At 41.8% G+C, this 206,453-nt stretch overlaps 2 protein-coding genes and 2 long non-coding RNA genes across 11 annotated transcripts; 2 read left to right on the forward strand and 2 right to left on the reverse strand.

The window, feature by feature from the left end:
• Nucleotides 1–1,492: 1,492 nt before the first annotated feature.
• On the forward strand, nt 1,493–155,036 carry ATG7 (autophagy related 7). 4 transcript variants are annotated; one of them, XM_083488937.1, is made up of 19 exons: nt 1,493–1,988; nt 3,748–3,802; nt 5,310–5,427; nt 6,524–6,601; nt 7,221–7,337; nt 8,079–8,228; nt 9,191–9,279; nt 10,000–10,121; nt 12,617–12,707; nt 17,048–17,192; nt 18,411–18,569; nt 21,887–22,081; nt 23,851–24,054; nt 24,337–24,452; nt 24,595–24,670; nt 28,022–28,102; nt 44,472–44,594; nt 92,459–92,529; nt 154,882–155,036. In XM_083488937.1, exons 1-18 carry the CDS (start codon nt 1,811–1,813, stop codon nt 92,489–92,491), a joined length of 2,130 nt encoding a protein of 709 aa, XP_083345063.1. In that variant the 5' UTR covers nt 1,493–1,810; the 3' UTR covers nt 92,492–92,529; nt 154,882–155,036. The 4 variants fall into 4 exon arrangements, with proteins under 4 accessions (XP_083345063.1, XP_083345062.1, XP_083345061.1 ...); XM_083488936.1 differs by lacking the exon at nt 154,882–155,036 and adding an exon at nt 100,909–106,135; XM_083488935.1 differs by lacking the exon at nt 154,882–155,036 and adding an exon at nt 93,245–94,284.
• LOC310700119 lies at nt 46,060–90,581 on the reverse strand. 3 transcript variants are annotated; one of them, XR_014522432.1, is made up of 5 exons: nt 90,501–90,581; nt 89,614–90,138; nt 89,135–89,263; nt 59,765–59,821; nt 46,060–46,676 (listed from the first exon to the last, which is right to left on the reverse strand). It is a non-coding gene; the product is annotated as an uncharacterized lncRNA (long non-coding RNA). The 3 variants fall into 3 exon arrangements; XR_014522433.1 differs by lacking the exons at nt 46,060–46,676; nt 59,765–59,821 and adding an exon at nt 88,488–88,984; XR_014522434.1 differs by lacking the exons at nt 46,060–46,676; nt 59,765–59,821 and having other exon boundaries at nt 89,031–89,263.
• LOC310700129 lies at nt 90,066–91,566 on the forward strand. Its single transcript, XR_014522446.1, has 3 exons — nt 90,066–90,163; nt 90,526–90,578; nt 91,284–91,566. It is a non-coding gene; the product is annotated as an uncharacterized lncRNA (long non-coding RNA).
• On the reverse strand, nt 105,520–204,435 carry VGLL4 (vestigial like family member 4). 3 transcript variants are annotated; one of them, XM_083489048.1, is made up of 6 exons: nt 204,091–204,435; nt 199,790–199,866; nt 143,411–143,600; nt 119,395–119,617; nt 110,034–110,157; nt 105,520–108,432 (listed from the first exon to the last, which is right to left on the reverse strand). In XM_083489048.1, the coding sequence occupies exons 2-6, from the start codon at nt 199,851–199,853 to the stop codon at nt 108,158–108,160; spliced, it is 876 nt and encodes a 291-aa protein (XP_083345174.1). In that variant the 5' UTR covers nt 199,854–199,866; nt 204,091–204,435; the 3' UTR covers nt 105,520–108,157. The 3 variants fall into 3 exon arrangements, with proteins under 3 accessions (XP_083345174.1, XP_083345173.1, XP_083345175.1); XM_083489047.1 differs by lacking the exons at nt 199,790–199,866; nt 204,091–204,435 and adding an exon at nt 170,592–171,222; XM_083489049.1 differs by lacking the exons at nt 143,411–143,600; nt 199,790–199,866; nt 204,091–204,435 and adding an exon at nt 132,390–132,496.
• Between the last annotated feature and the right edge of the window lie 2,018 nt (nt 204,436–206,453).

Consider the following 206,453-nt stretch of genomic DNA (forward strand, 5'->3'; position numbering starts at 1 on the left):
TGTGACGCACTCAGTGTCGGAATGACATTCAGGAGTGAAACCACCTGCACCATCTGTTTCAAAGAGAAGAAGAGATATGTGGTCCATTATGCCATGGGAGCCAAGAGAGTAGCACTGCTTTCATTTGCAACTGTTTATTGAAAGGGCTACATGAATGCTACTAACGCGTAGGTAGTACAAAAGCAGGGGCGGTAACATTCAGCTTCTAAACAATCCAACATTTAAACGGTACAGAACTTAGAAGAGGTACTGATGAGAAGCTGTGTCACTTATTGTTGCAAGTGTCACAGCAGGCACAACCTGGCAGGCACCTGTGACCCATGAGTGACATAGTTATGGAATGCGAAGTAGCACAGGGGTCCATCACCATCCCAGCAAACAGAGTTCCATGAAACAAGGTGAAGCGCAGCTTTTGTTAAGTAACTAGCAGCTGCAAGGAAGGGTGGGGGCGGGGGCAATTACCAACTTTCTCTCCCTGTCAACTTCCTGACAAAAGTCTCATTAGAAGTTCCTTTCACTTCAAGGGAAACCTCCCCTAATCCCAATGAGAGATTTCCTTCCAGTGCAGCTTCTCAGAAAAGATTTTTGGGGGGGAGGGTGGGACATCTATCACAGTCAAATTCATGGTACTGGGATCCCACGGGTGATTTACTTGTACAGTATTGTCAAATACAAGTGCGTCGTGCCTTCTCCTTGTTGTGGTCTAGAGGATGCCTATTCCCAGTTCCCACGGCGTCGTTTCTGCCGGAGCTGGTGTGTGTGCTTATAAAAACCCTGAGTGGAAGAAAGCGGGTGGTTTGCTGAGCTTTCGGGGTTGCGTTACTACGAATTTGTCTTTGGGTCACTTAGAAACCCGCAAGGTGGTGGTTGTGGTAAATGGAGGCACAGACTACAATCACATGAAAAAATAAGGAAAAAACACTTTCGGAGGAACCGCCCGACAGGTTCCTCCAGAAATCCCCAGCGCGCTACTGGCTGCGGCGCCAGCAAAAACCTTCCCGCAGGTGGAAGGTAACAGGTGCGAAGGTAAGTGGTGGCTATGCAAGCTGCAGCCACTGCTTGACAAACCTTCCGAAGGGGAGGCTAACGTGAAGCCGAGCTCGACTATACACAGCAGAGGCGCCTCGGCTTGAAAATGCCGCGCAGCGCCCTCCCCCGCCTCCTTACTGGTTCCCACGTTGGACATGCGGGACAACACAACCCCGACAAACGTCAGCGGGTCTTGCCCCAGACTGTCGTCTCCAATGCGCTCGGCTGTCCCAAGGGGGACCTGCCAGCCACTCACCCCCCACCCCCACCCTAAAACTATATCGCCCCTTCCAGTCCCTCGCGGAATTTCCGCAGCAACCAACTCATATAACTAGAAACTTGGAATTGTACTCGTATACGCTCTTCCCTCTCTATATCAGCCACCCTCAAGCGGCGGCTTCCACACGGAACCGGAAGTGGGGGATGGAGCGTGACTAGCCTTCGGTTGCCCTATCTCTATGTTGTTCTGCGCTGGCGGCCGCCCCGCGTTCATAGAGATAAAGAAAGCTCCCTCACGGCCTTTCCGCTTCAAAGGTTCTAAACTTCCGTGGCCCTGCGCGCATGTCACGAGGCGGGACGAAGATGGCGGCGCTCGGCGGCGGCTTCCGGTGTCCGGCGATCCGTTGAATGGGCGAAGCGAGGAAGTTAGTTCCGGAGGAAGGCTGCTCCCGCGGGTGAGAAGTTAACCCTGTTTCTTGGCTTGCGCAGCTCTCGAACCCTGTGCTGTTCACTCTTGCGCCGTGAGTTCCAGAGACGTCGCTGAAGCAGCAGCAGCAGCAGAATGACGAGCGAGGGTAACGAAACGCGGAACCCCGCGGAAGGTGGACCCCCCAAACTGCAGTTTGTCCCCTTCAGCAGCGCCTTGGATGCTGGCTTTTGGCATGAGCTGACCCAGAAGAAGCTCAATGAGTACAAGCTCGACGAGACCCCCAAGGCGATCAGAGGCTATTACTATAATGGCAAGTACACCGTGGGCCGTTTCTCTTCTCCGGGCGTGGGTGGGAGGGATTGTTGACCCCAGTAATAGTGGTTCATGCTGCTGGATCACGCCCTGCGCAGGTTAAAGGCAGATTCTCAATATGCTGAGGACGTGTGTGATGGCGAAACGAAATAGCATTGCTTCACTACGCGAAGTGTAACCTGCTCCTCCTGCGCATGTTTACTCTCGAATTCCGCGGCATAGGATATTGTACCCAACCCCACACATTTCATTCGGAGTAAGACCCACTGAACTGAGCGGCAGTTAACTTTTGAGCCAAACGTGCATAGGATCTCGGGGTTTTCAGTTGATGCGGATGCTTTGTGCCCCCCCCCCCTGCAGAGGCTTCAACTTCAATGTCCATGTCACTGAAAAAAATGTAGTCATTTATATTTGTATACCGTTTAATCATCAAGACTTCTAAGCAGTGTATATAAAGCAGTATAAAATATACACCAAAATACTGATAAGATCAAATGTTGAAAACAAGCTCCCCTATGTTTTCCCCAAAATACAGTGGTACCTCGGTTTAAGAACAGCCCTGTTTACGAACTATTTGGTTTATGAACTCCGCAGAACCGGAAGTAGTGTCCTGGTTTGCGAACTTTACTTCGGTCTAAGAATGGAAGTTGAACGGTAGAAGGGCACTGGCGGCAGGAGGCCTCATTAGGGAAAGCACACCTCGGTTTAAGAACAGTTTCGGTTTAAGAACAGAATTCGGGAACAGATTAAGTTCATAAACCGAGGTACCACTGTATAAGTAAAACTGGCGGTTTGAAAATATATAAAATAAAATGGTATGTTGAAATTCATGCAATAATTAACAAAGCTTTTAGAAGGCACCAGAAGCAATAAACTTGTTTGACTAATATCAATGGGCAGGGAGTTCCAGACGGTAGCGATTGCCACACTGAAAGATCTGTTCCTTGGAAGCATGGAGCAAACATGACGTGGCCCTTGTAAAACTGTCTGTTCTGCAGATTGAAGCAGTCTGTTGGGCATATAGGGAGAGTAAAGTGATCCCTCAAATAAACTGACCCTAAACACTTGAGAACTTATTCTAGCAAAGAAGTGCCATGTCCCTGCACTGCAACAACACAGTCCCAAGTCAAGTCTGTGGAAGTCTTTTTGCACTCAAAATTAAGCCCCTTATGTTTTATCTAAGCTTAGGAGCCTACTTGCTCTGGGTGACAGGAGTCTGTGGGTACTGATAGACAAATTTATTTCTGTTTCTCCTATCTGGAACAGAGAAATAGGAAGTACTTCATAGTTATTTTCTGTTAACTCCTTTCCTCTTTCTTGAACAGCTGGTGTTTCACTCTTCCTCCATTAATGTGTGAAGAAGCCCACTGACTGCATACCACTGTCTCTTCAAATTGAACAGGAAAAAATTACAACCCCAAATTATTTATCTAGGCTATCTACTTTACCTTATAGTGGTGGGTGGGTGGAGGAGGGGGGAAGGAAGCAGAAATACGTCCTTTTCAATCACATTGTCCTTCATACAATACTTCTTCTGTGAAATGGGGAACCAGTTATGAAACCACCATATGAAGAAATAATATCTTGTGAGGAAAGCGCATATATACTCAGTCATTAAGCAATCTTATGAGGGAGTATATTAAGATTGTTCCTTGTCTAGCGCACAATGTTGCTTCCCTTATGGGAAAAATGTACCATCAAACATATACCCATAGATACAGCCATTCTAAAAAACTTTTTTTCGTTTGTTCTTCTAGGAGATCCTGCTGGTATGCCAGCTCGTTTAACACTGGAATTTAGTGCTTTTGATATGTAAGTAACTTAAATGGTTCCTATGTTATCTTTATTTCTCTACTTTATTTCTCTGCTTGCAAGCAGCCACTATGGCTTGACATATGTTTTCATATGTAGCAATATCTGTGCTGTTCTTTTTAGATTTTTTCCATTCTGGATCCTCACAATGCTGACATTGCATTAGAGCAATTCCATTTCTCCCACACCATCCTACTTTGCCTCCTAGTACCCAAAAAAATCAAGACTTTTTTTTTTTAAGAACTACAATGGCCCTGCAAAAACGCTTATGTGAGAATGCTTTTTTGCACACCATTCCTCATTTACTGGTTTTAATGACGCTTAGGTGTTGTCCTTTTCACTTTTACTACACCCCATCCTATCATTTGGTAGCATGGTGGGAAAATGTTTCTCAGCATTGGAATTCTGAATGAAATTTTAATATATAAACAGAAAACAAAGGACTGTCAGTACCTTTCCACATGCACATGAAGGTAGAATGAATTTGTGGAGAGGAGAGGAAGTGTGACATGACAAGTGTTCCATAAAACTGAGGTCCCTGAATTAAATGCATGGTTCCTGCTAGATACAAGCTGTGCATCCAAGTGATGGGGGATTCAGTGATCAGGCAGGGATATAAAGGAACAGGTGTCCTTGAGGTATCCTGGACCCAGATTGTTAAGAGCCCTGTAAACTCAAGAAAAATCCTTGAACATTGTCAGAGGAGCAGGGGGAGTCACTTCAAATGGTCAGTAGGAAAACAAAAATGTTTGATGAGCAATACTATGTAATGAGTGTGGCATTCTAGAGATAAAATGATCTATGGTTTTTGTGACTTCCAGTAGATTAGCATGAATTTTGAATCCATGCCTTTTAACATGTCAGATGTGGTTTTTAAAGCCCCATCCCAGCTGTAAAAAGAGGACATGCATCTCTACTTTTGAAAGAGGATCCATGGTCCTATTCCTCTTTTCGACATAGTTTGACAAACCAGGTGGAGATTCTGCAAAACTGAAGAGCAGTGGCCATAGGCATAACTGTTTGCATTCTGTTTCTGGTTGGAAATGTGCCTCACTCAGTTTCTGGTTCTTCTCCCATAGCTATATTTTTATGAGACATCTAATCCAACTTCTGTTCCTTTTCCCTCTGCGGCTGAGATCCATGCAAATAAATGTTAGATGAGTTTGAAATTGTTCTGGTTTGGATATGCAATGTATATTGATCGGGGTGGGGGAACCTGTGGTCCTCCAGATATTGTGGAACACACAGTTGCCATCAGCTTCAGCCAGTATGGGCAGTGATCAGGGATGATGGGAGTTGTAGTTCAACAGCATCTGAGTGGTCCATGGGTTTTCCACCACCCAAGCCTACGTTGCAGCCTTGCAAAACTGAATAAAATATCCAGTTTTTCATAGTTTATTTCCAGATCTTTGGGGGGAAATGTGCAGAGTACCAATAGCTCTGGTTTGTGTTACCACCATAACAAATACTGGAATATAGTTGGAAGAGTTTTTGTCTTTTTCCTTAGGAATGCCCCAACACCAGCACATTGCTGTCCTGCTATTGGAACATTGTATAACACCAATACTTTGGAAGCATTCAAATCCTGTGATAAGAAGCTTCTTCTTGAGCAAGCCGCAAATAAGGCAAGATAAAAGTGTTACTATTGGAAGCCGCTTTTGAAAACAGCACTGAAACTGTGGCAGTGGCGAAAAGGACCTATGATGTTGTGATCCTGGAAGCTATTTACAATGTGATCCTGTACATGCTTATGTACCTGTGTGTGCAGGATTTCATTATTTGTTTCTCAGGCTCACTTCAGGAATGAGATTAAGCAACTTCAGTGCCATACATTGCCAGAAAATTGTATGTTGTGTGGTATTGGCTTTGGTGACCTGTTTTGATGCTATCCAAGGAGTAGGAAAATAAAGGCTAAGATGACAAATATCAACACAGATTGCTTTTTTGAGTTTATTGCCCTCTGTCCTCCTATATGGCAAATATTATACCATTGGGAAGCAAATACATCAACCAATATATCCACTATTTCAAGGAACTTTTATTTAAGCATTTAGTGCCTTCCCACTAAGTTCATTGGGCTCAATCAAGGATTGTGGCCTAATTGATGCAAATGTTATGCCTGTACTGTACTCATAAGCTGGTTTAATTCTGAAGTTTTTTTTCTGAAATAACTTGATCATTTGTAGCTTTGTGAGAATGCTGAGAATTCTAATGGTAATATTATAATGAAACCTTGACTGTTAATGCTGTTTAAATTTGCAGTGTAGGAATGCCCATGTATTTGGCCTTGTAAAGAATGTAGATTACTGTTACACGGTTTTCGAAATACCTTTTATATTTCTAGCATATGCTGTTGGGAGAGATCAGGGGTCTCTCTAGGCCTTTGCATTTGAAATAAATTTCAGATACAGCATGAAAGTGAAAGCTCTCCATGGGAGAAATTCAGATGCACAAAGAAGAAAAGAGAGCAGTCCACAGAATTACATGTGTTCTCCCCATCCGAAATGAATTCTTCTTTCCCTGTTCAGCATTATGTATGATTATCGTTCACCTGCATGCTCTGACTAAGCTAACATTAGTCCATTTATTTAAGTAAGTCTATTCTGACTTGGTGGCATAAAACATATAAGAACAGTATATATTAATATTGTTGCAATGATGAGACAAATTCTAATACTTTCCTTTACTGATTATTATTTTCTTCTTCTTTTCTACTGTTAGATATGGGATGCAATAACATCAGGCACTGCTGTTGAGAATCCTGTCTTATTGAACAGATTTATCCTATTAACATTTGCTGTGAGTAAATTGTGTTTTTTTATTTTAAAAAAAATTCTAGCATTTGCCTAATAGTCAACAAAGACTAGCTGATGGGTCATGAATCTAATGTGCCCAGGCTGAAATGTCAGGTTTACACTGCAATCTTCTGTGATTCCTGGAAAGGAATCTTCTGTCTGGAAATATCCCTTGCTATCCCTGACATATAGAAAAATGAGAGCAAGTGGTACTTTCTAATTTATTAAGGACCTAGTTTTGTACTGTATACGAAAATGTTGTGCGTCACTGTAAAAGCGATGCCACAGTGAATGTGATGGCTCCTAATTTTGATTTTACAGAATTTGGTTCCTAGAATCCTTTTCCTAATTGGCATTTTGTAGCCTATGCTGGCTTAAAAGTTTTTTATGCTTCCCCTCTGCTATTCTCTCTGTGCATGTCAGTGGAATGTAGTTTATGGCAGTACCCAGTTGTCTGACATTGCATGGGTACATTGGGCACGCTGCATTATGCATTCGCTAAATGGCTAATTTGAATAGTAATCATTGGATCAAACAACTATTTCCAAGCTATTACGTTTTGCAGTTATTTCATTATTGTAGTTTTAAAATGTTCTAACGTGTTTATACAATTTCCTCCTTAGGATTTGAAGAGATATCGTTTCTATTACTGGTTTTGTTACCCTGCACTTTGTCTCCCAGAAGGTATCCCTTTGATTCAGCAGCCTGTGTGCCTAGGTGCAAAGTTCTCAGCTACTCAGGTATTTTTTAAAAACAACAACAACAACAACACTACTAAGCTAAAACCTTTAGGACTTTTTTGTTGTCAGAATGGTTTATTCATTGTAGCACTAAGTGGGGTATGCGTGCATGGAACAAGGTCTGTTCATTCAATGGGATTTACCCCATTCTCCTCCCATGTACCTCCTAAACCTGTTTTGGGTTTCCCTCCAATCCTCCAGAACTGCTTTAGAGGCAGGGAAGGGGCATGCAGAGGGAAGGAGGGAAGTCCCACTGCCTGATCGAACCTTGTTCCCTGCACACCACGACTTAGTTGAATCCCACCCATTACTTCTTTATTTATGGAACTCCATTCCTGTATGTGGTACTTAAAGGAGAACCTCTGGGTTTCCTAAGGCCACATTCCTTCGCCCCAGGCGATAACCCTCACCAACACTGCTTCATGTCCTTCAGCCCTACTGTTGGGCTGTAACGTATCCTTAAACTGTGAAAATGCCTCTTGTTTTCCTGGATGGAAAGTGGAGAGAGGGATGTCCTCTGCCTTCTGTGTGGTTGTGATGTGTAGAACAGGTGACAATATTGTTCCTGAGTGCCTTTGTCACTGCTGTTGAGCACATAGGTGGCCTTGGTACACTAGTGACCTGTATGTGATGAAATGGGTTGGTGGCTAGACCTCAGGTGGTGGGAATCTCAGTCTGAACTAAGTAGCATTTAAGAAACAGCACTGAATTGAGCAAGCCTGTGTTCTGTCTTCGTTTTAGATTGAAGCTCTCCAGAGTGCATATGATGAACTTTGTCAGAAGGAAGGCCTTACAGCTCTGCCTTTTTTTCTAATCAAGTACCACGACGATTCTGTTCTTGTCTCCTTGCTCAGAAACTGGGACGACTTCTTTTCTGATCCCAAGGAGAAGGTAAAACCCACCCTGAACACAAGATTCTCTATTGCAATTCTCATTTACACCTTTGACTCCATTTACTGGCTTCACAGGACATGAAAATAATTCCTAGATCCATAAGCTTTTTCTTGATGAGGGTGGGAGAGGAGAGCAGGTTAGTTGGATATCTGAAAGAGGATTTTACGTAGGTTAGTTGGGTGTCAGACTTTTCTAAGTGCTGGAGGTCACTTACTTTACCTTGCTGTGCTCAGATGCTTTATGGCTTTTCTTCAGCCTAGCTCTGATGCCATAAGTCAGGTATGGCCAAACTTGGCCCTCCAGGTGTTTTGGGACTACAACTCCCATCATCCCTAGCTACCAGGACCAGTGGTCAGAGATGATGGGAATTGTAGTCCCAAAACATCTGGACGGCCAAGTTTGGCCATGCCTGCCATAACTGAACCAGCTTCTGGGGTAAAATGGCTCAGAACAACTGAATGTTGCAAGATAAGAGAAGAGGCTGGATTTTGCTCCTTTCTCTCTTGCACACTAGGAAGTAGACCTCCCTTCCTCCTTTTTAAATAAAAGGGAAGGCATGTTTAATAACACAGACTCCTCTAGTCATTAGCCAACTCCATTAATTTAGCCTTTTGACTGGGGCAGCTACTCAGGCACCTGCTGCTGGGTAGGGGTTTCACCACACATCAGGTTTCTTCCCTCTCCTGCCAGCAGACTTGCTTTATTTATCCAAGATGCTACATGTAGAGCTTGTGTGTTCCTTGATGGTACTTGTCTCGCAAACTGATGAATGTTAAAATGTAAATGGAAAACCGATGTACTGCAAGGTTACAAAATTGTATATGTTCAGCTCTGTGTCTCTTGCATATTTACAGTTGTACTGTGGTCAAATAAAATTAGCATACAGTACATACTATTAGTATTTAGTAAGTGCTAATCCTCTTGTATTAACTGTTAATGGTATCTTTTTTTCTTTGCAGGTGACAATTGGTGTTTACGATCCCTGTAATTTTGCCCAGTATCCTGGTTGGCCACTGAGAAACATATTGGTCCTGGCAGCACACAGATGGTATTTATTTTGATTCCTTAAATGTGGCTTTCCCCATGGCTACAAACCTAAACCCATTTACCTTGAAGCAAGTCCCATAGCTCCCCTTGCCTCCTAAATTTCCAGAAGGTTATCCAGCCCTCTGGATTGGATTTAGTGAGGGGGACAGGGAATCACCAAAAATTGCATTCCTACTCTAGTATGCTGATGGAATCCTTTCATCAGAAGATGAACTGCACTTCATAGTACCCTTGGTTATGGTTAGGATTGGATCTTTCTCTGGAAAGATCACCAAAACATGGTATTAATTTATGAGCTTTGGGATTTTCTACAGTATTGTCAGGGCAAGAGGCTCCTTCAAATTTCAGTTTTGTGTGATAACCCTGAACTGACCTTTGGCTGACCCAATTGTACAATGCATACCAAGAATTTACAAATGAAGATTGCAGTTCTTAATAGCCCTCTCATTAGGTTCCGTCTATTGAAACAGAGGTGATTCTTCTGCTGTGTGGTTTAGCAGAGCACATTGCTCTCGCAGCTTGCTTCTGGAGCACTTGTTCATCTTGCTGTTCCTTATTACAGTGAATAGGTTTGTCTCTCTAAAATGTATATGGCCTGTTGGACTGTATCCATATCAAATCCTGCTGGGAAATTTTCTTGGCATCACATTCGGATAATTACCTGTTGTTAATTCTGGCTTTCTGGCTCTGCTGCTGTTACAGAGTTCTTTATTTCTGACAGGGGCAGCCACCTTCATTCTGTTCAAGTGCTCTGCTTCCGAGACAGGACCATGCAGGGAGCAAGAGACATTTCACACAGCACCCTTTTTGAAATAAAGCTTCCACAAGTGACACAGAATTCAGGTAATCCATTTGGACGGGTGGGGCTCTGTGTCTAGTGAAATGTGGTCAATATTCCTCCTTGGGAGATTTTTTTCCTCTCTCTCCATCATGCTGTGATGATGAAAACAGTGTGGTACTCATCCCTGACTTTGTATGTTAAAAGCTGCTATCAGTAAAGGCTTCTTCAGTGAAAAGTCCTTGGAAGGTGCCCATCCTCTCTAAATCGTATGCCAGTTTTGAAAGCGTTTCCTGTACTTGGAAACCATTTATGCCTCTGGTGTTTCCATTATGGTGTACTCATCAACGTAGCTTTTCACAAAAAGCTGTTCAAGAGGAAGGTGGCCTTGTTTCTATGGCATTAATTGCCAGAGATCATGCTAGAGGCAAGCAGCTAATAGGATTTGTTTTGGACCGTTCATTTGACTTCATAGTTACCTTCTTTCTTGTGCTTTCTTGTCTGAAAAAGGCACACTTGCCGTTCATCCACAACCTTCTGAACCCATCACTTCATTAAGAGGCCTTTTTATTCGCTGCAGAAACATCAGCAAGTCCTGTTCTCCAATTGTATATTGGCTGCCAGGCCAGTTCCAAGGATACAGTGGTGCCCCGCAAGACGAATGCCTTGCAAGACGGAAAACCCGCTAGACGAAAGGGTTTTCCATTTTTCAATGCGCTTCGCAGGACGAATTTCCCTATGGGCTTGCTTCGCAAGACGAAAATGTCTTGCGAGTCTTGAGATTTTTTTTCGCCCCCCCCCCTTTTTCTAAGCCGCTAAGCCTTTAATAGCCGCTAAACCGCTAATAGCGCTAATCCGCTAAGCCGCTAATAGGGTTGCTTCGCAAGACGAAAAAACCGCTAGACGAAGAGACTCGCGGAACAGATTAATTTCGTCTTGCGAGGCACCACTGTAATTCAGAGTCTTAGTTCTTTAAGCCAGGCAAACTCCCCTGTTGGGCAGCGTCAGGCAGCTGAGTCAGGCAGCAGATACTGGGAGTAGGCAACAGTGGTGCAGTGCTGAAGAACCAAGATGTGTGGGTTCCATGGCCTGCCCTGCGTCCTCTAAGCTGACCTGCTGCCTTTAGGTATGGTGGAGCACGCTGACACATCAGTGCTGAAGTAAGATTCAGGACCGCAGTGCCTCAATGACCGCCTCTCCCCATATGAACCAACCTGGGCCCTACAATCAGCATCTGAGGCCCTTCTTTGTGTACCCCCTTTTCTACAGTGGCTCCCAACTTGCAGAATGCTGTCCCCAAGAAGGCTCACCTAGCACCTTCATTACATTTCTTAGGTGCCAGGCGCAAACATTCCTCTTCTCCCAGGCCTTTGGATAATTAAGAAATCTATGCCCTTTTAAACTCTGGGTTTTCGTTTGTTACTACCTTGTGTATTTTTGTGTTTTTGTATTGTAATCCTCAGATGGAGGGTGGTATAGAAATTTAATAAATAATATAAACAAACAAACAACCAGTTCAGTTGGCCTTTTTGTGTGGAAAGGAGGGGTAGGGGGAAAACCCCCATCTTGTCTGCCTCAGGCAGAAAAATGTCTTGGGCAAACTTTTCCCAAAGTAGACTGAGTTTCCATCTTCTCCCGTATGATTCTGCCCAGTCTCTGATCATCTGGGGCCATTTCGTGTTCCCTGCAGCCTTCAGAGGTGTATTTAGTTAGTGGCAACATGCAAGAGTTCCTTTTCTCTCTTATGTCATTCTGTTTTCATTTGAATGCTTTTCTGTTTTAGTGATCATTTGATTTCTCTGCTAGTTACGCTTTTTTCAGTTGGCTCCCGGTTTTAATAACTGTGAGCTGCCTTGGCCTTTTCTAGTTGTCTGGAGTAAGTGGGTTGTACATGTTATTTCTAATATACACCGTATGTTTAGAGGTTCATTCCCACAGATTGGGATAAAATGTGATTTGGGGCCACTCGAGGAGTTTAGTAGCTCAGTGAGGGTTTGAATGTAGGTCAGATCCATCATTCCTTTGATTTGTATTACTTGATTCCCATTTAAGAACCTCAAGAAACTGAGCTTTTAAATTAAGGCAGTGCTAAAAAAAGAAAGAAATAGCTGCCACTCGCAACAATGCCAGTCAATTGCTGCATTATGAAACTGATTACAGAGCTTAATCTGCACTCATGTGTTGGCTTCAGAATGTAAAGTATGCTAGAATTTATTTTATAGATTGCTACTCTATAAAGTTCTCAGCTGCACAATAAAATATTCTATCATCCAAAGACTCACTTTTATGGCAAGTTCTAGTGAAATCTGGATTTTTGTAATCTGGATTGACTGGCAGTACTTTTCAATATATTCTCGAACAGCCAATAGCTTTTTTCTTTTTTGCAAGGTTTCCACTAGACTGACATGGGACACCTGTGAAATTACAGTAGTGACTTCATATAACTGTAGTTCTCCATTACTCAAACTTTTAACAATTTGCCATTTACGATGAGTGGGGTTTTGCTGTCTCAAACAACATTTGTATTCTTCAACACAGTTATTTTTCTCTTGTGAGGCAGGTTGTCCAAAAGCTGTTGGATGGGAGAAAAACCAAAAAGGAGGCATGGGCCCAAGAATGGTCAATCTGAGCGAGTGCATGGACCCAAAAAGGTACGTACCATTACAAGGCTTCACACTCTGAAAGGCAGCTTTGCAAGATAAGAAATACAAGTTGGGAATACCACTTAAGTACCTGAGGAAGCCATCTCTTAGCATTACGGACTCATTCACTACTCACTGTCTACAGAATTGTTTTTATTTTTTCCTAAAGAATCTCTTGGCCGTTAGGTCACTATGTGTACTTACTTATCAGTACCCATTTCTTTTTTTAAAAAAAATAATTTTTATTAACAGGCCAATCAAATCACATTAATTCCAAATCACATTAGTTCCAAATTATACAGCCAAATTTTTAAAATTTTATTGGTGGTATCCATACTTCGAGCTCCAAAAGGGATCCAAACATCACTCTTGTTGCTGCTTTAATTACACAGTTCTGTCCAGATAGTCTCTTTGTTATTTTCCTCATCATCTTCTTGTTATCATATATTCCTTTCTTTGTGATCTCTGATAATCTTCACAAGCGGGTTGAAAACAAACATATCCTGTGTGGATTTTACACTCTCCAAGAGCCATATCACATAAAGGACAGACACCATTTCCACACCTCCGCAAAGAACATTCCCAAAGTCTGTCCGTTGATTTCCACAGGCCTGTGAATCTGTATCTCAGGGGGCCCTGCCAGGTCAAATCCACATTCCGATAACCATACATTCACATTCCAATGACCATGGTCCTCCTCCCCTTCGTCCTCCTGTGGGCAGGCCTGTCTTAACAAATCTCCATTTGAAACTGCGTCACAAAGCTTTCTTTCCATCCGACGTTCCCACCAGTCCTCTCTTTGATCAGTAATTCATTTCCACACAGTTCTTAATCTCCTGCTTGTGATTAGTAATTTGCAACGATTCTTTCTCTCTGGGAGGGAGGATTATTGGGTACTCACATAAGACAAAAAATGAAAAGTTTTTCCTCCCCCCCCCTTTCTGTTTTTCTCCAACATACCGATCTTTTAATGATGAGTCTTCACTTGATTTATTGTCCAGCCCATCGCTTCGCTCACAGAGATCCTATTAATCAGCAGTCTTTACTCCCGATCTTCACTTGAAGTATGTGCATTTGCTTCTATTTCCAATTATATATTTCAAGCTGATGCAAACCAGTGCGCGATTCGGAGACAGCGTCCAGGAGAGCTGACTCCACCCGAGGGCTTCGTGCCTAGTGTCCTCACCCCCTTCTTTCGAATCTGGGGGTGAACTATGGACACAGCAGGCAAGGCAGTACCCCCCCATTCCCTTGGGGGGCAAGGGAGGCTGCATACTCCCATATTAGCCTCTTAATTACCTCGTGTGGGTCGGAGAAATGTTATTGTCGGCCATCTTCCAATGCGCCCCCTGGTGGCCCCCCCATCAGTACCCATTTCTTTGACAGTTTGAGGACTCTCGTTCTTGATTATCTTGTAGATTACAGTCTTCCTAACTACGGAAGCCTCTGGATGTGAAAAAGGAGTACAGTGGTACCTCTGATTATGTACTTAATTCGTTCCGGAGGTTCGTTCTTAACCTGAAACTGTTCTTAACCTGAAGCACCACTTTAGCTAATGGGGCCTCCCGCTGCTTCTGCACCTCTGCTGTGCGATTTCTGTTCTCATCCTGAAGCAAAGTTCTTAACCCGAGGTACTATTTCTGGGTTAGTGGAGTCTGTAACCTGAAGCGTATGTAACCTGAACCGTATGTAACCCGAGGTACCACCGTACAGTAGAACCTCTACTCACGTCCATGATCCGTTCCAAAGGCCCATCCTTATGGCAAAACGGGTCAATAATAGAAGCGCCGTTGTGCGCAGGCGCATCCGGCAGCAGCCCGCTTCTGCGCATGTGCGGACGGTGGCAGTCACTTCTGCTTGTGCGCGAATCACGGCAAACCCGGTGTTTACGTCCGGGTTTGCCGTGGTCACGACTTGGAACAGGCCTAAGTAGAGCGGGACGTAAGTAGAGGTTCTAGTGTATATTAGCAAGGGAGCTATGTGCAGCAGCTGCACTGGTGCCTTTCAAACTTCAATGAATCCATTCCACAATTGTTTTTTGAGGCCTACGTGTTACAGAGGATTCTGGGTACATTCAACTCACATTAGGCACTGGCGAGGCATTTTTTTTACTTAATCAGTGTCTTCCATGAGTTGAAAGGGCACCTTAGAGCACACTCAGCACAATCCTTGGGCCACATCCTGCCCGCGAGCACACGGTGGACGTGCTCTGTTTCAGCGAGGCTTGTTTGCCATTACTGATTGAAGGATGCCAGGTTGAGTGGAGTTCCCATAACAACATCTATTATATTCTGCTGATTAAGTTTTATGAGTCTTGTGCAAAGAACCATGTAGGAAATGCAACCTGGCTTTAGGAACAACAAATCTCTCATCATTTGTTACCTTCCTCCCTTGTATTTGGGGCTCTGAAGCATCAATTGCAGCTTCCCTTGAGAGTCAGATTGGAAATTTAACCCAGAGCCAGAAGACCGCAGTTAACTACTTGTTTATTACATTGACTTAAAGGAACATAATTTGCATAACACAACAGACGCCAAGCTGCAGGTCATGAAAAGGTTGGTCGTTTTACAGCATTTAAATTTTGAAATTGTTTCCTGCTAGTATAGAGAAACTCCCATCAGCCTCCGGAAGCTGTGCACAGAGAGAATTATAGAAATGCCAAAAGATGAAAGGCTTTCCCCTCATGGTTCATTGTTTCTGATATTTCAGCAATTTTACCAATGCATTTTCAGGTTTTTCTTCCTCCCTTCTTAGATGGTGAGATTTAAAGCCTTCTTTTTAAATTAAAGTTGTGGGTTCTTGGGAGACTTGGGGTTTTGTAAACTAGAAAAGTATTATAAGGACTTGTATGTTATAACAAGCAGGAAATCTGCAGCTGAAAAATGGTCTGTTCTGTTTCCCTGCTACATTTTCACCCTAATTGTGAGGAGAGCTTAAACATAGCCATTTGGGGCTTCTCTTCCAATTATTCTGATACTTTCATAAATTTTGATGCCAAATTCTGCTTTCATATTTAGATGAAAAGCTAAATTAAGTTTTAAATAAATACATGAAATCTGAAAAAACGGCCTGCATAAGTTTGCTGGAGTATGTAGCAAAATATTTTTGCAGACAGCTGAAGAATTCAAGTTAGCAGGGTAGTAGTTTTATTTCAAGTTTGGTTTTACAAAATTGTTTATCAATATTTTAGATTAGCATTCTTTTCTCTAGATTGTGTCAGATAGTGTTACAACAGGGTTATATTTGGATATTGTATGGATACATTTTATATTTTCTATTTAATATTGGCATAATTTACAATCCTTCCAGTACAGTGGTACCTCGGGTTACATACGCTTCAGGTTACAGGTTACAGGGGGCAGATTCTGAATGGGGAGAAGAAAATCAGAAGTTCCATTGTTTAAACCAACTTCCAGTTGAATTTAAATTCCATGAACAGGCAGACATTGTTCAGTGTCGCCCTATAAATTTTTCACTATCTGATTTACCATTGTAAATGAGCACATCATATCTAGGAACACAAACAGGAGATAATTTGTTCTTGTTCCTGTATTACTGGGGTGGAAATACCGTATTTTTTGCACCATAACACTCACTTTTTTCCTCCTAGAAAGTAAGGGGAAATGTCTGTGCGTGTTATGGAGGAAATGCCTACGGGTGGCATGCCTACGGATTTTCCTCCTCTAAAAACTATGTGCGTGTTATGGTCGGGTGCGTGTTATAGCGTGAAAAATACGGTAATTCTGACAGGTTCTTCTAAGTGACAGAGCAGTACAAGAGTGATCTCTTTGGATGAGGGTGTTATAATCTGATCTGATGCTGCCTCTGTTACATGTATAAAAAGCTGATAAGGCTTTAACCAAGACAGCTAAATTTATTGCAGAACCTAAATGTTAGATTTTCTTTTTTGTCCTATAGCTTTTAGACTGTGGTGATATTAGTTGTCTTAATACAGTGGTACCTCGGGTTACATACGCTTCAGGTTGGTTACAGACGCTTCAGATTACAGACTCCGCTAACCCAGAAATAGTGCTTCAGGTTAAGAACTTTGCTTCAGGATAAGAACAGAAATTGTGCTCCGGCGGCACGGCAGCAGCAGGAGGCCCCATTAGCTAAAGTGGTGCTTCAGGTTAAGAACAGTTTCAGGTTAAGAACAGACCTTCGGAATGAATTAAGTACTTAACCCGAGGTACCATTTGGAGATGGGGACAAGAAGAAAATGTAATGCACTATTGTAAGCTATAATTAAAATACAGAGGAGATGAAGGACATCAGTGGTGTACTGATGTTTCAACCGAAGGGGGCGAGCATAACCAGTCTTTAACTTCCTGTTCTATTTTAATTTATAGGTTAGCTGAATCATCGGTGGATCTTAACCTTAAATTGATGTGTTGGCGGTTAGTGCCTACTCTTGACCTGGAGAAAGTTGTGTCTGTGAAGTGTCTTCTCCTAGGAGCTGGTACGCTGGGTTGTAGTGTAGCCAGAACTTTGATGGCAAGTACTGAAGCTACTCCACATATTCAAACCTGTCCCATTATTTTGTATCAGTATCTATGAAGCAAAATAGGTGTCGAAGAAGAGTCCTCCTTTCTTCCTCCTGTTCATGGGATTCTCTCTTTGACAGCCCCTACCCTGGAGGCTCAAAAGTGTGCTCCCACAAGAGTTGTTAACATGCAGGAAGCAGGCTGCGCCATAGTATCCTTCGCAATCAGATGTACAAAATTTGCCAAACTATACCTTAACAAATGAACACTATCTACCGTATTTTTCGCTCTAGAAGATGCACCAGACCACAAGACGCACCTAGTTTTTGGAGGAGGAAAACACACAAAAAAATATTCTGAATCCCATAAGCCAGAACAGCAAGAGGGATCGCTGTGCAGTGAAAGCAGCAATCCCTCTTGCTGTTCTGGCTTCTGGGATAGCTGCGCAGCCTGCATTCGCTCCATAGGACGCACACACATTTCCCCTTACTTTTTAGGAGGGAAAAAGTGAGTCTTATAGAGCAAAAAATATGGTAATTAAGGTGCATTTAACTCTCCAGGAGTTTGGAATGGAAATGGTTTCTATCAATTGGATGCATCATTTGTTTTTTAGCTGCATTTTTAGTGGCGTAGCGCAGCTTGTGAAATATCAACCTGAATCTTGAGTAAAAGCCTGGGATTAACAGAAATAAAACATAAACTGTGATTAGTGCATATATTCCATTCTCCTCTTCTATTTTACTTTTGCTATTGGTTGAAATAGCATAATTGTTCTCAAAGTGTGAGGTGGATTTCTCTGAGGAGTCATTGAATATGGAATGAGCACACTACTGACCACACTTAGTGTGTGTCCGGAAGATGGCAACACAAGAACGGGCCTTTTCTGTGGTGGCTCCCTGTTTGTGGAATGCTCTCCCCAGGGAGGCTTGCCTGGGCCCTTCATTACATATCTTTAGGCTTGAGGCAAAAAACGTATATAACTAGGCCTTTGGCCAATTAACATTCTATGGCCTTTTAAATGTGTTTGTGGGAGAAGGGTTATTGGTTTGTTTTTGTATATTATGTATTTTGTGTTCTCATTTTGTAATTTTTTTGTTGTGAATCACTCTGTCTTTGGATAAAGGGCGGTATACAAATTTGACAAATAAAAAGTAAAACAAAAAATAGATTAGTGGTAATTCTTGCCTTACTCAAAGAACTATTTCATTGCTTGTGGTTTTCCACTCAGGGATGGGGAGTCAGGAGGATCACTTTTGTGGACAACGCAAAGATTTCTTATTCCAACCCTGTGCGGCAACCACTCTATGAATTTGAAGACTGCCTCGGGGGTGGGAAGTCCAAAGCACTTGCAGCAGCAGACAGGCTCCAAAAAATATTCCCAGGAGTGGTGAGTAAAATGCATTGAGATGTGATTTAATGATCAAAACACTTTATTAGTTTCAATAACGGCCTAGGATTTCTTCTCATGCCCATTCTTCAAAAGTGAACTAAGCCACAAGGAAATAATTCTGATGTTACGGTGACTGACTAGCTTTGACAGCTAGTCATTTACACGGAAAAAAGAACTGAAATTAAACCTGCTTGAAGCAATCAAAATAAAAACGAGGCACAAAGGAAGAGTTTAGGAAAAGTAAACTAAGCACTATTTAGCTGTGCTTAGTTCTTCATCAAAATGAAGTGACAGAGGAAAAGTGTCATCTAGCACAGAGTGTTATTCACACAGCCATAAAAATAATCTCTACCACCATACCATTTATAGCAAATACAGGGTATATCTGTCTTATTAGAGTCCCTTACTTGAAATGCATGCAATTGCAGACTGATAATTCTAATTACATACCAGCTTATTATTTCAGACAGCAATTGCAGGAAAAAAATATTACGCGTTGGCGGAATCCAGTTGATCTTTCTAGCATGACTGCTGCAACGAAGGCATCTGCTAACTGCTTCTTCAAGTGCACGCACCCCCCCAAAAAAAATATAGGTTGGGGACTCAGGAACTGTCTAGGACAGGGCTACAGCTGAGAGGGGAATTGGCAAGAATAGCATGCCTCCCCATTAACTGGTGCCTCTCCTTGGACCGAAAGCCTTTTAAACCAATCATCAGCTTTCCTCAGAAAAAACCTGGAACTGGAGTGTTAAACCAGGATGCCATGCAGCATGAAGTAGAAAATTCAGCACCTTCCTAAATTATATTTATTTGCATATTTACATTTCTAACTCGCCCTTTATCAGAACATTATATTAGGATAAGCTCCAATCACATAAACAGTAGGCAGCCATGGAAAGATGGAAGAAAACTAGCCCTACAGGTGTTGTCTGAAAGACTGCGCTGTGTATTTTGGGTTGTATTCAGTACTGTGTGCACTAAGTTCTGCCCTTCCTCTGCTCTCCCTGTCTGCTGCCAAAATCTACTCTAGAGGATCCCCAACCCTTTGGGGTAGATTTTGGGGGTGCACACAGGGCTGGAGAGGAGAGGGAAGCTCCATTATGCAAGTGGAAGCCAGTTGCACAAGCTGAACTGTTGGACACAAGGCTTTATATAAACATTTCTGCCCCATCAGTTCACTCCTCTGGGCGGCAAGAACAATAAAATGAATAATAAAACCAGTCATAATTAGGCTCTGTCTGCACGAGACATGTGGAAACTGTTTCGATTTAACAGTTTCATTATTGGTTTTTATTGCAGTTGGAGCTTTTTAATTAGTCTCACAACCGTCTCACTTATACAAAATATTTCTCCATTCGTAATTATTGACAGCTTTTACTAAACGGAACTAAATTTCTCAGCCTTGTGAATCCTCCAACTAACTCCCTGTGCATAGGTTTTGTTGTTTAATCAACAGCCTTCATATTTGGGCTCTGCTTTTGGGATCTGACTGCTCCATTTTTGAGGGACTACATACTGTAACTTCCCTAAATCTCCTAATCTTGGTTGGAGTATTAGGAGTATGCTGTGGGCTTAGGTGTTCCCCTTTCACGCTCTGAATTTTGGTAATGGCCTTTGACTGGCCTTGACTGTCCAGGGGTCCTTTACCTTTTTTTTTTAACCTTACTCAAACATCTCAACCACACTAAATGGCCCCCCACCCCCCACTTGTGTGGGCAACAATCCTTAGTAGATCCACTTTGCCCATCTTTCAGAAGCACTGTGTTGGATACAACCACCTGTGGTTTTTCAAAGGTGCCATTCCATGCTACTGAAAGATTCTCTACAATTTGAAATAATATGTTTTTCTTATGCCATCTGCTGGTCAATAAGCTCAACTACACAACAAATCTGAGCTTTGTATTAACAATACAGTGGTACCTCAGGTTAAGAACTTAATTTGTTCTGGAGGTACGTTCTTAACCTGAAACTGTTCTTAACCTGAGGTACAACTTTAGCTAATGGGGCTCCTGCTGCCACTGTGCCACCACCACACAATTTCTGTTCTCATCCTGAAGCAAAGTTCTTAACCCGAGGGACTACTTCCGGGTTAGCAGAGTCTGTAACCTGAAGCATCTGTAACCTGAGGTACCACTGTATCTTATATGCAGTCTTAGGTCACCCTGTGTTTTTAAATGTGTTATTTTAAAATGAAACCCATTTGGCTGATTGTACACACAAATAACAAGGTTATTTTTGAAATACTGTCTTCTTTCAACTAGCAAATCAGAGCGTGCTTCGTGTACTGAAATACTGTTTTGACATGTACCAGATGTAATTCACTGAATCTGAGTATGGATGCTGCTGGTGTACCTCCCAGCCCATTGCTCAGCAGCTTCCCTGGCCAAGCTGACAGAGGTGCTCTTGGAGCTGGTTTTGTAGAATATCTTCACCGTAGTGCTACGGTGGCCTCAAGTGTGCTGTGACAGCAGGGCTGGTCTCTGCCTCCAGAGACATACAGAATCCAACAGTTCTTGAATGCTGTGGGGGGATTTCCTTGTTGACATTGTTGATGCTTCTGCTGAGGCCCTACTCTGGTTTTTCCTGGCTGCCCCCCCCCCTGCAGAGGGCATGTGTTTGTGTCCTGGGTAGAGTTAGGTATGTGGTGGGTGGTGGGAGACAGACAGAACACAGTGAAAAATTGGCAGGCCATTCAAAATAGCGGAGGTACGTAGCTAGTAATGTCGCAGGCACCATCCTATTAATGCCCTTGATAGCGATGCTCTAGTATAGCATACAAAAGAGCCAGGCTTGCTGGTGTGAGAATGACTTGTTTTCTGCTGGAAAGAAAATGAGGATTTCCTGACAATGAGGAGTACATACAGGGGATAACATCATCTGGGTAGATTCGTGACAGCAGAGAATTCCATCAGGAAAACTATAGTCTCTAGGAAGGCTCTTAATGTTTCCACAAATGTATGGCTTGCTTTTTGTTTTTGCTTTGTGAAGGCACAATAAACTCCGCATTAATTATTCTTAAAACAGCTGTCCAGTAATAGGGAACCTTTATGAAATGGCCCTCTCTCTCTTTAAAGCAGCCACAACTGCAGCCCGGCTGTGATTCTAAATGCAGATGAAATAATCCATGTTATGATGGTTAAAATAGTTCTATTCTCCTCAGTATTGCAATTTTGCTGGAGCCTGCTGGTGCCTGCTGGCTTAATTACATGAAATAACCAAACATATTAACAAGTGGGTTTACCTAATTATGGTTAAAAGTTGTATTCTGTGTGAAAATATGTGTGTTACTCTTTTCTTTCTGCTTCATTTTTTAGAATGCTGAAGGTTTTAATATGAGTATCCCAATGCCAGGTCACCCAGTAAATTTTTCTGACGTCACCTTGGAGCAGGCCCGCAAGGATGTGACACAACTGGAGGAGCTCATTGATGCCCACGATGTCATCTTTTTGTTAATGGACACCAGGGAAAGCCGGTGGCTTCCTGCTGTTATTGCAGCCAGCAAGAGAAAGGTATCCTACTTCATTAGTATCCCAGAGGCCATGATGTAAGTGGCGCATTGTAGTCTGTGGTGGCCATTCAAAAGCTTTTGCAGTTGCTGTTTTAACACAAATCAAACCCTTCAACTGCAAACATTTCCCAATGACTTAATGCTCGTAGCTATCTTCTGCTTGGAATCTCCCTCAGACTGAAACAGCTTAGTTGTCAGTGTTAGTGTGACATGCTCAGTTCCATTTGCGCATTATTATAATCACATTTCTGACTGGCCTTTATGGCAAGACCCTGTGTATATATCCTAATATTTTGAAGGGGAGTGGTATCCAGGAACATATCTCTGCATACTTGCTTGGCAAAGGATAATGTATTGTATTAAAATATAGCTTAGAGTTTTGATCAAGACTTCTGCTGCTTCCGGTTTTTTTCTCTTTTAATTTGGTTTTATAACTTTAATTTGGCTTGTAAAAATTGAATAAATATTAATAATTTCTTAAGGTATTTATGTACTTCTGCTAGTAGCCTAAGGGTAGTTGTAGTCTGTTGAACACCAAGGATGCTGGCAACTGTATTTGATCTGTCAGGTTGTGGCTATTAGTTTCCATCTTCAACAGTTTTTACCACTTACTTAAAAGAAAAGAAAAGAAAAGAAAAGAAGCTTACATGTGTTTGTGGGAATAGCTACTGAAGACCTGGAGAATTATCTTCTTATTTTTCCAGTCTGTAGAAGTACTAGGGGTGGAAATCATCAAGCTGAAATAAAAATAGTTTACAGGCTATGTATATGATAATTTTGAAGTGAAACCTGTGTAGTGTCAGATGAAATGATGTAATGAAATTATCAGAGTATATAACTACTGTACTTTTTGTTCTTGTTCTAAGCTTTGTTGAAATAGCAAGATATGGGCAAGATCCCAAAGTAGATAACAGGATGGGTCTCTAAACCTCTCTTTCTCTTTCTTTCTTTCTTTCTCTCTCTCTCTCTCTCTTGCCTTGGGTTTGTGAACTCATCTTAAGTCAAGGTATAGAAGCGAGGTTGGAAAACAGGGATCTAGCCATGGACTTGTATCCAACTATCCCACAACAGTTGCAACCAGTGATGCCAGTCAGTGGAATGGGGAGAGAAGCAAGCCATTTTGGGTGGTTTCCCTGTCTCCCTGCAGTAGCTGCTTTCCTCCTATCTGATCTAGAACGTCCCCCAGGCCTCTGTAGTATATTTGGGGCAGGCATGAAGGTTGCAGGGAGGGAAGGGGAGTTGCTGAGAATGACTTCGCTCCCTTTCCTACCTACGGAAGCCTTCAATCAGCTGAACGATACCATTGGACACAACTCATAGTTTCCAATCTGGGTTTGTACATAGTTTTCTGTTTGGATTTACACAGAATAACTATGGCTTCCAGCAAGCCCGGGAGGAAGGAAAGGAATCACAGTGCATGAAGGTGATGAGGGAATATGTGCATCCAAGGGTCCTTCATGTAGCACAGGAGCAGCCAATGTGTTCTCCAGATGTTGTTGGTCTCCAACTCCCATGATCCCCGATCACTGGTCATCCTGGCTGTGGCGGATAAGAATCAGAGTCAAAAGCACCCGGATGCCACGTTGGCTACCCATGATGTAGTAGCATTATCAATAACTTATTTCGTCTATCAGTAACTTATTTTGTGAACAACATTTACAATATATTGCCATATTTCTGTAATTTTTACCCCACAATAAATAGGTTTTCGCTTGTTCACCTGCATTTGATTTGATTCTCACTTTCTATACTTTTCCTTGTTTTGTACAGCTGGTAATCAATGCTGCCCTGGGATTTGACACCTTTGTTGTGATGAGACATGGACTGAAGAAGCCAAAGCATCAAGAGGTGGGCGATTCTCCCTGCAATAATCCTTCAGCTTCAGCCGATCTTCTGGGATCATCGCTCTTTTCAAATATCCCTGGTTACAAACTTGGTTGCTACTTCTGCAATGACGTTGTGGCACCGGGAGATGTAAGTATAATTGATGTGAATTGCAACTTATTGTGTTATTGTGTTTTATAGATTTTTAATACAATCTGTCTCTGCAACCTTTCAGTGTGTTGTTGTTGTTGTTGTTGTTATTATTATTATTATGAAGAATATCACTTTAAAATCATTATATTTTCCCCTGAGAGCACAATGGTCCATTTGTTAGCATTCGTTTTAAAAGATAGCCTTTAAAACGTTTTGCACAATTATGCAGATAAAAAGAACTTAAAAGTATAACATTGTGAGAGCTGCCTTCCTTTGTAGTCCACCAGGGATCGGACATTAGATCAGCAGTGCACAGTCAGTCGACCAGGACTAGCCATGATAGCAGGAGCCCTTGCTGTGGAATTAATGGTATCCATTTTGCAGCACCCAGAAGGGTAAGTCATATTTGTGTGGGTGGAGTCATGTTTTCACAAAACATTAATAAAATTAATTAATCAAAATAATAATTCTAGATTATTAATAAATGGAATTAATTAACTGAATACATCTCCCTTCTCTCCCCTCCTTTTTTGTTAGTGGCTATGCCATTGCCAGCAGTAGTGATGACAGAATGAATGAACCTCCCACCTCTCTTGGGCTTGTGCCACATCAGGTTAGTAAACCAAAAATAAACGCCATTGAATTGCTATGTCCTGATATAGAAATGTGTCAAATAGACCCACTTGGCTTATAACACTGAACCCATGGCTAAGCATGAGTATGCGACCATGACAATACTCATAGTAAAAATTCTGGTTTCTTTGCACCTCCCTTGATCTGGCTGCTGCTGTGCATGGCCTGAGCTAGGCCATGAGTTGCCTTACAAGTGCGAATCCAGGTTGGGATGTGTTATGTCTCTTCTGGAAGTAGTGAGAGGAGAGGGGATGTGGTCTGTGGAGGGTCCTGAGGGCTAGGGCTGCCCTTGAGCCTGAGGTTCACCCCACCCCCTTACAAAAGATTATATCCAGCTAAATTATCGCACAAGGAGAATAAATGTTGCCTCTGCAATATAACCAGTGTGGTGTAGTGGTTAAGAGTGGTAGTCTAATCTGGTGAACTGGGTTCACGTCTCTGCTCCTCCACATGCAGCTGCTGGGTGACCTTGGGCTAGTCACACTTCTCTGAAGTCTCTCAGCCCCACTCACCTCACAGAGTGTTTGTTGTGGGGGAGGAAGGGAAAAGAGAATGTTAGCCGCTTTGAGACTCCTTCGGGTAGTGATAAAGCGGGATATCAAAGCCAGACTCTTCTTCTACTTCTTCCTCCTCCTTTGCCTTATTTGAGCCCCCTCAGCTGTCCCTAAATCTGCCTCAGAGGGTTGGAAGACATGCCCCACAAAGCAGATTTGAAGAGCGTTGAGGTGGAGGGTTAAGTTCTGCTGCAATTTCAGGAGACGTTCTGGGCTTGCAATGGTTTAGTTGGATGTAACCCAATATTGTTAACTAGTTAAATCCACTTGCTATGACATCCAGCGACCTGTTTATGCAAGAGCTTTCCTTTTTAATTATTGGTAATTGAACTGATTATTATACTAAGACTAGTTTTTGGGGTTTTTAAAAGTGCAATTACTATTGGGTTTTTTAAGTCACCAGTGGATGCTGCCTCTTAAGTGACCCCGACAATTCTCCTGTTACTTGTTAGTTCTGTTAACGTTTTCAAAACTACCCTTTTGCTCTTTTCAGCAAGGAAATAGATTGAGATAAGACTAGCTTGTAAAAGCTAAGTTGTACAAAGTGCTAAGAAATCATCAGGGTTTGTGTGTGTGTGTGCTTTCAAGAATTGATTGTACAATGATGCATAGTTAGTTGAACTGCAACATGTTATCCTTTAGGGTCAGTTTTTTCTTTTTTCCTCATTGTTTTCACAAATGCTTTCCTGCTGGCTAAGAAGATGTAATACTATCCCACTTCTGTTTGCTGATACCATATCCATTTAGAATGAGGAGGGAGAGCTTTCTTTGGGCCAGAGCTCTCTCTTCTAATGCTTATCTGAATCAGGGCAAATTTTGGTGGTGGACCAGAAGCTAATTAATTTGATCTTTTCCTCTCATAGTAGTATTTTTCTTCTTGCCCTTTATGGTCTTCTTGCTGTGAAGCAGTCATCTTCTCTGAATGTTTCACAAACTGGACACAAATGCACATAACTATATCACAAAAATTATTAGTAAAATTATTTCCTTGTTAGCGGAGAATTTCTTAAGGGTTGTAACTCTGAACCTTCTGTGGCAGAGATTTATTTTATTTATTTATTTATCTATTTATTTATTTATTTCATTTGTTTATATTATTTATTTATTTATTTCATTTATATCCCACTTTTTCCTTCAAAGAGCTCAAGGTGGCACACATGGTTCTCTCCCCCCCCCCATTTAATGCCCAGTACAACCCTGTGGTGTAGGTTAGGTGGAGAAGCATTGAGCAGCCCAGAGTCACCCAGCTTCAAAGCTTCATGGCCGAACAAGGATTTGAACCTTTATCCCCCAGGTTGTTGTCCCACACTCTAACCATGACACCGCAATGGCCTGGATGGGTATTAATTTAGTCTTTAATTTTTCTTTTTCTTACTACATGCCCTCTTCAACATCTTAATATCAGCTCAGTTTATTCTTTGCCCGCAGTTTTTGCTTCAGAATAAAATACCCACTGTTGTTTTAATAATGTTTTTTTAAGATTACAAAGCAAGGTAGTTAATAGTCTGTTTAAAGAACCAGTTCAATAATTTTGTTTCCTTTAAAGACACTTCAAAATTAAAAGGGGTCATCCCTCTTGCACTGGCCATATTGGTGCAGGGTAAGATGTAGGTAACCTAAACAGTAGCAATATATCAAATACTGTGATTGAAGTAAGAAGGCATATGTCAAATTCATATAGGCTGATTTTCTGAATATATACTTTAACGCAGTCATGTTCAGTCTGTTACTATTTATATAAGTATTTATGTTTATTTATATTTATATAAGTATATTCTTAAAATAAGCTGGTTTATATAATAGTATATTATTTGCAATTCCAGTTGCAAAAGAATCTGAGCAAGGATACCATAATTTAAACAATAATGGACATGTAACAAGTGAGTTTGGGAAGGTACTACAGTTTGCATCATGCAGTTAAAAGATTCAAAGATCGTTACCCCCCCCCCCCCAAGACATTTAGAATTGAAGTGTTTGATCCTTTACTCTTACAGGATTGGAAAAGATTTACAAGGATTTGATAGATCTGTGGATGCTGTATTCACAATCAGAGTAGCAATTGAACTACTGTAAACAAATACCTGCAAGAACGGGTCCCGTTCTCCATTCTGGATTAATGATTCTGCTCTGTCATGGTTTGGTTTTTTTAAAGAAAACGAAACCATGCTTTTAAGAACACACAGATGTCAGCCACAGAACTCTTGCTTCAGTGCGATTACTGTTTTAGCCATTGAGGAGGAAAGAGATAAAACTAAGAAAGGTGATCCCTTTTATTGGTCTACAGGATCACATTACCTTCTTTGTTCCTCCTGAAGGGCTTATTAAAGCTGGCTGGCTGACTGGAAATTTCAGTTGCACACACAACTTCTGTAATACACAGAATTGGTTAGTATCAAGCAGCAGGAAACAGAAGTGTGTGCACCTTTTCCATTTCAGAATGGCTGCAGAGCAAGAACCTGAACAATACATTCAGTAGCAACAGTCGTCATGCTTTCTTCTTTTCTCTCAGTTGTTGCTTGCTGCAGTCAAGAAGTTTCAACTCCAGGTGGTGCTGTTTCTGTATACAGTGAGATAAAAATGCATGCTAGTCCTCCTACCTGCACAACCAAAACATATCATGCGCCAAGTCAGTTTCAGCAGAAAGGCCTGCTGAAGTCTGTCTACTTGTGCCACAAATAATGGGCATCTTGGCTATACTTTCTTCAAAAGATGGTGCTTGCAAAACTCAGCCAGCACAATATTAATATCATATTGCTGCCTATCTCTTTGACTTGCAGATTCGAGGGTTTTTATCAAGATTTGATAACGTCCTTCCCGTCAGCCTGGCTTTTGACAAATGCACTGCCTGTTCTCCCAGAGTAAGTTTGGTTTTTAATTTAAACTGTTTTTTCCTCAAAACAACGCTTCTGCTTTATCACTGTTGCGTTTTTTACATGCAAGCCTTTCCTTTGTTTATTTTGAGATGTGTACTTTATGTCACTGTTGAGCATTGTGCCACGAACTAAACCTTTCTTAGCCAATATAATCTTAAGTAATTTTCTACCCTCCTTTAAATATGGAATTTCCAAGTCAATTGTCTTAAATGAAACACCTCTCTTTTACCTGTACAAGGTGGTAAATAATATCTTCATTTTTTAGCTCTGTGTTGAATGAAAATAACCCTGCTGCTGTCACCATTGTTACAGGCAGTCATTTAATTTTTTTATTAAAAAATGTTACACACACACACACACACACACACAGTGGTACCTCGGGTTAAGTACTTAATTCATTCCGGAGGTCCGTTCTTAACCTGAAGCTGTTCTTAACCTGAAGCACCACTTTAGCTAATGGGGCCTCCTGCTGCCGCCGCGCTGCCAGAGCCCGATTTCTGTTCTTATCCTGAAGCAAAGTTCTTAACCTGAAGCACTATTTCTGGCTTAGTGGAGTGTGTAACCTGAAGCATATGTAACCTGAAGCGTATGTAACCCAAGGTACCACTGTATATGTATCCTTCACAAAGTCTTTCTAATGGAGGTGAGTCCAGCTGTCAGCGGAGGTGACCTGCCTCATTACCACCATCTCTCCTCCTTCCAAAGCCAGAATTTGTGGTGGCAAGTGGGAGTGCGGAAGGCAGGAAGACCAAAAGTAGCCACAGTCAAAGCCAGTGCTAGGCAGAACCAACTAATTCTAGTTTTGAAGCCACCTTCCTCCCTGCTGAGGCAACACTTGTAGGAGAAAGAAGCTGACAGGCCGTGCAACCCCCCCGGATTGTTTGCAAGCAAGAAGGGGGACAGGTGGGGCCGGGCTGAGAGCAGGATGAGATTGTTGGTGCTCCCTTTGCCCTAATACACTCAGATCCATGGTGCATCGCTCTTTTTATTTTATAGAAGTGTGTGTCTTCACTGGCCCTTCTCCTTCCATGTCTCAGTTTTTGTAGCATGTACCTTCTTCCACTCCTTTCCAGTGATTGATAGTGCTTGAAGCTAAGTAATAATTGTCAAGTTTGTTGTTAAGCCACTTTGGATAAGCTTAGGAATGTGGAAACCTCTATAGCATGGATCCTTTCCTTATCACTCTGGAAATGGCAGACATTGAATGTTGGTTGGAAAGATCCCATCCCATAGCTTCTTTCCCTGCTTATTTTGTTCTAGTTCCCAGGAGAGCAAATGTTAGTGTGGAAAGGAGCTCTAATGGATTCCCCTTGGTCCTATTCTTCTGTTGTTTCTGGAAAAGCATGGGGAAATCATGCAATACTGCACTTCTAAGATATTCTCCAAAGATGCCCGCAATCTGTTTGCTGAACTCCGCCACTTTCCCCTATTGGCCTAGCCTCAAACTCAGGGTGAAAATGAGCTCAGTACTAGCCAAAATATTTTTCTGGCTTAGGTGGAACCCAACTACCCAGTTGCTAGGGCTAATACAGTGGTACCTCGGGTTACGTACTTAATTCGTTCTGGAGGTCCATTCTTAACCTGAAACTGTTCTTAACCTGAAGCACCACTTTAGCTAATGGGGCCTCCTGCTGCCGCCGCGCCGCTGCTGGGCAATGACTGTTCTCATCCTGAAGCAAAGTTCTTAACCTGAGGTACTATTTCTGGGTTAGCGGAGTCTGTAACCTGAAGTGTATGTAACCTGAAGCGTATGTAACCCGAGGTACCACTGTACTTTTATTATTTATACCCTGCCCATCTGGGTGGGTTTCCTCAGCCACTCTGGGCAGCTTCCAACAAAGATTAAAAGGTAAAGGTAAAGGTACCCCTGCACGTACGGGTCAGTCGTGACCGACTCTGGGGTTTCGTGCTCATCTCGCTTAAGAGGCCGGGAGCCAGCGCTGTCCGGAGACACTTTCGGGTCACATGGCCAGCGTGACAAAGCTGCTCTGGCGAGCCAGCACCTGTGCAGCGCACGGAAACACTGTTACCTTCCCGCTATAAAGCGGTACCTATTTATCTACTTGCACTTAGGGGTGCTTTCGAACTGCTAGGTGGGCAGGAGCTGGGACCGAAGTCCTAGGCACTGAGGTTTTACCCACAGCGCCACCCACGTTCCAACAAAGATTAAAAATACATTAAAACATCAGTCATCAAAAACTTCCCTAAACTGCCTTCAGATGTTTTCTAAATGTCAGATAGTTGTTTATCTCTTTGACATCTGATGGGAGGGTGTTCCACAGGGTGGGCACCACTACCGAGAAGGCCCTCTGCCTGGTTCCCTGTAACCTTACTTCTCTCGGGGAGGGAACCGCCAGAAGACCCTCAGTGCTGGACCTCAGTGTCTGAGCAGAACAATGGGGGTGGAGACACTCCTTCAGGTATGCCGATGCCATTTTTTAAAATCTTATTGCAACTTTCAGGTCTCAATTTCTGCCTTTATCTATCACTCACTCCTTCTGATTGTGCCCCCAAAAGAGGCTGATTGACCCTTACAGCTGGCTGGCCCCAAATGAACTCTTTAGCTGCCCTGTATTCATTTTCTCCTCTCACGCCCAGAAGCCCATTCCTTTTCTTCTTCCTTAATCCTTCTCTATCATACTTTGGCAGAATAAATGACACATACATGCTAACCAGAGTACACTATGCAAACATGCACCAGTGTAATGAATTATTCTCATTATTTGGCTTCTTCTTACTCAGAAGTTTGACATTTAGTGTAGACTAAATCAAACATACGTTCACAATCAGCCTTTGAGGCCTTCTCAGTTCTGCAGCAGTTTTCTGGGGTAAGTCCATGTTTAAGCAATCACCTTGACTGGGATATATTGCTGTGAATGCTGAGTAGGTCTGACTCATAATCTGGCTCACACATTAAGTGCTATTATTTCAGTCATGCCAGATTCATTGCCGGCATTTCTCTTTAATTTCAGAAAACAACAGCACATCCTTCATACACCAATTTTAAATATCTAAGGCCTTCCAAGGTGGTTTTGGGAATTGGGTTGGGGTCAGGGACATAGTATAAGAAAGGCCTTATAAAAAAAGTGGAACCTTTCCTGCTATAAATTCGCCTGTTGCAGTGGAATGCCAGTCAGTCTTTCTAATATAACTGCTGTACTTTGTCATGACTACAATAACCTTCCTGACATTTGCTGTTCAAATTCCTCATAACGTATGAGAGCATGAGCTGTGAGCCAGGAAGCCTCTGGTTCAAATATTACTTCATCTGAGAACATACTAAGAGGCCTCAGGCAAGCTGCCATTGCCTCCGTCCCAGTCCCTCCCCCTTCTGCTATGTGAGAATTAGCTTACATGACTGATACAACTGAAACGATAGAAATGCTTTGATTTTCTTTTCCATGCCCCTGCCCAAAGTGTGGAAGTAAAATGCAGATGGAACCTTTTCCCTGTTTCAGGTTTCTGGGGAAAAAATGGGAGGGATGGGGAGAGATGTGTTAGGAAATGATTTCCTCATTGTGGTCATTTTAAGAGCCCTGCTTTACATAAACAGGTTTGATGATTTAATAAAATCTGACTTGGGTTTTAACAGCTGTGCTATTCCCATAGTGATCACTTTTCATGTGGTGAGAATATTAAATTACTTTTTCTGCTGAAAAGGTTGCTTCAAGGGTACATGTATTTCCTTACAGTATAAAAGTAACATTTATTTACATGTTCAGCTTGAATTTTTAGAATCAAAATATGCTTTGTTGCCTCATAAGATCAAGATTTCTGATGCCAATGACAAATGTAACTACGGCAGTTCAGTTCTATACACTTTCCCCTCTTCATAATGCATTAAATTGTCATTTCATTAAATTGTCATTTAATGCATAAAATTCATTGCATTAAATTGTCGTTTCAATACTGACACTCCCCATGTTTCTGGCTGAATGTTTCTTGGTGCTTGAAACTACGAATAATTTCTTAAAACTTTTTTTTTTTAATGATGCTATTTCTTTTAAAATCTTGCATCCATTTTTTCAGTATAGATATACAGCTGATAAGATATGAAAGGACCTGTATAGGCATCTTAAGCGATTCCATTTCATACTTATTCAGTTCCAGAAATTGCCATATTTCTTTTGGTATTCATGTTGCAACTGTGTCAGAAAGAGAACTGAACAATCAAGGTCCAAGTTACACTTCTGTCAGATAGATCTTCAGCTCCATAAGGTAGCCAATGAGGACTTTTGATGTCCGCTGTGAAGCCAGTACCTTAATTTGGGCCTGAATTTGTCTTCCATAATCACCACCCTTATTAGCAGTACAACTGTTATGACTGGAATGACAAACAGCTGCCTCTAAGATTAGTGATCATGTGCAGCCACTTGGGTGATTGTTGCAAAACAGCGTAGTAAGTATACCCAAGCTTCATTTGTGCCAGTGCTGAAGAGTGTTTCTGGACCGTTCATCAGGAATAACTGTAGCTTAATCTCAGCTGCTTAACCAACCATATATACATCACCACCATAGAGTAACTAAAGCTAATTGAAGGTATCCTTTCCTCTCTTTTCTTAAAAGGTACATCCTGAATTCAGTACTAGTTTCTTTTTAAAAAGAAATATGATTTAAAAAGAGCTGTTTAACAGATGAGGCAAAAGAATCAACATGTATCTATACTGATGTCTTGTGAATCTTTTGAAAAATCAGTAGGCAGAGATACAACGCAAATGGAATCACTGCAGTGTGGTTTGATTATTTAAAGTAGTTATTAAAAAAAACTAAAGAGATACGGAGATTACAACTGTCAAGCTTAAAAGAAACTGCGATATCACATTTCTGAAAATGTGAATAGTAAAAAGTAGAGCACCATTTCACAGTGCTTCAAAAAATTTTGTGCTTTGAAATTTATTTGGCTCCTTATGAAATATCAGTGATGGTACAAGGCACTGTAGGGTTTATTTGAGGGAATTCTTCATTCTTAAGCTACGATTCTAAACATAGCTGTTGACATGCAAGTTCAGTTGAAATTAGGGGTGCATACTTCCAAGTAAATGCATTCAGAACTGAGGTGTGATGTCTTCTATAGCATGCTTGATTTATTGTGCATAAAACTTTGTGAATTACCAATTAATACTACGCTTATAAGTTGAAGGCTCTATAGTTCATTTTTTAGAGTAAAGGTAAAGGGACCCCTGACCGTTAGGTCCAGTCGCGGACGACTCTGAGGCGCTCATCTCGCTTTATTGGCTGAGGGAGCCAGCATGACTAAGCCGCTTCTGGCGAACCAGAGCAGCGCATGGAAATGCCATTTACCTTCCTGCCGGAGTGGTACCTATTTATCTACTTGCACTTTGATGTGCTTTCAAACTGCTAGGTTGGCAGGAGCAGGGACTGAGCAACGGGAGCTCACCCTGTCGCGGGGATTTGAACCACTGACCTTCTGATCAGCAAGCCCTAGGCTCTGTGGTTTAGACCACAGAGCTACCCACATCCCACACATTATTTTTTACTGCAAAGGTTGCTTGAAAATTTCTCACAGCTTAGGACATGGAGGCTGTTTTGATAAATGGAACAGTATTGGTAATGTTCCCAGTTGCAGGGGACTTGGAAATATTGGCAGCCTGTATGTGAGGCACAATTTTTGTGGTGCTCAAGATGCATTTATCCAGCATTTAGTGGGACAAAAGAAGAGTTAATGCTTCTTTGTGCCTACATGAGTGAAGATGGAAGAAAAAGTGGCATGTACGTCAAAACGATTTTGCCTTCCAATTTAAGGCCATCCAAGTTTGTTGATAGGCAGAAAAAGGCTAGCCAAGTTTAAAATACTGGAAGGTCACTTTTCACCTTCCACAGACTAATACTGATGTTTTTCGTAGCTCTTATAAGCAAAATAAAGATCCAGCAAATACATGAAGTTACGTCCTCCATGGATTTCAAATGTAACATAAGAACTGAATTACTCATACAAAGCCACTTAAGAGAACAAAGGCTTTGCAGCCTGAAAGAAAAGGAACTGTTATCCCATACTCTCATTCTAGTCAGTTGTGGGGAGGGGGAATTGCCTGTGCTTTTTTGAAAAGAAACACAGATGTATTTTAAAAGCCTTGGTTTAAAATGAATTCTCTGTAAAATGGTCCTTGACAACTCTCGATCATGTGTCATTTTGCACAGCTGAACTATCTAACAAATAGATTTGGTTCTTCACTCTGGGCATCTAGCCACTTATCCACACAATGCAAGCCTAGCTTTGTTTCACAGTGAAGACATTAATTTGAGTGCTTTTGTCGTGTTTAAAAAAATTGGCTGTCCTTTTTAAGACCTTGCAGGAACTACTGGGACCTGGTTGTTGATAGCCATCTTAGTCTGCAGTTTATATATTTATATATATATATATATATATATATATATATATATATATATATATATGGTCTATTTGCAGTGTAATCTTATGTATGGCACAATATGGCCTGGTCCCCAGTCTGGGAACCAAAAGCTGGTCACATAATTTTAAAGTGGTAATCTCATCCTAAGCAAGAACATCTTGGCTCGTACAATTATGAGTTTTACTTGTAAATAGGAACAATAGTCCTGGTTTGGCTGAATTTCTAAACTGTAGTTTAGCACTACGTGAAAAAAACATTACCTTTTTCTCCAGTGAGGCCAAGAGGAAAAAATTGGAAGAATCTGCTTTCTTGTTTAAGCTTAACCACACTTTGACATTACATCTGACCTGGGATCTTTGGTAAGTTTAAACTGTGCTTTATTGAAACAAGCCCAGATCAGTAACCACATTTGATCGCGTTCAGACATAATGACAAACTGCAGTTAATTTAAACTAGTAAATATATGTTTCTCATCTGCTTGCAACTGGGAGGGAGGGGAGCATGCAATCCAGGGGCTCACTCAGGTTTGTTCACAGAGTTAATAAACTATGGTTTAGCATTACGACCAAACTATATAAAGCAAGGAATATGGTAAGGAGCTCCTATGCTTAAGAAAATGCCATATTATGAACGACACTGTAGCCTATGAAAGGGAATAGGGAATTAATTTATTGAACTTTGGCATCTTACATTATAGTGTTGTCTTTGTTTCTATTTAGCCTTTGAGCAGGGGTAGGCAATCTAAGGCCCTATCGCCTTCTCAATCCGGCCCATGGACAGTCCAGGAATCAGTGTGTTTCACATGAGTAGAATGTGTGCTTTTATTTAAAATGCATCTCTGGGTTATTTGTGGGGCATAGGAATTCGTTCATAATTTTTTTTCAAAATATAGTCAGGCCCACCACATGGTCTGAAGGACGGTGGACCAGCCCATGGCTGAAAAAGGTTGCTGACCCCTGCCTTTGAGTGTTTGTGTTGTTGGAAGATACATTGAGACCAATTGATAGTGAAAGGCAGGGTAAAGGTAAAGGGACCCCTGACCATTAGGTCCAGTCATGACCGACTCTGGGGTTGCAGCGCTCATCTAATTTTATTGGCCGAGGGAGCCGGTGTACAGCTTCTGGGTCATGTGGCCAGCATGACTAAGCGGCTTCTGGCGAACCAGAGCAGCGCACGGAAACACTGTTTACCTTCCCGCCGGAGCAGTACCTATTTATCTACTTGCACTTTGACGTGCTTTCGAACCACTAGGTTGGCAGGGTAGAAATGTTATAAATAAATACATGCTACATGCAAAAGTGCACAGGAGAAGCACAATGACCAACATTGCTTTACTGCAAAGCAGCATTGGGAGAAGACAGTTTGGCACAGAAAAGAAGTAGGTGGAGGTTTCTTAACCCCTTTCTAATTCAACATCTGATTATTATTATTATTATTATCATCATCATCATCATCAAGAAATCTGAAAAATACAGAAATTAGGGTGCCTAGAATTGGAGAACTGGAAATATGGCAGCTGTACTAGAAGGACTGAGATGATTCTAGAACTGAAACCAAGTGAGCTATTCTGACCTTGAATGAACTGAGACTCACGAGGAGGCTCGGAAGGAATCGGGACATGTATGTTTGGCAAAAGAGAGCCTTACAGTTTAAGGACTAGTGAGAGTTCTGCCAGGGATGATTCCTTCAGAATTTGCTGGGTGCCTGGAAGCCGAAATGTGAAATCCCTTCTTTTCAACTGTGCCAAGTTTAAATAGGATTTCCAAGCCTAAGAACTCTTTTATAGCAGATGGTGGTCTTCCCCGTGGCAGCCCCTAAGCTGTAGAATTCCCTCTCCTCAGAGGTGTGACTGGCTGGAACTTCATTATGTACAGTAGCTCTTGTCATATGCTGATGGTGCACCTCTTTACCATGGCCTTGGAAATCTAAGAGATTTAGGGTCCATCCTATTCTCTTGACTGTATTTTTTAAAAACTGTAATATTCTCAAGGGTCTTCCAGCCAAGGAGAACAGCTTTTCAAGGGCTGCAGACAGAATGGCGTTGCGGGGAAGCCCTTTTCCATTCATGGAAAGAAAGTTAGGATCCAAGCCATTGTTGAGTGTGACACTGCAAGGAGCGGAACAGCTAAACAAAGAATTCAATTTTAGCAGACGAGTAACACACTTCTGCTCCACAGAACTTAAAAGCAGTTTATTTATTTATTTAGTTCTGAGACTTTAAAAAGCTTTCAGATACGTAAATTAGATAAGTCATTTATGTTGTTGGCAAACGTACAGAGATAGAGATTATGAAAGTTAAACCTGGGATTGAGAATTTGGCTGCTTTAGCTTCTATATATATATATATCTATTTCCACATTTCTAATTTGGAAGGTATTTGTCACTTAGGGCTTTCTTTTAAGAACTTTGAAAGGGGAAGATCACAGTTCTTTCCTCTCTGTTCTCCTCTGTTCTTTTTTTTTTTTTAAAGAGCAAATCCTTTGATAAATCTTTTTCTGGCACAATGTTACATTAACATCCTTACGTTGTTAGGAACGTGTAATCTAATTCTCTTTAATTAAAGCCGGAAAAGGTTTCTGTTCAGGCTTTGGAAAGTGGTGTTCCATTAGGGGGGAAAGGAACTGGTATTGCCTTAGAGGTGTTGGGTAAAAATCACTAGCATTGTTCTTCCTATAGATAAAGGGGGGGAGCCCTCCAAAGTATTGCATATACTATTATGATACAATAAAAAGAAAATAAACCTCTCCTGAGGCATTTTTGTGATAACACTTTGGTCAACTTATAGTAAAGGAAGAGGAACTGTGATGTGAGTGGAATACAGTGGTACCTCGGGTTACAGACGCTTCAGGTTACAGACTCTGCTAACCCAGAAATAGTACCTCAGGTTAAGAACTTTGCTTCAGGATGAGAACAGAAATCGTGCTCCGGTGGCGCGGCAGCAGGAGGAGGCCCCATTAGCTAAAGTGGTGCTTCAGGTTAAGAACAGTTTCATGTTAAGAACAGGCCTCCAGAATGAATTAAGTTCTTAACCCGAGGTACCACTGTATTTTGGGCTGAAGGAGAGGGGGGTATCACTTTGTACAGTGGTACCTCTGGTTACAAATTTAATTCATTCCGGAGGTCCGTTCTTAACTTGAAACTGTTCTTAACCTGAGACACCACTTTAGCTAATGGGGCCTCCCGCTGCTGCCGCGCTGCGGCGACGCGATTTCTGTTCTCATCCTGAAGCAAAGTTCTTAACCCGAGGTACTATTTCTGGGTTAGTGGAGTCTGTAACCTGAAGCATATGTAACCTGAAGTGTATGTAACCCGAGGTACCACTGTACTCATTTATATTTACTTTGTATACTGTTTGTAACCTGAGGTACCACTGTACTTGTTTACACTGAAAGACATCTGCCATTTTACTGCCCATTCACTCAGTTTGGAGAGATCCTTTTGAAGCTCTTCACAGTTGCTTTTTGTTTTAATCACCAGGAAGAGTGAACATTAATAAAAATTAAAGTGGACCCAGGGCTGTAGAATCCTAAGGAAAAGTTGAGAGCGTTGCTTGCGAGAACCTCAAACTTCTTGGGGGCTTGTACAGGCAGAGCTGCTAAAGTTAGATGAGTGCTGCATGTTTTTAATCCACCCAGCGTGGATGGCATGAAACTCTTTTTCCATAAGAATAATGAACAGAATAGCCCTGCCAGGAAATAGGGCCAGCATATGGCTCTCTTGAGAGTGTTGCAAGCCAGAATGACACAAATGAGTGATACTTGAAACTTATAAAGAGCCTTTCAATCCAAAAGTGGAAACTGAAATGAAACAAGATGGAGGAGAGAAGTCTCAGTGCCTTGGCCAGATACCTTTCTGAGCACACCATACAGTAGGCAGATATTTCTGCTTGCCATCAATCACACTGCAAAAATAATCTGCCATGCACTTCAGTATTGACATTTATGAGCACTTTTACTGTCACTCGGGAATAGATCAAACACTTTCATATCACTACAGATCTTCTTGCTGATACCAAAACAACAGTCTTTCATATAGATGGATTAATAACAGGAAGCTTTTATAGTTGCCACATCCAAGGGTATTTTCTTCCACACACTGATTGTTTTTTATTTAAAATAGTTATTGCAGGAAAGTGAGGAGACGATTCTACAGCCACAGGTTTGGGTACTGCAGCCAAAAATGATGCCATAGCTGACTTGTGGTTGGAAACTCTCCAAGTATTTCAACATAGACCTCCCCATCCTCTTTCCCTCCTGCTCCCCTATTTCCTGTTTGCACCTGTTTCACAAACTTTATTTTTATTATTGTGGCCATAAAGCTGTATAGTACATTTATAACTACAATAAATATAGATGCAGTTTCATTTCTGCACTTGCGTATTCTCGTAATTATTAACAGTGAATCCAACAAGTCAGTTGCCAGATTTACATTTTTCAAATTGTTTCTGAGGCAGAGGGCGTGGTCTGTTGAGATTTTGCCTAGCCATCAGGAGACGGACTTTTGCTGGCTGTTTCACTCATTCCACCTGTGATGCTTCCTGTGCCTTTCACTGCTCCAGCCTCTTCCTAGCATATACAGTGGTGCCCCGCAAGACGAATGCCTCGCAAGACGGAAAACCCGCTAGAGCTAGATGAAAGGGTTTTCCGTTTTGGAGGTGCTTCGCAAAACGAATTTCCCATGGGCTTGCTTCGCAAGACGAAAAAGTCTTGTGAGTTCCTGCGGGGGTTTTTTCCTCCCCCCCCCCCTTTTCCCAAGCCGCTAAGCCGCTTATCAGCTGATCCTAAGCCGCTAAGCCGCTTAACAGCTGATCCGCTAAGCCGCTTATCAGCTGATCCGCTAAGCCGCTAATAGCGCTGAGCCGCTAATGGGCTTGCTTCGCAAGACGAAAAAACCGCAAGATGAAGAGACTTGCGGAATGGATTCTTTTCGTCTTGTGAGGCACCACTGTATACTCTTTTCCCCATGGCATCCGGGTCTGTCATAATTCCAAATGCTTAATAATTGCTCAAAAAACAACATTCTTTTGTATTCGCCCACATACATTGGGCAGAATAATTGCCTTGTCAACAAATCCCTTAGTACACCGTGTGGTGTGTGGCATAAACAAGTAGAACTGATCAGATTTTAACAAGCAGATCGAGCACAAATCTAGCACAAAAGTGTACAGGCATGTGGAAATTACCACAGCTGGCTTTGATTCTGATGCTGTCTTCTACATAATAAGAGTAATTTTTAAAAACACACGGCCTAAGAGAACTAGGTTCTGGATTACATACCTTGCAAGCTAGATCCTATCAGTCATAGAACTGCAGAGTTGGAAGAGACCATGAGGGCCATCTAGACCAGCCCCATGCAGTGCATGAATATTTTGCCCAATATTTTGTGACTTGAACCCATGACCCTGAGATTAAGAGTCTCATGCTTTGCCAGCTTAGTTTATCCAAGGATAATGATAATGTCTGGATTCTTTATTGACCTGAAAAATTGTGGAAGCATTTTGAAAAAAAATATATGTAAACCCTTTATATTTGTGTTGAAGTAATATTCAGCTAGGAAGAGTCTCATCTCCTCATTAGCCTTGAAATTGTGAAATATCACTACAGTGGTGCCCCACAAGATGAATGCCTCGCAAGACGGAAAACCCACTAGACGAAAGGGTTTTCCGTTTTTGAGCTGCTTCGCAAGATGAATTTCCCTATGGGCTTGCTTCGCAAGACGAAAACGTCTTGCGAGTCTTGCCATTTTTTTTCGCTCCCCCCCCTTTTTCTAAGCCGCTAAGCCGCTAATAGCCTTTTAGCCGCTAAGCCTTTAATAGCCACTAATCCGCTAAACCGCTAAGCCGCTAATAGGGTTGCTTCGCAAGACAAAAAAACCGCTAGACGAAGAGACTCGCGGAACGGATTATTTTCGTCTTGCGAGGCACCACTGTATCCCATATTTTCCGGCAGGAAGTATTGACATGTGTTTCGATTAAATACAGTGTTTCATTTTCATAACTTCTTTATTCAGTTGCTAGATGGAATCACTTCACTTGTTCTCACACAGTTCCTCAACTACTTTGATATACTGGACATATATGGTAAAGCATTCTGGGTAGTGTTTGGTGCACTCCTTCCGTCTTTTGGCTGTGTAACAGAATTTCTTTTCCCCTTCCCCCTAATTCTGTTCTGTGGGTTGCCCCAACCCTATGGAGCAGCTTTGGGGAAGCTACATGGTGCACAGGGAGGCAGGGTTGTATTTGAGGGAAGCAGTTCCATGTGGTCTGAGAGAGAACCTTCTCTGCTATCTAATGAAAATTTTCCCCCTCTGAAGCAAGTGACCTCTTAACTTCCATAGTCCCCAGCCAGCATGACCAGTGCTCAGGGATGCTGAGAGTTGTAGTGTCCAACAACATCCAGAAGGCTGTAGTTTTCCCATCCCTGCTTTAGGAGTAATTCCCAATTCACACTAGTAGGTATTTCAACAGGGGAGAAATAGTTTAAATCAGTTATCAGCACCACCATTGCAGCAGATACAGCTTGAATGTTCTAAAACATGCCCATTAAAAATGTAAAGATGCATTTAACCTCAGTTGTAATTTGGTCCAGATACTCAGTAATGAGGAGCCTCTGAGTCTTGAGACTGCACTCCCAAGGGGAGCTAGAAGTTCCAAAGTTGCATTTTTATGTTGTGGTTAAACTAAAAAAAATGCAAAAATTAGCTGAGTTGTCTAAATGAATTCTTCCACTTCCAGATGCAGTAAATGCCCAAAACAAATATACTATGCTATGAACATCAACTCAGGTGTATAGATGCCTTTGAGAAAATGAACCGTATCAACATATAGAAGCAAGGCATAGCTAAGGTGTCAGAGAGAGAAAGCGAAGGCAGCAGGGTGAAGGGAGATGTAGAGATGCATATGTGAAATAAAGCAGGGCAGCTTATGTGCACAATTCAGCCGATGAAGGCTGAATACTAGGCCCAGAGAGCAGGAAAGAGCTGGAAAGGTTAAAACCATGTTCAAGACTGCAGTTTGAAACTTAGGGAATAGATGTATGGCTAGATGCCAGTGTTCCCTGGCTCTGAAAGGAACACCATCCAAGGAATGGAAATTCAGTTCTCCAGGGGTAAACCCAGAAGCATAACAGGGCAAGAGTAAAACCAGAGATCTCCTGAGCATAATCATTTAAGCTTTTAAGGGATTGCTGCTTCAACATAAGGGGGGAAATAACAAACTCCAAGTTTGTCATTATTCCTCCCTGCCCTTTCTTTTCCTTGAGTTGGAATATCTGAAACATCTTTATATCCAAGCTGTTGTTCCCTGCACTTGGCTAATATGCTAAAATCCTCTCTGCAAGAAGAATGTGCTTCCATATGCAAGGGGGCGAGGTGAGGTGTTTTCTTACCAGCTCCCACCCACATGCTATAGTCCAGTGTCTTGCATCACATTCTGTTCTGGGGGGTTCCTTGCCCTATGGAGCAGCTTTTCAATGGGTTTGGAGGACTATAATGTGGGAGGAACTAGTTAGCCCTCCCGCCTACAATGCAATATGGAAGTCCCTTCTGCTCACACATTGGATCTTTGCGTCCGATCTGTTAAAAATTGTGTTCCTGTGCTTTGTGCTTTCTTTATCCGTGTGTATTTTTGTTTCTGATTGATGCTAGTGTTTTGAAAGCAGGCTTGTCTTTTGATTCTTGCGTATCGATAACCAAAATCTGGCCTGAATTTTTATGTGCTCTGTGTTGTTCTTCCAACAAAATAGATTAACATCAACATCTTCGAGAGGATGATAACTGGCAGCTCTGGAGTTTGTAGATTGACTTCTGTGTAGGGCATGATCTATATAGATACATCTGGTTAGGATGTTAAATAACTTCTTAGAATACTGAAAGATAGTTTTAGAAACTACCGACCTCTCTAAGATAGTAGAATTAATTTGCTTTGTGCACATCATACCATCATAACATTAAGACAATCCAGTGGGTGGGAGCCTGTTACCTTTTCTCTTCCAGTGTTTGCACCTTTAGGTTCTGGTTTATCCTCATCACCATTCTTTGAATTCAAGCAACAATTAAGATGTCTCCAGGCACTGCAGTTGTGTGGAGAGGTTGCAGCTCCTGTAAGCCATCCAGGAAGGCTGAGCATTGCTATTCATCTCCACAAAACTTTTATGCATATATATTTCCTAATCCTTCTGTATATTTCAAAGTCCCTGCTTTAGCAGTGCCTTAGCATTATACCTCCTGTGGGCCTTAACTCTCTGCTCCATTCATCTGTCTTTTCCTCATACCTAGCTCTTTCACTCAGTTTACAGAGCCAATTTTCCTTCAAGCCTTTTTTCAACACCCAATGAAGTTTTATTGACGCCTTTCCTGAGCTTTTCTGGCCTCATACTATCCTTCTTTCCACCTGATATTGCCCTCACCCCCCCAAAAAAAAAATCCAGCCTGAGCTTGTTATTTATTCCTGTTTTATCCATTTCTAACTAATCAAGACAAGGGCAGTCTTATTTCTATGTTTTGAATAACATGTATCGAGCTGTTGGTGCTGCTCTGGGTGACTACAAAGGATAGGGCCTTCTCTGTGGTGGCACTGTATTTAAGGAATTTGTTCCCGGATCAAATCCCCTAGTGCCCATCTGATTACTTTTGTAAGTCACCTCGGAGGCCCTGGGCCAGATTTAACTAACCCTGTGCGCTAGCAGAAGCCAGCACAATGGGGCTTTCCCCACCCCCACCCCCATATCTGCTCTGGAGGTTCAAGAGAACCTTTACAGCAGTGCACAGAGGGGAAACAAGGGAGATCGCTCCATCTGGCAATCAGAAACACTTGTACTGATGAAATGATCAAATCAACTCCACCTTCTATGACCGAAGGTAGGATAAATTATATTTTAAATTAACGTTAGGTTATAGTGGTGGTACTTGAACTGTTCACAATTTATTCAAATTTTGGGCCATTTATTTATGATGCTGAGAGCAGCTTACATATGGTTCCCAAGCGTGTCCCCCCCCCCCCGGCACATTAGAAAGGCAGACCTGCTTAGCTTCAGCGCTGGACAGGATAACAGCAACACTTCCTTAAGTCAATACTGATTTGCCTCCCCGCTCGCTTTCAAAGAAAACCTCTGATAATAGTGTCTGCTTTTATACGCAGCACAAAAACTTGATGCTATTTCTTTGGGAATTATACTGCATTTTTCTGCCTCCCCATGCACGTTACCTGGAATACCAATTTGACTAGGTAGCTGTGCTGCAAGATGGAAACCTGACATTCAGTTTGATTCAGAATCCTGGACTCCTTGTGTAATTAGCTGTATAATGCTGTCAGCTAAAAACAATCAACACTGGCTGCAGATTTGCAAATGAATGGTTGCAGCTGAGAGAGATTCCTCTGAGTTTCCTCCTTTAGCAATGTAAGGCCTAGCTGGATACTTCTGAAGAGATGAGCAAGCAACAGGAGGTATATGACTGTTTGAAGACTCATACTTAAATAGGATTGAATTTCATGTATTGAAGCCTAAATTTCATTGCCTTTTTAAGTAAAATATCCTGTATGTGAGCTGTTCTCTGGGCTTCCTTCATTCAGAAATTAACTGAGATAATGTTTGCACTGCAGCTGTATATAAATTGCACTGGTTGCAAGGGAGACTGCTGAGTTTCACAAGTGGCTGTGAATATCGTCATTATTCATTTGCGAGGTGTCTATCCTTGAAAAGCCGAGTATTGCAATATGTATTTAGGTAGTGTTAAATTAATTTTATTGTTCACTTTTGGCATAGGCAAAAGTAAATCTATATTGTACAGTATAGAAGATTAAACTAGGAGGCTGTGATTTATATGTTTGTTTATTATTTTGTCCACCTTTTGTTAACAGCCACGTGGTTTGTTTTGTTTTGTTTTGTTTTGATCTGCTCTGTTCTGTTTAAGTTTGTTTTGGGATTTGGTTCTGGAACAGCAACAAAAAGGAGTAACACCCTTCCCTCTTGTCTTTTGTTTTGCAGGTCCTTGAGCAATATGAAAGAGAAGGCTTTAATTTCTTAGCAAAGGTTTTTAATTCCTCACATTCCTTCTTAGAAGATCTCACAGGTCTGACTCTGTTGCATCAGGAGACCCAAGCTGCTGAGGTAAGCTTCTTTAAAGTCGATCGGTTGTTATAGGAGCAGCTTTTGTGAATAAAATGCATACAAATACACATATGCTCACATACATACACCTATTACTCAAAAACTCTTATGCTGGTCTGTTTGTGTGCGTACACCAACCGTGAGACTTAAGTAGCAGTTGCTGTTCCACAACAAGAGTTCCTTTACAATTGTAAGGAAAATACAATGGAGGAAAGTTGTTTCTTTCATCACCTGGATGCAAGTTTCCCAGAAACATGTGGTTGGCCCAGTATTGGAAATGGGATGGTGAAGCTGACAAATCTTTTGTCTGGCTTTGCTTGGAATATCAAGCGAGGTTAAAAATGAAGAAGGGAATCAGGGCAAGTATCAGCATTGAGTCCTACCTGGGTGCTAGGCCCATGGCAGCTGCCTAAGAATGCCAGGTGGCAACACTGGCCTGGTGTAGTTGCTGCAGTTTTATTATTAGATGTCACATTTGACTTTGCTGTTGACCTTTATAAACTTCAGTTTTTTGGCATATTTTATAAAGCTCTTTTCAACTGTGGATTAATGTTGAAGTCTGACATTTTTTGTAACAGGAAATTGGTTTGAAGTTATGACCAGAGAACAGTTATTAGAGTGCAATTTATCTCCTCAAAATATGGATAACCACAACTTTTTCCACTGTTGCATGACTCAAGAACTACTTTGTCTATTTAGCTTCAAAATGTGCTGTGGAAGAAGTATTATTTCCCCTGAGAAAAGAGATGGGTCAAATATCAGCCAGTTAGTTTCTTTAGATGTGTCTGGAGGCATTGCTACTACAACCAGCCAGTGTGATGTAGTGGTTAGAGTGTTGGACTAGGGTCTGGGAGACCTAGGTTTATAGCCCACTTGACCACAAAGCTCACTGGTTGACCTGGGGCTGAGAGAATGTGACAGGAGAAACATACCCCACAGGGTTGTTGTGAGGATTAAATGTGGAGGGGGAACCATGTACCCCACCTTAGAGAAAGCTGGGTTGCAAATTTAAGAATAATTAAAATTAATAAACAGTAAAAGGACAAGGGTAGCACTCTGCTAGAAACAGCTGTTCTCTCAGCAGAGCCAATGAAATAACCCTGCTTCCATCTCTCTTTATTCTAGCCTGATGGAATGGCTGCTGTTAGGTGAAAAATCAGTGGGGGGACCAGCCTGATGGAGCTGGTCTTCCTAGCAGAGCCAGTGAAATGGCCCTCCAGCCCGCCTTCTTTGGAAATGGCTAGTAAAAAAAAAAGGGGGGGACAGCAAAGGAAATAGACAAAGAAATATCTGAATCACAGATGTAGAATTCACTGTGTAGATTCAACATTACAGATACACCATGATCAAGCAACTTATTGTAAACTAGGCATGCCTCTGATTTACAAGGTTGCTGCCTGCTCAATTTTTTTAGCCCACTCTGCAAAGCATTCCCCTTATTCATGCTGAGCTACTCCAGCAATTAAAGTGAAAAACAATAGCCTGCCTACTAACAGAGGAGCTCTGGGTCACCATTACATATTTGCATAACTTTTGATTAGGCTGCATGCAAAAACTTGAAATGGCAGTTTATTCATCGAGTGAAACAAGCAAGGGTTGTTGCTAACATAAGCCATTCATGCAAGGACTTATGCTCCTTGAATGGAAGCTCTCCACCTGCTCTCCCCTGCCCCCCACATCATCTTTCAGGGGATTGAGGGGACAGATTTGGAGAGCGTGTAAAGAAAGAAGAGGGAGAGGAAGTTCTGCTGTGCAAGCAGAACTTGTACAAATGGAAGGCCACAACCCCAAAAGTTTATATTAGGGGTTTAGAAATGACAAGGTATCCTAAAAATGCCAGTAAATATGTCTTACTCTCACATCTGGTTTTAATCCGGCAGGAAGTCATTACCAAAAAAAAGCTAGGGAATTTCATTGTATCTTCCTCATGGCTTTATAATGCAATAGCTGTTGAGGTCAACTCCCACTTCATCTCAAGTGGCCTTGTTTGCATTGAAGGCTGTTCACTTGGGGAACTTCTGCTTGCTCCCAATCCTTAGCTGATGTGGCTGGTCTGTCTCCATATATACCTAGGGTTTATAGCTAGTTCAGAGAGAAAGCATATTAATAGTCTCTAGTTAGGATGCTGAGATGGGTTAAGACAATCTAGATTCACATTGTGCGAATCATACAGTCTGACTTTTGAAACAGACTCTTAAAATTCTTTACATATTAAAAGTGTTGCAGGGAGTGTGTGTGTGTGTAATAATAAATATCATATATAAATCAGTACTCATTAATGTATAAGCCTTTGGCTTTATTCTGTCCTCCTTTCTACCTCTGCATCCCTCCATTTCTTCCTCCAAAATGACTGTATTTCCTCTGTGCTAAAACCCTCATCTTTCTTCTAAAGGTATCTTATTTAGATTATTATAGTATCCTCTTCCTTGGCCTTCCCTCCAACCGCCTGTTCTTAGTAAACTAAAGAACAAAACAAGAAAACTTGCAAACTCTCTGAAATGGATTAATTAATTTAAACTGTTTGAAACAGTAATTGAGAGTAAGCTGCTTGGAAACTGTTTCTGGAAAAGTGATCAGAAAGTTTCTTGTATTTTCCTTCTAGTAAAACGTCTATTTTGCAAGGTGTGGTGTGTGCAGCAGAGAATGTGTTTCCGTGCCCATATAATCTATATGTGGTATATTGCATCTCTTTGCCATTGAGTTTCATTTTGAATTTTCATTGCACTTTCCTATAAGACAATCCTGCTAATGTAGTCACCTACCACCCTCACCTGAATTCTTTTGAAATTTGATCATGATACATCCTGCAGTAGAGCTGCAGTTCATTTTCATCCAATTTAATAGGATTGTAGTTTCCTCAGAAGTGATAATCAGATCAGAATGTCTGTGGCAAAGGTGCCATATATAATTTTAATAGCAAGAGGGGGCAGTTGCCCTCATCTCCTGCCTGTGGGCATTCCGTAGACATCTGGTTGGCCTTTGGGGGAACAGAATGCTGGGCTGGATAGGCCTTTGGTCTGATTCTGCAGGGTGGTTCTTAACATCTTTCTTTATGCTTGTCTTGCAATTGGTATGATAAATCTTCTGGTACCAGCCTTTGTATTTCTTATCAAATTACATGAATGCAAGTGAAATTCTGAGGGGTTTTTGGGGGGAAAATTGGTTGTACTGAAGGACTGCACAGACAGAAGGTATGTAATGCTCTGAAATCAGCTGCACATGGCATTAACTTGGTGAATTTACTTGACTACTCTGCTCTTCTAGAGTGTTTGGTTCACTTTAGAGCAGCATCCTGTCTCCTTGTTCCTTGTCCACTCTGTTCATATCGAATATTGTTTTCATTTTAGATCAAGTGCGAAGCTCTTGCCATCACGAATAATGCTGTTTGTAGCTTCTACCCTGTTAAATGAACAATTGTGCCAGTTTCTTGACTGTGATTATTTTGCCCAAGAGATTTTTAGTCACCAGTAAGAGATGGTTCTAGACACTGGAAATAATTGGCAGTAACAGCAAAGATAGATAAGCTTACTGTATCCGTTGAAGCTTTTAACAGATCACTGTTTGTAGCAGAGCAATTACTGAAGGATGGAAGGAAAAGACAACACCAATAGCTAATGTGTTCTGAGTCTCAGCTTTTTGGCACAGGAAAAAATGAAGGCAGGTTCTTCCCCTTCCCTCAATTAAAAGTCTTCATGTAATTTTGGAACTTTAATAGCTTATTTAATCTTTAGAACATACACAGCACCCAAAGATTAAGGGTCATAACCAATTCCTAGTCATACTGACCCATTGTAATCAATCGATTAAGTCTACTCTGAGCATGACTTAATTGGATACCACTGTATAAGTAATAACTTGCACTGGGTTTTGAACATAAATATATTTGAGAGGTCTTTGCATCCCACACTCTGTTCCTGGTTTTCATATCTTTTCACCTCTTCATTCAGAACTTTTAATTTGTTTTCAGAGGCAGAGGGTGTTGAAAATATTAATTGACTCATTGCCTTCTGAAATATTACAATAAATGCCGCTGGCCTTTTTGCCAACGTAAAGCTTAGAAACACTTTCTTTTCCTCCAGTATACTTGCAATAGTTCTGAGTTGTCTCTGCCTCCAGTATTGTTTCACTCATCAGTAAATGAACGATCTGTTGCAGGCTATGGAATGGATTCAGAGTACATGAGTGGAAGGCATTTTTGTGCTCAGATTTTCTCCCCAAGTTGCTGTCTTGTTGTGTACTGTTACACAGAGTCTCCCAATCATCTGAAATGCTTTTGGGGTGGGCAGGTAGCATAGGAGGAAACGGGCACCTCCTTTCCCCATGCATGGTGTCTGTCATTTTATGCTTGAAAATATTTTGTATTCAATCTGTAGTAGAGAGCTTCATTTATTATACAATATTAAGAGAGAAAACTCAGAAGTGTCTTGGAAGGAATTATATTGTTTGTAGGCTTCAACTTGGCAGAAAGGCCAGCAGCATTTATTGCAATATTTCAGAACACAGTGAATTAATTCACATTTTCAACAATGCCCATAACTCTCCACTTACCCAGAGGGATCTTTGGACCCAACCCTTTGTGATCAAATTCTTACTAAAAACTTGACTAGAACTATATAGAAAGGTAAAGTATTCTAGTACTTAGGCTGTAGAGTCAGAGTCAAAATGCCATACATCTGTTTAGTAGGAATACCTCAAAGCCAATGTTGTATGTACTATAATACTAGTAATACTGTAACATTTTATGTAACAGAAATATTATATAACAGTGTAATAGTATAACAACTAGTACAGTGGTACCTCGGGTTACATATGCTTCAGGTTACAGACTCCGCTAACTCCGCTAACAGTGGTACCTCGGGTTAAGAACTTTGCTTCAGGATGAAAACAGGAATTGTGCTCCGGTGGCGCGGCGGCAGCTGGAGGCCCCATTAGCTAAAGTGGTGCTGTAAGTTAAGAACGGACCTCCGGAACAAATTAAGTAGTTAACCCAAGGTACCACTGTATAACAAATACTATAACAAATGTAATAGTAATACTATAACATTGTATTACTACTACTACTACTACTACTACTACTACTACTACTACTATTCATTAAATTTATATACTACCCTTCATCTGAAGATTGCAGGGCAATTTACAGTATAAAAACACAAAATATATAATAACTAACATAACAAAAAATATATGCCCCCATTTCATTGGTGAGATTCTGGTCTACCATCTTGCTGTCTCATCATTGCATTGATCATATATGGAGCAAAGTGCATTTTTCTATTTTTGCACATACACCATATGTTGCATTTGTAACAGAGTGGCTGGGGAAACCCAGCCAGATGGGCAGGGTATAAATAATAAATTATTGTTATTGTATTGCTAATAAATCACAGAAACAACTTGCTGTAGGGCCGAAAATATTGAGAGATGCTTTTTTGTGCCCTTCCTTATTTCTGTCACTTTGGTATGTTGTTTATTCTTTTGAATAATATTTCTTCCCTCTACAACACTGTTATTTAAACAGTTGGCTTTGCCTCCCCGCCCCCATCCTCTATTGCCTCGTCAGTGTGTGATTAAAATGTATTTGGTCCACATGTTCAGGTGTCTCTACTTTTTTAAGAGGCCTTCGTATACATGGAAAATTAGCATGTCAGTTGGGGAAAAGTGTTCTAGCTTAGTCTGTCGTCTTATGTGTATTTTCAGTGCAGAGAAACCTCTAATGTGCAATCTGCGTTAAGACTTTTTAAAGCAAGTAAGGAATGTTAATTGAAAATATGTGAAAAATAAATATCACATCTGCAATTTGTCAATCATGGCTTTTTTTAAAAGGACCACAACAAATCCCTACCCGCCCGTCTTTCAACTATATCAGACATAGCCTCCTCTCTGAAATTTAGGTTTCCATTTTTAAAGGTTACGTTGTTTTTGCAGTAGTAGGAATAGTTTAGCTTAGTTTAGTTAATTTGGTCTAGAGACCATAAACGTCAGATAGAGAGCTGGGTTATCAAGTCAACCACAACATGCCTGCCCACAGATTGTGCATTTTAAAATAAATAAATAAAATAATAACAAAAAAACACACAACAAAATCCACTATCAACAATAATTTAAATACTGACAGTTTTGATTCAGAACTCTGATGTTCCCTTTAACAATTGTGTTCTAGGTTTGATTGCTACCAAAAGTAATGTGGCTGGTTCTTTTGGAATCTTTGGGTTGGAATCAGCCATTAAAACTGAAACATAAAATTCAGCTGAGTTCCCAAAATGTAAATAAAGTACTGGGGAGAGAAATTGTGATATACCCTTATAAAAAGTACAGTATAGGAGAACATATACTAGCATTTCAACTGAGCCATTTTCCTAGGACAAACTCTCAAATACCAATACAGTCTCGACCTTTCATAACTGTAACAACAGCAACAAGAATAAAATATTTATATGCCGCCCATCTGATTGGGTTCCCCCAGCAACTTTTTTTATTATTTTCAACGAAAAAGATTTGGTCACTTGATGACATGTGATTTGCTTTGGGTGATGCTTGATAGTTGGTAATAATAATAATAATAATAATAATAATAATAATAATAATAATAATATATAATATAAAGTAGGCTTTAAAAATTAAGCATGTTAAGAGAAGGAATCTTAGGAAATCTGCATTTAAAAATGCCCTTGAAGAATTCAGGCTCTTCATACTAGCAAAGTTCTGAGTTTTCATGCACCTTTCAGAACACAAAACTATTATGTCTGTGGACAGCTCACCTCATATATATTGTGTAATTATTATACCTGCTATATGCTGCGAGCGGTTGCCAGTTGTGGCATACTGCTTTCCAGTCTTGCATATAAAAAGTGAAGGAGTAATAAATGGCGCTTTTAAAGAGCTGTAAATTCCTTGCAATTTTGCTCCTTTGTTGTGAAGCACCCTACAGGGATATGGTTTTAACCTCTTTCTGTTTCTTGGCTCCATGAAAGTGGATTGCAGTTATGAAAAAGTGACTAATCTGTATGCGAGGACCTGCCCACATTTCTAAAACCCAGAGCTGCGTACCCAAATCCCGGTTTAACAGTTTCAAAATGTGGAGCCCCTTAGCCTGCCATTCTTTCCTTCGGGACAGACCTCTACATAATGCCCTCCTACTACACTTTTCTCTGCAATAGGAGCCAGACTTTTGCTTCGCTGAGACCAGTATTTTGTCTCTTGGGGCTCACATTTTGCACTGTTGATTCTTTCCTCTGGAAAATCTCTGTTTGAAATGGAGGCAGCCAGTAATTTTTATGAAAGCTGAAATAATCTAGAGGGAGACATCTGTTCTCATGGGGCCCATTCTCTTTTTGTCCCACTGTCACCTCTCCAGATAAGAGTTGCAGGCTTTTTTAATCTATTTTGAAACCAGCGAAACAGAGATGTGAACAGACCATGAGTACTGATTTATCATCCAAGCCACCTTCAACTCTCCAACCGTACTTTCCTATCCTACAAAGTGCTTGTTTAATGCTGTTTCTATTTACGTTGTTGACCAGCTCAACCCACTCATGGTTTTAAAAGCAGAGTGACTCAATCATAGCTTTGCCAGGCTGGGCTACATACTGTGAGTGCTGTCATTTTGAGACATGGGTATCCATATTTATCTCGTTCTTAAGTTTTACCCGTATACAGTGGTACCTCGGGTTAAGTACTTAATTTGTTCCGGAGGTCCGTTCTTAACCTGAAACTGTTCTTAACCTGAAGCACCACTTTAGCTAATGGGGCCTCCCACTGCACAATTTCTGTTCTCATCCTGAAGCAAAGTTCTTAACCTGAGGTATCTGGGTTAGCGGAGTCTGTAACCTGAAGTGTATCTGGGTTAGCGGAGTCTGTAACCTGAAGTGTATCTGGGTTAGCTGAGTCTGTAACCTGAAGTGTATGTAACCTGAAGTGTATGTAACCCAAGGTACCACTGTACTAAATATTTGTACCAATCACTGCCACCTCTTATTGACTCTGAATAAAGACTGTTTTAGTCTCTTATTATCTTACATTTTCTTGATTCTGCAATCAATTCAGAAAACACACTAAACAATTCCTTATCAAGCAAGGTACAAAAGTTTCCTATTGTCCTCCTATTGTACTTGAAACAAAGATAATTCTGGGGCTTTGGATTTAATTTTTATACACAAGAAGCCTGTAAGTCCGAAGAATGCTAGCTTCATATGGTGTGTAGTTCAAAAGTTATTTTAAAACCCCTGCAGGCATTATGTATGTTGTGGGTTCATTCCCAGGAAATTAGCCCTTCTGGAATAAACAAACAATGGATATGGAGAATCTAAAACCCTTTGTACAGTCTCAAACCACCATGCAGTGCTGTTAATTGTATTTCCTCCCTTCCTCCTAGGTCACTTGTATCCTAGACATATAACCCCACGTCTAAGATATAAAACAGCTAACTAATCACAAGGGGGTAATTGGTCAGAAAAAAATTCTCTTGCAAGCATAATGAAACATAAGCTTTAACAATCACATTTCAGATAATGTAACTATGGCTTGTGATGGTAGAACTGAATTGGAAAATTATAGAGATGATGCTACAAGAAGCATGAAGCAATAGTGTTCTTACCCCTTCACGTTTTATAACGGTAAAAATAAAACGTCTTTTAAAGATGGAATGTAGTTTTACCGGGAGTATTTTATTATGTTGCAGGAAACAGTACCTGCTTCTTACATTATGATTCTATGCAAGCTTCCACGTACATTGAAAAGAGTAATAAAGTACTATAAAATTATAAAAGCTGATCAATAATGGGTGGTTTCTAGCTTTTGCAAATGGTTTGAGTGCCTGTTTGAACTGAACTTTTACACTGCCAGCTCCATGTTCCACTGTCCTGGCCCACCCCAGCTAAGGCAGACACACATCTGAGAGTCATGTCTTTATTGACGGAAGAAGCACTTAAAGCAAATCCCAAGGTGCTTCAGATGCTCATGAACACACACTTCTAGCCACTGGGCAGCTGTCCCTCAGATCTGCACCCTGTGGAGCAGTTGCAGCAACAGTGAGCCTCTGCCAGCTTATATGTCCTCTCAAGACAGGTTGTTGCTGTTCTTCCCTCTTCAAGCTCCTCCTGGTCCTAGGAGACAGCGGGGCAGAGGAAGGTGGGGAGTCTAGTGACCCATCTGTTGCCAGAACAGCCCCTTCTTCTTCCACCCCATCCTGTGCACCCTCCTCTTTCTTGGGCTGCCCCGGCTCTTCTCCCTGCCTCTGCCCCATACTCTTCAGAGCCCTGCCAGTCCCTGCCAGGCACCTTACAAAAGTACATGAGCTCGTCGAGCCAGTGTCAGCTTGCCTGTAAGAATCAACATGACGGAGCCCAGCTTCATACTCTACCCCCATAGCTTCTCACTCCCATGGGAGACAACTGCTAGCTGCTGTCCTGTTTTAAAGAAGACAGAGAGAGACTCGTTTTAGATTAAAATGTGAAGCACTATATGCATGTGCCTGGCGGTTCCTGGCATTCAAGCATATGCCCAGTATTTTCAGAACCAGTTTTACTCTTGTTGGCATAGCCTGACACGACTTGACGAATCCCTACTTCCTTGGTCACCTACTTGTTTGCCTGAAAAATTGTGCAGAAGGTACATTCGGTAAAATTGTGTAGAAGGAGTCATTCGGTCTGGATAGCGTTGGACCCGGGTAGGGCATGCAGATATTGCATGAAATGGAGAGCATTCTTACTGCCGGTCTCTAAAGATAGGCTGCTAGTGGAGAAGGGAGGCAGGCTTGGTGTTAGCATAAGCCACCCAGAAAGAGGTCTAAGAGTGCTAGAGAAAAAGGCAGATGAACTTGTGTGTCCTGCGTAAGTTGTGAGTACTGAGATGATTAGACAGGTGCTGTAGTCTAAAAGCTTTTGGAAGCATCAGCCATTGGGGATCAGAAATGTGGGACAAAGGAGAATACAGGCGTACCTTGGAAGTTGAATGGAATCTGTTCCGGAAGTCCGTTTCGAAAACCAAAGCGCGGCTTCTGATTGGCTGCAGGAAGCCGTGGAGGCCCCATCAGATGTTCGGCTTCCAAAAAAATAGTTCGCAAACCGGAACAGTTACTTCCGGGTTTGTGGCGTTTGCGAGCCAAAACGTTCAAGAACTAGGCTGTTCGAAAACCAGGGTACGACTGTATAGTTCTCTAGTTGCTGTAAAATGTTCTGAAAAACTTAGATTACTTTCTTTATGCTTTTCTGGTCATCATAATATTTGCATCAACCATATTGTGGCTCATACATTTTTAACTGTTTGACATGTTTTAGGGAGCACTGATTTTAAAGCTATGTAAATTAGGCATTTTTATTTGCCTGCAAGCAAAATTTTTAAATCTTTTGAGTAGTTTTGTGTTTCAGAATATCCACCAATTTTTAGCCTTTGGGATAGACTGCAGCTATTGCTTAGGTAGCAAGATAGTTTAAATTTTATTCTTCTTTAAATTTTTATTAGGTCTTATACACGCACTATTACAGCTGGACTTTTAAAATTCCTTTCGGATTGGTTGCCAAATAGATAGTTTACTTAAAATATTTTTCCTGATGAAAAGTTTGAGCTTTTCCATGCAAATTGTATTCTACTTCTTTCAGTATGTTCTAGGGCAATGAAGAATAGATAGGCTGCTTGAGACACTTTCTGCCATTCTTAGCATTTGAAACTCCCATTGTTCTAGGCACGTTTTGCGACAGGGAATTTCATTAATGCAAACAGTTTCTGAGCTCTGGAAGCATCAGTGCACCTAAGATTTTAGATTAAAATTGCCACTGCTTGAATGAAAGGAGGATCTTTTTCTGCCTTTCCCACTTCTTTCTAGCCACTCTCTGAGGACTGCAGAAGGGACCCTCATAAGAATATTAGGGGGGCAGGCAGGGGAAGCATGGCTTTGTTTTTTGCAGTCTTCAGATGAGGACTAGACCATGTGAAAAATGAATATAAGATTTTAGATGCAGTTCATTCATTTTCTGCTTTTGTATTCTTATAAAAAAGCGTGCCTAGACATTCCATTGCAGTGCCCATAACCTAGGTTTAATGTGCCATTTAGCTCCTAGCTTTCATATCTCAGTTTCTAACACTGGTCATTCTCATGTGATGAATAAGACAAAACTACATGCAGATAAACCTTTTGCTATATTTAAAAACATAAATAATAGCATGCTGTGTCCACATACAGACAATCACTTGCCTGGTATATAGGCCCCTGTAGGTCTTTGGAGTTGGAAGAGGAAAATTTGGTTGCAGTTGTACAAATTACTTCCAGATGTAGATTTCAATAAACACATAGTGTTGTTGCTTTACCCGAAGGTGCTATAAATTTCCTGAGACAAGTCTGCATCTAGTAAACTGTTGAGTATTTGAATACTAATGAAGTCACTGTATTCTGTGTAAATGCAATCTCTTAATGCTGCATGTTTCAGGACTTTTCCACTAAGATGACTTTTTAAGAGTATTGTATTTTAATAGTCAGGGCCGTCTTTAGCACATGTGGCGCTGGGGTGCAAATATCCGCCCAGTGCCCCCAAATTTAGTTTAGCTGCCCCCAAATTAACTTTATTTTAGCTTTTTTGTGAGGGGGGATCACTCACCTGTAACAATGATGCGAACAGCCGTGTGGGCGCGGACCCTTCCCCACAGAAGGGACACAAAGTGAGGGAGAGTGGAGGGAGAGGCCACCACGTCCTTTTTTGCCACAGGTACCTGCTGGGTGCTGAAGTCCCATCCCAAGTAGTTGGGCTCGGCAGGCGCAGCCATGGCAGCCTGAGGCGGATGGGCCTCGCCACTGCCATCCTCGCACGGCAGGAACAGGGCAGGGAGGAGGCAGCCCGGGCGCCAGCTTTTGCCTCAGCACCACCTCACAGAAACGGCTCAGCTGGCCCCTCTCAGCTGGCCCAAGCACCACGGAGGAGGGGAACGGGTACTTTTGCTCCATTGCTTTTCACTGCTGCCGATAGAGAGAGAGAGAGAATGAGAATGATATACAGTACGTATACATTTGGCGCCCCCCAGAATTCAGCACCCATATGCCCCGCACCTCTTGCACCCGGGTAAAGACTGCCCTGTTAATAGCTGACATCTTTGTTTGTATACTTACGACCCCAATCTGTACAGAAGTTCCTTTAGGAGTTCATGTTAGAGTAAACAATGGGAGGGTGGTTACGTTTTGTAGATGCACTTTGGGCCATACCTCACAATTGCCATCTGCAAATTTTGTACACATGGGACTGGGTCTAAACATGTCCTGCCATTAATTCAAAGGCTCCTTCCATTCATTTGTGCAAGACAGTTTGATCCAGGAGACATTCTTGCTGGAAGAAAGGGGGAGAGGTAATTTTCACACATTTCTGCACGCACACACCCGGTGCCATGAGGTTCAGAAGGTTTCCCAGTCCTCCAGAGCAACTTCATCCTTCGTCAAAGTCCTTCATCCCAGTTGTTTATAAAGATGTTGAACAACAACGGGCCCCATGACAGAACCCTGAGGCACTCCCCTTGTCCCTTTTTACCAGGATAGTAAGGAACCATTAGTGAACATTGTTTGGTTTCGGTCAGTCAACTGGTTATAAATCCACCTAACAGTTAGCTCGTCAAGCCCACATTTTACCAGCCTCTCTGCAAGAAGCTCATGGGGTACCTTTTCAAAAGCCTTACTGTAATCAAGATTCACTGCATCCACAGCAATCCCCTGATCCACCAAGCTTATAACTCTATTTAAAAAAACCCCGATGAAAATAATAAAAATGCAAAGATTATTGTAAATTGTAAAATGTGGAGGAAATTGAGTGGGGGCGGAGGGAAGTGGGAGGAAGGACAAAAGAATAATATGATGGATTGAGGAAATGTAAATGTAAATGTATGGGGGGATGGGGAGGAAATGGTGTTGGTTTTGGTACATCTGTATTGTAATGTAATATGTGAACACCAAAAAAAGAAAAGAAAAGAATAAAAATCCCTGTTTGGCCACTATGAAACAAATTCTCAAAGTGATGGTATAAGACCCAGACTACAGGTTACACAAGCAACATGTGCCTGCCTTTAATCAAATAAAATGCATCACACATCACCATCGGGCTTAGAGTTTCCCTGCCCCTTGCAAGCTATAACCAATAAAGTGGGCAGAAGCAAGGAAACTCTGAGCTGCTGATAGAAGCCACAGGTTTCTCATAATATGTAGTTTGGTCTGAAGATGCATTGGGCATCTAAAGTAGAATATATAAATATTCTCATTTCGGTTTCAGCAGGAAAAACCTGTCCTGAGAGCTAAACAGCTTTCAATAGGTTCCAGTATTTCAGAGAGGCGACACTTTTATTCCTGGTTCTAAAATTATTGGGTTGGGAGAAGTTAGCCTATTCAGTTTATGCTGAGCCTTTGGGGACAGCCCATGTAGTTTGTTTGTGGTTAGCAAAGCTAAGTTGAGCAATTCTTCTGGAAGACTATTGAACTTGAAATAAAATGAGACTGTAGAAACCACTGTTGGGAACTGAAAAGACAGGGAGAGAGTGCCAGCCCAGAACCATGGCAGACAGTGTTTAGTTTGGAAGCCAAATGGAGCAGAGCCAAGCAGCAGTGCAAAACGCACAAGTCACATGAGAAATTAAATGAGTCTCAGTCGGTGGAGAATGTTTAAATGTGGCCTGTGTTTTAATAGAGAGACATGGAGAGACAGAAGCATGATAACAGCATGGAATGATTTTCCTGCAGTGAGTTATCTCTCCTGGCTTGTAATACTTGTAAAGGGTCACTGCTGTTTTGCTCATTTCATGCCTCGGCTCAGTATACCTGAAGGAGCATCTCTGCCCCCATCGTTCAGCCTAGACACTGAGGTCCTCTTCTGAGGGCCTTATGGAAGTTCCCTCACTGCGAGAAATGAGGTTACAGGGAAAGAGGCAGAAGACCTTCTTGGCAGTGGCAACCTCCCTATGGAACACCCTCCCATCAGATTTCAAGGAGATAAAGAACTACACATCTTCTAGAAGACACCTGAAGGCAGTCCTGTATCAGGAAGTTTTAAATGTTTGACATTTTACTATGTTTTTATATGTACAGTGGTACCTCGGGTTAAGAACTTAATTCGTTCTGGAAGTCAGTTCTTAACCTGAAACTGTTCTTAACCTGAGGTACTACTTTAGCTAATGAGGCCTCCCGCTGCCGCCGCAATGCCAGAGCATGATTTCTGTTCTCATCCTGATGCAAAGTTCTTAACCTGAGGTACTATTTCTGGGTTAGCGGAGTCTGTAACCTGAAGCGCCTGTAACCCGAGGTACCACTGTACTGTAAGCCGCCCAGAGTGTCTGGGGAAACCCAGCCAGATGGGGGGGTATAAATAATACAATTATCATTATTGCTGTTGGTGTCCATGCGCACCTCTGTTTATCTCCCAATAGCAGCCACTCTGTTTAACCCCCAATAGCAGCCACTGTAGTTTAGCTCTCACATTTATGCAGTATCTTATTGGACAGAGCTGTGATGCATGTTAGGTTTCTGTTTTGGGGGAGGGGGCAGGTTGCCTTGCCTTGCTTTATTGAAAGAATCAAACATGGCAATACAAGTGCAGCTACTGAATCTGAGGGAAATCAAGTCACTCCTGCCTTTTCTTGGCAGGGAATTCAGACATCCAGTGACAGGTGTGTGTGTGTGTGTGTGTGTGTGTGTGTGTAGGTGTAGGACTGCATTGTTGCCACAACAACCTGTTGCAAAGGGAGAAAGCCCCCTGCATTTACTTTCTGCACAGCCATTGGAGAGAACTCGGTTCCATCTCCTCTCTAGTGTGGGCCAATGCTCTGAATAGTTTCAAATTGTTAGCACTGGGAGCAGATGAAAGGGGACCCCTTGGCTCTAGGTGGTACCAAGGGGCCAAGAGTGAGCAAATGCAAACCCTAAAAATAGCCTGACAGTCTGTTAGCCGAGCATGTCTGAATGTGGATATAAACTTGTTTCTGTTTGTATTGTATCATACACCATACTAAAGATTAAATGTGAGATGGAGCTTCCCTTCCTCTCCCCTCCACCCCCCCCCCAGCAGTCTACTTCACCTTTTCTGGAGCCTCTGCTGCCCCTGGCCATTCAGGCTTCTGCAGCTGTCCTTACAAGTTTTTGGATTGGGACCATAGTTTAGATGGCACTCTAAAAGATTTTTTTTGCCTTAAATTCTTTCATCAACACTCACCGTAGTTTACTATGGAAAGGTTGTTTTAGATCTGCCATCCATCTGCCTCTCTCCTTCCTGCAAAAAGAGAAGCACAAAAACTTGTGAGAGCATGCATAAGAAGACTATTTTGAAATGTCATTGTGTAAGACTTAGAGAAAGCCTATAAAGATTTTTATTTGCATTGACTTATTCCGTAACTAACTGGCAGCTTTATGGATTCAAAAGAAGCTGTAGAAATCCTATTATTACATCTTCCGGAGTTCCTTATATAATTGCCTTCTCTCTCTCTCTCTCTCTCTCTCTCTCTCTCTCTCTCTCTTTTTTTTTTTTTTGGTCAATGGCTTTAAAACAGGGGTGGGAAACCACTTCCAGCCTGAGGAATTAAACCTTGCCAACTTTCCAGGGGCATGGCAAGAGGCAATTTTTTTTGGGGGGGGGGAGTTGTACATATTTTACATTAACATTAAATACTTACAGATGTAAATATTATGCATTATATTTACAAAATCAATATATTTTATATTTCTATTTCATGTTTAGTTTTAGGGGGGAAATTGTGTGTAAAATATGTCTACTCCTAGGAAAAGTGTGGAAAGTGGCGAGGCAGAACAAAATGCTTAACAAATGATTCAGAAGATGTCATGTGGCTGGTGGCTGGATGAAGTTTGCTAGAAATGGCTTCATGGAGGGGCTTGGTGGGTTGAATTAGACCCACATATCACAGATTTCCCACCACTGCTTTCTAGTGACTGGAGATGCCAAAGTTGTCTTTCAGCTCCTTTTTTTTCTTATTTTGATGATGTTTGATTTTAGGTCTCAATATTTGGCTTCGAAAATTGATAAGGCACTGCAGTAGTTCATTTACTGTGCTTATTTACTGTGCTTTTTTTTTTTTAACGAATACCTCAGCTATTCTGATTTTACTGATTTCGCTGAACCTTGTTTGTGTATCGTTAACAACTCACTGGATGCTTCCTAACACTGAGCCAAGAGATGGAAGAAAATCATCTTTAAGATACTGTTTTTACTTCTAAAATAAATCTGGTAAAATTTGGTGCCCTCTAGAGAGGGGAGGGAGAAGGGGAGAGAGCACCCTTTAGGCACCTGGGAGACGTTTATGTCAACTTCACTTTTTACTTTCTGACCCACCTCTCTCCTGGCCCCTGTCTCTTGACAGTTGGAAAGAGAACTGCATTGCAATGACAGCTACCTCTCCAAGGTTTTAGGAGCCGAAATAGTCCTGTGGAGCTATTTCTGGCTGTGGAAAGCCGGAAAGAAAGGCGAGGTATAAAATTATGCAAGGGGTGTGGAGAAAGATCGGCCTCTCTCATACATAGCACTTGAACTTTTGGCCATCCCCTGAAGCTGGATGCTGGAGGATTCACAACAGATAAAATAAAGTACCGTACTTTTCTGTGTATCAGACTAGGTTTATTTCTTTAAAAATCATGCTAAACAATGGGGGTTGTCTTATACATGGGTAGTGCATTTGATTGGTTGCTGCCATCGCTGTTAGCAGCTATTGTGCGTGTTACTGGTTGCTGCATCAATGGGTGGTGTTGATTTGCTGACACTGCGGCATTTGGGCGGGTGATTGGCAGCTTCTGCTGGTGAGGGGACAGACAAGACGCAGATTTCGCTACGTGTGCGGGAGAGTGATTATCGGCAACACCCCCTAAAAAAAACTCAACAACCCTGGGTAATCCCCCCCACAAAAAGCTCCACAACTCTGGTCAATCCTCCACCATAAGAGCTCAACAACTCTGTGCCATCTCCCCCCCCATTTCCTGAAATTTGAGTCCCCCAAAATAGGGGGCATCTTATACATTTTATACATCTTTTGTACAGAAAAGTATGGTATTCGCCTCACAAAGTGCATAGCTAAACCATGGAATTCACTCCCAAAAGATAAAGGAATGGCCACTTTAAAAAGGGGATTAGACAGATTCGTGGAAAATTGGGCTATGTTCTCCTTCCTCTCAGAGGTAGCATGCCCCTCTATGGCAGATGCTGGGAAACACAGGTGGGGAGTGTTGCTACACTCCAGTCCTGCTTTCAGGCTCTCATAGGCAGCTGACTGGCCACTGTGAGCACAGGATGATGAACTAAATGGGCCAGAGGCCTGATCCAGCAGCCTTTTCTTACTTCCAGTTCCTTGATCATTTTTGTTGTCGTTTTCTACACATTTGGTGGCTTAAAAAAAACATTGAAGGGCACTCGTGTTTCCTGATCCTATGAAATGTAATAATTTGTCAGCTATTCTTTTCGAAGGTAAGCCCAAAGGCTTACCGGCTTTGCATCATGCTGTATACTAATGTTAATATCCCTGACCTTTTAGAAAACATGCTAATTGCAGCAATTTACTGTGTTGCAGTAATCCTGCCCCATCTCCCTTCCCTCATTCACTGTGATGCTCTGATGTCATGTTCATGAAAGCTCTTGCTTCTGGGTGAAGGAATGTTGGCAATTCAGATTGTGAAAGAAACAAAAAAGCCCTTTACCAAAAAAAATGCTTTAATATGTCAAAAGTGTTACTACACTATTCGTCTTCAAGATAACCCAGTGAATTCTGCTCTAATTCTCTCATCTTCAGTCTCAAATTATCGACATCTTCAGTCTCAAATTAGCTGCTCTAATTATTATTAAACTTGTATATGACCAGAAGGGAATTTTAAGTTTTGGTCAGTATAAGTTCCTTTGAACACTTACTTAAACAGAAGGTTGAATCCATATTAATGTATTACATAGCAAGTATATTTCTGTATATTCCTGCCATCCTAGCAGTTCAAAAGCATGTCAAAGTGCAAGTAGATAACTAGGTGCCGCTCTGGCGGGAAGGTAAATGGCGTTTCCTTGCTCTGCTCTGGTTTTGCCAGAAGCGGCTTAGTCATGCTGGCCACATGACCCAGAAGCTGTACACCGGCTCCGTCGGCCAATAAAGCGAGATGAGCACCGCAACCCCAGAGTCGTCCACGACTGGACTTAACCGTCAGGGGTACCTTTACCTTTATATTTCTGCTCATAGAAAAATACAAAAAAGTGGAAATGTAAGGGTATTAACTTGTTGGCAAAACTTTATTTGGCCGAATAGTAACAGTAGCTGCCAGTTCATCTGTTCTTTTACATGGTGTTTCTCTCAGGAATTATTGTATCCTCTAAGCTGTGATCATCAAATTCTTCTCAATTACAGTTTATGATTTGACTTAATTTGGTATTTCTGGAGAGACGTCACAGGTTTATAACTTTAAATCATGGTAAATGAAATGGAAGCATGTAAATATGGTCCTAGCTAAATTTCTTTTTATTGTTAGAGAAGAGGGAAAGTAAGATTAACAACTTGCTTTACAGTGAAGATGAGATCTTACTGCACTGGATTAATTATTGTGTCAAACAATTCTAGTTTCTAATGAAAATCAGATGCTGTACAAATTAGGTGCAAATTCTGTGCGTCTGACACCAAATGTCTCTGCAACAGTGTCATCCCTTTGCATTCCAGGTCATTGTGCACTTGCGTGATATCAGAAACCCATTGAAAACACCTGCAAACACCCTGTTCCACTCCTACCCCCATTCCACCCTTTTAGTGATGTTTCAGTTACGTCTTTGATGTTTCTAGGTCACTTCCAGGTTCGGGGCTCTGCGCGTGTGTACGATTGTGCACATATTGGTCGCTCCTAAAACAGGAATTGCCTGTAGTTCAACCTTTGGGTATTTTATTTGTTGGAAATGCATGTATAAAACAGTGTTCTAAAATTCTTATAAAAGTGAGGTGCAAGACAGCTTTTCTGAAATCCTAATATGGGGAGAGCTTTGGAACTGCTATGGAATAAGGTTAGTAACTGGCATTGTTTTCACTTTACGGGGATGTGGTAAGGACCTTTCTTTGTATCAAGCTGAAGTAAATTTAGTGAGTGCAGTTCAGGGATTTGTTTAAGTACCGCCTGCATGGGAACTTCATACAGTGCTGCTTTAGCTTTTAATGGATGAAGAGGGACTGTGGGAAGCAAACAGTGTAACATCAAATTTTAAAAAGTGGATTGGTGGGGAGAAGAATCCAGGAGATTACAATCTATTCTGTGGTAAATTGGTAGAAAGCATTATTATTTATCAAGCATATAGAAGGTCATATAATTGGTCGTCTTAATATGCCAATAGAGTAAAAAATAAAAAATTAACAGAGTTGCTGCTCCACTGAGAGATCTAATATTTGGTATTGACAGAATTTACACAAACATCAGCACCAAGCTTTTCAGTTAGCAAAGGAAGTAAAGTCAGCTACCTCTGGGAAGTTTTGCACAGATGACAATACTGCTGTGTTAGATCACAAGTAGTAGGAATGGAGCACTGATTTGCATCATAAAAAAAAATCAGAAGAATAGACATCAGCATCCTCTCCCAAGGGTTCAAAATTAGCAGGGCACCAGGCGCATTTTGCACCTAAAGATTCTCCATTTGCGAGCGCCTCAAAAAGTCTGGGTGCTATTTTTTGTGCATGGCTGACATGCAAGGATTACTGAAATGTATGTGCTTTGAAGCCTCAAAGTATATGTTAAGGGTAGGCAATATGTTAAGGAGTTTAACAGTAAAGAGTAGTGTTTTGAAAACTGAAGTTTGGTACCAGTATTTTTATTGTAAACACCAAATTAAACATGTATTATCAATTTCTGCTAAAAATGTGATATTAACAATGTGTCACTTATGTGAATTGCGTATTAATTCAGGCTTATCAAAATAATTAGTAAAAAGTGTTGCTGACACCCCCCACATAACAACTAGACATTCTGTTTGGCACCCACAACCCAGGTCCAGTAAGCCATTTGGCTCCCAGCTTTTCTATCCCAGTTTGTAACACTGCCTCTCCCCGCTCCCCAAAAACCCCAGAACCTAGCTCTTGTTGTGAGAAAAAACCTGTCTTGCCTACCTTTCAGGCATCTTGCTGCTGCTTCAAACTTCAATGGAGTTTAGGAAATTCAAGCAAAATAGCAAAGGCACTAGGCAAAGTGCAGTTCGGCATTGCTCACTTATCTTCCAGTCCAAATAGTCCCTCCCTCATGCCTGCCTTTCTCCTATCCAAATCTACAGCTGCTCAGGTGAGGAGGAGCAGATTCTGTTTTGCTCTTGACTTGGGAAATTAGTGAGGGAGCATGAGGAGACCCCGCTGTGGTGTTGCCCCTCCCTTTGCCCCAGAAATCTTCCTGGTCTGTGAGCAGGCTTGTAAAGCAATTAGAGACAGACAAACAAGACTACCTCCCACTGGCCCCTTTCAATACTAGCAAAGGACAGGACATACTGGAGCAGGCTTTCTGGTGTAATATGGGGACACCTGACCACCCTAATCCATGGCTACTAATTCTGATGGGTATCTGCTACCTCCAGGTTCAGGGAGTTGCTGGAGAGCAACAGTAGGAAAGGGCTTTTGCCTTCATGTCCTGCCCCTGAGATTTTCAGAGGCATCTGGTTGGCCACTGTAAAATGCAGACTGCTGGACAGGTTTGGTCTGATTCAGTAAATCTCTTACGTTCTTAAGTTTTGGAAGCTATATTCCCCCTTGTTGGCTTCCCCTTCCGCTACAGTCTCCCACGCAGGATTAGGAGACCTTTCTGGGCAGATTTAGTGGGAGGACATGCATTTCACCCCATGCCTTGGTATTGTCCATGGAAGACTGCCACCATGTATTTTATGTTGTGTATGCAACCCATGAAAGGAATTTATAAGCTACCTCTAGGTAAGAATGTGACAACCAAATTCTGGTGTGTATTGTTGAAAGACACTCATACACAATTCAAAGTGCTGGTTTTGTCGTATATATGACCTTGTTACGTGAAGAACAATCTTCTCAATGTGTAGGCAAGTATATATGGGATCAGCAACAAAATCTTTATTCAAGAAACCCCAACTTCAGAAGTTAAGGGGATAGTTACTAGGCTCCAGTGTGGTACCTTGAGTTTGGAATGCCACCTTAAATATTTTCTTGTCACTGACCAAGTTTTCTGTTTCTTGATGGAATTTAACTCTTGACATCTTCTGGTTAAATTCTATATACAGTGGTACCTCGGGTTAAGAACTTAATTCATTCTGGAGGTCTGTTTTTAACCTGAAGCACCACTTTAGCTAATGGGGCCTCCCGCTGCTGCTGCTGCTGCTGCTGCTGCTGCTGCTGCTCCTCCTCTGCTGTGCGATTTCTGTTCTCATCCTGAAGCAAAGTTCTTAACCCGAGGTACTATTTCTTGGTTAGCGGAGTCTGTAACCTGAAGCGTCTGTAACCTGAAGCGTTGTTGTTGTTGGACTCCAATTCCCATCAGCGTCAGCCAGCATCACTAGTTCTGATGGGGGTTGGAAATTGTGGCCCTCCAGATGTTGTTGGATTACAAGTTGGCCATCCTTGCATTAAATACAGCATCTTTTCGAAGGGGTGTCTCTTCTTAAGTTGGGGTGGCTAATTTGGACATCCACCAGTAGGGTGTGTCATTTTAGGGGGTAAAAGTTATTTTTTGCAAATTTCTTCTTCACTCCTTATTTTTGGAATTTGAAAGTTGAAAAATTCTACATGCCCTAATTCCAGCAGCCTCCTCTCTCCTCTCTCTCTGTCTCTCTCTCTCCACACACACACACACACACACACAGAGAGAGAGAGAGAGAGAGAGAGAGAGAGAGACGATTTCCCCCCTTTTGCTTGTGGCATAGTCCTTTTTTGTTCCATTGGCACACACTCGTTGACGTAAAAAGATGCTGGCACAATCTGCCACTTCTCTTCAGATTGCCAGGATCACTCTTAAGGCATTGGAATTACTATGAACATTTCAGCAGTGTATATTTCAGTGTATATATGTAGCAACAACTGCTAGTTCACACATCAAATTTCTCTATTGGAAATGGTCAGGAGGGATTTTGTGCAGAGGAGCAAAAGGATTCAGGGTTTCTCCTGGCATTCTGCCACTTGAACGCTTTGCTGGAAAGTGAGCATTAAGGGATGCAGTTCTTCTTTTTAAGCTTTTACAAGCATGCTTTGTTTTTAATGTGTGTTGCAACTGAAAAGCAAGCTGCAGTAAAAGTCAATGAATGCAAATCAGAATGAAAGTTTAGTAGACAATTCCTATAATCCACCTAGCCATCATTAGCTGTTGTCGTGCCCTTGTTCTTACCTGCCCTAAACAATTTACCTTGGAAGATGCAGAAAATCAAATGCAAGGTAGTTTTCATAAAAATTGTAGTCAAACTGTTCTGGATTGCGTGGTTGGTGCTGAAATAGCAATGCAAAGTGAAAACATCTGCCTGACAATCTGCCAGGACCTTTAAAAGTTAATGAAAACAGCAAGGAAAAGGAAAAGTGAGATATACAGGTTTATGCACAGAATTTTGCTTTGGCTCTAGGTTACCATGGCAAAAGGTAACTGCTGAACTGCTTGCCTCTAAAGGTGCACAGTTATATACTCTCCCTCTGTTTCGTGCACTATTAGAGCTTTTCTTCTACTTTTAGTTTACTCCTGACTGAGATTGGCCAATTGTCAGAAGTTGTTGGAAAAAAGAACCATTTGCTGTTTTGAGTAATTTTTTAAAAGGTACTTTCTTCTCCTGGTATATACTCGTAATATGTACTCACATGAACGCCTTACAAAGGAAACAAAACCCAGACAAAGGAACCCCCTTAAACTCCCCACTGCTTGGAAGTGGGGAAGGCATGACAATATAATCGGCTGTTGGGATGTTGTGAATCATTGTTTTTACTGACAAATGGGAAGGGCAACCCTCAATTCGCAAATGCTCCATCAATGAGAGCGATGTTTCATGATTTCCTCTCTTTGTATTTAAGCTGGCATAGAATCTCCACAGTCAGCTGATGATTGGAGTAAAGTTAAGTAAATGCGGCCTTCAGGATGATACAACTTTGGTACAGAGCATTACCTGAAAAGTCACTTCCGTTTTCCTTCTGCTAAGTTTCCTGATTTGAGAAAAAATAAAAGGCATTTCTCCTGAATCCAATCTTCTAAATGGCAAGCAGTTGTACTTTGCCTGCCAAGAGTTTATTTCACATGTGGTTGATGCCAATTTTCTTCTCACATATGCGAAATTCATTTGGCCCATTATAAATAAAATACATATAGTAGATTTTTAAAAATATATTTTTGGAAAAGTGTTGGTATTTAAAGGAAAACAGCTTATTTAATAATCTCTCTCCTTCAGTAAACAATTAAGATTTTAAATCTCATTAGAGACTGCCAAATAACTAACTTTTAAGACGCAAAAGTTCATGGTTATGAAGTATTTTCATTTTATTGGGTTATTCTTGGAAAAGTAAAGTATCATGTGATAATGCATCACAGTACATGCATGTGTGTGTAATTCAAGCATTGCGCAGTCATTTCCAATGACTAGCGGTTTATCAGTTCCCTCTCATAGAAGAGAACAGAAAAGTCTTTATTCAGAGTTTGTTTAGTGGAACTCCTTTAGTGCCCCTTCACAGTAGGGTATCTTACAGAATGACTCTCATGGTAATGCTCTGTAACAAATAACTGGCTTGCTGTATGTATTTATTTTTTTTAAAAAAAAACTTGCCACTTGCATAACCTCTTCAAACCGTTTAGCCACATCAAACAAATATACAGAGAAGATGCAATCTACAGCAAAGTTTTCAGTTAAATTTAGTAGTTTAGTTTGGTAAGGTTTCTGCTTAAACATCGTTTATCAAAATTATTCCCTTAATAACAGAAAAGAAAACAACACTAAAAGAATCAGATTGCACTGAAGATCCCCAAAGCTCTTATGACCTCTTCTGCTGCCCACCCAAGGATTTATTTGCAGCCAGTTCCAAACAGCTGTGCTGTTTTTATTGCTTCAGTATATTTACAAGATTTTGAATTGTAACTAGTGGTGTCCGTGTGCAAGCAGAACCGACTTCAGCCGGCTCAACATAACTTCCCCTCCCCCTCCTCCCCCTGCACCCATTCAGATAGGCTGCAGAGCATTGAGGGTCCCTCCAGAGCAAATTAGGGAGCAAGAAGGGGAAGTTCTGTTCCACAGGTGGAAGTCTTGTGCGATGTTGAATGCTATCCTTCTATTCTGGTCTTACACAGCTCTGCAACAGGGGTTGAAGAGGGGACACAAATTTTAAAATATCCATTCAGTCTTGGCTTCTTTGTTTGAAGAAATGAATGGTGGCAAACAACTTGGATGACAATGGCCCTGGCCATCAAGCGATACCTTGGGAATGTTCTGATAACTGCTTCATCTTAGTTACAAATACAGTGGTACCTCGGGTTAAGAACTTAATTCGTTCTGGAGGTCCGTTCTTAACCTGAAACTGTTCTTAACCTGAGGTACCACTTTAGCTAATGGGGCCTCCCGCTGCCGCAGCGCCACCACCGCGCGATTTCTGTTCTCATTTTGCAGCAAAGTTCTTAACCCAAGGTACTAATTCTGGGTTAGCGGAGTCTGTAACCTGAAGCATCTGTAACCTGAGGTACCACTGTAGGGAATAGTTCTATAGTTGGTGGGGAAACCACTGAAAGTGCCTTTCTACATGCATTTGCTATTTTAACTTGGATCATGGAAATAATATTCCAGGGTGTATTTTTAGTTCACGTTTCAAACTGGAATGGGATATAAGAAAGAAGGTCGCCCCTCTTAAAGGCCACCATTTAGTGCGTACTGTAGTACCTTCAGATGGGCTTCTACTATTGTTTTCTCTAATGCTTTTAATTTTTATTTTCTTTATAATATCCTTTTGGTACAATCTGACTGCTATGCTTTAGAATCCTACCGTCCAACCTACTTTCAAATATTTGAATATGGCAATCTTATTGCATGTTCTCTAGACTGAAGGCACCCAACGCCTTCAACCTTTCTCCCATAGGACTTGGTCTCCAGGTTCCTCACCATCTTCACTGTCCTTCGCTCGACACATTCTAGTTTTAACAATACCCTTTTTCTGAAACCGGTGCTCAGAACTGGCCATAGGCTTGTGAATTCTTTGAAGGCACTTTAATTCTTGTTTCATTCTTGGATAAGCCGTCTCCTTTTCTCTTTTGTGTATATGATGATCCTTTAAAGCAAACTACCGTGAACTCAGTACCCCTAGAAAATGGGACTTAGGAAATACTTCTCTTCATAAGTATCAGTGTGCAGGCATTGTCTTAACAAGTGGAAGCAGGAGTACGTTTCTCAAATCAACTTGCAGTCCATGGCAATTCAGACCTAGCACCAAGGTAACACTGGAGTGATACTACTATATATTTTATCTTGTATGGTACCTAGAACAAAGTACCCAAGCAAAATCAACCCACAAGCATGATGGGTTCTAGTTTATCATTGAGTAACTTTCTACCACTATAGTAGCTATAGACTGCTTTCATTGGAAGAATCTGAAAGAGCACGGAGAAAGAAAATCTGTTTTTAAAAAGTTTATCATAGTAATCATTCTTAGATTGGATGGGAGGTATGCATTTATGACTCCATATAGTCTATATTGCTAGAAGGACTAATAGATTGAAAACCTTTTTATACAGCAAATTGTTCATACATTTTCTCCATTAAGTCTAGCCAGAATATCTATCCCTTACTGCATACACATGTCTATTTGCAAGCTAGAAGTTTTACTGGATTCCTCTACTCTAGTTTAAGCTTCACTTACGTACCTTTCCATTCAGGCTCTTTGCCGTTATTGTTTGTTGATGAGTTTTTCAGCTGTACTGTCAGGTCAGAGGAAATGGAAATATATAGCGGGATGTTTTCCATATGCTGAAGATGTAGTAACTGATATTACTTCAAAATTACAGTACAGTTAACTGTACTGAACCATTGCCTATTTCTACTCATATATAATATTTTCATTATTTTAGTGTTCACATTTAATTTTAGATATGGAGTAATTCCTATGATTGTTTTTTATCCCCCAGTTTCTATTAATTGTGACACATATTTATCATGAACCCCAAGTTCCAAACAAATCAGTGGGGAGTAGCATAACTAGGCACAGAATTACAATTTCTACCATTTGTGATATCTGCCATTCCTTTAAATTGTTCTGCATAAACAATTTATTAATACTTGTGATGGTACAGTAATGATGGTTCACTTCAACACGCTTCTTTAGGAGTTGTTGCTCCCCACATGTCAAAACTCCAAATGTGCTCACTAGCCCAGAAAATTTTGCAACCACTACAAGTAATATTTTCTCTGTGTGGGACAGCCTTCATTGCAAGTTGTGACCCATCTTCTGAGGCCAAGTGAGATCTAACCTGAAACTGCTGCAAGTGCTAGTCTTAACCTTCAAGTCCTGTGTTAGGTACAATGCAGATACTTCCAGGAGGAAGTCAGTAAATATCATCTTCAAAAGGTTTAGGAATGAGCCATTTTTATTTAGGCCAGTGCTTGCAGAATCTATCGTAGTTTAATCTATATTTCTAATATTTTAGGCTTTTGTATTGTGATACGTTTATTGAATATGACCATTTGTTTCGCTGCGCTATAAGCATCCTTTCCTCCCAAAAGAAATGGAAGATAAACACATTTAAAGTACATAAATAATATTGAAAGCTGGAGAGACTGCTGTTGACAGTGGGTGCAGGGAACATAGCAGTCTGCCAAGAGCTTGGTCTACTCAGTCTTATTTTGTGCTGCTTAAGATATGGGCATTTATTAAGCCTTAATGTTATGATTTTCCTTCACTTATTTTTTTTTTCCCCTTTGGAAAATTTGAATCATATCAAATGGCTGGGGAAAATAATATACGCCAAATGAGCAGATACAAGAAATCATAATGCAAGGCTGCTTTTGATTTGAAACTACAAAGTAGACAGCAATGTGAAGAAAACTGAGGTCACTGTGGAAGCATGAACCCAAACTTTCAGAAAGACTTTGAAGCAAATATAGTGGTAGGATGTCATCAAAAACTAAATAAATAGCCAGTGAATCCAAGAAGAATGAAATCTCATATCCCAGACATTACTTATTATTTATGCCTGCTTTCAAAGACAACTATGGGCTAATTGAGGGCTGCTTCTACCCAGCGGGTACTGCAGTTTTTCTGTGACATAGACATTTATATATATTTACATGTCCCCAACATGGTATTTGTTCAGGTCTATGGTTTTCCAGTTTGAACAACTAGATTATGTTGACGTTGATCTAGGTTAGGGGGCAGCAAACCTTTTCAGGAGGGGGCCGGTCCACTGTCCCTCAGACCTTGTGGGGGACCGGACTAGATTTTTTTTAAAAATAATAATGAACGAATTCCTATGCCCCACAAATAACCCAGAGATGCATTTTAAATAAAAGGACACATTCTACTCATGTAAAAGAGGCTGATTCCCGGACCATCTGCAGGCCGGATTGAGAAGGTGACTGGGCCACATCTGGCCCCCGGGCCTTAGGTTGCCTACCCCTGATCTAGGTGTCACAAGTCCTGAACAGAAAAGAATAGACGAACCTGCTTGATCAGACCAAAAGCCCATTGAGTTGAGCGGTCTCACAGTGGCCAACCAGAGGCTGATGTGAAACAAGACATGAGGGGAATAGCACTCTCCTGCTTGTGAACCCAAGCAACTATTATTCAGAGGCATACAGTTGTAAGTCTTTGCTTTGGAAAAGCATAAATGGAAAAGCAGAGCAACTGGCAACGTTGCTGACTTCTTTTGTAAATTACAAATCAAGTAGTAAACTGGATCTTATTGCCTTCCTAAAACAGTGCGGGGAGAGGGGGAGCCTAAGAGAAAGAAATAGACAAAGGAGGGTATGGAAGCTGTGTACAACATATCTTTGCAATTTAAAACCAGTAACTACATAGATTGAAGTGTTGCAGCATTCTGGCACAGCTTCTATCACTTTGGTTGGTATGATACTCCTCCACTTCCTTGGAGTGTAGGACTCCTTGTGAGATGGGACACTGTTTCCTGCAAAGGTTCCAGTGTAGGGAAGTCTAGTAAAATATGGGATGTCTGCCATCCCTCATTAAGATGCAGTTTGGATAATAACTTTGTGATTATCTTTATTGTTCACAAATGTGCCCCCCCCCAAATAAACCATCAAGAAATAGCCCATATCCAAACTTGAAGAGAGATGCTAGAAGAATATAGAATTTCTGCGTGTTTATAATATTCCTGAAGTGCAGTGAGTTTCAGCCTTTTGCATTAACAGAGTCTGTAATGATATTTTATGACAGGAGAACTAAACATGAGTTCAAAACCAATCTCCTTTTCAGGCTCTGAGCAAGGCACGTACTAGGCTGAATTTCGAAGACTTTTATTTCAGTTGCCTTAAGTAGAAGGAAAGCTAAGAATCTGGGGGTAGTTGTTTTTCTAACTTGCAACCTTCCTTTATATAGAATTTCCTAATTAAATATCTTGGATGTCATTGACATTTGGATCAGAAAATTCCCATTTCCTTTGGCTTTGAAACAGTTTTATTTTTCCCTACTTAAAGGAAAAATTTAATGTTGCATTTTATGAGTTTATATTAAGAATGTTTGGCCTTCAGTTTAATTAAATTAAATAACCTTCCAGGCAGTGGTCTTGATTTCATTTTGCAGTGCAAACAGAAACAATTTATTTATACCTGCTCATTATTCTTCTCTTTATTACCGTCTATTGTTGTTTCTTCCAATTTGTCGATTAATCAAATCTTGGAACAGCTGCACTGCAGTTCAAGTTCTAATTAGGATCAAGATTTAAAAAGAATAATACTTTATAGGCAAACTCTTTAAAGGACTCTTATTGAGGAAGGTTTAATCTGTTTGCAATCAATACCCAACTCAGATAATTCTGCAGTTAAATTCTAGAAATTGGTATATCATGAAAACAATGATATAATTGTTACAGAGGAATGGAGGTCTGCCCGAAGAATGAAAGTCTGCCACTAAATAAGTGTATGAGAGGACAACTCGGAAATCTAATGCAGAACCATCTCCTTGTAAAAATAGTCTTGGCCAAGGATACCAATCAAATCTACCCCAGTGGAGCAGGATGTCTGTGTCTTTCAGATTCAAAGGGCAAGATAAAAATTTCAAGATGAGAGAAGTCTCTTAGGGATGGCAAAGTGGTGACCTCCATAAGTTGCTGGACTGTACCTCCCATCTTCCCAGCTGACAGGATCAGTAGTCAGGGAAGATGGGAGTTGCAGCCCAACAACATCTGAAGCCACACTGGCTATGTCTGCTCTAAGGTCCTCTATGATGGACAGCCTCTCAGATCCTAGTCAGCAATTAATATGAAACCATATTTTCCTTTGAAAGTAAATTCCAGGGATGCAGGGTCTCAACATCTTCAGTCTCATGTTGATTTAAGAAATGTTATTGAGGCCTACCAGATATTGTGGAAACCATTCCCATGAGGAATTGCAGCCCCATTCCTCACAGGCACTAGTGACCTCTTTCAGCCTTACAAGATATTTGCAGAGCTTCCACTTGTCATTTCAGAACATTAAAAGACTGGCAAACCTTCCTCTGCCTCAGCAGCCTTTGGTAGGAAGGAGTGTTTGCAGTTGTAGAATGCAGATCTATGAAAGCCCACTCTTCGGATAGCACAGCACTGATAAATCCCTAGGTGGAAATTTCCTTATCATATGTTTCTGGTCTGTGTGGATTAGCTTAGGCCATTCGTCTGCTGAGATATAATATTGTCTATGCTAGTATTGTATTTGAGCAGGAGGTGTCTGCTTTTTCTAGGGAAGTCCCTAAAGGGTGGAGGCAGTGACTTCTCTGGAACTGGAAATAAGAGAAAACTAATTGCTGAAGATGAGGGAGGGGAGTTGCTGTAAAACGGTTAAAAGCAAGAGCTAATATTACTTAACCGCACCACAGGAATTCTATGCTCCTTTCCAGAACACACAGTCTTGTGAACATCATTTGGAAGGCAATGCTTGATATGGCAAGCTTTGTATTAAGATATTACTTGTAGCTTTGAAGTGAAATTGGAAATTGGCAAGACAAAAAAAGTTAAATAGTGTAACAGTGCTGTGTTATTATCTGCCAGTCCTCCTTTCTGAAAACTTCTTGAGGACACAATTGAAAACAATTAAAAATTAAAGACTTATGCCAAAGGACGGCTATAAGGTGCCCAGGGCACCTCTTTCCCCACCCCCCAGTGTCCAACTCTCATCCCATGATCTATTGATATCAGAAGTCATGAGCCAACAGAAATTGCACCACCTCTTCAGTTCTTAGCATAGGGTTGCTGACAGAACTGCTTCCATTCTATTGCTAGATCTGGATTGAAATTGGACTAACATGATATTTCTCATCTGAGAAAACCTGGGGAGTGACTCAGGGGATGCAGAGTGTGAAAACTGTCTCTCCCGCTTTTGTCAGCAGGGGCTTCAAAGGATCCCTTTTTGTCTTCAGAAGAACAACTCAGGATCTAATACATTTATAAATACAACACATAAAAAGGTTTATGTCTTCATTTGTCAAGATATTGGCTTGTATTCATATGGCATTCTGAAAAACGTCAACAACTCCTAATTATGTAACCATCTGAACAATTCTGTAGCTAATTTAGTGTAGTTTAACATACTAAAGTTTGAAACAATTGAAATTGGCTATATTAAACTATATTACTTGGGCTCCAAAATGAACTTTCCATTCCATATGACCCAGTTCTAGCAATAACATAATTGTGTCTGCTCCTAGTTCTTCTCTGAAGGCTGAGCTGTGTGATTTAACACTGCAATGAGGGGGAGAGTGTACATGGGCTTGGTGCTTCCAACTGTGTCATGCAACACCCTATTCCAGGAAACGCCACCCTCTATTGTTTCCAAGCCCTTGTGCACATTACCTAATTTAATTGAAAAATTGTGGTGTCAAGCGGAATAACGTCTTCACAAAGGAAGGGAGCAATTTAAATTTGTAGATTCAAAAACGTGTACTTGGGGAAAATATACATATATTTATAATATGGGATTTACAAAATGGGGATTACCGTTATTAACCACAATATGCTGATGACATCAAGCTCTGTATTTCATATCTGATTAGCCCGGAGCAGCTGTCTTGGCCCTGAATCAGTGCCTGGAGGCTGTGGTCAGATGGATGAGTCCTGTTCAGCTGTGTACGTTTGCCACTTTTGGAACAGGTACATAGCGACTCAGAACTCCCACCAAGTCCATTCCTTTTTGTAGGATAAGCAGGTGGCAGTGCTAACCTGCAGTGCTTTCCTTCAATTGAACTGGCATGCATTTGTTCCAAGCCAATACACAATCCTTGCATAGTTCCCTGTGTCTCTGCAAGCTGAAGGGATGGCTACTCCAATTCGCTCTACATGGGATTGCCTTGGAAGACTTTCAGAAGCTGCAGTTAATACAGCCTGACATAGACAGGCACAAGTCCTGTGCCAACTTCCCCATGAGGGGAACTCAATTCAAGGCACAGGTATTGATCCTTACAGCTCTTCGTGACTCAGATGTGAACATAGCTCAGAATGACATTTCTCCCACCATGTGACAAACTGCCGGCTGAGATTATCACCATCAAGGGCTCTGCTCCACATTCCTTTCCTTGAGCAGATTTGGAAAAATGTGGTACAAATGTGTGTTGTTTTTTTTAAAAAAAACTAAATAGGTTTGAAAACTCATGTAGCTAAGGAAATGACATGTGAGCCTGGAAGTTCCTAGCTCAAATCTCACCTCAGCCATAAGCTTGCCAGGTAACCTTATAGCAAGTCACTATGTATCCCTCTCGTCCATTTTGCATACACTATGGAAGGTAATACAATACCTGACCTACTTTACAGAGCTTTTATAAGGATTATTCATGTAACTAGGCCAGTTTTGAGCATATGAGATGCAGTCTAGAATGCTAAATATGGTGTATAAGACAAGGTTTTTTGCTAAAAAAAATTGGGGTCATCTTGTACATAGAACATGGGCATCTGGGGGAATTTTTAAAATATTTAAACATATGTCCAGGATTTTGGCTTGGACGGTCTGAGGCAGTCCCTCCTGCTGCCATCCCCCCTTCTCCCCCCTCCCCTGGGCTGCATGCTAGCAACTGGCTCGCCTCCTGAAGCCCCTACTGGCTCAACCACTGGATCGAGAGCATCTGCCTCAGCTACCTCTCCTTGCCCTTCTTTCGTTTTTCTCCTCTTCCCCTCTGCCACCGAGGGGGAGCGTGTGGTGCCCCAGTCGCTGCCTTTGCTTCTGCACCACCGTGCACTGCATGCACCCCACTCTGGAAACTTTGAGGGTGGTCGTCCCAAAAAATATCAACAACTTTCTGCCGCCAATCATCCAGATTTTCACTTCTATTTCAGGATTTAATTTTCTTAATTTTGGGTTCAAAAAATAGGGGGCGTCTTATACATGGAAAAGTACAGTGGTTTGTTTTTTTAAAAAAGCATACATGCACCTCCTGATTTGCGTGGGGGCTGTATTCTGGGTCATTGTGTATATAAACCCGTTACATCGTCTTCCAGGTCTGAAAACAACCTGTGCATGCATGGTCGCACGGTCTTTGAGTGCATGCAAAACAGTGGTTGCCTGTAATCTGATTCCCATTCACCATTTTAATTGCTTGTACTGGGATTCAGTGATATTGAACAGGAAGTGGGCAGACTGCATTGCAATCACTGGTACTCAAAATGGGTGCAGCTTTTTTCAGTGCTGAAAATATTGCAGGGGATTGACCTTCCAATTGTACAATTCTGAGTCTATGAGATGCCATAAGTAACTTGCATTATCAAATCCTATTCACATTGTTTCTTTTTTTGACATTCTGCCTTCTAGACTGTTCAGCGTTGTAGCTACCTAGTGTAGTTTTATAGAAAGCTGGAGCATAAAATCATCACCTTCATAACTTTTTACTTTTTAAAAATGTTCATAATGAACTTGTAGAACTAACTGCATTCTAGGGGATATATCAGTATGTAATTTGAGGTGAAACAATTTGTAAAGGAAAATGATTTTCAAAAGGTAGGATTTTATCACATATGAGAATATTTCAATACTGGCTGGTAGTTTTTTCACCTGTAAACTTGGAAATAAGTGTTATGATCAGAAAGCTATGATCTCATCCAAGATGATGGAAATCAAAAGCTTGGCAAATTAAGTCACACATCATTCATTCATTGAGATCACAGAGAGAGAGAGATTATAAGGAAAGTACAGCTTTAATTCTCCATAAACATGTTGAAACAAGACTTTAAAGAATATTAAAAACTGCAGGGTGACCCACACCCAACAAAACATCTGCCAGAGGAAAGGAATATATGAAAACTAGAATAAATGGCATGGTCTTGTCACTAACAAACCTCTTTTATGAGGTCTCTTTTGATAAATCAGTTGCTGTTAAGTAGTGTTGTTGGGATAAAATTGTACATATGGTGGTGGTATTCAACTATGTAAAATAGAATTATTTAAATTGAAGATTGGAATAATGGTAGTTTGTGGTGTGTGTGTTTTTCATCCTTTTCATTACATTGATGGGCTAGATTTTAAAATGTTTAGTTTGAGATGAAACTTCTCAACTCTGAATTTCCTAACAAAGGATTCCCCTCCTTTTTTTTGTATGAAAAAAATCTCAAATAGGGGGTGGAAATTGGATTGGCAGAGCAGAGTTAATCCTTCCCCATCCTTCCCCCTCAAAAAAAAAGCTTCTATTTTTATATAAATATGCATGTAGTACACCAGGCTGACTTCCATCAATTGAAATCGCAATGTAAAATTCTATTGGTGAGATAAACATCTCACAATAACAACCCCAAATTAAAACTTTAACAACAGTATTATCAAACTTAAAAGAGCAGGCACATCAGATAAAACACTGTTCTCCACAAAGTTAGCCTGACAAATTAAAAGCCTTGAGGAATTGAAAAAGTCTGTGAGTTGAAGATGGAGCTATCTGAAACTCAGGGGGCAAGATGTTCCATAAAACTGGTGCAGCTGCTAAGGAAGGCCTTACTTCTTGTCCCAATCAACCTTACTGGGCAAGCAGGCTGGTATGGGAGGAGGAAGTACTTCAGCAAATTAACTACCCCGGTTTACAAAAAGGTTTATTGAAATAACCCAGGATTACACCATGGCTGGGGAATTTGCGTGGGATCAATTCCAATCTGTTACCTCTGAGGATGTGGACAGGCTGTTTTGGATAAGTGAAACTGACCACCTGTCTCCTTGATCCTTGCCCATCCTGCCTAATAAAAGCAAGCCAGGAAGGGCTGAGCGATGGGCTTCGTGGGGTGGTGAATGCTTCTCTCTGTGAAGGAGCCTTCCCAGACCCACTGAAAGAGGCGGTTATTAAACCGCTTCCTAAAAAAAAACTTTAGACCCGGCCAATATGGCCAACTATCGCCCAGTCTCAAATCTTCCATTCTTGGGCAAGGTGATTGAGCAGGTGGTTGCTGAACAACTCCAAGCACGCCTGGAGGATGCGAACCATTTGGAACCATTTGGACTGAAACTGCCTTGGTCACACTGGTTGTTGATCTCCAGCGAACTAGGGATAAAGGTGAAAGCTGGTTCCTAGTTCTGCTGGATCTCTCAGCGGCCTATGATACCATTGACCATAAGATCCTTCTGGACCATCTAGAGGAGCTGGGAGCTGGCGGTACTGTTATACAGTGGTTCCGCTCCTTCCTCCTGGGCCGTGTTCAGAAAGTGGTGTGGGGGATGAGTGACCCTTGGGCTCTCACTTGTGGGATGCCTCAGGGTTCCATCCTCTGCCCCATGCTTTTCAACGTCTACATGCAGCCTCTGGGAGAGATCATCACGGGGTTTGGGCTGGGTGTTCATCAGTATGCGGATGATACCCAGCTCTACCTCTCTTTTAAATCAGAACCAGTGAAGGCAGTGAATGTCCTGTGTGCCTGGAGGTGATTGGAGGATGGATGGCGGCTAACAGATTGAGGCTGAATCCTGACAAGACAGAAGTACTGTTTTGGGGGGACAGGGGGCGGGCAGGTGTAGAGGACTCCCTGGTCCTGAATGGGGCAACTGTACCCATGAAGGAGCAGATGCGCAGCCTGGGAGTCATTTTGGACTCACAGCTGTCCATTGGACTCACAGCACGTCAATTCTGTGTCCAGGGCAGCTGTCTACCAGCTTCATCTGGTATGCAGGCTGAAACCCTACCTGCCCGTGGACTGTCTTGCCAGAGTGGTGCATGCTCTGGTTATCTTCCACTTTGACTACTTCAATGGGCTCTGCATGGGGCTACCTTTGAAGGTGACCCAGAAACCACAGCTAATCCAGAATGCGGCAGCTAGACTGGTGACTGGGAGTGGCCACCGAGACCACATAACACCGGTCCTGAAAGACCTACATTGGCTCCCGGTACGTTTCCGAGCACAATTCATAGTGTTGGTGCTGACCTTTAAAGCCCTAAATGGCCTTGGCCCAGTATACCTGAAGGAGCGTCTCCACCCCCATCGTTCAGCCCAGACACTGAGATCCAGTGCCGAGGGTCTTTTGGCGGTTGCCTCACTGTGAGAAGCCAAGTTACAGGGAAGCAGGCAGAGGGCCTTCTCGGTAGTGGTGCCCACCCTGTGGAACACCCTCCCATCAGATGTCAAAGAAATAAACAACTATCGGTCGGACTTTTAGAAGACATCTGAAGGCAGCTCTGTTTAGGAAGGCTTTTAATACTGGATGTATCATTGTATTTTAATATTCTGCTGGATGCCACCTAGAGTGGCTGGGAAAACCCAGCCTGATGGGCGGGGCATAAATAATAAATTATTATTATTATTATATTTTACATTGTGGCAATGGGAAAGAGGAGTTGATTAACCTGAATGAGTGCAGATATAAAAATTGAAAACTAAGCATTAAAAAATTGCCTGAAGGGTGGGAAACAGTGGGACTAATAAGTGTGTGTGTGTGTGTGTAATTATTCATAATTATAATGATTCTGATTCAGTGGTGTGCACTAATTTCATAATAAGAATATTGTACAATAAATGCAGTATGCATACCAGTTGTAGGCTGCAATCTTCATAAAAGTAGCAGAGCTGCAACTAATCTTTGCAAATACTGTATTTGGATTTACTGCTTGAACAACTTGCTCACCCTGATCCTATCCAGCTTCTTTTACCTGAGAAAGCAAATAGTGCAACCAGAATGTTCAGAGAGGTCCCAGTATAGCCCATGCAGCTCATTGTCTACCTGTTTGTTACAGCAAAAAATTGTTACCCCTAATACTCAGCCCTTATTTTCAAGTTTCAACAGGAAAATGGAGAACGGTGTTTTTTATCCACAGTACAGCAAAAAGTTACCTTTTCCCATCTGAAGGAAACATTATTTACGGAGTTCCCTTGCTGCGTAACTTCCTTTCGTAGACTACACAGCAAGTGCCCTGGTTACATTGGCACAGAACTGACCAAAGAAAAGGCCCTGAAAACAAAACTCCCATCTTCTGACGATAGAATAATTGTGCTGAACTTGTTCTGTAATTACTGCCAAAGCAACAGTTACTAAATCCGTCTGAAATATAAAAAGGTAGAAAACCGTGAGAGATGAGATAAGGCTTGTGCTTTGATTGGCTAGGAAAGTTTCTGTTCACACTTGTCTGGTACTACTTACAGAGCTTTCTCTCTTTGTAGCCAAAAGCATTTTGTCATGTTGATACTGGCAGTGCAACCGCTCTGATTTTAAAACTGTATGAAAGAACTTCTTTTATCATTTCTAATATGTAGCTCCAGGCCAAAACAGACACAGCAATATTAAAGCACTATGTTCAGAAGTAAATTCCCCCCTACACAGCCTTTGGGAATATGACTTCAATAACGAACTCTGAAGCCGTCCTTTATCATAATGACAACTGTTGATTTTCCTGTAATTGTTCAGCTGAGCTCCCACTGCTTGTCACCTAATTAGCCATCTGGCCATCCGTCCTTCCAGGATTTTTGTTTAAAATTGTTCGCTGGTTAACACCCAAAATATCAGGAAGATGTTCCCTAATATCTCTTGATGTTCTTGGACAAGCCAAGGACAAGCCTTTATAACTGCACCTGCAAGCTGTTAGGAAGTCTTAGTGGGGGGAAATTAAAATAAACCAAACAACAGCTTCAAATTATTGAGGTTTTAAAACCATACACCTAACATTGACTTTGTTGCTCAAAAAGGAATAAATGCAGTCATGGTAAACAGATCTTACAGATGCAGATGTTGGTGCATAGGGATTCTCATTGCAAAACTGATTATTTTGCTTTTCTTCCAAAGATTTAATTTTTTTTAAAAAAATACTCTATTGTTATGTTTTGTGAAGATAGATGCCTCTTACAAGAATATTTATATTTGTATCAACATATTCTTGAGATTTGCTAATTTGGAACAACCATTAATTTCTGTGAGATGGATTCAAAATCCATGTTGAAATAAATGAAGGTTGTACAGCTTCAGCAGTTGATGACTGTGTCCTAAAAATATCTTCCAACTAGTTACGATGCCAAAGACAAAATTAAATGTCTCTTTAAATCTCTGGTTAAAAGTAAAATGTTGCCACTGTGGAATCTCAGGAGACCAGTTTGTGTACTCTGTAACGGCTGGCAAGTACAGCTAAACTTTCTTCATCCTCATGCTATTAATACTATGTATTCTTTTTTACCTCTAAACTTCAATTGCTCGCACCAAATACAGCTTCCGTTTCTTAGCACTTTCAGTAGTTTGTAGGAGTCTCTAATTGTTAGGGGTTTCCTTCTGAGGAAGGCAGCCCATGGGATTGTAGGATGGATGTATTTTAGGGAGGTGCCTCTCGTATTTAGGTTGTAGGACGCGGGTGGCGCTGTGGTCTAAACCACAGAGCCTAGCACTTGCCGATCAGAAGGTTGGTGGTTCGAATCCCTGCAACGGGGTGAGCTCCCGTTCTTCGGTCCCTGCTCCTGCCCACCTAGCAGTTCGAAAGCACATCAAGTGCAAGTAGATAAATAGGTACCGCTCCGGCGGGAAGGTAAACGGCTTTTCCGTGCGCTCCTCTGGTTCACCAGGAGCAGCTTAGTCATGCTGGCCACATGACCCGGAAGCTGTCTGCGGACAAATGCTGGCTCCCTCGGCCTATAGAGCATGATGAGCGCCGCAACCCGAGAGTCGTCCACGACTGGACCTAATGGTCAGAGGTACTTTTACCTTTACCTTTAACCTCTTAGGATTGCTTTCCTTTCAGAGAAGGAGAGGAATTTGTTTAATTATTTTTGGATGAACTTTGGATGAATGTTTTTTGTTTTGTGTTTGGGGCATATATGGAGCCAATTGTCATTTAGTTTGGCCTTCTAGTACCCCTTTAGCAAAAATGAATCTGCCTTTTTTGTCTTTTAGCACTGTTGTGGCTTCAAAATTTAGGTCCACCTTTGTAAAAAGATTACAACACCAGGTTTCCAAGCCCATACCAATTAAAATGGGACTAATCATACACAACAACATACTCCAGAGTTAAGTAACTTCATCTGTGCCCAATAACAAAGCAAATTAACATTTAAACAGGGAATCCCAAGAGGGCAGGTATCCCAGACAGAGTGGCCCAGACAGGTTTCAGAATCAGGAAACTGAAAATAAGCAATCTCAGTTAAAGCTGCCTGCTTTGCAAGCTTGGCTGTTTCTAAACAGTTTAGGTGATGTAAAATTGAAGCCAGAAATGTCAACTAGCCAAAATGGTAGTGAATGATTATGTTGACATTTGGAAAAAAATGGAAAGGAGGGTTATTGGGTAGAAGTGAAGACCAGATCTTAATTTGAACAAGGCAGATCTTGCTATAAAAACCTTTACAAAGTAAGCGCAACAAAATTGTTTATGGATCTCACAGCACAATACCTGGGTTTACTCAGTGGGATTTAATACCAAGAGAAACACTGCAAGTACATTCTATATAGGTTTGCTTGTCACCAATTCTGATGTTTTCTTGTCCCCAGGCAAAAATATTTTGATTTGTCTAGCATAGCCAATGGTCAATGATGATGGAAGTTGTAGTTTAAAAATTAATGGGAGGGGGCGGCACTGTGTTGGCTACCCCTGGTCTAAGTCTTTACAGCAGGCCTTTGCCTAAGCTGGAGTTGACTGATGACAGATTAATCCTGTTGGTAAACTAAAACAGAATATACACATTTTGAATTTATTTCTGTGTTTCTTGTTATTATAGGTGTGTGTGTGTGTGTGTGTGTGTGTGTGTGTTTAAATCCACTTTTTAAAGTGGTGATTTCCATTTCCTAAAATTCCTAAAAACAGTGTCTTTAAAAATTGGTTAATTTTGAAACTGTTTCCTTGGCTTGTTTTGTAAATGGTTAGCTGGCCTGGATAAATGAATTCTGCATTTTTAGTTCTTCCTAAGCAAGAGATGAAAATGATAGAAAACCATTTAAATAAATAGTTGTGTGTAGCTGAGATGGGGTTAGAATCAGATGCGCATATATGGAGTTGAACTGCAGAGTATATCTTTTTAATGGACAGTGTAGCAAGAACTGGCCAATTTACACAAAACAAGATCTATATTTAGGGAAGTGAGTTAAATGGTGCCAAAGTAAAGAAAGAGATGATCAGAGCTGTTCTTGTAGCCTGTTTACTTTGGACTGAGGAATTTGCCAGCCCAAGGCCTTGCATTATAGCTATAGAGTACAATCTTGTCTCCCTGTATTTAAATCCAACACATTCACAGTTTCTTCCTGAAAAAGCTCATGACATGGAGCAAAACAAAACAAAAAATAATAATGATACTTTACAGTTCTCCTACAGACATGCATTAGAGGGGGGAAACAGAAGATAAGCACCTTCTCTCCCCCCCCCAACATACACCCCTATCGTCCCCTTCCCCCCAGCTGGGCATCTTTGGACCACTTCACTGCCTCATTCACTTCTTAGTTGTTGGGCTTAGAAATCCCCCTCTAGCAACCCCAGTAAGGGTAAAGGGCTTATGAGTTATTGGCCCTGGTAGCCTTTATGATGAGCAGGAATTTATTCCTTATTAACCCAGTCCAGAACATTTTCAACTCCTAATTCGACTGACACTAATAATGCAAGCTTGCCCATTCTACTGGGCAGTTATAGAGGTTTTTCCAGTTGAGAAGGAACAGCTAATAAATCCTGCCCTTAAGATCTATGTGTCAAAAAATATTGCACAAATGCTTTACGGTGTTGAAATTTGGGAAAGTGGTGTCAAATCTGAACTAGAAGTTCTAGAACTATAATTAATTTATGGGGGGCTTCCTACTGGGACTCAGTCAGCTCATCTTAGTGCTCGGTTGGATATCCCCTCAATAGCAGCCAGAATTGATCTAGCTTATCTTGGACACTGGCATAGACTAAATGCCTTTGAGGGACCATATTCTCACCTAGCTCTGCTAGTTGGAGCAACTAAGGATAGAAGATTGGGCACAAAAGTGTCAAGATAAACCTAGGGCTTATATTCTCCAAATATCAATGTTTATCCTTTAGTAGGTATGAATTTAGAAATTGGGTCTTGAATCATGGTGCCAACCAAGACGGAGCATCCATTATCACTGCCTGTTATTCTATTTGGTACCCTCAAATTAAGGACAACCACTCAAGGCCTCACTACTTTGAGACACAGACTTAGGAAGTGAGCAATTATTCATCATCATCATCATCAATAATTCACAGGTTTCTGCACACTGGGTTGATATTTGCATTGAGCCACCCACCACTACTCCCAAGATCTTTCCTGCTCAGTTACTTCCACTTCAGACCCCATTAGTGGATTGAATTGATTGGTAGAAGCAGCAGCAGCCACCATGCGACGTCTCCTTGGCTTCAAGCTTCAGAGGACGGCAGGAAGTTTTTCTCCCAGGTGGCACAGCTCTTTAGACAGCAGCTTCAAATTGCAGCACAACAGACAGGTTTCCCTTGTCCGTCTTCTTTGCTTGGAGCTGAAGAGTGGGCTGGAGATGATTACTGACTGCTTTAGAGTTCTGGTCTTCAGCTGGTCTTCAGCAGTGGCTCAAGCCCTGATCAAAGGTGGGTTGCAAAAGGAGCACTACCACCATGCAAATACTGTATATGGTAAATATATGATCTCCAAACACATGTTTGGATGAAAAGAGGGTTCTTTCTGGGTCTGAAGAGGCTGATGATATCTGCTTTAAGAGTGGCAGTGAGGAGGAACCTGCAGGCCTCCAGCCATTGTTGGGCTTCAGAGTTGTGCAACAGGGTGCCATGTCCTTAAGCATTAAATGGTGGTTGTAGTACGTAAAAAAATATAGAAAGTTGTTTTAAAAACCTTAGTTATTCAAAATGGCATTTATGCAGCATTATTAAAAGGTGAATGTTTTGCTGTTAGCCTTCCAATGAGTAGCACTATGCATAAACCACAGCTATGCCTTCTAATGTGCACTCATATAAATTGCATTTCTTCATTATCTTCTGTTGCCTGACTTTTGGGGGGTTGTGTTCAGATAAATAAACTAATAATTTCAACTCTTAGTCAAGAGATATGCTTAACAGTCATAAGAGCACATTATTCTGAACATTAGGTTCCATATTTTTGTAACAGTTTGGAGTAAATTTAAGAAAGAATTGAGGGCATTTATGAAAGAAGGGGCCAGGAATCTTACTTGTACTATATATCTGCTGGCTGTATTAAGTTGCTTTATGGAGAGAATTCATTTTGCAGCTTTGCGGCAGTCTCATTTTGGGAATGCGCTAAAGATATTTGCAGCCCTCGATTCATATTACAAAAAGTAGCTTCTCACACCATCACTCACACTGGGATTAGTGTGCTCTTTCTCTAGTCCCTGTTGATCCCATAAAATGAATGTAATTGCATTTGTATAATAGCTTAAAAAGATCAAAGTAGGTCCCATAAGGGGAGACAGTGTTGAGAGCCAAAACAAGCTGTTTGGCTTGTAAGCAATTGGAAGCCTTTAAGGTACTGACTCACATCTGCAGCATACTCTGCAATTCTGACTGCTCTATAGCATATGTTATAGCACATGTTGCTGAAGAAGTCATTTCTGCTTTGGTGAGTTGAAGAGAGGAAACGTCAAATTCTTTAGATACCAACGCCTTTATCTCCTCCTCTCAGGTCTTTAGAATTGTACTGTGCCTGAGTTCGTCTTGAAATCACAATAACCAGCACTAGACACCTCCCTTGTTTTAGGATGAGTTTTCTTTTGTGGGAAAATATTTTGCAACATTTACAGTTTTCTCATAAATACATCTAAATATTACTTGACACTCAAGGAAATCTTTAAGCTTTGTTCACTTCTCTCTAAAGGAAAACATTTCAGGTTTAATTCAATTTAAAAATGTTGGATAGATTAGAATTATGCAGATATTGCTTATGGAGAGCACAATATTGGCTACCCTAAGTTTAGTTCATCATCAACAGACATGTAGCATTTCATATGCAAAAGGAAGGTATGAAACCTTTAATATGTCATTCATTCTTTTCTTTTTTAAAAAAAAAAAAGATTACAATGTTCAGGAGTGGACTTCTATCTAGCAGGAATGTTTTCTGCTTGAATAAGCATCAGTTGAATAATCTTGCTAGCAAATGTGTCTTGAACATAGAATTAGCATTGATACTGTTAAGTGAACAGTGGAGAGCCGTAAAGGCAGCCTTTATTACATAAATAAGAGTGTCATGACTGAGTATACAGTGGTACCTCGGGTTAAGAACTTAATTCGTTCTGGTGGTCTGTTCTTAACCTGAAACTGTTCTTAACCTGAAGCACCACTTTAGCTAATGGGGCCTCCTGCTGCTGCCGTGCCACCGCTGCACGATTTCTGTTCTCATCCTGAAGCAAAGTTCTTAACCTGAGGTACTATTTCTGGGTTAGCAGAGTCTGTAACCTGAAGCGTATGTAACCTGAAGCATATGTAACCTGAGGTACCACTGTATATGTATAAATGAGACAGATCATTTATACTCCTGAGGGATAGCTCAGTCGGTAGAGCATGAGACTCTTGATTTCAGGGTTGTGGGTTTGAGCTTGACATTGAGTGAAAGATTCCTGTATTGCAAGTGGTTGAACTAGATGATCCTCATGGTCCCTTCCGCTCGATGATTTTATGTGCAAAGTGCACATAGCAACATGCTGTAAGTGACAGATGCACTTCAAGAAAAGAAAAGTTGATTTTGTGTTGTAGTTGTTAAATTAAAAAGATTGTAATCAAGAGAGAAAGTGGTGGGAGAATAAAAGATACAATTGGGTATATGTAATTGGCATCCAGGTAATAATTAAAACCCAGCAGATGATGGCCTGGTTTGCACATAACACTAAGCCAAACCAAGGCTAAATATGAATGTGCAAGCAATCACAGTAAAATGGGATTAACACTAAGCCACACCACGACTTTACTCAGAGTAGCATAGCAGCAGCAGGAGGACTGGTGAGCAGAGAAGCACCTGCTGCTTTTACTGTGAGCATAGGTTTCAACTCCTAGGGGCTGAGGCACTTTGGCACCCCCAATGTTTTTTGAGGTGGCTGCCCCCCATTGTTCCCAGGGCAGAAGAGGGCGTGGTGCTGCTTCGGTGACTGACATCTCACCACCACTAGCTGGGGCAACTTCCTCATCCTTTCCTTGCATGGCAGTGGGAGAGGGGACGATGGGGGCCACCACATTCGATTCCTCCCCATGGCTCCTTGTGATGTTGTGCACATGGTGTCAGGATGTCAAGTTGGGGCCCCACAATCTTTTTCAGTAGTTAGAGCCTCTGACTGTGAGTATTCACATACTTATGCGTTCACACTTTCCCATGGTTTGGCTTAACATTCCATATTCACCAAAGTATTGTTGGCATCCTTCTGCCTCGAGAGGCAGTGGAGTATGGCTCGGTCGGGAAGGTGAAGTCAAACTGCTCCGCCAGCTCCCCACAGGGTATTTTGAATGTGGAGAAACAAGGTCTGCATATTTAGCTGCAAAAATTCCAAATGAAAGAATCTTTAAAAATAAGGGGAAAGAAGGAAGATACGAAATAAAGGGAACAAATGTTGAATTTGGAGTGAGGAAATTTGTAAACTTGGGAGTAAACTGATGCAGTGGAAGATGTACAGAAGCTTACCAAGTTGAGGAAAGGCACAATCATCTTGTTAGCTGCTGTGCTGTTAAAACCTGCAGACTTTTCACGAAGTCTGTTCTGACGTTGCCTTTAATATGAATGCTACTCTAGGCAATTAGTTCACCTGGTAACAACCTAACACACCCTTTCTCTTTATCATTTCATTCCTTATTTATATATTCAGTGTAGTCGTTTTTACCCATACAGCCTGGACAGTGAGCGGCCTTGAGCTGGCTGTGGTTGGAGATGCAGAATTCTGTGGACCTTCACCAGACCCTGCAAGGCACTCCTTATCATCTTACTTCAGAAGTTCCTATACACAAAGTTTTAGGAACATGTAATGCATGAAGAGAAGAAAATGCTTATTATAGATTTATTCTATATTAATAAATAATTTTGTACTATACACATGCCCTCAACCTTACATTTAATTCTTTGTACTGAATTGCTAAAGTTTTCTTACTCTTGATATATGTTTTTCCACTTCTGCTTTAGTTAGTAATTGTTTTCAGGCAGCTTTGTTGCAGGAAGCAGGTGAAAAGCCTTCATTGTTCCACATAAAAACATTTGCTTCACCTAGAATTGTTTTTAGCTGTGAATGAATAGGAAAAGAAAGGGTAAAGCCCTGTTTTTATCTCCTTCCTGTTGTACAAGATAATTTCACACATACGGGGGTAGGAGATACATAGTCCTGCATGGGCTTAATATGAACCTGAAATTTAAGCTCCTAAGTTAATATTTAAAAGCCAATACATAACTGGAACATTCATGTATTCTGCTCAGGTGTGTACTTTTCTTACAGACTAGCCTTAATTTGACATTGAGCTTATGATTCCCCTGTTCATGATCTCTCCTGAAATTATTTCTAGCTTTGCCTCAGTTCTTTCTCTGATCAGGTTTTCTTCGCTACAGTTACCTTACAAGCTTTACTTAAGTCTTTACCAGAGGTCAGCTGCCAACCACTGACTTCTGGTCTTCAAAATGACAGCTGCTGGACTCTTCTTCCCCACTTGGAATCCTTCTTAGCTTCTGCCTTCTGTTATTTCAGCTTTAAGGTGTTTGCTGCGTCATCTGTTGCCTATAGCAACAGTGATTTCTCAGTTCCTATCCCCTCTCTGGAATCTTGCTGCTGCTCAAGTTGTTTGGGAGACGGTGAAGAGATATATCAAAGACTAACCCTTTTACTAAAAGGGCTTAGCCTGCCTTTTTATTCTCTCCAAACAGTTGCCACATTCTCACTAATATAATGAACCCAATTGGCCTAGAACTATGGACCAATAAATTTGAATGAAATGTCCCACAAAATGATCTGCTATATTTTGACCTTTTCATATTCTACTGGATCATATAAAAGCCAAATGTGACAGCAAATTGTTGTAACTGAAACCTCGCAAGTTACATAGTCTTGAGCAACAGCATCAGTTTAACTGCCTCTTGCAAACTACCAACTGAACCCCAATATGGCAGCTGTAATCCAGCAAAAGGGACGCGGGTGGCGCTGTGGGTTAAACCACAGAGCCTAGGACTTGCTGATCAGAAGGTCAGCGGTTCGAATCCCCGTGACGGAGTGAGCTCCCGTTGCTGGGCCCCTGCTCCTTCCAACCTAGCAGTTTGAAAGCACGTCAGAGTGCAAGTAAATAAATAGGTACCACTCCGGCGGGAAGGTAAACAGCATTTCCGTGCGCTGCTCTGGTTCACCAGAAGCAGCTTAGTTATGCTGGCCACATGACCCGGGAGCTGTATGCCGACTCCCTCGGCCAATAAAGCGAGATGAGCGCCGCAACCCCAGAGTCTGTCACGACTGGACCTAATGGTCAGGGTCCCTTTACCTTTAATCCACCAAAATCTGGGGAGCACCATGTTGGCTATCTCCACATTAGAGAACGGCAGAGTTGGCAGATTGCAAGGTCAGCCTTGAGTATTTGTTCTATTTGCAAAGTCTCTTCATACCTAGTTTAAGTTCTTTGGTTACTGTAGGCCAAGCCTTCCCCAACCTAGTGCCTTCCAAATGGTCATTCTGGCTGGAGCTTATGGGAGTTCTAGTTCAAAACATTTTGAAGGCACTAGATTGAGGTAGGCTGCTGCAGAATCTTGTAACTGAAAAGGCAACAGTCTATTAAATCGAGAGGTTTGTCTAGGTTCAACCTCTCAAAAGGCAGCTTTTTAAAACCAATTCTTCAAAACTGAATAACATTCCCATCCAGGGAATTTCATTCAAATTCCAAGAGAGCCCAGTTTTGGCACCAAATCTGAAGCACACGTAATCCTGAGTATTCCCTCTACAATAGATACATGCATGTAGTTTAATAGTAAAGTAGCCCTGTGGTTTAGTAAGCACAAGCTCCCTTTTGAGCACATCTTTTGCTCTTGAAGAATGGTTTGTATGCGTTATGTTGATTTCTTTGTACTTCCTTACTTAACCGTATTATATATATATATATATATATATATATATATATATATATATATATATATATGCACTGTATAAAGCATAGCTTGGGGTGTACAGCTAACAAAATCCCCACCTGCAAATGATGAAAGCATGGAACTAAAATATTAAGCACAAGAAAAATACAATCTTTCTTTTCCATTCCTTTTTGGCTTCCACACAGTATTTCCAGCTGGGTATGTGTTGCCATGAGATGAAGTAGAATCAAGTATATTGTAAGAGAGCACATTGCTATCCGGATCAGTTCCATTCTAGAAAGGAAAGTTAGCAACTCGTACTTTCAACAAGACTGGAGGGAGGATTCCTTATGGATTATGAGCCTCACTGCCTCCCACCCCCATAAGTTCCACAGCAGCAGGCATAACTGGCAAATAAAGGTGCAGGCAAAGTGAGCGTGAAATATCTACTTGCATTTTGTCAGTTATATACAGTATACAGTATGAACAGTTGGGAAGCTCTGCCTTTTTTGGATTTGTATGTGCTGTAGATAAAAAAACTAATTTGAAGGATTTTCAATATAACCCCTTTAATTACCAAGCTACTTGTTTGAAATAACATTACAGATCTAATAAGTTTCCATATGAAGAGAAGAATACATGTTTCAGATTCTGTCAAGTTTTTAAAAGTGGATTATGCTAACTTCTTTCTTATTATTTGTGATAATTGGCATATTTATCTTACGTGTTGGACAGGATGATTCTCCACCTGCCTCTTTTCTAATAAATCTTCAGACTAGTTTACCTTGAATTTAGAAAAATATTGTTTTGTGTTTCAGCTTGGTTTATGTATCATTCTCATAGCATGCCCAAGCATGGTATATTGGATAGCCTGCAAGTAGCTTCCCCAGTCTTTTTTTTAAATAGTGCCTCTTGGTAGTTTCGCTTCCCTCAGAAGTTTAAGGGCAAACGTTCTCTGTCGCAGTCCTAAAATTGTGGAATTCTCCCACCCAAGAGATACTTCTGGCTTCTTCCCTATATAACCTCCAACAAATGCTGAAGAAACACCTCTTTACCCTGGCCTTTGACACCTGAGATGTGTGTTTTCAGGGCCCACCCTATTCCTGTGACTGTACTGTATTTTAATTCCTGTTTAAAGTTTTAATTGTAAATTGTTGTAACTCCCTGGTGATGGTTGGGTAAAAAAGTTAATAGTAGTAGTAATAATAATAATAATAATAATAATAATAACAACGTAAAAGTTCTGGCGTTTGCTGCCTCAGAATTTAATGTAAGAAAGAGGCTGTCTATGTTATACCATACCTGAAATTACCAATTGTATAAATGATATGAAAGAGCACTGAAGATACTGAATAGCATTTTTCTTCCTTTTCCATTTCAGATCTGGGACATGAGCGATGATGAAACACTCTGAAAGCTCAGTGAACGAAGAGAAAGATGACCCACTTCAGGGTGTGTTGGTCTGGTTTTTTTGTCAGTCACATGACAAATTAATGATTGCTTACCTAACTGTGGCTGTTGTAAATAGAAACACTTACGGTGCACAACTTTTATTGGGATGGGACAGTATTGCAATTCAAGGCACTTGTACCATGAGTGTAATTTCTCTTTCTATTGTGTGTGAAATATATATATAAGAGAGTTACAATTAAAATCTCTCTATTTTTTTCAGCTTCTAAATATAGCTTATATTTAAAATACCTCTGAAGAAAACTTCTTTGTTTATTTTTCTCCCAGTTTGACTTTTTCTTTTAAGTAAACATTCTGAACAAATTATGCCTTTTGAAACACTTCAGGGATTTATGGCCACTGTATCCTTGTCTCTGAGGTAGACAATAAGAAATTAGTCACATTGAGAATAAATAGAATGAGAGGGTCCACATGTTTAGTCTCTCAAAAAGACATTTCCTCTGGTTGTTTCTGTATATGGCAACACTCTATATATTCTCAACTTTTAGTGCCTTTTTAAAAAATGGTAGTTGATAACTCATGATTTTCTTCCTTCCAATACTAATAGTTCATCTCTGCTGCCTCCATAGTGAGGTGATTGCCCACCAACACCAAAACTATGCTATGAGCCTCTAAAGTATAATGAATTTAAATAATAATAGGGAAATCTATGCTATTTACTGTTTTAATACAAGTATTATTTTATCTTCTTTGTCAGCACATAAACAATGAAACAGCTATGCAGAATCTTCATGCATGCATGTTGTGCCCTTTGCCATTGGACTACTTTCTCAAATCGTATCTGGTTGCAGTCACAAATCTGGAGAGGCTCAAAGTAGCCAGATTATGGCATATCATGTTAACAGCATACTTTTAATCTGTATATTGCTCACTGAATCTTGTCTCTACTTGATTTCTTATTTCTACTAATTACGAAACCCCTGTTTATTTCGTCTTACATTTTCTATCTAGTAAGTTAATCTAGCTCTTGGGAAGGGGTGTGCATTTTTTAAAAATATCAACACTTAGAAGCTGTACGTTAGCAATACCAGAAATAGGAAGTACAGTTCTCATGTGTATGCAAGTGCAATCTTTTAATTTAAAATAATGAAATTGCATAATGGCCTTCAGGCACTACTTGCTGAGGAAATTCAACATCTCTGATGACAGACTAGAACTCTACACTGGGAAAATTTAGTACTCCGCAGCTTGCACTGAGTCACCAGCACAGACGTCATTTGTAGATAGTGAAACAGGAAACTCTGTTTTGAAATTCTACAGTCTTGATTAGCTGAGAGTCCAAAACAGCTCGGGGTCCCAGGAATACTCTCCAATGAATGTCTGTCTTGACGCTTGGATTATCAAGATTGAATTTGTCAACTCTTTTTCCCCTCTGAGAGTTTTAGCTATATATGACATTTTAAGCACAGGGTAATACGATGTTTCCTTGCTTAGTAATTCCAGTAACTTAGAGTTGTATAAGACTGAGCTTGCTTCCTGTACATATGCTTCCCAGATGTCTGTGCTGTGCAGAAGTACTCCACTGTGACTTAGAAAACCTTCTGTTGTTTAACTTTATTGTGGTTTCCTCTCCCCTTACAAACCAGAATGGCGCTCTTGTACGCTTGCTTGCTTGTACGCTTGCTCCTAGGTGTTTTTTCCCCCCTTTGTAAAATGTTTTAAGCACTTAATTGAGGAAAACATAATGAAAGATTTTATTCTAATGAATGAAATGTACATTAAAAGAACTTCCAAGTACTTTTACTCACTGCCTTGTTTGCATAGATAGACTTCTGGCACCACCATCTACTGCTGTCGTTTGATAATGGAGGAAGTTGAAATTTGAGCTCTGGGGAATGAATGGGTGTGTGTTTTGTTGGCATGGTTGTCCAAAAGTAAAAGTCTTGATTATTATTATTATTATTATTATTTTGTCATAACAATGGAACCAGAAGTCATACAATTAAGCTGAAAGGTAGGAGATTCAGGACAGACAAAAGGAGGAGTCTTTTTTAATCAACATCACTCCCACATTAAGTTATTTGCCCTAGACCAAAGGCCTTCATACTCTCTGCATCAGTCTGCACTAATGTTGCCAAGTTAATTGTGTCTTCATTTAATTATCATTTTACTTCTAAAAAGTATTACTTAACCTGTTCTTTCCTGCCTGAGCAGGTCACAATAAAATTTCAAGTTCACAATACAGAATAACATTTTCATACACATCCAGAAATACAAAATCAGCTAAAACCAGCAAGATAAGAAAGACCTGGGCACACAAATGCATTCTTGGCTGACATAAAAAATTCAGGGAGGGAGGGAGCTCCATAATGGTGGGGGGAACTGTTGTGAAGGCCCTGTCTTGTGTTGCTGGATACCAAAAACTGGCCAACTGCTGTATACTCAAGAAGGCCTCCCCCCCCCAAGGTCTTAATAGTTGGCAGTCATTTATGTAAGGTTCATAAAATATATAACAATGGGTACAAGAAAGAATTATGGGCAACCCTACAGCAGAACTTCAGTGGTGTTAAGGAGCAGCCATCCAACTCTGCTTTCTGGAGACAGCCCTGTAGGTAGAAGCAGAATGACTGTCTCACCATGCCTTAGACTCCTTGCCCACTGAGCCACTCCAGAAGGATATAATGGTCAATGGTACTGAATGCTGTTGAGAGAATTAGCAGAGTTGCTCTCCCCCATCCCACTCTCAGTCATCGATCCATCAAGGTGACCAGGGCTGCTTCAGTTCTGTAATCAGGCATGAATTCAGGTGGGGAAAGGGGCATTGTTCTTTCTGCAAGAGTGGCGGGTGAGATATAAGCAACCAGTTTTGCATTAAACTGCCCCCTGCATCTCAGGGAAGCAAGTGAGAAGAAGCTGGCATTGGTGTGATTGCTGATACTACTGTTGATGTGGGAGCAAGGCAGGGAACCTTAAAACTACATTTGCCGGACCCAAGAAACATAATGCTTCTCTAGGTTGATGCTGTCCCAACCCAAACTTTTGGGGGAAAGTTCAGACAACTTTTGTTGTTGTTTCAAGCACTCCTATACAGGAGTGGATTGAATTCAGTTGCTAAGAGTGTTATCTCATAGCTCTCTATTTTTGTTTGGTTTGGGTTTTTTGCCTTTCCAGAGTTATATGTCTTTTCCTAGACAAGGTGGTTATTTTTCGTACACCATGAGTGCTGTGCATACAGGAAAGGATTTAGGCTGTAATGTGAGTCATTTCTGACATCCTCAATATTTATCTTAGGTAGACCTTACTGCTACACATGTGCGCACAGACTGTTGGGCAAGCCCAAAGGCAATATCTTCATAGGGTACCTGTAGAACAAAGGCTAAACTTTGTAGTAACACAGTGATATTACTCAGACTGTAATAATACTGCAGTTGCACAAGTGTCACAGAGGGCAAAGGCTGATCTTCAGAATATTGCCTAATACTTTAAGTCCTTTGTCTAGGTCAGCCAAGTTGATAAACAGTGTGTCGTGCAACAACAATATAATTGTGTGAAATGACTGGAGTTTTAGCATCCTTGGCATAGGCACTTTTGAGTGATGTTCCTAACCATTACCTCAGTCATTCTTAAAGTAGGCCTGTAAGGTGGTCACGCTGGGCACATGACCCGGAAACTGTCTGCGGACAAACGCCGGCTCCCTCAGCCAGTAAAGCGAGATGAGCCCCGCAACCCCAGAGTCGTCCACGACTGGACCTAACGGTCAGGGGTCCTTTACTTTTTAAGGTAGACTAGTACAGTGGTACCTCAGGTTAAGTACTTAATTCGTTCCAGAGGTCCGTTCTTAACCTGAAACTGTTCTTAACCTGAAGCACCACTTTAGCTAATGGGGCCTCCTGCTGCTGCTGCCGCCGCCCCGCCGCCGCGCGATTTCTGTTCTCATCCTGAAGCAGTTCTTAACCCGAGGTACTATTTCTGGGTTAGTGGCGTCTGTAACCTGAAGCGTATGTAACCTGAAGCGTATGTAACCCGAGGTACCACTGTAGTGTTATCCTTATCTTGCAGACAGTGGCCTGAGGCCAGGTAGCAAAGTTTGTCTGTGGCTCATGCATTTAGCTGCTGCTTTGCATCCCTGCTAACATGAATGTACAGTGGTACCTCGGGTTACATACGCTTCTGGTTACAGACTCTGAAGAGGTGCTTCAGGTTAAGAACAGTTTCAGGTTAAGAATGGACCTCCGGAACGAATTAAGTACTTAACCTGAGGTACCGCTGTATATTATATACACTGACTATGACTACTCCCTCAGTGTGTGAATTGGCCTTTAGGTATGTTTGGGGTAGAAGCTGAAGTGGAACCATTTTCTATAGATATGGACTCCCAAAAAAATACAGCGCCCACCCCCCATGCACACAATAAATAGGCTCATTCAGCGTATTTTAGTGAACTCTCACTTAATACATTGTACAAATCAAGGTTACTTCTGTTACTGTATTTACAGAACACTTTTACTGACAGGGGAGGTTGTTGTCCTCCCCAATTTGGCTGCTGTGTGGATGCAGATTGCTTGGCACGTATGCGTAGTTCTTCTTCATTGGTTGAATCAAGGTTGCCGTAACTTTTACCAAGTGGTTTCTTATGTAACAAGGGGCCTCTAAAAACAAACAAGTTGGGATTTTCTGGCAGCCATTCAATACACAATCCATTTACAACTGTTATAGCTCTCTCTCGGTGTTTACTTTCTTTGTTTCAAAATAGGGACTCTGCTAGATTATATATTGAGCACTTCTAACTAGGCTAAAGATGCAGGATTTCTCTCTCCTACCCTCTTCCAAAATAAACAGTTTGGCCATAAAATGTGTGGTAGGGTAGAAGGCAGATATCCAGTTTGCTTTTAGGATCTCACTACATTCAAGTACATGCACACACCCCTCCTTTCCAATATCCTTTTTTACTATTGTTACTGAAGGTAGCAGATGCTGAGGACTCTTTCTGCATAACTTATACAATTTCTCCAAAATAGATATGGCATGGTGGCCTCTAGCTCTCATTAGTTGAAGCAATGGGAAGGAGGGCATCCATAAATATAATTTCAGGGACAAACTAAAACCTAACCTGAAAGGAGAGTGGAGCAGCTGAACTACAGCTCAAATCTCTTGTCATCAAATTTGACTCAGTTTGTACCAGGGCACAAGAATGGTATAACACAGTAGTCCAGAAACACCTGCCCCCCTCTGTTGCTGAACTTACAGCTCCCCTCATACTTGGTCATTGGCCATGCTGAAAGAGGCTGATGGGACCTATCTGTTATTGCTATCTGGAGGGCTGCATGTTAGCCACCCCAATCTCAAAGTATATGCAGCTGTAGTTCTCCTGATAAATGGCTCAGGCTTAAGAGCTGCCTAGCTTTGAATTGTATGTAAGCCACTCTGAACTCCTTGGAAGGAGGTCCAGGCAGAGCAAACAAACAAAGACATTCCAGTAAATAATATTTAACATTGGACTGTGGCACCACATGGCTGAATCTTGGCCAGTGCAGTTTCTTGCTCCATTGTTATGGGGCATCCCTGTAAAGGAGCCTGAGGGCGTACTGCATGTCCAGATGGCCAGCTCAGGCCTGACGGGTCCGTGATCATAAGGGTTGTGTAGATATGATGTACATCGTAGGGTGACCCTTAACCTCAACCCCTACCAACCACCAGTCAGCAATTGGGTTGGTTGATTTCTCAGCACATGCCAAAACCTTCTGTAGTCGATAAAGTTGAAGCCTGATTTAATCTCAGAATTGTTGTCCTACATCTTAATGTATCATTGTGTGGGCCTAGGTCCACAACTAACCTTTGTGCCGTTGTACCATTCTGACCATGGTGTTGCAATGCCACTAGATCCTTCAAATGCGAATTGAAGTCAGGAGTGATCCACACCTCTGTCCATATTCGGTTCATGTATCTTGTACTTTGAGATCTATAGAAAGTTAATGGTCATTTATCTTTCAGCTTTCACCATTAGATGAGAGTCATGTTTTGATTGCATGCTTCCCCATAAAACGTCAACCATAGCTGTAAATACTTCAAAACTGTTTTGGAAGCTGTTTTTGTCCTTTTCGAAAGACGACTCATGCCTACTGTACAAATGTAAACTACTTTGAAAGCAGGTCAACTCCTGTAACTTGCCACTAAGATTATCCTCAAGGATAATTATTTTGTAAAGGCGCTAAGAATCCTTCATTGGAGAAGCGTACCCAGGCACAGAACATGTACTTTCCTGGCACCAGCAGACAGGGCCACAAGATTCTAGTTGGCATAACCTGAGGACAGGGAGGGCATTTCACTGCTAGAATGACTCTAGTTTTGAAATCAAACCAGTATGGTCTAGCTATGGGTGTGGAGCAGCAAATTAAGAACTGCTAGTGGAAACATGCTTAATATATGGCAAACGTAGTTTTAAAGCCAGCTCACTCTCTGTGCAAATTAACCTTGGGCTCATTGTTTGCCAACTTGCACTTTGGTGCCCAAGTTATATTTGTAATGCGATTATTTTAGTAATTTGTGAAATGAATATGTGACTAGCAGTGTGTGTGCGCGCGTGCGTGTGCATGCATTTGCGTGTGTTATACCGAGATATAAGGAGAGGCAGAGGCCCATTTATTGGCAGGTAAGTATTTTTCAAATGCCCTTCCCTTGCCAAAGTTGGGAAAGGACTTGGTGAGGAAAGCAACTCAAATTGCAAGGTATTTGAGATAATGGCTAAGAAGGGGTTGGGGAATTTTGGATATGCAGAGAAGCAGAAAAGAATAGTTGCAACAGACTAGAGCAGCTCACCCTCAGAATTTCTGTTGCTGACCAGTCCGATGAAGCACCTGAATTCTTGCCATAGGGAAGCTGTGCTTGGGCCTGCTTCGCTGCTCAAAGCCACATCTGATGATCAAAGCCTGCAGTGGGGTGTGAGAAGAGCAGCAACTCCTTGTGCTATCAGATAGTAGATACTATTAAACAAGGCCATCAGGTAATAACTTCAAGCCCTGGTGAATGAGGAGCTGAAAAGTGATGTGGTGCCGTTATGTAAGAATGAGGACACAAGGGCAGGAAGCCCTTCACACAGTGCATAGTTAAACTGTATATACACACACACACACACACACACACACACACACACACTTAAAACATTTTAAAATTTTAAAACTATTTTGAAATGGTAACATACCCTCAATGCTAATACAGTGCTGCCCCGCAAGACGAATGCCTTGCAAGACGGAAAACTCGCTAGACGAAAGAGTTTTCCGTTTTGGAGGTGCTTCGCAAGACAAATCTCCTATGGGCTTGCTTCGCAAGACGACAATGTCTTGCGAGTTCCTGCTGGGTTTTTTTTCTCCCCCCCCTTTTTCTAAGCCGCTAAGCCGCTTATCAGCTGATCCGATCAGCAGATAAGCCACTAAAAGCCGCTAATAGTGCTAATCCGCTAATCTGTCAATGGGCTTGCTTCGCAAGACAAAAAAACCGCTAGACGAAGAGAATCACAGAATGGATTCTTTTCGTCTTGTGAGGCACCACTGTATTTTAAAGACTGTGGGAACAGTACCTTAACCATCTGCACAAATAAATGTTTTTAGATTCCTCCTGAATGTTAATGAGAAGGAAGCGCACCTCAGTAGGAAGGCCTTTCCATAAAAGGAGGCAGCAGCATCCAGATACCCCTGTCATTGGGTCAGTGCCAACCCGGCAAAGCGGATTTAAAATAAAACTAGACTATTTCCCCTTACATTTTTGAGCCATCAGGTAAACTGTGTGCAGGTCTGGGTTTCTTACCAGTGCTTGACTTAAGAGTGGCATACAGAGGCAAGAATGCCTGTTCTTCACAGTTGCACAACAGTATGTTGTAGACACAGTGCAGAAAAGTACAAATGTTTTAAGAGGCCTCGTGTTTGTGGCGAAGAGGAAGACACTCACACCACTTTCCTTGTCCAACTGCAACATGACAGCCCTGCAGTGTTGCCAGTGAGTCTTACTATCTGGTGGTTACTGCCACCACCACACTTTTTGTGACCCATAGCCTCAGAAACAAGGGGGGTGGGGAATGGGCAGGCATGATTAATTGTTAAATCCTGGTATCCCACACTTAACACCCCTTGCGGCTTCAGCCTTGCAATTTATGCCGTGTATAGGCCTCTGATTCTCCCTGACTATAGAGCATATTCCTGGCTTTACTGACTTTGGTTTTGGGCTTCCAATAACATGGAACCCATAGCTATTTAGGCACATGGGGATTTCCAAATCCTGAGACTAGCAAACACACTGTAGCTCCACTAATCCAATGATGAGACTGTATTAGGATTATATTAGGAAGTGGGCAAGAAGGTCCAACAGAGATACTGAAACAAAACTCAGCCTGATGACTCCAAAATCTAGCCCTTCCCCTCTCTTTTGCAGGAGTGACCTCTGACCAATGTGGTCAGGTTCTTCATATGGGCATCTCAAGTACTCATTTTGAAGAGAACAGGAGGAAGATACCTGACAGCCTGTCTTATAGAAATGGTGGGACCAAGAGACCAAGGTCCAGTGTGACAAGGTTTAAGTAGGCTCCGTTCCCTTTGATAATTGCAAACATTTAGCATAAGATGATAGCACCGTGGGTAAAATAGTTTGGCTTAAAAATTCAGGGGAAGATCATGTCTGTGACTTCGTTTTGGAGAGAAAGGCCATTAACAGCTTCAGACTTTACTGTTCTTTGCTGACTGGGAATACATTTGCAACAATAAATTCCAACTGTGATTATGCTCAAGAGACGTTAACCACTGGCTTGCTGGCAATGGGGGTGGGGGTGGGTGGGAGCGAGAGAGAGGAGTGGAACAAACAGCATCATGCGATAAAATACTGTGTACAAGGGCAGATTGTCTTTGTTGCCGCTGAAGTTCCAGCACCGGTGCCAAGAATTGATAGCTGTGGCTTAATTTAGCTGCCTCACGGAATGACAGCAGTTGGCTCTCTTATGATTAAGACTACCATGAAAAATAGCATCAAATGGCTAGATTAAAAATGTCAGTAACTATGCCTGGACTTCAAAGCAAGTGATATGCTTCTGTTCAAGCACAATGAATAAAAATACCTGCCACTTAGGACAGGCAGGACAAGGGTGAGGATGCAACAAGAGATGTACTTTCCTCCCACCTCAAGTAAGAGTGACCCTTTTTTTCTCCCCTGTAGGAGTGAATGTCAACCAGTTTTTAATAAGAAAGTAAAGTTGGGCACTTAGGGAACATCAGTTGGAAGCAGACAAAGGCCGCTGTCTGCCCCAACAGCCTGAGCGTGCTTATTTGCACTTTGGCCAATTCACCATCATCCCAGGTTCTGTTTGTTGGTAGTCATGGTGATTTGTTAGAGCAGAGGTTTTTTCAACTCAACGTTTTGGGGTCCACAGCTCCCTTGACCAACTACATTCTTTCTGCGGCTCCCCTGTGGGGCTCAGGAACCCAGTTATATCATCCATTGCCTGGTTGCTTCGTTCACACCAGTCAGCACTGGGTGGTGTATTCTGTTTATGTTACTTTTATATTGCTTCTTTTTCTTTTCTTTTTGTACTACTTTGGCTTGAGTGTGCTCTATTACTATTGTGATCATTCAGACACAGCTGTTGCTTACCTTCTTTTTAAGAATAAAGGTCCAGAGTCCTGAAGCAAAACTTCAGGTGTGTGTGTGTGTGAGAGAGAGAGAGAGAGAGGGAGAGAGGAGGAGGAGGAGGAGTTTGGGTTTGATATCCCGCTTTATCACTACCCGAAGGAGTCTCAAAGCGGCTAACATTCTCCTTTCCCTTCCTCCCCCACAACAAACACTCTGTGAGGTGAGTGGGGCTGAGAGACTTCAGAGAAGTGTGACTAGCCCAAGGTCACCCAGCAGCTGCATGTGGAGGAGCGGAGACGCAAACCTGGTTCACCAGATTACGAGGTTTCAGTCTTAATTGTTTTGGGTTGCTAAGTTTTGGGTTTTTTGTTTGCTTTGGAAGGATCATTGAAACGAGGACACATTTTTAGCATTCTTGTATTCCATTATAACAGCAGTCACCACTGCAAACATAATCAAGAATGCATATTTATATGTGTCTGGTGAGTGTTTGGCCACTACCACTGTGAGCCTGAATAGAGAGCAGGAGTAGGGATCTGCTGGTCCTCCTGATGTTACTGGAATACAGCTTGGTAAAAAAAAAAAACCCACCTCAGACAAGTGGTATATTGTATAAAATGAATAAAAATGCAACTCCCATCAGGCTTGACCATGGGCCATGCAGGACAGGGCTGATGGGAGTTGTAGTTCCATATCTTGAGGGCCAAAGGTTCCCTATGTCTGGAGTAGAGCTCTGTTCAAGTATGTTGTTCCCATGGCAACCTTACCTCTTAATAACATCAGCCTGCTTCGAGTCCTCCGCGGTCTTCCTTGTATACTGGGTATGCTAGATAGTTGCTTTTGTATCAAAATTACGATCACATGAGAGGAAAGGTCAGTAGCTACGTTCTGCATCACATGTCTGTAGAACCAGAGTAAGGGAATGTAAAAAGAACAGGGCGTTCAGATGCAAGGGCTCTTTAAAATAAGAAATGTAGGAAGCATGAAAATGAGATGACAAATGTCCCTTATGAAGGGTGCTTTATATCAAAATCAATGTGACAGTTTTAGTAACAGACCAACAATGTACAGTGAGTGTAGCCCGTCATCCGTCACGAGAAGGGCTGAAATGATCTTGTGTTAATCGGATGCAGTGTGCTCTTTCTTGAACTGAGTAACAGCTTTGTCATAAATTAAAAGTAGCCTATTGTAGGAGAAATGCTATTTTTCCACCTCAGTTCTATGTGAGCATCCAGAATCTCTGTTTAGAATTCCTCCCACGCCTGTGCAGCTAACAGAGAAATCTGTTAGCTTGATATGAATACTCAATCAAAGTGATACAACAGTCAGCGAATTATGAAATTCTAGAAGAGTGTTATGTTATGAAGTGGCCTCCTGATTGTGTTGGTGAAAAGTTGGAAGATCATGTTCTGCGAGAAATGGATCCTTGATAGCTTGTAACAGGTCTAAGGAGTCTCAAAACAAAATGATTCTGTACTGATTTGTACTCTCATCTTCATGTTCTTTGGGTCATCTGCAATACTGTTGTTTATGCTTTTGAGTCTGTGGGGTAGAGGTGCTGTTATCCCATATGCTTCATCTTTTTTATAGCATGCATTCAAAGCAGACAGTTAACCAAATGTTCAGGACACAATTACGGAAGGTCAAGGCATCAAGGCTCTGACTGGCAACCAATCATACAAGTCAGCCAATTTGAGTCAGGGGAAGAAAAGGGCATGTTTTGCCAGATGGATAAAAGCAAAAATAATTATTTGCCAGATATATGGCATTCTGAGTAGAAAAGGAGTGTTTGAGGAAATGGATCCTTCATGTTCCCCTTTTGTTCCTTACTGTTTCTTATATTTGCACAAAAAAGGTGGAAGGGGGTAGGAAAAGATAGAAGAATGCAGTTTTGCCATTTTGTCTCTTGCAAAACCCTCTCCCTCAGTCCCTAGTTTTCACAAATGGTAGATGAAGTTGTGTACCTGGATTGGAGGTGAGGGAGTGAGACAGGCAAACTGTTTCCTGTGCATAGAAAACACGACACTCTCCCTTGCACCTGATCTTTCTCCTAACATGTTGTTTATTCTGCCCTATGGCAGATCATTCTATCTGGTAAGTTTGTACCTATAATAGAAGCAGTGGAAACCAGACACATGCTTATCCTACCTGAGAAACTAGGCCTCTGAAGAAATGCAGCAGGGAGAGGTGGACTAGCAAGATACACTTAAGCCTGTTCCCTGAAAGGTCCTATGTGGTATTTCGTTAGACCATTTCCCCAGTACTTCTATGCCAGTTTATATACTGGTAAAATACATGTGCATGCATGTATGGTTCTTCGCTCCAACAAGCCTCAGCTCATTGCGTATCTTTCTTAATAATTAGAATCTGAAAAGAAAATTATATTCTAATTACCTTCTGTAAGAAAGTTCCTAAATTACAAGGGAAACAAACTCTTGTGTCACAAGGTATTTCAACAAGAACATTAGTTTGAAAATAAATAAACTAGTTTCCAACAGGTAGACTGGCTTCCTTTTTACTCAATAGCTTGAACCCTTGTGGCCTGCGGCTTTGTGGTTTAGATTTAAGGATTGGGGTAAGGTTGTTGTGAAGAGGAAAAAGTGTAGCAGGAAACCTTTTGTCACCTGGATCCCTGAAGCTTTCCATTTAGGAGAAGCAGCAAGAGCAAAGAAAGCATAGTCTGTGGATGAGGGTTGAGGGGAAGAACTGGCTATGGAGTGCTTAAGAGAAAGCCGTTTCAGTATTTGAAACGGTCCTGTTACATGGGATTGTCTGTCTGGAAAATGTGTTCTGTGAAGCGCATATACAAAGCCACAGCTATCACAGCAGTTTCAAAAAGTGTTCAAATAAAAATAGAGGGGGTCACAGGCAGCTATCACTATCATTGTGCCTCTTTTGCTAATATGAGAAAGCATAAGATAAAATGATCTTTTTTGTTGCTTACATTGAACAAACAGCTGATGAAGCTTTTCTCATTGCTAACACAATACAGTACTGTAATAGTAACTGTAAATCTCTGTTGCAAGCACAACAGCTGGATACGATTAAGAAGCTAGATCAGGCCTCCCCAGCCTGGTGGGATGCAGATATGGGGGACCACAATTCACATCATCTCTGCCCATTGGCCATGCTAGCTGAGGCTGTTGGGACTTGTAATCCAAAACAGCTGGGGAAAGCTTATCTGCACCATTGTTAAGAAAGGGTTCTCCCACATTGTGTCCAGCATCCTGTGGAATGTTTAAATGAAGGCCCAATAAATGCTCACAACCAGTGAACCAACACAAACCAGTACTGTGGCAGCAGAGGCACACTGTCCATCTTTGCTTGCTTAGGGATTATGACTTTTTAGCAGAGTGGTGGTGGACGTGTGAAATTTCTTTATCAGTTTTTTATTTTAAAAAACACCACATGCTTACAAATACGTGAGATTTAAGAGCACTTTATTGTTCATTAAGGCTACTTTTAAGTACAAAAAAGATGGCCTGCCAAACCTTTTTTTAAAATCTCCAGGTGAAACAAGGCCACAAAAGAATGATATATTACAGATTTACAAACACGGAGAGCATTGTTCAAGCTGAACTGTAGATAACGTGGCTCTGTGAAAAAAACTTCATGTAACAGTGAGGTTACTCTCCCTCTGCCTCTTTCCACCCCAACCCCTTTGGCTTTCTCAGAGTAATTATGTTTCCCATAGAGTCTTTATTTCCAAATGATTATACAGGAGACAACACATCTCACTGAGCCAATCTTTGCCCCACCACAAATCCATTTACCTATCACAGATAGGTAAACTTGATACTGTAACATTGTGCTTAAACGAAATGTCAAAGGAGTTACATATCTCAGAGTCCATCTACAGTCATTAGTACTTTCCTGTTAGACCGCTCAGTAGCCTGTAGCAATAACACACTAGTGGCTATTAATTGCTAATGCAGTGTTCTCATAGAATAACTGTGTTCCTGCACTTTTACTGTATTACAGACATCTACAAACAAAAAAAGATCAACTTTTTTCTCCAAACAGACAAAAAAAGAGAGAATGATTACAGTAAAGGAAAGGGAAAAATTAAATAGCTACATATCATTAACAAATTAATTGTTCCTCAAAAAATACCTACAAATTTCTCTGTACATTCTTTACGCACAGCGTAATGATGGTCTTAAAGTTACCTATATAAAAAAGTGTGTTCTTTTTTCTCCAATTTCCTTATGGGGAGTAGGGTACCAAATGCCAAAGCAGACAGAGCACTGAATACCCAGTATGAAGATAGTGAAATGGGTGGCAAGGGTCCTTTTCCTGCTTTTTCAAAAAAATAAAATAAAAATAGGCAGTCACACTTAATATGGAACAACAGAAACAAAACAAGTTATCTTATGCGTCTTGACCACCTATGCCTTTTTCATATTGAATAGCTTTACTATTTTAAACAAATGTAAAAGCCAGTATGGACCCAATACTGTAACACAGCCCAGAATACATCACATGCAGTTCTGTCTTTCACCTATTCATAAACTCTCAATACAGCCAGTCTTGTCAGATAACCCAATATAAAAAGCCCTCGTTGTGACTGTACTGGGGATTGGTGGAATGTGTGGGTGTGGCTAAGGAGTGGGTGGGCCGCTGCATTTAACAAAAAGCTGAGAAGCTCATTACTACTAACACAAGTCTGTTCTTTATGCCTGCCTCTATTACCTAGTTAGTGGCTATTAATATAGCAAATGAAATAAATGCAAGTAACACATTTATAACCGTGTTTTCGTTTTCTTTTTAAATGGAGGAATGTACTGGTGCCTTGGCCTAGGTTTATAAGCAGCCTCAAAAATAAGATTGTGAAAGGCAATCTTGTCCTGGTAAAAAATATTTAGCAAGATAGCAGTTTTCTCCAACTGGTAGCTTTCATAGATATTCTTTAGATTTTCATAACTAACTGTGTATGAAGCAGATGATGATGCAGATTTTAAATCGTTCAGTAATGAAAGAAACTATAGAATCATGTACCCCACAGCATTGTATATATACTATAAACTGCTTAATTTGAGGCCTGACCTGAGGCTGTCCATGGTTGCTGGCTGCTACTAAAGTGAATATCAAATACAAATATCAGAGTACAACTGTACCAGCAGTAAGTCTATCTAGGACTGTTACTGAAAAATAAAAATAAAACTAGTTCTCAACGAAGGCTAATAAGTATTATATTTCTTACTGTCTATACATTAATAGATACCAGCTATTTTTTCATAAAACATGCATCTTTAAGCACTATTGAACCCTCTGACCTCAGCTCTATTCTTACAAACTGCAGTGTTAAGAAACATTTAAAATGCCCATGAATCGGTCGATTATGCAGTCCAGTTGCAAGCATTAAGCATCTGAAATCTAATAGAGAGAAAGACCTATAACCTGTATGAGACTTCCCCTTCCTAAGCAAAGTTTGCTTTCTTGCTTTAAAGAGAGACAGAAACATCATCTTTAGACTTTTTTTTTTCAAAGCAGTTTGCCCTCAGAATATAAGCATCGTGCACAAAGTTGCTATGCAACTCTAGACCTCCTCCAATAGTGCAAATCATACATGACAGTTCTTTTCAAGTATATACATACAAAGTTACTTCACAAGGGAAACAAAAGCAATGGAAGCAAAACCCAGACAAAATTCTACTCTCAAGAAGCTAACCAAAAGCACACAGCATTTGGGTCAACCAACTGTACAGAATGGCTTTTTAAAAAGTTATTACTTTATTTTACTTTTGTTTGTTTGTTTGTTTGTTTTTGTTTGTTTTTAAGGGGGCAGCAGATTTGCATCAGAGGTTTCTTTGGTAACTGAGGCGGGGGGGGGGGGAAGAGTGCTACATCATAAAATTTTATTCTTAGTCAAATAGTTCCTGCTATCATCTTATAAGGGCACACGTATAAAAAAAAACCCCAAGCAAATAAACACAAAATGTGTTTGAAACTAATCTCTCATATCCTCCCCTCCCAAACACTATTTCAATTTGAGCACTGCTCCAAGCTCAGTCAAACCATGCAAACTGATGTTTCAGATGAAGAAACTGTGGTCCTCTCTTCATGAGACTACAGAAGGGGAATGATTATGATTGACCATGTGGGAGGAAGGAGGAGAAGACGACTGGCCCCTTCTAGAGGCAGACTCGGGACTACTGGACACGCCATCCTTTGCAGCTTTGATCTGAAGCCACGTTTCTCCAAGTGCTTTGGTAAAGTGGTCATCGACTGATCCAGTGATGGATACAGAGTTTGTCACTGGCTCTGGCTCCTTGTAATTTTTGCCAAGGCTCCTGCGGAAGTGCTCTTCCACCACTGGATCACAGGCAGTGGTAGCTAAAGGGGGAAATGAAGGGGTGGGGGAGAAAGACGAGTAAGAAGCCCATGCTTACCCATGTGAGCAGAAACACTTGCAGTTTTTTCATGCACCGACCTTTAAAAATGCATAAAATGACACCCCTTGCAAATAAAGTCCTAACCTACCATTTCAAATTAATATATTTGTAATACTTAAAGCATCTGTTCTTACAGGTAAGTAGCAAAAAGAATAAGAAATGGTGTATCACACAGAAAAGAGGCTTCTAAAACAAGAGACTGGGTATTTGAAAAGGAAAAAGTTTTGACCCATAGAGTTGTATATAGCCTAGCACAAAGTGAACATTCCATCAGCACAAGGGTTTCTGCTTATGCAATGGAACAACCTCTCCCACCCTTTGTTCTAGGTGTTCTACCAGCCCTCTGGAGAAAATGTGGGAAGGGCATGGGAAGTGCAAACAGAAATTATTATGCTGCTGAATACTGCCCATCATTTCTTTTGTACCAGTTGGAAGTGGATCCCCAATACAATAAGCTTTCTAATAGGTTTGCTTCCTTTAAAACTCATTTGGGTATATCCAATGGAGATATAAATTCTCATTCCCAAGGAAGAGCAAAACAAAAGAGATGCATTTATATTTGAAGGGATTTTTGAAAAGGTGTAAATGAAAACAGTTCCATTTCAAGATGCGAGTTACAGTGCAACATGGCCAGCTACATTTTGCAGCTATGTAATACCTTTGTTTGCACACTTGCTGAAATGTGCTCCTTTAAAATTGTTGTATGAACAAAATGTTGCTAATGTCAGAGAAAATAAATAAAAAATTATTGAAACCAGAAAATTACAGTATGTGGGTTTTAAAAAAATAGGAGAATGACATTTACTACACCCAGTCCTTGTCTTCAGGTTTCTGTTCCCTCTTGTTCACTTTCTTCTAGAAAAAGTCATAATTTGCATGTTGTCTCTAATATATAATTTGTGTCTGGCCCCTATTTAACTGATACTGTCATATAATCTCCAAGTCAAGGGTACCAGAGCAAATGAGTCACGTTTAGGTCCAGTTGAAATCAGTCAGAAAACTTAGGTCTCTCATTTCTGCGGTACTGTGCATGACTAAGCTGCTCTGGATGCAACCCAAGGGGAGACAAGGCTGCTCCCCTACTTGTGTGTTTTATGCAAGAATACACTCTTAGTTGAGTTAGCACTACAGTTCCATATGTAATGCTACAGAAGATAGCAACAGTAAGACTCACAATTGGACTTAAGAAAATATGCTCAAAACAATGTTGAATCAACACCAGGTCTACATTTTCCAAGCACAGAAAGCACAAAAAATGTTTGGGGGTGGGCCTTGATTTTCTCCATCCGTTACATTTGCTCGTAAATTCTGGCATGAATCAAGCTTTCTGCTGCCAAAAGACAGGGAGGAAGATCCCAATAAAATTTCTATTCCAGCACACAATTACAGATTTAATTTGACCCTAGTATACCCTCTCCCTTGAAATAAAATAAATATCCCGCTCTACTCTTAATTTGTTGCACATGTTAAGAGTTATTTGATGGCCACATGAAGCTTTCAAGTCCTCAGAAGGAAAACTAGAAATGCAGCAGTATTACTTACTGCTAGATGGTCTCCGGTAACTCGCTGGCATGGCAGTTCCACATCCACTGTGCGCAATTGGACAATGAGATAGATTACAGTTACGATTGATTGCAGAGGCACATGTGATTACAGATGGACGGTTCTGAGGGGCAGAGAAAAACACAATCAATAAGCACAGTTATGCCTCTAAGGAAAATGAAGAGTTGTTCATTTTTCCAGCTGAACAAGGCACACACAACAAATAAAATGATAGCTGCTAGTGAGCATAAGCAGCAAAATGAGAAAGCCAAAAATATCTGGTATCAATAAACAGCTTTTTCTTTAGTACAACACACAAAGTTCAAGCACACTAAATTTGGAAAGCACTCAAGTGTTGAAGAAGATCTGCAAATTCAAAATACTCCTGTAGTATGGGGATTAATGGCAGGACAACAGAAATGGTTTTTGCAAGCCTTTACGGTCACCAAGGGATTTAGGATGGAATTCAGTGTAGTGCCAAGGGTATGCACACAGCAGCAGAAATTGCTCCTAACCTGTTCTTCCATTTCCCCCAGCCCTCCAGAGCAGATTTAGGGGATAGGGAAAACCCTGTAGCACAAGTGGACCTCATTCCCTGCATGCAACAACTTAGTTGAATCTCGTCTTTCTATTTCAAGCCCTGAAAGATAATCACCCACTATCTATTACACAATGCTCTAAAGACCTTAACACTCTTGCCAGATTTGAACACTTTATAAGCATCAGCTTATTTTGGCGACCTGTTTGGACATTGGGAGGGCATATACCGAGCCATATGTGTAGACTAAGGTGGACGTATTGATGGTTATTGTATTGTGGGCTAAGCTGGGGAGGTTTCCTGCTTTTCCTGCTTCTTTTCTCTGTTTTCTTTTCTTTAATAAATTTGCAATAAAACAATTTAAAAGTTCTATATATCCACCAGGGAGGTGAAAGAAAGAGGATGGGGGAAAAATGCGGCCATGTTCGGATATTAAGCATGAAGAATCTGCATGTTGTTTTGGGGCTGTAAATAGTGCATGTCACTAAGTGTGAAATGGGCTTATCCCAAAGATGGCTGGCCGCAATTGCTGTGACTTCACCTGCTGCTGCTGCTAATGCAGAACTGGTACTGGGCACAACCATGATCAGCCAGTTCACACAATACACCTATGCACAACATCTGTATACCCCAAAGAAGGTTGAAAGACTACTCACTGAAAAAGGGGAAATTCAATTTATGAACTGGTCCTACATGAGACAAAGAGAGAAGAAGGGGGGTCTTCTCAAATACCTCCCCCTAGGTCCACCCCTCCCTTTCTCTTGCCTTCCATCCTCACCACAAGCAGAGAAGAATGCTCAAACCAGACAACTGCCATAGTGGCACAAACTGTAGCTAGTCCAAAGCCATAACTTAAGAACTATGCTGCCTAAGTACAAAACAGAAGGAGAGAAAAGAACTTGGCTGCTGCCAATGCTAGCAACCCTGTGCCTGCCTATTTCCCCTTCTTGGGACCTAGTTCTACTTACGTATTTCTGGGCCACTTTATCCTACAACTCTTTCCACCCAAACATTTGGCTGGCCAGTACAAGCAAGCACAGTATAAGGATGTCTGGACACCTGTAAGTAGGAACACGCATTGGTGTTTTTGGTGACAGCCTCGTATTCTCCATATGGTGTACTTCCTTCCCTGATCATATAAGCAGGGGTGGCCTTGCCATCTACCATTGTGGAATGATCTGCTTCACCTGGCACTACTAAGTGAGGATCTAGGGGATGGCACAAATTAGTATTAGCGGGTTCAGCAAGGCTGGCAATGCTCTTCAAATACAAAGAGCATCTCTATGGCCAGAGAATGCCAAAATGCAAACTTTCCTTGCAAAAAATATCAAATTCATTTAGTATTTTTTGTTCTGTAAAATTTTATTCATTCTTTCTAGTTTGGCCAGGTTTACAAAAGAAAATTAACTAACAATCAAATAACTGATGTTATACATTCAACTGAGACTGATATTTGAATACAGTGGTGCCTCGCAAGACGAAATTAATTCGTTCTGCAAGTCTCTTCGTCTTGCGGTTTTTTCGTCTTGCGATGCACGGTTTCCCATAGGAATGCATTGAAAATCAATTAATGCGTTCCTAGGGAAACCGCCTTCAGACCAGGTCCGGGGACAGTCTGTCCCCGGACCTCTTCTGAAGGCTGGGGGGGGGGGACAAGGGCTTTTCTTCCCACCCCCAGCATTTTAAAAAACCCTGGGACAGCGGAGGTCTTCTCCGCTGTCTGGGGCGATCTTAAAATGCTGGCGGGCGGCATTTTAAAATCGCCCCGGACAGCGGAGGACTTCTCCGCTGTCCGGGGTGATTTAAAAGCCCCTGGGAAGGCAGGCAGGGGGACAAAGACTTTCGCCCCCTGCCCGCCTTCAGAAGGTGTTCCCGCCCCCCGCTTCGGAACAGCGTTCCGAAGTGGGGCGGCTGGGGCAGGTCTTCCCGACCCCCCTCCCCGCTTCGGAACAGCGTTCCGAAGTGGGGCGGCTGGGGCAGGTCTTCCCGCCCCCCCTCCCCGCTTCGGAACAGCGTTCCGAAGCGGGGCGGCTGGGGCAGGTCTTCCCGCCCCCCCTCCCCGCTTCGGAACAGCGTTCCGAAGTGGGGCGGCTGGGGCAGGTCTTCCCGCCCCCCCCTCCCCGCTTCGGAACAGCGTTCCGAAGTGGGGCGGCTGGGGCAGGTCTTCTCGCCCCCCCTCCCCGCTTCGGAACAGCGTTCCGAAGTGGGGCGGCTGGGGCAGATGTCCCCGTCCCCCTCCCCGCTTCGGAACAGCGTTTTAAAATGCTGGGGGTCGGGAGCGAAGCGCTGCCGACCCCCAGCATTTTAAAACCTTCCCGGGACCCCCCGCTGCTTTCCCCGGAGTGCTTTTAAACGCGGGCGGCGGTGAGGGAATCCCTTGGCCCCCCCGCTGGACTTCAAAAGAGCTTCGGGAAGTCCAGCGGGGGGCCAAGGGATTCCCTCCCAGCCGCCCGCATTTAAAAGCACTCCGGGGAAAGCTGCGAAGTGCGCTGCTTTCCCCGAGCGCTTCTAAATGCGGGCGGCGGTGAGGGAATCCCTTGGCCCCCCGCTGGACTTCAAAAGAGCTTCGGGAAGTCCAGCAGGGGGCCAAGGGATTCCCTCCCAGCCGCCCGCATTTAAAAGCACTCCGGGGAAAGCTGCGAAGTGCGCTGCTTTCCCCGAGCGCTTCTAAATGTGGGCGGCGGTGAGGGAATCCCTTGGCCCCCCGCTGGACTTCAAAAGAGCTTCGGGAAGTCCGGCGGGGGGGCCAAGGGATTCCCTCCCAGCCGCCCGCATTTAAAAGCACTCCGGGGAAAGAAGCGAAGTGCGCTGCTTTCCCCGAGCGCTTCTAAATGCGCTGCGCTTCCCCGCTGTCCCAGAGATTTCCCTATGGGCTTTCGTCTTGCGAAGCAAGCCCATAGGGAAATTCGTTTTGCGAAGCGCCTCCAAAACGGAAAACCCTTTCGTCTAGCGGGTTTTCCGTCTTGCGAGGCGTTCGTCTTGCGGGGTACCACTGTATCTAAAAGTGTGGCACTGAATTTGCTTTTTTCTTGTTTAGTAATGTAATGTAATGTTTAGTAATGTAATCAATTTTTAGGGAACCTTAGATATCTATGCTACTAGTTACTTCTACAAGTTTAATTTTAGAGAAAATGTGCTAATTTAAAAATCATTGGTACAGTAGTACTATAACATAACAGTTGCCTTATGTCTGATATTGTGGTATATTGAAATATCGCAATGTTTAACTGATTATATATCATGATGTCAAAAACCAATTATTGCCCAGCCCTACACACTTGCACATAGTAGGTTTGGGAACTGACACTTGGAACCTGCAAGGGATGGTCAGTAGAAAAGCTCTTATTAGTTGCTACATGTGTTGACCCAGACCTGTCAACTCAACCAGCAACGCAGGAAAAGTAGAACGCTTCGGTAGACAGAATGCTTAGGTGGATTAAGAACATTAATCCATCATCAACGAGAGTTAACCACACCTTTTCAAAGCAGACCGTATGTATTTTGCGGGTTTATTTTACAAGCCTGTGGCAAACAGAGCTCGAGACACTCCAAAGAGCAATGAGCTGACATGGAACTTGAACCCAGGACCAAATTCAAGACTATCACCTGGAGTGTCCTGGTTCGCTGAGATTAGTTTAGAAGCCTGCTCAAAAGGTGGGCATTCAAAAAGGGGCCGAGCCTTTCATCCTTTATGTGCTTTAGCCGCAAAAACCTCACATGACATAGGAACCAGCAGAGAGATTTCATTGTTTAACACAAGTTCAGTCAAAGCACCCTAAGAAGAGATTATATTTGACTGCAAGATCAAAGATAGTCAGGCTTCAGCAATCTAAAAACAAAAGCGGCAGGTTGCTGCTGTTTGTTCTGCTTCTATGGAGAACAAAGCCATTTGCATCTTCCTATAGCAAATTCAAACATGCCTAGGATACTTATTACCAAAGGAAAGAGAGGAACAGTGAGGAATATTTAGTCCCACTGATTTAATCCTTTGTATTCTTCACAATGACTAGGTACAGTGTACCCTATATATAGGCGAATCAATAGAAAACAGCCCAATTACATTTGTAATAGGAACTATGTGGATCAAGATGACCTGGCTGCTTCCTCTGTAGGGTTGTGGATCTTGCTGGTATGAAAAGCACTTCCCCATGACTCCAGTAAAGAGGAGAGTGTGTTGGTATGGAAGCTGATTTCCATACAGCTTTGGTAACATGATTACAGTTATGGACACCCTCCTTTCACCATGTACAGGCAACACCATTGAAATGAATGGAAGCAATGCAAAAGAGCTGCTTGCTAACCTTTTTCTCTCTCTTAAAAAAACCCAACATGATTAGCATAATATCAGCAAGCAACATCCAATTTCAGACAAGAGTTCAATCATGTTCCAAATACAACAAAACGTCTAACCATCTGGCCATAACCTCCCAAGTATAATCCAGTAAAAACAGTTCCCAATGTACTTTTAGAGTGGCAGAGTTGGCTGCCAAGCTGAGAAACAATAGTAAGACTTATCAAAGAGCCCTAATGTCGTCAATGGGAGCCTCTCCCTTCCTTGTCTGTCATCAGAACCGGCTACAGAGAGGCAGTGGTGTATGCAGAACAGCAAGAGCTGGTCTCGTACAATGGATTATACAAAATAATACACCAAATGATAACGCAACCACTTGCAGGGCAGAGTACAGATCACATCCCAGATATATACGTACAGTATATAAGGATTTCAGAGCAACTATGAAGTGCCAAATAAAAAAATAAAAGTGTTAACGAAACACTTAAGAATGCTGAGTGAGAAGTTCTCCAAACTTTTTTTTAAAAAAAATTCCCAAATTCCCTAGAGGAATGCTTGTGTGGTTATGCTTGTAGTAAATCAACAAGGAGACCATCTCAATACATTAGCAAGCATGTCTGTGCTATCGTCCTAGTTCACATAGGTTGCAATTTCCAATATGCCACTTGCTTTATAAACTATTGTGCTTCTTCCCATGTATCTAAGAGTAAAACAGGAGGGGAGCATTGTGGGAAGAACAGCTTGGCACAAAACTAAGTTGACGGAAAGGAAGTATAAACAAGACTGTTTTATCTTTATTCGGTAGGAATTTTCCTAAAGGAATTAAAAAATGCCCCTCTATAATTTATTTATTTTTTAAAGCACAAACAGCCATCCAGGCCTTCAGAGAAAAATGCTGGTGCTTGCACCAAATATCCTGCTTACTTGACACTAACATAGGAAGTCCAAGGGGGGAAGTTATAATAACCTCCAGGTAGAGGCTGGGGAAGCCGAGTTCTCAGTCAGCAGAAGGAAGGAAAAATGGTGTCTGGGGCTCTCTACACATCTGCTACATAGCCTAGAGCAGTGTTTCCCAAACGTTTTTGGGCAACGGCACACCTGTTTACCGGGAAAAAATCTCGCGGCACACCACCATTAAAGCCCCGCCCCGTGACGTCAGCGCGCAGCGTCACGCCGGGAGGGACGCACAAAAGTGAAAGTTTTTTCCCTCCCCCTTGCCGGGGTGGGAGGAGGCAGCAGAGCGAGGGATTGAGGGACGGCAGCAGCTGAGGCGGCGGCGGCTGTTGTGGTGGTGGCGGCGATAGCGGGCGGAGGAGGAGCCGTCGCCGGGAGTTGCTGCTGCTGCTGTTGCTGCTGCTGCCCGGACATGCCGGCCTCCTCCTCCTCCGCTCCTCCCTTTTGCGTGCGCTGCCCCGCCGCTCGGCACCAGCACCGCGGAGCCGCCCCCGGCTCGACGCGGATCCTCGCCGCCGCCGCCTCTCGCCGCCCGACTCGCCCGCCTCCCTCCCACGGCACACCAGCCGGTGTCTCACGGCACACTAGTGTGCCGCGGAACACCGGTTGGGAAACACTGGCCTAGAGACTGATCACTGTTCAAAAGCTTTTTGCATTCTGGGTCAAGGTCAGGCTTCCAGTTATCTCTGTCTCCCCATGTTAAAGAGCAGCAAGTCATACCAGACCTTTTTCACCAAAAGGTCATATCACATCCCTCTCACAGTTTCTTTTTTTTTTTTTTTAAATATTTTTATTGGGTTTTCACTTTTTATATAAACAAAACCAACACACATAACACCAAAACAATTACAGACAAAACAACAAACATATATAATTCCCAAAAATCTTATTTTCTAACCCTGGTCCTTGACTTCCCCCCACCCCCTCCCTTGCATCCCTATTCCCAAATTTGTGTCAGCAAATTGGCATTTCTTCCGTCTTAATATTAGTCCTTTTATAAAAAACAAAAATAAAATTTTTCCTAAGTTGGACCCCAGTTCTCTTCCCTCGATTTCTCATTTTTTCTTACATAATTTTCTTATTACTAAACCCCCTGGTCTTGAGTGTTGCTTAAATTTAATGCTTCCCTCCCTCCCATCCCCGCTTTGCGTCCTTTCCCAAGACATGTCTAAAATAACAGTTTTTAGCCTGGGTTCCGCACATCCGAGGCTCTCAAATCCTTTCCAGTCCCTCTCCGCCGGTTTTGTTGGTAGTCCTTTTTGTCTGTCATCGGGTCTCGAAAGATTTCCTTAACAATCAGTCCAATCAGTCCATAGTCTCTTCCCATATTTAAAGGCAACTGCTGGGGAATCTCCAGTAGGTCTGAGTCTTGATGATAGTCAAAATTAAAGTCTATGTGTAGGCCCCATTTGTACTTCTTTATTTCTAGATCCTGAGTTCCATAAACTCCCAGGGCCTCCACTTTCATCTTCTGTATCTTTCGTAGACTTACACTGGATTTAATCCAATAGTCTCCTTGCTTGTGTTCTCCAGATGCCGACTTCTGGTTGGTGTTTTTCCACATAACTTGTTCTCTTTCTTGTTTTGTCTTCTCCTCTTCTTTGTTTATTATTTCAAATTCAGCTGTGGGTGCTTTCTCACTCAGGTCATCATTACGTTCAGCAAGACTACTTGTTTCCAAATCCAAGGTCGTCAATTGTTTACTCATAGCTGTAGTCTGCTCCTGTAAAGTTCCCACCAGTGAAAACATCCTTTCGATTTCTCTCAGTATCTTTCCACCCACAGCCATTGTAATTCCACAGAATTCCCCCTAGAGGGAATCTGGTTGCTGGATGATCTTTCCTCCAACAATCCTCTGTCCTGTTATTGTTTCTTTGTTTCCCACAATTTTAGCTCAATTGTAACTCCTTTTAATCCGGAGAGGTCTTAAGTAACAATTTTTTCACTGTTAACAGTCCATTTGACAGCTTTGACAGCTGTCAAACTCTGCTCCTCTACACAGGCTCCAAAGCAGATCGCTCCCGGGCCCGGGGGGGAGGGTTGTTTGCCAGAAAACAAAGGCTCCTTCAACACTCCAATCTCCTACTCAAATTTGCTTTTCTAAATCTTGGAAGTTGCTGTCTTTTGAAACTCACCCTTTACAGGGTGGGCACTCCAGCTTAGCTCTTATTTCGTTGCTCTGGATTGTCTGCAGGGGGGGGGGTGGGGACTTCCTTTTAGCACACCCCCCGGTCGTCTCAAATTCAGAAGGTAAAGATTTTAAAGTTCAGTTCCAAATTACTCACGGGTTCCTTTTTTTCAGTCCAAATTTCAAGGAAGGAAGTCGGCGCTCTCCAGTTATGGCTCGCGGCTTCGCTCAGTGGCGGTAGCGATCGACTCTCAGTGCCGCGCCGTCCCCCGTATCCCCTCCGTAGCCTTTAAAAAGGCTCATTGCGAATCAGGGGGGGCGCTTGAGGCACCCGCCGAGTCCTCAGTCCGCAGGCTTCCGCGCCTACGGTTTTTAAGGGTCCCCGTGTCGCCGGCACGGCTAAGACCCATCCACCGCTGAGCCGATTCCCTCCGGAGCTCGGAGGGAATCCGCCATTTCCAGGTCGCGCCAACCCGGAAGTCCTCTTCCCAGAGAACAATGGATATTTTCCAAGGCTCATGTTATAGCCAGATCTTAAAAACTTGCTGTAGAAGGTAAGTATCTAAGAGCCTTTGAAGATTTTTTTCCTAATAATCCATAAGAAACTAATACTGGCAAACTTTAATTCAAATACTGTACGTAGATGGGAGCTCTTAAGTTGTTTGAAATTATGTGGGGAAAGGGTTCTTTCCAATAAACATATCTTCCAACTCATTGAAGTAAAATATGCAGGGACCCTTCTATGAGCTAAAAGGCAATGCAAGCTGCAATAGAGCAGAGAACGCTAGCCCACTCTGTCTCCACGGTTTGAAGGTCGTTGTTTCTTACTTTTTTGAATATGAGATCTTTCTATGGTGGATTTTCCACACCTTAAACTTGCAGTGGTGCAATCCAGAATCTGTATTTATCTCCTTTTGAAAGATACAAATCACCTGCAAACGAGGATCTGTTACTTTCAGCCAGGTCTGATCAGAGGCAGCAGGGGCAACAACTTTGCCTGCTCCTTTTTTGATCTCCAAGACTGAAGGGAATGCAACAGCGAGCCTCTTCTGCTGTCCGAAGGCCCTCTGACTTCAACAGAGTTGAACAGGAGGAAATACGTATGAATGATTTTCTACTTGCTATCAAGCTATATTATTTATTGGGACATGCTGAATCAGATTGCTCAGAAATTTATTGATATCTTGCTGTTGTTTCAATTGCACCTGAATCTCCTTGTGGTCAGGGTGACTTACAACCATCAAAACATTTGTGACATTTTAATCTGCATTTATGTGCTCACAGGAAGAGGAACAAGGCAATGATGTAGGCAAAGACAAAGGAACACAACCAAGTTGAGGAGAAAAGTAGTTGTTAAATAGATAGACACAGACACACACACACACACACACAGAGAGAGAGAGAGAGAGAGAGAGAGAGAGAGAGAAATCATGGAGAACAGCATAAGTACCTGCTGCCGTTCCACTGACGTCATTGTAGGAGTGATGCTAATAGACCGGGTAGCATCCATGCTGTTTTTGGTCAGTGCTAGAGGTTGATCCATGGGTAAGCTTGGGATTGAGGCATATATGTGGTTGGTGTGAAGGCTCATTGTTGGTGCAGCAGCCCGTTCTATTGGACTGCGACTTCTGTCTCTGTGCTCTTTTCGATAATCCCCATTGGCAGCCTTCATTCTAAGAGAAAAACAGACAAGGCCATTATTCAAGCCTGACACATTCACTCATGAAGAAGAAGAAAGATTTCAGCATGCTCTTGTTTATCCATTGTCTTTACTCAAGCACGTGAGCAAGCGCACACACAAAATTCAACAGCTGAACTGACACTTGGCATGAACAATAGTTTTGGGGATTTGGGTTGTTTTTTTTAAAAAGGGGGGTGATTACTTGTTAACCACAGTTAGCTGTTTGGACAAGCTGCAGAGAAAAATAATAATCAATTGACCTTGCTCAGTCAACGTCCTCATCAAAACGCACATTTTACACCCCCATTTTATGAACAGACGTTCTGTTTTACTATTGACAAATAGTGATCAAAATGCATTAAATGTCAAGCTTCACTTGATTCTAGTCACTCACGTTTTTGTTAATAACAAAGAACATTTTGTTAAAATCTACTGTTTTCCATCGCCCCTTAAAAGCAGTGGCATTTTTCACTGAGTATTGGAATCCTTGGCAGCGTGATCCAGCATGCACACTGGCAAGCAAAGCAAGTGAGAAAGTATGGGTGTGCACACACACAGAGAGAGAGAGCAGGAGATAGGGCTGGAAATGAAGACAAGGAATTGCTACACAATAGAGCTGTGGGGGCTTCCTTCTCCAACATTTTCCAGCTACCAGCAAAAGGAGATCCAGCTTTCCCAGGCCCTATTCCTGGTGTCCCAGTGTCTGTGTCAAAACAGAGCACAGGGTGATCTGGGTGCATTTCTTGGGAGTAACAGTGTTATAGTCCTGTTGCTCCTTAAGGACTATCAAATTAATTCTAGCATAAGCTTGCATGGACCACAGTCTACTTCCTCAGATGCATGAAGTGTAATCCTAAACTGGAAGGTAAAGGTGGGTTTTTTTGGGTGGGAGGTGTTAAATGTATGGAAGTGAGGTCAAAGAAATGAAATGCCAAAGGAATGATTAGCAATGGTTACTTAAAAGCAAAAAGAAAAAATAATAATACAGTGGTGCCCCGCAGGACGAATGCCTCGCAAGACGGAGAACCCGCTAGACGAAAGGGTTTTCCGTTTTTGAGCTGCTTCACAAGACAAATTTCCCTATGGGCTTGCTTCGCAAGATGAAAAAGTCTTGCGAGTGTTCCGATTTTTTCCGCTTTCCCCCACCTTTTTCTAAGCCGCTAAGCCGCTAATAGCCCTTTTAGCTGCTAAGCCTTTAATAGCCGCTAATCCGCTAAACCGCTAATAGGGTTGCTTCACAAGATGGAAAAAACCGCTAGACGAAGAGACTCGCGGAACGGATTATTTTCGTCTTGCGAGGCACCACTGTACAGTGACCAATTAACAAGCCAACAGTGGTGACAACAAAGACATCTGGGCAGTGGTAAACTAGTTAATGTATGGTGTGATAAAAATATGTCATCTGGATTCAAGCAACAGGGGAATCCAGAACTGAATGGCCTAATAAACTGTAATTTAGTAGGGTCATATAAGGAGTTTCCCTTTGGAGTTCATTTGTTCAACATCCACCTTAAGATCAGTTACAGAGTGCCTTGGTAAATTGAAATGTTTTACTACTGTTTTCTGGATACTGCCATTTCTGATGTTATATTTGTTGTTTTGCATAGAGATTGCCCTGTTTGTCCTACAGAATACCAAAGAGTAGTTGTTTGGCAGCTGATGTCCTATATCACATAGAAAGGTGAGCAGGTGAATGAACCACTGATGCTGTAGACGTCCTATAATATGGGGACAAAGTTAGCATCTCATTTTTTTTTGCAGGATCTGGTCCCTCTGTTTGTGTCTTTGTTATGTAGTCTGTTGTTGCTGGCAAAGCCTTTTTGTGACGGTACTCATTGGCCCAGGGCAGCCATTTTATGCTGACACCCACAGCACTGTTATCAAAATATGAATACTGGTGGCAACTCATTTTATCAACCCCCACAAAAACCGTGTTGCTGGTATTTTAGGTTGGGAAACTATCGGCAAGCAAGTAGAGACCTACAACTGAAGTCCTATGGAATAGAAATATTATTGTCCAAGATGGGCTGTTGATCACCGATAATATATTTGAGTAGTTTGGCTGGGAGCTACAGGGGACAATGAATGGTGTTCTGTCATTTTCTCTTCAAAATCTGTCATCCAGTAGATTATTCCTAGTTACCAATCTGGGGCCCAAATTATGCTGCACAAAAAGGGGTGCTTGTGGAAAAAGCAATCAGCACAGGACTACTTCCCACAGCAACAAATGCAGGTAGAGAGAACAGACACATTTTCAAATGCCTGCTTGTCATACTTTTAGATGTACACTTGCAAAATAATGAACATGCAACTGAAGAACACAGCATGGGGCTGTGAAAAGTGGATTTCACTCCCCAGTCACAAAACAATGATGGAATATTACCACAGCCAAACCTGGATATAGTAAAGCTACTTCCACAGAAGGACACACTGTGTTTATTTCTCCAGTCTTACAAAGTCATTTTGCAGTTAATTTATTTCAGCAGTTCTGCTCAAACTAAAAAAAAAAAATATAGCTTTTCAGTGAGATACTAATTGCATGTTGTAACTGCTCTTAAATAAAAAAAGTTTTGTTTACAAAATATTAGTGTATTTGGCACGCAATCTTTGTAAACACAGGCAATTCCTTGAAATAAATGCTAGCTATACAAAAAAGGGTCCCTTATAATTTGCTGACTTCAACAGGGTAAAACAGACCAATAATTAACAGTTATCAAAATTACTGTGTGTTGTTGTTGTTAAGGATTAAAAATGTCAAATCATGCTTTCATTCCTGCTCTTCTACATACAAAGAAGACCAAGGTCTCCATGACATTGTGAGTGTGCATCATGCGGAGGGGTTGGGAGCAGCCTTCACCACTTGAGATCTTCCCTTTATAAATGGCAGCTTTGTCCTTTGTGAGGGCATTTGGGGCTAACTTACTGATGCCTCGCATTTTGCTTGGATACTTACATGCAGGCCTGCACAATCAGCTCACTGGCTGCCACCTCCAGAGCTGTTCCCAGCTGCAAGGGGTTCTTTACCTCTGATTCCTGTACAGAGGTGCCTCGCAAGACGAAATTAATCCGTTCCGCGAGTCTCTTTGTCTAGCGGTTTTTTCGTCTTGCGAAGCAACCCTATTAGCGGCTTAGTGCTATTAGCGGCTATTAAAGGCTTAGCGGCTTAGCGGCTAAAAGGCTATTAGCGGCTTAGAAAAAGGGGGGGAAGCAGAAAAAAATCAGAACACTCACAAGACGTTTTCGTCTTGCGAAGCAAGCCCATAGGGAAATTCGTCTTGCGAAGCAGCTCAAAAACAGAAAACCCTTTCGTCTAGCGGGTTTTCCGTCTTGCGAGGCATTCGTCTTGTGGGGCACCACTGTACTGAAGTGGGTTGGATTAAATGACCCTTGGAGTCCCTTCCAACTCTAAATTCCATGATACATTAGAGGTCAAAACAAAAACCCCAACTACAGGATGTTGCAATGAAAGCAGTTAAAGAGGCAAAGGCAAGTATGCCACCAGAGGTAAGTTGGTTAAGGAAAGGAAGACATATCTTACAACTTTCCTTAAGTCTAGGTATGTATGTGATTTTATAATGAGCTGCATCCATCCTATTGGAAAATGTGAACATGTACAGCAGCCCAAGCAGAAACATTTTGCTGCCATGCACTGCTAGTTGGCAACAGCACCATTCTGCATAACCTGAGATCTTTACACAATATCATAGTTTGTGCTGAATTAAAGTATAAAAAAACTTCCTCCATTACCACCAAGAATGAGATAAAACTGCTGGCAACTTAAAACCATTCTTCCCTAACTCTATCTATCTATCTAGCTATCTAGCTAGCTAGCTAGCTAGCTAGCTAGCTAGCTATCTAAAAAAACATTTAGCTAAAGGAGAGTTCCTGTGTAACTTAAAAGTGCACAGTGAATTGTGACCATTAGTTGATCAAATAAAAGTAGTATATATTGAACTTTATTTTGTTGCTGTTGGCTTTTGATACATGCATTTATTTACCTTTTTGGCTCATCTACTTCTAATAAAATGTGCAACTTTACTGACCGCATGAATTCCGTAACGAGGTATGAACATAGTAGCTGATTTGAGTCTTTCTATAGCAATTATACCTTTAAGTTTGTTTTCACGTATGGACAGATCATGTTGAAGTGCTTGGTTACTATACAACACCCCCCTCTCCCCCTTTATCTTCCCTTTTATCTTTAAAGCAGACATTGTTTTCCATGATTTCCCCCAGTGAATCATAACCCAGGCTCCTAGCACTTACCCAAGCATCATGTGCTCAGATGGACGACATACCAAAACCACACACATCCTGACTGCTAGAACCAAACTGCAGATTTTTTTATCTTTGCTAATTCAAAGCAATGTTTGGAGCCCATGCATTAAAAAATGGTTCTAGGAGTAGTTACGACACATATTGTCCTTAAACGATTCTTGTGTTGTAGAACTGTTAATGCTGCCCACTCAGTTTACTGGAACAGAGCAATGGGTAATTCACACCCATTCTGGAGAAATGACTAACTTTGCCAACTGTTTAAGGAAAAAGGGAGAAAGATAGAGCAAGAGAGAGGCCCAGAAAGGGGGGACTGTTCTCTTACGCTCACTTCCAGTGCACAGCTCTTAACAGAGGAGAAGCCAAAAGCATTGCTGACAAAAAGCTAAAATCGTACAGAGTCTTTTTAGCAGAAAGTGTCCGTTCTTGTTGGCCTGATTTTAAGATATGCACCATGAAAGTTAACTGATGCCATTTTACACTTGGCAATACTGGCTGCCAAATATTGAGGGGGACGACAACAACGACAAAATAATTTCTCATTCTTCCAAAGTGTTTATGTGACTTGGGATGCATTCCTAAACACACTTACAGCGGTACCTCGAGTTAAGAACTTAATTCGTTCTGGAGGTCCGTTCTTAACCTGAGGTACCACTTTAGCTAATGGGGCCGCCACGCTGCCGGAACACGATTTCTGTTCTCATCCTGAAGCAAAGTTCTTAACCCGAGGTACTATTTCTGGGTTAGTGGAGTGTAACCTGAAGCGTCTGTAACCTGAGGTGCCACTGTACTAGAGAAAGCCTAACTGAACGCAGCAGGATTTACTTCTGACGAAACATGTATATGGTATATGCTGAATAGCTGAAATTTTGTCCAATAGCCAAAATCAAAAAGAAAGAAAAACACAACTTTTTTTGGGAAGTCTGACTGTCTGGTGGTCTCCCGACATTATAAGCACCCACCCACCAATGAGGTCCACTTGCAGAATCTCTTCTCCAAGGGTCCCCACTAACTTTGAAATGCTGTGACAAGTGGAGACACCTTTGGAATTATTTCCCAGGAAAATCACCTGGCACCTGCATTACCCCTTCAGTGCCAGGCAGAGATGTTTTTATTCTCCCGGACCTTTTAAAGTAGATCTCAACTATTCCATACTGCTTGAATTTGATGGTTTATCATTGCTTATTATGCATTATTTCTGATACATGCGAACGAATAAAAAAAAAAAAAAACTTCTTCAGACATGTCTAGGTGAGCAGCTATCAGCAAATCTGCACTAGTTTCTGATGCTTTCTGATAAAAGTCGGTTAAACTGCAAGCACACTGTGGCCCAATCCAGCGTAAGTTACATGTGACTATGTATGAAATGTTGCTACTCAAAGTGGTGCAATCTATTCTACCAACCCTCAGGAGTATACCACATCATTGACACTGCATGTCAAGACTTAATTTCAAAATGCGGATGTGGCTTACACTTCGAATACTCTCTAAACATATCTATTACTCTTACTTTAAAATTTCCAACAACTATTTCCTTATTCTTCAGACCCTGTGCCTCAGATCCCAACTTCACTGTTTCCTCATATTCAGTAGCTAATAATTCTAAAAGGTCTGTTAAGTAAACCAATCATTCTTTTCAGCTATCTCTGCAAAATACACTGTCAATTCACTTTGTACACCTCATTTAGTTTTCTGGAAACTAATAAATTGGGGGGGGGGGGTTAGTAAGGAAAGTGACCTTTATTCTGTTCCAATCAGGCCCAGCTGTTCCACATACAGTATTAAAAACAATACAACCTATTTGTTTTTTCTCGCCCAAGTTTGCACACAAAGATGTGCCATTTCAAGAGTGTACTATGTGTCTAAAGCACTGCCAAAAAGAACTTTTGGCGCTGTACTTTGGCTGGGAAAAGGTCTACTTTTTTGCCCGTTTAGTCATGTTTATGAAGAGAGAAGCAGGTGGATAGCTTTCATATTTGGCCTCAGGGTAAGTATAGTGCTCAATAAAGGCACCCAGAATTTTCACATGCCAGCCAGAAACCTGAATTCAACAGTCAATTAAATGATAGTTTCCCAGGGTCAAGTGTTGAACATCCTAGCCTGCCAGACAAAATGAGCTTTCCTAGCTTAAGTTTCAGTCCAGTGTGAGTTTAATGGTCAAAATTCTTAAAGAGTCAGGAGTGAAGCCAACTAGCATCAATATGTAAAATACAGAAAAGGAGCCAGAAATAGTTGCATTTGTCCACTTAAAGCCAACTGGAAGACCTCCTAGCTGACCTTGTCCAGAACCCTAAACAGCTTTCAAAAGCAGCCATTTTATACTACTGCTCCTTTCTAACATATTATTAAAACACTGGATGAGGAAATGAATAATCCTGTTACCACAATTAATGCAATGATAATTTAACTCCATATGTAACCACTATATAATATGTCTTAAACTATTTTTACAATGGTTATCCAGGCTTAGCATATCCCACTTGCAAAACTATTTTATTTGTTTAATTTAAAAGCATTTGTAAACTGCTTACTATTTTACTACTACTACTAATCATCATCATCATCATATATTATTTATACCCCGCTCATCTGGCTGGGTTTCCCCAGTCACTCTGGGCGGCTCCCAACAAAATATAAAAAATACAATAGAACATCAAACATTAAAAACTTCCCTAAACAGGGTTGCCTTCAGATGTCTTCTAAAAGTCAGATAGTTGTTTATTTCCTTGACATCTGATGGGAGGGCATTCCCCAGGGTGGGCGCCACTACCAAGAAGGCCCTCTGCCTGGTTTACTGTAACTTCACTTCTCGCAGTGAGGGAACCGCCAGAAGGCTCTCAGTGCTGGAGCTACTAAATAGTCTGTTTACAAATCTCTTAAGTTATTTTGTTCCCTTTTTAATTTGTCATACTTATGTAATAAAAAAATAGGGTTGCATCCAATGAAGACATTAGTGGAAGAATTTCCACCTGTGCAACCAAGTTTGAATCTCTTTGACCCCCCAGCTAAATCTGTTCTGGGTGTTCCCCAACCCTTCAGAGCAGATTTAGAGGGCAAAGAGTCCCATTGCACAGATGGAAGTATTTATACTAACAGGTAACCTTTGCTAAATACCACCCAAAGATAAATAAAATGGAATTAAAAATAACTACTAAAGAAAATAGCACATATAAATTTACATCTTCTGCACACACACCAACTTGGTAAACAAAAGCCCATTTTTTGCAGAAATCAGTCATATCATATCTGTGTCTCATACATACATTTAATAGTTCAGACTCATAAGCAATTCCCAGTATCGGGGGGGGGGGGAGCATTCCCGTGTAGATGGAGATTTGTTTGTTTATTTTATCATCCCAAAAGCTGCAACTGGCAGCATAAGATCAAATATTAATTTTAACTTTTTCTGTGTATTCTTAATGCAGTTCAAACCAACAACAAAAAAGAAATAAATAATTTATGTACAAGCATAATTAACCTGAAAGAGGCCACCCGGTTAGCAGTTTGAAACATAACTTTATGTGTGAATTGACTGATGAAAGTCCAACAATCTCCAGAAATAAGGAACCATATTATGCGTACTGTGGTACCTTGGGTTACATATGCTTCAGGTTACATACGCTTCAGGTTACAGAATCTGCTAACCCAGAAATATTACCTCGGGTTAAGAACTTTGCTTCAGGATGAGAACAGAAATGGTGTTTCAGCGGCACGGTGGCAACAGGAGGCCCCATTAGCTAAAGTGGTGCTTCAGGTTAAGAACAGTTTCAAGTTAAGAACAGACCTCCAGAACGAATTAAGTTCTTAACCCAAGGTACCACTGTATTTGCTTTTTACTTTCTTTAACTTCACATCCTGACAGCTGATGCAAAATGAAAATACACCTTATCAGAGTGTTAATTCTTCAGTGTTCTGTTAATATTGACTGTTTATAAATTAATATTTTCAGTCACTATGAAACCAAATAACTGTACATGTGCTGGAAGAATGAAGCAGAAAATACTAACTGAAAGCGGTGCTTGGCATTTCATTTGGATGCAACTTTCCAGAACAACATCTGTAGATCTACTGTTTCTCCAGCCTAGCATATATAGGTCCTTTACCTTTATATAGTTTGCAAAAAAAGGTTGTTTGTGTTCAATGTAATCCCACATTCAGTGCAAAGCGCCACTGTATGGCATGCAGAGTTGTGCTGTAGGCATGAAGAAAACTCCCAAAGCTTTCAATATTTGAGTTCCCTGATTATTCTAAGCAATTAAAGATGCCCTTTAACCTGTGCAAATAGCCACAAAAGTGTGTAGCCTGCATGAGTGTCCTGAAAGGGAAGGGGAACCCAGCCAAGTCTCTTAATTTACAATTCTTTTTCAGGATAGGATACCACAAGAGCGGCTATTTACAAGCTGGATTTTAAGCCTTACAGAATATGTTGCTCAACCGTGAACACATCCATGTAATAGAAAATTGCTATGTGTAAGTTAGCAAATATACACATATCACTGTTTTGCCTCAATATCAGAAGGTAGGTCCATAGTGGGTGAGCTGTATCAGTATACACGTAACATAAGAAGAGAACAACAAACAAGAGATAGTAAGCCCTTCCCTTTTGCAAAAATGAGAGAATGAAAATTAGGAAGTTCCACCCCTTTAACATTCCAATTTCTTCCTTACAATATACCGTATTTTTCGCCCCATAGGACGCACCGCCCTATAGGACGCACCTAGTTTTTTTTTGGGGGGGGAAATAAAGGGGGAAAAATATTTTTCCCCCAGGCATGGGGCTGGCGCAGGGACGCCCGAGCTTCCCCCGACCCCAGCCCCCAGAACAGCCTGCTATCCGCAAGCCTAGGGAGCCACGCCGGTCTCCCCAGGCTTGCGGACAGCTGTGCGAAGCCCGGGCGCGCTGAAGAGGCTTCGAAATGCAGGCAGCTCTGCGCGACCCTCCGGAGGCCGGCGCGGCTTGGCCCCAGGCTCCGGAGGGTTGTGCAGAGCTTCCTGAAGCCCGGAGAGTGAGAGCATCTCGCTCTCCAGGCTTCAGCGAAAGCCTGTATTCGCCCCATAGGACGCACCCACATTTCCCCTTCATTTTTGGAGGGGGAAAAGTGCGTCCTATAGGGCGAAAAATACGGTAAACATGGAGCTAGCTGGATATATTTCTTTTCTTTCTTTCTCTATATGTTTTATCTTTTTTAAAATATACAGATCCAAAACAAAACAGTTGCCACTTTCCCCTCCCCAGAGAACTGTACAACAAAGTGACATTAAGAAATATTAACTCCATTCTAATGCCATATTCTATTCAGGTTGTAAGTCCTCATCATAATGTCAAATATGTATTCAGCAGAAAATGCAATAAATATTAATGTATGTAGTAAAACAAAACCAGTTTTCTCTAAAAGTGCCTTTCCTTAGAGATCTTCATCTCCTTATGAAATGGACTGTGGTCCACAAAAGATTATGCCACAATTGTTAGTCTTTAAGGTAGCACAAGACACATTCCTCAACAACACTGCATCTTTATCAGAGGAAGCTAAAAGGTGTGAAAAATCAATACAGATTAGTAAAGAACAGAGCACCAGGTCAGTGGTTTTCAACCAGTGTGCTGTGGCACCCTGGGGTGCATTGAATGATGGATAGGGGTGCCACGGACAACACTGGCCGCTGTCCCCTCCCTGATGCCCTCTCATGTCTCTGCCTCCCAAAGGTTTGCACAGATGTTTGTTGCAGCAGCCCTGGCTACAAGCTCCCCAGGCAAATGATTCTTCTGGGGCTGGCCACGAGGTGCTGGTTGTCAGGAACTGAGGCAGCGCAGAAACCAGGGGTGGCTGCAGCGGCTACCCGGAGAACTCGCAAGGAGAGGGGAGAGCCGAGAGGAGAGGAGGCTGAGGGAACACTCCACAAGGGAGGGTGTTCAAAAAAGGGTGAGAGGCTGCCAGCTCTGCAGGCAAGGGGTGACATAAAACTGGGCTCCTGAGCCCCACAGGGGTGTCGCAGAAAGAATGCAGTTGGTCAAGGGAGCTGTGGACTCAAAAAGGTTGAAAACCTCTGCCCTAGGTAACTGGAAGGGGGAATGATATCAGCAAGAGGCACCTTTTATTAGCAAAGGGCAGAAAAGCTCTTGCTGTTTGCATATACTCAAATTTAGGGTGAAATTGGGATTTGGTCACTTACACACCTACATGCAACCCATAGCCAAATCTATCTGTCTGTCTGTCTGTCTGTCTGTCTGTCTGTCTATCTATCTATCTATCTATCTATCTATCTATCTATCTATCAGGGCTAAATTATTCGAGTCAAGGCTAAGCCCCAGAACACATGTAGGATATCCATGGATTTCCACTGTTTTATTACGTACCGTTTTCCAGAAAATACTACTACTAATCCACATAGATATAAGCAAACACAGAGGTAACTTTCCGTATGCAATAAGGCAGCTCTCTCTCAGAAGAGTATAATGTTCCTACACTGGGCTTAATGAGATTATAGCATAAAAGTAATCACCTGATTGAGACAGGGCTGCAGCTCAGGGGAAGAGCCTATGTGTTGCATTGCAGAAGGGTCCCAGGTTCAAACCTCAGCACATCCAGGTAGGGCTGAGAGGGGACCCAGCTCAATACTCTGGAGAGCTGCTGCCAGTCAGCAAAATCAATGCTGCACAATATAGTAATATTGCCAAGCACATTTATGATACTATATAAACAAACAACTGAACTCCGGATGATCTGGAACCAAAAGCCACAGACAGGACTAAGACACTTCCGTTGGGTTCCAATAGTTGGGTTAGCTGTTTCACAGTATTTGCTTCCCTTAAAAAAATAAAGGAAAAGTGTCAACTTTGAATTCAGAAGCCTACAAAATGGAAGATCTTCTAGATGCAATGCTGTTCCGTGAAGTGTTCACAGGAGCCAGCTTGGAGGGGTCAAGGTCCCTTTATCCCCACTAAAATATTTGCCCCCCCCCCAAAAAAAATGATTAGTATTGCCATTCAAATGGTGTGTGTGTGATGTCTTGTGATCAATTATGTGGGGTGGGGCTTAACTGTCCCACCCCTCCAATATTTTATTCAAGTGGCAGCCTTGGAAGTGTTTGGAACCTGGGTTAGTGGTTCTCCATTCCCCACCCAAATACAGAGACGAACAAGCACTGGGGAACCATCCACAATAATCACTTGTGATTTAGGGATCTCTAGCCCAATCTGAATCTGTATTTTTTTTATATAGAAAAAAATGTTTGGAGTTCTCAGGAGTTTGAGCAAGAGCTCACAAGTGAAACTCAGGTCACATGTTGCCTACCTCCTGAGGTTATAATTAATCACATATAACTCCCTGTATCAGTCAGCTGCCTGCTGAACTGATGAAAAAAATGGTAAATAGAATTCAGCTCTGTATATAATTTGGTGCGCAGCCACATAGGCAAAGTAACTGTAGGCATGCAATGCTTGAATGTATATAGCATAACTAACCATGTAAAGTTTAAAGCATACATTCATTTTTTGTTTACAAAACAGCTTATACTTTAATTCTTTTACATTCCGCTACATAAAACTCATATAGTGTGACAGCAAAGCAGAAAATCTAAAAAGACAGCTCAGTTTCTGCTGTCCCTTATATATCTGTTTTGTGACTTAAGTGACTAATAATAGAACTGTCCTGCAAAAATCTAAAGGAAGAGGTTGAATAAATGAAATCAGAAACTTCTCCCACTTACTTTTTTAATCTCTTGCAATTTTCTTTAATGAAAAACATTAAACTAAAACATGCTTACACCTACCTTTGCACCAACCCACCCGCCACAGGATGAAGTCCTGTCAATCTATATCATGCACTGAAGGAACTGACCCCAGTCTCTCCTCTCCAAATGTAGGAAACCACGTGCACATTGATATTTGATGTGTGGTTTGGGAGCAGGGATGGGGGAAAGAGAAATGTTGCATTGGACAACCACGTGCAATAGGTGCTTAATCCATATTCACAACTGAGGATAGGAAAACATTTGCAACCACATTTAAAACATAATAAAGATTAACCTGTGTGTAGGAAAAGGTGAATGGCTCAAGAGAAGACCACACAACTCCTCGTACCCTGACTTCAAAAATGCACAATTACATTTTGCAGGCTGTCACATGACAATAACATTTCATTGCCACCTGAGCCTGCCTTGTCCCAATTAGAAAAATAACACCTTTGCGTACACTGAAGTCTAACAGCATGAGATTCACTGTTTAGCAATAGTTACAGTCACTGAGCTCCTCTTTACTTCACCAGCTAAGGAGGGTGACTAAAGGTGTTAGCAACATGAATCTGATATATAATTGGGAAGAAAATCACTGCTCCCTCTCCAAAAGAGAGCTACTGATCCACTCTTCTACTTCTCTGTTCAGCACTTAGTTTAAATTAATTACAGCTGAAAATATGGCACTGCCATCTGGTATGAAAAAGCAAGGATCAGGGAATAAAATGAAAGCTCTCCCTCCCCCCTTTTTTTGTACTAACCTCACTTTAATCATTGCCAAAGAGCATGAAGACAGCCCTGCGTCCTCCCACAAGAAAGCCTTGGGCCTCACAAACTTGGCAGGCCCTTCCCTTCACAAAAAGCTCAGCAGGCAGAAGTCATTTCAAAATAAGAGCTTTTCCCTCCAGGATAAGCTGTACTCAAAAGCAACAAGGATGGATTTCTGCTGCACTTGTTGAACACCATCTCTGGGGAAACCTCCCTTCTCTTCCAGAGCAAGGTTTTCATGCTTGCGGAAGTGAGTTTCTCCTCCTTGTCTCCACCAAAAAGGGGAGGGGGAACTGTGCTTTGGGTCTCCCCCATGGAGACAGGTTAGCTGGTGGCTAAAAGATCAAAAGAAAAGGGGGGGATGGAAGAGGAGAGAAGAAAGCAAAACCATAGGGGAACCAAAGTAGGCTTAAAGTTCCCTAAGCACCAACACCTGGGAAGAATAAGCCTCATTTATTTATTTATTTATTTATTTGTTTATTTATTTATTTATTTAGTATGCTGCCCTTCATCCAAGGATCACAGGGCAGTTCATAACATAAAAATACAAAAGAAAGACACAAAATATGTAATAAAGCTAGTACTTCCCCACTGCACCAGTCATCAGAGGAACTAGAGGACTGCACTGTGCTTTACATGGTGTCTCCAGAGAATTTTACATATCACTTGGGAAGGGGTAGGCGAACAAATGTCAGTGTACTGGAAGAAGCAAAGATCACCAGTGTCAAAGCAATGATTCTTCAACATCAACTTGGTCATGTCTGATTATCGTCTTCCAAAGCAACCACTCTATTCCCAACTTAAGAATGGTAAGCATAATGCTGGTGGCCAAAAAAAGAAGTTTAAAGATGCCCTCAAGACTAATCTTAAAAAATGAGGGATAAACACCGACAACTGGGATTCACTGGCCTGAGAGTGCTCCAACTGGAGAAAAGCCTTTACTGAAGGCGTCATGGACTTTGAAGAAGCAGAGATTTAGGATGAAAGGGAGAGAAAAATTGAGAGGAAGGCACATTTGGCAAATCCTCACTGTGATCAACTCCCGCCCCGAAACCTACGTCCTCATTGTAGTAGGTGCGGATCCATAATTGGCCTCTACAGTCATTTACGGACACACTGTTAAAACCGTGGTCATGGAAGACTATCTTACTCGGCTACAAGTGATCGCCAAAGAAGGAACACGACGTGGCACAACAACAAAAGCAGCAAGCTGGCACTCTGACTACAACAACCTCCATGTGGCCCTTTTGGGGGTCAACCCAGGCAGGTTTGGCTTTGTAAATGTTTGCTTCCATTGCTTGCCAAGACAGTTTAAGCATCCCAAATGCAGCCCTTGATCGACCCATTGGCCTATTCAGCGCTCCATATGTACATTTGGCTGCCTTCATCCAATGAAGAAGGTGAATGTTGGAAGATTAGGGACAGATAAAAGAAAGTACTTCTTCAAGCCACAGGAGACAGTGATGGCCACCGACTTGGATGGCCTTAAAAGGCCATGATGGATGTGCTCTGCCTCTACAGCTGGCGGCGGTAACACCTCTGAATACAAGTTGCGAGGAATCACAGGAGGGGAGCGTATTCTTGTGCTCAAATCCTGCTTGCCTGTGAGAAACCTGCATCTGGTTGGCTAGTTGCTGGACTAAATGGACCATTGGTCTGACCCAATAGGCTTTTCTTATGTTCTTATGCAATGCAATTAGTCTATTTGAACATTTGTGCAGTGGAATAAATTTTGGTATGCATGTTAAAAGGCACATTTCGTGGATTATTATTTCAAGTTCAAACACTAGCTTGACCACCACATTTTCAAAGGAAAACTGCAAAATGCAAGGCAGTAAACTATCTCCATTGAAGCATGGACGTTAGTGTGCACCTTGAGATTCCTTTCAAGAAAAAACCTAACCCAGTCTCCACACTCATTTTCAAGGTGGCTAAGAGCCAGTGAGGGCTCTCACACAGTCCAGGGGTAGTCAATGTGGTTGTCAGCTCCCATCAGCCCCTGCGATCACAGCCAATGGGTCAGAGTGGATGGGAACTCGAGTCCAAAGGCACCACTTTGGCTACCCCTAAAACAGTCAAATCTCAGAAGCTGAGATAAGAACCTGGACCATGGCAATATATTTATATTCACAATACTAAAAACAAAATGAAGAGAGAGCTAACCTAATCATTCTAATTAACTAGTAAATCAATCCATATATCAGACATGCAGATTTGTCAATCAGGCTGCCCTGAGTGAAAGAGTGCTCAGTGCTGACTGCATTTATTGATGGACTTAAATCAGAACAAGGATCAGAGCTAATCACTCCTGCTCCCCTTCTCTCCTCCTTCCACTAAATGAGAATGATGGTTTGTATTAAGCTAGAGTCTTCTAATGCATCACAAACAGGGGAATAATGTTGATAGAGCCTATAGTGATTTCTGAACTGGGCAATGTCAAATAATAAAACTAAATCACAAAGGAGGGGGAAATATCCAGATAGTGTAGTCCTAACCTGCAGATACATTAGCTGGAGGAAATTAGGAAGAAATGGAGATGCCTTTCTGTGGAGCTGCCTGCTGGGTTCCTGGGGCACAGAACTACCACTGGCAGTCAGGTGTGGTAACCTTGTTTCCATTCAATTCAAATGCATTTCATTTTTGCCAGTGAAACTGGTATAATTAATGCTTCGTTAGAATTACAAAAAGGGAAATTAAGGAAAACAGGATCCTACACCCATCCCACAACTCTCACCCTAACCAGTAATGAGTTTTGGAAGGGCCACTCCACACACACTCAGCTCATTTAGGATTGCACTCTTAAATATGCACATTAAACAACAGAATAGAGGAAAATCTTCTAACGCTGCCCAGTGTGAAATAAATCATGAAGGTACATTAAATGGGAGGACCTTATATTTGACCGGTCAATGATATGTTAAAGAAACTATCTTTATAGACTGTGGGGAGGGGGAAATCCACTTTGATATCCCACAAATTGCTGTTCTCTTAATGTTTCAGCACATCTACAGGCTTCTGGTGTTCAAATATATTTATTTATTTTTTAAACACTTATATGCTGATTTATATACAAAAAAACAAAATACAGCAATGCAAAACAATACAAAGTCTAATGTAGTTCAATAACCACTGTAGAACATTATGCAGCTGCAGGCTTTCCACAACAGCTCAGTATTAATGGCCCAGAAAGAATGGTTGAGGGAAACAAGAGAGTTTTAAACATACATTAAAAGCAGAACAAAGTTGGCACTTGCCATTATTTCGGGGGGCGGGGGGAGAAGTGTTATTCCACATGGTTGGCGCCACCAACAGCAAGGCCCTCCTCCTGCAGATTGGATTTCTGATGCCTGCATCACTATCAAGAGGGCCTCAACTATGATCTCAGTGAACAAACAGTATGTGAAACTTCCCCCCACCAAGTTACCCTAAAATTTCAAATGTGGTAATAAAGAGGTAGTAATGATAAAATGTTTAATCATTGTCAAATATTGAACCGAAGTATCTTAATTGGCTTAAAGATTCAAGATTAGAGCCAAAACAACTTGTGTAACCTTTTAGCACTCCAGAATCCTGCTCCTGAGTGAGTGTTAACACTTGGCAGTTTTAGGCAGAATTAATGCCAGTTTGGAGGTGGGGATATTGTAGCAGATTGCAGTATAAGACCAAACAAAAGAATATTCTCAAGCCCATCACTTTTTGTCTAGGGAAAAAAATTCTTATTCAACTAAAAGAAAACATAAGGTTTTATTCCAAATCCTGACTTTACAGTCATTGTCTATAGCAACAGTGTCCATAACATTCAAACTCTCAGGAGTGCAACTTTCTAGTAAACGGTACATCTGTCAAACTGCAGGAAACATCTGGGAAAATGATTGAACGAAAAGGAGCAAGTTTAAAACTTGTGCTCCATAAGCTTACAGCACACAATCTAGAGCAACCCTGTGAAGTTAGCATGCATATAGACTCAGTTGAAATGAATGGGACCAGCATGTGTACAGAACGGTAACCAGTGGTGTTTTGTTAGATCTGTTGTATATTGTCCCCCTTTATTGGTTTGCATTGATTATTTGTTTGCTTAGTATCACAACACCACCATTGTGGTATGCAACGCAATAATAAAACCAAAGCAAGTAAAAGTTCTTTAAAAAATCAATACTGCCTCCAAGTAACTTTAGCCTTCTGTGAAAGCTTGTAAAAATACTAAGTTTACAGCACCCAATGAAATTTATAAAATTTCAGCGCCTGCATAACTACAATGGGTAGAATATTCCACAAGACAAGAGCTACTGTGCTGAAGGACCTAGTCCAAGCTGCCATGGAATGAACCTCCATGTAGCTCCAGAAGGGTCCCCTGTAGATGACAGTGAGCAGACAGGTATAAGGCAATCCTTCAAATACCGTTGTCCCAAGTTGTTTAGGTAACCCCAGCCACAAAGTCATGTTGTCCCATTCTGCTGCCCCAGTTGCAGCTTCCTAATCTATTTTAAGAGTAACCCCACATACAACATATTGCAATAATCCTACACAAGGTGACCAATGCATGACACAGTGTAATAAGCTGTCCCTGTTAAGGAATGGCCATAGCTGGTGCATCAGCCAAAACTGGTAGAAAGCAATCCAAGCTACCATGCGAACTAAGCCCCCAGTTACAATGACGGATCAAGGAAGACTCCTAGACTCTTCCTTCAAAGGGAGTACAACCCCATCCAGAACAGTAAACTGACCTTTATCCCAGACAGTTTTATCGTGTTTCAATTTAGTGGCTCTCATCTATCCCACCACTGTACCCAGATATCACAGAGAAACAGAGCTGGGTCTGTTCAGCATACTCCTTATGATGCTCCCAATAACTTCCTGTAGATGTTAAACAGCATGGGCTCCAAGTGTAGTTGCCACAGGGGTGACAGGCAAATACCATAATGCTTTTCTATGAAACTGACCCCCAATTCCCCCAATTATTATCTCGCAGAGCAAGTCCAAGAAGATACCATGGTCAATTACTTCCAAGGCCGCTAAACTTTTCTTATGCTGCTCTCAACAAGGGTCATCCATCAGGGCAACCAAGGTTGGTTCAATCCCAAAGCCAAGCGAAAACCAGACTGGAAGCATTCTATATAAACCAGTACCCTCCAAGAATGTGTGCCATTGTGCAACCACAACACTCAGCCACCTTGCTCAAAAAGGGAATGTTAACAACTAGACGTTAGCTATCTAAAACCATAGGGTTGCACTACTGCCTCCTTAAGGACAGCAGGTACCGCTGTCCCATGTAAAGACACATTCACACTGTTTTAGCGATATTTTCTCTACAGTGGTGGTGGTGGGGAACTGTTTTCACCCATATACAACATGGTACGTAGAAGGTACTTATTGTATGCCTACTTTGGTTCTTGCTTGTAAGTTTAAATGTAGTAAGAGAGACATGTGCACTACATTTTCATATAATGGTGTATAATATATTATAGGGATGCTGGTGGCGCTGTGGGTTAAACCACAGAGCCTAGGACTTGCCGAACAGAAGGTCGGCGGTTCAAATCCCCGTGTTGGGGTGAGCTCCCATTGTTCGGTCCCTGCTCCTGACAACCTAGCAGTTCGAAAGCACGTCAAAGTGCAAGTAGATAAATAGGTACCACTCTGGCGGGAAGGTAAACAGCGTTTCCGTGCGCTGCTCTGGTTCGCCAGAAGCGGCTTAGTCATGCTGGCCACATGACCCGGAAGCTGTACGCCAGCTCCCTCAGCCAATAAAGCGAGATGAGCGCCGCAACCCCAGAGTCGTCCACAACTCTGACCTAATGTTCAGGGGTCCCTTTACTTTTACTATATTATAGTAGCATAGGTGCAATAATCATACTGTGGCCATCTTTATTCTTTTTTATAAATATCACATTTCACAAGGCATATGCTTTTTCCACTTAACCCTCACATATCTTGTGGTAAACGCTGTATAACCATTTAATACATTTATATCGCTTCTCCTAGGAAGTCAGGAGGGGTGAGGCAGCCGGCCTCAATGACATCACTGCAATACAAGCATCACTGGTTGCCAGGGTGTTTCCATGCCCAATTTAAAGTCCTGGTTTTAAGTGTTAAATGGTTTGGGCTCAAGCTCTTTGCTGCCCACACACTGAGATCAGCATCAGAGACTCTACTTCAGTGTCCATTCAGGTCAGTGAGGTGGGCAGTCCCACCATGGTTGTGGAATTATCTCCCGTCAAATCTGTGTCATGTTAATACACTGCAGGAGGCTCTAAAAACGTGTATTACAAAAATATTACGTCTTCGAGGCAGGTTTTGTTGATGCATTGTCCAGATGCTCTTTTCTTTTGTTTTTAACAGGCCTGTCTATTAATAGTTCATAGATGGTTTAAATACCATGAGTTGCTTTGGACAAACTTGCCCAGAAAACAAAGTTTTAAAATATCACAACAAACAAATAAATAAAATACACCACCCACTTCCAAATACAAACAACAAGGCAATAGTAGCAAAATGCTGAAACAACACCTGGATCAACAGGTAAAAACTATTGCCTTCATTTTAAAGCAACAAAACAAGTCAGCATCTAGGACTGAAGCAACAACCAAGCCACCGTCTGTACTGCACAACTTAGCACATGTTTAAGAAACAAGAAAACACCTTCATGTGGTGAGCTGGTAATTATGTTCACTCTTGGAACCATTCCAGCGAAGACGGTAATTGTCAGCTTGAGCAAATCATTTACAATTGGTTTATAGTAAGAGTATGGAGGACAGAAACTTACTTAACTGCCACAGCCTCTGTGCCATCCCACCTGCGTTTCCCCAGCTGGTCCTTTATTTTGAAGCCATGGGAAAAGATTGGGAGATTCACAAAGTAGAATACATATGCTGCCCAAAGCTGTGTACGGGCAAAACTCCTGTGCTACAGTTCATTCATGAGATGTGCATGCATCTGTGTAAAGATAGTCTCTGCATAAGAACAATGTCACACATGGAGGTGATCTTGGTCTTTCTAATTATAGTACACGCCAATTTCCCAAAAATTTTGACTGGAACCAAAAGACCAGACATGTAATAATAATTTGTTATTATTTAACAACAAATAATTTACCTGAAATCCTCATGAGATCAAGTTCTTAACAAAATATATGGAGTCCAGTATATCAATAATTAAAAATTGCAACCCTAAGAGCAGCAACTTAGATATAGCCTCAACAGAAACAAGAATGATATGGCTTTCAATATGCGGAGAGAAGACACTCTTTGCAATAAGAAGGCAAAGGAGGAAAAAAATTGCCTTATGCCAACAAGCATACACTCTTAGGTTGCCTATGAGAAAAGAATAACTGATTCATTCATTCCATCATCACCCAAGCTATTCAACCATAAGTGCTGTTTCTGAAGGTTGCATTTCACTTACATGGTAACATTGGTAAAAATACTCACTAAACCGAAATGACAAGTCACAGAACAGTCGTACACACATAAAAAACCCAATTTTTAATAGCAGCTGCTCATGAAGTGAGCAGGACAAGAACAACAAAGAACAGGATTTTGGCACCTTATTAAAAACAATGGCTTGGTGCTTATCATGCCAACAGTGCATTGCATGGCCCATTTAGAGCGCACCCACCTCCAAGCTTGCATTAGTTCTTTGCAGAACAACGTAAAGCTAAAGGCTACATCAATCATACGCACCACACAGTCAGAGGCACAGCACAAGAGGCCAATCAAAGTTGGACCACTAGAAATCCTCTCCCTAATGAACCACCAATGGCATTCCGGGAAATTCTGCAGCTCACCACTTAATTTTTAATACACTAAACTCTACCTACAATATTGCCAATAAAGAGATGCTGAAACCACTTAAGGTTGAATCCAAACCATAAGCATATTCTACAGTTGTGTTGTGTAATTACGAGGTCTTAGCAACAACAAGAAAAAAAAATGTAATGTTAATTAACAATATTCCATCAAGGCTTGCTATACAACCCTCTTCTTGCTGCAAAGACAGGTTAAAGCCTCCTATTTACAGGCTCTAAGAATAAGTTTTAAGAGCACACACAGCTGTGGCTTCCCCCGCTCCTTTCTTAACTCTTTGATACTTTCAGAGTTTGCTCATTTTATTTGTTACATAGCGAAGAAAGTGACCTAAGGAGAGATTATCAAGCTTACTGCCTCTGTGCAAGGACTCTTAAGGCAGAAATGATGCCTGCTGGGAAAAGGCTGATGTCAGCTCTTAAGAGCTCCCTGCAAGGATAAGGAGGCCTTTGTTTTCAGCTGAACTGTGAAAATGAGAAAATACCTCCAGCCTGACAAACAAGAAACCCACACAACATAGGTCAGGCCTGAGACCTTTGTTAAAAGGGACAACACTGCATTAGTGTTACACTTGCGCTGCAACATCCAGACACTTTCAACATTAAACAGAAGCTGCTCCAAAATAAACCAGGTGCATCTTTAAAGGTTACGAAAGGTCCCACAGGTTAAAGGTGACCGTTGGTATGAGTTCTCCTCCACTCCTCACCAAAAGATCTCTGCATCTTCACTGAAACCACATACACAGGAACTTACACCAAGAAATCGAAATGATTTTTTAGTAGAAATCAGAAGTCAAGATATAATCTTATTCTTAGGCTGATGTTATTATTCCTCCTTAGTTGAATAGCTGTGATATGTTAGTGAAGCTGTGTAAGTTTTCCAGCTTGCCTTTCAACATGTTTTTCATTCCATTTGCTTTTTCAGGAGTTGCAAACTGGCTTTATTATCATGTAATGTTCAATGACAGAAGTTCTACAGTAGACTAGACTATCTGGAAGATTACTCATAGCTCATTAAAAGCTGCATTCAACAACTTAGGTGTATCATACCACTTAAGTATATAATTGTGGTTGTACGCATGATTTAACACTATGCAGGCCTGCCTATTGCAATGCACATATGCAATATGAATTTAGCTTAATGTGAAGACATACACACAGGAAGTGGAGGACCATAACAAAAAACAAGGGGTCTCTTTTGTGAACTTACAAAAATGTATTCAAGTGAAAATGCTGATAGCCAAAAACTCTTTAGCTAATGTATTTATGATTTATTACCTATTATACCAGACAGGATGCAAATTCCTACTTCCCGCTGTAAACAAACCAATACATACATACAAAAGGGTAGTTCAGCTTTCTGATGACTACATATTCATTTAATCCTACAGCGACTTTTGCAATTGCCAACAAGTGGAGCACCAATGAAGAAAAAACAACAACCCTTAACATGTAGTTTATTAAAATAGAGAAGTAATTAATTTTTTTCCTTTATGGCCAAAATATTTTACATTGGAGTTTTTTTCTAGTAGGGCCCAATATAATTTGAATTCTCCAACTTATTTGTAACGCCATTAAATGTTGCCAGCAAGTTGGCAGCTTTTCCTGATTACATAAGAAAGTAAAAGCCAAACTCTATATTTGCACAATATTTTGTTTCTCACATTTACAGTACCGCTAATAAAAGCCCTTTCTGGATCTGATGGTTGTCAAGTGTTAAATAATAATAATAATAATAATAATAATAATAATAATAATAATTTATTATTTGTACCCCGCCCATCTGGCTGGGTTTCCCGAGCCACTCTGGGCGGCTTCCATAGAAACCAAAAACCACTAAAATATCACACATTAAAAACTTCCCTGAACAGGGCTGCCTTCAGATGTCTTCTGAATGTCAGGTAGTTGTTTATCGCTTTGACATCTGGTGGGAGGGCGTTCCACAGGGCGGGCGCCACTAATCTAAATGATTATAGTTTTGAGTGAAAACGCCATGAAAATTCTGCTTTATAGCTTTGAGAAAAGTGATTCTAAAGGTGTTGCATGACTCTGCAGATAGACAGGAGTTTGAAATGCTGAAGTGGAACCATCTACCCAACTGCTAGTTGTATTTCGTTTCCTTTATTTTTGTGAATTTGGAAGTCACATAGTTCCCCTCCCTTCCTCTTCTAAATTATGTAATAATTCAAGCATAGCCTCGTTTTTTCCTATCCAAAGTTGTGTGGCAGTTGAAACAGAGTAACTCATTTCTTGGTGTGTGTGTGTTTTTTCTCTCCCAGTGATTACAAATTTCACTCTTAAGGAGTGATTTTAAGTAGTTTAACTGCGAGTAATCACCGCATGTAAAAAAGAAAGAAAAAAAGAGTGGGAGAACTGTTTCTGAGAGTTTTTATTGCTTTGGTACTCAAGCTCTTATTTGTAAGAAATTCCAAGCCCGCAATCTGCAGGCCTCTGAATAACACTGCTGTGATTTATTTGAGGATAAAATGCCTCAGTCCACATCTTATGACTGAATGCAACAATCCAAAGCTGAGTGGAATGTGTGGAACGCAGAGGGCTTCTTGAGCTGAGGCAGCAGGGAACAGTACACAGTTATCAAGTTGGCTCTGGCTGGAATACTCCAATCACTTCCTCTAGTCAGGAATGAAAGGAATTCTCTCAGCGCCTACACTTCATGCCAGCTACAGCTGCTTCCCTAGGAATGAGAAAACTAAATGGATGGAAAACCCGTTTTCTTCCTTTCCAGTAACCCACATTTTACCTGCACAGTGAAATACTCTGCTGGCATGTGAAAATGGAAGCACGTTAACTAGTGTTTAGCAACAACTGCAGCTTGAGCAGCTGTTGCTGTGTGCAGTCTGCTTAGCAGCTGTTCTAAAAGTTCCTGGCCTTTAGAAGGAGGAGGGGAAAAACACTAAAAATGCAAAGCATCTATTCTCACATCAGGGTAGAGAGTCTTAAAGCATAGGATATATAAAATATAAAGCAGGATGGAAATGAAATGAAATGAATGATGATGATATCCCATGGGGGGGGGGGGGAACGGTACCTAGACTTTCAACTGCAGCAATTGTAAGCTAGGTTTAAGGTGCCATTTGGCAATTAGGTTATATATCTGCGTTTCTAACACTGCCTGTGGATTGTCATTTTTCAAAACAAAATTAAAATCTGGGTGAAAACACATTGGAAGCCGTATAAATAGTAAAGCAAACTTACAGATGGGGACTGAACATTCGACTCATTTTAGAGACGTGTTCGTTTTCACAGTCTAGGTCATCATCTCCTTGGTCCATACTGAACCTCCTCTTGCAAGGACTGATTGGGGGTGGCCCTGTCCTATGGTTGGTTACAGCCGCTGATACTGGGAGGGACTGCATTCTGGGTTCTCCTCTTAGAGCAGCTTCACCTACAGGGGGAAAAACAGAGGAAACCATGGGTTTAAAAAAATGTCATAAAAAGAAACAAAAAACATTAGGTATGGTATCCTTTAAAGTCTGTACCTCCGTAAAGCAAAGAGTTTGATAAATCAATAGGATGCTTGCCTTGTCAGGCTTGTTTAAGATTTTAAACTGTGGTCAGAAGCTAAATATTCGTTTTCTTAAAATAAAACATGACTTCTACAAACAAAATACTTGTTAAAATTTAGTTTCTGAAACATAAACATTGGAATAAAACAGCAGAGGAAGAGAGGTCGGGAAATACAGTTGACTCATCTCAGGTGCACTTAAGGTCTAAACTGACGCATAATATTTATAGCGTTTTTATTGGCAGACATACTTTTTTTGTAAGACGGAACAATCCAACACTGAGTTTCATGCACTTACGATTGCAACTTAAGCAATCAACTTTAAACAATTTAATTCCTAACTGTTTTGAAGAGGAGGTCCTAAGCTCAATTCCTAGCATCTCCAGCTAAAACAGACAGACACTGCCAGTCAGTGTAGACAATACTGAGCTAGACAGGTCAATAGTATATTTCAATAAAAGGTATAAGGCAGCTTACTATGAAGATGCAGCAACTAGAAATAGTCTTCTTGTGGCCACACTACAGATTCATGGTGTTACAACACAACTTCTAGCTCATACATGAGGAAAGTAACACTACTGGGCTAGGACTTGCCGATCAGAAGGTCGGCGGTTCGAATCCCCGCGACGGGGTGAGCTCCCGTTGCTCGGTCCCTGCTCCTGCCAACCTATCAGTTCAAAAGCACGTCAAAGTGCAAGTAGATAAATAGGTACCGCTCCAGTAGGAAGGTAAACAGCGTTTCTGTGCACTGCTCTGGTTCGCCAGAAGCGGCTTAGTCATGCTGGCCACATGACTCCCTCAGCCAGTAAGCGAGATGAGTGCCACAACCCCAGAGTCGTTCAACGGTCAGGGGTCCCTTTAACTTTACCTTTAAAACAAACCAAGGGGGAGGGGAAACTGCATAGTTGTTATTCCTGCATTGCAGGAGCTTGGACTAGATGACCCTCGGGTTTCCTTCCAGCTCTACGATTCTGTGAACACGATATGCTTTCCCGCTCTGCTCAGTGATGCTGCTTCTTTGCATGTCATACAGGCTTGCGCATAGCACACAGAAACTACATTATCACATTTCACAAATTGGCCATCTTTTAGGATACACTGATATTTTTATTCAAGGTTTCTGGAACTTGTAAATATTTTTCTCTACAGATGCTCGTTCCATTTTTCTCAAGCGCATAATTACAAGAAAACAACGTCAGTAACACATCACATCTGAAAAGGGACATGTGTTTGCTACTACTACACATTTTCATGCCCCCATGCAAGGCACAGGTGACATATAAAAAGAGCCCTGTTTTATATATTCAACAAATACTATTTTGGTGTGAAAGGAACCACTAGGGAGTAATCTCCACTATGTTCACCAGGGGAAATAAACATTTTGCCAATTTAGTAGGCAAGATGTAAACTAGCAAATATACTGCGGCTTATAAACACACCACAAGTCATGGCTTCTATTCAAGACTCTGGCAACAAAATTAAACTGTAACTTTCCACCTGAATGTTAAAAGCAAGAAGTGTATGCTTCACAGCAGGCCAGGCACTGGAGTTAACCATGCAGACATTCTGCTGTGTTAATACACAAATCATCACTTTGCTGCTTCTATCCCACCTTCATCTTTTCCCTTGGGGAAGGAGATATTTAAAAGCCTTAAATCTTCTAATACGTGGAATCTGCAGCTGTATATTTTTTCTTTTCAGTCTTTAAAGTTTTCCATTTGAAGCTATGTTAGCCTCCAATGAAAATATTTTTTAAAATGGAAAATATAACTTTTGTTAGATCAAACTTGTATAAAAGCACATAGGCCAAACAGTCATACAGAACAACTCCATCAGTAACTCAACTAAAAAACCAACATGGAAGTCAGAGTTTAATAAAATGGTATCTTCATTTGTAGGACATGCAACATAAAATTTGCAGTATGTTGACATCCCGACAAGAATCATTTCACTTTGGCCATCAAGTCAGGAACCTGAAAAACTGCAAAAGAGAAGATTCCTTGCATTTTATAATCTTAGACAAGCTGGCACCAACTTCAAAAGCTGAAATCTCCAAACACTTGTTGCTGTTTGATGCATCCTAAATTTATTTCATGCCTTTTCTGTGCTCAAGGTCTTCCAGTATTTGAAGAAAACAAAATCCAGTAGGAATGCCCATTATCGAACCTACTGTTTCAGTTTTCAAAAACAGAAATGAAATAGGGTTTAGTGTCATAGAAAACACAATTCCTTTATACCAAGTATCAGTAGATTAAATTTTTGTTAACCACTACCTATTACGCAGAGAATAAAATAATTAACTGCATAATTATTATTTTTACCAACTACCACCATATATAACCCAAAACACCTGATTTTGAATTTTAAGAGCTTGCATGCTAAGCCTCTCAAGAACTGCTTTGGGTATTTATATTGAACTGCTGAATAAAACAATACAATTGCAGTGTATAATATATCCAAAACAGTTAAGTTCATTGTTCATTTCTCTTAAAACAGCCAAGTTCAAAATAAATTACAAAATTTATACATAAAAGTTCGAACATACTTTACTATTTTAGAAAGGAGAGTATGTCAACCAAACCGCACTGTATAGCAGTAACAGGGATTGTCCATGCACTTCAGCATTAGGAAATATGAAATCATACCCCACCACAGTAAGTTTTCAACTCCAGCTTGGCTACAGCTATGATGTGGGGGACAAGGTGAGTTGGGGGGTGTCTTCTTAGCAGGCAGACAGGAGAGTTAGCAGGATCTGAGAGCAGCTTAGTTTTAAAGCTGCTTTTACCTAGTGTGCCTGATGCTTCGCTGGGCAATTTGGGCAACGCAATGAAACATGCCACACCTAAGCCATAGGATAAGTGCCCACATTCCAATATAAAACTCAGTCATGGTTAATAGTAAGCAAAGAACAAACCATGATTTATTTTTGTGAACAAACCATAGTTAATGCACTGGGTTTGGACATAGCACTATCCCCCCCCCAAAAAAAATAACAACACTTAATGTTTATTTAAGCTACGGCTTAAAGTAATGGGCATGTAGCTAGCATGCATGTTTTAACAAAATAGATGTTCTGAATGTATGTGGATATCAGGTATGTGTTATTTGCCCATCACTCTACGTGTTGGTACCCTTTACATACTGGATTAAGAAAAAGAGCCCTTCAATATGCACATTTGTTTGTTTGTTTGTAAAATGGCACGCAAGCTCCCAAAGTTCATTCTCTCACACACTCACAAATACATTTTCAAATCTTTTCTTCTCTGCAGTATTAAAGTTTCCAAATGGGAAAGAAAAACCGCAGCTCAGTCTATCAAAACAAAATACTGCCACACACTGCATATGTCTTCCTCTGTCTGACCACATTCTATGGTAACCAGACTGACATCATCCCATTGGCAAGGTAACATACTGATAAAACAAATGTGTTTAAAAAAAAAAAATCCCCAGGGCCTGCGCCAGCCTTCCCGATTCATTACTGTATAGGCCTGTGTCTGGCCTGCAACAGAATCACACACACAGCCAATGCATATTCATTGCACCAATGCTAGTCTTTGTTTCAGCAAGCAGCTGGGCTGGGGCACAGCGTATCTGCGTCTCTCAAATAGCTCAGTTTATAGCTTCATTCATTAGCTTCCCTTCCCCCTCCCCCGGCCCCGAAGATCTGGAATGTTAGGCAACATGATGAAATATAAACAATATAATCAGAGATGACAATGTACGTATTGTCTCTGTGCCATAACAGTACAACATCCACAAAACAAAAACTCTTGTAGTCTAGGTGTAACGATTTCCAACTAGTACATTTAAGGATCCCCTCCCCCACTCCCCAAAAATCTGGCAAGCCTATCTTATGACCATGAAATGAGATCATACAAGTATATTTATCCTGCTAGGAGTTAACAATACACTGAGTCGGGATTTTTTCCCCCTTCACACACTAAATAACTTCCAGTTATCTGTAGGTATTTTCCCACCCCGCCTTACAGTCAATCCAGCCAGCACTCTCATGGCCTAAGAAGATAGTTGAACATGATTTAGATATTGTCATAACTGAGTCAGGCTTTTTAAAAATTTAGTTAAATATGTGGGAGATGGGCACTAGACCCCAGATAAACCAGGCATGATGTGGACAGCCACATTCATTCATACATATGCCTGCCTCCTACGTATTTTTTTTTAATGGAACTTGGGAGACTTTTACAACTAAGCGTGCATGTTGGTGAGGAAAGCAGAGCCTTCAAAACTTTCTCCCCTATGACATCACTTGAAACAGTCGCATCTCACCTCTCTTCCACATCCCAGTTCTAGAGTAGGTAGACAGGGCAGGACAGAAAGTGATTCAGCTGACAGAACGCAGGAAGGTCCATCTCCATGCACCTGCAAGCACTTGTTGATGCAAAAGGTAGACCCCACCAATTCCCCCTTTCTGGTTGTGAATGAGGGAGGTATAGATGAAAACAAGTATGGCTGTTCCCAACATGCCTGGTTTACCCCCTAAGAAGCAAATTGTCACTCGCCTAAACACATACACTCTTCACTGAGGTAGTAAACTTGAATAATCTTGTGGTGTGTGTGTTTTTTTAATCCCTTTATTATAGAATAGCAGATGCAATGAAAAAGAGTTCTTGCTTACCCTGCTCCCTAACATGCTACTTTTCTGCATGCACAGACAGAACGGCATTCAGTCTTGTAAACTCCTATCTGGGATCTAAGGATTTTTCAGATGATTAATTCCACATAGTACCTCATGTTGACATGGGATTGCAAAAGTTTGCACCTTACATGATTCAGAAGTTCCTCTGTTTTCAGCTGCTTTTATTTTTCACATAGGTGCTATTTCTCAAGATGTCCCTATATTTAAATGCAGGCGGATCAAAATCTAGCCTGGCCTGTTCCTGTCCCTTTAACAGAGGTTTATTAGACAGAAATCAGCAGCTGAAACTCAACATTATCAGCTGCTAACTGCTGTAGATCAAGCAGCTGCTAATGGATCAGCTAGCTCAGGCATCGGCAAACTCAGGCCCTCCAGATGTTTTGGGACTACAACTCCCATCATCCCTAGCTAACAGGTCCAGTGGTCAGGGATGATGGGAGTTGTAGTCCCAAAACATCTGGCAGGCAGAGTTTGCCTATGCCTGAGCTAGCTGCTAGAGAGGCAAGTTGGCAGCCGTATTCATAGGTGAACCCAAACAAGGCTTCTAATACTTAGCACCAATTACTGTACTGGGATACTGGAGAACTTAAAGAAACAATACTTATGGTAACATTTTATTTCTCTATTAAGCGATGGTCATTGTACATCCACATGCTATAGGATACTTCAAAAGTGGTCAAAAGGATTAAAGCATAGACCAAGTTTCTTGAAGAAGTTGCCAGACTAACACAAGTTACAGAGAAACAATTTTAAAAACTCAACTAAGTCTCTTAGCACCCCACGCTAACCCCCAGTGACAATTGATTATTTTTCATACTTCACAAGTCAAGACTTCCAGTGTATGCTATTCCAGGGTCTATTTTTACCATGTTACATAAATATGTACCTAAATTTAAAGTGCTGGTGTAATCTTAGTGAACTATTCTTCGTTGGCATTCGGTGTTCACTGAGAGACTGACCACACTGTCATTCAGACCCTGGACTCTTTCCTGCATCACCAATAATGCTACTCACTCCCAACAGCAACAAACCCTGTTTTGCATTCCAATCTCCAGACTTTTCTGCCACAAAGGGCATTTATATTAGACAAACATATATGCAGCTATTGAACATTTTGCAGAGTTGCATTTTAATTAACAGGGAAAGAACAGCTGCCTTTGACTATAATTTATAGTATTTCTTCCCAAAGGGAACAAGGTTCACAGGACTGCTGCTCTCCCTCTCCGATGTGGAAAATGACTATCTCAAATTTGAACTTCTCGGCTTATTTGTTTTTAAAAATAATTTAGTCCCCAACTTACATTTTTGTGAAGTTTGATATAAACCATCATAAAGAAATGGGAATGTACACCTATCAAAAGAAGAAGCAGGTATTTGGAGAATCCTGATTTATCCATTTAGAAACATAAAGCAATGGTCCAGATGCTTTATGAGGCTGAGGTTTGGGGTACAGTGGTGCCTCGCAAGACGAAATTAATCCGTTCCGCGAGTCTCTTCGTCTAGCGGTTTTTTCGTCTTGCGAAGCAACCCTATTAGCGGCTTAGCGGATTAGCGCTATTAGCGGTTTAGCGGCTATTAAAGGCTTAGCGGCTTAGCTGCTAAAAGGCTATTAAAGGCTTAGCGGCTTAGAAAAAGGGGTGGGGAAGCGGAAAAAAATCTCAAGACTCGCAAGACATTTTCGTCTTGCGAAGCAAGCCCATAGGGAAATTCGTCCTGCAAAGCGCATTGAAAAACGGAAAACCCTTTTGTCTAGCGGGTTTTCCGTCTTGCGAGGCATTCGTCTTGCGGGGCACCACTGTATTTTAATGATGGAAGATTTAGAACCATCCCAAAATTACTCTTTGAGTATTGCTGTTCTTACCTAAATATATGCTGTCTACCCTACTCAGGTTAGAGTCTGAAATACTTAAAGTAAAGCTCATGAACAATTACTATTTCATGGGTTGAAATTATGATGACTGTTGAAATTATGATGACTGTATTTTATCAGTTTACCGAATAAATGTTTAATTGAACTCAACACTGTATTGCCCATTAATAACAGAATGCATTGGGAGCCCACCTTAGGGCTTAGCAAGGCTTTTCATGAACTAAGCTCAATTGTTTGCCAGTGGATATGCAGAAAAATATTATTTGAAATCATATGGATGAGGCTACTTTGAAAAAGGATTTAAACTTAGTTTATTTGTCTACATATGTACCATATACTCTGAACATGTAGATTATTTCACAGATTTTAACCTTTAATAAGAATTCATAGAGCTACATTCAAACACACTGAACACTGAAGACTAGGGTGGAAAGCAGGCTGCAATCCAAAACACACTTACTAGGGAATAAGTCCCACTGACGAAGTGTGCATGCACACGAAAGCTTATACCCAGAACAAACTTAGTTGTCTCGAAAGGTGCTACTGGACAGTTTGTTTGTTTGTTTGTTTGTTTGTTTGTTTGTTTGAACAAACAAACATAGTGTGCTTTACTTCTGAGTAAACATTCATAGGATTGCATATATAAAGGTATTCAAGCATTTTTGCACTGGAGGTTGACCAGAACCTTGGGATATTATAAAACTGAAAAAAATATCTAGCCAACATATGGATACAAAAACCTATGATTGAGCTATATACAGTGGTACCCCGGGTTAAGAACTTAATTTATTCTGGAGGTCCGTTCTTAACCTGAAACTGTTCTTATCCTGAGGTACCACTTTAGCTAATAGGACCTCCCGCTGCCGCTGCACCGCCACACGATTTCTGTTCTCATCCTGAAGCAAAGTTCTTAACCCGAGGTACTATTTCTGGGTTAGCGGAGTCTGTAACCTGAAGCATCTGTAACCCGAAACGTCTGTAACCCGAGGTACCACTGTACATCAGAAAAGGTCTGTCAACAGAGTCTTAAGAATAAGAATAATATGCAAAGTATTCCACAACAGAGGCTTATGACACATGAAATGCCCTCTGTCTTGCAGAAACAAGGTGAATTCTTAATAGTGCTTCTCTGGTTTAATGCAATGATTGAACAGAATATATGGGAAAAAGTAGTCCCTCAAGTAAGCTGGTCCCAGACTGTTGTATACTAACAGCAAGGCCAGCTAGCATATAGGTTAGCCAATGCAGATCCTCAAGCAGAGATTTTATGCTCTGTTGATAGGAAGCCTCTATCAACAGCTGGTACAAGGGAAGCCACATATGGAGCACATTGCAGTAGTCAAATGTTGAGATCACCAACTCCTAAAGCACACTGGCAAAGCTATCCCGATCCAAGAACACCTCCAGCTTTCTTAACATACAGGGTTTATATAAAGCACTTCTAGCCACAAAGGCCATTTGACCCTTTCGTGGAAAAGTTGGATCTAGGGGCATCCCCAGGCTTTGAATTTGCTCCCTGTGTGCGATCCTATGCAGATCAGGCAATCTAGCTCCTGGACACTAAACCAGCACATCACATGCAGCACATCCGTCTTACCAGGATTCAACTTGTTTATTGGCCCTCATCCAGCCCAGCACTTCATTCAACCTTCGATAAAAGTCACCAAGGCTGATTGAATCCCATAACCAGGCCTGGCTGGAAAGGGTCTAGATAACTGGTATCTTGCAGGAATGCCTATACCTGCTCCACCACAACTTTCTCTAGTACACTGCTTTAAAACAGGGTATGTGTGACTAGTCAGTAGTTGCTTTGTACAGTGGGTATATCATAGACTTCCTGAAGACTGACAACATCACTGCCTCTTTGAGGACAGTGGAGAGCACCGTCTCACCCAATGATGTGTTAACCACATGCTGAACACAACCAGTCACACCATCTCTGCTACTTTTAGTAGCCAAGAAGACGAAGGCTCAAATATGGTCAGACACATTGCTGCAAGCATGCTGTCCACGTCATCAGGCCTTATCTGCTGAAATTGATCCCACCACATCACATTAGATGTGGCACTGGAAACCTCAACAGAGACTGCAGAAACTCAGATCCTTCCTGAGTACAGCAAGTTTCTCTTCAAAGTTCAAAGCAAAATGGTCATAGAGGGTCTCCAAGGGCACTTTGTGCAGTGGAACCTCGGGTTGCGGACGTCATAACCTGCAGCGCTGCATCTGTGCACGTGCGTGATGCAATTTGACATTTCTGCACATGCGCAAGCGGAAGTAACCCTTTCCGGTACTTCCGGGTTTCCTGCGGTACGCAACCTGAAAACGTTTAACCCAAAGCGTCTGTAACCCGAGGTACCACTGTACATCCAACAAAGCAGGAGTAATCAACCTTCAGACCACAAAACGCTGCTGAACAATTACTATAGACATAATGCAGCTAGCAAAGTAAGTCTTAGGCATGATTGTGTCCTCTAGCTAGTGTGCAACCTGCTTCAGAACGAGGCTCATACCATTTATAATCTGGTCCTTGTCTGGCCTGCTTCATCATCTACAGCTCTCTACGGTATGAAGGGGCTGACTGGGTTCTACAGTCATCTCATGTGGGAGCAGCTGCCAGAAGTCCATACTTTACTTTCTCATCCATAATTAAATCACAAACAAGTGTTGTCATTATCCATTATGTTTTACAATGCCCCTTATATCCTTAAGAATATAATTTATATGATTTTTTTTATTTGCTAATTGACATAGATAAACATGTGACCTAGAATGCAGCCCTCTGTCATTGCTGCCATGAAAGTTATGAAAAAGTCTTTAGCAGGAATCGCGGGTAACTGTGCGGACTTCAGTTGATAAGATTGTTTGTTCTATCCAGCAGGGTGATAATGAAGGGTGGTGAAATATTTTTTAAAAATATGTAATTTAAGTTTGTTTGTTTTTCCAATCACAGATGTATTAGCTTGGCCCAGAAGATAAGTTAATTTGAGAAAGTTCAAGGAAAGAAAGTTCTCTGTCCCCTCTTCTCACCAGCAGCCCCTGTGCCCCATCCCACATAATTCAGACACTTTTCAGGAATTGCAGGGGGCAGAGGATGTGAAACATCTTTCCAATAACTTCCATAGGGTCCAATACAGCGCTTGTATCTTACTTTTTGCAAAGGTCTTTGGCTACATATGATCATGCATAGAAGTTAATGGGGGGGATTTCATCTTAACCTTCCCCCTTGGTTTCCCTAATTAACTATAATTCTATTTATTCTCCTTTCAAACGTATGCTACTAGAGAACGTAAGTGATAGTTATTTCAGCAGAAGTTTGTGGTAACCAACACTTTGCTATGTGGAATTTTCACCATTCTAATCATGGATCCTCATCTTGAGCAGCCCATTTTAACAATTTGTTGGCAGAGGTACTGGAGGTCCTAGGTGACTGCAAATTACACTTCATTTCTGCCAGACAGGATGATGTCAACAAATTATAGGCTCCAAGAATGTGCACCCCATATACTTATAAACATACACATAGGAGTCACTAAGTTTCTGTTAGAAACAGCCACATGACTGTATTTTCTTTTACTTATAAAGAGCAGCATGTTGACATCCAACAATTCAAATATTCATTTCCTTAAACTACTTCAAATGCAAGCAATACTCAAGGCAGCTGACACATCCCACATCAACATTCTCAGCCATTCCCAGGTATGTACTCTTACACACAAGCACACTTCAGTTTTGATTAGCAGCAATTCCCACAATCACAGTGGCTGGAGAAAGTACTACAACAATCACAAGAATTTGCTTCAGAGTACATCCAAGATTTCAAATCTGAAATGTAGAAAAAGGTGGACATTCAAAAAAAGTTGGCTTGAAAAATATATTTTGATATACTTAAACATGTTTCATAATAAGCTCTTTCTATGTTTGTTTTTCCTGCTTTGTGGCTCAAATGGAAAGCCTTTGTGCACATCAATGTGAAGAACTACACAAGGGCAAGAGTATGCATTTTTCTGTAGGACAAAGAAAATTCATACAACCCCCTCAGATAACTAGTAGAGTACAACTGGTTGCCCCAGATGGAGATGAATATCAAAAGATTTCTTCAGCCAGTTCAATGGAACCCAGATAAGCCATCACAATCCAGATGGGGATCTATATCCAAATGTGCATCTCATTAGCTCTATCAGGCTTTACCAACCTGGTGCCCAGCTGTGCTCCCTGCTGATAGTAGCTATTATCCAAAAGGTCTGGAGATGCCAAGCTGGTGAAGGTTGTAAGCTAGGTGAATGTCCATGGATTTCCCTTGCATGGTTTGGGTCACATATGCTTAATTAAACATTCCATTGAAATGTTGTATTTTGGATGCATGGGAAAGCTATTTTAGTTTCCACAGATGAGTACATTCAGAAAATTACATATACTGAATATGAGATTTCTCCATTTTGTCTTCAACACTGATCCAAACATCAATACTCTAAGAAAAATCCTGAAATTTTAAGAAAGCAAAAAATAAAAATCTGTGAACGCACAAAACTGTTCATCTAAGTATGCAATACATTAGATATGGAGTTCAAATTACTACTGCTTTCCCAGAGTCACAGCATCACTGAATCCTTGTCTTCTTTTTCTCTGTTATCCAGGAAAGCAACTTGTTTGAAACACAAGACACAGGAAAGCGAAAATGATCAAAGGCCTGTCTGTCATTGGGTGAAAATGATCAAAGCTTAATGACTGCCCTTCCACTTCAAAAGTAAATTTGTGCAAGATTATGGTTACAACATTAAAATGAGTTAGAACTTGTGCTTATAGCAACATCTTAATGTGGAATCCTGACATGTTTTTAGTGCCAAACATGAATTCCAGTTTTACAACAAGATGAAAAAGAGGTTGAAATATTGCTTAAATTAAACCTTGGTTTTACTTATGGACAGTGATGCATGCATTTAAGTGTCAGGAGCCAGAGTCAGGAGTAGGTCAGCAATAAAACACCCAGTGTCAGTGAAGTTAATTCTTTATTCAAAGGAACCAGAACAGTGCAGGCCTAGTGATCACAGCACTGCCCCAATGAGGCAGCTGCAAGGACTGGAGGTCCCTGCCTTCCCACCACTCTCTAAGGCTCCTCCCCTGGGTTCCTTCCCCAACAGCCTATGGCTCCTTCATCTTGCTTCCATTTGCTCCACCCTCTTCATTTCTCCACATATTCTGGGAGACCAGCGGGGAGGAGAGCTGGTCACAGCAGGAGGGGAAACTTCCCTGGCTTCTTCAGCAGCCTGCCTCATAGCTGCCTCTTGGGTCCCCTCCTCTTCTGCTTCTGAGCCTGGGCTGCTCTCTGCCCCAACCTCTTCCTACTCACTAAACCCTGTTGCCTCTTCAGCTTCTGGAACCTCCTCCTGAATCTGCTCACTTCTTTCTATGGGGGTTCCCCAGCTCGTGCCTCCCACCACTCCTCGGCATCTAGCAAGTCCATGACATTAGGCATGCTGCAGTAAAATGTTAAGTCACCACAACTGGCTACCCCACTCCCTCTATTCTGAAGTTGTGCAAACCTTTATGTCTGCCCAGCAGATGCAAAGCCATCTCCCTTTACTACTCTTAGCAACCAATTTAGTGGTGCCCTCCTGTGATCTGAACTCTAGTCATTAAGGGGCCACAAGGTTGTCAGAGCAATCCTAACCCTGGCAGGGAGCACTGGGGTGGAGCAGCAGATGGACCACTACATCCAAACTCTGGTTGATTATACTGGACATGATGGGGTATTTCCCCCCGCCCCCCGCTGTGCTAGCTTCCCACTGCCACAGCAGGAGTGGAAGAGCAGCTTTGTATCCAACAGGTCTATGGCTCAGCTCTGCCTCTGCCACAGCCCATTTCCAGATCCTAAGCTTGCTACTACTACACTACACTGAGCAGGTGCAGGGGAAAATAGGTTCTACAGTAGCCCCGTAACCCCACTGGCACAAGCCCAGCAGACAGACACGTTGCCCAATCCTCGCCCCCTCCAGCAGCACAGAGAAGGAAGTTACGTTTGTTATTCATGCTTTCCTACAAGTCACCCTACACAAGAACTTTTAGCCTCATTATCAGAATTACGACTCTGGCAAGAGTCTTGGCATTCCTGTTTTCAAAATTTGGAATCAAGACAGCCTGCATATTTAAGCCAAACTTGTCAAAAAAAAATTAAGGGCTTCATCAGGCTAGCTGCCGACTGGAGTGACTAATATCTCCTTTAACATTTGGTGTCCCTCGCAAACCAAATCATCAATATCAGCTTTTCACTGTCTATTAAAAACTTCGGGTTATTCTTTGAAAGGTAACCTGGTACTGTATTGTACCGCAGGCTACTTTCCCCACGTATCTGTCTTCTCCATTTAATAGTTAACAATAGGGAAATCAAAAGATGAGAAGTTTCATCATCCTCTGGAGAAATTTCTTCTAACTCTTAGAGCCCAACTCTACTAGTTCAGTCCCACTGCAGATTTTATACAAACAAATATCACCACCACTGTTCAGACTAACACTTTGGATTAAGACAGAGAGTATCTGAGAAAAGCCCAAACTATGACTAGACCCTTGAAACCAGGAATGGATTGTGGTCTAAACAGAACAGACTGTTGCATTATGGGAAGGGGCCAGGATGAATTTACTTTCTTCTGTGCTATTATGATAATGTCTCTCAGGGGAAGAAAGTACAAACCCACTCCTTTCCAGGAATAGTCCAGTCATAAGAAATTGCCATGAGAGTGGAAATGAAATGGTAAAACCTGGGTTTCATAATTAACCATTTCATTTATTGCTGACTGCTTTAAAAAAAGAAGCTGCCGATTGGGAGGAATGGAGAATAAATTCTAAAGCAAATTATCACTCAGGCCATCCAGAGAAAGAGGCAAATGGTGGTGTTGCATCTCAACATGCTTCTGAACGAGACAGCAAACTGCTGTGTGTGAGAGACCTTTTCTAAAAAGCACATTTGGATTCCATGTTGCATCTGTTCCCACAGGACAGGACATCTCAGTTACAGAACTCCATCATGAGGGAAAGAAGCACTTGAAATGAGGGAAACCTCGAAAACCCCTTGCAGAGGAAGTGAAATATATACTACCATTTTAAGGGAGAAGTGTGTGCTTGTGGAAGTTTCCATTTACACTTGGAGTCAAAAGCATGACAGTTGAAATGCAGCTGCATAGAGAAGGCATCCCCAAACTCAGCCCTCCAGCTGTTTTGGGACTACAACTCCCATCATCCCTAGCTAACAGGACCAGTGGTTAGGGATGATGGGAATTGTAGTCCCAAAACAGCTGGAGGGCCAAGTTTGGGGGTGCCTGGGATAGAGAAATATTTGTTGATATCAATGGCTCATCACATAGTTGCAATAAACTGCAAAGAAAAGCAAAGAATTTAGACCGTAAGGTGGGTTGCTAGAATGGAATAGGGAGTTCTTCCATATAGTTGCAGTTTCAAGTAGCTCTTATAGCTGTGGCTGGATGTGTGAAACTGGGTGAAAGGCTCCTCTGAGTTTATAGAGTTGACCACATCCAACATTATTGACCATAAAGTTAGTTTTTGTGACAACAATGCAAATCTAGAGCCAAATAAATAAATAAAATGTTAGCTTTCGTCTGCAAGGGAGTCTTTTGAAAGTTGAGGGAAACTAACACTGCTAGAAGCTGCAGCTGGTTATAGCATAAACAACCAAGGTACTGTATTGAGGGCCTCAATTCAAACCAAGTTACTGTTTCTCCTTTCTGTGCTGACTTTCCTTTAACAAAAATTATTGTTAAAAGTTGCTTCAGGCTGTTTTATGGGAAGCTATACAAAAATGAAATAAATAAACTAATATGAAAAATGAAGAGAGGTGGATCATAGCAAATGTTCACTTCATTGTTAATGCAGAGGGCAGGATCACACAATTATACTGACAAATGCATGTGCAAGAAAATAAATTGATAAATTTGTAAGGATAAGTGGAAAATCAGTTTCGGAACTGAAGACACAAGAAGACATGCTGTTGGATTCTCCTACAGGCTAGACCTACTCAGAATGTCGCATGACGAAAAGCAAAATACTATGGATAATATGAATGGTAAAAATATACGACAATGGTGGGGATTTTTTTAAAGCATTACATAAAACTCAAAAAGGCACAGCTCCCTAAGTGACTCAGAGCAGAGGAAAAACTAAAAAACCACTCTGAAAGTCCCTAAAAGTTTCATGCATGATACTAGAAAAATTCAGAGGCTGACTGATGGCCAATTACTTGGTCCTATCTGCAGTGCTACACCAAGGCAGTGCTTGAAAATGCTCCTTACACAGCATGCCCTTCTGTCATGTGCCTGAATTTATCTGGCACCAGGTTACTTACAAAATGGAATGATCAGTATCCTATCACATGCTTCGGTCATCAAATGTGACAACTTTCATCCTTGTTCTTCACCAGATAATCCCCCAAAATATGATCCATATGAACAAGGAACAGGAAGCAGTTTCTTGGAACAGAGAACCATTGCAAAGTATGGAGCAGACAGAGGGCGAGTATAGCTCCAGCAGCTCTCAGAAAGGAAAGGGTAAGCTTCCTTAAGCAAACAAACCCTTCCCTGCCCCCAGCCTCACAGTACAAACTAGGCAAAGTCTCCTCTAATGTTCCAGATGATGCTGTTTTCCTGTGGCTATTGAAAACTGATTTAGCATAACTACCCCAGTGAAGCAGATGGGATTGAATGATAAAGCTCAAGGTGCAGTGAGGGGATGCAGCTGCGAGCTGAAACAATCCCTGATGAAATTGTGTTGCTGTAGTTGCGCAGGAGTGTGGGGAGAAGAGAAACAGAAAAGATGTAAGATACAGCCTCTCCCTTCTTACTATATAAAGATGCATGTAAATAAAATCAGGTATAAAAAAATAAACTTTTAAATAGTTTATGCTTTGGCTAAGGTTCATTAAACCAGCTAATGATTTTGTGTCAACTATTTTGGCTAACTTTTCTCCTTTTTTAAACCCATTACTTACACCAGGGTGGCCAGCATGTCCTACAGAATTCGCTGCATTCACATTCCAATCACCTCTGGCCACTAGTCAATTGGCTGAGTCTGATTGGAGTAGAAATTCAACAACATCCAGTGGGCACCACATTGACTACCCCTGAACTATGCAGCAAATGAGTATGAACAAGCTACAGGAAAGTGGCCCAACCTAATAACCAAATTTTGAACTCTTTGGAGAAATAAATGGTCCTCATATGCAATTAGAATGGTTACTGGGGAAAAGTAAAGCCCAACAGGAAATCTGAAGGAAGCTTGTTCTCTTATCAGGATTTTACATCAACCAATACTGGGCAAATCTGTCAAGAGGCATCAGAAAATATGGCCAGGATTCAAACATTCACTTCCCATGATCACTAAGAGAGAGAACATCCCTTCCCACCCTGGTGGAATGTGAATCTAGGAGTGACAAGATGAGGACAAGGATGAGGGCTCGTGTGTCACCTGAGTAGTGGTGGAGGGAAATATTTCTCTTCACTCCTGCAATTGTGCTGAGATAAGAGTGGCCGCAAATCCCAGCATGATTTCAAGGATTAAAATATTCCCTCTCTAAAGGACAGGAGTGGCAGAAGCAGTCACACAAGCAAAGGAAGAATAGGGTCGGGAAGAGAAGCATCTTTTAGCCATTGGTTGGCATTGGTGCCCCAACCAGCTAGCTGGTGAAAGGTCCTATTTTTAGATAGATGTGCAAATGTTTGGTATAATTTCAGTGTAAGTTTGCATCTAGAATCAGGATTCTTGATGTACTAATGTTTCACTTGTGGGAACTAGCGACTGGCTGGCCACGAGTAACCTTGCAGTTTCTTCTAAACCCACTCTATCTTTCTGCATATCATCACTGACACCACACTGGCACAGCAGCCTTTTCTGAGCTTTTATTTGCTGGCGCAGCCAACTCAGAATTTTTCACACTGTGGTGCTATACATTTTGACTACCATTTGTGCAAGAAAAATCAATGATCAAATCACCAGGGCCATATCCAGTGCTACAGCTCCGCAATGCCGCAACAGGCTTCTATAAGCACATCAGAGCTTCCACTTCCTCTCTTGTCCCCCATGTGGCCTCAAAATCAGCTCGAGGGCTGGGAGACCCTCCCAAGCAGATTTTGGTGCTGCAGAGGGAAGGAGCAGGAAATGGAAGTCCTGTTACACCAGCAAAACTATGCACCTGGAGCCATAGCTGTCAACTTTCAGATTTGAAAATAAGGGATCAGCAGCCTCACCTGTCCCGGGGACACTCTACGGGATATCTAACAATCCGGTATAGCAGCGGGAAGCAGCGGGAAACAGTGCTGGAATACGGGAATTTCCCGCAAAAAAGGGGAAGGTTGACAGCTACGCCTGGAGCATGAAAAACAAACTCCTGTTCTCAGACGACGCACTAAAAAACCCAGATCATTCTGAAAAGCAAAATGTCAGGACATTTCTAATAAAAATGAAAAATGAAAGTGGACTAGAGTACCAGTGGTCAAGATGCAAATTGCTGTTGTGAACATTTAACTTTTCATATTTTGAGACTGGCCCACTTGCATTCAAATGATTTTTTAGAGAACTATGAATGTCCCACCACCCATTACAAGCATTTGACAATAGGCAGGAAACAGGTGTGGGGTGAAAACCCAAAATGCATTTGGTTATAGCTACTTTCAGGAGTCCTGTTTGTAGGTTTCAACAAAAAGGTTAAGATTTTTCTTTCTTTTCTTTTCTTTTTTAGTTTTCAGATTTTTCAAAAACAGGGTTGCCGTGGTTAGAACTTTGCCTGATGCCACTTTTGTTCTCTCTTTTTTGTGTTGCAGCCTAGTGTCTAGACTCAAAACAGTGAGAAGTTCTCTCTAACTCCAGCCTGTGGTTTCAGTGTGTTCAGCATGAAAACTGTGCATGTCAGCATTCTTCTAGCTGGCTCCATGTGATTTAATTTAAGCCAACCACAGAATGACTGTGCTAGCTTTCTAAGATGCCACAGCATGCAAGCTGGGGGTGGGGTGGAGGACTGAACAGAAGCAATGCACACCAGATGTTAGAACAGAACATCTAAAATTATTTATCCAGATTTAGCATACAAGAAAGAATCTTCCTTCCATGCTAAAAATATTTGCATTTAATCCAAGAAACAAGCATGCTTAAACTCAGTTTGTAGAAACCATACTGCATCTCTTTCTCCTCATCCCTTTGTTACAAAATGCTGTATTCTAGATGGGAATTCCTGCTTTTCAATGGGACATTTTTTCCTGCACAACTAGAAATTATTTGCTTCCTCCTACTTTATATTATTATACTCACTTGACTGAACTCAATTTCCAGGCCAGGGACAAGCAAAGAAATTTAAAAGATCCAAAGAAATCACATTTATTTCCTGTGAATGCACATGCTCCCTTTGGTATAATGCAGTGGTAGGAAAATTCTGGGCCATGGGCCTAATCGTAGAATTCTGGAGCTGGAAGGAACCTACAAGGGTCATCTAGCCCAACCCCTAGCCAGGCCATTTGGGGCAAACCACAGTTACCTCTCCTGCTCATGGCATCATCTATGGTGTCAGGCATGGTCAAGTTCAAGCCACAGCTGCAAAGGAAAAATCTCCTTTGCAACCAAGCCATATCTACAAAGGAAGAAAGGCACTGACAGTCTAATTTAAGTGCCCAAAGTTTATTTTTTCAAAAACCTACCATTTACCTAGGAAAATATAATAGCGGCTTATTATTCACATTTAGCCAGCCACTGTAGTCCTCATGTAACGGTATTTGTTCACCATTTCAGAAGCCCACTGTACTTCCTCCTACCCTAACTCTAGCATTACTTCCAAGCAGGGGGGTGGGAGAGTCTCCTTCCTGCTTCCATCCTACCAACAACCCACTTCCCTGATAGCTGCAACCCAATGAAAAAATCAATTGACTGAAACACTTGATAAAAGCATGAACTTGATCAGAGTCGCACAGTGCTGAGCCAACCACTCCCAGTTCATTCCAATGATACCTATAACGGTGAAGTATCTGCTCAGCTACCACAAATGTCTCACTCAAAGTATGATTTAAATCCACACCCCAAATGTAGCCAATAAACAGATGGGTGGTACCTGCCAAACCCCATTTGGCCCAGCCACATCTTTATCTGTCCCACACCCTATGTTGTAGATGGACCAATTGGGGAGGTCCGGTAGGCCTAATTATGCCCACACGCTGGAGGTTCTTCAATAAGGCGCCGGTATCACGGATCTGCTTATCAGGTTAGCAGACTGCATTGCTCTCTTCCCAAGTGAATTGGTTAATAATAATAATTATTATTATTATTATTATTCATACCCTGCCCATCTGGCTGGGTTTCCCCAGCCACTCTGGGAGCCTTCCAACAGAATATTAAAATACAATAGTCTATTAAACATTAAAAGCTTCCCTATACTATGGCCGCTTCTGCTATTTGCATACGATCAAGTTCACGTTTCCTAATTAAAATGGATGTGGCACTTTGTGCAACAAAATAAGACTTTTGCAGTAAGGAAAATGTGTGAGATAACAGCTGTTTGCCACACCATCATATAACTTCCCTGCAAACAAATTGGAATGAGTAAGCAGTGGGTGTCATACAATGTCCCCTCAAACTGTGCAAACCAATCAAGATGAATACTCAATAAAACAAGTTGTCAGAAAGAAGACTTCATTTCAAGGCAACACAGTTAACTAGTTACACTCTTTCACTTGCATTAACAAATCTGAGTTCCTTACTGGACTTATAGTATGCACAATGGCTTTCACCTGCAAAAATCAAATATGTAATATAAGGATCAATGAAGAAGAAAAATGAAATTGCACTCTGTGTTACATTTTGTGCACCTTTGACTGCAACCATGGTCTTGATGCTCTAAATACAGCACCCAAACATGTCCATGTACCCCTAACAATTACCTTCTGGGCTTTTACTGAAAGAGGGGAAAAAACAAAGGGTCTCTTATCAAGCAATAACAACATTCAGGATTACAATACACAAAGGGGCAAAGGCTAACAGGTGTTAAAAATTAAATAGACAGAACTTCCCTTAATTCTCAATGTATGTGATGCAATTACTGTAAACTTATTTTCACAAAATAAGCTCCTTACCATTATCTGTAAATATTTATGCATAGTCTGTAGCTGACAGTTTGGGCTAAGAGTTTGCTCATTTTCTTGTGACATTCTCTACATGAAGCATATTCCCTTCTGACACCCAATCAGAAGCAAGAAGCTCTATCTATTTTGATCTTTCAAAACAGAATCAGCATAAGACCATTGTCATGCAAAGGAGGCTTAAAAATAAATAAAGCAATACTGCTTTTGTATTCATAGTGTAGTTGCCACACTGGATATGATGTAGTAAGCTTACAGGTGCTATGCAAAGTAGGTTCTGCAGGATACAGCACATCCTTTGAACTTGTGAGGAATTTAAGTGCTGTCAAAGGTCTCCAAAGTTCCTGGATTTGCATACAAAGAAGCTAAGCACTGTTAAAAAATTTGACTTGCAACTTAGCAGGACACAAGCAAATTGTGTCTGAAAGTAAATTGTACATTAATGCAAAACTGAAGTTTGCAGTGTTAACTCTCAGGTTCAGCTTTTGATATTGTATATCTATATACTAGGCAGTTTGAGAAGAGAGAGACAAAATGGGTTTGCCTTCTGCCACACTGCTAAACATTACTTGCAGTCAATTCATGCTTTGTTGTTACAGAAAGTAAGTGAAGTAATTATGTAATATGCAACTAAGTAATGTACTGTACGCTGTCATGTAGAAATGGGAGGGGGAAAAGTGGTCCTAGTCCTCACATATGGGTCTAATTTCCTTTGTTTTAACATTCAGTCTTCCCTACCGTCCATATAAGATGTAGAAGCAAGACTATTCTCTGCAACTGATGGCATTTTGTTATTTCTTACCCAAGAATACCACAATACCAACAAAAAGCAAAAATATTACAGAATAAGAGGAAGAGGATCCACCATCACCACAGAGGCATCTGCACACTTCATAAGGGCAGCCCAATAGCACATTCTCACATTTTGAGAATTTTGCCTCACCTACGGGCCACAGAAGAGGCTTCAGCCACATTCATTCTTCTTCCACAGGTTCACATAAAAGAAGTTTTAGGCTATGGCACAAAATCTAGGAAACATGCAGAGATCACCTCCAGGCTAAAGCTGAGGTATTGTCTGAAGAAGTGGGAGGAAGAACCTGATTGTTCATGAAGCCATATTTTTCAGGTCACAACAACCACACGAATTGCAGCAATGGTGTGGCCAGCGTTCACACAGAAAATCTGGTTCTCACAATAATCATTCACTATGCACTCCACACATTCCCCAAACGCCCACATGGGGCCTATATTTGTTTGAACGGGGCCCTAGTATTGATGCAAAATGTCAAGGCTCCCAAAACTTGCTATCTCATCTCATAGTAGGGCTTCTTACTCAGGATGTAAAATTTGTAAGCATCCTTATTGTATGCAACAGGCTCATCGGAATTTACACACCGACACTAGACATTCTTGGCAGACACCAGCAAAAAGCATAGCCATGCAAAAGTAGTTCTAGTAGCTTCCCTATTGGGACTGTAACATAGAAGTGGCAGCCTTAAGAAATTAAAAGGAAGTTTCCAGTGCGGCATAAATCCAGAGTCAAACTACAAGCACATCACTTAGTGCCTGTTATTCCATATGCAATGCCACAGCAAGATTTGCATCTTTACCCCAGTGAGTAGCCAAATTCTGTACAAGTTTGCTGGTTCTTAAATATACGTGACTATCAGGCATAAAATTTATAGATGCCCAGATGAATAGAAAAAAATACTATTTTCTGTTCATAAACAGATTGCACCACTTTTGTCTCCACAGCTTGCCTTACATTTCCATATCCACACCTGCCATTATCATCATCAATTCAATTACCTACCAATTCCAACACTATCCTGGTATACTCTAACACTGACCTACAAAAAGCAGAAGATGAACTAGGCCAGGGGTCTACAACCCGCGGCTCCGGAGCCGCATGTGGCTCTTTTACACCTTTGCCGCGGCTCCGGGGCGGATACTAGCGAGGGGAGGAGGCGCATTGTGCGCCCCGACACTCCCCACTGTGGCGGGCGCTGTACTGGCTGTGACGTCGCATGGGGGTGGTGCGTGCGTTAGTCACGCACCGTCCCGACGTCACCTTCCCGCCCGCTGTCAGATCGCGGCTCCAGAGATATATTTGTTTTAAATGTCGCAATGGTTTTGCGGCTCCCAGGTTTTTTTTCCTTCGGAAACGGGTCCAAGTGGCTCTTTTTGTCTTAAAGGTTGCAGACCCCTGAACTAGGCAACTGACTGATCCACACCAATTCAAGATCAGATAGTTGACCTCCAAGCCCAAACTGAGTAAATTTGTTCTACTTCCTGTAGGGCAGAGATTTCCAACATGTAGAACGGGATCTACTGTTAGATCCCCGGGAGGTTTTGGTAAATCATGGTCAATTGTTGGGTCCCTTTCCTTAGCATACATAAAATAGAATCCGGCCCTGCCCCATCGCTCTGCCCTCCATTGTTGCCGAATGGAAGATGGAGTTTACTCAGTGATGCTGAATGGAAGATGGAGTTTACTCAGTGATGCTGAATGGAAGATGGAGTTTACTCAGTGATGCTGTTTGTTCCCCCAGCTATCTGTTAGTGAGTGGCTGATTCCCTTTCTCCCTTGAGTTTAGGCTTGAATTATCAAAAACCGGGCCTTTCACCCATAAAAAAAGCTCAAGAGCTTTGACTTGAACCCACCCCCCAAAAGGAGGTAGATCACTGTCTCTTGGGAGTCTCTTGGGAGCTGGCCACCCCTGCTGTAGGGCAATCCCATGGCTCATTGGTTACCCCAGTGAAGTTACCGTAGTTCATTCTTATTATCTTAATCTGAACTATGTCAAATAAATTAAGATGAGCTGTACTTTACCCCTCTGCAGCTTCAATATTTTTTTTAATGGCACACTTTAACCAATAATAGTGATTTATTCTCCTCTTGCCTCTACCCCAATAAGCTTGTGCACTGTTGGCAAATTATTCTCTGTCTACCTTCTACCTCCTCTGTCCATCTTGTCCATTCAGACTGCACATTTTTGAGGCAGTGACTACGTTGTATTCCTTTTTCCACATATTATCTGGGTCAGAGCTCAGCTGAAACTTGTGGACTCCATTATAACAATAATGCAATGAAACAAAATGGTGCCTTGTATATTTTCCTTAACTTGAAAATGCATCTGAATACTTCCCTCACTCCAACCTTCTTCAGAAAGGAAGGCCTAATTAGATGGGAAAGCAGTTTCTAAATTGCCAGTTGTTTTTGTTTGTGTAACTTCATACTTCCTCGCTACATTGGGCCACAAGAGCGTGACACAATGGGCAAAGAGACTAAGAGTGACCCTGTCTGTCTGTCAACACCACTGCACACTTCTGAATGAACTTTCTAATCCAGTTCCAACTTCTGCTTCACACAAACCTGCCAACATTCACCCGACTCAAATCACAGCTATGCAGAAGCGGTGTCTTCCTGTTAAGTAAAAAACATCCCCCCACAGGAAGCACACATTCCCATCAACAAGACCACCAGGTTATCAGCATTATTTTGTCACCAGTGTTGTTGAAGCCAGATTCCCACACAAGCCGCAGACAGAGGAATCCAGGTTATGATTAAGCAGAAAATCTGTGCAGGGACATCAAAGTCATAAATATGGAAGAAAATGCACTGCTTTTTACAGTACATTTTATAGAATATAATTTGCATTTGGGGACAATTCATAAACAGCATAAATGAATTATACTTGTTTGAGTCATCTGAATATTTTAGATGCAAATGATGCAAATTCAGTGTGGAGAGCCCACTACTGAAGATGGCCTCTTTAAAAATGTTTCTAATGATCCATAATTTCAAGAGATGCACTGAGCGACATGGCTGCAAATGCCACATCAATTTTAAAGAATGTCTCTGGACCCCAATGTAGGATCCAGAGACATTTTGGGAGCTATAGCAACCTCACCAGGTGCTTCCTACCAGAGTGCTGGGTTGTGTGCCATTGCTCATCTCCACTGCTGCTGGATGTGTACTGCCACCCATCCTCCTACCATGTGTTAAACTCATGGGGCCCACCAGGGTGGCAGCCACAAGTGCAGCACTGTTGTGGTGCCACTCAAACATGGTGCTGATCCTGCAACTATGCGCATTATAACCACATGCTTTGAAGTACTCCAAGATTAATGTGTGCCCCCTTCTCCACTGATTGCATTTTACTATGTACAGTAATACCTATGGCATCAAATGTGGTCCATTCATTCATCTTGCAACAGCCTTGCAGCAAGGAGGCAACCAGGCTGCTGTTTGCTCTCCATTTTCAAAATCTAACAATATGTCTGTGTACTGAGAAAGGGAAGGGATTTTCACACAGTTAACTGGCAGAAGTTGAAGGGAAGACCCAATACAAGCAGTTCATAATATAGGCAAAGGCATGGGTGTGAGATGGAAAACACAGGGGCAGTCATCCAGCAAACAATTCCAAAAAGAGAAGAATGAAAGGACAAGGACGACAGAGATTCATATCACTGATCATCACCATTCACCTCTTAACCACTATCCAGTGGTGCACAACTACCTTCCATTTGGCAATCATTATTAGACAGAAGTGCCTGGCATGCTCTGGTCCATGGGGTCACGAAGAGTTGTACACAACTAAACAACAATAACGTTACCAATTTAATGGTAGATGAAGAGGATGGGTGGGAACAGAATCACATTTCCCCGACAATCTATTCTTCCTTAAGTGCTGGGGAACTGCAATATCCCTTACAAGGAAGTACTACCTCAGGAGAGACCACTTCAAATGAACAAATGCACATTTGTGGCATAAAAAAACAGAGATTTGGAAAGCCCCTTCTAATTTTATAGATCATGGTCATATAAGTGGGTTATGCAGATGGATATGATTCACTTCCATAACACTTTCATGTACTTTATGTACAGAAATTTATTTCCTGAAAGGAAGACCATGTTCAGTGAAGCCATGTGGTGATATTCTGAAATCTCCATCGCTCCCCTTTCTAGATACAGCAATCCTCTCTTGGAGAAGGAACCATCCTAGAAAGATGCAGAGAAGGCCCTATTCTGAAAAGTTTATGTTTTGATAGTAACAATAATTCAAGAGAGAGGGTTTATATTCCTCCTCAGAGAAAATTCTACTCTTTGTTTACACTTCACTAACCTCTCAAAAAGGACAGCAAAGGCATTACATAGCATGGGGGGGGGGTTGTTTGCATGCAAATATCCATAAGAACATCACCAAAGTTAACACATTTGCTTCAGGAATTTCCCCAATTCTATTGTCATGTAAAACTTGCAGCTGCAAAGTGCTTTCCTCAAGGAATGTTTAAGTTCTGTTAGAATTCTAAAAAATCCAAAATGGAGATAACAACACAAACTGTATCTCCAACAAAATTTATCTCCAATGATGCTCTGTAAGCAAAAATGAGCTAGTTATAATTGAATACACTCAGTCCAAACCAATAATCCCCTTCACCCCAAAAGGACATAGTTACTCACACATTTACTAAAATCAGTGAGATTTAAAAGTGCCTAGATTGTGCCCAAGACAATCATCACTGCTTATACCGATCTACAATAGCAAGATTATGGTAGTTACATGGAAGATTTTTAAATATTCACCATACATTTGACATGAGATCATGTTCATAAATTTTAAAACACAAGAATATGAATGCCCAGTTATAAAATCTTTCCAGGTTTTGTTCTCCATTTTATTTTGTCCATACACATTTTAACTTTAGCATTAAAAATAATGAAAAAGAGGAAAGCAGCAAATATTAAACATAACAGCATATTAGACTCATGTCAACAAAGGGCCTCTTTAAAACAGTTCAACTACTACCAGCAAAAAAAGTCTGGAGGAAGTTCAGAAACATGTGAGAAGGTAAGGGAGCTCTGAAAACACTGAAGATAAGGGACTGAGCCATCACACTGATCTCTTCTTCCAAATGTATAATAAACATTGAAATTTAATATTTTCACATTTAAAATCATGAGGTAGCAGACCCCTTGTAGTAATCATTACCCTCCTCAGTAACTCAGTTTCAGCTGACCTGCTTCCAACATGAACAGACTGACAAGGCCTTGTTTGTTTACCCCCCCCCCCTCCCAATCCCCAAACTTAACAGGTTTGCATTTAGGTATCATTTACTGGCCAGCGTAATAAAAGCCACTCTCTTTAACAAGCATGGAAATTTTTCCAACTGAAAATCTGGAAGGAGTATTGGGGGGGAAGCGATTTGTGCAATGTTTGTGTGTGTGGCAACAGAAAAACAGCCCTCCTGCCAAGTACAATTAGCTCAGTGGTGCCTTTCTTTCCTCGCTTAAAAACTAAGCCATTACAGCCTGTTCAAACTGCACGTAGGTTAAAAACTCAGCTAGTTAAAAAAAGCAGCGAAATTCTACCACTCCTGTGGTCAGGATCCATACGGTGGGGCGACGGGACATTACTGCAAAACTTGGTAACAAACAATTCTCTGTCAGGAAACGAGCAAACATGAGGGTGGGGAGCGGGGGGGGGGGGAGAGAGAGAATCCACCCAGAAGATGACGGCCATGGAGTTGTGTTTCCTAGCGGCTGTGTGCATTTCTTTCTGCTACAGGCAGGCTTGCTTGAGGTGGTTCTTGAGGGAGGAGATGTGGGATTGTGGAGGGGAAGGGAAGGGGAGGCAGCCCTCTGTGTGTCAGAGCTTTCTCAGAGCTGTACAGGAAATGAGAAGTCAAACAAAGGGGCACTCTGTATTCTGTACTACAGGCACCCTTCCATCCCCGGAGCAGAGTAGTAAAAACTCTCCCATTGTGCCCTAAAGACAGTAGGCGACCCGAGAGAGAGAGAGAGAGAGAGAGAGAGAGAGAGAGAGAGAGAGAAAACACACGTACACAACATGCCAACTTGCCATCCAGTCATTGTCACGCTACTACCCCCTTACACTCCCGTGTGGAAGGAAAAGAGCGCACAAACAACATTTATTTTCGAGTGGGGGGTGGACATCTGCACACAGGAAAGCTTTCAAAACGGCGAGACAGGCGTTAAACAATAGTTCCGTCAAGCAAACTACTTCCAAGTGATCAATGTCTCCCGGACAAAACACAAAACGGCTGGCTTTAAAATGGGGGGGGGCGGGGAGAAAGAGAGAGATAGAAATCAGCATTTCCACGCAGAAAAGGCAGGCCACTGCCCAAATCAAGCAAGCAAAAGAGATCAGCACAAACTTACAAAGACATAACGCCGGAGCGCGGCGGGAATCTTAAGTTACCTTCATATTGGCGGAGAATGCCAATATTGTTGTTCATCTTGTCCAAGTACTGGTAGTTCAACAGGTCCATCTTCATAAATAGCATTGAGTGGGCTAGCAAAGAAGACCAGCTTGCTTGCTTCCGCCCTGAACACCCCCCAAAAAAATCAGCGACAAAAACACGGGGGAAATGCTGTTGCGAGTAGCTCCTGGCTCTTTCCCGAGTTCCACAAGCTCAAGGCCCAGCCTCCGACTAATCAAAACAAAGTATATTTAAAAAAACACACAACCGAGTTTTTTTTTTTTTAAAAAAAAAGGGAAGGCAAAGGTGGGGAAATCCCCCTCAAAGGCTTCAGAAACGAAGACAGAGTTTGAAATGTATTGTGTCCAATTGCAATTAAAAATTGCTTACAGATCTGACGCCAAATTTCGGGCGGGGGAGGGGGAAACTGGAATGGCAAAGACTTCCTAGGACAAAGACATGCTAATTCTCCTCACAGCCCGCTGCAAGTTAACTGCACTGACATGCAGGCTATGCTTGGTATGACTCCTATGTAAACTAGCTTCCTCTTTCTAGCAGACGGAGATGACTGAGCATGCTCAGTGAATCCCTGGAGCTCTTCAAATGTCAGGGATATTTTCTGCACAAGATCAGTCTCTAAATGTATTGAGTGTTTGAAGGCAAGACAGGGAAGGAGGAGGAGCTGAAGACTGCACAGAAGTGGCCATGTCAGATTCTGCCCTTACTGGAAGCAGAGTTGCCGCTGCACAATTGAAAAAGAAATAAGCAGCAGCTCTTGTTTAGAGCGCTAGCTAGATACACACGCAACTCCCCCCCCCCAAAGGAGTTTTGAAATGGCTGGAGCAGAAGCCAAACGCCTCTTTTAATTTTCTCACTGTTTCAGTTTAGTTGTGCTTATAAGCTTTTTGCAACTCCAAATTAATCTCCCTTCAACTATGAAAACACACTGTTTTTTTAAAAAAATGTTATGTCTTTGTTACCATTAGATAAGCTGCCACCTGCACTTGAGCCAGAAACACATCAAGAGTCATAGAAACTTGTAAAAAAAAATTTTTTTTTAGTTACAAAGGGTATATTTTAGTATCTAAGGGTTTTACTATTTGATCGTTCTCCGCCTTGAAAGAAACAAAAGGGATTTCTCTCTCCACTGCTCTTATTTCAGGATGTGGTTTGTTTTCCTACACTCCAAACCTTGAACCTAAACTTTCCTAGTTGTTTATACAGATGCAAGTGCATCATCCATAACCAGTCATTATATAAATCCTGAGCCAATAAAATTCTATCTTGCTTGCTTCCTCCATAGCAGATCAATGCCTTAAAACTTCCTCCATAGCAGATCAATGCCTTAAAACTAAAATTGGGGTTGGAGGGCAGGGTGGAGCCAGGCAGTAAGATATCCAATACTTTGACAACAGTATCCTATGTATTTCTTCGTCAAGTACAATTTAAAATTATTTTAAGGAGCTGAAGGTTGCAATCCTAAGCATATTTGCCAGGATTTAATGGGACATTTTGAAGGATCACTTTGGAAAAGAGAATTAAATACCAAGCTTCTACTGAGGCTGCCACTTATCACGCTTACGCCTACATTTTACAAGTCAAATTTCTTCATTTGATACACGTTCAAAGAGAATGTCACTGTAATCCAAAGCAGTTTAAATGCCTCTCCCAAGTGTAAACTTCTTAAAACACAATGTTTCAACCAAACAATGGGAAGAGCTTCCTGGGGTGGGAGTGAGGGGGAATACGAGTGTTCACCAGTGGAACAGAATGCCGCAGAAGGTGCTGGATTCTCCTTCATCAGAGCTTGATGCCACATTGTGATGTTTATTTTATAAAGAAGATTGTCTAAATATGGTCTATTTTTCACGTTGCAGATAGCATGGAAAGCTCCAGTCACAGGACACCAGCCAGAAAGGATGCAGGAAGTCTATTCTGGGAGAGTGCTTCCCTGGCCCACATTTTGTGTGCCCCCTTTGATTGGCTTAGGAAAAGGGGCATTGCTGTTTACTTCCTTGCTCAGTTCCCAGTTTCTAAATGTGGTCTCTGACCACGTCTGCTTGCACTGGAGACGGAAATTCACTGCAAGAACCTGGCAGCATTGCTCCAGCTACATCGAGGGCACTGCATAGTTCTGGATGTGCTATGTAGCAGATTTTAGGGTAGTGGTGCAAACCATGCCATTATTTGAGAACCAGAGACTTAGAAAAGAGATTAAGGTGTTTTTCAAAAGGCTGCTAAAAAGCAGTGGAAGGGGTAGAAACAGCCAGTTATCAGAGTCCTTGAATGAAAAACAAGTAGTAGTGTTAAAGTTGAAACAAGACAAATTTAGTCTGGATATCAAGGGATGCTTTCTAATTGCATGAAACAATTCAGCAATAAAACAAGTTTCTAGATAAATGGGATCTTCTGGCCTTGAAACTTTCTTAAAGGACATGCTATTGGAGGCAGTACTGTGTCTAGGAGTGCAAACTAAAATTCATTGTAATGCTTTGATCCTAGATTTAAAAGTCTTAAACCAGAATCAACCAATATTTATAGTCTTCCAAAGGAGGTGTGCAGAAATTTAGAGGAATAGGACCAGCACATGGATTTTTTTGCTTCCTACCAGAAAGTATGCCAAGAATCCCCTTCCCCCAGTAGTTTTTAAAATTCTCAAAGCTTTTTTTTTTTAAATATGGCAATATGAGGATTTAAGATAAAAATATTTCAAAGGGGAAATGCTTCTGGTGAACAAACTCAGTTCTGCACTCCTTAAAATACAAGACTGCAATTAAGGTATCAAAAAAGAAATCATCTAAAAAAAATGAAACTTGCAGACTACTGCTTACTTCCTAGTTTTCAAATAACCTTTTTTTTATGCACTCATGCTATTTCTTTGTGGACATTGATAATAGCCTGTTTTCATTTGGTCTCCTAATAAGTTTTCATTTACTTTGGGACTACACCAGTGCCCCACCAGCATCAATGAATCCTCTGCACTCTCAGCAATTAAGCAGAAAGCAAAACACTATTAGTAGAAACAAACAATTGCAGCAACACTGATGGCTACTTCTACAACATGCCTGGCAACTGGGACCCAAGAATCATCACACCAAGTGCGGAACACATCTCTACAGTACCCAGGTTGGGAAGGCACCAAAGACCAGCAATGTCAGACACACCATGATAATAACATGAATGAAATCAACACCCCCACCCCACCCCTCAGTATCTCCCCTTCTTATGATGCCTCCATGCTCCAATGACTCGAGGAACAGCAAACTGACACCTGTCGCCACAAGCTTCATTAGGGTCCTCAGTTAATCCCCTGACGACAAAAACAAAGAACGCCACAGCACTCAGACAAGCATTTTGCCAGGAACAATCCTATGGGTGAGAAAAGAAAGGCGTGTTCTGTTCCAGACACAGCAACCAGCCCTGTCCGTAGGACAGTATATAGGACATTTGTCCCAAAAGCAAAAGCTACGCCCACCCCAGAGAAAGGCTCAAGGCTTGCTGTGGTATCAGGCATTCCACACAGACAATGCTGTAATTGGTGTCTGCACAAGAGGAAAAAGCAATTTGCAAGCGAGAGGGAAGAGAGCCAATTGGACAAGGAAGAATGCACACTGTGAAAGCAGGTCTAGTGACAGCATGGCAAGCTGGATGCTGGCACACAACCACTTAAATCCTTGACAGATTTAAATATGGCCCCCACAAGGGCAAAGCCTACCATACATTCCAATAGGGAGGGGGAAGAGACAGCAAGATTAGAACTGTGGCTCCCCACTCCACAAAGCAAGCAAGGCATTGCAATGTGCACATACTTTACCCTTCTGCACTTCAAAGGACCCACAAGGTAGCAAACAACAAGATCAGCAGAAGCAGATTAAAACTAAAGCAACAATACAAATGCTGTTTGGGGGGGGGGATAGGCACCTCATGAGAAGAGAAGAGTCCCTGGAAAAGACCCTGATGTTGGGAAAGATGGAGGGCACAAGGAGAAGGGGACGACAGAGGACGAGATGGTTGGATAGTGTTCTCAAAGCTACCAGCATGAGTCTGACCAAACTGCGGGAGGCAGTGGAAGACAGGAGTGCCTGGCATGCTCTGGTCCATGGGGTCACGAAGAGTCGGACACGACTAAACAACTAAACAACAAAGGCACCATTTTCAAAGTGTATCCAAAGTGAAGCAACATGCAAGAGCCTTTTCACAGGAGGGAGCATTACTACCAAAAAAAGAATAATCATTGTAAGTATAATCGTGGTTGTCCTCCAGGCTGCTTCTGAGCCCAATTCAAAGTGCTGTGTTGACACTGTCAACTCCTAAATGGTCTGAAGCACTGCACCTTTTAAGGATTCCACTCAGCCACCTGAATGTATTGCTCACTCTGGTTATTCTCTTTGTGTCAGCCTGCCACCTAAGGAGGAGAATTATAGACTGGATCCAGTGGTTGCTTTGCACAAACATGGTGCCTGATTTTCACTAATCCACACTACCCACTGCAAACTGAGGGAGGTTACAAGCAGAAGCAATTTCCACTAGTGCAGAGCTACCACTGGACAAACCCTTGATGTATTCCAAGGGTCAGTGACTAGTCTAGCAGCTGCATTTCTGAACACTCTTGAACAGCAGCACCATACAGCATGAACCAGTATGGCTATTACTAAGGCAAATGGGATAGAAACAGGACACAATTATTCAGTGAAAGGGCATAGGTGACATAATAATCTTGGGGGGGGGGGGGGCTAGGGGGCACATTCCTGGCCACTGCCACCACCCAGACATTCAGAAGCAGAACTAGATGCAGGGACACTGCAAGCGGGCAATGTCTAGTCTCACAGGCAAGAGATACATTCACAAAAACTGTGCACTGGCAGTTTCTCACCTTGGAGGCATAGCTCAGTGTAACAGGCTATGAGCTTCCAGAATAGGCTGTGTGGTGGGGAGAGCTGTACATCTATTTATCTGAGACAGGGCAGTGAGATATTGAATCACAGTGATTGACACATAGACCAACAGCCTTATCCAGGTAATTGATGTCACACACCAAGATGCTGCTAATTCTCTCAGTACGATTCACCTCATCCAACCACGCCTCTGTCAACGTTCTGGAGCAAATTTGGCATAAGGTTGCTAGGGACCATAAATGGAAATCTCTCCCCCTACTTTGGGCAGCAATTGTCAGTGATATATTGCAGGGGGGGGGCATGGGCAGAGGCAAGGCTGCAAGCAGCAGGAAAAATGTTTCCCTCACTACCTAGCCTTAAGCCCCACTATATGAAATCCAGTGTACCCAAAGTACTCATCCCCATACACACGCTAATAAATGTTATTGCAAAGAAGTTGTAAATTCCCTCTAAAAAGCACCTTTAACATTTAAAAAATGTGCTTTGTCTGTTATTCCAAAGAAATGATTCCCACAGGCCTTATAAAATAATTCAGTAAGAATGTAACCAGTATGCATGAAGCACAGACTGAAATACAATCAGCACTAAGCATGTGTCATTGTGCAATGCGTTCTGGACATGAGAAAGACAAATACTAGCATCTTTCATAATCTACATTTATTGATAATACTTATTCACGTTAGCCAGAAACCACCAAGTCTTTCATTTCAGGATGTTGGTTGTTGCTTTGCACTACTCTAGCATTTAGAAATACAGTGATACCTCAGGTTACAGACGCTTCAGGTTACAGACTCCGCTAACCCAGAAATAGTACCTCAGGTTAAGAACTTTGCTTCAGGATGAGAACAGAAATTGCGCGGCAGCGGCTTGGCAGCAGCGGGAGGCCCCATTAGTGGTGCTTCAGGTTAAGAACAGTTTCAGGTTAAGGACGGACCTCTGGAATGAATTATGTAACCAGAGGTACCACTGTACAGTGGTACCTCAGGTTACATATGCTTCAGGTTACATACGCTTCAGGTTACAGACTCCGCTAACCCAGAAATAGTACCTTGGGTTAAGTACTTTGCTTCAGGATAAGAACAGAAATCGTGCTCCGGCGGCACAGCGGCAGCAGGAGGCTCCATTAGCTAAAGTGGTGCTTCAGGTTAAGAACGGTTTCAGGTTAAGTACTTAACCTGAGGTACCATTATACTATAAATATTTTCAACAGCAAACACAAAAAAGCCTCATGGCATCTTAAAAGCTATGATATGTTAGATTCAGTAGACTTGCATTCTTTTGTGTAAAAAAAAAATTACCATTGGACAACTGTGTGTGACACATGGGGGGGAGATGAATACTAATGGCTATGTATGCATGTATATATGTATCTCTCTTTCTCTTTCTCTTTCTCTTTCTCTCTCTCTCTCTCTCTCTCTCTCTCACACACACACACACACACACACACGTACGTTCCATTCAAATCAGACTTAAAAGAATGTGGGTTTCTTTTCCACTACAGGCATAACACAAGGCCAGCATAGCTAAAAAGATAATTAGCAGTAACTGCTGCTGTGAATGGGCTACTCTGTTCTTATCTTGCATACATTTCAGCTCAGATTAGTAATACTACAGACCTACTACTATCTCTTGCATTTTATGGCCTTTTGGGTCCTTTGTTTACAATCTCTCTCCCTCTCTCTCTCTCTGTAACCACTATGTAACTGCCATCTGAACATTACACATTATCAGATACATAAAGTGGCGCCTAGTCCATAAGGAAATTATGCCACAAGTCTTTGAGGTTCCAGAAAACTCTTCAGCCGCCCCTCTCCCCACTGTAACAAAGGAATTGTTATGGGAATTCTAGGACACATACAGACATCAATTTCCAGATATATATTTAATACAACACTGTCCCCTACAGGATACTGGAAAAAACTGCAATTGCTTCCTTGGTTTTCGAGAACTAGTCTTTGTCCAGGAGCACTCTGTTAGATGTGTGGGCTTTGTGGGGAATGTGTGGAACAGGATTAGGTCATGGCTTTTCCCTCTGTGGAGGGAATGCACAACCCTACAACATCTGTGAGGATCTGTGGAAACAGGCTTCAGTAGCATCAAGCCTCTGACAAGTCCCAGCTGCAGTCAGCCTCCGACAGGTGATTTTCCATGGGGAAAGTTGTGATGCAGTATTGGGTAGGACATCCACATGTTGCCATGCCCACATGTACTGCAGTGGAAGCATTCAAACTGGCCACCACGTTGTCCAGAAAACTGGCATCCAATAGTGCTGCACCCAATCTAAGCTTGGAAGGCAACAAGAGAGATTCCCTTGACAAGCAAAACCAGTAATATCACAACCTATGAAGACATGAAGAGGGACGCGGGTGGCGCTGTGGGTTAAACCACAGAGCCTAGGACTTGCCGATCAGAAAGTCGGCGGTTCGAATCCCCACGACAGGGTGAGCTCCCGTTGTTCGGTCCCAGCTCCTGCCAACCTAGCAGTTCGAAAGCACATCAAAGTGCAAGTAGATAAATAGGTACTGCTCCAGCGGGAAGATAAACGGCGTTTCCGTGCGCTGCTCTGGTTCTCCAGAAGCGGCTTAGTCATGCTGACCACATGACCTGGAAGTTGTATGCCGGCTCCCTCGGTCAATAAAGCGAGATGAGCACCGCAACCCAGAGTCGGCCACGACTGGAACCAATGGTCAGGGGTCCTTTTACCTTTATGAAGACATGAAAGCCAGGTAGTATGTCTATCCTGTCTGATCCAAAAGCAGGGGTCACCAACCCAGCACCCACTAGTCCTGGGCAAGATATTGATACATCACCCAGGACCGGTTTGAGGACCAGAGTGTGATGGCGCCTTCACCCAGCAGTATATCACAGAGGGCTGTGTGTTATCTTCTCCAGCTTCCTCCCTCTCTGCACTGGGTGGTGGCGGTGGTGGAAGCGGCAGTGGTTTCAGCCTGCCATCTCACAGGGCCGGGGCAGATGCTGCTTGTTCCTCCCTCTGCTTTTTAACATCATGATGTATCACTATATTGCGATGTTTGGCTGGAGATATATCACCCATGCTGAAAAGCTGATATTGCCGAGCCCTAGCACCCACAGGTATCATGACACCTGCAAAAGCTTCACTGGCACCTTCAGGCACAGGCCTCAGACTCTGTACCTTCATATTTTTATTTTAAAAGTTCATCTATAACCCCTTCTAGATGAGTCTTCTCTGTGTCCTAATATATTTGAATATTCAGATTTGTATTGTTCTCTTTTTTAAATAGAAAAAAATATCTTTTTTAAACACATACAAAAGCTCACTGAGACTAAAAAAAAGTAGAGTCACATTTTGGGAACTTAAGCATGCAGACTAAGAGTCAGGAATCCTTGATGTGTGTGTCCACATGCAAATGCATATTTTGTTATACAGATATAGAGATACACACACTGATAAAGTCTTGGCTGTTAACAGATTTATGGCTAAGGTGACATTTGAAACAGGGACATCCTGACTCTTAGCCAATGCACTTCATGTCAACAGAATATGTAACTGAACTATTACCTATAAAAGCGTATATTTAAGAAATTGTAGTTACCTGAAGCAGAAAGGCAATGCCTATTACAGTAATTAGGTGTATTTTCATTAATTTTTTTCCTACTCTTATTAAGAAGTTTTGTTAAACACATTATGGGAGCAAGGAATTAGATCTTGCTCACAGACATTTAGATTAAGAAGATTAAGATAATACTTTTAAAAATAAGCTAACCCTCCCAGAAGAGTAATTCTGCCTGCAGTGGCAAGTGCAAGCAAAACTAAAAACCCTTTATCCTATAATATTCAAAAATTCAGCATAGTAAGAGTGATGCTGACATCTACTAAATATAGTAAGCTTTGTTACATGCGTCTTAGTTGTTGGTTTTTGCAAATACACTTTTCCCAAACCCAGTGGTATATTTCAAGATTGCCTGCTCTAGCCATGCATTTTTCTCCATTCAACTTCATTAGGAAACACTGCTTTTGCAAAATGAAGCCAGGGGATTGGTGCTGGTCCAAGACATTTTGATGCCTGAAGCAGAGCCCAAACCTTTCCCCATGCTAGGGTCAGCAATTCAAAACAAAATATTGCAGCATTGCTTGGACACTGATTTCTATCTTCACCCGTAATAACACCCCCCCCCAACACACACATATATTTCAAAAGGGCATAGCATGTCAATCAAATCAACCAAAAGCTTGGTTAAAAAGGAATGTTTTTGCCTAAAGGTGTATAATGAAGGCGTCAGGCAAACTTCCCTGAGGAGAGCATTCCACAAGTTATATCCAATGTGAGCCCTACTCACACTAGACCAAGTGAAATTAATGGACCCAAGTTATTCCTGTCCATTAATTTCAATTGCTCTGTTCTGTGCAGGACTTGTATTACATACAACTCAAACACTCTGGCTAATGCTTCTACTCAGTTTGCCAGGATCAGCTTAGGCCAGGAAGGTGAGTTCCTAGCCAACTGGCAACCAAAAGCATTAGAAAGGAGCACTGTGTGTTGGATTTATAGTCCATGCACTAGAAAGGAATTCAGGAATACCATGGATTCTTACCCCTCAGGAGTCTCACCAAAGAAAACCTGTATATAGAAGACTTATCTTGTACAGTAGTGATAGATTACTCCTCTCAAGGAACCAACATTGTTATGCAAGAATAGAATCCTACTTAGAAAATGGGTTAAAATTCATCCAGCATACCAGTATCACCTGCAACACCACCTATTTTGCAAAGGGCAAAGTAAGGAAATATAATTAATGAAATACATAAATGATGAGAATTGCCTGAGGAATCAATTTCCTGGCTCACTACTATCTTTTGCTCAATACCACACCCTCTCCATTTAAAACAGTTTAGTAATTCATGAGTCTTTTCATGCAGAACTTGTCTGACCTGCTGGAACTACAGTGCACTGGAAAGCCAAGAGACACTGAACAGAGTACCTCCCCTTTACAGTGATGTTCGTACATGCCTGTCTGTGCAGTCATAGGGAAAGCTATAGGGGTGAGCAGTCCCTCTCCTTTCCCTAGTATCATACAGATTCTATGAGTTCACGAAATGAAAGACAGCTCCCACCTTCTCAAAACCTACATTGCCCTTCTTTGTTCTTCTCGTTCCAATGTTGTTGCATAGTGCCTCCACTATTTGCAGCTTTTGGTGCCACCCCTATTTGCAGCGTCCAGCTGGAAAGCAAAGCAAAGCTGGACTAACTCCATAAACTTTCAGAGAAAGTGTAGCATCTGAAATATGACAGAATTTGAAAACAGGTAACATGGGGTAGAATTCAGGTAACAAACACGACTTTCCTGCTCCTCCCTATGCCCCCTGAAATATGGTTGGTGTATCAAGAGTACTCCCAGAATGGGGGGGGGGGGATTATATCATCTGGCAAGCTGATATGCTTGTGCAGATGGAACGCTGGTAATAACAGCGCACCTTTTAATTCCACCCATGGCTTTTAAAAATGCAGCTTGCCAAAGTCAAGGGAGGAGGGGGGCAAATACCAAGAAAAGCAGCAGTGAAAGATTGGAGGTGAATTACTGATTTTGCAGCCTAAGGCACTTTGGCGGATATAGGTAGAGGCTGTACTGCAGCAACAGCACCCATAAGGAAGCTGAGTCAGAATTCCTCCTGGGGCTAACTAGAAGACAGAGACAGAAAGAAAACTGCTCTGACAAGTTTGAAGCAAATGTTAAACGAATGCACTGTCTTCACAAGTCAGCAGAGCAGAGACATTCTTGACTTCAATCTATGACCAGTCTATGCATACTCTAACAAGGAGCTCAGAACACAATGGTTCCCCAATACCACACACCCTACTCAGTGTCGCGTAAGGAACTACAACTCTCTCCTTTAGAAGACTTTATGGGGAATTGAGTCTGTTGAAATCATGTTTTTACCGGAGTAATGGGTCATCCGCAAGCTTTTGAATTTAGGATTAAGACACCTTCATGTCCTCTCTTATTCTCCTTCCAGTGTAAGTTCCACTGGCATGCAAACAAATAGGATTAAGAACCCTAACTAAATCAGAGCACAAATGAAAGTCCTACTGAAGAGTCCTGCTGGATCAGATCAAAGGCTCATCTAGTCCAACATCCTTTTCTCACAATGGCCAACCAGGTGTCCATGGGAAGCCCATAAGCAGGACATGAGCACCACAGTACTCTTCCCATGTGTGATTCCCAGGAGCTGGTATTTAGAGGCATACCAGTGAGAGATTTAGGCAGCCATCAAATACGAATAAACCCATGGGGATTTATTCTTGAGCAGACATGTAGAGGATTAAACTATTAAGCCTCAACTGAAGCATCTATTTTGTATGTTGTGTGTATTTATCCGCATTATATAAAACCAGGGCCAGACTTCTGGAGGCCCTTGGTATGGTGCTGCCAACTCCCCTACCCCCTCCCAAAATACACTCTCTCCCCCCCCCTCCCCCGCAATGCAGTTGTGGAGTATTTTGTCCTCTCTTCTGCCACAGCAGCAGCACTGACCATCCTCCCTTCCCCATAGGTGGACAGTAGTGCCAGTTTTGAATGGAGCCAAGCTTGGTTCATGTCCATGGTTGTCACCTGCCACCTTAACTTATCCAAAATGCAATGCCCCAAGCCTACAGATCTATGGCCCTGCTAGTTCTTTCCCTAGGAACAGAGCCAAAGTCTCAATTGGTCACCCAGGGCAGATCTCTGGGCCATGCGTTATGCTAGGCAACACAGTCAGATCAGAATGGTGGAAGGCCCTTCTGAGCCCCTCTGCCACTGCTAGCATTAGGACTGTATAAAACTATGAACAGCAAGGCAATGATACTACTTTGGTTACAGTCCTTCTCCTGATGTATCAAAAGGACTATGATGCCTTTACACAAGTTGTAAATGTGGCTATCTTCCATGCTGATCGTTACCATAAGGCAAGAACACTCGGCTGGTAAAGGCCAGCCCCTTAACCTTTGCTTCATAATTGCCTCTCTGTTGTCCATAAGTCAACTGAAGTAATTCAAAAAGGGAAGAGTAATTGCTACACAAATCTTTGTAAGCCTCTGTACTTTTGTCATGTTCAGATGTATGTTCATGAGTAGTAGCAGCAGCTCCTACTGCTCACTTTTTGCATAGTTTCCTCATGAGTAATCAAGGTGACTTCAGCACATGAATTACACTTCATATTACAGGGGTAATTGTTAGAAAAGCCATCTGCGGCACACATGACTCCTACCATTAAAAGTTCAGAGTAGAAACTTCTGAGTCATGGAGAACAGAATTGAAGAGAATCTCTGTATTTCAGCAAAGAGACCTTCTTTGTGATGTTATGTTTTTACATTTTACTTCTTACCCTATTATTAAAATTCAAGTATGCTTTGAAAAAGAAAGCATTCAGACATCTCCCACATTTTAAGTTATCATATTATGTTTTTTTTTACTATTTCCATTTCAAAACAAATGAGCCCAAATGTGTGTGCGCCTGCAGTGTTCAAGGGCAATTCTCCTGTCTTGCTTATTGATCTCAGTTCTCAACAAGTGTGGCCCTCTTGGATGGATGGAATTAGACTTTTGTGTTGAACTAAAAATGGTAGTTTACAAAGCTACATGTATTTATTCATAGGAATGTCACTTACAAACTGCAACATGAACAGTGAAACAGCAAGAAAAGTCACCTAGCTATTTGTTCAAACCCCAAAGTTATGCAATACTTTAATTAGGATGAACCAAAATGTCAAACTAGTGGCAAACTTTTGAATACCTATTTGTTGCTTATTGCCATACCACTTTCACTAGTGATGTGTATGAACAGGAAGCATAGATGGTGTTTCAAGCAGAGGTGCCTAAACATGGTCACAATGCCTCTCCTTGGTTGAAGGGTCACAGTGTTGCATGTGAACATGGCCACTAAGTCAAACTATGACTTACCATGAACAAGTATGCATGATGGCACCCAGGAAGAAAACCACAGCTGCTTGAGACAGATCATGATTCTGCTATTGGACATCATGTTGAGTCAAGCTAAGGCTTATCTCTAGGTAGTGTAGCAGGAGAAGAGTGAAGTGGCAACAGTTTTCATCCTGCACAACAGTATGCTTGTATGTTGACAGCGAGCTATAATATAGCTTAGTATTACATGTGAATCAAACCAATGCTTTATGCAGCCCAACAGTGTAAACAATAGGTTATGTGCCTGACCATTAGGACATATCATTGTACATTTTTCACTATGAAAATTAACTTTAGGAGGCTGCAATCTTGAGCACAAAGTGGAAGGAGAGAGGGATTCAAACCCTCTTACTACCCTCAGTGTCTCCATTTCAAATACCTCCTTCCAAATCCTACATCTCTATACCCCAAAACTTTGGGCCACTCGTACTCATACATCCATCTAATTAGCAGGCCATACCCAGAAGAATGCAGTTCCTTATCTATGTTCTATGCCTTCTGTTGGATAGTGCATGTTCAAAAACAAAAATATATGCCACTGTAGCATATAGGGCTTATAGGGCATATGAAACCTTAGAGGGCATTGGTGATATGTATCATTAAGAATAGATCAGAACATATTTAAGGGTGCAGAGATATTCAAATCCCAGTTCCTTATTTAAACTATATCTGTACCTTCGGATCAAAGAAGGAACTACAATCTTAAAATAAAGAACTGGGAAGCAACTTCAGCTTAATGCTCTAGCACGGGCAGAGTGGCACGGATGAGTGCCAAAGGTTCTTCTATTTATTGCATCACACATTTTGTGAAGAATTTTTAAAGCATTTGGTAGAAATAACAGGCAGTTATAACACACAGTTAATAATAGGTATTATGTGGAAATAATAAGCAGTTAACAGATACACGTCTTCCTCGTGGCTTGAATTGCACCGATGCATCTTTCTTAAAAACCAGTTGGGTTGTAAATTGGTATTTCTCTTTTTACCCGAGAGTCACAGTGATGGGTTAAAGTCTACCCCTCAGTATCAAATTCTGACATGACATCACAACGCAAAGCAGAAGGCACAGCTACTTTAACATTAAAATGAACACATATACTATCTTCTTTTAGTCAGCAGTTCTTGGCACTTGTCTTCTTTCATTGCTCTAATACCCAGAAGTGAGCAGGAAAGGCAGGATAGTGCCTGAACCAAATGAATGAGGATAGGTAAGCTGCAGGAGGAAGACAGGGAAGAGTCAGCACTCATCACTTCCCATACGCCATTTGATGATAAAGAGAATGGGTCAAGACACGCATGAGGCGAAAATATGTTGCTATCATCAACACATCTATTTGCTATCTATCTGGCCTCAAGTTATGGGAGGTTCAAAACCAGTATGTTGCAATAAAAAGGGAACTGCGGAGGAACCACCAAAAAAGAGACTGGTGCAGATTCATTTTGAGGTCAGGGATTGAAGTGCATTCTGTGCACTTGTGGCTGGAGAAGAGGGAGATGGAGAGGTCTCCATTAAGAAATCATAACTGCAACTCATGAATATTATTATCATTATTATTTTAAAAAAAGACTTTTCACTTCTGCACAAGGGAATAAAATCACCACCTCTCTTCCATTTGAAGATGGGCAGAGAAAGGTATTGAAGTGTGAATATATTTGTGAACGTTTGCTCGAATGTTATGCAAACATGAATGGTCTTGGTTGCTATTAGGTTACTGGATAACAAATCCCCATTTGCTATATTGGCATTTATTCTTAAATAAACATAGGTGTGTGGCTATTTTCACTTACACTTGTTGATTTTTAAACAGTGATTCATGATGGAAAGGAACAAAGCAAAGGGACTAATATGAGAGCATCGTATTTATATAAAATGAAAGGTGGTTCCAGACTTACTGGTTAAAGCTTATTTAAAATGACAAAAAGCACACTGCTTACTCCAAAGGAGTGGGGAACTGGATCAGGCTGGTGAGGTAGATCCTCTGCTTTGCAGCCACAGCTCAAATTTAAATTCAGTGCTGACTACAATCCCCACTTTAAGCAGCAGCTGGCTCCACTCTAGAGCTCTCAGGTAGAGCTGTTCCCAGTGGGGCTCCCAAATGCAAGTGTTTCCCCCTGTATCTCTTTGGTGTTTGCTGCCCTGGGCTCCTTTGGGAGGAAGGGTAGGATAGAAATATAGTGTGCCATATTCCACTAGTGGAAGGCAGCACAATGATTCCCAGTAGATCAGTGGGACGTCCCCCTCATTTGCTCCCCAAATCTGCAGGAGGGTCGGGAGAATTCCCCAGAACAACACACAAGGGAAGGAGAGGTAAGACTGTTCTACTAGGCAAGCAGAAAAGACAGAACAATCTCCTTAGCATTATTGTTTATAAGCACAGAACTGGAAAGGAATATCACATAATGGAGACGGAATGTATGGCTAATTTCCCTAACCGAAAAACTAACAAAGAGGGTACATGCCTTAAACAACACATCTGATTAAAAAAAAAAAAGTTTGGTACCCCTTTACAAAATGCTGAAATGAACATCCTGATGAGTAGAACCACCGACCATGCCTATGGAATTATGACAAAATTGTATATATTATTCTTTGTTTCCTGAGGGAGGAGGATGGGAATGGGAAAAACTTCTTGTTTTGTTTACACACTGTTGAAAGCTAATAAAAATTGTTGTTGTTATAATTAAAAATAATCTTCTTAGTGTTTTGCTGATACAATTCTTTAAGAAACAAACCAATAACTTTTGTCCATTTATTTCAGTGAGTCTACTGAAAGTAAAACTTAGTAGGTTTTAACCAAAGGAAAATAAAGCCAGTACTTTTTGCAATCATTTCCACTATAATGTACATGAGGTGCATCAAACATTCAGAAGCTGTATATAACTTTTCTATCTTTATTGCTCCTAAAATTCCCACCAAAAACTTGCATTGAGTCTAAAATAACTAAGGAATCAAAACAGAATGGATGTGGATTTTTAGCACTGCAAACAGGCATATGTATACATTTAGAAGCTAGGAAAGGCTTCTTTATGATGCCGAGATCACAGTGTTCCTTTTTGTTTGGAATAGCGCAAACAACTAATTTAATAAATAACATCAATTTCTGATCCAGACATCTTTTAATCTTAGTGCATGACAAGAGGCAAGCAGGTCACTACAAATAAGCAACTGAGAAGAGATGGTGCTTAGTCTCAGTTCTCTGTTGCCCATTAAACCCATTAAAATCTAAATAGAGACCTGTAGGATGCATACCTATGACATTCATTCTTGTTCAGGCCTACAGAAATGGCTGGTTTAAAGACTGATTCTTTTGAAGCTGTTTACGGATTTTATTATTTTAAAGTCACCTGTTGTATACTACATTTTAATGCTTTGCATTACATTTGATGAAATGTTGCATACTACTCTTGGAACCTTCGGCTTCAGGGGTGGATTATACATATAGTTACTATTATTAAAATAATGATACTGATATTCATTTCTATTACCAAGTTTATTATTTAGAAAGAGTATATGCTTGTAATTTAGAAACAAATTCACTTAAGTGTTACACAAACCCATTTAAAAAATTATCATCTGCATTTGATTTTCATCTTGAAGCAACATGCTGGCCATGCTTGGACCATCATACCTCAGTTTAATAAGCAGAGATATGAACAAACCACCTGCACACAGCTGCTTTTGCTCCCACATTTGTACACACAGGGAAGGAAGCCACATTTATCCACAGCTCCCCATTTCATCCGCACTAGGAAATTATGGTTAATAACTTTCAAACAAACCGGGATATCAAGGTATGGTTTAAAGTTGGCTGCCTGTCAGATCCCGGCTTGATTGGAAGCCATTAAGCATAGGTTCCTTCTACATCCACACTGGAAATTAAGGTCAACTCCAGCTTTCTGGGTCATTTCCCCACCTACATGAAAGAAGGAGCAAAGTTGCCTCTTCTGAGTGCAGAGGGCTCATTTTCAGTTCAGGTCATGAAGCTGAAATATGATCAATCTGAATGCCGTCATTACATCAGACTGAATCAACCAATAGGTTTATAGTGAAACAAGCCTAGGTCCATTTAAACATGACAAACCCAAGGTCAGAGGGCAAGTTTCCATGGAGAACGCTTTCCTTAAAAATAATTTAACAATGGGAATTGTAGTCTGTAAAACAATGAACACGCACTCTTCTCATTTGCTACCCAAAAGTATCTAGAAGCTTGACGTTACACCACTTTGCCTGAACCATTTATACACTATACTTGTATAATATCCTTTTAATTACTTGGCCAGGATCCAAAGGATTTTGTTAGACATGGCCAAGGAGTTAGGCTTCCCCGAGGGCATCTTGATTTCCTTTGAACGTGGCATTACAAAGTGTGTTTGAAATCCCCTTGTTTTCGAAAAGGCAATATGCCATGTAGCAAGAGGGGAGGGGCAATGTTTGACAAACACAAACCCAAATATCTTTTGGGCAGATGAAAATAGTACCGTTCACTGGAACCTTCTCTTTCACTCTGTAAGGTAAACAGAAAGCACCTTTCAGTTTGGATAGTTCAACATATCTGGATAAAACTTGACCCCCCCCCCCAAAAAAACTACATGGCCACCCTCATTTTTTGAAGTTCCAAGTAAACACAGGGATTTTTACAGCTCTTGATGGGTCTTTTGGACTACACTTGGTGAGTAACAAATTGCAAGGAATGGTCAGGCTCTTCCCAAAAGTTAACAGCAATAAGCAGTGTACCCAATACCTTGAAGTCCTTTCCCCTTACTGGGATGTGAAGAGCTGCCACATTCACAGACACGCTGATCCAAGCAAGATCACTGGATTTAAATTTTCTTTAAAATCCTTGGGATGACCTAATGTTGAAAATTATATCAATTCAAACAGTACCTAGATACGACACAGCTTTCCCTGAAATGGGGCCAAAATGTTTAATGCCTACCATTTTGAAATACACACATCGGGTTTGAATGCATTTTAGGTTGTTCTATAAGGGGACTGATATATGCAGTCTTATGCCTTTGGCTAAAAAGTTCAATTTGACCCAGGTGGCGCTGTGGGTTAAGCCACAGAGCCTAGGACTTGCCGATCAGAAGGTCTGCAGTTCGAATCCCCGTGACGGGGTGAGCTCCTGTTGCTCGGTCTCTGCTCCTGCCAACCTAGCAGTTCAAAAGCACGTCAAAGTGCAAGTAGATAAATAGGTACCGCTTCAGCGGGAAGGTAAACGGCGTTTCCGTGCGCTGCTATGGTTCGCCAGATGCGGCTTAGTCATGCTGGCCACATGATCTGGAAGCTGTACGCTAGCTCCCTCGGCCAATAAAGCAAGATGAGCGCCGCAACCCCAGAGTCGGTCACAACTGGACTTAATGGTCAGGGGTCCCTTTACCTTTACAAGGGGATTGGTATATGCAGTCTTATGCCTTTGGCTAAAAAGTTCAATTTGACAATCTTATGGTTTCTTCTAAAGCATTCTTGGTTTTAAGTAGTACTACTAGTATTAACAACACATATTACTTTGATGGTTTCATTGTTGCTATATGTCAGAGGACTGCCATCAGAACCAGGGAGGGAGGGAGGGGGGCCGCTGGGATACAGAGAGCCTCCGAAACTATCCAGTGGGGAAGAGAGGGAAGGGGCCAGCCAAGCGGAGGGAGAGAGGGCTCGAGGATGCTGCTAAGAGCCCCAGCACCTCACCTCGCCAGGCTGGCCAGGAGGAACGCACGGCACTTCCTTCGCCCAGCTTGCGCAGAGGGGTGAAACGTAAGGAGGGGAGGAGGAGACTTGAGGTGCCAAAGTTCTTATGCTGGGGAAGAAGCCAGAAGGGGCCACTCCCAGATTCTGCAAGTGACTGAGACGGACATGAACTTGGTAGATCTGTACTGTAAATAGTTTGCACAATAAAACCTGTAAAAGACAGATCAGAGTCCTGTAAAAGACAGGTCAGGTGGTTACTCACGAGCAACCACCACCAGCATCTGACACTATAGAACAGGGATCTCCAGCAGGGTACACAATATTGTCCCCAGGCTGCTGGGATTAGGCTGAAAGAAACATTCTAATATAGTTCAAAAAGTGGGAGGTGCCATATCTTTAAAAGTGGCCACAAGACCAAAAATGTTGCCTATGGAACGTGGTAGCTGCCCAGCTCAACAACAACAACCAAATCAAATAGAGAAGTGGACCACAAAGGGTAAAATCTGGCCTGTGGGGAAGCAACAGATGTGCTCAAATGTCAACCTGTTTGCATTTAGGTCAGTAGAGCAGCTCATGATAATATGATATGTCGGTTATGTGGGGGGGGGGGAATCTGTTGTCAAGTAATCCTACCAGATTAACATATTTTAGTCTGATCTTCTGTATGTGTGAAAATATCGCTTGATCAGTATTATTCTGCAAAACCATAGCTTCGGCAGTGTTTATTTACTCATAAACAGTACAAATCTGGGCTGCGTCCAATGCTAGTCCTACTCAAGAATTGACCCAATGAAGCTGAAGAACAGGACTAACTAAAATTCTTTCATTTCAATGGGTCTACTTTGAGTACTGAATATAACCCACAATTTACTAACAAAGTATATATATTTTTTTAAAAAAATCGGAACACAGACCTACTGAGTGATATTCTTAAAGCAGTTTGGGGGTGACTTGTTTGAAAGACTGCCTTCACCAGTGCTTTTTCAGAGGTACTCAAGGGTACGTAGTACCAGCTCCTCTTATCGTTGTTATTAAAAAGTATGGCACTTACTGTAACAACTTCATGGGTACTCAGTGCCAGCACCTATTTTTCAAGGGGAAAGCACTGGCCTTCACCCTAATTATTATTATTATTATTATTATTACTATTTATTATTTATACCCTGCCCATCTGACTGGGTTTCCCCAGCAACTCTGTGCAGCTTCCACCGAATATTAAAAACAATACAGCATCAGACATTAAAAACTTCCTTAAACAGGGCTGCCTTCAGATGTCTTCTAAATGTCATATAGTTGTTTATTTCATTGACATCTGATGGGAGGGTGTTCCACAGGGCAGGCACCACTATTGAGAAGGCCCTATGCCTGGTTCCCTGTAACCTCACTTCTCGCAGAGAGGGAACCACCAGATGGCCCTCGGCGCTGGACCCTCGGGCACATAATAAAGGACTATTTCCGATGTTTCTATTTTTTGGGGGGGGGGGAGGTACTGTAAGTCACTTTGGGAAGATTTATGGTCCTAAAGTGGCACAGAAGTCATTTACACAAGCAAACAGCTCAACTGCCCCCCCTCCAAGTAGGCAGTAACCATGACATTATTTCTGATTGGGGGCCTTTTCTCTTTCAAACTTTTTAAAGACCCTAGTTAAAAAAATTAGGAACGGAAATGTTACTAATGTGCATACCGAATGAAAAAATATGTAAGATCTGCCAATAAAAATGGACTGTGTAAGATCAATTGTTATTCAGACTTTCCAAACTTGGTGCCTTCCAAGTGTTTTGGACTACAACTCCCATCAGCACCAGCTGATGACATAGCCAACGGTAGGTGATGGAAGTTGTTGTCCAAAACCTCTGGAGGGCCCATGCTGGGGAACCCTGCATCCCAGAGACAATCAAGTCACTGCCACATCCTCCCATCCACCATCGTCAGTGTGGTGTAGTGGGTTAAGAGCAGTAGTCTTGTAATCTGGTGAACCGGGTTCGATTCCCTGCTCCTCCACATGCAGCTGCTGGGTGACCTTGGGCCAGTCACACTTCTTTGAAGTCTCTCAGCCTCACTCACCTCACAGAGTGTTTGTTGTGGGGGAGGAAGGGAAAGGAGAATGTTAGCCGCTTTGAGACTCCTCAGGGAAGTGATAAAGCGGGATATCAAATCCAAACTCTCTCTGTGTGTGTGTGTGCCTGAAGAGCTCTGTTGCCAGAAGGTACATGCTAGAACAAGCCTCATGTTTGCAAGATGGTTTGCTTAATGTCAGAATATGAACACTATTGGGAAATATTGGGGGCATTTCCTATTTGCAACACATCAACTTGAAGATGGTTGTTTTTTAAAGGTTGTTGTACACATGTGAAAATTCTTGTATCAGATTTCCATTTAAGTGCAACAGCAGCTATACCTTATTTTTCTTATGGTCACATGCCTTCCTTGTTTTTGCACTGATGCTGCATTTCCAGCTGACAAGAGGAAGCAGGGCTAGAGAAGGGTTAGTGGAGGAAAATGGTAAACACAGTGCAGAGAAATTCCATTCCACTTGCAACTTGAGCAGGATGCAGACTAATGCACAAACAAATAAAGGGAATTATGGAGGCTTATCTGATGTTAAAATCTCATTGTTGCTGTCAGACAACTCAGCTCATGCAAGCTCAAAGTAGTACTGTACTACTTCCTAGAACAAGGCAGCTCACAATTCCAAGAGCACAAAACTTCAAAAACAGCCTTGGAAAAGGCAAGTAGGTTCACATTTCTACCTAGTGATGCATCTAGAGACGGAGCACTGCTCCAGCACCAAAACAATAGCAGACACCACTGCCACAAGAGTATCTCCATGTAATGCAGAATGTAAGTGGATGGCTAGACAGCCTACAATGGATTCTCCTTAATGGGATGTGGCTTTCTCATTTATAGAGACCTGATTAAGAATCTACCTGCTGCTGACAAATTAAGTGTTGCTCCATGCTAGAAACCCATGAAAGTTGTTTGTACAGTGGTACGGGTTACATATGCTTCACGTTACATATGCTTCAGGTTACAGACTCCGCTAACCCAGAAATAGTACCTCGGTTTAATAACTTTGCTTCAGGATGAGAACAGAAATCGTGTAGCGGCAGCAGGAGGCCCCATTAGCTAAAATGGTGCTTCAGGTTAAGAACAGTTTCAGGTTAAGAACAGACCTCCGGAACAAATTAAGTTCTTAACCCAAGGTACCACTGTACTTGGATTTTACACTGAATGGATTTTTAAGATTAGTGTGGATTTTTTATCATAGTATTGTATTATTTTTTGGTGCAATGCCTAGATAATTTCTTTTATGAAGCTTCTTAATGAGGATGGTAATAATGTAGCAGTCATGGGATCCTGAAATTACATTCAAATGAATTTAGCAATTGCTGGTGGCCACAGTTTCCTAGACAGAGGAACACAGAAGCACTATACCCAAACCAAATATACCGTATTTTTTGCCCTACAGGACGCACTTTTTCCCCTCCAAAAATGAAGGGGAAATGTGTGTGCGTCCTATGGGGCGAATGCAGGCTTTCGCTGAAGCCTGGAGAGCGAGAGGGGTCGGTGCGCACCGACCCCTCTCGCTCTCCAGGCTTCAGGAAACTATCCGCAAGCCTTGCAAGCCCGGTGGGAGTTCCCGCCGGGCTCCCAAGGCTTGCGGATAGCAGCCTGTTCTGGGCTCAGGGGAAGCTCGGGCTTCCCCCGCCCCAGCCCTGTGCCTGGGGGGGGGGGGATAAAAAAAATTATTTATTTCCCCCGCAAAAAACTAGGTGTGCCCTATGGGCCGGTGCGCCCTATAGGGCGAAAAATACGGTACATAAAAATATCTATTCGCAATTTCTAAAAACCCTTTTTCATTAATGCATACTTATCTCATGACTATACAAATTCATTTGGTATAGTTCCTTTGAGATGGGAATAAGATTAAGGCTAGGGTATGAACAATGTATATAACCCTTGCAAAATAGACTACAAGCCAAGGTCTATTTCAGGGTTTCCCAAACTTCCATCTCCAGTTGCTGTTAGACTACAACTCCCATCATCCCTAGCTAGCAGGAGCAGTAGTCAGGGATGATAGGAATTGTAGTCCAAAAACAGCTAGAGACCCAAGTTTGGGAAACCCTGGTCTATATATTTAAACCAGGGATAGCTGGCTGACCTTCAACCTTCCAGGTCAGGAACAGGACTGATCTGGCTGCCCATCAGCTACCAGGTCAAGTCCAAGGTGCTGGTACAGACATACACAGTCTTAGGCACCTTGGGACCAAGATACCTAAAATCCCTCATCTACCTAAACAAAGTTGTTTTCCATTTGCCTGCACAAACACTACATCTAAGATGAAGCTTTGTTAATCAACTTGAACTTTGCAGTGACATGTTTGCATTATGCTTTGTTTGTATTCCTGTTACAAAGGAACACCCTTTCATTATTACATCAGATACTGTATGATGGCAGTTGGTTTAACAGCTCCTAGTTTAAACTATGATAAGGAAAACACTACATGAATCTTGGGCTGGGGTGTTTTTTAAGGGGGGGGTTGTTGCTGTTAATTTTTTCTATCAAATTACTGGATCTTATGATTTATGTGGAAATTATGCAATTTGCTTGTGTGCTTTTTGATATTTTGTTTCTGACTACTTTTGTTATGTTTGTGGTTATATAATTTTTTAGATGTTGTAAGCCGCCTTGAGCATGGTTTTTAACTTTGGAAAGGCAGCATAAAAATAAAACGAACGAGCCCACCATGCAAATTTACTTAACAGACAGGTCAAGACAATAATGAAGTAAGAAAATGAACTGAACAGGACCTCTGCATTTGATCGTGCTGAAGCTGTGCTAAGCAAGTGTTAACCATTTGGATCTATTTTAAGGTAGATACTGCTTCTGAGGAATAAAATAAGATACTGGTTGCTAAATCAAATGACGGTTCTATTCTAAGCAGAGCTCTCTTCTAAATATAGCAGCAACTATGTGGAAAGGGGGTCAACACTCATCTATTAATAAGGTTTTTTATTGTGCACTGGTATTGTTGCCTTTGTTCTCAATCACAGATTTCAGATTTTTCGCTGCTGGAATAGGCAACACAAAATTAGAGATCGAATTTAATCACTACATTGCAGCAAAATCGTTTCTACTACATTTTAGATGTTTAACTTTTTTAAAAAAAAAATCTCACTGGAGGTCAACGTACAAATTCAACATTTACTAGAAGTCAAATATAACGGCTTTGTTAAGTAATTCCACCATAACAGGTTTTACAATTTGCATCTTGTGCAATGCAACGCCAACTGCCAAGTGCTATGCAGATGAAGCTACTTCAGCAACTATCAGGTGTTACAACAGAACTCATGTTTTTGTTTTTAATTCAGTATATGGAAGAGGTTCAGTATTTGTGTTTTTAATCCACTGTATCCTAGAAGTTTGGAGTGAACAGCTATACCCCAAAAGCATTTTAGGGGATGGGGAAACCCTACTAGACAAGGTCAATGGTCCAGCTAGTCCAGCTTCCTGATCTCATAGTGGTTAACCAAATGCCTAGTGGGAAAACCCACAAGCAGGATCTGAGCACAAGAACATTCTCCCTTCCTGTGGTTTACTGCAACTGGAACAGCTGGAACAGAAACAACAGAGTTGGGGGGTGGGGGGGATGAGAATTCAACCGTAAGAGAATCTACCCAATATCCCTAACACTAAAACTCTTCCCAGCTACTCCTTGCAACACTCTACTTTCAACTCATAAAGAAAATATATACCGTATTTTTCGCTCTATAACACGCACCCGACCATAACACGCACGTAGTTTTTAGAGGAGGAAAATCCGTAGGCATGCCATCCGTAGGCATTCCCTCCATAACACGCACAGACATTTCCCCTTACTTTTTAGGAGGAAAAAAGTGAGTGTTATGGTGCAAAAAATACGGTAGTTTTGGTTAGATTTTCAATAGTCAAGAAACATTTTGGTTCCCAGGCCAGTTTCACATCAATGAAGATAATGGTGTTTCATCAGATTCACACTCCAATGATATTAAACCCTGTTGATCCCATAGGCTTGGGGGCATTTGTAGGAAGTGGATGAAAGACATGCGTCCCAGTTTTGCCCATAGCACAACAGTTTGTGCGAGAGACAGTAAGGAGGAGGATGGGGCAACACAAATGAGGTGACTCAACGGGGCGGCATGCTCACAGAAAATCTCAACTGTGGTCCTTATGTAACCAAAACAGCAGCACCCACCCATAAGGGATTCGGCAAACTGGGGTGGACCTAAAAAAAATATTTAAGAACACGCTTCCACATACACCTACCCCCAAAAAGAAGCATAATGATGACTGAGCATGCTCAGCGGAGACTGAATGCTGACTGACTATTGGGAGAACAGAAAACAACTAGAGAAGGGAGAATAGAACATGTATCCTCAGAGAGCACTCAATACTGCAACATTTTGTTGCAGGTTTTACTAGCATTTAGTACAGTGGTACCTCCGGTTGCGGATGGGATCCGTTCCAGAGCTCCAGTCAGATCCCGAGGTTTCCACAACTGGAGGGACTGCTTCTGCGCACACACGTGCGGCGGTAGAGCGCTTCTGCACATGCACACGCGGCAGAAACCCAGAAATATACTTCCAGGTTTGCCGCTTATGTATCCCGAAGTTTACGTAAGCGGAGGGATACTTAAGCGGAGGTACAACTGTATTATTATTGTGACCACTCCTTTATATATATATACTCCCAAGAACTATTTTTTGTTGATTAGACAAAAGAATTATTTCCACTATCCTAATTTACGTCAAAAACAGTAAGCCAAAAAATTAACACTGTTGCCCAGAAGTTTCATTAAATTTGGTGAGTTACCTAAATTCTTATTCAGCTGTTAGTCTTTTACCAGAAACTGAGGGAAGTTGGCATGCTGAGAGTATGGCTTAATTTGGCTGAGACACACATTACAGAAACAGTTACATTTTCAAGTTGTTAAATAGACTGGAAAATGGGGCAATTGTCTGTTTTGCTGCCTTGCGCTTCTTTTTTTTAAGACATATAATGTAGCTTGGTGCTCATTAGCATAATCACCGAGTATAATTCCCCACTAAGGGAGAGAAATGGCTAAATATTTTTCACATTCGTTTTGAAATACAGTTGTAAAAGGTTCAACTGATTCTATAGATATTGTACTTTTCAAATAGTGAATGCTTATGTTATATCCTATCCACAGAAATTCAGCAACCTTTTCCAGTGTAATTCATAGGAAACAATGGCTTTATTTCCTTTTCTTTGCATTACACTGTTGGAATTCTGGTTAACAACACAATGTACTACTACTGGTGTGAAAATGCAACAATACATAATAATCCATGTACAAATTTGGGTATAACAAACCTCAACTCTATTCATCAAGGCAATCCTAGTATCCGCTACCTGGAAGTAAAGCCCACTGAATTCAACAGGACATATTTCTGAGCAAATATGTTTAGGACCATGCTGTAAAACTGGAGCTTGAAGAACAGTCCTAGAAATTAATCTGCTTTGATGTGGCACAATTGCACTCTAAACTGTGAACTGTTTTGTGATAAAACATACACAACTGGACACAAAACAAGACTACACATGAGCATTTTTGCAGTTTGTAAAAAAGGGTTTTTAAAAAAACAAAATTCACTGGTCTCAACTTTCAGTCAGTCCAGCAATCTGGATTTCTTGTTATTAGCTCATACCTTCCCTCCTAGACTCCCTTTATTATCTTAACAATAGCAACATATTATTGTTGCTTTTTAATACATCTATATGAATTCATGGGAAATAGAAGTTATTATATTAGGATGGCTTATGTGCTCTCTCCCATCAAGCTACAGCAGTAATTGTTCAGCATCTACAAGCCAGATGTTCTGGTTCTATACACTAATATCTGTTTTCCTGATGTGAGGGTGTTCCTTTTACATCAGGCTTCCTCAACCTCAGCCCTCCAGATGTTCGGAGACTACAATTCCCATCATCCCTGACCACTGGTCCTGCTAGCTAGGGATCAGGGGTGTTGTAGGCCAAAAACATCTGGAGGGCCGAGGTTGAGGAAGCCTGTTTTACACAGTAATTCTACATTTGTTTCATATGGGGTACAAAGTATGGATATATGTTCCCCCCCCCATAAGGTCTCTACTCTTAAGTTCTTGCCCCGAAGAAAAATGGCTGCAGCCACAATGTCACATATAATGAGGAATCAGACAGATGCTAGCAAGTTGGGCAGGGATTTAAATGAGGCATCACACACCATTAAACCCTTCCCAAACATTCCCAGATCAGTATTAATTATTTTTAAAGGAAAAAAGACATACACACTTTTGGGAGAGATTAAGAAATGTCCACATCTTTAAAGGAATGGGGAACAACACACAACAGAACAGTAAGACATGCAAGCTAACAAATTAAGATTCTGTCATTAACCAAAAGAAATATTGGCATGAACCTGCACACAATGAATGCTGGCATTAAATAAATCAGGGCCTCACAGTTTTTAAATCTGTGCTTTGACTTTGGTGATTTAATGGGGGGGGGGGTGGAATTTATGTTGTCCTTCTTATTCATTGTTTTATGTACCATCTGCATCCAAATTGTTTTCTTACTTATTCACTGCAAGTTGCCCAGAGAGCCTTATGTTATGAGGCAGGAGTATTAATAATAATAATAATAATAATAATAATAATAATAATAATAATAATAATGAAATAGTAAATATATAAATAGCCCAAAGGGGTAGGGAGGGGCATGAAATGAAAGAGAGAAAACACAGTACTGGCAAACTACACATATGGTTTCTGAAATTAATACTAGAGACTAACCATGTTAAAAAAAAAAGGTTGAATACAAGGCAAAGCCAAGCATGGAACAATTTCCAAATAGGTTTGGAGAAATCAATAAACCGCTGTGTATGTTCACAGATTTATTCAGTACTAATCCAGGTAGATGTAACAGGCAAACTGCCACCCTTCATTGTTTGATAGCTATTTGTACAATACTCAGAACACAGTAGAAGCAAACGGACACAGGCCAACGTCAACAGCAATGTTTGCAATAATTTAAATGTGGAACTTTACACCTTCAGTACTTTCTTTCTCACCAACCCTTAAGGAAGCCTGTAATAATACAGTTTTTCAGAGTGAATGCCTCCTAGAACAAATGAAGATCTCCACACTAAGCAACTCGCTGCCCACCAATGGGAAATGAGCCATTTTCCTGCTTGCTTTCAGTGACTCAACGCTTCACTCAAATTATGTAATACAGTGGTACCTCGGGTTAAGAACTTAATTCGTTCCGGAGGTCCGTTCTTAACCTGAAACTGTTCTTAACCTGAGGTACCACTTTAGCTAATGGGGCCTCCTGCTGCCGCTGCACGATTTCTGTTCTCATCCTGAAGCAAAGTTCTTAACCCGAGGTACTATTTCTGGGTTAGCAGAGTCTGTAACCTGAAGCGTCTGTAACCCGAAGTACCACTGTACCATTTGCCTCAATGTAAGATCACATAACATATTTCAGGAATTTCCTTAGTAAACAGATTGGTTTAACACAAACTTACTCTGACTGATAGCTCATTAGGTAGAGCACAAAACTCTTAAACTCAGGGTTGTGGATTTAAGCCCCACGTTGGGGGAAATATACCTGCATTGCAGAGGGTTGGACTAGATGACCCTCATGGTCCCTTCCAACTCTATGATTCTATTAAACTTAATCTTAACCAATTATGGGCAGGCCAAGCAAGTCTTAATGTGGGATTGCAAGAGTAGGCCAACGCCTGCTGCTTCATCCAGGCAATATAACCCATGTACTCTATTTCATTTGCACTGTATCTCCCCAACCTACATTCAGCAAAAGGAAATTTTCCCCTCTAGCTTTCAAATCTTTTTTTAATCATTGAAATGTCCACAAAGGTTTCTGTCTTACACACAAGAAAGGCAACACAATGAGCAAAGTGAGAATCTATTTAGAAACCAACTAGGATATTTTGGTTCATTCACACCAAAATAATTTAACATCTTTCGATCTGTGCATTTTATACATGAACTACAGTCATGTAGAGGGATGCGGGTAGCGCTGTGGGTTAAACCACAGAGCCTACGGCTTGCCAATCAGAAGGTCAGCGGTTCAAATCCCCGCAACGGGGTGAGCTCCTGTTGCTTGGTCCCTGCTTCTGCCAACCTAGCAGTTAAAAAGCACGAAGTGCAAGTAGATACATAGGTACCGCTCCGGTGGGAAGGTAAACGGCATTTCCGTGTGCTGCTCTGGTTCACCAGAAGCGGCTTAGTCATGCTAGCCACATGACCCGGAAGCTGTACGCCGGCTCCCTTGGCCAGTAAAGCGAGGTGAGCGCCGCAACCCCAGAGTCGTCCGCAACTAGACCTAATGGTCAGGGGTCCCTTTATCTTTACCTTTACCATCATGTATTCCATGCGCTGCTCTGGTTTCGCCAGAAGCGGCTTAGTCATGCTGGCCACATGACCCGGAAAAACTGTCTGCGGACGTCGCCAGCATAGCGAGATGAGCGCCGCAACCCCAGAGTCGTTCGCGACTGGACTTAACTGTCAGAGGTCCTTTACCTTTACAGTCATGTAAGTCAACAGCATGGATGCACAATGACTACCATACCAAACCTTAAGACAAAGACAAAAGTTCAACTTTAGGCTTACGTTTTTCATCATCAGCATGCACGAGGGATGCTGCTCTTGACAAAACATCCAGTGGAGTCTCCATTCCTGGCAGGATCCTGAATAAAAAGAGAAATATTTCGTAACTTTCTGAAACATGAAAAATAAAGTGAGAAAAACATCTCATTGCTACAGAAAATAGTAAAGCAGGGACTTCTTTGACAAGCGGAGAGCAAGAATTCATTAAGATGAAATATCTGCATGTATTTCAAATCTCTGTTTTTAATTAGTTCCTCTGCAACCAAATCATAGTTCAATGTGTAACAGTTTCTTCTGGGTGATCACAATGCCATTTATCATGAGTTGGGTTTGAATGACTAACCCTCCTCACCAAGTAACTGAAGAGATACCTGGGCAATCTAGAGTCATTCTCATCTACAAGCTAGGAGCAATGCAATTCTTCAACTTCCACTAGAAAGTTCTGATCTAGAACAGAGCCAGCCCCTAAGACCTAAACATGCCCAAACAAGACTGTAAAAAAAGAGATGTAACTGTGGAACTATTACTTCCTGGCAACTACCTTCAAGGGTGGAAGTTGAACCACTGACCCAACACATGCCTTGCTGGTTGCCGAAAATGGCTCTGTTGGAAAATTCAGTTTGGAGTCACAGCTTCTGAACTGCATTGCAGGTGTCTTTACACTCCTCCCTAAAGCAGGCAAGGGGAGGGGACGCTTCAGTGTTCAGGTTGTAGGCACTACTGTGAACACCTAATGACTGTTTTCATTAAATGGAATGGATAAGAAGATCATGGGAACCCTTTGTTTGATCTTTTAATAAGCCAACTCAGTTCCAGGAGCACTGCATGCGTAGCCAAACAAATCACTGTTGGTATGCAGCACACAAATGAAGCACATTTAACAATCCAAACAATAGCTCTGGACGTCCCAGGTAACCCAATTTTCTAGGCTGGTGCTAAGAATTTGAAGTCAATTCCCAGCGCTGCCGGGAGCACACAAAAATCCCTGTCTCAAAAGTTTCAAAAATTATAAAGATAACTATTGCAACAAAGATGGCAGAAACAACAAATATGATACACAGCAGTATAGTTCCATGGAGCAAACAGATTTGGCCCTATTCTAGCAACTTAACCTCACCTAGGCAAATGTAACCAAATGCAACACGTTGGCTCTCATTCATGGTCTTGTTAGCCCTGCTACAGACCTTCAGACCTATAAATCTGGCAACCTGCAGAGATGGACGATGAGCTGACTCATTTGTGGTCAGCGACAGCTTTCTAATATAGACCATGAGTACCTAGACTACTGCTGCTTCTACCAGTCTGTACATGGCTTTAGGGTCAATCTCCACATGTGGATCAGCTCAGCAGGCTCGAAGCACAGATGTGCAATGCACACAACATGCAGATGTATTGATCGGCTCTGCACAACACAGTCAGTCACTGGGTTGAGGTCAAGGGTGAGGACTCCCTTTGTGAAACCAATCCCTCCTCCAAATATTGATTCTACACAGTTTAAAATGCCTGAAAGAGCATTTTAGGAGGCTCTCTTTTTGCCACATCAACTTGACATGTATCTCTTGGAATTTCCAATAAGGCATTAAGGGAATACCCTTTCTGTTTTTAAAAGAATAACCCCACATCATTCTACTCTTTTATCCCAAATGAAATGTGCTTAAAAGCTACAAAAATTAGCTCATGTATCATATGTCATGACTGCTTACAAATAATTTTACACAAGGCCAGTGTGCTACGGTGATTAAGAAGCACACTTCCAGGCCTAGCATCCTTCAGATGCTCTGGACTACAATTCTCAAGCTTGTCAAATGGTCAGAGATGGTGGGAATTGTAATTCAAAACATCTGGAGGGGACATGATTAGGGAAGCCTGAGTTAAAGTATCCACCTAGAAGTAAGGAGACTCAAATTCAAATCAGCTATGAGGAGAGGTGGCCTTGGGCCAGTTACTAACTCAGGGTTGTTGTGAGAATAAGACTGGGAGCAGGAGAACCATTTCTGCTGCCTTGAGCTCCTTGGAAATGCAATTATTTAGAAACTAGAAACAGGGTAGGTTTCAGCCACTTCAACAAATACTTTACACATAATAATGCCGTAGTGTAAGAATAAAAGAAATTCAGGTAAGAGCATGAATTTAATATTGTGGAAGATGTTCCACAAAATGCATACAGAAACCTCCACAAAAGTAAGGCTCATCTCAAAAGAGCTTCCAGAATGGTGTGTCTTGGTCTCGCCTACTCTCCAACTGTCTCAGACTATAATTTGGATATAAATGAATGATGTTTGATGTTTGACCATGAAAGAGTCTACCTTCAGGGCAGCAAAGTGGATTTTAAGGCTTTATGGTTCTTTCAACATGAAAAGGGTGCTTTTGGACCAGAATTGTCATTCTTCATTACTACCACAGGAAAAAGGAATTGTATTTGTGGTGGGAGCCATTGCTCTGCTTCCATTCTTCTGTTAACATGGGCTCACCTGCCAGAAATATTGGTTACAGCAGAACGTGTGTCAGTACAAAGGGCTGGAAGGCAGAATCTTGCGGCCCTTCCACTCCTACCTCATAATTGTAAACTAAACTGCAATTGTAAACTGCCCTGGAAAAAAATAAATCCTACACTGATTCAGTTTCGAAACCAGGCCAGTTAGTTCGGTTTTCTTTCCTTAGGACATAGCATACCATCATAGTGCCAGTTCACCCAGTTGGAGGAGTACTGCTTTGTGTGAGAAAACACACAGAAAGTTTTTGATATGACACTAGAATCACCTCATGCTCCTCCCATCAAACTGTAAGATTTCTAGAAGGTAAGACAAATTAAATAACATTTCCTTGTTTTTCTTTTTAAACTGCTCCTTGAGGTTTTTTTTTACCATCCTTACATTCCTTCATATGCACCGTTGGACGCTGTCTCTCACAGACTCTGAACTCAGGTGATCTTTTGCTTTAAGAAGCTCCCAATGCCACAAGCTGGAGGCGTCCAGAATTTCAAACCAAAGTTGCATCACAACTGTCAGAGAAGAAGGCGTGTTCATCAACAATGCAGATGGCACTCACTGGGGTGGAACCGACAGTCCTATTCTCATGGAACGAGGACCAGGCGCCTTTTCCTTCATGCATTGCAAAGAGGACATAAAACTTCTAGGATACTACTGCAATGCAATTTGGCTGATTCTCCTCAGCATAAGGCCACATACATGGAACAAATAAGAAAAGGAAGCAGCCAAACTGCACCTCAAAGAGCCCATGAAGCAACAGAAGGCAGAATGGAGCTGGATAGTCCAAACAGGCCCACAAAGTAAGAGCAACCGGGTGGATGTGCCATCAGGTAACAGCCTACAAAACAACTCAAGGAGGACAAAATCACAGCCACTGCAAGATTTAGAAAATCAGACTTTTCTTGCCCCTCGTTGCTTCTGTCTCTTTCCTGGAACTCTTTGACCAACCCCTCAGTCAGTTGACTGGGGATTACATACCTACTTCTGTGATCCACCCAGCAAGTCGCCGGTCCTAAAACGTCTGTTGGGTTAAACGTGCTCACGCGAAACAAATACTGGGAGACAGCAAGAAGCTGGGTGAGGCATCCTGCAAGAGCTTTGGCGAGGAAGAGCTCACCGCACGCGGCAGGATCTCCTCTCCACAAACACAGCAAGGAGCGCTGCCTCGACCAGGCAAAAGGAAGAGTCGCCTGCAGGGTTTATTCTGGGGAGCAAAAAATTCGGCTGCATTTGGACTAGTGTTAAATTAGGGGCAAGTTAGCGCCGGCTTAAAAGGGGGGGGGAGAGAAAGCGGGGTTTGTTTGTTTTTTAATGCAGCGTGCAAATCTGGATAGAGGCACTCGCCCTCCCCCACCCCACCCCCCGCGCTCTTTTGCACATGCATTTTTAACATTGCAAACATTCTGAGAGGAAAACACGAGAGCTAAAGAGAGCCTCCTCGCACCTCCTCCGCGGGGTTTGGGTTCAGCTCTAGCGCCTTATCCCACCAAACAGACAAACAAACAAAAAAGCAGCCAGTCACGCGCGAAGACAAGAGTGTGCAGGGCATGTGGCAAGTCTAGACACAACTCTGCAAAAGCACCCGGCCTGCTTGAGGGAGGCATGGAGCGGCTCCGGCCACCAGCTCCACGCCGGCGCCGCCTCCTCCTCCTCCAGGGGGCCGTGCGCCTCGCCTGCTTGCCTGCCTGCCCGCGCATCTCCCTCCAGCAAAGCTCCCCCCCCCCTGCGCCCAGCTCCGCGCCGCCACACCAAGCGTGCCGGGAGAAGCGGGCTCGGCGAGCTGCAGCAAGCGCAGAGTTCCGTCGCCTCACTCACCAGTTTGCACGAGCTCCGCGCTGCTGGGTCGCTTCCCCCCTGCAGTGCAGAGCCGAGCTGAGCCGGGCCAGGAGGGGGGCGGAGACCAGCGTGCTCCCGGCGGCGGCGGCGGCGGCGGCTCCGAGCGCCGCTTGCGACTCCCGGCAGCCAAGCTGGGCTGCGCGGGCTCCGGCCGGAGAGAGCTCCCTGCTTGCTGATTGGGCGAGCGGGCAGGCGAGCGAGCGAGCGGCTGCTCCCCAAACAATGCGCGCCTTTGCCGAGTCAGCAGCCGCGCGAGGAAGCCCGCGCCGCCGTGCGCTGCTGGCCCAGGGAAGAATTCCAAGAATGATGGAATTCTCTTCCTAGCAGGTGGGGAGAGCCGCGCGGCCCCATTGGCTGCGGCGCCCATGAGATCAGCATACATTAGGATAATGAGGCCCTGACATCACATCCTCAGCAGGTAGAAAAGGGGAGGGCGAGAGAGGCAGAAGGTACCTCAGCAGAAGGAGAGAGCCGGGTTGGGGAAGGGAGCCTCGAGCTGCCGTGACCCCTCCGGGGAGGAGGGTCGGCGCCGGCATCTATAAACCCTCCCCCACACTTCTTCCTCTTTCCTCTGACCTCATTTGCAGCAGAGTTTTCAGCGTAACGTGCTGCGGGCTCCGGGCGGGAGGAGATGAATAAGCGTGTCCCCCCCATCAATTAGATGGGACGTTCCTCTATCCTATCTCCTTTTCTGCATTTAGGATGTGCTCTGTCTCGAGCCTGAAGTCAACATTTCAAAAATAATCCGAGGAATAAAGCATCAGAAATAGGTGCATATGAAAACACACGTTTTTGGGTTGTATGTGTCAGAGCAGTAAATACACTAAGTTGAACAAGCTTCATTCAGCCTTTCATCTGGTAGGATTATCGCTTGCTTACTACGGATGACATTACTGTTTCCATGGCAATATTTTTGCGCCCAGCAACTTGGGAAGTCAGAGTACATACACCCTGGCAAAAAAACAGAATCTGACCCTAGAAGTAGCAAAATGAATTTCAATAGGACAAATGTAAGGCTGTACAGCAGGAAGAACCAGCTGCACCAATATAAGATGGGGGGCGGACACACTTGGCTTGCCAGTAATACATGTGAAAAGAAACTAAGGGTCTTAGTAGACCACAAGCTTAGCATGAGTCAACAGTGTGATGCAGCAGCAAAAAACGCTAGTGCTTTCCTAGCTACATCAACAGAAGTATTGGGGGAAGTAATAGTCCTGTTCTATTCTGCCTTGGTGAAGCTACACCTGGAATACTGTGTTTAGTTCTGGGCACCACAATTTAAGGAGGATATTGACAAGCTGGGACGTGTGCAGAGGAGGGCAATCAAGATGATCAAGGGTCTGGAAACCATGCCTGATGAGGAACAGTTGAGGGACTTGGGTATGTTTAGCCTCAAGGGCTGTCACATGGGGACTATAGCAAGCTTGTTTTCTCCTGCTCTGGAGGATAGCACCCAAACCAATGGATTCAAGTTACATGAAAGGAGATTCCAACTAAACATCAGGAATAATTTCTTAATAGTATGCAGTCTGTGAATTTTATATCAACTTTCCATAATATTCCCAACTTTCGAGTTGGATGTTATGTCCCACATCCTGAGCCCATGAGAGAATTACATGAAAATGATGTATAGATGGTATATCACACCAGTGAAAATGGCAAAGATGGGAAAGAAAATAACAGATGTTGGAAATGTAAGGAAAAGGAAGGAACATTTTATCATATGTGGTGGGAATGCAAATGCATTAAAAAATATTGGCAAATGATAGACAATGAATTGAAAAAAAAATGTTTAAAATGAATTTTGTCAAACACCCTGAAACCTTTTTGTTAGGTATCTCAAATCAAGAGCTACCAAAAGAAAAATGGACATTATTTATGTATGCTACAACAGCAGCTAGAATCTTGATTGTAGAACATTGGAAGACGAAATAAATACCATCAGAGGAACAAAGGCAAGAAAAGCTAATGAACTATGCAGAATTGGCTAAGCTAACAGACAAACTACAAGAGAAGGACAAAAAGGACTTCAAAAGAGTCTGGGAACCATTTACAGTTTATTTGCAGAAACAACAGAATGGACTGGATTCACTGGCAGGATTTTAATAAACTTTCACAACTTCCTTTGAGTAACAGATATTTTAGAGAAATAATAAGGGATTTTATTTTTGTGTAGAAAAAGCAGGATACGATAAATAAAAATAAATAACTCAGCAGAGGGGGAGTTGAGGGAAGTCTAGAGGAGGGGAGGGAGAATAATTGTAAATAACACGATGAATGAGATTTGTATCATTAATTGTTATAAATTTTAAATTTTTTTTAAAAGGAATAACCTTCTGATG

Source organism: Podarcis liolepis, assembly GCF_965112155.1.
Source record: "Podarcis liolepis genome assembly, chromosome: 2".
Taxonomy (NCBI): Eukaryota; Metazoa; Chordata; class Lepidosauria; order Squamata; family Lacertidae; genus Podarcis; species Podarcis liolepis.

Coding starts and splice junctions, on each gene's coding strand:
- VGLL4 (XM_083489047.1), bottom strand. CDS start 170,676: ATGCTATTTATGAAGATGGACCTGTTGAACTACCAGTACTTGGACAAG. Junction 143,601..170,591: donor CATTCTCCGCCAATATGAAG/GTAACTTAAGAT, acceptor TTCCCCCTGTAG/GTGAAGCTGCTCTAAGAGGA. Junction 108,433..110,033: donor TTACCGGAGACCATCTAGCA/GTAAGTAATACT, acceptor TTCCCCCTTTAG/CTACCACTGCCTGTGATCCA.
- ATG7 (XM_083488937.1), top strand. CDS start 1,811: ATGACGAGCGAGGGTAACGAAACGCGGAACCCCGCGGAAGGTGGACCC. Junction 22,082..23,850: donor TTGCAGCCAGCAAGAGAAAG/GTATCCTACTTC, acceptor TGTTTTGTACAG/CTGGTAATCAATGCTGCCCT. Junction 24,671..28,021: donor TTGGGCTTGTGCCACATCAG/GTTAGTAAACCA, acceptor TTTGACTTGCAG/ATTCGAGGGTTTTTATCAAG.